Here is a 259,036-nt window from a genome sequence, read left to right as displayed (position 1 = left end):
GGCTGTGTCGGGTCTGCAAGAACAAATTGGTCTTCATACCACATATTTGTTTTTTTAACAGTTGATTGTATTTAATAAACTCTACTTTATCCCAAGTTGATGTGTACGGTTCCTTCCCTGCCTATTCGTGACAGCCGTGCACCACAAAATCCTTGTCAGTGTGGTGAGAAAGGTGGAGCACTGGACTGTGGAAGTTGTTTTGTTGCAGATGAGGAGAGTTTAATATTCTAATTTTGACTGTACTTGCTTGCATCTGTGTGCCTCATCTTCCCCTGCTATTGTCCATCAGTCTGTAGTAAAGGTACGTGCTTTTCTTAGTGTGCGCTTATTTTGTGTGGGTATACCAACCCAATCACTTGTGCATGGGTATATCTATAAATTAACGCACAAACAAATGATTTTAGCATGCATTTAAAACAAAACAACTATGTGAAAGAACATAAAAAATACTGTATATGCAAAACTAGCAAAAATTTGGAACTATGGAAATGAGCCAAATTTATTTTGTTGAATTATGAAATATGCACAATCAACTAATCTTCACAAGGGTGATTTATCCAGAAGATACTTTAAACAGTAGTAGTAACCTTAACTACCATTTGTATATATTTTGGCCATACACATCCTTAGTCTGTTTGTATGTGAAAGGATATGTGACTGTTTTTTGAGTTTGTTCAATATAATTATGTTATATTAGGTCTTTTCTATAACTCTTTTGTAACTTCTTCACCTACAGCACATGTTATATTATATATATTCAATCTCTAGGCAGTATTCATTTTTTGGTTGTTTGGACTTTCGGACTGCATCCAGGCATTGTATTGCCGGTTGCTAAACTCTTCATGAGTCCAATCTTTATTGAGATATAATTTATAAAATGTAAAGCTTCTGAAAGAAGTGTTTATATATTTTTTTCCAATTTTATCTTTTGAACTTTTAAACTTATAAATCTTTCTCTCTAATGTTATTAATAGAAGAACTTCACTTAGCTTAGTGGTGATCAGTTCTTCTTTCACCCCTCCCGACATGCATGTTTCAACAAGGAAACTTTTCTTCAGGGTCGAGGTAAACGGATGTGGTCTTTAGTTTTAATCTGTCGTGGTTCCCTGGGTCGACACTCGTGTTTTTGGATATCATTTCTTGACCTCATCGGCTGGAGTCACAGAGATGGACTAAGGAGTTGGTTAAGGTGAATTGGGGAGGGGGATTGGCAAGTAGGGAGGGTGGGTGGAGTCCCAGGGAGGGGGTACAGATTAGGCATGATTGGATAGATGTGGCCTGTTCAGGAATGTTAGCCAGGGATTGGGAACACTTGTCGGATGTTGGGTGGGATTTGTTACTCGATGATTTTGCTACCTGTTGTGACTGGTTGGTAGGATCCTTGGGTTCCTAGATGTATCTCTGTTGATTGGGAGGCTTCTAGTGGTTATCCCGAGCTACTAGTAGCTGGGCTATTCTGGGGTTGAGCTGTGGGCCGGCTTGAGATTGGGCGACCCTGGAAAATGGGGTATGGAGGTACATGCCACCCCTCAGACCCTTGCTGTCATGGCAAGTTTGAGGGCTATAAGTGTTAAGCTTATTTTAGTATCTTGAGAATGTTATGTATGGTGTTTTGAATTTCTTATGGTTACCAATAAACAGAGTTGCAGCTATTTTTCCCAAGAAGTGAGTTTTGTGTGGTGATTATATTAAGAGTAAGTTGAAGAGAGTATGGGTTGCAAATGGTAAGGCATGTGTGTGTATGGGGGGAGGGTAATGGGTGACAAATGGGCCTTTTCAAATCTCTCTGGTAATACAAGCCTGAGAGTTGGTCTCGACGGGTGAGCATAACACAGGGCTGGGAGGCCCGCATTGTTGCCTGCCAAGACCTTTCTGGGAAGGGCTCAGGGCGGTGATTGGTCAGCGGCATTTTCCGCTGAGGAAATTTAAAATGATTAGAAGGGGAATAGCCATGAGGGGCCATGATATCGGAGGACTCAGGGCTTACCTGGTTCTCGGAGGCAACTTTTCCCGTCCACCCTTTTTTGGTTGGCCACAAGTGGCTAGTCAGGAGGTAGTTCTGGAGGGCGCTTATCCCGAGCTACTGGTAGTTAGGCTCATCCGGGAATAAGCTGCAGGCCAGCTGGAAGCACTGTCTTGGGGTCAGGTGACCCTGGAAAATGAGGCATGGAGGTACATGTTACCCCTCAGACCCTTGCTGGCATGGCCGGGTCGGGGGCTATAAGTATTAGGCTTATTTTGGTAGCTCAAGAATGTTATGTTTGCTGTTATGTTTTGAACTTGTTATGGTTGCCAATAAACAAGAAGTGAGTTATGTATAGTGATTATATTAAGAGTGATTATATTAAGAGTAAGTTGCAAGGAGTATGGGTTGCAAATGATAAGGTATGGGGGAGGGGGAGAACAGGTGACAAGCGGGCCTTTCCAGATCCTGCTGTTATAGCTCTTAAGCCTGCAGGTGTCACCATATGCAGGTGCATTAGATATTTTGTAAGTTTTGGAGGGCTCAAACATTCCACCACAGATGTGCCAGTTAGAGTGGGCTAGGGGCCTGGCTCCCCTTCTCTACAGTCCACTGCACTGACTACTAGTCTGAGAAGTTTGGGGGGGGGGGATAAGAGAACAGGACATTTCTCTGGGTAAATGAACACTATTTTGCTTTGTGTTTTGGTAGTTTTGGGATAAAAGAGAAATTTTAGATTCCTTTATAAAGACAGTATAAATTTTAAAAGAACACATTTTTACTTAGCTTGTTTCCCCATAGTGTAAAAGTCTTTCCCCCATAGTTTAAACTTTAACTTTCTGTTAGAGATAGAAAATTAACTGTCACAGCCTACAGTGTTAACAGCCTCTAGAAGGCACAGTAAGGCCTAGCTAATTTTTTTTACCACCCACCCTCCTGAACTCTTGCCCTTCCATAGCACATTTCTTCACTTATAATCTTAATTTATAGTCAATTATTCTAACTAGGATAACAGAAGGAGTATTTATTGCAGACTCTTGTTACATTTCATTACTTGCTAAGAATCGAACACTAAATAAAACACACAATATAATCCTAAAGCTCTTTATACTTGTCTAATATTCCTAGTGCCTTAAGGTTTAATTAAACAGCTCAATAATACTAAGATGTACAGTAGACAGTAGTCCAGCAGCAAGAAGGGTGCTATCCAGCCTTTTGCACTGAGTGTCACATGTATGATTATCTCCCAGTTGATGAGAGGTTCTATGTATGCTCAGTGCAAAGAGTTCCTAGCTCTTAGAGAATGAGTCCATTCTCATGAGGCTAGTGTAGCAAATTTGGAAGAGCTGAGGGAGGTAGGTACATAGAGGAGACCTACAGGGATGTTGTAGATAAGTCCCACCTCCAGTCTGGCAGCTTCTTTGCTGCCTTGGAAGAGAGGTCTCCTAAAAGGAAAGCATCAATATGATGAAGTAGGAAATAATCCTGTAGTTTCAAGTTTTAATTTATTTGATGTATCGCTTATTACAAACTAAGCGATTAACAAAATATAACAAACATTGTTAAAATTATATATTATTAAACATTAAAGGGGTAAAGTTAACAATATATTAATACTACTTTAACAGAAAGGGAATTGGACACACAAAACAATATAACCATACTATGACACATAAGGAATGAACATGAGGACTAAAAGTTACAAAAATATTGTTTCCCTAAAGGGAGAGAGAGTGGTCTGAGAGGGGAGGGAGAAAACATTTAGGAAGGGATTGAAAGTTCTAAAATAGAAATTAGCAATGAAGTGAATTTAGAGGTCAAAAGAGATTTTAAAAAGAAATGATTTTAAATTAGTTTTAAATTGATTTAAATTTTTATTATTTCTGATATATAGAGGAAGAGTATTCCAAGTGAGAGGAGCTACTACAGAGAAAATATCGTGGCGTTTTGTCCCTACTATTTTTAAAGAGGGAACCATTAGTAATTCTTGGGTTTCGGATCGTAAAGAACGATTTGAAGAATGGGGGATTAATAGACGATCTATAAATTGTGGTTCATTAGTATTTAATGTTTTAAAAATCAGTAGAGCTATTTTATAAATTATTCGGTTATTTATGGGCAGCCAGTGTGATTTGATTAGAAGAGGTGTTACGTGGTCATATTTTACTCACTAGGGGATGCAATATCCTCTTGCACCAAGAATGTCTCTAGCGGCTTCTGCCCAGGAATGAAGAATTAGGACAGCTATTGTAGTTGGTAATTCAATTATAGGCATGTAGACAGCAGGGTGGCTGGAGGATGTGAGGATCCTGCCTTGCCTGCTTTGTGCAAAGGTGGCGGACTTCATATTTCACCTAGATAGGATTTTAGATAGTGCTAGGGAGGAGCCAACTATCTTGGTACATGTAGATACCAATGACATAGGAAAATGTGGGAAGGAGGTTCTGGAAGCTAAATTTAGGCTCTTAGAAAGCTGAAATCCAGATTCTCCAAGGTAGCATTTTTGGAAATGCTCTCCTTTCCATGCACAGGACCCAACAGGCAAGTAAAGCTCTGAAGTCTCAAGGCATGGATGAGATGATGGTGCAAGGATGAGGGATTTAGATTTGTTAGGAACTGAGCAACATTCTGGGAAAGGGGGAGCTTATTTTGAAAGGATGGATTCCACCTTAACTGGGTTGAGACCATGCTGCTGGTGCTAACATTTAAAAAGAACATAAAATGGTTTTTAAACTGATCGTGGAAAGCTGACAGTCACCCAGAAAAGTTTCAATAATGGTGAAAGAAAACCAGGTGTGTTTAAGGAGAAAGCAGAGTAAAGGATATAAATTATCCCTGTCAACTTCTAAGCATCCTGTAAATGCAAGGAAAAACACAACTTCAAGCCGTTCTTTCAATATATTAAGAGGAAATGGCCCGCAAAGGAAGCGGTGGGACTGTTGGATGATCATGGAATAAAGAGAGTGCTAAAGGAGGACAAAGCAATCGCCGACAAACTGAACACATTTTTTTGCATCTGTATTTACTGAAGAGGATATACACAGCATACCGGAACCCATCAGGCTATATGCTAGAAATGAAGACGGGAAACTGACAGGGTTGACGGTCAGTCTAGAAGAGGTATGCAGGTAGATCAATAGGCTTAAGAGCGATAAATCTCCGGGGCTGGATGGCATCCATCTGAGGATCATCAAGGAACTGAAAGGGACTATAGCTGAACTGCTTTAACTAAGAACCAATCTGTCAATCAAATCTGGAAAGATTCCTGAAGACTGGAAGGTGGCGAATGTTACGCCGATCTTCAAAAAAGGTTTGAGGGAGATTGGGGAAACTACAGACTGGTGAGTCTGACCTCGGTTCCGGTAAAAATGGTAGAGTACTGCATCATTGATCACCTTGATGGACACAGTCTGATGAGGACCAGCCAGCACGGTTTCAGCAAAGGCAGATCTGGTCTTGTTTGACGAACTTGCTGCACTTCGAGGGAGTAAACAGGCAGATAAACAAGGGTGACCCGGTCGACATTGTATATCTGGATTTTCAGAAGGCGTTCGACAAGGTTTAACATGAATGACTACTTTGGAAAATTGATAGCCATGGAATCGAGGGTGAAATACTCACGTAGATTAAAAACTGGCTGGAGCATAGGAAACAGAGAGTGGGGTTAAATGGATAATACTTGGACTGGAAGAGCATCACCAGTGGGGTGCCACAGGGCTCGGTGCTTGGACCCTTGCTCTTCAACATCTTTATAAACGATGTGGACATTGGTACGACGAGTGAGGTGATTAAATTTGCGGACGATACGAAGTTATTCAGAGTGAAGACGCAGGGGGATAATCAGGCTCGAGGAATGGGCATCGACATGGCAGATGAAGTTCAACATGGATAAGTGTAACATGATGCATGTTGGTAACAAAAATCTCATGCACAAATACAGGATGTCGGGTGGTACTTGGGGAGACCTCCCAGGAAAGAGACTTGGGAGTTCTGATCGACAAGTCGATCAAGCCGTCCGCGCAATGTGTGGCAGTGGCGAAAAGGACAAACAGAATGCTAGGAATGATGAAGGGGATCACGAACAGATTGGAGAAGGTTATTATGCCACTACACTGGGCCATAGTGCTCCCTCACCTGGAATACTGCGTCCACCACTGGTCACCGTAAATGAAGAAGGACATGGTACTACTCGAAAGGGTCCAGAGAAGAGCGACTAAAATGGTTAAGGGGCTGGAGGAGTTGTAGTACAGTGAGAGATTGGAGAAACTGGGCCTCTTCTCCCTTGAAAAGAGGCAACTGAGAGGGGACATGATCGAAACATTCAAAGTACTGAATGGAATAGACTTATCAGATAAAAACAGATTATTCACCCTCTCCAAGGTAGGGAGAATGAGAGGACACTCTCTAAAGTTGAAAGGGGATAGATTCCGTACAAATGTAAGGAAGTTCTTCACCCAGAGAGTGGTAGAAAACTGGAACGCTCTTCTGGAGTCTGTTATAGGGGAAAACACCCTCCAGGGATTCAAGACAAAGTTGGACAAGTTCCTGCTAAGCTGGAACATACGCAGGTGAGGCTGAACTCATTTAGAGCACTGGTCTTTGACCTGGGGGCCGCCGTGTGAGCAGACTGCTGGGCTGACCCAGCAGCGGCAATTCTTATGTTCTTATGTATACAAATGCTAGAAGCCTAAAAAAATAAAATGAGAGCGAATATATAGCACTAAATAAAGAGGTAGATATAATAGTCATCTCAAAGAGCTGGTAGAATGAGGACAATGGGACACTATGTTACCAGGGTACAAATTATATCACAAGTAAAGAAGAACAAATTGGAGGGGGGGGGGAGACTGAATCAAACAAAATAAACATTCTGTATGTCACAGCAGTATGGAATTCTTATGGATAGAAATTCCCTGTGTAAAAGGAAGAAGTGTACAAGTAGGGCTGTACTACTGTTCCCTGAGACAGAATGAGTAGACAAATAATGAAATGTTTATAGAGATTAGGAAAACTAGCAAATTGTGCAACAGTATAATAGTGATTTCAATTACCAAAACACAGTGGAGATAACCTTGTGCTGAAAATCTTTAATTCCAAATCTTAAAACAGGACTCAACAAGATCGTGTTTCTGCCACACGGCTAGCATCAGGAGTCTCTGTCATATTAATTTCAAAAGGTTAGGTCTTTATTGGTTGGAAGGCTGATGTCACCAGCTGGATATGTGAAGGCATGAAAATTCCATCAAGTCTAATGCAGAAAAAGAACAATGTCAGAATTCCATGTTGCATAAAATCTTACGTGAGTCAAATACTGCAGACATGCCAGGGAGGTAAAATTCCTAGATATTATAAATGATTGATTCTTGGAACAACTGGTCCAGGAACCAACAAGAATGGGAGCTATTTTAGATTTAATCCTTAGTGGAATGCAGTGCATAATACAAGAGGTAATGGTGTTGGGTTTGCTGGGAAACAGTGATCATAACATGATCAAATTAGAGCTGATTTCTGGAGTGAAGTCACCAAGGAAATCTGTAGCTGCTTTTAATTTTTGAAAGGGCAACTATGAGAAAATTGGTTAAAAAGAAGCTAAAAGGATGGCTGCAAAAGTTAGGACTTTAAATCAAAGATGGACATTATTTAAAAATACCATTGTGGAAGCCCAGACAAGATGTATTCCATGTATTAATAAAGGTGGAAAGAAGAACAAACGATTGCCAGCTTGGTTAAAAGGTGGAGCGAAAGAGGCTGTTAGAGCCAAAAGAATATTATTTAAAGAATAAAAAAAAGTATAAGTGAAGAAAATAAGAAGCTACATAAGTATTGGCAAGTTAGAAACAAACGCGTTGATAAAGAAGGCTAAAAGAGAATATGAAGAGAAACTTGGCAAAAAGGCAAAAATTCATAGTAACAACTTTTTCAGATACATCAGAAGCAGAAAACAGTGAGGGAATCCATGGGACTCTTGGTTTATAAGGGAGCAAAAGGGGCACAGAGGGGAGGACAAGGCCATAGCGGAGAGACTGATTGAATTATTTGCTTTGGTATGTATGGAACAAGATGTAAGAGATTAACCTGAACAGAATTGGTTTTCAAGGGTGATGATGTGGAGTAGGGGTCCCCAAAGTCCCTCCTTGAGGGCCAAATCCAGTCAGGTTTTCAGGATTTCCCCAATGAATATGCATTGAAAGCAGTGCATGCACATAGATTTCATGCATATTCATTGGGGAAATCCTGAAAACCTGACTGGATTTGGCCCTCAAGGAGGGACTTTGGGGACCCCTGATGTGGAGGAACTGAAATCTTGGTGAACCTGGAAAACATGCTGAGCCAACTCAACAATTTAGAGTGATGAATCAGTTGTACCAGATGGAATACATCTCAGGATACTGAAAGCACTCAAAAATGAAATTGCTGATCTGCTGTTAGTATCTGTAACCTGTTTCTAAAACAATCCATAGTACCTGAAGATTAGAGAGTGGCCGATATTATGCCGAGATCTTTTTTAAGATTCCAAGGAGTGATGTGGGAAATTACTGTCCAATAAGCCTGACTTCAGTACCAGGCGAAATAATGAAAACCTATTACTGAAAAATAAAATTATGGAACATGTAGACAAATATGGATGACAAGTCAGCTTGGGTTCAACCAAGGGAAGTCTTGCCTCACCAATTTGCTTGATTTTTTTGAAGGTGTGAATAAGCATGTGGCTAAAGATGAGCCATTTTAATGTAGTGGATCTAGATTTTCAGTAAACATTTGACAGATTTCCACATAAGAGACTCCTGCTAAAATTAGAGTCATGGGATAGGAGGCAATTTTCTGTTGTGGATTAGGAATTAGTTATTGGACTGAAAACAGAGGATAGGGTTAAATGGCCATTTTTCTCAGTGGAGGACAGTAAATATGGAGTGCCAAAGGCATCTGTACAGGGATTGGTGCTATTTAACATGTTTATAAATGATCTGGAAATTGGAACAAGTGACGTAATTAAATTTGCAGATGACACAAAGCTATTAAAAGTTGTCAAAACACGAGGACTGTGAGAAATTGCAGGAAAACCATAAGAAATTGGAAGAGTGGGCATCCAAAGAGCGATTAAAATTAATTTGGCAAATGCAAAGTGATGTACATTGGGAAGAAATAATCCAAATCATAGTTTCCTTATCTTAGAGGGGGCATAATCAAAACAAACATCTAAGTCTGTTTTGGGCCTAGGGCGCTAGTAGCCCAAAGTCAGCAGCATCCAAAGTCCATTCTTGAAAAATACGTCCAAAATTTTTTTTCAAAAATCATCTACGTCCAGCCATATGATCATCCAGACCACTATACTACATTCTCCAAAAAATCATCCAAGTCCCAAATACCTAGAACAGGACCTTTTGGACATGAGAGGGGCCAGCAAAGTGATGGACTGGCCACCCAGATATGTTAACCGAGTAGTGGGGCACCTAATAGGGCAGTGCTGTGAACTTCACAAAAAGGGTGCCACATAAACATCTCACCACAACTCCCTTGCAGGTCATGGTGATACCCCAAACCTACTATACCTACCTGCCTATAACCCCAATAGCCCTTATGGCTGCAGGTACCACCTATATGGCAGTACAATAGGGTTTGGGTTTTTTTTGATGGACTCACATTTTTCACCATGAATGCAGTGGATAGAATGGCACATAGGTCTGGGTTATCCTCTCTATGGTTCACTAGCTCACTCCCCAAACTACTTAAGCCACCTCTGTGCAGCTCTTCTAGGCTTTCCTATGCCAGGTGCTGATGTTCTGGAGGCAGGTATGTACATTTTTATTCTGATTTTTATGGCAGTGGGGGGAAGAGAGGTCAGTGATCACTGTGGGAGGGGGGGGGGTCTGTACTTTGTGTCTGCAGTGGTTCTCTGGTCACTGGATACCTTCTGGGCATTTAGACCTGTTTTTAGATCGCCTAAGTCACAACGTATAAGTTCTGTTCAGGCAGCCTTGTAAAACTTTCAATTATCCTGCAGGACAACTAAGTCTAGCTTGGCCCACATATTGCCCACATCCCGCCCTAACCACTCCTTCAAAAATGCTCTTTTCAGTTCTGGGTGCACAGTGGGATTCAGAGGCCTAAAAAATCTCTGGATACGTCTTAAACCCCGTTTTGATTATCGACACTTGGATGACCTGTTTTATAGGTTGTCCAAATGCCGATTTGGTCGGGTTTTTAGACACATTTCTGTTTCAATTATGAGCCCCTTAGGGTTCAATTTAGGGGTCAGCACCCAAGAAAAAAATTCTGGGTGTCATTGTAGATCCTACACAGAATCTTCTGCTCAGTGTGTGGTGACAGCCAAAAAAGCAAACAGGATGCTAGGAATTATTAGGAAAGGGATGGTAATAACACCATGAATATTATAATGCTTCTGTATCATTGCATGGTACGACTTCACTTTGAGTATAGCACACAGTACTGGTCACCATAAGGTTCATAAGTTTAAAACATCAAAAAACCAGCCTAAGTTGGCAGTTGGACATCCTAATGGCATGGTCGCCAAGTGCCGATATTCAAAACCAACTTTCTGGACTTGCAGCAGTACTTCTAAGCTATTGTGAATCGAGACAGTAAAGGGTTGGGAGGTATGTTATAGGTGGGAATCGGGCAGGCTTCAATCTGGAAGTACCCCAGCTATAATCAAAACTTTCCTAGAGGGAACTTAGATGCCAGCAATTAGACCTGTTTGAGTTACATCTAGGGTCCACAAAGGTGCCCAAACTCCTGGAGGATTTAAGGCATGACCCCCTCCTTACTCCCCCAGTGGTGATGACCCCTTCCCACCACCCAAAGAGTGAAATAAAACCCCTCCAAAACAAGTAGGCTTCCCATCAGCTGAGCTGTTTTGGGGGATTTCTGGTGGCTCAGCTGATGGGGATTCCCCCTGCCAGGATCATCTGAGCCACAGAGCCCTGCATCCCTCCCCCTGACATCCCCAACATACCCCTGATATCCCACCTCACATCCCAACATCCCCCTGATATCCCGTACCTCCCCCTCACATCCTAACATCTCCCTGATATCCCATACATTTCCCGACATATCTGCTCCCTCCAACATTCCTGGGCCCTCCTTTAGGAACCTCACGTACCTTTGGAAGAGCAAACGGCAGGAGGGAAGCTCACTCACTCCCAACAGGACCACATGCTGTGGCATTTTGAGCCAATCAGAGCCTTCAGCCCCTCCCAATGCATCTTGCAGCGTGAAGCCCTATAGGTAGGAGGGCTTGATCTTCCCTCCTGCCATTTGCTCTGCCTAAAGGGCTGCATGCTGTAATAATGGCATTTTGAGCCAATTCAGGTCTTTGGCCCCTCCCAATGCATCCCAAGATGCATTGGGATGGGGAAGCATCGTCATTGCAGCACACAGCCCTGTAGGTAGGAGGGCTTGAGCTTTCCTCTTGCCGTTTGCTCTTCCAAAGGTAGGGGGTTCCAGGGATGGGGGGGGGGTGGAGATGTCAGGGGATGTATGGGATATCACGGGGATGTCAGGATGTGAGGGAGGATGATGGGAGGGGGACCCAGGAATGTGTGTGTGTGTGGGGGTGAAGATGTCGGGGGAGGTATGGGATATCATGGGGATGTCAGGATGTGAGGAGGAGGTATGGGATAGGGGGTGGTACGGGATGTGAGGTGGGAGGTATGAGATATCAGGGGTATGTTGGGGATGTCAGGGGGAGGGGTGTAGGGTCCATGGTTCAGCTGATCCTGGCAGGGGGAATCCCCATCAGCTGAGCTGCCAGGAATCCCCCAAAATTGGCTCAGCTGATGCGGATTCCTTCTGCTGCGATCAGATAAGGTAGTTGGTGGGTATGTCTACAAAACTTGCTTTTGTACATTTTTCATGTGGACGTGACAAACTGCTCAGAAGGAGTTAACTGGATAAGAGCAGCTCCTTCCCAATTAACTCCGACTGACTATTGATCCTTGAATTTTTAAAGATTGAAATAGGATCATATTGGATAAAAAAAAAATCAGAAAGCACTGCTCTAGTATGCTCTCTTGGCAGAATATACTTAGGGGTCTTTTTACTAAGCTGTGATAAAGCACTAACGCATGCTTACTGCAGCTTAAAAAGGGTTATCACAGGATGCGCTGAGGCATTCCATGGTAAATTTGCCAATTTGTGCACACATATTGCATGCTAAAAAAAATGGGGAGGGGGCATGACATCACTAAATGCATGGACCATAGCCATGCACTCATCGATTAACATGGAGTTAGCGCAGAAGCCCTTACTGCCTATAAAATGGGTAGTAGTAAGGGCTCATGTGGTATGAGTAATATTTGTTAATGGCCACATTCTAATTGCACAATTAGCCCATTCCCATTAATTCCAGAAAGAGGAAAATCAGCCTCTTTCTGGCCACAGCAAAAGTGACCTAAGTGCCTGGAAAAGACCCACGGTAAAGGCACGCTAAGTTCACTTTTGCTGCAGCTTTAGTAAAAGAACTCCTTAGTGTAGGTCCTTTAGTTTCATTTCATACTTGGGTTGAGCTGTGGTAGCCATTCTCAGTCATTGATAGCGATACCAGAGACACCAAACATAAGGCACTCTGTAAAGTTGAACAGAATGTTCCCTACACACACACACACAAAAAGGAACAGGTCAGCTTGTTAAAAGTTTTCCTTCTGCTAAATCTATTCTTTTATGTTTCTTAAAAATGACCACTGTTATCTTCTGAAAATGTCATCTAGTCACGTCACCTCAGTTAAAGCTTACAATATTCTGTTGCTTTCTTTTTCAGCGGTAGGGCGAGAGCAGCGATGCCTGGAGTGTGAATAAATCTATCTCTTAAGCATGATGTATTCAGCCTGTCTTAGGGATTAAGATTCCCAAGCACATAGGACCAATGATGCATTCATTTTTTGCTCAAGATTTAATATTGTATAGGTGACTTTCAGCCTACATGATATATTAATCTTCGGATACAGATTAATTTTTGTATTTGCAAATGATTGAATTTCTGAAAACACAGTTTTACTGGTATTTGTGACATTTTTAATTAAAACAGCAGTTGTGAAAATAAAATATATGTTATCAAGAAATAGCTGATGTCAAATTACAAGCTGGATAATTTGTTTTACTTGAACGTTGTTGGTTCTTTTTGAATACTACATGTTTCTGTGCTATAATTTTAACTATTCAGTCAAGATTTTTATGTATAACAATAAAAATAAATCTGTATTGTGTTATCTATTGTGCCATATTTCAGAGCTTTCCTGAGATGTATAGTTTAAGTATGTGCTTTTGATGTATAACCTAGCTTGATGTAAGGTTGTATTTAACTGGAAATGCATCGAAAAATGATGGACTGACAATGATTTTACCATGAAGGACAGATGCATTAGTCTGAAATGAAAATCTAGCATTGTTCCTTGTGTATTCTCATGATTTTTGAATGTAGGTCTGATATGTAACAAAACATCAGGACAATATGGGGTTCATAATTGGAACAGAAATACGTCTAAAAACATGCCCAAGTCGCCAAATGCTGATAATCAAAACGGATTTTTAGAAGTATCCAGGGGCATTTTAGTCCTCTGAATGCCGTTGTGTGCCCAGAGCTGAAAGGGGTGTTTATAGAGGAGTGGTAAGGGCAGGATTTGGGTGGGACGTGAGCCGACCTAGACTTACTCACACTACAGGAATAATGAAAAGTTTTACGAGGCTGCCTGGATGGAACTTATATGTTGTGACTTAGGTGATCTAAAACCAGGTCTAAGTGCCCAGAAGGTATCCACAGTAACCAGATGACCACTGCAGACACAAGTACAGAACCCCACACGCTCCCCCAGTGATGACTGACCCCCTCACACCGCCAAAAAAAATAAAAATGTACATACCTGTCTCCAGAACATCAGCACCTGCTATAGGAAAGCCTAGTAGAACTGCACAGAGGTCTCTTAAGTAGCCTGCGGGGGTGGGCTAGTGGGGCCGCCTGTTGGGGGTACGCGGGTTGGCCGCCGCCTTGGATCTCTCCCTGCCTGCCCACCACTGAATTCACCACCGCCATCGTCGATTCCTCCCTGCATCCCCACCCGCTGCACCCCCGAAGCCGACCCTGCCACCCAACATTCTCCATCCCCCCTCCACCGCTGCCGATGCCGCAATTCTGGGCAGGGACAGGCCAGGCGCATGCAGGGACTGCACGCGGCTGGCACACAAGCCTTCCCCCGATATCAATTCTGACTTCAGGGGGAAGCCTTGTGTGCCAGCTGCGTGCAATCGTAGCATATGCCTGGCCCATTCTATCCCTGCCCAGAGTTGCTGCAGCGGTGGCGTGGAGGGGATGGAGTGTGTCAGGTGGCAGGGTCGGCTTCGGGGGTTCAGTGGGTTGGGAGGCAGAGAGGAATCGGCGATGGTTGTAGTGGATTCAGCGGTAGGCAGACAGGGAGAGGAAGAGCAGGGCATGCAGCGGAGGCCGATGGCAGCTGCTAGAATTGCTACATCACCATAGATCCTCTACAGACCATAATTAATTTTGAAAGTGAGACCAGGAAGCCAGGGGGAAGCCGGACAATGGTGGAGAGAAGGGGGAAACATGCTGGCCTTCAAAGGGGGGGGGGGGCTTTGGTGTAGCTACTAGAAGTACACAGAGGGAGGGGGTCCAAAGAGATGGGGGAAGGAGAAGAAATAATGGGTCTTTAAACAGAGGAGAGGGAAAGAGATAGTGGACAATGGAATAGAGGGAGGGAGGGAAAAGAAAGGGAGAGAAGTTGAACCTAAGGGATGGTGTGGAGGGATGAGGGATAGAAATACTGGATAGGGATATTGGTCATTAGAGAAATGCTGGACTGCAGGGATGGAGACAAAAATAAAGAGAGGTGTCAGATCTCTGGGGGAGAGAAGGGAAGCGGGGGACAGAGATGGAAGATGGATGGTGAGCACTGAGAAAGAAGAAAATGTCAAATAGGCAGGAGAGTGAGTTAACAGAAGACAAACAGAAAACCAGAGCCTGGAACCAACATGATTTGAATAATGACCAGACAACAAAAGGTAGAAAAATATATTTTTTTTTTTCTGTTTTCTGATTACAATGTGTCAGATTTGAAATGTGTATCCTGCCAGAGCTGGTGCTAGACAGCAAATGTAAGCTAGGACCTAAGAGAGAGGCAAAGCCTTTTTTGTTTGTTTATTTTGTTTACACCACGGCACCAGCGTGGGTAGGAGAGGGCAAAGGGGTGAAGAGGCTACAAAATAAACCTGCCAGGACGTTTGAAAAAACAAACAAACATCCAATTGGGAAGGAAAATCGAATCGAAAAATTGATTCATATAGGCTGAATCCAATCAGATTGAAAAACTGAATCGGACAGTACTACTATGTATTAGTGATCTCCCTACAGCTGTGGAAAGGGGAGCTATCATTGAATATACTCTATTAATGTAATTGAACTATTTTCATTTGTACTGAAGCATAATAATGAAAGCGTTAAGTCTGAAGAGGCCCTAAGGTAAAGAATGTGAGTTTGTACAGTCACATATCAAACAAGTAGCCCACTAATGTTCTCATTCTTGCTTTAATACTGTGTGAAGTGCAATGCGTCTATTTCACGTGTACTTATCGAGCTTGTTCTTTCAGACGTGAAATTACATTGAAAGCTTCCTCTGCGTTGATGCCTCTGTGTTCCATTTTCTCAGAAATAGTTATGGTCTGTTATTTTTCACCACTGGGCAAATTTTAAGCATGCTATTCTAGTGCTGTTCAGCTGAAAACAATAATTCAAATAATTATTTTATTTTTAAACGGTCTCCTTCATGCAGTTAGGATGGCAGTGCTGACACTGAGGGCTCCTTTTATTAAGCTGTGCTAGCGGTTTTAGCGCACGCTATAGTGCCACGCGCGCTAGACGCTAACACCCCCATTGAGCTGGCGGTAGTTTTTCTGCGTAACGCGGGGGTTAGCGTGCACTAATCTGCAGCGCGCACTAAAAACGCTACCGCAGCTTAGTAAAAGGAGCCCTGAATATGTCTGGCACAGGTTTTATTCCTATAATAATCGTCAACAAGGGTTGCTACCAAGGAGGAAGGATTGAGACATCCAGTTTTACTTCCATTGAAAGTAATGGATGTAAGGATGACAGATTTAAATATCTGGGTTTTATTTCCATGGAAAGAAATGGACGTAAACTCCAAATGTCTCAATTCATCCTCTTTTTTTTTTTTTTTTTTTCAATTTATGTATAACAATTTTTATTGAAAGAATCAAAAAATCAGTACAATAGGATAATACAAAAATGCATTCAATACAATAAGAATTACAATAATATTTCATACAAATTTAAATCATTCTTTCAAATTTAATTTCCATATGGATTAATTCAATCTTATCTACACCCGTCTTAATTCCATCCCCTACCCACTATCTTCCCCTAAATGAAATCCTTCACCCTGGATGAAAGTTGACAAAAATAAAGAATTAAAATAAATAACTGGAATGTAATTAGTAAACCTAATTTTCATAATAAATCATTGATAACCAAACTTCGTATTTTTGGTGAAAGATTCTGAATATAAGGATCCCAAACCTCCATAAAAAGATCATCCTCTTTTTTCTGGAGCCATTTGATAACCCTATACCTGTCTCCATTTCAGCCAGTTAAACCAATATGGCCCCATGATTACATACTCATCACGTGCCTTAGAGAACCCAGAAGTACATGCTAAAAGTAGGCTTGGATCAACGTGTGTAGCAGAAATGGAGCCTGATGTCGGCCCTAATCTCAAACCATTAAGATACAAACACTCTTTCGCTAAAGAAAACCAAAGGAATTGCAATGAGCCGTATGCAAAGCGTGGCTGGTATGTAGCATGAATGACCAATGAGATCAAGCATCTGCCTGCAATGTCATTAAGAGGCTGTTCAGCGCCATTCTGTCTAAGTTCATTAGCAGAAACAATCAATGGACCCATGATACCATTAGTGAGTTCATCGCACATATGAGTGTGGTATTATCAGCTTCATTAACAAGGACATCAGCATTGCCAACGCTTAACTCAGAAATCAGTATGTATGATCACTACCAGGGGACTGAGGTAGAGGAGCATCAGCATACCTGCGGGGTCATGTCAGACTAAGATAGGTTAATGGGATCAGCGTGCCTCTATGTACAACAGTATAATGACATCGACCTGCACATCTGCTTGCAGCATCATTAAATGGCTGCACACCCCCCTCAGCTGAGCTGCTGAGGCACCGCATGTCTGAAAGGGGCCCTGGGGTGTTCTCTACCTTACAGACTTCTTTGGAGAGTCCTTTGTACTGCATAAAACGTATTCACAAAATTTCCTTTGGTATCTTGATTTTTGTTTGTTTTTTTTTTTGGGGGGGGCAGTATGATGCACACCATAATTATGCAACTGTGGCACACTCTTCTATTGTTCTACTCCCTGTGGGCGTGGAGAAAAGATCACCAGGGCATTTGTGAATGTGCTGATGTTTGCTTCGGCACATGTCAAGAGTACTGGAAACTGTGCTGTGTAATTAGGGCGAGCTTGGGGAATAATTTGCTTGCATATAAAACAGAAACAAACAGCCCTACAGAGTTTCCAAGAAACACTTCATGTCCATCAATTACAGCTTATCCTAAGCAAAGCAATAAGCTCATAGGCTGCCACTGTGAGTGTTTTTTATTGGTCAGGCCATTCTGCTCAGCAAGAGTTGCCAACTGGTTCCAGAAAAAGGAGGATGGATTAAGACATCCGGGTTTTACTTCTATTGCTTTCAATGGAAGTAAAACCCGGAGGTCTTAATCCATCCTCCTTTTACTGGAGCCATATGGTAAGTCTAGGCTCAGCGGTAGCTGCTCCTCAAGCTCAGGTTCTGTTCAGCGCCTGCTCGGCCAGAGACTGCTAGTGCAATTGCTGGATCTCATACTCAGGCTCTCCCTAGCACTTGCTGCATCTGGGGATCAGATCATGCTCAGCACACAATGCTCCTTGCACTCGATCTATCTAGTCTGCATCAGTTGCTTCTTAGGCTCCTGGACCTACAGTTTCTTATTTTACTCAGATTAAGGTTTTGCTCACCATGCACTTCTTCTAAAGTTCAGGCACTTGTTTTTGCTCTGGCACATTAAACAGAGCAAATGTTTTTTTTTGTGGCATAGTGGCACATTATAATCCTATATAATAAAAGCTTACCGGTGCATGCGCTGTTAAAACAGCGTGATCCCTGCCGCTGTGGTGTGTGATCTGTGGCCGTGTTCCATTTTAGAACCCGGCGGCAGGGAACATTCTGGCCACTCCCCTCCTCCCGCCCTCACTCACCAACCGGAAGCGCAGGCAAGCTCTCTCCCTGCCCACATCCTCGGCAGGGAACACACCTCCCGCCCTCGCTCACCGCTGCTGCCGCTGATAATCCTCCTCTTCAGAGCAGCCTGCGATCGTGGCCGGCTTTAAAGAACCTCGTAGGCCACTCTCCAACCTCAGTAGCACGTTCCCTCTGACGCACGGGATCGCGTCAGAGGGAACATGCTACCGAGTTGGAGAGTGGCTGCGAGGTTTGCTAAAGCCAGCCACCACGATCGCAGGCTGCTTTGAAGAGGAGCAGGCCAGAAGATGCCGGGATGGAGGGAGGGTAAGAAGGGGATCAATACAGGGGGCCAGGGGGAGAGGGAAAGGGAAAGGGGGCTGCTTTGGGGGAGGGGTGTGCTGGGGGAGACAGAAGGGGCCATGGAGCGATAGGGAGAGGGAGAGGGAAAGGGGGCTGCTTTAGGGAGGAGGGATGTGCTTGGGGCAAACAGCTTTGCTCTGGGGGGAAGACAGAAAGGGCCATGGAGAGACAGGGAGAGAGAAAGGGGGCTGCTTTGGGGAGAGGGGTGTGCTGGGGGGAGACAGAAGGGGCCATGGAGAGATAGGGAGAGGGAAAGGGGGCTGCTTTGGGTGGGGAGGTGTGCTGGGGACAGACAGCTTTGCTCTGGGGGGGAAGACAGAAGAGGGCCATGGAGAAACAGTTAGGGAAAGGGGGCTTCTTTGGGGGAGGTATGGGCTGGGGGCAGACAGCTTTGCTCGGAGGGGGGAGACAGAAGGACACAGACAGCGGCCAAGGATAGAGAGATAAAGAAACACAGACAGACAGACACATCTATTCTAGCATCCATTAATATAATGGGCTTAAAGACTAGTTGAAATTATAAAATTGCAAAAACAACAAAAAATTAAATTTGAGTTATTTATTTAAAGTTATTTAAGCTATGTATGGGTAATTGTAACAATGGTGAAACTAAAGTAGAATAGAATTGCTAATCAATGCAATGGATGTGCTTGTTTTTCAGTGCAAATTAACTCAAAGCACAACTCGATAGTCGACAAGCAAACACACATTTCATCATCCACCATCTGCAGTCATTCTCGTTTTTTCAATTTAATTTCTTTCAGAGCTGAAAATCCAAGTTTGCAAAGATAAGAAAATCCAAATGGTAACAAAGCCTTGATTTCTTTGTTGCTCAACTTAAGATAACTACTGCATAAAAAATAAAACTAAATTACTTGCAGCTAGTTTTCAAGGACCAGTCACGTCAAAGAATAATGCTTGTCTGGGCGATTGTATCCTTATGCGCACAGGTGCTCATAACATTGATAGATTCTTGTGTATGCAAGGTGCATGTCATCTATTCTAGTGTATACTTATGAAGGGAATTTTTAAAAATAAAGTAAAATTCTGGAATCTTTTTGAGGCACACCACTGTGCCGTGGCATAGAGCTTGAGAGACACTGGCTTAGAGCTTGCTACATTTCAGATGCAGTTCATGATAGTATATCTTCTGCTCCTGGGCTCACATTCTTCTCAGTATCCACTGCTGCTTAAATTTGAAAATTATAATTAAAAAAAAGATTGATAATAAAAAGATTGTAGCTGGTAGAATTTCAAAATTTTACATGCAAGCAGAGCTTGTAAGGAAATAGTTTACTTCAAATAAATATAAATTAAGAACCCCATAAATCAAGTCCATAATATTAAGGGAGACAGAGCACATACATGGGAGAAAGAAGAAAAAGGCAAACTGCATTCTCTATGCAGAGTCTAATCTAATCTAATCTAGTATTTGTGAGTCGCACAAACCTAAACAGGCTCTAGGCCAGTGATCCCCAACCCTGTCCTGGAGGACCACCAAGCCAATCGGGTTTTCTGAATAGCCCTAATGAATATGCATGGAGCAGATTTGCATGCCTGTCACTTCCATTATATGCAAATCTCTCTCATGCATATTCATTAGGGCTAGCCTGAAAACTCGATTGGCCTGGTGGTCCTCCAGGACAGGGTTGGGAACCACTGCTCTAGGCGACTTGAAAAGGAAAAGGGTAGAAAGGGCAAGAGGGGAAGTAAGGAGGAGAAGGGGAAAAGGAGGAGAAAACCTAATCGAGCTAAGCAGAAGAACAGATGCATAAGGTGAACTTATAAAATTAACTGTCAAAGAGAAGGGTTTTCACTTTTTTCCGGAATTGGGCGTGGTTGGCTTCTGGCTTAGAATCCTAGCAAGGTTTCTGTTTAAAAAAACACCACCACCAATCTGTTCCCTACTCTGTGCCTCCCCCCTTCCCCCACTCCCCAGGAGCATTCTTCCAGTAGACATTATGTACCTGATTCTATAATGACATCTAACTTGTAGGCGTTGATTACACGGCACCATTTATAGAATTACACCTAGTGGTGCCTTAGTGGGCTTAGGCGTCCTAGAGATAGGCGCTGGTATATTAGGCCAGGTTTTACCTGGCCTAATTTCCCGGCACCTACCTCAGATACCTAGCGATGCCAGGAATAGAATGATTCAGCATGGCCCTTTCAGCACAGTCATTGCAGCTGTTTCATCATGGCCCTTTCAGCGTAGGCTGTTTCATCCCTTAATATGTTTGAATTTTTATTTTTATATTAAGAACATAAGAACATAAGCAGTGCCTCCGCCGGGTCAGACCACAGGTCCATCCCGCCCAGCAGTCCGCTCTCGCGGCGGCCCAAACAGGTCACGACCTGTCTGAATAACCAGAAGGGGCCCCCTTGCCACCTTGGTTTCCCATTGAAGTCCTATCTTCCCATCGAAGTCCTAATCCTCCGGTCTTGCACATTCACGACTTGGTTGGGTTTCCATATTATTACCTGGTTAGTTTTCTATACTTGTATTTCATCCCAGCACCTCTCTCAGTATCCCACGATCCCTTTATCCCTCAGGAATCCGGCCAATCCCTGTTTGAATCCCTGTACTGTACTCTGCCTGATCACTTCCTCCGGTAGTGCATTCCAAGTGTCCACGACCCTTTGGGTGAAAAAAAACTTCCTTGCATTTGTTTTGAACCTATCTCCCTTCAGTTTCTCCGAATGCCCCCTCGTACCTGTTGTCCCCTTCAGTCTGAAGAATCTGTCCCTATCCACCCTCTCTATGCCCCTCATGATCTTGAAGGTCTCTATCATATCTCCCCTGAGCCTCCTCTTTTCCAGAGAGAAGAGCCCCAGCCTATCCAACCTCTCGGCGTATGGGCAGTGTTCCAGCCCTTTTACCAGTTTCGTTGCTCTCCTTTGGACTCTCTCAAGTACCGCCATGTCCTTCTTGAGGTGTGGCGACCAATACTGAACGCAGTATTCCAGATGTGGACGCACCATCGCTCGATACAATGGCATGATGACTTCCCGCGTCCTGGTTGTTATGCCCCTCTTTATGATGCCCAGCATCCTGTTGGCTTTTTTCGAGGCTGCTGCACACTGTGCAGATGGCTTCAGTGATGCATCCACCAGCACACCCAAGTCTCTCTCAAGTCTGCTGTCTCCCAACAATGCCCCCCCCCAATTTGTAGTTGAACAACGGGTTCTTTTTCCCTATATGCATGACCTTGCATTTTTCCACGTTAAAGCGCATTTGCCATTTGTTTGCCCAGTCTTCCAGCTTGTCCAGGTCCCTTTGCAGGTCCTCACACTCCTCCCTGGACCTAACTCTACCGCACAGTTTGGTATCGTCTGCAAATTTTATAACCTCGCACTTTGCCTCCTTTTCCAGGTCATTGATAAATATGTTGAAGAGTAACGGCCCCAGCATCGATCCCTGTGGCACACCGCTCGTAACTCCCCGCCAGTCAGAATATTGGCCCTTCACTCCGACCCTCTGCAGTCTACCCGACAACCAGTGCTTGATCCATCTGTGCACATCCCCTCCCACCCCGTGGTTCCACAGCTTCCTAAGCAGCCTTTCATGTGACACCTTGTCGAAAGCCTTTTGAAAATCGAGGTAAATGATGTCTATAGGTTCCCCATTGTCCACCCGACTGCTTATTCCCTCAAAGAAGTACAGAAGGTTCGTTAAGCATGACCTTCCCTTACAGAATCCGTGCTGGCTTGTTCTCAGTAGGCCATTTCTCTCGATGTGCTCGCAAATGCCGTCTTTGATCATAGCTTCCACCATCTTCCCTATAATTGAAGTCAGGCTCACCGGCCTGTAGTTCCCGGGGTCACCCCTCGATCCCTTCTTGAAGATAGGTGTGACATTCGCCAATTTCCAGTCCTCTGGTATCTCTCCAGTTTTCAAGGATAGGTTGCAAACATGCTGGATTGTGCCCGCTATTTCTTCTCTTAGTTCCTTTAGAACCCTTGGGTGGATCCCGTCTGGGCCCGGTGATTTGCCGCATTTTAACCTGTCTATCTGTTTGAGGACATCCTCCTTACTTACCTCTATGTGCTCCAATTTTTCGGCCTGTTCCCAACTCATGAGCTCCTCTGAGTCCGGTATATTAGATGTGTCTTCTTTCGTGAAAACCGACGAGAAGAACGTGTTCAACCTCTCAGCTACCTCTTTATCCTCTTTAATCACTTTAATCAGCTTGCAATGCTGATTTGTGTTTGTTTTTATTGTGTATGTGGTTTTTGTTCATCGCCTAAATTTGTGGATAGGCAGGTTATAAATAGTGTAATTTTAAATAAATAAAAAAATATTAAAACACCATCTCAAAGTCAACCCTTTACCCTGGAAGTCTTCCCTCTGGGGAATTCTATTCCAATATAAAGGGAAATCTTATGATGCACCTGATTGATCTGTGATGATGCTCCCCCCACCCCCACCCCCCAATTCAAATCTTGAAGTCACAAGATGATGCGGAGGCAGGAGAAGAAGATCATGTATGGGTAAAAGGAAAGGAAAGGAGCACCAGTAGGGGGCAATGAGGGTTTATGCACCCCCCTTTTCAAACCTTGAAGTCACCAGATGATGAGGCAGAAGACGACCACAGGCAGGTGAAGGGAAAGGAAAGGAGCACCAATGAGGCAAGGGGGGCTATTCCCCCCTCTTTTTCCTTGGATTTTTGTAGCCCAAATGCATGACCTTGCATTTCTTAGCATTAAATCTTAGGTGCCAAATTTTGGACCATTCCTCATGCTTCGCTAGGTCCTTCCTTATAATCTCCACACCACCAGAGGTGTCTATGGCAAATCTTACCAGACAACACAGATACAATGAAAATCCACTAGTAATCATCAATAACTCTTTCACATGTATGGTGCAAGGTACAATAATAGCAACAACCTGCTCTCGACTCTTATTAAGTTCATTGGGACTGAGGGTACTTGAGCACAATGAATGCTCTAGACCAGTGGTTCCCAACCCTGTCCTGGTGGACCACCAGGCCAATCAGGTTTTCAGGCTAGACCTAATGAATATGCATGGAGCAGATTTGCATGCCTGTCACTTCCATTATATGCAAATCTCTCTCATGCATATTCATTAGGGCTAGCCTGAAAACCCGAATGGCCTGGTGGTCCTCCAGGACAGGGTTGGGAACCACTGCTCTAGACCCCTCACTAATAGAGTAGGCTTTGAACATATTTACATATTTGAATATATTTAATAGCAACAACATAAGCCAAATAAAAACAAAGAGGAGGAAAAAGTCTCATAAACAATGATTTAAAGGTGTTCAGGCATTAACCTCATTGGCATTTTTAAAAAAAACCTCCCCCAGTGTTTGAAAAAGCTCTGTGCGATGCAGTGAAAAAACTTAACGTGTAAAAGACATGAATGAATCGTTCTGAAGATAAGTTGATTCATTCATCTGTCTTTTGCACATTCAGTTTTTTTCACTTCACCGCACAGCGCTTTTTCAAATGCCAGGGGAGGTTTCTTATGCTGATGAATACCTTTAAACCACCATTGTGGGGGTGGGAGGGTTCGTTTCTGAGGCTTTTTCCTCCTTGGTGTTTTTGTTTAGCCTGTGTTGTTGCTGTCATTGTACCTTGCACCATGCATGTGAAAGAGTTATTGATTAAATCTTACCAGACAGCCATTCAGCAATATTGCTTACAAAAATGTTAAAAAGAGCAGACCCAAGAGCTGAACCTTGAGGCACAACAGTGGTAACATCCCTTTCCTCAGAGAGATCCCCATTTACTGCTGCCTTCTGTTACCTTGCACTAACCCAGGCCATCACTTTGGGGCCCTTACCGGGGGCACTGTTTGTTTATTAGACACCCGTGTGGAACAGTGTCAAAGGCTTTGTGAAAATCTAAATACACCTAATACATCTAATTCACTCCCTCTATTCAGCTATGGTCACCCAGTCAAAGAAATTGATCAGATTTATACGACCATGTTGCCTTGGGTCCTATAATCCATTGGATTCTAGAAACTTCACTATTCTCTGTTTTAAAAATATTTTGATTAATTTATTTACCACAGAAATTAGACTTAATGGCCTGTAGTTCCCTACCTTTTACTTCCACTTTTGTGAAGAAGGACTTCATCCACCCTTCTCCATCCTCCAATACTACTCCCAGCTCTAGAGAAGTATTGAAAAGGTCAGCCAGTGGAGGCGCCAAAACTTCCCTAAGTTCTCACAGTGCACTCGGATGTTTGCCATCTGGCTCCATCGCTTTGTTCACCTTTAGCTAGATCCTCACAAGCACAGTCCTCTGAAAATTGTTCAGGGTCTACCAAACCTCCATTTCTATTTGCAGTTGTCTTCTGTGGTCCTGCTCTCGGCCCTTCAGCTGTGAACACAGAACAGAAATAATTGTTAAGCAATTCAACATTATCTTTATCAGCTTTGTATTTTGCCCCTTCACTTTTGAGTCTCATAATGCCACTTTTGCACTTCCTCCTATTACTAACATATCTAAAAAAAATGACTATGAGACATTATTAAGATGGTTTGGGGAAATCCACTGCTTATTCCTAGAATTAGCAGCATAGAATCTGTTTTGGTACTTGGGATCTAGCTAGGCACTTGAGATATAGGTTGGCCACTGTTGGAAACAGGATACTTGGCTTGATGGATACTTGTCCTAGTACGACAGTTCTTATGTTCTTAACCTAACATTAGGGGATCTCTTAGGAACATTTAAGAAGCTTCTTGCTGGTTTAGTTGATCTTCTTATGCCCTTTGCAGCTTTTTCTCATTTGAAAGCACACTAATTTCAAAAGTTAGGTTTTTAATTGTTTGCCTTTCTCTCAAAAGTTTTAATTGTGCCCAGGTACTACTTTTAGAATGTGAATATTAACCCCTGGATTTGGGGAGCGAGGTGTTGTGCCCATCTAAATTGGCTTATAAGCCTGCACACATCTTGCTAAGCACTATTCCATAAAAATGTGTGTCATAATCCCCTAATGCAGAACACAAAAATGGGTGCGGCTTTGGGAGGTGCCTAGGCAGGTCAGGGGGCATTTCCAAAATTTGCACACAGTGTAATAGAATACTGGGATGTGTGACCATATTGGGCTCTGGGAATGATACCTAGTTTCAGCAGGTGTAAGTCCTGGCATCCAAATTTGAGTGCCATTTACTGAATCTAGGCCTAAGGGGGAAAGTTATCAATGTATTTATTGATTTATCAGGATGTATTAGCCACATTTATGAAGAGATTCGCCCAAGATGGTGTACAACATAAAACTTACAATTTGTTAACATCATAACCAAATGACAAAATACAGGAGATACATATGAAGGGCGTTCAATAATTTATCTACCTGTAAATACTTGTCCTAGATCGGTAGCATGGAAAATTGCTACTGTTTGGGTTTTTGCCAGGTACTTGTGACCTGGATTGGCTACTGTGAAGATGGGATACTGGGCTAGATGGACCACTGGTCTGACCCAGTAAGGTGTATCTTATGTTCTTATGAATGAAGTACATTCAAAATCAACTAATTGAAACTCAATAATAGGACTAATATGAAACAGTTTCAGATTATATGTAACAGCCCTGAGATTCAAATAACAGCATAATACTTATGAGACACCCAATAAGCACACATTAGATTTTAGAACATTCAAATAAAATGCTATATTATAATACAGCTTATCATATAGCTAAAGGGCCAAGTGCAGAATGTGGTACAGAATGTTCAGATAAACAGATGGGTGGCAAGTTGTCTGTACAGTTAAACAAAGTATCAGGAACTGATCCAAGATACAGTGTGTGTAGCAAGGAGCAGAATGAGTCTATAGTCTAGGGGTGGCCAACTCCGGTTCTCGAGGGCCGGAATCCAGTTGGGTTTTCAGGATTTCCCCAATGAATATGCATGAGATCTATTTGCATGCATTGCTTTCAATGCATATTCATTGGGGAATGGGTATCACATCATACAATTTCTTTTGAGGAGGATACTGATAATGATGTTCCTTGAAAGGACCTCAGGGTAGAGAATGACATGGGGATAAAATTTGTCCCTATACCCGCAAGCTCAGTCCCCATCCCCGTCCCATCCCCGCAAGCTCGGTCCCCATTCCCACTCCATCCCCACGAGCTTGGTCCCCCTCCCCGTGAGCTCGGTCCCCGTACCAAAACCATCTGATCCAATCTGTACAAGCTGTGAATAGTTTTATACTGAATATGTTTTATTAAAGTATAAAAAGAAACAATGTTCTGTACAATTGTCATTTTATAAATCACAAATAATACAGAGCAAGGATCAACAAAACCCCTGTTTCCCCTCTCCTGCCCCTCACAAATATCCCCTCCATTATTGAGAAAACTGAAGTCAAATTATTACAGAATGCTACATAGAAAAATCAAATTCACAGAATACTTCAGTCACACATGGCAGGAATGGTGTTAGATAGAGTGCAACTAGGGCAACTGCCCCTTAGTCAGAGAGAGCCCTAAGCCAGCTGGAAGTTAAAGAAGCACAGCCAGGGCTTTGCAGTCCCCAGTTATGTCTAACATTAGCTCTAGCAGTATACATATTTCAAATCTGATATATTGCTGTCTGGTCTGCTGTGTTCAATATTTCACTCACTCTTCCTTCAACCCCTTGGTTCCCCTTTCCTTCTCACTCTTCCTCCCTACAGGTCCTGTACTTCTCTCCCTTCCCTCTAACTCCCTTCCCATGGGGCAAACACCTCTATTCCCTCCCTTCAGTGCCCAGGTGTGGCCTGGCACCTCCCCCTTCCCTCTACCCACCATATGGGGCCAGCACCTGTTTTTCTTCCTCCCAATCCCCAGACTGGATCCACCAACTGTCTCCCTTCCCTTCAGCTCCAGCTGGTCCACATCCAGCAGCCCAAGCAACTCCCTCCCCCTTTGTGGGTACACAGCATCCCCCCTTAGTGAGTCCAGCAGCCCCCCGTCCTCCCTATTGCTGGTCCAACAGCCCCCCCAACCCTCACACCCTCCCTCCCGGTGGCGGGTGACAAAAATCCCCAAACAAACCTGTGACTCTCCTGGGTCGGCTCCTTCATGCCTCCCGGGGTGGGCCTACCAGCCTCTTAGAAGCTTCCTGCATGCAGGGCTGCTCCAACCAGAACCTTCTTTCCATCAAATCCCTCCTTCTGATGTAACTTCCGGCCAGAGGGACATTTAAAGAATCTGTCTCATGCCCCGCCTTGGGTGTGCATATGCATGGGTATGCATTTCCGTAGATGTGCTACAGAGGCCTACAGTGTAGGCAACCTGCCTTGGACAGTTTAAAAAAAAAGTTCATCCCAATTGGTTGCCAGATGGTGATAGGATACCTACTACCGTCCGCAAGTGGGACACACATTTTGAGAATCAGGCCCAAGGTGTATAAAGAGCTAATTTATTCTTTAAGTATTCTGGCCTATTTTGTCTGAGGACCTTGAAAATCAACAGAGAGTTAAATTTAGTCCTGTAAGGTACTGGTAGCCAGTGAATTTTTTTGCAGGAAGGGTGTGATATGATCATGCCACTTTCAGCCTTCTACCAAGTTTCAGATATTGCCACCACATCTAGGTCAGCATTCCTTATTTCAGCCTCTAGAATTGGAGGCTGAAATAAGGAATACCGACCTAGATGTGGTGGCAATATCTGAAACTTGGTTCACGGAGTCACATGGGTGGGATATGGCTATACCGGGCTACAATCTACTTCGTCAGGACAGAGAGGGCAGGTTAGGAGGGGGGGGGGAGTAGCTCTATACATTGAAGAGGACATCAAAACCACCAGGATCACAGATGTCAAGTACACCGGGGAGTCCCTCTAGGTAAACCTGGCAAGAGGCAGAGAAAAATGCCTGTATCTAGGTGTGGTATACAGACCCCCAAGACAACTGGACGACATGGATGCAGAATTAATTGAAGACATAGAGAATATCACTCTACGAGGAGAAGCTGTACTGCTAGGAGACTCCAATATGCCTGATGCAGACTGGAACTCATTTTCAGCGACAACCAACGGTAGCATGAGGCTCTTAACCTCCATAAAGGGAGCACGTCTCAAACAAATGGTAACGGAGCCCACTAGGGCCCAGGCGATCCTCGACCTGGTACTCACCAACGGGGAAAGCGTCTCAGAGGTCTCAGTAGGAGATACGCAAGCCTCCAGCGACCACAACATAGTATGGTTCAACCTTAGGAAAGGCTTCCCTAGATCAAACATGAAAACAAAGGTACTCAATTTCCGGGGCACAGACTTTGCACGCATGGGAGATTTCGTCCATCGGACGCTGCAGGACCAAGCGGAGACCGATGATGTAGAAGCTAAGTGGTTAACACTGAAATCAACCATACATGAAGCAACTAGCCGCTTCATAAAATCAGTAAATAAACGACAAAGAAACAATAAACCCCAATGGTTCACCGCGGAGATCTCGCACCTCATTAAGAAGAAAAAAGCGTTTCTCTCCTACAAGCGCATGGAGAAAAGAGAGGCAAAGGTAGAATATAGGACTAGATCTACAGCGGTCAAAATGGCAGATAGGGAGGCAAAACTTCGAGTGGAAGAAATTCTGGCAAAAAACATTAAAATGGGGGACAAATCCTTCTTCCCTATTGCTGGTCCAACAGCCCCCCCAACCCTCACACCCTCCCTCCCGGTGGCGGGTGACAAAAATCCCCAAACAAACCTGTGACTCTCCTGGGTCGGCTCCTTCATGCCTCCCGGGGTGGGCCTACCAGCCTCTTAGAAGCTTCCTGCATGCAGGGCTGCTCCAACCAGAACCTTCTTTCCATCAAATCCCTCCTTCTGATGTAACTTCCGGCCAGAGGGACATTTAAAGAATCTGTCTCATGCCCCGCCTTGGGTGTGCATATGCATGGGTATGCATTTCCGTAGATGTGCTACAGAGGCCTACAGTGTAGGCAACCTGCCTTGGACAGTTTAAAAAAAAAGTTCATCCCAATTGGTTGCCAGATGGTGATAGGATACCTACTACCGTCCGCAAGTGGGACACACATTTTGAGAATCAGGCCCAAGGTGTATAAAGAGCTAATTTATTCTTTAAGTATTCTGGCCTATTTTGTCTGAGGACCTTGAAAATCAACAGAGAGTTAAATTTAGTCCTGTAAGGTACTGGTAGCCAGTGAATTTTTTTGCAGGAAGGGTGTGATATGATCATGCCACTTTCAGCCTTCTACCAAGTTTCAGATATTGCCACCACATCTAGGTCAGCATTCCTTATTTCAGCCTCTAGAATTGGAGGCTGAAATAAGGAATACCGACCTAGATGTGGTGGCAATATCTGAAACTTGGTTCACGGAGTCACATGGGTGGGATATGGCTATACCGGGCTACAATCTACTTCGTCAGGACAGAGAGGGCAGGTTAGGAGGGGGGGGGGAGTAGCTCTATACATTGAAGAGGACATCAAAACCACCAGGATCACAGATGTCAAGTACACCGGGGAGTCCCTCTAGGTAAACCTGGCAAGAGGCAGAGAAAAATGCCTGTATCTAGGTGTGGTATACAGACCCCCAAGACAACTGGACGACATGGATGCAGAATTAATTGAAGACATAGAGAATATCACTCTACGAGGAGAAGCTGTACTGCTAGGAGACTCCAATATGCCTGATGCAGACTGGAACTCATTTTCAGCGACAACCAACGGTAGCATGAGGCTCTTAACCTCCATAAAGGGAGCACGTCTCAAACAAATGGTAACGGAGCCCACTAGGGCCCAGGCGATCCTCGACCTGGTACTCACCAACGGGGAAAGCGTCTCAGAGGTCTCAGTAGGAGATACGCAAGCCTCCAGCGACCACAACATAGTATGGTTCAACCTTAGGAAAGGCTTCCCTAGATCAAACATGAAAACAAAGGTACTCAATTTCCGGGGCACAGACTTTGCACGCATGGGAGATTTCGTCCATCGGACGCTGCAGGACCAAGCGGAGACCGATGATGTAGAAGCTAAGTGGTTAACACTGAAATCAACCATACATGAAGCAACTAGCCGCTTCATAAAATCAGTAAATAAACGACAAAGAAACAATAAACCCCAATGGTTCACCGCGGAGATCTCGCACCTCATTAAGAAGAAAAAAGCGTTTCTCTCCTACAAGCGCATGGAGAAAAGAGAGGCAAAGGTAGAATATAGGACTAGATCTACAGCGGTCAAAATGGCAGATAGGGAGGCAAAACTTCGAGTGGAAGAAATTCTGGCAAAAAACATTAAAATGGGGGACAAATCCTTCTTCAGGTATATTAGTGACAGAAAAAGGAACACAGGCGGGATAGTACGCCTTAGAAGACCAGACGGAAGTTACGTGGAAGCAGATTCTGATAAAGCCAAACTACTGAATGAATACTTCTGCTCAGTCTTCATCTGTGAGGCACCGGGACACGGTCCGTAGTTGAAGGCAATAGAAAGCACAGAAGACCCGTTTCAGAATTTTGAGTTCACACCAGGTGATGTTTACAGTGAACTGGCAAGACTCAAGGTGAACAAAGCCATGGGACCAGACAATTTGCACCCAAGAGTGCTCAGAGAATTGAGCGATGTCCTGGCAAAACCGTTGGCTGAGCTATTCAATCTCTCCCTAAGTAAGGGGAAAGTTCCCCTGGACTGGAAATTAGCTAATGTCGTTCCTCTGCATAAAAAGGTTTGGAAGGCAGAGGCTGAGAATTATAGACCGATGAGTCTCACATCAATAGTGTGCAAACTCATGGAAACACTAATTAAAAGCAAATTGGACACGATCTTGAATGAAGAGAATCTTCAGGATCCCAGTCAGCATGGATTCACCAAGGGTAGGTCCTGCCAATCCAATCTCATCAGCTTCTTTGACTGGGTAACAAGAAAGTTGGACTTGGGAGAGTCTTTGGACGTCGTGTACCTGGACTTTAGTAAAGCTTTTGACAGTGTCCCACACCGCAGGCTGCTAAGCAAGATGGAATCGATGGGGTTAGGAGAGACACTAACTGCATGGGTCAATGATTGGCTGAGTGGCAGATTTCAGAGGGTGGTGGTTAATGGTACCCTCTCTAAAACATCGGAGGAGACCAGTGGAGTGCCACAGGGCTCGGTCCTGGGTCCACTCCTTTTCAACATATTCATAGGGGATCTGACTCAAGGGCTTCAAGGTAAAATAACACTATTCGCCGATGACGCCAAACTATGTAATATAGTAAGTGAATGCAGTTTACAGAATTATATGGCGCAGGACCTGCTTACATTGGAAAGTTGGTCCTCAACCTGGCAGGTGGGTGGGAACTGTCTGGGTGGTTACTGACCTGATACAGAGTGAAGGGTACAGGTAGGCCTATGTGGGATGATAAGTGATGAAAGGTAAGTCAGATTACCAGAGTGGATTATTTTATGAGCTAGTGTCAGGAATTTATACTGGACAGAGAGCCAGAGATGGTGAATAAGAAAAGGGGGAACATGGTCATATCGGCTTTAAAATGAATAAAGATTTATGCCTGCCGATATGACCATGTTCCCCCTTTTCTTATTCACCATAAGAACATAAGAACATAAGAAGTTGCCTCCACTAGGTCAGACCAGAGGTCCATCCCGCCCAGTGGTCCGCTCCCGCGGTGGCCCACCAGGTCCTTTGACCTGTGAAGTGATTTGACCATTTTTATATCCTACCTCTGCTTCTATCTGTACCCCTCAATCCCTTTATTCTTTAGGAACCTATCCAAACCTTCCTTGAACCCCTGTACTGTGGTCTGGCCTATCACAACCTCTGGAAGAGCGTTCCATGCGTCTACCACCCTCTGGGTAAAAAAGAACTTCCTAGCATTTGTTCTGAACCTGTCCCCTTTCAATTTCTCCGAGTGACCCCTAGTGCTTGTGGTTCCCCACAGTTTGAAGAATCTGTCCTTGTCCACTTTCTCTATGCCCTTCAGGATTTTGAAGGTTTCTATCATGTCCCCTCTAAGTCTCCTCTTCTCCAGGGAGAACAGCCCCAGCATTTTTAACCTGTCAGCGTATGAAAAATTTTCCATACCTCTTATCAGTTTTGTCGCTCTTCTCTGAACTCCCTCGAGTACTGCCATGTCTTTCTTGAGGTACGGTGACCAGTACTGGACACAGTATTCCAGGTGCGGGCGCACCATTGCACGATACAGTGGCATGATGACTTCTTTCGTCCTGGTTGTGATACCCTTTTTGATGATGCCCAGCATTCTGTTTGCTTTCTTTGAGGCTGTCGCACATTGCGCCGATGGCTTCAATGTTGCGTCCACCATCATCCCCAGGTCTTTTTCAAGGTCGCTCACCCCTAGCAATATACCCCCCATTTTATAGCTGAACATCGGGTTCTTTTTCCCTACATGCATGACTTTGCATTTGTCCACATTGAAACTCATTTGCCATTTTTTTGCCCACTCCTCTAGTCTCGTCAGGTCCCTCTGCAGGTCTTCACAATCCTCCTTGGTTTTGACCCTGCTACAGAGTTTGGTGTCATCAGCAAATTTAATGACCTCACATTTCGTCCCCGTCTCCAGGTCGTTGATAAATATATTGAACAGGCTCTCTGGCTCTCTGTCCAGTATAAACTCTGGTAATCTAATTTACCTTTCATCACTAATGATAGGAACATAAGAAATGCCTGCACCAGATCAGACCATGGGTCCATCTAGTTCGGCAATCCGCACACGCGGAGGCCCAGCCAGGTCTACCCTGGCGAATACCTTAGTTATTCAATGTGTCTTTCAAGAAGATATGCATCCAACTTGCCCTTAAATCCTGGAATGGTGGTTTCCTCCACAACCTCTTCCGGGAGAGCGTTCCAGGCATTCACCACTCACTGTGTGAAGCAGAACTTTCTGACATTTGTCCTGACTCTGTCTCCCCACAGCTTCAGTCCATGAGCTCTTGTCCGAGTCACCTTCGACAATGTGAATAAAGGTGTTTCCTGTTCTATTTTGTCGAATCCTTTCAGTATTTTAAAAGTCTCGATCAGATCCCCTCACAGTCTCCTCTTTTCGAGGGTGAAAAGTCCCAGTTTTCTAAGGCGATCTTTGTAGCTCAAATTCTCCATACCTTTTACTAGCTTTGCGCTCGCCTCTTCACCCTCTCCAGTAGTATTATATCCTTCTTTAGATAGGGAGACCAATGTTGGACACAGTATTCCAAGTGTGGTCTCACCATCGCTCTATATCAGTGATTCCCAATCCTGTCCTGGAGGAACACCAGGCCAATCGGGTTTTCAGGCTAGCCCTAATGAATATGCATGAGAGAGATTTGCATATGATGGAAGTGATAGGCATGCAAATTTGCTTCATGCATATTCATTAGGGCTAGCCTGAAAACCCAATTGGCCTGGTGTTCCTCAAGGACAACTATAGACCTGTGAGTCTTACATCTGTCCCCGGCAAGATGATTGAATCACTGATCAAGGATAGCATAGTTCAGCACTTGGACACACATGACTTGATGAAACCCAGTCAACATGGATTCAGGAAAGGGAAATCGTGTTTGACGAATTTACTCCAATTCTTTGAGACTGTGAACGAGCAAATTGATAGTGGAAAGCCGGTGGACATAATATACTTGGACTTCCAGAAAGCATTTGACAAAGTTCCACACAAAAGACTTCTTAGGAAACTACAAAGCCATGGCATAGAGGGAGATATACAAAGATGGATAGGCAAATGGCTGGAAAACAGGAAGCAGAGAGTGGGCATAAATGGGAAGTTCTCCGACTGGGAGAAAGTGACTAGTGGTGTACCCCAAGGCTCGGTACTTGGGCCGATCCTTTTTAATATTTATATCAATGACCTGGAAAACGGAACATCCAGTGAGATCATCAAGTTTGCAGACGACACAAAACTCTGCCGGGCAATCAGATCGCAGGAGGACAGTGAGGAACTCCAGAGCGATTTGTGTCGGTTAGAAAAATGGGCGGAGAAATGGCAGATGAAGTTCAACGTGGAGAAATGCAAGGTAATGCATTTAGGCAGTAAAAATAAGGAATACGAGTACAGAATGTCAGGTGCAACTCTGGGAAAAAGTGAACAAGAAAGGGATCTGGGTGTACTGTTAGATAGGACCCTGAAGCCGTCGGCACAATGCGCGGCAGCGGCAAATAAGGCAAATAGAATGTTGGGCATGATAAAGAAAGGAATCTCGAGTAGATCGGAGAAAGTTATAATGCCGCTTTATAGGGCAATGGTCAGACCCCACTTGGAATACTGCGTCCAACATTGGTCTCCCTACTTAAAGAAGGATATAAAACTGCTGGAGAGGGTGCAGAGATGAGCAACTAAACTAGTGAAGGGTATGGAGAAACTGGAATATGAGGATCGACTTAAAACACTGGGATTGTTCTCCCTTGAGAAAAGGAGACTGCGTGGGGATATGATCGAAACCTTCAAAATACTGAAAGGAATCGACAAAATAGAGCAGAAAAAACTATTTACATTGTCCAATTTGACACGGACAAGAGGACATGAAATGAAGCTAAGGGGGGGCAAGTTCAGGACTAATATCAGGAAGTTCTGCTTCACACAGAGAGTGGTTGACATCTGGAATACTCTCCCAGGGGAGATTATTGCGGAATCGACAGTCCTAGGCTTCAAAAGCAAACTAGATGCATATCTCCTTGAGAGAGGCATATAAAGATATGGTTGGCTATAAAATAAGCCAGGTGTATACCTAGCAGGGCCTCCGCGTGTGCGGATCGCTGGACTTGATGGACCGAAGGTCTGATCCGGAGATGGCGCTTCTTATGTTCTTATGTTCTTAGGGTTGGGAACCAGTCTATATAACGGCATTATTACATCCTCAGATCTACTCATGATACCCTTCTTTATCATGCCCAACATCCAGTTTGCTTTTTTTGCCGCCGCTGCACATTGAGCTGACGGCTTCAGGGTCCTGTCTATCATAACTCCCAGGTCCCTTTCTTGTTCGCTTTTGCCCAAAGTTGCATCAAATAAGGTATACTGGTGCTCCTTGTTTTTCCTGCCCAGGTGCATCACTTTGCATTTTTCTATGTTAAACTTCATTTGCCACTTCTCTGCCCATTTCTCTAGTTGTCTCAAATCTTTCTGGAGTTCCTCGCAGTCTGTCTGTGACCTGATTGCCCGACTTAGTTTTGTGTCATCAGCAAACTTGATGATTTCACTGGTTGTTTCTTCTTCCAGGTCATTTATGAAAATATTGAACAAGATGGGCCCAAGAACCGAGCCCTGAGGCACTCCACTAGTTACTTTCTCCCAGTCCAAGAACTTTCCATTTACGCTCACCCTCTGTCTTCTCTCTTCCAGCCATTTTCCTATCCATCTTAGTATGTCTCCTTCTATTCCATGACTTAGAAGTTTTCTGAGAAGTCGCTCATGTGGAACTTTGTCAAAAGCCTTCTGGAAGTCCAAGTATATTATATCCACCGGATCTCCGCTATCAATATGTTTGTTCACAGTCTCAAAAAACTGAAGTAAATTCGTCAAACATGACTGCCCCTTCCTGAATCCATGTTGACTAGCTCCCATTAGGTCATGGGTATCCAGATGTTGGACTATGCTATCCTTAATCAATGCTTCAGCCATCTTCCCAGGGACTGATGTGAGACTCACAGGTCTATAGTTTCCCGGTTCTCCTCTTGATCCTTTTTTGAAGATTGGGATGACGTTTGCTATCCTCCAGTCTTCTGGTATCTTTCCGGTTCTAATTGACATGTTAGCGAGCAATTGCAGTAATCCCATATAGGCCTACCTGTACCCTTCACTCTGAATCAGGTCAATAACCACCCAGACAGTTCCCACCCACCAATTCCCAGGTCTCTAACTGGGTCTTATTGCATACAATGGGATCTATGATAAAGTAGCAAAAGTTAGTGGTAAAATAACATGTCTTAAAGGTAGTCCACATTTTTTTTTTTTTAAATATAAATCTTTATTCATTTTAAAGCCAAAAATAAGTACAACATATTATACAGTTATTTACACTTTAACAGCACTTAAATTCAATCAGAATTATATTCTATGGCAAATACATATATCATCCCCCCTTCTACTTATCCAAAAATTTGCACTCAAAATTGAAAAAAAAAAATCTTCCCACCCACCCTGGACGTGTATTATCAAAGGGCAAAATCAACAATCACTCCTTACAGAATTTTGGCAATGGCTCCCAAATATCCATTAACTTCCTATAATGTCCCTGTTGTAAGGCCACTATACATTCCATTTGAAAAGTGTGACATAGAGATTCCCACCAAAAAGTATAATTTAACCAATCCCAGTTTTTCCAGTTCCTCAAAATAAGTTGTATGGCAACCCCTGTCATTATAAAGAGAAGTTTGTTATTCCGAGCAGATATTTGGCTTTTAGCCCTCATTAACGTACCAAATAGGATGGTATCGTACATCAGTGCCACTGGATTTTCCAATATTTTGTTCACTTGATCCCATATGGATCTCCAAAATTTAAGTATCAAGTGACAATAGTACAATAGATGATCCAATGTCCCAACTTCGAGATGACAGTGCCAGCATCTATTAGATTTGGAACTATCTAATTTCTGTAAATGAACAGGGGTCCAAAATGCTCTATGTAACAAGAAAACCCATCTATGGTAGTCCACATTGATAACTACACTCTTATATAGGTCCTCCGGGTTGAAGCACATGTGAAAAAAAAAACCACCCTACAAAAAAGTTTGTGCAGTGTGTTTGACTGTTTTCTAACTGGTGTGTATTGAAAAGGTTTCAGTGTCTGTGTTTCCCTGAAAATAAGACATTGTCTTATTTTAATTTTGGACCCCAAAAAAGCACTAGGTCTTATGCTTACAAGTTACAATAGTCCATTTTCTTATTTACCGAGAAAAACCCCCAAAACAAAAACGAGAAATAATGAACGGCCTTACTATAAGAACGTGTTGCCCAGAAGGGCATGGACTGGAAGCCAAACACAAAGGCATTCTCATCCTACTTGTCTTCCTCCTTACTCACCACTACCAGCAAGTACCGTACGCTCAGTTTGGCGTAAAACCAGAGCGCGAGATCCCAGCCAGGTGGTTGGCGTCTGATTCTGCAAGCTATGTGATGACGCCAGGGCGTTCTTCACTTTAGAAAGCTGCATGGAACCTCGCCTGCCTAAGATTTTTCATGTATCTATTCCTCCACAGCCACAAAGTCGGCCAACGTAAAGGAAGAAAAAGCACGCACGAGCATCCATGAGGCGCCTGAAATGTAAGCGGACTAAAGTGGGGGCTTGCTGTAATCCAGGAGGGGAGGGGGGCAATGGGATGGGGGAAGCGCTGCTATGCAAATACAGCACTTCAACTAGGGCTTATTTTTGGGGTAGGGCTTATTTTCGGGGATACACGGTAGTATTTAACTCTTTCCAGCTCAGATATTCCATCCTCATCTTTTCCCTTCTTACTTTTTCTAAGAAGAAAGGGATGAAACAGGAACAGTGGCTGGGGACGAAGAGAAATGGACTTTGATGGATTCTGTACTCTTTTCATTTGACACATGGTATGCATTTTTTTCCAGAACAAAAGCTGATACCTGGAGCCGATCCAAAATCTGAAACTATTGCAACAAGGAAAAAAAACAACTCTGGAAGCCGGGTAGAGAGTTAACGGGAAGAAAGCTCTTTGTGTTCACTCTTCTTTCATTCCCCTGACACAAAGCCATTGCTGATTACAACTCTCAAGTATACCTAACGCTGGGGACTGGAGGGAGTGAAGGGACAAATGTAGAGCAGATGAGAGGAGAACGACACACAGACTGAAGATTCCTGTTGTTATTATTATTTTATTAATACAAATCAACCTCTATAGCTTCATTGATTCTTTTGAGATAAAATGTATTTCATCTTTGCTGGTGGCAACTCTAGGATCATGAAAAAGCACCATCTTGAGGGGTGGAAGAAAGCGCTGTCTTGAACTCCAGTTCCTAACGGCTTAGGAAAAAAGTTACAGTAAGTATGTCGAAGCTCCGTTCTGTACCTACATTTTTGGGAATACTACAGAAACCAGATGCCCATCATGCCTGGCACGTGAGCTATTCAAACTAAAAGATCAGATGCACTGTGCAGGATTTTGGTTTTGGTGATTCGGGCATAATCTGCGTTCGATCAGGGATGCAAACGTGGTAGGACAATCAGAATTGCAGGAGACTTAAGCAGAGCCACCATCTCTTGGTCCGTTGGAACAAAAGAAGTTCTGAGAGGAGAAGCCACTTCTCAGTAGATGCTGACCACCAAGCACTGCACCCTGGACATCTGACCAGTAAGTACAAATGTGGCTTAATATGTGGTTCAAGTTATTGTGCATCCTTTTCAGCACAAGTACAAATAAAAGTTCATATATTGTAGAATACAGCATTTTTTATATTTACATGATCGTGCTCCTGCACTAATGCATGTGTGTAAACATTGTTATTCTGTTTATTACGTTTTAGAATTTTTATTTTCTTTTTTTTTTTGTGTATGAACAATGCATTAGCTAATATATATGCTGTGTTTTTCTTGAAAGTGTATGCGTATATTCTGATTTGGTTGTACCAGAAATCTAAAAATGAAGCAAACTCTCGTATTTGGAAACGAGTGCTACAAATCCAAATGTTGGTGATGTTATGTAATATTATGTTAAATGGTACGGAATATGATTTCTCTATGTATGGCTGCTCTTGGCTTCTAAACTGATGTTCCTCTAACCTTGAATACATATTGTGAAAATGTATTTCTGTTATTTACAATTGTTATTTGGCTATTTCTTCGCTCACTTTGGACAAATAATTTATGCTCCTGAAATGTTGCATGTTAATTGCTACAGTACAATATCATGTACTTCAATTTACCACCAAAAAACGGAGGATGTTTGTAGCAAATCAAAATGTGGCAGCCAGATGTCTTAATTGGGCACAATTCAAAAACATGTTTCACCCAGTCTTCACTGCTTCCCATTGCCTGGTATACTACATTTAAAGCTTTAGCTGTATGGAATGGCTCATGCTATGTTGGGCCTTAAAATGCTATTTAGCTGAATGAATTCCTTTCGTTGAACCTCACATGTTGCATTCACAACAAAGCTAAAGTAATCCATCACCAAAGGCCTATCAAACAGGTATAGCTTGAAACTGCCACTTCTATTATGTGTTTCCATGGCTGGTGTTAGATATTCAGGGGCTCAGGGTAGAAACTGAAGAGGGGGGCCACAAAGCCTACCTTTAGGGAAAGGGATTGGGATTTGTATACTGCCTTTTTTACAAGCACACTTAAAGCGGTTTGCATACAGGTACTTCAAGTATTTTCCCTATCTGTTCAGGTGGGCTCACAATCTATCTTATGTACCTGGGGAGGTGGAGGATTAAGTGACTTGCCTAGGGTCACAGGAAGCAGTGTGGGGTTTGTGCCCACAGCCTCAGGGTGCTGAGGCTGTAGCTTTAGGCTAGGATACCTTCAGGTGAAGCCTAGCTTGGGGCCCCCTGTGACAAGGAGGCCTGGCAGTGGAGGATTGAGTGACTTGCCTAGGGTCACAGGGAGTTGTGTGAGGTTTGTGCCCACAGCCTCAGGGTGCTGAGGCTGTAGCTCTAAGCTCTGTCACCTTCAACTGAAGACTGGCTTTGGGCCCCCTGTGACAAAGGGGCCTGGGAAAATTGCCTGGATTGCCACCTACTAATGCTGGCTCTGACCACAGGCTGTGCACAATCAACTGTCATATAAAATCCGTCTTATTTTTCTGCTATGTTATTTGTACATCTTGTGCAGCTACTGTAGTCTGTGTTTTGATGTAATCCACTCTAAGTAATATTGTAAGGATGAGCTAAATACTGAACAAAAGATATGTTTGCATATCTGTACTGGGGGTTGTCTCTGGTGTTGAGATAGATAAATAAATAAATGCAATTAAAAGATATATTTGTGCAATGTGAGCCAAATTGAAGGAATGGTGAACAGTAGAGTAAATACAAGCACTAAAACTTTCATGTCAATATCTTTTCAATAATTTGAAATAACACCTAGAGCCACACATATAATCCTTTGCTTTTGAAGAGTTCCTCTAACTCCCTCTCAGAATTTTACCCCTCCCCCCCTTTACAAAAGCATAGCATGGTTTTTAGTGCAAGCCGCGGTAGTAACAGCTCTGACGCTCATAGGAATTCTATGAGTGTTGGACTGTTATCGCAGCAGCCGGCGCTAAAAACTGTGCTACGGTTTTGTAAAAGGTGGTGGTGGTGGGGGAGGGGGGTGGAATTTGTCTGGTCAGCGTATTGGCAGTGCAAAATTAATGGCTGCTGATAAGGGTGTTGGAGATGTTCTGGTGGCATGATTAGAGTATAGCCAGAGTGGATACTCAACACCAATGTATTTATTTTATCAGGTCTGATATCTTTCTCTGTTTAGATCTATCTAGTTTTATTCAATAGCATTAAACTGCTCTTGAAAATATCTCTTTTTTTACTTCCCATGTTGCTGAGTATCAACTCCTTTGTTTCCTGTAATTGGTTTAATTTTTTTTTCCCTTGTTTTGCATTGCAATTAGTGGATTCTCTCTATTAAGAATCTGCAGTATATCTGACAGAGAAGAAACAGTCTGAAAATTGTTTTGAGGCTTTTCTTTTCTGAACCAGTTTAGCAAAATCCCACTTCTTAGGGATTTTCTAAGGCTGTAATAACATAATTGGTACCTTTACACTGTTATGGGCCCTTTTACTAAGCCACTCTAGTAAGTGGGCTTAGCACCTAAAAACAGACTTTACTGTATGCTAAGGATGTAAATTTGGCCTTTTTCTATTATTTCATTTTCTAGTTGTGTGCTGTTATTAGCATTATTAGCATGCAGCCACTGAAGAAAGTTAAAGCAGGAGCCCATACTGACTCCAGTTTAGGAAGAGGTAATTTTAGTGTGTGGTAATGTCTGTGTGTTAGCTGGTTAATGCTTACATGCTCAAGGATTTAATTCCTGCAAATCCATTCTTCCAATGTTCTCTTAGGCTTCCACAGCTGGCGTCATAATTGTTGATATTTTCTGGGTCTCGCTGCATCTGGGTACCAACCCATATGCATTACGACCCAGAAAACAGCATTATCTAGAACTTGCCAAGAGATGTTCCACGTTCCCAGGACAGGACACCATTAGGAGATCCCACTTGGATCCAGCAATATGGCGATTCTGAGCCAATCAGGGCCTTAGGCCCCTCCCACTGCATACCAAGATGCATTGGGAGGGGGAAGGCCTGTCATTCTCAGCATGCAGTCCTATAGGCAGGAGGAAGAGGGCTTTCCTCCTGCCGAAATGTATTTGGAAGTTATAGGGATCCAGGGATGTTGGAGGGGGGTCCAGAAATGTTGGGGGATTTGGGGGAGATGTTAGGGAGGGGGGATGTTGGGGGTCTAGGGATGTCAGGGTCCAAAAATGTTAGGGGATGTGGGGAGATGCGGGGGGGTGGGTTTTGGGAATGTCAGGGGAGGGGTGTAGGGCTCCGTGACTCAGCTAATCCTGGCAGGGGGAATCCCCATCAACTGAACCAGTAGGAATCCTCAAAACTGATTCAGCTGATGGGGATACCTCTGCCGCGATCAAACAAGGTAGTTGGGTATGTCTACAAAACTTGCTTTTGTGCATTTCATTTTTATTTTTGAAATGGTCAAAAAAGATAGACATCCTAAGGACCAAAACTTATACATAGGTCATTTTAAAAAATAAAATATAGATATCTGGCAGTTTTGGAAATGGACATTTTTTCTGCTGGGTTTGTGGATGTCTTGCCCAAAATGTCTGATGTCAGAAGGGATCCAAGACCGGCAGTCAGAGCAGTACAGTTAAACTCTTCAGATGATTCAGAACTTCCCCCTGAATCCCCTGAGTGCAGGCCACTTTTGCTTCATGGAATTTGATTGGTTGAGCAGGCAGGAGAGGCTGCCTGTTTAACCAACCAAATTCATAGTCGTGCCATTCTTTTTTTGTTTGTTTGCTTTCTGTTGATGCAGTTTGATTGGCAGCCTATTCAACCAATGAAGCTGCATGAAGCAAAAAGTAAACAAAACAAAAAAAGCACAACTGCAGAGCTGGGCATTCACTGAGAGCCCTGAAGGCCCTGGATCAGTGTACAGGGCACTGCAGTAGTCTAGTTGTGATGTTATCATACCATGAACCACTGTGGTTAAACTTGTCTTTTCAACATATGGAGAGAGATTTCATATCTGCTGAAGATGATAAAGATAATTTTTAAAGGTAGTTTGAATTTGCGGGATCAGAATGAGCGATGAATCTAGCAATATAAGATTCCTGACCTGTGATTTTAGGAGTTCATACTTCCCAAAATATATTTTGAAGTCAGGTATTAGTCCACTTGTGTTAGGAACCCAAAGAATATCTGTTTTGCTTGGGTAATGCAGAGTTTGTTGCTGTTTGTCCATTCCTCAGTTGCAGTTAGGCAGTCTGTTTATTCAAAGCTATGAGTAGATCTGGTTCAGTGGATATAGATATAAAATTTTGTGTCCATTGACCGAAGCAGCTTATCCAGAGGCTTGAAGTAGATATTAAATAAGATGGGAGACAGTATGGACACCTGTGGTACCCCATAGTTTAGTGTCCAAGGTAATGATGTGCTAATACTGAACAGAACTGATTGTCTGACAAAAAGGATTTGAACTATGTAAATACCGTGTCACAGACACCTGTTTCTGTCAGTCTTGTAAGCATGATATTATGACCTACAGCAGGGGTGTCCAACCTGCGGCCCAGTGAAGTATTTTGTGCAGCCCTGGTGGAGGGCGATGCAGTGTTTTCCTCTGCTGCCTCCAGGTGTTTACTGTCTTGCCGGCTCCCTCCTTTGTCTTGCTGCAGCGTTTTTAAATTCCGCCTTGACCTGTTCAGTTCAAGGTCAGATCACATTATGAGAAGTTGGGTCAGTTACCGAGGAAATTACAATGGACAGACTGACACGGACATTCAATAGAGTTGATAGTACAGGAAGATCGTGCTTCCTCTGTCTTCTCAGTAGGGAAATATTTTCTTTTGAGGTAGAATCTCCAAATAGGTTGGTTTGGCACATAAATGACGATAATGAACCTCAATTGCAAACCAGGGTATAATAGGTATGATTCTAATGCTCTTAGAACTTGTATTGTGCCAACGAGATGTTCTTTTGGAGCTTGCAGGGGATAATACTGTATATGTATAGGCACCCACAATAAGGAGCACTTGGAAATGTTTAACTGATAACACCCAATACAAATCGAACAGCTTTCTCCATAGTTAGGATCACAGCTTTCATTAGAGGGAAACAATTTCAAAGAGGAGAAGATTGTATGATTGTACTGCTGTATTCAGTGGACACCTATTACAGTGATACTGATATTTCTGCTACAAAGGATGTTTGTGAGTTCTTCTTTTCCAAAATTTCTGTTCTTTATTTTTTTATCGGTTGGAAAATTTTCTCTCATTTCCTTTGACCTTCGACTGTATATTTTGACCAGTTTATTGAAGGCTGTCATATGTTTGGTTCTACCATATCTCTACTCTCCCTTCTTTCCTCCAGTGAGTACATGTTGAGTCTATTACGTTTCTCTGTACGGTCTGTGTTGCAGGGCTTGCGTTATTTTAATAACCCTTCTCTAAACCACTTTTGTCCTATTACAAAGATATGCCCTGCTACTGTAAATATAGTTCTCATGCTGAGTTCTGACTAATGATCTACTATATACTATGGTTATATTTCCTACTTTTTCTTGCTGAAGAATAGCACTATCAGTAAATCTGAAACATTGAAGAGATAGCTAACATAGGTGGCTTATGAGGAAAGGTTTGTTCCTGTCACAAAATAAACAAAACAAAGTCATCTTGAGATGAGTCTCAAAGCACTAAGGGACCTTTTTACAAAACTATGTTAAGAGGTTATGAGTTACCAATATTTATGTACCAATCTCATACGTAAATGTTTAGATTACCAGTTGACAGAGAGAGGAAACTAGGGGCTCCTTTCATCAAGTCGCGCTGGCGGGGTTAGCGCGTTGGACATTTCATCACGCGCTAACCCCCGCGCATTAAAAAACTAATGCCTGCTCAATGCAGGCATTAGCGGCTAGCGCGGCAGGTGGTTTAACTTGCGGTATTACGCACGTTAAACCCCCTATTGCAGCTTGATAAAAGGACCCCTATAACTTTCAGGGATGTATGTAAATAGAATAAAGCTAGTTGAAATGGCCAACCTCCTTAGGAGGTGTATAAATATAGTGCATTTAGCTGCAATAACAAACTTAGTTTATATGTGTACTAGCTGATCACCCACGTTGCCCGGATATACAGTAAATTCCCTTGAGGAATATTCACTCGAGGATTAACATCACACAATTTTTTCAGTTTTCAATTTCTGTTTAGGCTTCACCACACCACAGCTGCACTTCCTTATATACTGTTAAATTACTGTGTGACATGATTCCTGAAGCTGGCACCTCTCCACCTCTCTGCCCCCCACCCCCTCCGCCTCTTCCCATTCCTCCCCTCTACGTGTGTGCACCCTTCCCCCATACCTCTAGTTGAAGTTGTTTGTGGCATTGCCTAGATCAGGGGTGTCCAATGTCGGTCCTCGAGGGCCGCAGTCCAGTCGGGTTTTCAGGATTTCCTCAATGAATATGCATGAGATCTATTTGCATGCACTGCTTTCAATGCATATTCATTGGGGAAATCCTGAAAACCCGACTGGACTGCGGCCCTCGAGGCCCGACATTGGACACCCCTGGCCTAGATATAAATTCCCTTGGGTTTTGGTTTACATTCACTTGAGTATTAACTACACAAATTTTCAGTTTTCAATTTCTGTTTAGGCTTCACCACACCACAGCTGCACTTCCTTATATACTGTTGACTGTGATATCATTCTGACTGTGTGACATCATTCCCCAAGCGTCACACGATTGGTCAAAGCAATATCTGTATTTTTTCCCCACAGTATTTTTTCCCAGATAGTAATTGATATGTATACCAAGTTTAGTTGAAATCTGTCCATGCTTTTCGGAGTTATGCTGGAACATACATACATCTGATTTATCTATATAATAAAACCGCGTAGGCGGCGCATGCGCAGTCTTATCAGCGTGCTTCCATGATCCGTAGGTCCGTGGCCGCCAAGAGTACAGCATGCCCCGCGCTTACTACGGCCCCCACGCGCAGCTGACTTCGGCACGGCGGTTTCCCCAGATAGGGGAAGTCGAACAACTCACTCCCGACGCGCAGCTGAGTTCGGCACGGCGATTTCCCCGGTTTCCCCAGATAGGGGAAGCCGAACTGCTCACTCCCGCCTCATGGTCCTGCCGCCGCTCCTGTTCACAGCGGCCTGCACGTCGACGACTCCCCCCCCCCCCCCCGGGGCTGCCTAAAGAAACAAAGTTTCACAGTGCTTGGCCCGCCAAACAATTTCTACCGTTGCCGAAATTTGCCCCACCGTTCCTTCCCTTCAGTTCAGCTCCGTCTATGTTAAAAGCAGCTGCTTTGAAATTGGAGCCCTGCCGCCACCGTAACACGTTCCCTCTGCCGCGGTCCCATATGTCAGAGAAGGGGCGGGACCAAGGCAGAGGGGAATGTGCTACTGCAGTGGCAGGCCTCCGATTTCGACGCGGCTCCTTTTAACATTGGTGGATTCACTGCACCTGATGGAGGGAGGGAAGGAAAGGTGGTTGGGCGCTGTTGAGCCCCTCTTTGCCCTCAGACCCTCTCCTAACTGCTCCCTCCTGTCTCAGACCACTGGGGGGAGGTGCCTGTCTTCAGCTGCCGGGATGGAGGGAGGGAAGAAGAAAGAAGGGGCCCTGGCAAGCGAGTTATCAAAAGCCAACTATAGCCTGGGACCCCTACATGGTATGAATAATGACCAGACAACAAAAGGTAAGAAAAATAATTTTATTTTCTGTTTTGTGATTACAATATGTCAGATTTGAAATGTGTCTTGAGGGAGGTTGCCGCCGCGGCTTTGGACAGAGGGGTACCATTTTCGTGGTTGGGCGCTGTTGAGCCCCTCTTTGCCCTCAGACCCTCTCCTAACTGCTCCCTCCTGTCTCAGACCACTGGGGGGAGGTGCCAGTCTTCAGCTGCCGGGATGGAGGGAGGGAAGAAGAAAGAAGGGGCCCTGGCAAGCGAGTTATCAAAAGCCAACCATAGCCTGGGACCCCTACATGGTATGAATAATGACCAGACAACAAAAGGTAAGAAAAATAATTTTATTTTCTGTTTTGTGATTACAATATGTCAGATTTGAAATGTGTCTTGAGGGAGGCTGCCGCCACGGCTTTGGACAGAGGGGTACCATTTTCGTGGGAGCTGGCCTTCGGAGAGGCTTGGGACGCGGGGACGGATGCAGGAAGGGCTGCCGCTGCGAAGGGCTTTGGTGGGGGAGCCAGCCAGACCGCGAGTGTGGGGCCGTTGTAAGCGCGGATTGGTCAAGGAGCCGCCATTGCCGAGGCTTTGAAATTGCTCTCCCACCGTCACTCCCTCCCGTCCCGGCTCTGCCTCTGCCCCTGCCCAGGTTCAAAAGCAGGAGAGGCGGTCATCTAGCACCCGTTAATCTAACGGGCTTAAACACTAGTATATAGATAGATAGATAGATAGATAAATAGATATATGTAGGATGATTGATTTGGTATAAACATGTGCATATAAGTGGGATGATTAATGTGGCATTATCATGTTGATATTAATAACTCTGTATGGTAACACCACCATAGAGCTCTGTGTATTTCAGAATAGAGCCCATATATTGTAACACCTTACAGAAGCTCTTTGTAACTCTGTATGGTAACAGCTCTACAAAAGCTCATGTAGCATTATACCTTTGCAGAAGCTCAAGAAAATCTCTGAATTGACTCCCCAGTCATTAGTAGTGGTATAGAAACTCTCAATAAACATAAACATATATGCTAAGAGTATGCCAAACAGCTGTTCACACGGGGCAGCGTAAAGTTGAAGAGTGGTCGGGGTGCACAATTACATATGTAATGACTTATTGGATTGCTTTTTTGAATTAAACAATCAAGAAAGAATTACTCTTTTAATTAAACTTCATTGGCTTCCTCTTTATGCACACTGTAAATTTAAGGCCCTCTTTTACTGAACTATGGTAGCAGGGCCGGATTTAGATGAAAAGAGGCCTAGGCTATTCCACTTATGAGGCCTTTTCACCTTCCATTTTTAAGTTTGTAAACTACATGAGAGATAATAAAAATACATCATTACTGTGATATATATCAATATGTTAAATGAAATATGTTGTTATCGATACTAACCTTTATAAAAAATGTGACACGGATAATAAATAAAAAAAAATCGAGAACCTGAACCGGAGGCAGGATTGGACCGGGGACCGGCGCGCGCCCCCACCCGGGGCTGAGACCGATTCCCTTCCGGAGCTGGGAAAGGGGGGGGGGGGGGAGAGAGAGGAGCAGCGGGATCCGATCCGGAGCTGGAGCACGTGTGCAATTCAGATTCCCCACCCCTGGCTGAATTTTGATGAGTCGCTGGCGCAGGCGCTGTGAGGAGTGACAGAGAAGCACACCTCACGCCACCAGGACTCAGTGTTTTAGTGTTCACTGTTTTTAGAATAGTGTAATTTTAATTTTGCTAACAATTTGAATGTAGGCCCCTCTTGATCTTGAGGCCCTAGGAAAATCCGGCCCTGCATGGTAGAAGTTTCTACTGCATCCTAGGGCACTATATGCTCTGACGCTGCTCCTAAACTCAGAGAAATTCTTTGGGCCATGGTAGAAACTTCTATTGAGGCTTAGTCAAAGGGGGAGGAGGGTAAATTATGTAGTATAGCCTTTAGACTGGGGGCTTCTCCTGAGAAGGCTCGCTGGTGGGTATGATATTGTATAATATCTTTTGATGAAGGTATATAGATAGTGATGCTCTTTGAGAGGTCCTTAGAGGCTTCAAAGGTGATTAAAGGGCTAACTTATTTATAAGAATATTGAACTGTTATATATTGTTTTTATTTTGTGATCCCGATTTGGTTAGATTAATTGGTCTCTTAATTGTTATCCCGGTCTAGACCTATATAAGGATAAAGCAGATTATAAAAGTCAAAAATAAGATAAGATATAATATATACCCAGTTATGCTAGTATTCTGTACTTTCCTTTATAGAATAGGCGGACCACAGTTATGGAACCAATTACCTGAGCAACTGTGAGGGCTTGATGATGTTGACTGTTTCAAGATTTTGTCAAAAATGTTTTTGTTTAGGGAGGTATATCAATACTGATTTCATATATATATGTATGTATACATATATATGTGTATGTATATATATATATATATATATATATATATAAATATACAAAGGGGGAAAAAGAAAATCCAACGTGGTCTGCAGTGAACAACAGCAAGCAGAAAACAACAAACAGACTGCAGATAATGTACAAGATGCAGGCGTAGTTTATTAATAAATACAGTAACATTTACAACCTTAGCCAACCAAGGGACCCGACACGGTCCGTGTTTCGGATAACTATTAGCACAGTGATATGACTTTAAGCATGTAAATGTGTGTGTTAACTGCATGCTATGGTGGGTGTGGAGATGGACCTGTTATGGAAGGAGAATGGGCATGGACTGTCAATGCATGGTAATGAACTTTTCATTTTAGCAACTGCAGAGGCCATGCTGGGCTCACCCATAAGAGACACTGCACAGACTTTGCATATACTGTGCATTAATATTTATTTTGGCTTTTGCTCATACTTTTTTTTCAGTAGTAGCTTAAGGTGAGTTACATTCAGGTGTTAAAGTGTTGGAGGTGCAAAAAACTTAGCACAAATTCATAAAAGGGCCCCCTAAATGTGTTCAGTAGACTTGAGAAGAAGGAATATGATAAAAATCATCAATTAAATGGTTTCAATAAAAGTATAATGGCATTCCTCTAAAATATAGATTTTGATACGCAGAGAGAGGGAGAAAGGCTTAGTAGAAGTATACAGTATAATGTAGCAGAATCAGCACTGTGTACTGTGACACCCTAGAGCAGGGGAGTCCAACCTGCAGCCCAAGGAACGCATGTGGCCCCGTGAAGTATTTTGGGTGGCCCCGGTCGAGGGGTATGCAGTGTTTTCCTCTGCTGCCCCTGGGTGTTTACCGCCTTACCAGCTCCTCTGTCTTGCTGCAGCGTTTGTGTGGCCCCAGAAACATTTTTTCAGCCAATGCAGCCCAGGGAAGCCAAAAGGTTGGATGGACAACCCTGCTCTAGACTGTTACAGCGAACTTGTAGAGGTGCCGAGGCATATTGTCCCCACCTCCTTCCTTCAGCTACCCAAACCACCGCTGCTGCTTCTCCAGATGAGTGGCAGCGGCGGCACAACAAGCTGCAGCCATTATGAGGATGGATTATCCATCCCTGCGTGGCTGATGGTCCTGCCCTCCTTGGACTTCACTTCCTGTTCTGGGGCACAATCGGCAGCTGCTTGAATGAAGTCTGACCCAGTGGGAAGGTCTGAGAGAAAATGTATAGTCTAGGGGCGACATGATCTGAGAAAGGTTGGGGAGCCACTGGTAGATTCCTCTTCTAGTAGGTTAGGTTATTCAAGGTAATTGTAAGTACAGTGGTACCTCGGAATCCGAACACCCCAGAACTTGAACGCTTTGGAATCCGAACTTTTTTTTGTAGTAAATTTTGCCCCAGAATCCGAACTCTGCTTTGGAATCCGAACGCCATGCACATTGTATGTGTGTGTTTCTGTCCCAGAATCTGAATGCTGCTTTGGAATATTTGTTAATATTTTACCTTAAAATCCAGTGTATTTACTGTTAAAATTTGAGTTTGTGGGACCCAGGAATGGATTAATCCAGTTTCAATTATTTTCAATGGGAAAAACTGTCTTGGAACTCGAACGCTTTGGAACTCGAATGGGGTTACATTACATTACATTACATTAGAGATTTCTATTCTGCCATTATCTTGCAGTTCAAGGCTGATTACAAAAGAATTATAAACAGTGGGTTATAATGGAAGATCATTTGTCATTTCTAGAGAGGTAAAGAAAAGTCTGGTAGTTTCAGTGTGGCGGGAAGGGGGTGGGAGGAAGGACAGTAAATGTGATGTTAGGACCGTTTCAGGAATTTCTTGAAGAGTATAGTTTTTATTTCTTTTCTGAACATCTTGTAGTCTGGGGTAGTTATTAATAGATTGGAGATCTGGTTATCTAGTTTTGCTGCTTGAGTGGCTAGGAGACCATTGTATAGTTTTTTCCGTTTTACTTCTTTAATTGGGGGGGGGTGAATGGGGGGGTGTTTTTCTATGTCTGATTGTGGTGGTTTGGATGAGACGGTTGTTCAGGTTGTTGGACTGTCTGCATTTAGGGTTTTAAATAACATATAGTAGAATTTAAATAGTATTCTTTCTTGGATTGGTAGCCAATGTGAGTTGATGTATGCTTCTGTAATATGATCATGTTTCCTCAATAAGTAGATGAGTCTCAGGGCTGTATTTTGGATTGTTTGTAGTTGTTTGGTCATAGTAGCAGGGCAGGGGAGGTAGAGGATATTGCAGTAATCTAGTAGACCTAGGATTAGGGATTGTACTATAAGCTGGAATTGTGTTCTTTCAAAGAATTTCCGGACTTGTCTTAGGTTTCTCATAACTGTGAAGGATTTCTGTATTGTTTTATTTGCAGTTGCATGGTGCAGCATCTGTCTTTAGTCATTCCTAGTAGCTTTATGGTGGTTTGGATAGGATAGTTGATTGAGTTGATTTCTATATTGGTTATGGTTGGGACTTTGTTCTATAATTGGTTATGGTTGGGGTTCTGGAACGGATTAAGTTTGGATTCCAAGGCATCACTGTATATTGCAACAGAAGTTAAGCATGTTAGAAGTAGGTGTGGGGGAATGCAGGCTACAATACATAGGGTGGGCAAGGCTGAGTATTGGAGTAGGTGGGAAGTCTTATTTCCTCATACACATTTGAGAGCCAAAAAGGGGGGTAGCGAGAGCTAATTAGCACAAAGAGGCAGTAGAGCTACCACAAATTCTTAATGAGAGCAAGTAAGATCAGCTAACACAGTAGCATAATGGCTTTGGTAATTTAACATAAGATAACAAAAGAATAGCCTTACTGGGTCAGACCAATGGTCCATCAAGCCCAGTAGCCCGTTCTCACGGTGGCCAATCCAGGTCCCTAGTACCTAACCAAAACCCAAAGAGTAGCAAAATTCCATGCTACCGATCCAGGGCAAGCAGTGGCTTCCCCCATGTCTTTCTCAATAACAGATTATGGACTTTTCCTCCAGGAACTTGTCCAAACCTTTCTTAAAACCAACTACACTATCCGCTCTTACCACAACCTCTGGCAACGTGTTCTAGAGCTTAACTATTCTCTGAGTGTAAAAATATTTTCTCCTATTGGTTTTAAAAAGTATTTCCCTGTAACTTCATCGAATGCCCCCTAGTCTTTGTAATTTTTGACAGAGTGAAAAATCGATCCACTTGTACCCGTTCTACTCCACTCAGGATTTTGTAGACTTCAATCATATCTCCCCCTCAGCAGTCTCTTTAACAAGCTGAAGAGTCCTAACCTTTTTAGTCTTTCCTCATATGAGAGGAGTTCCATCCCCTTTATCATCCTGGTTGCTCTTCTTTGAACCTTTTCTAGCGCTGCTATATTTTTCTTGAGATAAGGAGACCAGAACTGAACGCAATACTCCAGATGAGGTTGCACCATGGAGTGATACAGGGGCATTATAACATTCTTAGTCTTGTTAACCATCCTTTTTATAATTCCTAGCATCCTGTTTGCTTTTTTGGCCGCTGCCGCACATTGGACGGAAGGTTTCATTGTATTGTCTATGATGACACCCAGATCCTTTTCTTAGGTGCTAACCCCCAAGGTGAACCCTAGTATCCGGTGCATCAGATAAATCAGAAGAGGTAGCCAGTTTCCTTTCACAGGTCACAAGCTGGCTGCAGTTTAACACATATATGAGGAGAAGGATTTCAATGTTCATTGCATCTTTCAAAGTGCAGTGAGGAGGGATTTCACTGAATCTGTCTAAGTGTAGAGATTCAGCAGGCAGGCCTCTGATGTCATAGCAACAGGGAGGCTATCATGCACACTGTGTGGACTCCTCCCATTGCCAAGAGCAGAGAGCTACTATTGACTCTTGAAAGAGAGGTTTTTTCAGCTTGATAAACAGTGTAGAGAAAACCAGGTCCGAGGTTTTCTCATATTGGGCTGCTTTGGAGCGCTGGTTGTGGGAAATTTTGAGTAGCTATGGGTTGCATTTTTTTAGGCTGGTTTTAGTTTTTTGTGCTGTAATTTGTGCTGCATCATGGCATGGTATTCTGAAGTCGGCTCAGCATTCAGCAAATCAGCATAGTGCAGACCAGGTGCTCAGTGTCCCACCAATGACAGCCCTTGCCCGCCCTCTATCCAGAGCCAATCATAATCAGAGCCCAGCTTTCTCCCAAGCTGTCCCTTTCTCTAACATTATCAACACTCATCAGCCAGGCATCACATGAGCTGCACTATTGGGAAAGAGGCAGGCAGACCAGGAAGTGCACTTTGAGAGAGAGAGACAGGAACAGGCAGCATGCAATTTCCACATTGAGAGAGAAAGTTCAGGAATTGCACATTGAGACAGAGCAAGGGCAAGCAGGCCAGGAGCTGCACACTGAAGGAAAGAGACAGGCAGCATGTGCAGATTGTGCAAAAGGGAAACACAACAAAGAGACAAAGTTCACAGTCCATCCAACAAAGTTGGGGAAGTCTCTATCGAGGGCTATACACGTAGTCCAGTGAGTTTCCACTTTTTTTTTGTTCTCTTGGAAAAGTACTAAATAAAAAAGTGGAAACTCGCTGGACTACGTGTATAGCCCTCGATGGAGACTATCCCAAATGAAGTTAGTTGAGCTGAGAACTTTTCAGCACCCCCTCATACATTGGCTGCTTTTGGGCTGCTTTTTTAAGGTAATTGGATGGGATTATAAAAAAGTATGTGGCAACACTGGGGAAGAGAACAGCTAAGAGAAGCTTGTCTCTCTCTGGTTAATACTGTAGTTTTGTGTGAGCTGCCAGAGAATTTCTCTAAGCAGCTGGCTACCTCTATGCATATAAAGTAGCTCTGTGGATCAGCTTACCAGAACTCGGAATATATTGGTATAGGGGGCATTTCTATTTGTCCTTTTCACTCTCCTTTACCTGATCGTGTCTTCTGGCCTACTTCCCTTGCATATAACCAGCCCCAAGGTATTATAAGAGACCAGGGATTACATATACATTTTCCAGTTAAGAACAAAAAGAGGATGTAAGTCTGTATGGCTGACAGGTGAGAATGCAGTGGGTGTTAGTAAACACATACAAAGTTAATGTCCAGCGCTAAAGCAGTAGGTGGCATCAAGCTTTTACAGTAGCTGGTTGAGATACCCCTAAAAATAATGTCTAAAATTTGACCTGTGTAGATACGGGCACCCAGGCAGACTGTATAGGCCAAATGGTCATTATCTGCTGACATTTACTATGGGTCAACTATACTAAGGGCATTTTTCGATTTTATATTGAAAGGAAAAATACATAGTCAATCTGTGTTCCTACAGAGGCTGTGGCTGAGCTGCTCATCTTCCTTATGAACAAATAGTGAAATGGAACAGGAAAAAACTTTTTTGTGAATTTATTTGGCATGTTAAAAAGAAAAATTTTGAAAGTTAGCATTATAGCTCTTAGCGCGATGAAAGAGACCTCACTCCTGCAATTGTTGGTTTAAAACAGCGTTCGGCTAGGAAATTTCGTATGTTTATGGAAATTTGGGATCCATATATTCAGAATCTTTCAACTAAGGCAAGAAGTTTAATTCTTAATGATTTACATTAAAGCTATGATTATTTAAAATTCCAGTTCTTTATTTTTATTATTCTGTGTTTTTGTCAATTTTCATTGGGTTTGGGGGGGTTAGTATGATTCTTTCAATAAAAAAGTTAAAAACTAAATTTTGGGGGAGGATGGGGGGAGAGGTCAATTGGAAAAGGGAAATGGGGTAGGAATTAGGGGGAGGGTATTGAGAGATGTAATGAGTATTTTGGAAATATATTTTAAAGAAATGAAAGATATTTGATGGAAATTAATATGATGAATTTTAATTTAATGATTATTTTATTGTAATATAATATTGTATATTTACTGATTTCTTCAATAAAAATGTTATAAATTAAAGACAACGCAGGCATCTGAGAGCTTTAAAGAGTCTATATTGGTGACAATACAAATAAGATTATTTAAAAAGCAATATATTCTTCCCGTCTACTTCTCTTACTGTGAATGAATCTGATTTTGCCATCTTTCATGAACTTGGGTATTTTTTTAAACATTGATTAATACTAGCTTCCTCTAGGTCAGAGGTAGGGAACTCCGGTCCTCGAGAGCCGTATTTCAGTCGGGTTTTCAGGATTTCCTCCATGAATATGCATTGAAAGCAGTGCATGCAAATAGATCTCATGCATATTCATGGGGGAAATCCTGAAAACCTGACTGGAATACGGCTCTCGAGGACCGGAGTTCCCTACCCCTGCTCTAGGTCATCTGGTATCCAAAGAAGATACATTATTGACAAACAACAACCCTCAATGTAGGTCTTTATTTTTTATTATTATTATTCTTTATTGAATTTCACATTTTTTATGATAGACAACAATCATATCGAAATCAACAGAATCCATGGGAGTACAAGTAATTATTGGAAAGAGAAAAAGGAAAATAAACATTTGTCTTTCAACTGTTTGTTAGTCCACAATATTGGAGAAGGAGTTTCATAATTGGAGCATAATTCAAATAAATTTAATTCATAGGTAATATAAATGGAAGATCTTAAGTGGACCAAATGTATTAACTGTGAGTGCTTATTCTTATTTCTCTATAGGGGTACCAGCTGTCCTAACCTCTTTATCCATAATAAATCTAGAAAACTGCGAAGAATCAAAGAAAATATATCTAACTCCTTTAAAGTAAATCAAACATTTACATGGAAATCGTAATATAAATGTTGCACCCAATTTTAAAACCTGGGGTCTCAATAACAAAAACTGTTTCCTCTTTTTTGAGTTAATCTAGACACATCTGGGTACATCCTAATTTTATGATTCAGAAACATTACATCTTTATACTTAAAAAACATCTTCAAAAGCCATTCTCTATCGGAATCTAAAGCTAATTGAACTAAAGTTAAAGTGTGGCTGCGCTTATCTGTTCGGTCTCTGATGTTTCTAATACGTTTGTCACATCCAGTACATCCATTACAGATTCTTGCTGATCTTCTGAAGTTTTCTTCTAACTCATGGAGATATAATATATTTTTGAAATAAGTGGAAATGAATTTTGCGGAACTTTTAAGATCTCCAAAAGATAACGTTTAAACATTTCCAATGCCGGAACCACAGGTGATTTGGGAAAATTAATTACTCTCAAATTTTGTCTCCTTGTTATATTGTCCAGCATTTCTAACTTGAAATTAATAGTCCCATTTTCTTTTATAAGGAGCTTATTTTGTGCTCCCATAATTTCCAACTTTTTTTTCCTGATCTAAAGATTGTTTTTCTAATTTGCCCACTCTCTGTTGTAATATCAGTGTCTCTGAAAGTATCCCAGAACAATGAGATTTTAATGTTTGTAATTGAGTTCCCAGGGAAGTTTGTAAATTTGAAATTGCTTCCCAGATAGAATTTAAGTCTACAACTGGGGACTTTTGTAAAGGAATACATTTAAATTCCATTTCCTTGAGTTTCACAGTACCTGCAGGCAAATTCAACAGGGGTGAGTCCTGCATCTCCCCTCTAGATTCCAAGTTCCCTCATGGTGGCTGTTGTAATCCTGAAGCGGTTGTTTTCCTCCGTAACGCTAGTTCTTCCTCCTCCTCTTCAGAGCTCAGTGAAGGTGGCGCTAAACTCCCCTCGACCATAGTGTACTGCAACTCTGGTCTAGGGAGTGGCTGCGCCGGCGTTCTACACTCCTCTGGAGAGAGGCTGGCCACCTCAAAGGAAGTTAGAGGACTCTCCGATGTCTCTCCCTTTCCCGCCGAGGTTTTCTCATCTGGCTCTGGTTTGGGCCCACGCTCGACGAACGCATCCATCGGGCCAGGTAATTGTGGTTGAGACCTGGGTTCAGAGGGAAAAATCCGGGTTTTAGATTTCCGTTTAACCATCGGAAAATTCAGGAGCATTCAGTCCAGCTCCTTCAGATCGCCATTTTAGATTAGCTCCTCCTCGAGTAAGTCTTTATTTTATTCCTTTCACATTTTTCTCTTCCTTCTCTCACATGTTCACTACTCAGTCTGCTAGCAAAAAGAAACCTACTGAGTGTTTGTAAGCTTCTCTTAGAGCTGCTAAATGTCTTTGGAATCCCTTGTGGTATAGTCTAATGTACACTGCCAATTAAATGAAAAGTAATTTTTCAATCCAACTGAATTGTCTCTTTCTATATTTCATAGTTAATCCACCATCCACTGTATGTTCAACTTTTCTATTTCTTTATTCTTTCATTGCTAATAAATGTGAAAGGTTTAGAGTACTGACAGATATATTTCTTTATATCGCCACTCATGAGTAACCAGATTCCCATGTTGTAACTACTATACTGTATATCAACCAAGAATATGTCACACAAGTTATTGACTTGAATGCAAAATTCAATCAATATTGGTGAGTTGAAAGGGAGCTCTGGCATGAGCAGCCATAGAATGAAGGTGAAAGGGGATAGACTTAAGAGTAATGTAAAGGAAATATTTATTTACTGAAAGGTGATGGATACATAGAATAACCTCACAGAGGAGGCAGTGGAGATGAGGACTCTATCTGAATTCAAGAAAGCATGGGGAAAAAAAAGAAGATTTTTCAGAGGAAAGGCGTGCAAAGATTAGTAGTTGATATTAGGGATGTGCATTTGTTTGAATTTGGTTTCTTTCCAGTATTAATAGATATCAGGTACCAGACAGCTACCAGCCAACCTTGAACTTTGTAACCTTCAGGAAGTGAGATTCTACTTCTTGAGTGTTTGCTACATCCAACCCTTGCCTAGCTGTGTCTTGTATTTCTGGTAATCTTAGAACCTGTTTCCTGCTTCACACTTTGATTTTAGTAATCTTTGTTTTCCCTTTTGTGTTGGATGCACTTGTAAATGACATTAAGACTTAGCTTGAGCAATACTAGATTGTCTTGTTCTAGTCTAGAATTCTAGTTTCAGGAGTCCCAGATAGAGACTGTGACAAAATAAATTAGTCAAAGATGTAAAAAGCTGATAGAAGAACTCAGTTAAACTTGAGTCTAAAGATAGGGAACCCCTCCCCCCTCTTGGATTATGAGGCAGCTGCCTTTCAAGAGGAGTTATTCTGCTTTTTGGGAGTCTCCCATAGTCAGCCCATTCCTAGCTATAGTGCACTTTTACTGAACTATTGCAACAAGTGGTTTTAGTGCACCCTTATGTGGGTATTTTCCAAATGTTAAGGCCATTTTTACTGCACGGGTAAAATGGTCCATTTTCAGAATTTTCCATGAATGGCCACACACTAATCTTTCCATTAGCGCTTGATCCCTTATTGCCACTTATTTTGTAGGTGGTAGAGACTCATGTGCTTAAACCCTGCACAATGCCATTTTTTTTTTCGCTGTGGTAAATATGCACTAGTGCTTATCTCAACTTAGTAAAGGGACCACTATGTCTTTTATTTCTGTGAAAAAATGAACCAGTTAAAGATACAGAAAGATTGACTCAGTCATCTAAATAAAAAAAGCTGATAAAATAACTCAGCTAATTTGAGTCTAATTCCTTCCCCCCCCCCCCACCCCTTCCAGTTTTTCCCTAATGACAATCACAAGCCAGTCTTAAACCTAAGACCTTCAGGTTGGAAGATAGCCACCTTCTATGAAAAGATACTATGTCCAGGCCCTGTCTCGTATTTCTGGTAATCTGAGTTCCTCTTTCCTGACTGGTCCAACAGGAGCTTGAGGATTTCCATCTGATCTCTGGGCTTGTTTCCTGTTACTTCAGCATCGTTCTCGTCCAGTTATGCCCTAAATATAATTATAAAAATAAAATGCAAATGTATTAAAACAAAACAGAATGCCTGAAGCGCCAAGAACTTTGGATTGTGTGATACAGAAATAAACAAAACAATGGGGTCTTTAATTAAGGCACGGAAGCCGATTTAGCACGCGTTAAATATTAGCGGGCACTAAATGCTAACATGCCCATTATATTCTATGGACGCGTGCTAAATCGGCTAGCACACCTAATCCCCTCTTTTACAAAGGTGCGCTGTGCTTTTTAGCGTGCGCTAAGTATTGCGTGCTAAACACATGCTAAATGCTAATGTGTGCATGTTATCCTATGGGCGCATTAGCGGTTAGTGCACACGTTGATTCGGCATAGCTAAATCCACGCTAAAACGCTTAGTGCGCCTTTGTAAAAGACCCCCAATGTTATTTGCCTGCACATCCCTAATTGTTATGAATAATGAGACTGAATAGGCTGCAGAGCCTTTATCTGAAAGGGTTTATGTTGTTTTGGGAAGGACTTACACTTCCCCCTCAATATTCGCAGGGGTTAGGGGCAGAGCCGGCCCTCAAATATTAAAAAAAACACAAATAACTTTTAGGGCCAGCTCTGACCCACCGTCGCCTCCCTCCTTCATCTCAGACCTTCCCCAGACCTTACCTGTTGGTCTAGCGGCGACGCGGGGCAGGATCGATCTTCCTAAGCTCCTGCCCTGTGCAGAGCCGTCATCAATATGGCTGCGATGAGTTCCCATTGTAGTCTCAAGACTACAACGGGAACTCATGGCAGCCATTTTGATGACGGCTCTGCACGGGACAGGAGCGTGGGAAGATCGATCCTGCCCGGTGTCACCACTAGACCACCAGGTAAGGTCTGGGGAAGGTCCGGGATGCAGCGTTTCTTTAAAAAAAAAAAAAAATTGCGAATAACCAAATCCATGGGTACTGAAACCATGGATTCGGAGGGAGAAGTGTATTTTGTTTTTGTGTGTCCAGTCGGACATAAAGCTCTTATAGTGCATTATGCATTTTTGGGGGGGCAGGATATATTCTAGGTATACTGCTAAAATTGTGAAAGCGTTTTTTAGCGCTGGCCAGAGCGTTGAATTGTTTAAGAATAAATGAAAAATAATGATTGAATAGTTATTATGGAAATTAACAATTGCACTCATATTATTCCATCTATATGATTACATTTTAAGGATTTTGGAGTTTTCTTTTGAGTCGCTTTTTTTCCTTTTTTTGGCAATCAGTTGGGGATGTTTCATGATGCTAGAGGAAGCTTGATGAGAGGCTTGCATTAATCTGACAAGTAAAGCCTGTACAGAAATAAGGTTTTCTTCTGTATGATGGTAATAAATTCTGAGGCACTGAAGTGAATCCTAACAGATTTAATTTTAGGTGGACTATAAATGATAGAAATTATTCATGCAGTTTTGGGTGGAATAAGAAAAGGTATCTAGATAAAATGCTTTTGACTCCTAATTCCTCTCACTTTGGGATTTGCATCCCCAACCCTAGATGTCATCAGGGCAGGATTAATTCGTCGAGGGCCCCTAGCCAAGTACACTGGGCCCCCTGCCCTGCCCCGCCTCACCATGTGCCAAGGCGGAAACAGGAAGCTGCGTCAGAGGGAAGCTTTGGGCAAGCAGCACTGCTTGCTCAATTACAGTTCCCGTCGCCTTTCTTACCTTTGTCTTACTTTCCGTCGATGGGGGGGGGGGGGGGGGCGCATTGCTGATCGGGGTGGGGCCAGCATTGGCGATCGATGCTGGAGGGGCCCATCACCATTTGGAGAAAACAATGTTGATGCCTTCCTTCATTGGGCCCCCCTGACCATTTCAGGCCCTAGGCACGTGCCTACTTGGCCTATTGGTTAATCCTGCCCTGGATGTCATGTCTCTCTGTCCAAGTTTATTAGTTTATTTATTTGTATTCCGCTTTGCACAAAGCGAGTCACAAAAGATACATACATACCGGTAATTATAATCATAACAATACAATCACAGCAAAGCAATCACAAACAGTAAGACACAAAGAAGTGAACCAGCGCTCAATCATACAACCTAAAATTTAGGTCCAGACTTCACCTTACAAAAAAAAGATATTCTTTTAATAATCTTTTAAAGTTCTCCATGTTTTCCTACAGTCGTATATACAGTGAAATCTCGTTCCATTCATGGGGATCTATACAGGAAAACATACCTTCAGCCTTAGATTGTATGCTCATCCGAGCAGGGACCGTCTATATATGCACTGCGTACACCTTTCAGCGCTAAATAAGTGATAAGTAGTAATTTCAATTAAGATCCCTGGAGGATTCATTTCTGGAATATCTGTCTTATCATTCCTCTGTAATTGCCCCACCTAAGCACTGTGTAAAGCTACACCTTCTTGTCCAGTTTGTCTTGACTAGATTGTAAGCTTTCTTGAGCAGGGACTTTTTCTGCTTTGTTTTGCTGTGCAGCACTATATATGTCTAGTAGCACTATAAAAATGATTAGTAGTAGCAGAAGCTACAATGATTTTAGACACCTGCTTAAGGAAATTGAGAAATCATAATGTCTCCCTCTCAACAACCAGACTATGAAGATCAGAGACTGGATGTTGGGGTGAATCGATATTTCCTGGCCATGTATTTATTTATTTAAAAGTTTTATCAACCGCTTATTCCTAAGCAGCATTACAAAAGTTACATACATAAAATTAAACAAACAAGACATACAAATATCTTACATTACAGATGAATAAAATTATATCTTAAAACCAAAATTTCATAAAGCTTCACAATATCATTTATTCTAAAACTAGCAGGCAACAACATATCTTTTATTGAAACGCTTCTAGAAATAATGTAGTTTTAAGTATGTTTTTAAACTTCTGGATGTCAGATAAGGCCCTCTGTGGCCCAGTTAATTTGTTCCACAGCATTACTCCCATGATGGAGATGGCCGAATTTCTTGTGTTCTCATAATGCATTTTTGAGAAGTCCAACAATGACAAACATATTGCACCTTCAGAAAGCAAGGTTCTGAGCTGTCATAGATTGCCATGGTTTGTGATCAGAGCTGGGGGAAGAGGGGATTTCCATAATGATTGGTTTCCTTTGGGAGTTCTCTAGAAGAAATGGACACCATCAGTTAGGCAAAAAGGTGGTAAGAGGATCATAGTGTCCCTGCTGGGTTTTTTTGTTGTTTGCTTGTTTAGCAAGGATTTGTGTACACAGGATATGTCTCTCAAAGGGTGAGATTGTGTATGCTCTTTTGATTTCCTCCTAGAGGAGGAGACTTGTACCTTTCTGTGTTGGACTTCTGTAAACAGATCTACCTTGAATCTGCCTTATTTGAAGAAGATTCTATTTGCCATATGATCCTAGGATCACTTGTGGAGGTCCAGGTGGTGAATGAGTTTGACAAGAGGTTCTGTAATCTTATCAGATATAATACTCTTAAGAGTTCTCTTGTGAGATAAGGCCTACGCAAATGTTTCTTGGTCCAGTTCAAGGAGCACACTCAGCCAGTCATGTTTTCAGAATGAATCAGATAGATTTGCATAACAAGGCTGCAGTGTATGTAAATCTATTTTATGTGTATTCATTGTGGTATTCTGAAAACCTGACTGGTTAGGTATACTCTAAGGTCTGGGTTAATAAGCCTTGGCCTACAGATGAGGAAGAGCTGTAGCTCACTGACTGAGCTGCTGTCTCTGCACCCAGAGGTTGTGAGATCAAATCCTGGTGCTGCTCCTTGTGATCCAGTGTCCACCACTTTGAATGTCAGTTTTAAAATGCCAAAGCCACAAAAAGGCAGTATGCTAGTCCCCATTTCCACATTGGTTAATTGTAAGTCATGTGAAGTTGCCATGAAAACTTGTGACAGTCATTTTCAGGAGTGAAATTATGTGGGGCAGGAGTGTAGAAGGATTGCTCCAGCCTTGGCTCATCGTTGGACCACCAGGGCAATAGGTAGGCCTGCAATGGGGGGGACCCTTGCCTTAAAGCTTCCCAGGCCAGAGTACAGCTATAATGCTAACTTTACCTATGCCGCCACCTGATCTTTCACAGGTTTTGTTTCAGCTCGCATTATAGGAAAGGAGGAACATGCAAGGGAAGGGAAAGAATGAAAGGAGGGAAGGTTTAGAAATCATCTTAATAACTGGGTGCCTGCTTAGAAGGAGATGATCCCCCACTGCTTAGGACAGACATGGGCAACTCCGGTCCTCGAGGGTCGGAATCCAATCGGGTTTTCATAATTTCCCCAATGAATATGCATTGAAAGCAGTGCATGCAGATAGATCTCATGCATATTCATTGGGGAAATCCTGAAAACCCAATTGGATTCCGGCCCTCGAGGACCGGAGTTGCCCATGTCTGGTTTAGGGGCATAGACGTTGAATTTATGCCCCTGCCCCTCACTATAACGATGAATTCCTATTTTGTGGAACAGTTTTTATGTCAAAAGTAATAAAAAGTAAAAGAAAAGATTTCAAAATGAAAATAAATGTACGAGTATGCTTCTGAGAGCAGGTTATAAATCATCCATTATAATCATCCAATCTGCTTCTGAGAGCAGATTATAAATCATCCATTATAATCTTGTGGCAATAGTGCCTACAGATATGCAGGCCACATTGTGATGTCTTCTTTAGGGGGGGACCCTTCAACAAATTCTTCAACACGCTGTGCAGAGTTAACTCTAGCAAATCAACTCTTATACAAAGTTTGCAAGTACAAAGAACACCGCAATTCAGTTGGAGCCAGGGCTAAGATTTGGTGCCATGTGTCTTTGTGCGTAGCTATCTGGGTATTTTTTTTCTTGTGACTTATCTCTCTTATCAATTCACCTCATCTGAGGTCATATACCAGGGCTCCAAGTGGAATCCTTCAATTATGGGTCCTAAATTTTACCAGCACCCCCTTCATTCTATAAGCTTGCATGCACATTTTGGCACATAACATGCAAAATTCTACATGCAAGTTATAAAAACAGATACATGTATATGTTAATTGGAAAATTATCCCCCTTTTACTAAACTGCGATAGTGGTTATTAGTGCAGGGAGCTGCGCTGAATGCTCTTCGCTACTCCCAATGCTCATAGGAACTCTATGAGCGTCGGGAGCAGCGTGAAGCATTCAGCGCGGCTCCCTGCGCTAATAACGGCTATCACAGTTTAGTATAAGGAACATGAAGTGGTAATTGGTACCAACAACCAATAATTGCTGATATTAGAGCTAATTGGCACTAATTTCCAGTAATTTGCAGATTTGCGCATACAGAGAAATACTTTTAAAACCAATAGGAGGAAATTTTTTTTGTCACTCAGAATAGTTAAGCTCTGCAACGCGTTGCCAGAGGATGTGGTAAGAGCGGATAGCGTAGCTGTTTTTAAGAAAGGTTTGGATAAGTTCCTGAAGGATAAGTCCATAGTCTCTTATTGAGAAAGACACGGGGGAAGCCACTGCTTGCCCTGTATTGGTCAAAAATTGTATGGCAATACTATATATTTCTCACTCCAGAACAAACTTTATACATTTCTCTTTTAAACAGCGTATAGAGTCGGATGACAGGAATATCCTCGGGAGACCCTTGATAAAGCACGGGAGTGCGAAACATGTCGGGGTCACAGCTCCCGAGTTAGATAAGTGCCAAAATGTATATAAAATGAAATATTAGAGGTTTATATACCATAAAATATTTAAAAATATTTAATAAGTCATTTATTAAAGATAAAAACGAATCCAATGTGGAAGCCGATGATGAGCACCACTTAATTCTTCCCACTCTTAGAAAGTACTTTAGGGGTGAAGTGGTGAGGCTGAGGCTTCTGCATGCACTTAAGGAAGAATTCAATATACCACTACATATGCAGGACTTATATAAGAACATAAGAACATAAGAAATGCCTCTACTGGGTCAGACCATGAGGTCCATCGTGCCCAGCAGTCCGCTCACGCGGCGGCCCAACAGGTCCAGGACCTGTGCAGTAATCCTCTATCTATACCCCTCTATTCCCTTTTCCAGCAGAAAGTTGTCCAATTCCCTCTTGAACCCCAGTACCGTACTCTGCCCTATCACGCCCTCTGGAAGCGCATTCCAGGTGTCCACCACACGCTGGGTAAAGAAGAACTTCCTAGCATTCGTTCTGAATCTGTCCCCTTTCAACTTTTCTGAATGCCCTCTTGTTCTTTTATTTTTTGAAAGTGTGAAGAATCTGTCCCTCTCTACTCTCTCTATGCCCTTCATGATCTTGTAAGTCTCTATCATATCTCCTCTAAGTCTTCTCTTCTCCAGGGAAAAAAGTCCCAGCTTTTCCAATCTCTCAGCGTATGAAAGGTTTTCCATCCCTTTTATCAGACGTGTCGCTCTCCTCTGAACCCTCTCGAGTATCGCCATATCCTTCTTAAGGTACGGCGACCAATATTGGACGCAGTACTCCAGATGTGGACGCACCATTGCTCGATACAATGGCAAGATAACTTCTTTTGTTCTGGTTGTAATACCCTTTTTGATGATGCCTAGCATTCTATTTGCCTTCTTAGCAGCCGCTGCGCACTGTGCCGACGGCTTCATTGTCAAGTCCACCATCACCCCCAGGTCCCTTTCTTGGGTACTCTCATTTAAAAACATCCCTCCCATCGTATAGTTGTACCTCGGGTTTCTGTTTCCCACATGTAATACTTTACATTTCTCAACATTGAACTTCATCTGCCATCTTGTTGCCCATTCCCCTAGTTTGTTCAAGTCCCTTTGCAGTTTTTCACAGTCTTCTTTAGTCCGAGCTCTACTAAATAGTTTAGTGTCATCTGCAAATTTTATTATCTCACACTTCGTCCCTGTTTCCAGATCATTTATGAATACATTAAATAGCAGCGGCCCTAGTACTGAGCCCTGCGGGACCCCACTCGTGACCTTCCTCCAGTCCGAGTAGTGGCCCTTCACTCCCACCCTCTGTCTCCTACCCGCCAACCAGCTTCTGATCCATCTATGTACATCTCCTTCCACCCCATGGTTCTTCAGTTTCCGGAGTAGGCGTTCATGGGGCACCTTGTCAAAGGCTTTTTGGAAATCAAGATATATGATGTCTATGGGGTCTCCATTGTCCATCCGTTTGTTAATTCCTTCGAAGAAGTGCAATAAGTTAGTTAGGCAAGATCTTCCCTTGCAGAAACCGTGTTGGCTGGTTATCAGAAGTTTGTTTCTTTCAAAATGTTCATCAATTTTTTCTTTTATCAGTGTTTCTGCCATTTTCCCCGGTACCGAGGTCAGACTCACTGGTCTGTAATTTCCTGGGTCACCTTTTGATCCCTTTTTAAAGATGGGCGTAACATTGGCTATCTTCCAGTCCTCCGGGATCACGCCTGTTTTCAGGGATAGATTGCAAATTTGCTGCAGTAGTTCTGCTATCTCCTCCTTTAATTCTTTCAGAACCCTTGGATGGATTCCGTCCGGACCCGGGGATTTGTCTGTTTTTAATTTATCTATCTGCCTGTGTACATCTTCAAGGCTCACTTCCATGGTTGTTAATTTTTCTGCCTGATTTCCATTGAAGAATTGTTCAGGTTCCGGAATGCTGGATGTGTCTTCGTTTGTAAATACAGATGAAAAGAACGCGTTAAGTCTTTCTGCCACTTCTTTCTCCTCCTTCACCACTCCCTTCTTGTCACCATCGTCCAGCGGTCCCACATCCTCCCTAGCCGGTTGCTTCCCTTTAACATATCTAAAGAACGGTTTGAAATTTTTTGCTTCCCTGGCTAGCCTCTCTTCATACTCTCTTTTGGCTTTTCGAACCACTCGGTGACATTCTTTTTGATACTTCCTGTTCTCTTTCCAGTTCCCCTCAGTTTTGTCCTTTTTCCATTTCCTGAATGAATTTTTCTTATTGCCTATCGCTTCCTTCACTGTTTTGGTTATCCACGCCGCGTCCTTTATTCGACTCTTTTTGCACCCCTTTCTGAATCTGGGGATATATAGATTTTGCGCCTCGCTCACCGTGTTCTTGAGAAAAGACCAGGCAAGTTCTACCTTTTGCCATTTTTTTGAAGTGTTCCTAAGTTTCTTCCTTACCATTTCCCTCATTGCTTCGTAGTTTCCTTTCCTGAAGTTTAAAGTTGTCGCTATGGTTCTCTTTCCTTTCGGTATTCCTACCTCAACCTTGAACTTGATCACATTATGATCGCTGTTTCCCAACGGTCCCACTACCTCTACTTCTTTAGCAGGTCCCCTTAACCCATTTAGGATTAGATCCAGAGTGGCATTTCCTCTCGTCGGTTCTCTGACTTATAGACTGCTTCTTGCCCTATATTAGTAGCATGGAATATTGCTACACTTTGGGGTTTGGCCAGGTACTAGGGACCTGAATAGGCCACTGTGAGAACAGTAAGGGTATTCTTATGTTCTAACTGTACTTAGTTTCTATCTAGAAACAACAGGGGCATGGGTATTGGGCAGTACTTATATTTTAAATTGCACGCAACTGCATCATTTAGTCTTTGTCATTTACTACTACTACTGCTACTAGTAGTTATCATTTCTATAGTGCTGCTAAACGTACACAGCACTGTACATTACAATATTCAAGAGACAGTCCCTGCTCAGTAGAGCTTACAATCTAATCAAAAAGACAAACAGGACAAGTAGGGGGCTAGGGAGTTTCTCAGGCATGGGTATTTTACAAGCGAGTTAGGGTTAGGAGTTAAAAGAAATCTCAAAGAAGTGGGCTTTTAGCCTTAATATTGACATGGCATAGATAGCTGTGCCTAAATGTTGACACCTAACTTCCAACTCATGCTAGAATTCTATAATGGCAATTATTCTGTAATTGCCTATATAGAATTTAAACTTAGCTCACAGAGTTCTGGTACCTCTCAACACAACACTCATGTACAAACAATAACATCAGTAACTCTAAGAACTCTGTAAATCCTTCCTTACAGATCCTTGTATGTGCTTGTGCTCCTTTATGATGCAACTAATTTGTCTAATTCACTGTGTTATCCCCATATACTGTATGGTTTTTTTCCCCTTGTACATTATCTTGAATCTATGTTGGAAAAGAACGATGCAGAAATACTGATTAGATTAGATTAGATTATTTTAGTTTGGCCTTAAATTTCTGTTTGTTAAAGTTGCCATGTTAATTGTTTTTCTGTGTAAATCGAGTAATGTACTTTCTGGCCAAACAAGTAATATGAGTGTCATCTATCCTTTATATTCATGTAGGCGGCCTTGAAAAAGGCAGTTTTATGTTTCAGTGATGGCTCAGTACTTGGAGGGCCACCCTCTGTTTTTGATTGCCTGTCTGCACTGTGTTGGCATTGAGTGAACCAGTTTGATGAGGTGATCATAGGTGATAATACGGTTCCAGGCTACAATGAGTAACTCAATCAACTCACATTTTGATGTTGGATGTCTCTTGGATATCTCCCAGGCCACCTTGTGCCACAAGTTTTTGGTTGAATTCTGGAGACTGGGCAAGCCAGTCAATTAACTCGATGTTCTGATGCTTTGAGTTGATCACCTGTTTGACGCGATGGCAAGGTGCGTTGTCATCTTGGAATAGGAACTGGTCTGGAAACACCTGCTGAGCTGATGACACCATGCACTTTTGCAGTATTGTGATTTATTTAGTCCTGTTGACCATTCCATCGACAATGTGCAGACGTCCGACACCACTGCAGACATGCAGTCCCAGACCATGACCTTCAAAGGATGCTTCATAGTAGGGTGTGCCCTAGGGGATTTACTGTTCTATGATTTCTTATTAAAAGAGACACATATGTATATTACATAGTTTATACTGTATTATATCAAATATTGTTTGAGATGTTGTTTACCTAAGATTTGTTTTACTAACTTGTATTTGTACCTCCAAATAAATATGAAAATAAAAAAAAGAAAGAAACAAGTGGTCTTAAAAAAGTTGATTCTAATAGCCAAATGTATCCCTTATAATGTGGAACACAGACAAATCTATTGGGTCAATAAAGAAATTAAAATAAAAGGTCAGAAAGTTGAAAGAATGCAAAATTCACAAGAGGTTCCAGACTTTTACACACCACTGTAAAATACAATTTAAAAAAATAAAAATAAAATCAATAAAGGATTTCCCCTTAAGGTTCAGGAATACCTCTTATCTGTCTGCAATATTGTTGATATTTCTCTAAGCCTGGAGTTTTTCATTTCTGATCTGTTATTTGCCTTGGAAGCTTCGCATGGCATAAAAGACAACCTTCTTTCCCTGGAGGCCATCATTACTTTTATGCTGTGACATCCCCACAGCGGAGTAGAGGAACCCTCACCTATTGTTATGGCTTGGATGATGCTGTTACCGTAGTAACAGCCGCACAGCCTAGAGCTTCTTTCCACAGATACAGGATAATGAATTAGCCACGAGAGACAAGGAAGAGAAAGAAAGATAGAACATGTAATGTCTCTGATCCTCCCTATATCTTAAAAAAATGCTTATACAAATATGTAGGTAGGTTGGTAATGCACTACGACTACAATAACAGACCCACAAATGTTTTGTCTTTTAAGATGAATGCTCTTAAATACAGGGGTATCACATATAAATTATACTTATGCTGTTAAATAATAACACCACGATCTTTATAATGTAAGTAAACACTTATTAGCAGTGGTTAAAAAGGTTCATTGTAATGCTTTTCCTAGATGCATTGATTTCTCTTTGGCCTCTAGCGCCAGGGCTTTGAAACAATGTGATAGAATACATGAAAAATGCACCTGTTTGAGTGAGCCTCTGATGTCAAAGAGATATACATAAGTGAAGATTAATATGTTTTGCTTTATGATATTTTTCAACCTTCAAACACAAATAAAAACTTAGAGTGACGCCTAGATCTCCATTCCCTCCCCTCTCTCCCCAACTTTCCATTCAGTGTCTCCCCTCTACCTCTTTTCTATCTAGTATCCCCTCTTTCTATCCTCATCTTTCCATCCAGCGCCTTCTCTGCCCATTTTCTATCCAGTGTGGTCCCTTTGTCTCTCGTCTTCCTTCCATTTAGCATGTCTCCCTTCTCTCCCTTCTCTCCCCCTCATCCTTTCACCCAGTGTTTCCCTCTTTCCCCATCCTTCCATCAAGTGCCTCCCATCTATCCCTTTTCCATCCAGAGTCCCCTTTTTCTCTATCCATTCATCCATTTAGCATGTCTCCCATATTTCCCTTGCCCCTCCCCAATCCTTCCATCCAACATTTCCCCTTTACCCCTTTTCTATTCAGGGTTTCCTTCTTCTTTCCTCATCCTTACAATGTGTGTCCCTCCTTCTCTCTTCCCCATCCAGCTTTTCCCTTCTACACCTTTTCCTTCAGGTTCCCCTTTTTCTCTCCTCATCCTTTCTTTTAGCATGTTCCCCCTCTATCCTTCTATCCAGTTTCTTCTCTCTGTCTCTCCTCTTCCTTCCATTTAGTATGCCCCCCTTCTCTCCCGCTCATCCTTTCACCCAGCATCTCCCTTCTTTCCCCTTTTTTTCATAAAGTGCTTCCCATCTATCCCATTTCCAACCAGGGTCCCCTTTTTCTCTCCCCATCTTTCCATTTAGCAAGTCTCTCATATTTCTCCCCACATTCTTCCATCCAGCTTTTCCCCTCTACCCCTTTTCCAACCAGGGTTCCCTTTTTCTCATCCTTTCCTTTAGCATGTTCCTCCTCCATCCTTCTATCCAGTTTCTCCCCTCTGTCTCTCCTCATCCTGCCCCCTCCCCCTTCATCCTTTCATCCAGCATCTCCCTGTTCTCCCTACCCTTCCATCTAGCTGTTTTTACATGCGGAGCACCTCTTCAGGGGGCAGGAAAGAACTCCACTCTTTCCCACCCGCTGCTGCTGCTGTACTCACCGGCAATTCTTCTTCAAATAGCTACTGAGATTTCATGTGGCAGCCTCGTGACAATTCCATGAATCTCACAAGACTGCTGCATGAAGTCTCGGCAGCTATTAAGAAGCAATGGAAGTGAGTACAGTGGCAGCAGAGGGCAGGAAAGAGTGGTGTTCTTCACTGCCTACGGTCACTAGACCACCAAGGTTGACAAGGTAGACTTTGTGAGGGCCAACTAAGGCCTGAGGTTGGTCAGCCTGCTTTCCCCATTACTGCGGGATTACCACGGTATCGGTCCCTGCAGAATGGACTACTGTTACCATAGTATTCCTGGGCAATTTTTTTTTATTTTCCCCATGATGTGTCATTCTCTATAAAGAAACAGGAAAAAATCCAAAGTCTAAATCAATTTGATGCAAGAGGAAAATCAAGGGAAAAAAAGTGCTTTATGATTTTAGCATCCCATATACATTAGCAGGTTAATAGAGACCCCATTCAATGAAAGTTGTGCTTATATATTTTTTTTAAATTATGGGTTTTCAAGTGCCCTGATTAGTTGATCTTTTGGTCATCTATTTTTTAGGGTGAAACCTGAAATCTCCTAGTGAAGAATTCCAAATTCGGGTTAATCTCTATAAAGCCCCAGAACTAGTTTTTCAAGAAAAATTAAATTGTAGGAAGTTCAAAGATAAGTTACTCTCTTATCCTAATGATGCATTATTCAAATCTATGGGCCCCTTTTACAAAACCACAGTAGCAAGTCCTATGTGGCAAATGAAACATAGCCAATAAGGTTCTTATATACAGCAATGAAATCGAGTCGCTTAACACTAGAAGGAAAAGAACCTCAGAAACCCGTTCAGAATCACTATCAGTCTGAGACTTATCGGTTCTGGCTTTCTATCATAGGTTCTGAAAAACCTTTCAATTTTTTGGTCTATATAAATGCTGTGAAATAGTATTTATTAAAACTAATACAAAATGTTAACCTTAATTTAACACCTAAAAAGTGTATGGGACACTATTGTCTCATATGTTCAATCAGAGATAGGATGTACATTAGCACCACCTCAGATCTAAGCTGAACCAGAAATAAATATATCAGCTAAAACTCCTGAATCCAAAAAATGCGAAAACTACATTGCCACTTATTTCAGTGCCATTTCCGTGCCCAATAGGATCCGTTTTGCCGAGCAAGTCAGCTTCTTCTGGGGAACCATGGAACAGTTCAATACAAAATTAATCTATTTTTTAGGGTGAAACCTGAAATCTCCTAGTGAAGAATTCCAAATTCGGGTTAATCTCTATAAAGCCCCAGAACTAGTTTTTCAAGAAAAATTAAATTGTAGGAAGTTCAAAGATAAGTTACTCTCTTATCCTAATGATGCATTATTCAAATCTATGGGCCCCTTTTACAAAACCGCAGTAGCAAGTCCTATGTGGCAAATGAAACACAGCCGATTCAATTGCTCCCTTTGAAGTGGGCGATGTGATGTGTTATATGTCCTTTTATTTTTTAAGTAATCTCTGCCTTTTTCCTATTTTACTTGTATTTGTAACAAATAAATAACTTTAATAATAAAATCAAGGTACAGTAAATGGCAGGCTTTACCATGGGAGTCACAAACCTATGGTATCTCAGTACCGCAGCTTGATAACTCCCATGGTAGATGAATAACACTGCTTTTGAGCCACCCAGCAAGCAGTGTTATTCCAGAGGCCCAGGAGCATCAGGACTCAGCTGTGGCCAAATTACTCTAGCCAATAAGGTTCTTATATACAGCAATGAAATCGAGTCGCTTAACACTGGAGGGAAAAGAACCTCAGAAACCCGCTCAGAATCACTATCAGTCTGAGACTTATCGGTTCTGGCTTTCTATCATAGGTTCTGAAAAACCTTTCAATTTTTTGGTCTATATAAATGCTGTGAAATAGTATTTATTAAAACTAATACAAAATGTTAACCTTAATTTAACACCTAAAAAGTGTATGGGACACTATTGTCTCATATGTTCAATCAGAGATAGGATGTACATTAGCACCACCTCAGATCTAAGCTGAACCAGAAATAAATATATCAGCTAAAACTCCTGAATCCAAAAAATATGAAAACTACATTGCCACTTATCTCAGTGCCATTTCCGTGCCCAATAGGATCCGTTTTGCCGAGCAAGTCAGCTTCTTCTGGGGAACCATGGAACAGTTCAATACAAAATTAATTGTCAGATTGCTTAAGCTGTCGCTCATTTGCGCTATTTCTTTGCTATACGCGGGTTCAGAATCACCAGCGGCGTGACTGAATAATAGCATCATCTGACCCCTCAATCATATCCCAAAAGCCATGACATCTTCAGCCCTAAACAGAATCCTTTATATCAGGGGTAGGTCATTCCGGTCCTCGAGAGCCGGAGCCAGGTCAGGTTTTCAGGATACCCACAATAAATATGCATGAGATAGATTTGCATCTTAAGGAGGCAGTGCATATTCATTGTGGATATCCTGAAAATCTGACCTGGCTCTGGCTCTCGAGGACTGGAATTGCCTACCCCTGCTTTATATGGAAAATGGCCCCTAGCTGTAGTACCGCAAGACTAAGAGTCGCCAGCACCATTTTAGAGGGTGGTATCAACAAGGCAGGTGTGATTAGGAATCACTACTGCCCAGCCCTAGACACCAGGGCAGAAATAAGTTATGACTGAGGGGAGGGAATCTTTGGGGTGGGGATTTGGTATATAATCAGGTAGTCCATTGAGGATCAGAGAGTGCAGGTGAGGATCGGAGAGTGGGGATCATCATGGCCAGGGGAATTTGACAGCTCCAACTGGCCCTTTAAGATGCAGTCTGAGGCTATTGGATCACTGGGTGGTAAAATAACCTCAGCAATGGTCTGCAGTGTGCATTAGGAACCAACTTTATGTAATGAATGGGGGCGCTCACCTCACCACACATTTACTGTGGTCATAAAAAGAAAAGAAAGCTTGGTGAATCATGGATACAACCAGCCAGGCTGTGTTTAAATGAAAAGCATAGCAAGTGGTATAAACACAGGAAGGACTCGTATGACCATTAGAGGAGGTTGGGAAGCACTGAAAGTCCCAGCCTCTCTTCTCTACCCTCACCTTCTTTACTCACCTTTTTCCACTTAACCTCTTCCTTCCTTCTGTACCTGAAGTACTTAGGTAACTGATCTATAGAATCTTAGTCCTCAACAAATGATCTTTAGAATTGTTAATCACTAACTCTGAACTTTGTTAATTCCACTCAATCTGTAGCATCTTTTAATCATTGTAAACCGCATAGAACTTCATGGTCCTGCGGTATATAAACTGTTATTATTATTACTAGTCTTTAAGCCCGTTACATTAACGGGTGCTAGAATAGATGTGTAGACTTTTAGCACAATGGGGCGCTGAGGCATTTATTTCTTTCTGTCCCATGTCCAGCATTACCCCTTCCCTGCTTCCCCTGTCCAGCAGTAGCCCTTCTCCCTTCTTTTTACCTCCCCCCTCTCCAGTAGTACCCCTTCCCTGATCCCCGTGTCCAGCAGTAACTCCTCTCCTTTCCTTTTACTTACACATATTCAGGCTCCCATTCCCCCTTTTACCTTCCATATTTCCACCTTTTTCTCCCCATCCAGCATCATTCCATCTTCTCTCTCTCTCTCTCTCTGCTATCCCATCCAGCATGCTGCTGTCTCTGTCTTGCCCTCCATCAAGAATCACCCCATCTTTCTCTATATATTTCTTCCCTCATCCATCACCAATTTATTTGTCAATCCCTAGTATCCCTTCCCCCTCATCCAGCATGGCTCCCTTAACAATATCCGGTGTCATCCTTTTACAACATTTCAAGTTCAGTGACAGAGCAGCAGTAGTATCAGGTGTAAAAAGAAAGTCCACTTGCTGCAACTGGAAGTGGCCCTTTCCCCCTTCTCAGTTCCTTCAGCAGTACTGCTCCCAGTGATCATCTTTGCCGCTTCACTCGAGCCCGCTATCGCGATGCAGCAGTAACTGCACCCTCTGCCTGGGTTTCTGCAGCGCCTGCATTCGGGTGCCCACACCACCCTCCACTTTCTCCCCTCCCATCACCTTGATCCCTGGGCCCTGTTCTCCCGGCCTGGCTCTACCCCTATAGCGCTTCACGGGAGGAGTGGGGTCATGCCCTACAGCGTATCGCCGTCGCCCACCCAGTGCTCCACATAGCCCTCGGCCAGAGGCGCAGTCACGCTAGCCTGCCGTAGGAGCGCGTTTTGGTGTGGGCCAGGCTCTGGGAGAGCTCATGCAGACCTCCATCACGAAAAACAGCACTACCGGCCAAAGTTTATTTTTAAAGTTTAAAGCCGCTGCGGCGGCTCCTCGCACTATCGCTGTCTGCGTCGGAAGCCTTCTCCGACGCAGGTGTGGCTGATGAGAGGAGCCGCCGCAGCGGCTTTAAACTTTAAAAATAAACTTTGGCCGGTAGTGCTGTTTTTCCTTGATGGAGATGTGCGCGAGCAGGGAGGCGAGCCCTTCTCTAGGGGGCGAAACAGGCTTCTGAGGAGCTTCGGAGGCTGTTAGCCCCGCAGAGACGGAGCGGCCGTGCCAGCGCCGCTCTCCCTCTCAGCGGGCCGGGCCAGAAAAGGAGAAGGTCGGCTTGGATTCAGTGTCAGCATTAGGGTTTCGCCGGCCGCCAGCGCTCAGCCGCACCGTGAAAGCCGGGTGAGGAAGGCCGCCGCAGCCTTGCGGCTTCCCCTTCTAACAATTTCATTTTTTTAGTTCAAAGCCGCCGCTGCAGCTCCTCTCTCGATCCCCGCCTGGTGTGATTCGAGAGAGGAGCCATGGCAGTGGCTTGAGCATAAGCCCGATGCGCAGACCTCGGCTTGCGGCAGCGGTGGTAAGTCCGATGCGTGTAAGCGCGCATGCGCACTCTCATGTTCGCGACAGATCAGGGAACACAATTTTTTTAGTGCGCATGGGCGGCCTATCATTTTATTATATTAGATTCTTTCACCTTTTATACTATTTTCCTCTTTCTTCATACTCCCTATGCATAGTTTGACTTATGTTTGAGGGTAGGGTATTTAATATACACCTACTTGCTCCATTGTCCATTCTAAACTTCACTGCCTCCTACTACTCCTGAACTAATCTTCTGTGATCCCTTCTCCCTCTCCACTCTTTAACCAGATCCTGAAGACTGTGCTCGCCCAACTCTTCTCATGTCCCCATCTTCGCTCTTCCTCAGCAGGCACATCTTTGTTATTCCTGCTTTGCCATAAGTATGGATCAGGTTCCTGACTCCAGTTCCAAAAGTCCCAAAATATTTCTCTATTCCTCTGAACAATTCTTGTCGTTCCATCACTATCTGGGACTACACCAGGAACTACAGTTACTGTTGCTTATGTTTGAATATATCGGTTGCTGTATTATAAACAAAACATAGTAGCATAGTAAATAGCAGATAAAGACTCTAAGCGCTCTTCTGTAAGGACAATGTAAGTCGTATAGAGTGTAATTGTATGGGGGTATACACATGGGCAGAACATGGGCGGGGAGGGGACTTGGGTACATTTCCCACTTATGCACACAATTTATAGAATACTGTAGTTAAGTGTCCAGTTTGCCACACTTTCAGTATACCTATCTATGCCTGCCGTGCCTGAAATGTTGGCATATCTACAGCTCTGTCTTCATCCCACCTCTCTACTGGCTCCTTTTTATGTGCACAAATTTTTACCATTAAGCTAAATCAGTGTTTCTCAACACGCAGTATGCAAGGGAGGGAATGAGAGAGAGAGAGAGGGGGAGACATATTGCTAATGGGGGTGGAGGATAAAGGAAGAAAAGTTGGACTAATGGATGGACTGAGAGAGATGTTGGTTGGGGAAGGGAATGAGGTCTGGAGGAGATGAAGCATGCAGGAGGCAGAAATAAATAAATATTGGATGCACAGTCAGAAAGAAGTGCAACCAGAGACTCATGAAATCACCAGATAACAAAGGTAGGAAAAATTATTTTATTTTCAATTTAGTAATTGAAATGTGTCAGTTTTGAGAATTTATATCTGCTGTCTATATTTTGCACTATATTTGTCTATTTTTCTATAGTTGTTACTGAGGTAACATTGCATATTTCAAAGTCATCTGCCTTGACATCTTTGAAAAAAAAAAAGAATATAAATGATAATTAACATTTTCTCTGCATAAAGTGTGCTTTGTGTGTTGTTTTTTTGTGATTACCATTCTGTATTAATAAGCTTACATTATGTATGAAAAATGGATGGAAGAAATTGCATTACAATTAGTACTATTATTATGGGGATGGGGTCTGGGGCGGAGCTTGGGTGGGGTTACTCGGTTGATCTTTGTTAGACTTAGGGGGTACTTGGCTTGAAGAAGTTGAGAAACACTGAGCTAAATGGTCCGGCTTTATATTTAAAGAACACCAAAATTGTGAGGATATGCAAATTTTGTGTTCACCCCCTGATGGTGAGAATACATAACTCACTGTGAATATTGGCCTGATAGTGAGAATACATAACTCACTTTGAATATTGGCCTTCATAGGTTTGATCCTAAAATTGAATGGTTACACAAATAGGGACCACATTCCAAATAGGGACCAGGATTCCAAAGTGACACTGAGGAGAACTGAATTTGGTATTTATTTAGTATGTGTGAAGGCTAGAGATATGTGAAAAGGGTCTGCATGTGTGCAGTACTTAAAGATGTTGTGGGTGAGAGATTAAAGATGATGTGTATAGCACATATTCCATTTTGTTTTTCTGTTGTTTACCAGAGTAAGCACTATGGCCGCATAGAGTCATATGGAGAATGATGGGACAGATAAACGTACAGAAGAACTCTCCAGCCAACGCAAGGCGATCTGTAAAATCTACCCATGAGGAGGACCAGGAGAAAACAGAAAGCAGGTCAGACTTTCAGAGTATCACCAGTCACTGGTTCATGGAACATGTTTTAGAAGCATGATATAATGGGAGAGAGTCAGCATGTGTTCAGACAAGGGAGGTCTTGCCTCACTAATTTGTTTGACTTCTTTGAAGGTGTGAATAAACATGTGGCTAAAGGTGAGCCAGTTGATGTAGTGTATCTAGATTTTCAGAAAGCTTCTGACAAAGTTCCTCATGAGAGGCTCCTGAAAAAATTAAAGAGTCATGGGATAGGAGGCAATGTTGAATTGTGGATTAAGAATTGATTATTGGACAGAAAACAGAGGGTAAGGTTAAATAGACATTTTTCTCAATGGGGAAGGTAAATAATTCTGGGACTTGTGTTATTTAACTTATTTATAAATGATCTGGAAATTGGAACGACAAGTGAGGTGATTAAATTTTCAGATGACACTAAACTGTTCAAAGCTGTTAAAATGCATGCAGATTGTGAAAAATTGCAGGCAGACCTTAGGAAACTGGAAGACTGGGCGTCCAAATGGCAGATGAAATTTAATGTGGACAAATGCAAAGTGATGCACATTGGGAAGAACAACTCAAATCATAGTTACCAGATGCTAAGGTTAACTTGGGGGTCAGCACCCAAGAAAAAGATCTGGGTATCATTGCAGACAGTATGCTGAAATCTGCCACCCAAAGTGCAGCGATGGCCAAAAAAGCAAACAAGATGCTAAGAATTATTAGAAAAGGGATGGTTAACAAGACTAAGAATGTTATAATGCCTCTGTATCACACTGTGTCACTCGGTGTGAGCTCACCTTGAGTATTGTGTTCAATTCTGGTCACCTTATCTCAAAAAAGATATAGCATAACTAGAAAAAGTTCAAAGAGCAACCAAGATGATAAAGGGGATGGAACTCCTCACATGAGGAAAAACTAAAGAGTTCAGGGCTCTTCAGATTGGAAAAGAGACAACTGAGAGGAGATATGATTGAAGTCTACAAAATACTGAGTAGTGTAGAATGGGTACAAATAGATTGATTTTGTACTCCATCAAAAATTACAAACACTAGGGAATGCTCGATGCAGTTACAGTGATATAATTTTAAAACCAATAGGAGGAAATATTTTTTCACTCAGAGAATGGTTAAGTTCTGGAACACATTTCCAGAGGATGTGGAAAGAGCGGTTAACCTAGCTGGGTTTAAAAAAAGTTTTGGAAAAGTCTGCTATTGAGTCAGACACGTAGGAAGCCACTGCTTGCCCTGGATGGGTAGCATGGAATGTTGCTACTATTTGCGTTTTTACCAGGTACATATGACCTGAATTGGCCACTGTAAAGATGGGATACTGGGCTAGATGAACCATTGGTCTGACCCAGTAAGGTTATTCTTATGTTCTTATGAAGCAAGGATAAAAATCTTTTAATTTTGAAGCAACTAAATGGATGAGTCAAGACATTTCTCAATTACATTACATTACGGATTTCTATTCCGCCTATACCTTGCAGTTCAAGGCGGATTACAAAAGATTTGTCTGGACATTTTCCAGTGAAGATACAATTTTTTTTTTTTTAAACAGAGGGGAGATAGCTGGATAGAATCCTTGGGGAACTTACAAGTTGGATATTAAACTGACAGTGCAGAACTGTGTGATAAAGACAAATGGAATACAGTTAGAGTGGGTAAGATTACAATCTATTTTAGGGGTTTGTTTACTTGGAAGGTGTTTAGGTGGGTAATTTGGGGAAGAATTATCTGGAGGTAGGTGAATCATCTGGAGGTAAGAGAAGAGGGGTTAAGATATTTGGATGAATTTTTTGAAAAGCAGGGTTTTGATTTCTTTTTGGAATGTTTTGAAGTTGTCTGATATTGTCAGCAGATTGGAGATGGAATGGTTGAGTTTTGTTGCTTGTGTTGCCAGAAGGTTGTCAAACATTTTCTTGCGTTGTGTGCCTTTGAGTGGGGGGAAGGCAAAAGGGTTCGAGGTTCTTCTGTGTCTTGAGGTGGAGATCTGGTTTAAGCGGTTGTTTAGATAGGAGGGGGAAGAGCCGTGTAACGCTTTGAATACTAGGCAGTGGAATTATCTTACATTACATTACATTACATTACATTACATTAGTGATTTTTATTCCGCTTGTACCTTGCGGTTCAAAGCGGATTACATAAGAAGAGAACTGGACATTTCCAGGATGGTACATGACAATAGAGAATACAGTTTGAGGATAGAGACTTAATAACAGAATGATAGTAAAGACTTAGTAACATCGGAAGATGTTTTGGACGGCAGTGTTTTGGTTTCTTGGGGGATGGGGTGAGGGAGGTTAGGTAGATTGTATATGCTTTTTGAACAGCAGTGTTTTGATTTCTTTACGGAATGTCTTGAGGTCTGATGTTGTGGTTAACAATCTGGTGATGGAGGGTTCGAGTTTTGCAGCATGTGTTGCCAGGAGGCTATCGTAAAGCTTTTTGCGGTGAGTACCCTTGAGTGGTGGGTATGCGAATGATGTCAGTGTTCTTCTTGTTCTGGTTGGAAGGTTACGGTTTAGGCGGTCATCTAGGTAGGTGGGTGCAGTACCGTTAATTACTTTGAAGAGTAGACAGTATAGTTTGAATTGAATTCTGGCTCGAATCGGTAGCCAGTGTGAGTCTAGGTAGGCATTGGTGATGTGGTCAAATTTTCCGAGTGAGTAAATTAGTCTAAGGGCTGTGTTCTGAACAGTTTGAAGTTTTTTGATCATGTTTGTGGGGCATGGTAGATAAAGGATATTGCAATAGTCCACGAGACCTAGTACCAGGGATTGTACAATTATCCTGTAGTGTTCTTTGTCAAAGAATTTCCTTATTTTTCTTAAGTTGCGCATTGTGAAGAATGCTTTTTGGGTAGTTTTGTTGATTTGGGTCTGCATAGTGCAGCATCTGTCTATCAGCACTCCCAAGATTCTGAGTGAGGTCTGGATTGGGTATTTGGTTGCTTTAATTTCTAGGTCTGTTATGGATGGGTTTTTGTCCGTTTCAAGCATTAGGAATTTGGTTTTGTCCGAGTTTAGTTTCAGTTTGTGGTTTGTCATCCATTTTTCTACTTCATCCAGAATTATTTCCAGGTGTCCTGTTGAGGTGTGGTCTTTGGTTTCAAAGGGGAGGAGTATAGTTATGTCATCTGCGTAGCTGAATGATGTTACACCTAGGTCGTCTAAAGTGGTGCCGAGGGAGGAGATGAAGAGATTGAATAGAATGGGCGACAGTGGTGACCCCTGCGGGACTCCGCATGGATTTGACCATGGGTTAGATTTCGTGTTGTTTGTCTTAACTCTGTACGTTCTTGTTTTAAGGAATCCTTGGAACCAATTGTAAACCATCCCTGAGATCCCGATTGCATCAAGTATCTGGAGTAATATGGTGTGATCGACTAGATCGAAGGCGGCGGAAAGATCTAGTTGGATAATTAGAATCCTGTGTCCTTTACTGAGGTGTTGTCGGGCTATGTCTAGTAGTGTTGCTAGTAGTGTTTCCGTGCTGTGGTGAGATCTGAATCCTGATTGAGAGGAGTGAAGTATATTATGGTCAAATAGGTAGTTGGTGAGGTATTGAGTCACTAGTCCTTCAATCAGTTTGACATATAATGGGATCGAAGCGATAGGTCTGTAGTTGGTAGGAGCGTCTATAGGACCTTTTTGATCTTTCAGTAGGGGTGTGATTATGATCTCTCCAAGATCTTGTGGGAATTGACCTTCTGTGAGAGTGCTTTGAATCCATTGCATGAGGTTGGTTTTGAATTTAAGGGAGGCATTTGTAAGCAGATACGATGGGCAGTAGTTCATGTCGCATGAGGTGTGGCTGTATTTTTTGTATAGTCGGTTCAAATCAGACCTTTGTAGGGTTGGGAATGTGGTCCATGTTCTGTCTGCAGATATGGCTTCTTCCGTTGTGGGGGTTGTTATCTCGTAGAGTTTGGTGGTTGAGTTGTTGAAGGTATTTCTGATTGTAGTGATCTTGTGTTTGAAGTGGTCTGCTAGTTGAGAAGCTGTTGGTGGTTTATTGCCTTGGGTGGCAAGGAATGGGTTTGTGTCCGTAAGTTTTTTTACTAAGTTGAAGAGTGTTTTTGTATCAGAGGTGTTTGTGCCAATTAGTTTGGAATAGTATGTTTTGCGTTTTTCTTTAAGTTTGGTGTTGTATAGTTTGATTTGGGTTCTCCAAGCGGATTTGGTTTGATCATTTTTCTTTTTTCTCCAAGATCTTTCAAGTTGTCTGCAAAGCCTTTTTTGTAGGAGGAGTTCGGAGTCGAACCACTTGTCTGAGGATCTGCAGGTTCTATGTTTGGTTTTTTCAGGGGCTAGCTCGTTCAAGGTTGTTTCACTTAGGATGCGCCAGTGATTTACGAAGTCAGTTGGGTCGATGGGAGCGATTATAGGGTCCACTTTATCCCAGAATGTGGCAGGCTCAATTTTCTGTCTAGATTTGAAGGTTGTTTTTTGTGGTTTGGGTTTTGTGTTATTTTGAGGCCAGTTGATGGTGAAAGTGTATTTGTGGTGGTCTGACCAAAGAGAGGGATGCCAGGTACCATTGGTGATATGAATTTTTGGGGTGTGGATGTTATGAGACGTGAATGCTGCTATATCAAGTTGGTGGCCTTTTTCGTGCGTGGGTTCAGGATTGAGGATCTGGTAGGATAGGGCGTCGAGGTATGAGAGTATATCGTCTACTTGTTTGGATGTGTGGTCCTCGAGGTGGAGATTGATGTCTCCTAGGAGCAAATTGTATGTGGAGGTTAGGGAGTTCTGGAATATGAATTCTTCGAGTTCAAGTTTTGAAGTGTTCCATTTTCCTGGAGTGATGTAGCATAATAGACAGTTCAAGGTGTCTGTGAGTGTATTGTCGGAGAGTTGGCATGCAAGAAGGTCTAAGTGAGGGGTTGAGTGTTTGTGTAGAACTTTTAGGTTGAGGTTGTTTTGTACTAGGATAGCTAGTCCTCCCCCTCGTTTGTTTTCTCGACAAACCAGCTCTAATTTATACCCTTTGGGGCAGAATTCGGTTATGCAAGGGTCCGAATTGGATGTTAGCCAGGTTTCGGCTAGGAAGAGACAGCTTAGTTGTTCTTCAGTCAGCCAGTCTTTAATTAGGTTTGCTTTTGGGCTGATTGATCTTATATTCATGTAGGCACAGGTTAATAAGGTATATTTTGTGTTGGAATTAGGATTGCAATTAAGGTAGAGGATATTTTTTGGTGGAGTGAGTTGTTTTTGAGTAGTAGTCTTGTGCTTTGGTGGAGGTCTTTTTCCCCAGGTGGTAGGAATGTGGTCTTGGCTGGTCAGTGGGCAGGATGTTAGGGTTCTCGTGGTGTGGATTTTTCTGGGCGGTTGTGGTTGTCTATAGGTTGTTGTCAGAATTGGGATGGGTGATAGGTGATATCCTGTGGTTTGCCAGTTGGAAATGAGTAGTGAAAGTATTAGGATGGCAAGTGTGGTTTTGTATATGTAATTTTCCATTTTGTTTGTGGAGTGGATCGGGGCTTGAGTGGCCTGTTTGCAGGTTCGTTGCTCTCCTTCTCTGGCGGGGTGGGCCGGCTCCCGCTGCTGGAGTTCCCGAAGCAAAGTCAAGAAAGTAAAAAAGTAAAAAATAAATAAAAATAAAAATAAATAGCTCTAAATTCAAGGAGACCCCGCTGGTTTCGGGGGAGGGGCGGACTGCCTCGCGCTCCCCTGCAGGATCGGGCTCCTCTCTGCTTTTTCCTGCCTTCCTGCTGTTTAAAGTGCAGGCAAGGCAGATCGCCTCCATCTAGCCCTATCTCACCGAAACATTCATTTTAAATTCAGTGTAAAGAAAATGACTTAAGAACACATTTTTAGATTAATATTAATAATGACCCTGACTCATTACCTCACATGGTATTGGCAGGTAGGGACAGGAGGGAGAGTTATAGTCCATAAATGTAGTCAATCCTTGCTAAGGATTTCCTTTAGAGCAGTGGTTCTCAACCCTGTCCTGGGGACCCCCCAGCCAGTCAGGTTTTCAAGATAATCCTAATGAATATGCATGAGAGAGATTTGCATACCTGTCACTTCCATTATATGCAAATCTCTCTCATGCATATTCATTAGGGATATCTTGAAAACACGACTGGCTATGGGGTCCCCAGGACAGGGTTGAGAACCACTGCTATAGTTGTTGATTTTGGTAGTGGGATGTTCTCTTATGACTGAGTCTTGAAGCATGGCATGGTAATCAGTGGCTTAGTAAGAGGGGGCGGACTGCCCCGGACTGCTCCAGGCGCTGTCTTGGTGGGGGCGTTAGCACCTCTCTGTCCCCCATCTCACTCTCATGCCCTCCCTTCTTCCCCCCCTCCATTCCTGTTTACATCTTCACCAGCAAAAGCATCTTCTCCAGCCTGCTGCTCGTGCTGGCCTGGCTCCCCTCCAGGAAGTAACATCAAAGGGAAAGCCAACACCGGTGCAAGCAGCTGGCTGGAGAAGCTGCTCATGCTGGTAAAGATTTAAAGAGGTCCAGGGGGGAAGGGAGGGCACGAGTGTGGGGGTAGGGAAGAAGCTGGCGAGCACAGAAGGAGCAGGGGACAGAGAGGATATGAGTGTAGGGGAAGGGAAGGAGCTGGGTGGCATGGAAGGAGCAGGGGGGCAGAAAGGAGGGCACAGAGGCGCCACTGCCCTGGGCATCTTCTACCCTAGTTATGTCCTGATGATAATATAGATCACTTTCAAATGGCCCAAATTAAATCTTTAACTTGATAGAATCAATCAGTATATATATTAGATCTCAGGAATATAAACCCCCAACAAGAATGATTAAAGATCAGGTTTACTTTCTCTCAAACAGTCATTCTAACAAACTCAGTTAACCTCTCATTACAAGAAGCTTTACACACCAATCTCCTCATTAGTTTTGAAAAAAATATCAATTTTTTTTACTTTTTAAACCTTTAAAGTGTATTTTAAATATTCATAAAATACAACTTTTAAACCCTTAACCCGAGGGGGAATCCTTGAGAAAGCCGCTGTTATCAGGCGAAACATGTCGGATTTACTCCCCTTGGCCGACGGACAGAATGCATTTTGAATAAGCTACGTAAACGTCTCTATTTACCCTGATAAATGAGGGGTTTGGGGTTTAAAAGCTATATTTCATGAATATTTATATATATTTAAAATACACTTTAAAAGTTTAAAAAAGTAAAAAATTGATATTTTTTCAAAACTAATGAGGAGGTTGGTGCGTAAAGCTCCTTGCAATGAGAAGTTAACTGAGTTTGTTAGAATGACTGTTTGAGAGAAAGTAAACCTGGTCTTTAATCATTCTTGTTGGGGGTTTATATTCCTAAGATCTAATATATATATATATTGATAGTAATATGACATATTTCTAAATTGCTTCAACAGGGTTTGGAGGTCACCATGCTTTTTTCTAGATCAGGGGTGTCAAAGTCCCTCCTCGAGGGCCGCAATCCAGTCGGGTTTTCAGGATTTCCCCAATGAATATGAATGCGATCTATTTGCATGCACTGTTTTCATTGTATGCTGATAGAGCTCATGCATATTCATTGGACTGGATTGCGGCCCTTGAGGAGGGACTTTGACACCCCTGCTCTAGATACAGCTGAGTTGAAGGAATGTAAGTGGGATGTGGTAGTGTGGCTTTTCACTCACTCTCCTGCTCAGGTTAATGAGAACACAAGTGACATTTTCATAACATTGAGCTGATCTGACAAGCAGGAGATGAGATTCTTCATTTTGTTATCACAATGCCGAGTTCCTTAAATGATGATCTCCTCTCAAGATTCCTATGAGATTTCTCAGGGAAGGAGAAAAAAGTCTTGTCTAATGCTTTCAGAGCTATGGAAGATTAATTAATTTTGGGATTTTGTTGACACCTTTTTCAGTATTCGATTTAAAGTAGGTATCTCCCTGTTCCTGAAGGGCTCCCAATTTAATTTTGACCTGAGGAAATGGAAGAGTAAGGGCTCCTTTTACAAAGCCACGCTAGCGGTTTTATCGGCACGCACCGGATTAGCGCGCGCTAGCCAGAAATCTACCGCCTGCTCAAAAGGAGGCGGTAGCGGCTAGCACACGCGGCAATTTAGCCCGCGCTATTCCGCGCGTTAAGGCCCTAGTGCGGCTTTGTAAAAGGAGCCCTAAGTGACTTACCCACAATCACAAGGAGCCGCAGTGGGATTTGTGTTAGGCACCCCCAGATGGTAAGCCCAGTACACTAACCACTAAGCTACTCCTCCACAGAGAGCAGGACCTAGCCTACCAGGATTCCGCTTCCGCTTCTGGGATATCTGTACTTCTCATTATTTCACCTTGTTGTGTACATGTGTGCAAAACTTCATTTGACACCCCCCTCCCCTGAAAAATGCCTCTGTTGTGGAGCACAAAGCGTGAAATTTTTCAGGGAGTCACTGAGTTGCGTGTGTGTGGATAGTAAAGAACTGTGGGTGGAGTTGGAGGCCCTTTTCCTGGGTGGGAGGGGGTGTGATATAAAAGGAAAGGAGAGAGCAGATTCATGTGCTGAAGTGGTACACCTAAAGGGAGAGAGTCTAAAGAGTTTGCGGAAGTGCAGACAAGCAGGAGGGAGAAAAGAGGAAACCTGGGGGGTTTCAACTGAAGAGGAGTGAAAAACTTGATTTACCAGTCCAAGGGATTATTCAGGAGAGGACAGAGTAGGGTTACCAGCCACCCAGATTTACCTAGATATGTCCTCTTTTTAGAGGTCTATCTGGGTGTCTGGACAGCTTGGCAACTTTGGAGGAGTTTGTCCGGATATGGCTCAACTGCCCCCCACCTACCTCCTCTGCTGAAATTGTCAATCTTTGGCCAGGCCATCAACATCAGTGCAGTGAGCCTGCTGCTATTCACCTGCCCAGGAAGCCTTCATTCTGCAGCTGTGTCACCTACACGGGAATAAGAAGTCGCAGCAGAATGAAGGCAGGTCAATGGCTCACCTCACTGATGCTGTGGCCTGATGAAAGAGTGAAAATTTCAGCAAAGGAGATAGGTGAGGGACAGGGAAGAACCATGGCTGGAGAAAGAAACCTTGATCCTGCTGGGAGAGTGGGGTTAGAGGGGGGGGGGGGAGAGAGAGAAAAAAAAAAGCACTCATGGGTGGGGGGTAGAGGAAGGGAGAGAAGCACCATTGGGGGGAGGGGTTGAGGGAAGGAGAGGGGGATAAAGAGAAACAAGAGGGGATTTGGAGAGAGAGAGACAGAGCACTAAAAGCATGCAGAGAGTGGTAAGGGGATTAAGGAAATGATAAAGGGTGGGGGGGACAGGGCAGGAGTAAGACTGGTGGGAGGCAGGGGGGAGGCCAGGGTTAGGGCAGGGGCAAGATTGATGGGAGGTAGGATAAAGGAGGGGTCATGTTCTCTTTTTTTTCCACTTCACAAATATGGTAAGCCTAGGACAGACTGTATGTGAAGGAAAGTAGAGAGAAAAGAAGATGGAGTATTAGAGAAATAGTTTGGAGTGACTTCAACTTTGAGTTTGTTAGAAACCAGCTATTCTACACTTGGATTGGACTGAAGCTGCAAACAAGTTAAAATAAAAGAGTTCCAGTTTATCAATTATACTTAGGCCTCTCTGCTTTCTTCCTTAAAGCAGTTAGAGATGAGACTGAAGGCTGTGGTTGAGACCCCAGGATTGAAATCCTCTGGCCTACTGGGTTCTACCCAGCCATGGCCTTTGCCCAGATCAGCAGATGGTGAGGATTGTGCCCCACTAAAGAAATATCTTGTTGTGAGTCCTGGTTGCAGGTGTCCCAATCCCAGACTAAGCTGGCCAGAGCCCACGTATAGGCTGCAAGGCAGGACTAGGGCTATAATTAGAATTGTTCTTTAAAAGGAAATGTAATATGTTGACTGGAAATACTCAGGGGGAGGCAATATTCAAAATGATTTTACAGGGCAGAAGAGGCTTTGGCTCAGTTAAATCACAGTGAGCAGGCTATCTCCAGATTTTCAGTGACACTTAATTTCACAATTACTGCAGAAAAGCTGGTCAGTCTGTAGCAGATCATGCTGTAAGCCAGGGGTGTCCAACCTTTTGGCTTCCCTGGGCTGCATTGGCCGAAAAAAATGTTTCTGGGGCCGCGCAAACGCTGCAGCAAGACAGAGGAGGGAGCCGGCAAGATGGTAAACACCCAGGGGCAGCAGAGGAAAACACTGTATCGCCCTCGACCGGGGCCGCACAAAATACTTCACTGGGCCGCATGCGGCCCTCGGGCCGCAGGTTGGACACCCTTGTAGTGTAAGCCGTTCAGAGCTTGTTGGGGAGAATAGGATATAAAACAAATTACAGTGGTACCTCAGTTTACGAGTGCACTGGTTTGCGAGTGTTTTGCAAGACGAGCAAAACATTTGCAAAATCGGTGCCTCGGAAACCGAGCATGGCTCGATTTACGAGCACCCCCCCCCCCGCAATCCGGCACCCCCTCCTGCCTCGAACCGGCACCCCCCGCCACGATCCGACTCCCCCGCCACGATTGGGCACCCCCTGCCACGATCCGACCCCCTCCCCTGACACAATTGGGCACCCCCCCGCCGCTTCTTACCCTCATCTGGGCACTCTTGAAAATCAGCCTTCTCCTCTGCTGGGCCTCAGCCTGCGAGTTCACGTTCTGAACGTGAACTCGCAGGCTTTGAGCATCCTCAGATGCTCAAGGCCCAGCAGAGGAGGAAGCTGATTTTCAAGAGTGCCCAGATGAGGGTAAGAAGCGGTGGGGGGGGGGGTGCCCAATTGTGTCGGGGGGGTCAGATCGTGTCGGGGGGGTGCCCAATCGTGTCGGGGGGGGGGGGGTCGGATCGTGGCGGGGGGTGCCGGTTCGAGGCAGGGGGGGTGCTGGATCGCAGGGGGGGGTGCCTGATTGCGGAGGGGGGCCTTCGAGGGGAGCAATGCCGGTTCTGGGGGGGGAGGAGCGCATCAAAGCGAGTTTCCATTATTTCCTATGGGGAAACTCGCTTTGATAAACGAGCATTTTGGATTACGAGCATGCTCCTAGAACGGATTATGCTCGTAATCCAAGGTACCACTGTATATGAATGAATAAATAAATAAATAAATAGTGCTGGGGTAGTCCACATTTGGAGTTGGAGAGGAGCCAGGAGTTAATGTGTGTACTGGCAATATTCAGGGCTGTTGCCCATATAGTTACATTAGAACATAAGAATAGCCATAGAGAGGCAGACTGATGGTCCGTCTAACTCAGTATCCTGCTTCCAGCGGTGGCCAATCCAGATCAAAAGTACCTGACAGAATTCCAAGTGGTAGCAAGATTCCATGCTACCAATCCCAGAGACAGCAGTGGCTTCCCCCATGTCTATCACGAGGCAGTCCTAAATTTGCTCAGTTAGCTATGCATGTAGGTGACTGAATATTGGCTATTTTTGCATAACTTCTGGGTGCCATCAAAGACCTGGATAGTCAGTGCTAGAGCCTGAATATGTCCTGACAATATCTAGGTCTAAATTAGCCAGCGGTAGTCGACATTTAAACAAATGCTGACTGCCCCCAGCAGAATATTGACTTGTCTATGACTATTTCTATAATGTTCCCATTCTCTCATATGAAGAGTTTATCCTATCAGTTATTAACCATGGCTAGGAAAACCTCCTATGACCCCATTTGATTCCTCATTCAAATTTGTGAATATTTGACTGAATTTTTTTTTGAAATATCAGTCATCCTAAATGATCAATTGTCAGTGACTGGATTTTTTTTTTTTAAATCCAGGATTAATTAGTTTGTTTAAATTTCTGCAAAAATGTGCAGATTTGAAACATGTAAAAAGACTCTGTGAATCTTCAGATTTTGAATGCAACTCTGAATCTGTGATTATTCATATTTGAGCCAAACAAATATGGATTAAGAGTTGAATGGCCCAGATTTTTCTGTGTCAGCCTGAAAGAACTCAGATTGATTCGGTCCTATTTGTAACCTGATTATCTAAGTGTGTTACATAATCTGAGTACCCATCCTTAGTAATAACATTCATATTGATTTTCTTTGCAGAGCACAATCAGCTTGTGATGACACTTCCTCGGAGCTGCAAAGGGTTGCGGCTTTGGACAATGGGGAAACTGCATCACATGCTTCCTTCCGAGCAAGAGGGGCACTATCGAGGTACATCGAATGTTACGTTTATAGACTCATTGAATGCTTAAATCTTCTTTAAAGCAAGTGAAAGGCAAATCTTTAACCGGGCACGTGGTTGAGGCTATTCTGTAAGGGAAAGTAGGTACCTACAGTATTTTCCTTTAAAGCAGCGTATCGCAAACTGTGCCACGGCGAGATTCCGGGTGTGTCGCGAGACACCCGGTGAGGAGGAGAGGCACCGGTTGACTGTTTGCAGGACGTGCCTCTCCCTTCTTCCTCCCCCCCCCCCCCACTGGCATAGTAATAGCAGGCTTTGTGCATGTGCCAGATTTTTCTGTGTCAGCCTGAAAGAACTCTGATTCAGTCCTATTTGCGCATTTCCGGATGCCCTCCAGCCATGGCACTGAGTTTAGTGTGCTGCGGCTTCAGAAAGTTTACGGGACACTGCTTTAAAGAATATTAGTGTAACCGGGTATATAAGATGTAGGTGCCTAGGAGCGAGCACTTAGACCAGCCACAGAGCTGGTGTGCTAACAGTGGGTACCCACTGTTAGCACACATAACCCACATCTGCATCCTGACATTGCAGATACCCACATGTTAGCACACAGTGTTGCAGATACCCACATAACTTACAGTGTGCTGTAAATTGCACATATCATTTTGAGCCAATCCAGGCTTTGCTTATGTGCACACCCGCCTTGCAAACACAGTTATTTTTATTATGATATACCGCCTTTCCTCCACAGATATCAAAGTGGTTTACAATACATTTACTAGTAATCAGGCTTTAAGCATTTCCCCTATCTGTCCCACTGGGCTCATAATTAACTATAGTACCTGAGACAATGGAGGGTTAAGTGAATTTCCCAGGATCACAAAGAGCGATGCTGGGATTGAACCTGCAACCTCAGGGGGTGACAGGTCAAAAACGCGCAAGACAATTGCGCGCAGCACATTTGTGAAAATAATTTGCGCTCAATTGTCTTGCGCTCAATTGTCTTGCGCTCATTTGTCTTCACGCTCAGTTGTCTTGCGCTCAGTTGTCTCGCGCTCGATTGTCTGCGCGATTTTGTCTGCGCGCGATTGTCTTGCGCGAAATTGTCTTGCGCACAATTGTCTATGAACCACCTCAGGGTGCTGAGGTAGTAGCTCTAACCACTAAGCCTCCACTCCGTCACATTTATGATGAATCCCTTGTGAGGGTGGGTGGGATGGGTATAGGATCAGGGCAATTAATTTGTATCCTTCACTGGTGATGTAACCAGCTAGGTTATATATCCTACTTCTCATATTTTGGATCATTGGTTGTTGATAAATTTAGTAAAACTATACCAGCAGTACTTAGGACTATCATAAGGGGTTAGTGATATGGGGGGGGAGGGGGGGTGTCTATCCAGATCAATGAATGGGGGGGGAAATGAAGAGGATGCCAGAGATTATGCCACCACTGTCACACAAGTGGCAGAAGCCATTTCCCACATACTGCTACATCTTTCAAGAAAGACTGATCAGCCATGGCATAAGATGGAGCAGAATGGGGCAGAGTCATGCGTCCGTGTTTCTTTGTGTTCAGATATGGTAACCCTAACACCTACTCTTGACTCTTTAGTTAGGGTTATCATATAGCTCCAGAAAAAGAGGATGGATTGAGACATCCGGGTTTTACTTCCATTGCTTTCAATTAGGGTTACCAGATTTTCTGTTTGGAAAATCTGGACCCCTTAGACCCGCCCCCAGGCCCGCGCAGTTCCACACATCTCCGCCCCATCATACCTCAGTCCCACCCCCCCAATCCTGCCCTATCCTTGCCCCCTACTGCCTGCTCTGGTCGGGCAGGAGGGCATGTGACGAGATGACGTTGCACACACGTGCATGCGCATGACATCATCGGGTCGCCCTCCTGCCTGACGGCGATTATGAGGGAGGCTTTCAAAACCAGGACAAAGTGCCAGGTTTTGAAAAGCCGTCTGGGGAAATCCGGATGTCTGGTAACCCTACTTTCAATGGAATAAAACCCAGATGTCTCAATCTGTCCTTTTTATGGAAAAACAAAATCAAAAAGTGGGAGCGGCCGTAGAGCTATAAGCAAAAACCCCCAAATTAAAAAAAAACAAACACACTGCTGACAAGTATTGGAGGGACAACCACAATCATTCAAACAAATACATAAAAATAAGAAATATTAAATAAACTGTGGAGAAAAACAGCTCTGCAAGATACCATTAAAAGCCTGTATCATCACTGGTCTGTAAAAAAACTCCACAATATCAATATATATCAATCGTGCACACGAATATTCTTTGGAATCTATACTTTTAGTGTGAGTTTGATGAGATCCAGGCTCTACGCCAATAAACTTAAGGAGTGATGACTACAATTGCGTAAAAGGTTTTTCAAATAATTGCCAAAATTGGCGTGAAACACTTTATAACTATATTGTGTGCTATATAGGTTTGCTGTTCTGGAACAGTGTTAGAGCAGTACTATTGAAAGGAAAGTTATAAAGTGTTTCACGCCAATTTTGGCAATTATTTGAAAAACCTTTTGCGCAATTGTAGTCATCACTCCTTAAGTTTATTGGCGTGGAGCCTGGATCTCATCAAACTCACACTAAAAGTATAGATTCCAAAGAATATTCGTGTGCACGATTGATATATATTGATATTGTGGAGTTTTCTTTACAGACCAGTGATGATACAGGCTTTTATGGGTAACTTGCAGGTCTGTTTTTCTCCACAGTTTATTATTTCTTATTGTTTATGCATTTGTTTGAATGATTGTGGTTCTCTGTCCAATACTTGTCAGCAGCGCGTTCTTTACATTTTTTTGGTTTCTCCTTTTTATGGAGCCATATAGTAACTCTACTCTTTACCTATGAGTAGTTTGATCTATAGATACCTTTAACTTGTATGTTTGTCATTGAGTATACAGCATAGTCAAATATTCACAACATTGTGCAAATAGTAATAGAGGCTGACCAAAATGTTTTATTAAAGTTTCAGATGAAACTGAAACTGCTACCAAAACAGTTAAACTAGTTTTGGCCACAGTTGGCAGCTCAGCCACAGTCACTCTTTCTGTTGGTTTCAGAGACAGAAAATATGGTGGTAAGTAGGGTTACCAGATTTTACTTTAGTAAAATCCAGACCCCTATACCCGCCCCCAAGCCTGCCCTGTTATACCCCAGTCCCGCCCCCAATCCCGCCCTAGACCTGCCCCAGCCCCCCTCCCCCAATGCCTACCCTGCTGCCCGATGCAATTTCAAGGAAGCTTTTCAAAACCCGGACAAAGTTCTGGGTTTTGAAAAGCCGACCGGATCTCCAGACATGACCTTGAAAAGGAAGACATGTCCAGAGAAATCCAAACATCTGGTAATCCTAGTGGTAAGACTGACCCAGTCTGAGCCCTGCTCATAAAGGGTCATTATCACAGGCTTAGAAATTAAGTCAGGAGTGTGCACCAGCAGGACACAAAGCAATCCATGACTGATTTTTAGTATGCATTAATTGGAAATTACTGTATGTAGTGTCATTGTCTGCAAGGCCACAGCCTTTAACTGAATCTCCTGTTTCTCATTCTTCCAGGATAGTCCGGCTGGTAGTGGTTCTTAGAGATTGGGCTCAGAAGAGCTTACAAGACCAAGAGCAAAGACCGGACTCATTCTTGGATCGGTTCCGTGGACCAGACATAAAAAGTGTAGCTAGCCGGCAAAGCAATACACAGGCAGGCCAGGAAGATGGTGATGGCAAGAAGAAAAAAAAAAAGTAGAGTTCCTTTTTGTAACATCTTAATCTTTTATTGTAATCATACATTCAATCATTTTCCACTCTTAGGGGCTGATTCTATAAACAGCGCCTACATCGGCCGGTGCATATGAAAAATGGTGCCGGTTGTGCGTCGGTCCCACTTTGGTGCCATTTATAGAATCGCGGCCAGAGGCGCCTGGGTAAAAACTTAGGCACCTGAAATGTAGGTGAGGGTTTTAAAAGCCTACATTTCAGGCGCTTAAGTTTTTGGAGAATCATGCTTAGCGGCACCTAAGTCACTCTCCGCCCATAGAAATGCCCACTTAGGTGCCGCTAAGTACCATGTGATAGGTACCTATTTTTTAATAGAATCAGATAGGGGCCTATCGCCCAATTAAATTTTTATTTTTAGTGATTACTGAGCCTATTAAGAGTATTTTGCCAATTAAGTTATGCGCCTAAGAGGCGCCCTTTATAGAATCATCCCCTTACTGCATTCTGTCCATAGGACCTCCCTACATATTCCATACAGTGAGGGTTTTTGTCATAGTTTGATCAAAAATCAAGAAGACATGATAGACTGGACCTTATTCAGAAAGGGCTTCTTTCTCATGTTGTGCTATGGAGAATGTATTTATAGCATAAGGTCCATTGTGTCTTATTGCCACACAGCATACACACACGCTTAGCAGTTCTACTTTGTCAATGTTGGGTTTTTTTTTCTTTTTAGGAAGAGAAGGAGGCTATTTGTAGTGAACCCTGCTGGGAAATGGTATTATCGTTGGCTGTTGGTCATTGCTGTGCCTGTCCTTTATAACTGGATTCTCCTTGTGGCAAGGTGAGAATGGCTTCCTTTCAGATGAATCCAAACCCAACAAACTCTCAAAGAAGCCAACACTCAATAAAGTAATATTGTTGTGGGGTTTGTTTGTTTTTTTAAACTTCTTTATTCATTTTTAACACTTACAAAAAGTGAAACAGTATATAACATCAATTTGTTCTTAAATACATCACTTAATATTCTATAAAACTCAATTTCAAATCCCATATCCCTCCCCCTCCCTATTCAATAACATTCATCAAACCCAAGAAAAACATATAATAACCTCCCCCCTCCCCACATTGTTTACCCTCAAAATAAAACCAAGAAATCTACACCCCCTCCCCTAATCCTGAATGTGCATATTTAAGGGAAAAATTTTGATATTCATTCAGTACAATATTTTGTTAATAGCTCCCAAATATCCTGAAACTTCTTAATGCTCCCCTGCTGTATGGCAATTACCCTTTCCATTTTGAATATGTGACATAGAGAATTCCACCAAAGGCTATAATTCAAGCGATCCCAATTTTTCATTATATGTTATCATAATGAGTAATAACTTATTATTATTAGATGATATTTGACTCTTAGCCCTCATTGATGTGCCAAATAATACAGTATCATAAGTTACTGCAACTGGATTTTCTAACAAACCATTTATTTGACCTCAAATTGATTTCCAAAAAGCAAGTATCAATGGACAATAGAATAGCAAATGATCTAATGTCCCAGCTTCAATATGACAGTGCCAGCATCTATTAGATTTAGAGTTATCTAACTTTTGTTGTGGTTTTATGTATTGTCTTATGGAGAGTTTGTCGGGTTTGGATTTTGCATTTGGGACTCACTTTATTGAGGTTTTTGGATTCCTCTCAGATGAAACACTACGAGCAGAAAAAGGGTGATTCTACAACCGGGCACTTGCATATACGCACCCCTTGCTTAGATAGATTTACTGAATACTAGCATTTTTGCAGGTAAGGGTATCCTTAAGTTCGTAAGTGCAAGCAAAGCAAGTAAGCAGTATTTTATAAGGGTGGGCTTAGGTGGCATAGAAAGTAGATGCAAGGGGGCTTTCCCATGTAAGTGTTTGATTGGCTGGCATGGGAAGAGTAATGTCTTTTCTGATCTCACACATTTAGAAATGTTTCTTGATAATCATTAAAGTTCTTAGGTAAATTTTATGAGAGGGGTTATATTGGTTCTTATGAGAACTCCTGGTATAGGTTTAGAACAATCTTATCATAAGGTAAGATTTTATTTTGTTTTCTTTAAATTATTATCTTTTTTTTGTAGACTAATGTCAATTGGGTTTTTGTAATGTGATTATGTGTTGGAATATTTGGTTCTATTTGTGTTGTTATTTTGGTGATGGGACTAAAGCGTGCAAGATCTTCATGCGCGGACAAATGAGCAGAGACAAATGCATGCAGGATGTCAGTGCGCCAGATTAAAAGTTACATTTAAAGCGCTCTGAGGGGGTTTGGGGGAAAACCCCACTTTACTTACAAGTGTTGGCGCTGCCATTGGGGGGTGAGGGGACCCTCCCCCTTACAGAGGAAACTTTCCTCTGTAAGGAGGGGTTCCCCCACAACCCCCCCTCGGAGTGTTTTAAATTTAACTTTTAATTCGGCACATTGATGTCCTGCACGCATTTTTCTCAGCTCATTTGTCCTCGCACGCTTTCATCTATGAACAATTATTTCCTATGTAAGGAGCATTTTCTTTGCATATTGGATTAAATTATATATACTGCGCCTAAAAAATCAGTACCAAAAAAACAAAACAAAATGCCTAAGCACTATTCTACAAACAGTGGCATAGCAAGGGTAGGAGGCACCTGGGGCACAGGCACCCTACAAGCCCTCCTCTCCACCCCCACCACTCCTTCCCTACCCCACACACCACACTCACGCCCTCTCTCCCCCTGTACCTCTTTAAATCTTCACTAGCGCGAGCAGCTTCTCTAGCCTACTGCTTGCGCCAGCGTTGGCTTTCCCTCTGATGTCACTTCCTGGTCCTGTGATCCGGAAGTGATTTCAGAGGGCAGCAAGGCTGGTGCAAGCAGCAGGCTGAAAAGGTTGCTCACGCTGGCAAAGAGTTAAAGAGGTGGGGGAGGGGAGGAGAAGGGGAAAGGAGGGCGCAAGCATGGTATGAGGGGTGAAGAGGTGCCATCACCCCCACCAAGATGGTAGCTGGGGCAGTATGCCCCCTGCCCCCCCTTACTATGTCACTGTCTACAAATGATGCCTAAAGTTAGAATAGCGCTTTCTATCCAGAGCCATGCCTAACTTTAGGCATAACCCTTTGCACCAATAAATCTTCTAAACTCTTGAGGAACAAATTTTCTGATATATGTCAATGCAAAGCTCATTTTTATACAGCAGACCCTTAATATTCACGGGGGTTAGGGACAGAGTTGGACCGTGAATATTCAAATATCGCAGATAACTTTCAGGGTCGGCTCTGACCCACCCCCGCCTCCCTCCTGTGTCCCGGACCTTCCCCAGACCTTACCTGGTGGTCTAGTGGCGACGTGGGGCAGGATCGATTGTCCTACACTCTTCCCCGTGCAGAGCCATCATCACGGCAGCCATTTTGATGATGGCTCTGCACAGAGCAGGAAAGTAGGACATAGTAACATACATAGTAACATAGTAGATGGCGGCAGATAAAGACCCGAATGGTCCATCCAGTCTGCCCAACCTGATTCAATTTAAATTTTTTTATTATTATTATTAAATTTTTTTCCTTCTTAGCTATTTCTGGGCAAGAATCCAAAGCTTTACCTGGTACTGTGCTTGGGTTCCAACTGGCAAAATCTCTGTTAAGACTTACTCCAGCCCATTTACACCCTCCCAGCCATTGAAGCCCTCCCCAGCCCATCCTCCACCAAACGGCCATACACAGACACAGACCGTGCAAGTCTGCCCAGTACTGGCCTAGTTCAATATTTAATATTATTTTCTGATTCTAAATCCTCTGTGTTCATTCCATGCTTCTTTGAACTCAGTCACAGTTTTACTCTCCACCACCTCTCTCGGAAAAATTCTGACAATCGATCCTGCCCCACGTCGCCACTAGACCAGAAGATAAGGTCTGGGGAAGGTCCAGGATGCACCGTTTCTTTAACAAAAATCATGAATAACTGAATTTGTGGGTACCGAAACTGCGGATTTGGAGGGGGTACAGTAGTAGCACTAGGGATACTAGCTTTTGCTGTATAAATTGAATTTATATTATCTTGTCTTTCTTTAAAAATTCTGTATGGCTTTAGTCCTGGCTATTTAAAAGGTATTTTTACATTTCAAACAGGGCCTCGTCTTTCTATTGTCATCAAGTATGATTGCCACCTTACCACAGTGTTAAGAAAAAAATAATCAGCTACTGTTTTCTAAGGCAGCTCCAAGAACTTGGAATTCATTGCCAATTGAATTATGTAGTGGTGGATCTAGGATATGTGACACCCAGGGCCGATCATTTATAACACCCCCCCCCCCTCAGAATGGGTTACAGTTTAACATTCATAGTGTTACAATATAATATTACATAGGTTTACAACCTCTCTAACCCCACGCCAGTACTCTGGCGTAAACAAAATTAACAAAAAAGACTTTTCCTCTACCTTTTAGGTCCTAACTCATGCTTGTTGTCTAACACCAGCTCTGTCAGGATACACATTTCAAATCTGACATATTGTAATCACAAAATAGAAAATAAAATTATTTTTTCTACCATTTGTTGTCTGGTCATTTTATTATTCAAATCATGTTGATCCCAGGCTCTGGTTTCTGCTTGTCTTCTGTTAACTCGCTCATTAGGGTCTCCTGCCCATTTGATGTTTTCTTCTTTCTCCATGCTCACCATTCATCTCTGTACCTTCCCCATTGCCATATCCAATATTTCTGTTTCTTTCCCATTGTCTACTCTCTCTCTCTCTCTGCCTTGTGCCCTGGGTCAAACTTCTCTATTCCCCTCCATGCAGCATCTCTCCCTTCCTCCCCACCATTATTATGTACATTTGTATCTCCCCCATGCACCATCTCTCCCTGCCCTCCACCCTATATCCAATATTTCTCCTTCTTTCTTCTCCATGCATGCCTCCCTCTGCTCCACCATATACGTTCCCCCCCCCCACCACAACTATCTACTTCTTTGTTGCATTTCTCTCTTCTCCAGCCTATGTCTACTATTCTTCCTCTCTCCTCCTATGTGCAGTAACTTTCTATATCTCCCTCCTATCTCCCTGTGCAGCAGCATTCCATCCCTCCCTCCCATCCCCCTGTGCAATATATCCGGACCTGACCGACCCCTCCCCCCACCCCACCCCACTATGAGATTTTTTGCTGCCTGCTCTGCCAGGGCTTCTCTCTGCTGCATCATCAGTGACATGGCAGAGGGAAGGTCCTGGTGGGCCATAAAATTAAGAAGCCTGTTCAGTGGTTCTCTCATTGACTGCAGCCTTAACTTGCTGCTCTGCCGGCGTCAGGCCTTCCTCCTGCTTCCGCGAAGGGAGGACCTGGCAGAGAGGAAGGCCTGATGCCGGCAGAGCCAGACTATGATGCTGACATCATCCCTGGGAGCACCCCTTTAAGGTCTGTACCTGGGGTGGACTGCAACCTTGTCCCCCCCCCCCACTTGGTACACCAGTAGAATTATGTATGGAAAGTAATTATATGAGAGACTGTGTATAGACTCCTACATTAAAATTTATGGCTCCCTTGCTTACACTTATCAGTCTCTTAGAATTAATATCATTTCCCTATACTGATGATATTCAGTAATGTCCACAACTGACTCACAGGATGTATTAAGCTGCGTTAGGTGCTAACACATGCCTAATGCAGCTTAAAATGGTATACCATGGGACATGCTCAAGAGTTCTGTGGTAACTGTCAAATGTAAATAACTGAGTTTTTTGAGGGGACATGTCAGGAGGCACAGAGTAGATGTTCCTGTACTAATTTGCTCATCTGCAGTGCAGCTAAATGGTTAGTTACAGGAATAACGTGTGAGTCCATATTGCCTACATATGGATGGCAGAAAGTCCTCACACGGTAATTTTTCAAAATGACAATGTGCAAATGGCAATATTAGCCAGTGACCTAGTGGTTAGAGCTAAAGCTTCAGCACCCTGAGGTTGTGGGTTCAAATCCCACACTGTTCCTTGTGACCCCAGGTAAGTCAATCAACCTTCCATTGTCCCAGGTACGTTAGATAGATTGTGAGCCCACCAGGACAGATAGGGAAAATGACTGAGTACCTGACTGTAAACCACTTAGATAATCTTGATAGAAGGTATATAAATACCTAAAATAAAATAATAAATCAATACAAAAAAATTGAAGAAAGCCATTTTTATGGCTGTGGTAAAAATGGCCTTAATGCCTGAGAAAGACCTATGTAAGGTGTGCTAAGGCTATGTTTTACTGCAGCTTAGTAAAAGGACTCCTAAATTGTAAACTGTCCTCAGTAGGTAACTGGCTTATTTTTGCAAAAATGAGAATGAATCCTGAGAAAGCAAAAGGTATGTTTCCTTAGGTTTCTGCAGCTGACGTCATGATAGTTGCTGTTGTCTGGGTCTCACCATGTCTGGGTAGGTAGAACCAACGATTCAGCCATCATACCCTCACAACATGGCTGAAACGTTGGTTCTACCTACCCAGACACGGTGAGACCCAGACAACAGCAACTATCAAAAGCTATGTTATTCTATAGACAGACACCCCCTAAATTAATGAATCCTATATTTGTCACAGATGTACCAGTTATGATGGTTTCCTTACTAAAGATTTTAGGTGTATTTCTGAATGGCAAACTATCCTTCAAAATACATATTTCATGTATATCTAAAAAAAAATGTGTTGTAATGAAAATGATAGGATCTGTGAGGGCCCTGTTCTTTCAATATGTACTATGAACACTGGTAGTTTGCTGGTTATTAGCAACCTCTTATAGTGCAATTCCTTGCTCTTAGGCATTTAACGACAGCAGTGAAGTTCATTAATGGAGATAAGAAATGGGAACATGTCTCACCATAAAGAAAGATCATTGGCTTCCAATTCCACACAAGATCACTTTCAAAAACCTTACATTAGTCTTCTATCTTGTATCACATTTTTCATCCAGAGTACTTAAACCTCTTGTAGTTCCTTCATTTAAAATAATTTTTAGAATTGATTCATGATTCAGTGTGGTAGACCCTTTGCTTTGGAACCAGCTCCCAAATTTTTTTACATAAGCACATGTCATGTCTTAAGATATAGCTGTTTACAAACACATTTGGATTGAGCTGAAGTAAAATGATTTCATAGCATGGTTTATTACATTGGTGTCTTCTATCCCGCCAATACCTTTCAGTTCTAGGCGGTTTACAACAAGAATTGGCCTGGGCTTTCCCAGGGAGATTATAAGGTTAATAGATGTAGTATGTGTTGGGATATGGATGAGAGAGATTGCATCGGACCATTCACTAAGCAATGTTGCAGTCTGCTGTTTTTAACTGTTCTATAAGAGTATGAATTTCATTTCATGATTCTACACAAAGGGAAAAGAAAAGCACAAAGGGCCTTCGTGTCTGGGCAGTCAAACTTGGTTTTATTAGACACAACACGGGCTGTTGGTGGTCCATCACTGAGTTATCACAGAATACACAATCACTTGCCAAAATAGTCTGGAAGGCTGCAAAACACCTAACTTACGGTGCACTAGAGAGAATTTGATGATCAGCAGCCACATTATTGATGATCAGAAATTTTGATCTTGGAATGAAGCCCAATCTCTCTGTTGGATCAACTACCACCTTTTGTGCTGCTTCTATCAATCCCTCATCTACCGATACAATATATGGTGTAAGAGAGAAACACCTGAAGAGGAACCATGAAGGAGCCAAAGGGTTAACAAACAATAACTGGAAGTTTGTTGAAAAGAGTAAGAAAAAAACTCAGCCTGAATAAAGAGTGAGGACAATCAAATAATCAGTGATTATATATAATTTTGCCTGAGTTCATACTGCCCTGGTTACAGTGACATTTTTATTTAGTCCCTCAGAATGTTCTGTATATTTTGGTACTGTTCTGTCTTTGTGATGATAATATAGTCCAGAACAGAATAACTTATCACCTTATAATATTTTTGTATTAAAATCTCTATAAATATATAAATACATACAAAACATATGTGTGTGAAAAGCTCAGACCCAACAACCAAACTCTAGTGATAAAACACGGAGCAAGTTGTTAATGAGAGAATCACAGCTGATCACCATCTCATTCCACCGCATACAGACACAGATCTCACATTTTAGCTTAACAGCCTGTACTTATTTTATGCGGTGGAGTTGCTGGGACCCGTCCCACAACTGCTCTGGTCTTAAAGCCTAGTGATTATATTACTTACGCCGTCTCATATTTCCCTCAACCCCTCAACTCGAGTTTCACAAATTGGAGCTTCTTCAGGAGGGGACACTGTAACAAACACATACACAAATAAGCCAAAACTTAAACTAAGACAAAGTAAAACCCTTGTAGTGAGCTAACTACACCACTAATGAGAAAACCCTCTACCCTAAACCATATTATCATCATTCATATACTATTGTTGTAATGTTTAACCAGCTCACCCGTTTGCGGGACTCCCACCCGAACTAACTGACAGCGAAGAAGAGAACGATTTAACACAGGTGACGTCAATTAAAAAACACTCCCACTCGACATACACCAGAACGAGGGAGAACTCCGTCAGTAAGAATCTTACCAGAACTGCCCCTCCACTGGGCGGAGCCAAAACAGAGACTGAACTCGGGACAACCAATCATGGCATGCTCATGCTGACCACAGGCGGAGCTTCAAAACAACACTGGAAATTTAAAATTCAACCATACAAATCAGACCTGAAACCACTCTATTTCATTATTCCAAGCCAGTTGGAGCTAATGTATGCCATAAAAAAATAAATCTCTGCTTCTGTCAAAGCAACAGCTGACTAACATCACCTGTAACATCATAAGCTCGCCACAATACAGTGTATCTTAGCTCATCGATGCCGTGGCCAGCCATAAGCCAGTGGGTAACAATAGGGGCAGTCTGCCTTTGACAGCGAATATTGCTCACGTGCTCCGCAATCCTAATTTTGATAGTTCTTCTCATGTGCCCTATATACAGTTTACCACAAGGGCACACAATGCAATCAGTACCAGTTTTCAATATATATCTTTTACTCCCTGATTCGGGAATAACCACCTTATCTGTAACCCACACATACCAGCAATAAATGCCACAGCATCAATGGGGAAAGACACCTTCTGTCTCTCAAGTAAAGTCTCTGTGTTTTAATATTTCTGCCAAATTACGCCCTCGGGTATACGCAAATTTGGGCAGCTCTCTCAATGCACCTGGAGAATCGACCAGTGTTTTTTAACAATATGCTTTACCTGATTACTATAGTTTGAAAAAGGCAAAACGCATACTAGCGTTTGCTCTTGTTTGGAGACCTGAGGTTGCATCAATCATTCTCTGTGACAACATCGCGCTCATTTCCAGGCACGATGAACAATTTTAGCAGGATACCCTCGATCAACAATTTACATAATACTCATGAGAGAATTTAGTAGTAAAAATCTAAGGGCTAGATTCACTAAGCTCACCTTTGTTGGCCGATCCGTGGGCGAGTCATGCTGGGCGACCGATTCACTAAACAGTCCTCATGCAAATTATTTGATCAGAGGCACGCCCCACACCGACCCCACGGATCACTGCAAAGTGATCCAGACGCATGCGCGGACCGCCCAAGCAAGGTCAAAACAAAGGGGGAGGGTGGCTGCAGTTTTGAGTGGACATTAATGGAACAGATTACAGAACACGCTCCAGCCAGATGGAACAGAACACGCTGCAGTCAGATATGACAGAACACGCTTTTAACCCGTTAGTTAAAACCATGGGCTCACACTGCAGGGACAGGACAGGAGAGTCATTTGGGACAGGGTGGCAGAGAGCAGGACAGTCAGTAGGGACAGGGCAGCAGAGAGCAGGAGAGTCGGCAAGGATGTGAGTGACTGGTCCTCAGCAGTCACTTTTTTTGGGGGATCGGCCAGCCAAATCAGTGTTCCTTCTTCTGTTTAATGAATCACTGCCTTCCTACTTTGCATGCCATTTCCCCTCATTTTCATGGGCAGATCGGATTGGGTGGGAGGTTGAGGTTAGTTAATCGGGTCGGGGTCGGAGAAGGCTCGCAAACTGGTTAGAAAAGGCTCGCAAAGCTTAGTGAATCTAGCGCAAAAAGATTAGCGAGCAAGCAAAGGATTGTACCGTAAGTAAGAAGGGGAGAGGGAAGGATAATTGAGCAAGGTGAGAGTACTCCATAGGGATTGGAAAGGCAGAAGAAAGTGAAAGTGTGCCATGGGGTTAAAGGGGAGTGGCATAGAAAGCTTAGGTAGTGCCACAGGGATGGAGGCAGAGAAAGCTGAGAGTGTGCCATCAGGATTGGAGGAGGGCAGAGAAAGCTGAGATTATGTCATGAGACTAGGGTTTGGGGTGGTGGAAAATCAAACTGAGAGTGTGCCACTGGGGTGTGTGTGTGTGGGGAGAATCAAGTTTGAAGATGTGCCAAGGTGAAGAGTAAGGGAGAGATACAAAGCTGGGGAGAGGAGGAGGAATAATGAGAGGTGGAGGTGTGTGCCCTGGGAAAGGAAGAATGAGATCAGGGATATTGCATGTGGGAAAAGTTTTATGGGGTAGACAGAATTAGGGTCTTGATGGCCAGGGCTGGCTCAAGAGACTGTGGTCTTTGAGCCAGTATTTACTTTGGAGCTCTTCTCTTGCATCCGTGCTCTCTCTCCCCCATATCGGTATGCACCTCCACCTTCACATTCTCCCATAACTCTCTTCTAGCTAGCCAGCCTGCCTGCATTACCCCAGCTCACCCCAGGGGTTTCAGAGAAGATGAGAGCAGGATCAATCACCACATGCTCTTGTCTTGGTGGCTACCTTCTTCAAACTAGAACCATTAGGTGGTTCAAGCTGCCATATACCATAATAGAAAAAAAAACCCTTCTTGTGTGACAGAACCTTGTGCCAGTGGTTATACTAAAAGACTATCACTACAGTGCAGTAGCACAATATTGAAGAAGGATCTACAAAACCAATTCATTTACCACCTAAACTCTGTGGGGCAAATTCTATAAATGGCATCCCGATTGTATGTGGCACTAGGCATCCTACCTCTGTCTAACCAGCCAATCGGGACTCACATTAAAAAACAACAACAAAAAAAAAACACCCCGAGGTAGGCAGCCTACATTGTAGGTGATTTTGTGAGCCTAGGGAGACACGTAGGACTGCCTAATCTCACACAAGGCTAAGTGTGGTTTTGCCCAGAGGGTAACATCAGAGAAAGCACCAAAGCCGACATGGGCAGCAACTTTGTTGCTGCTTTCACTGAAGTTAAAAAGGTACGGGGAAGGGGCATGCGCGTGTGGCAGGGAGAGGAGTGGGAAGTGGGGACAGAGAGGAGGAGGGGTGCTGACGCCCTGAGGAAGACTGCGCATGGGGTGGACTGCCCCCCCCCCCCTTATTACACTACTGGATGGGAGGTTGAACTCAGGGAGCATAGGGAGTTGGAGGGCAGATGGACACAAGAGGAGATAAAGTGGGGTAGATGCTGGACCAAGGAAGGAGAGAGATGCTGGATACAGGGAGGATCTCTCGCTCTTTACATATCCAGCATCTTTCTCCTCCCTTGGTCCAGTGGTAGTATTTCACATAATACTGCCTTTGCCAGCCTTAACATCTTCCTTGTGCCATGCCCCTATGAAAACAGGAATTTACATCAAAAGGGGTAGGGCAGAGCATAGCAGAAGGACAATATTAGGACAGGCACAGGCAGCTTTGAAGGGAAAAAAAACATTTAAAGATAGAATGGGGAAGGGGAATGGGATGGGGTCTGAGAGTGGAGTTGCAGGTGAGAATCAAGTGAGGCAAGCTGATAGCACTTTTGAAGCTTGGTACCCCGAGCCAGTGCTCACCTGTTGCTGGCAGGAAAAGGGAGACAGAACTGCGGCTGAATTGAGAGAAGAAAATGGGGAGGCTGGAACCTGAGAAAAGAAAAGGCAAGAAGGGATTTCAAGCCTTATGATAAGGGAATTCTGCGCAAAAACAGCACAAATAAACTATGCAGAACTTTAAAATACTGTATGTAGAATTTTCAAAAACATTGCACAGAGTTCCTCCAGGAGTAGCTGTTATTCTAATTATTTAAATTCATCATCAATGTGTTAGTATTAGTTATCTCTATATTGAATCACCCCCCCCATAGTGACTTATATACATTAAAAGTTATACATATAAAAGCTCTGATTTTTTTTAAATTGCCACTGACTTTAATTGACTCTGCATATTGACTCTTTATTCCTAGCCCAGTGCTAGGTGTGATTTCAGCAGCAGATGTAGTTCTCTGAGCTTGTATGGAGATATATAATCATTGAAAACTAGAATGACTTAAACATCTCAGTAGCCTTTGAAAAGATGGATGATATATTAGATAGAAGATGGTTTATAGATTTTTGAAACTATTCTAGAACCCTTAAACAAAAAAGGCTTCATTTCAAGAAAGGAGGCATTTCTATATGATCACATGGAACTGCAAAGATGTCTGTAGCTTCAGTGCATGTTGTGATATGTCTCAAGGTTATTCATGTACAGGCGTGGCTCAGTGCAAGACTAACATTCCAAGAGGCATGATGTCAGGAGAGTCCTCATGTGAATCAAATAAGAAACTGTTAGATTTGGAGCACCGTTCAGTGATATAATTTCTCACAAAAGAAGGGAAAAAGCCAAAGGAGATCCATGAACGCATAACTGCAGTTTATGGTGAGTCTGCCCCATCATCCTACAAAGAAAAATTTTGGAGCAAGCAGTTTAAATGGGGTAGACAGCCCATTAAATATGACCCTCATGCTGGACAGCCTGTGAAAGTAACTTCCACAGAAATGTGTAAGAAAGTCGAGGATTTAATTTTGTCAGACAGATGAATTATGGTTTTTTGAATATCAGAAAAAAATGGGTATTTCGGCACATACAGTTTAGAAAATAATTCATGAAAAGTTGGGCATGTCCAAGGTTAGTGCAAGATGGGTTCCAAGAATGCTGACACCATGTCAGAAGGCCACAAGGCTCCAGTGCTGCCAGGAGAACTTGGAGATGCTCTATGAAGACCAAGTGAATTTTATTTCTATTGTTTGGTAACTGGAGATGAGACTTGGGTCTATCACAGAAATCCTGAGTTCAAAATGAAGTCAATGCAGTGGAAGCACAAGTCATCCCCCACCCCAAAAAAGTTCAAGACAGAAAAATCTGAAGGCAAAGTCATGGCAACTGTCTTCTGGGATGATGAAAGACTTTTGCTTCTGGAGTTCATGCCACACAAGACAACCTTAACTGGAGAGAGTTATGCCAGCACAATGATCACTTTGTGGAAGTCAATCAAGGAGAAAGATGAGAGAAAACTCACAGCAAGCATGCTGCTTCTTCATGACAATGAGCCGGTGCACATGTCATGACAATGTGCCATCCATTAATGTGGATTTCAGCAGCTGAACCATCCATCCTGCAGTCCTGACCTGGTTCCCGCAGATTATTTCCTGTACCACGTTTTGAAGCAATCTCTCTGTTGACAGTGGTTTTCAAGTGATGAAGATGTCAAGGAAGCTGCAACGTCCTGGTTTAAAGGCCAGTCAGAAGAATTCTTTTCAAATGGGTTAAAGTCATTGTAGAAAAAGTGGGTGAAGTATTTGGAGCTATCAGTGGACTACACTTCTCCCTCCGTATTCACTGTGATAGGGGATTAACAGAACCGCAAATAACTTTTTCATATGTTATTCGCTGTTTTCTATTAAAACCCATTGTGAATATATTGAAACCACGAATAACATGGTGGGAGACCCGGTCTGTTCCTGAAGGAGAGGCAAAACACGGTCAAGAAAGTGCTGGGAATCAGCGATTTTCTCTGTAAACGCTTGGAATCAGCGATTTCTCTATGCAAGCTGATGTAATTTGGAGTGAGGAGCCAGCAAGCTAAAAAACGTGAAAAATCAAAACCATGAATGTTGAAACCACGAATACAGAGGGAGAAGTGTATAATGAAAAATAAACCAAAATTTTTTTGAATGCTTTTTTCTTTACTACCAAGGTTGATAAATTATTGAATGTTCCTAGTATATACAGGCAGAAGTAGTTTCCAGCAGGTTTCCTAACAGATATTCTTTCTGGATAAAAGTTCCTTATAAAAGTTATTTTTACAACTTTATTTTCTCTGGGGGCCTCTTCCTTGGAGGGAAGTTTCTCTGTCAGTCTCCTGTTAGTATCTTCAGGCTCTCTGAGCTTGTAGACACAATGATCTGGTATGCACTTCTCCTGATGGGACTTTGTTACTGGTTTTCTTTATCTTTGTAGATCTTCAGGGATTCTCCTCTGGTACCCACTTCCTACAACCCCCTCAAATTCCTCAGGCTTCATCTTTTAGAGCATTTCATTTTCTTTTTGGAACGATGTGGTGATGGAATTGTTCCCTTTTCTAGTCCCCACCTGTAGTAAGTGCAGCAGTTTTATAGGCTCTGTTACCACTCTCCAGGTGCAGTGACTGTGTTAGCGAGAGACCTTCTTTCCTTTAAAGTAGTAGTACAATGGCCAAGGAAGCTGGATCCAAAGACAAAGGAACTACTGAACTGGGCTGTTTATTGTTTTTTTTTAAAATCTGTACAATTTCCCTTCAAGAGTTATCTTCGCCTACCATTATCAATCACTGGCAAGAGAGCCAGCCCCATGTTCCTGAAGCTGCGAGAATACTCAAGTAGAACCACTAGAGGTCTCTGCATATGTGTGTGTGTGAGGGGGTGGGGGCATACAGGATTAGGCCAGAGTGAAACGGAGAAAAATAAAACTGGAGACAGGGATCCTGTAAAGGGAGAAAAAACAAAACAAAACCTGGAGGGAAGAGAGAACAAAAGCAGCTGGGAATGTGAAGGAAAGCAGTAATAGAGTTGGGGGGGGGGAGGAGAGGAATCTGAATTCTTCATTCCCTGATTCTAAATTATCCTTCCTTTTCTCATATGAATTTTAATGTATTCTATTTGATTTGTGCTGCATTCTAATTTGATGTTTTAAACTATTTTAACTCCCTTAGAAAACAGTAACAGCATTATAGAAATATGAAGTCTCTTTCTTTAATTCCAGAAAATTTCTTTCCCTATAGCCAGTCCTCTCTTTCACTTCCTAATTTGTCCTTCTGATATTAATTTGAACAAAATGTAACAAGATCAAAATGATGCTTTAAAGTCTGTTTGCCCAGATTCTTACTTAAATTTTCCTGCAGGGCTTGCTTCAATGACTTACAGACAAGATACACCATCATCTGGCTGGTACTGGACTATGTCTCTGACGCTGTCTACATCGCTGATATTGTTGTCAGACTACGTACAGGTAAGCATATCTGACTGTCTCCTGCTCAGGCCATCCCCAATTCCAAAATGACATCCACGACCTCTCGTTGTAGTCTTGTGAGGTTGCTACTGGAAGTTGAAGCCACCATTGTTACTGAATAGGTGATAGGGCAGGAGCAGCTCATGATGCTTCTGCCCCAAAGACCACCAGAGCTTTTAGAAAGTAGGTTCGGGAGGGCCTGAATTGGTTGGGGGGAGGGGGCTTTGCCTGGCTGATCAGCACTCCTATATATTCTATCTTTTTCTATACTATCAAAAATTTGTAGTCTCTTCTTTTCTCGTTTCACCCTTTCTTTCTTAGTAAAACTATCATATATTATTATATTATAACCCACATTGGTACTTTGTTAATTGTGGTATATCAAGCGTAACAAAAGCTTGAAACTTGGTTGGCGTGAGGGAGGAACATATTTTGAGTCACAGGGGGTGAGGAGAGGCTGGCTTGCAACAGCAGTGGAGGGGAGCAAGTCCAGTTATGGTTCCGGTTCTGGCCACAACAGCCACAGATTTCAGCCATGGATTTGGTTTTGGACAGAACCAAAACCACTGGTTTCGGTAGGCCTCTACCAGTTTTTATGTGGGAAAAAGGATCTAGGGTCTCGCTTTCACACCAGATGGAAAACTTCTTCCATTGAAAATAAGAAGAACTTTTAGTGGAAAATCTTCTAGAAGCCAAGAGAACCTGATACACACTCTCAGGTAAATTGAAGGAATCTACTACTTCCCTTTCAGTTTCTAAGCTATGATATTCAGAAGGATTATGGTTGAGTCCCAGGAAATGCAGGCACCAGTTGTGAGTGTCCGTTATGGAAATGGTCCTGTTACACCTGGAACTCTTTAAAAACTTGTGGAGGAGTGGCCTAGTAATTAGAGCTGCTGCCTTAGCAGCCTGAGGCTGTGAGTTCAATCCCAACTTGCTCCCCAGGTACCACAGTTAGACTGTGAGCCTGCATAGGGAAAATACTCAAGCATCTGATTACTATTCAATATATTGTCAACTGCTTTAGATGAATCTCTTTACAAAAAGGCAGTTAATAAATAGAGGGAACTTCTTTCTGAGGATGGATTAAGCAGCTAGTGTTTGATTCAGATGCCAGCCATCACAGTTATTTTATACCTGGATATCCCATGCTAGTTTCTAGATACCAACCAGCACTGAATTTCTATGTATAACTTGGCTGCTGATACTTATCTTGATACCAGTTATATACAGACTGCTACTTGGATAAGTAGCAGGATAAAAAGTCAGACTTATGGTTGTCCTAACTCTGGGCAGTTACTGGTTAATGGACTGAAAAATCACCGCTAACTTATACATGTAGGCAGTGGGTCTTTGGGACATCATCTTAAGATAAGTGCTACTATTTATATTCCTAACCTGGAGAGTACAATTGTGAATTGTGTGGAATGGACAGTAATTTATGGCCAATGAAGAAGGTAGCAGTGAATGCTCAGTGGGAGGAGGTTGTCTGATTTGAGTGTTGCTTCTGAAGGCCTTTTAAACAAGAAGTTTCTGTTTTGCTTGAGCTACATTTTTCTGGCTATAATTTGTGGAAGTTGATATATGTAGAATAACCAGTTTACAAGACCTGCAGCTGAGTTTAAAGAATTTGAGTTGGGTACTGGCATTTACCCCAGGTTTCAGCTGGCATAAATATCAGTGCCCAATTTTGGCACAGAAATCCTCTCTAAGTGCTGCACTATAAAGGGTATTCAACCCAGAGTGTTCTTTATGGAATAGCGCTTGGCGCCAACTTATTCTGGTGCTAATTTATAGAATTCTCCCCTCCCTTATTGCTAATGTTTGTGATTATACAGATGCCCAAGTGGTTACTTTGCCTGGGTGTCTGTGAATGGGATTCAGTGAAAGTAAAAACCATATAATGATGAAAACGTTTCATTTGGTAACATTTCTCTTGCTTGTCTTAGGTTACTTGGAGCAAGGCCTACTAGTCAAAGATATGAAAAAACTGCGAGACAACTATGTTCATACCCTACAGTTTAAATTGGATATTACCTCAATATTGCCCACTGATCTAGTATATCTTGCAGTGGGACTTCAACATCCTGAGCTACGCTTTAATAGGTTGCTTCACTTTCCACGCATGTTTGAGTGTTTTGATCGAACTGAGACCAGGACCAGTTACCCTAATATCTTCAGAATCTTCAACCTGGTCCTCTACATTCTGATCATCATTCACTGGAATGCATGTATTTACTATGCTATTTCAAAATCTATTGGTTTTGGGACAGACTCCTGGGTTTATCCAAATATCACAGATCCTGACTATGGCTATCTCACCAGGGAATATGTCTATTGTCTTTACTGGTCTACCTTGACTCTGACCACAATTGGAGAAACCCCACCTCCTGTACGAGATGAAGAGTATCTGTTTGTCATTTTTGACTTCCTAGTGGGTGTTCTCATTTTTGCCACCATTGTGGGTAACGTGGGCTCCATGATTTCCAATATGAATGCCACAAGGGCAGAGTTCCAGGCAAAAATTGATGCCATAAAACATTACATGCAATTCCGTAAAGTCAGCAAAGATATGGAGGGAAAGGTCATTAAGTGGTTTGACTATTTGTGGACCAACAAAAAGACAGTAGATGAACGGGAGGTTCTCAAGAACCTCCCTGACAAACTCAGAGCAGAGATTGCCATTAATGTCCACCTAGAGACACTGAAAAAAGTTAGAATCTTTCAGGATTGTGAGGCAGGACTGCTGGTAGAGTTGGTGCTGAAACTTCGGCCTCAGGTCTTCAGCCCTGGAGACTATATTTGCCGGAAGGGAGACATTGGCAAAGAGATGTATATTATTAAAGAAGGAAAACTCGCTGTGGTTGCAGAAGATGGGATAACTCAGTATGCAGTACTAACTGCAGGAAGCTGCTTTGGTGAAATCAGCATTCTCAATATTGAAGGAAGCAAAATGGGTAATAGACGTACAGCAAGCATCAGAAGCATTGGCTACTCAGATCTATTCTGCTTGTCCAAAGATAACCTCATGGAAGCTCTGATTGAATACCCAGATGCTAAAAAAGTCCTTGAAGAACGTGGACGAGAGATCCTTACTAAAGAAGGCCTACTAGATGAATCACATGATAATCAAGGAATTGGGGGGAAAACTGTGGAGGATAAGTTGGAAAGGGTTGAATCAAACCTGGATGCACTACAGATACGATTTTCCCGCCTCCTGAATGAGTACAACTCAGCCCAGTTGAAGCTCAAACAGAGAATAACCATTGTAGAAAACAAAGTGAAAAATCTTCATGGCACTGATTATTTATCTGATAATATGGAGAGCTCCACTGAACAAGAAGCTAAAAAACATGGTAAAACTGATGCCAGAAGGTGAAAGTCACAGCTGTGTTCTGCTGTAATGACAATGTACCTTAGTAGTGGCTTCCAGGAAGTACTCCTCTTTACTACCTAAAAAGGGTTGTCATAAAAACTATGATTTAGTGCAAACAAAAAAATGTGCATACATACGTGCTTTGTTCTATTTTTACATTATTGTGGATAGATTTTACTCAGGTTTAAAGAGATCACTATTGCTTTAATCAAAGACTTATGGTTTTACTGAATGGAGTTCATTAAGGCAGCTATACTAGTCCTGATCTTTCCTCCTCTTAGCTGAAAACCAAATTGACGCAATGTTTTATACACACTAATGGGAGCCAGGGGGCACAAAAGTTGATGTCATGACTCGTGTGTAATAAGGCCCTGGTGCATTGTAAGGTGCTTATACCAGCCTTTCTCTATTTTTCAAAACTGTAAATAAGGCACAATAAAGGACATAGGTTCATTTACAGCTCTGATTCTTGTGGTAAACAGAGGACCAAAATATGAACTAAATACTATGGTGGGATGCTTTGGTCAGAAATGGGCACTTAACAATATCATCTTAGGGCCCAATATTTAAAAGGACATCCAGGTATCAACACCAGATAAGTCCAACTGACTGGAGCCATACATATTTTAGTGACATTATCTGGATAAAGCCACTGAAAATGACTGCAGGCCACCGGATATTGCTGGGGAGAAGCAGTAATTTATCCAGATATTGGCTATTACTGAATATTCAGCTGTAACTTGAAATGCTGAATGCAAAATTTGAGTATCATCATATTAATTGCTATTTCTTATATATTGATGTCCTTGAATTTTTGTGTGATGTATATAGACAGTGAAATGTAATTAATCCAATCTATGGTGTTCGGTGGCTTTCTTTGTAAGCAGACTTTGATAAACACATAAGGCAGTTGTTGATCTAAGTACAGAAAACTTCAGTAAGCAGTACAAAGTCAGCCTTTTTAATTTTTTAATTGCTAGCAATAAAGTCAGGATACTGCATTCAAAAAGCCTTTTGTCAAACATCTTTCACTGTTCATAGAGACAATATTCTGCCATTCAGCTGCTGCACAGAGAAGCAGATTACATATGATTATTTATCAGATATTCAGAGGCCATATCTGTTTATATTGACCCAATGGATATGTGCCCACACAAAAATGAGGCAAAGGATCTACAGCAGATGGATGAACACTAAGAAGATACAGAAGAACACCAGACAGGGTAAAAAAGCTACTGCTGAATCAAAAACAAATACCCAATCGAGTGTAGCACTTAATCAGCATGCCCACCAATTCTAAAAATCCCTTATTCTTAAAATTATAGAGCACACAAGTATTTTCAACTGATGTGATTTTTAATATGAGAGCCCCCCCCCCCCCCAGACACACACAATGGGCCACACTCAGTAAATGGTGTTCTGGCATTACTTAGTGTCACCTGATGAAGGCATAGCCTTATGACGAAACTTGGATCCTTTTTGGGATGGATCGCTTTAAAACAATAAAGATACTACATTTAATGATAAGGACATCTCTCTTGCCTTTTTTTTTTTCACAGTTTGACAAGTTTTTCTCTTTGCTTGGTTCGTTTGGCTCAAACATCGGCACCAAGAAAGTTGGCACTAAGCGCTATTCTATAAAGGGCTCTCTGGGCTGAGTGCCCTTTATAGAATAGTGCCAATTCCCACCCCCACCCCAAATGTGGGTGCTAGCAATTACACCAGCTGAGACATGTTGTAAATGCTGGCAACCATCTCATGGTATTTAGGTGCATAAATAGCGCTATTCTTTAATATTATCCCCAAATTGTTGTAACATCCTTGACTTACCCATGCCCCTTCCCATGGCTATGCCACCTTTTGAGTTGCATGATATGGAGTTTAGGCACAAATCCTAATTAGTGCTAATTAGCATAAATTATTATTAGCATTCAGTTATTGACTGTAATTAGCTCATTAACTAATTAAGTTCCACACAAATCTCAGAATCATGCTCAAATTTGGGTGCTCAACTATAAGCAACCTTTATAGGATCCACGGGTTTGTTCCAAAGTGATACCAGCCACAGTCTCTCTCAGCTCTCTCCATGTTATGGGTGCTTTTTCTCTCTCTTCCTTTCTCCATTGGTGGGTGCAGTGATTAAGCACAAAACCCCATCGTTTTGGTACTTGTTTTCAATTCAATGAAAACTTTTTTTCCCCTTGCTTGATGTTCTTCTATCTATTTATTTAAGGAGATCCTACTAAAGCAATAAAATTATGCAGGTAGTACAAAATTTCTGTTGTATCTGCATGACCTTTGACCCCCCCACCCCTGGAACTCCTCAGTCATCATCAAAAGTTGGGTGTGTCTGTCTTGGAATTGAGAAGCGTAACAATTTATCTGTTTAGGTAGAAAAATTGAAGATAAAAAGATATTTTTTCTCACAATTTCCTGTAAATTTAAGGTGAAAATGACTATACAGTATATTGATTCTATTTATGCATGAATATATTTTACAGTCTGAAACAAAATTTGAAATGGCTATTTTTATATTTTGTGACTTGCTAGATAAGCAGCTATTTGATTTAGGGTCTGAGTCACCAATATGCAGTAACTCATGCTAATATTACTACAGGTTATCATGCATTTTTCAATTAGCCAAATGAAAACAAAGGGGCCAGCAGCAATTAATGCATGCTCCTGGCCATGTGGATTTCTGCATTATGGGGCATAATTATCAATGGGTTACCATAATTCATCCTCCAAAGCAAACTAATTTGTTACACGGCGTCACAACGGTAATTGTTCCAACGGAGGCAGACAATCAGTTAAAGAAAGTGGCGATAAAAGTCTCCTCAAACTCCAGAAACTGCTCGCACCATAAAAGTGTATACTGTATATGCTGTCATACTTCATATCATATTAGTACAAGAAAAAGGGTTCCCTGGATCATCAAAGCTATATACTGTACTGTAAACTTACATCTTTAGCACAAACTAATACAATTTTCACAGTTATAATCCCACCTCAGCATCATTGGATATATATACGAGCTTTTGGAGAAATAAAGGCATTTGTATGTATCAGATGAGTTGAAGGACACTTTTTTGGTGCTCACCATTCTGACTGGGACAATTCCACCTTTTTCCCCATATAATCTTACATCTTTAGCACAAAACTAATGCAAACAATGCTAGCGCACCTTAGTAAAAGGAGCCCAGCCATAAAACTAAGGCCAGGAGCTCCTGAGCGCTTCTTACAGTGGCTGGCACTCACAAACATGAGCTGCCCCTCCCCATCCTCCAGTAATGACATCCCACTGCTCTGACTCTCCCTGAATAATATACCCCCATCCCAAAGTCCCCTCCAATTACAGGTTCCCCACCCTGAATGCTCTTCCAACCACCCAAAATACACACACCCTCTCTTATGTGAGAACATCACAGGGGAGGAGACATAGGCATCCTGGGACTGTCGGCCAAGTCTCTTCCCTGAAGAAGCCCTTTCTGGATACGTCAATCGCTCCTCCTAAACTTACTTGCTCCACTTCATCACTGACGCTGACCCATTCTGCTTCTATTCCTTTCTCTCCTCTCCTCTACCTTCCAAAGTATTTAGATCAATGCTGTCTTTTTAAAATGTTTATTTTATTTTTATTTTTCCTCTAACTCTACTTTTCACTTCTCTATTACCCACCAGGTACTTTAGTTAGATTGTGAGCCTTCGGGACAGTAAGGGAATTTTCCAAGTACCTTTCTTATTTCTAATCTTAATGTATATTTTCTGTAAACCGCTTAGAACCTAACGGATGTAGCGGTATATAAGAAATAAATTACATTACATTACATTACATTAGCCTCCCCCCCTCCCCAAGCCTTATGTTATGATTGATGATGTCTACTGGTTTAGGACATGTTCATTGTTCCTGCCCCTCCTGTGCTGGGTTCAAAATAATGCTGGTGAGCCCTAGGGAGTCAAGCTGCCATGTAAGGATATGTGGAGCCCCCGCCCTCCCCCACACACACATGATATCCCCTCCACCCTTGAGACCTCCTGGGATAGAAAAATAAAGCCAGCTTTTTAAAGGCAGTATTTTTTTTCATAAATAACATAGCTTATGATCTTCAATGCACGCTGTATTATTCAGTTCACATTAATGAACTGTTTTGCAATCACTTACATGCTTTGTATCTCATTACTATGTAACATGTGGTACCTCATATTAATGTATGTTGAACAACAACACAATCTAGGGCTCTAAAGGTGGGAGTCGCCTCTAACTACCCCTCTAAATGCATGCTTTCATTATATGAGAAAATGACAGAGGGCCGTCACAACACAGGGAAACAACAATGTAGACTTGGAGAATCACCAGCTCTTACTTTTGACCAAACAAATTATTAACGGCTGTACAACGGTTCATAGACAACGGCGCGAAAGACAAAGGCGCGCACCGACAACTGAGCGCAAGACGGAGGCGCGCGCTGAAGAAAATTACAGTTTTTAGGGGCTCCGACGGGGGGTTTTGTTGGGGAACCCCCCCCCCCACTTTACTCAATAGACATCGCGCCGGTGTTATGGGGGGTTTTGGGGGTTGTAACCCTCCACATTTTACTGTAAACTTAACTTTTTCCCTAAAAACAGGGAAAAAGTTAAGTTTTCAGTAAAATGTGGAGGGTTACAACCCCCCCACACCCCCAAAACGCCCCCACAACGCGGCGCGATGTCTATTAAGTAAAGTGGGGGGTTCCTCCCCACACACCCCCGTCAGAGCCTTAAAAACAGTAATTTTGAGCGGCGCACGCCTCCACGCTGCGCTCAATTGTCTGGGCGCGCCTTTGTCCCGGCGCGCTTTTGACCTGACACCCTGTACAACAATATACAAATTTATCAAGAATGAATCTAAATATTAGCTACAAATAGAAGCAGTCAGTTTCAAGGAATTCTGTTCAGAAGACTGGGTTTTTGTGTTCCATATCAGTGCATAAATTCTGAGTTACGCTTACTTAGAATGGTAGTTTTCAGAGAATGTCAAGAAAAATCTGAAACATATTATTATAGAGATTTAGCTAAATTCACAGATCATGGGGAAGGTTCATGACTGTCAATCAGTGATAGAAAAATATATCAACTCTTACTACTGTATTTGCATTAGCCCATGCACATGCATAGAAAAAAGGTCATTATGTTCAGCTCCTTTTGCATATGAAGGCAGTATAAAATTCTTGAAAATCTTTACTAATGCTTATGTCATGTGACTCTCCATTTTGCATATCATTATCCATGTGGGAAACGAGATGCCCAGTGCTGTTTGTAAAATACATACAAGTATGCTAATAAATGCGTACATGAATACTCGGTGGTACATACCATGATAACATAAGAACATAAGAAATGCCTCTGCTGGGTCAGACCCGAGGTCCATCGTGCCCAGCAGTCTGCTCACGCGGCGGCCCAACAGGTCCAGGACCTGTGCAGTAATCTTCTATCTGTACCCCTCTATTCCCATTTCCAGTAGGAATTTGTCCAATCCTTTCTTGAACCCCAGTACCGTACTCTGCCTTATAACGTCCTCTGGAAGCGCATTCCAGGTGTCCACCACACGTTGGGTAAAGAAGAACTTCCTAGCATTTGTTTTGAATCTGTCCCCTTTCAACTTTTCCGAATGCCCTCTTGTTCTCTTATTTTTCGAAAGTTTGAAGAATCGGTCCCTCTCTACTCTCTCTATGCCCTTCATGATCTTGTAAGTCTCCATCATATTCCCTCTAAGTCTCCTCTTCTCCAGGGAAAAAAGACCCAGCTTCTCCAATCTCTCAGAATATGACAGGTTTTCCATACCTATTATCAGACGTGTTGCTCTCCTTTGAACTCTCTCGACTAACGCCATATCCTTCTTAAGATACGGCGACCAATATTGGACGCAGTACTCCAAATGCGGGCGCACCATCGCCCGATACAACGGCAGGATAACTTCTTTCGTTCTGGCTGTAATACCCTTTTTGATTATACCAAGCATTCTATTCGCTCTCTTAGCGGCCGCTGCACACTGTGCCGACGGCTTCATTGTCATGTCCACCATTACCCCCAAGTCCCTTTCCTGGGTACTCTTATTCAATAACATCCCTCCCATTTTATAGTTGTACCCCGAGTTTCTGCTCCCCACATGTAATACTTTACATTTCTCAATGTTGAACTTCATCTGCCATTTCGCCGCCCAATTTTGCAAACTTACATGGACTAAATAAGAGCGGTATCACTTGGGTAATTCTATAACACTGCACCAAAAAAATGCATGCAAATGATTTGACTTAGCTATATATGTACATGCAAAAATGACAGTATTCCAGCTACATGCTCTTCCATAACCTAGCACCAAAATATGACGGTGTGTAATTTGCAGATGAATGTGCACATAGGCAGAGTGCACAGTTGCACATGTGAATTACAGAAAACTATTATTTATATGTGTTCTTGGTAATCTTAATGCAAGTATTTTCAGCAGCTCTATGGCAGGTATAAGTACACATGCCTAAAATATAGGTGCATATTTGCACTGCTATGCCAGCATTCAGTATACAAAAATAGGCACATACTTTTTTCTTTATTGAATAGGCTCCAAGTAGGTGCCTTCTTGGCCTAAAAATAGGCACAGTGAGGCCGATATCAGACTGTTGGATTTAGCCAGGCTGACCTCCATGGTCAGCACTAAGCCTGGATAGCAGGAGAGTGTGATGTAGTGGTTAAAGCTACAGCCTCAGCAACCTGAGGTTGTGGGTTAAAACCCATGCTGCTCCTTGTGACCCAGAACTGATAGGGAAAAATGCTTGAGCACCTGAATAAATTCATGTAAACCATTCTGAGCTCCCCTGGGAGAACAGTATAGAAAATTGAATAAATGAATAGTGTGAAAAGCTTCAGTCTCTGATGACCAGAGCTGGTATTGTGATGTCATAATGTCGCATTCCACCAATGCCTAAGAGCTAACCTCATCAGTGATGTCACAATGGCTTGACTGTCCTATACTTGGCTCACTTTTACTACATTTTGATTTCTAGAGTGGCACAGCAGTTAAAGTTACAGCCTCAGCACCCTGAGGTTGTGGATTCAAACCCACACTGCTCCTTGTGACCCTGGGCAAGTCACTTAATCCCCCCATTACCCCAGGTACATTAGATAGATTGTGAGCTTGCAGGGGCAGACAGGGAAAAATGCTTGAGTATCTGAATAAATTCATGTAAACCGTCCTTAGTTCCCCTGGGAGAATGGTGTAGAAAATTGAATAAGTAAATAAATAAATAAAAATATACCAGTGACCAGAATTGACTATCCAGTTTATTTTTGACCACTGTAAACTTAGCTGGCTAAGTCGATATTCAGTTCTGGCCACCTAAGTTTATAGTGGCCCAAGACAGATCAGCTATTTAAGTAGCTTGATTTGGCAAATATGTAAAATCTTATTGTCCATTAGATATTTGTCCACCAGTGATTCTAAAATTAGCTCCACTACAATTTAGAAAAGAAGTATTAGGCTTGATAACATTCATACTGCAGGATGGTGAATTTCCATCAAATTTAGGACACATTTTAATCACACTGATAATTAAGAATCCATAGCGCTTGTCAGCAGCTATAGACCAATCGTGGCAATCCCTTTTTTTGGTGAAACTAATAGACGGACTTATAAGTATCAAACTAATTATCTTGAATGATTTTCAATTTTGCACCCTTCTCAATCAGGATTCTGTTCCCTCCACAGTACCGAGACAGAACTAGTATCTTTACTAGATTATTTCTATCTATTTGTTTAGTGTAGGTATGAATGCCCTGATTTTGCAATTTGATCTATGTAGCACATTTGACCTTGTTGTCCATGAAATCCTACTGAGATGCCTTGATGCAATTGGAATATCAGGACATGTTTTCGAATGATTTAGAGCAGGGGTGTCCAACCTTTTGGCTTCCCTGGGCCGCATTGGCCGAAAAAAATGTTTCTGGGGCCGCACAAACGCGTAAATGCTGCAGCAAGATAGAGGAGGGAACCGGCAAGATGATAAACACCCGAGGGCAGCGGAGGAAAACACTGCATCGCCCTCGACCGGGGCCGCACAAAATACTTCACGGGGCCGCAGATTGGATACCCCTGATTTAGAGGTTTCTTGCAATCTTGTACTTATCAGGTTCGCTTTGAAGATCAGTGCTCACCTAAATGAAAGAATTCATGAAAGGTACCTCAAGGCTCCCCTTTCTCTCTTACACTTTTCAATTTTTATTTAACCTCTTTGGGAACTAGGTTATCTTCCTCTGGAATTAAACTTTATAGTTATGTGGATGATATAACCATTATAGTCCTGGTCTCTGCCTTTTCAGCTGACACATTGCAATTTATATCTTCCATAATTCACTCAGTAGAATCATGGATGAAAGATTTCAAATTAAAACTCAATTCAGATAAAACTAAATTCTTTTTAGCATCACCATCTAATAAGATCAAAGAAGACACTTTAAAAGTGAATGGGATTGTCTACCCCATTTCACCAGTTATTAAAAACCTAGGGACTTATCTGGATCGCAATTTATCATTAGATGTACAAATCAATGCTCTAGTTAGAAAATGTTATTTTTTGTTGTGGAAACTTCAAACCATCATCATATTTTGACTTTTCTTCTCTCAGGCTTTTGGCACAATCACTGGTTTTGTGCTCTTTAGATTATTGCAATATTATCTACTTAGTCTCATGTAAAAAGAACATTAAAAGGATACAAATCATTCAGAACACTGATGCTGGATTAATATTTCACTTAAAAAAAATTTGATTACATAATAAAATATTATTGGATTTTACATTGGTTGCCAATTGAAGCAAGATTATTATTTAAATTTGGCTGTATTTGTTACAAGACATTGCCTAACTACCTTGTTGATCAATTTAAGGGGGTCTTAAGGCATGCTAGCTGATTTAGCTTGTGCTAAAGATTAGCGTGCACTAAACGCTAACACACCCATTATATTCTATGGACGCGTTAGCATTTAGCGCGCGCTAAATCGGCTAGCTTGCCTTTGTAAAGACCCCCTAAATTTGTTAACAGAAAGCGTATCACTCATGATTCTAGACTATTTGCTTTCCTTACATAAAAGGTTGTTTGCATTAACAATTTTTCAATAGAATTCTAGCCTATCAGGCGGCTTGTAATTTGATATCAAGTTCTAATTTCTATCAAACTTTTAGAAAATTGTTAAAAATTTATCTGATAATATTTTTTCATAACTGGGATTATAATTCACCGTGAATGTACAGTATTTTACTATTGTTAACTGCACCGAACTGCAAGGTAGTTGCGGTATAAAAGTGAATTGTTATGTTATGCTAACTAGCGCTTTCAATTTTGTGGATAACTGGCTGAGTCATGTGACATAGCTGGCTATCTGCTATCCACTATTATCCAGTACTAATATTCAGGAGCCATTCTTTGCCAGTTACATAATACTGCATATCAGACCGATTGTTATAGAATTATCTCCTAAGTGATGATCTTGCAACATACACTTTATAAGATGCCACTTACCACCAAAATGATATGTGAACAGAGAATCAAATAAACAGCCAAATAAAAGATTTTTTTAAAAAATTTTGAGGTGGTATAAGACGTTAGAGAAAGAAACACAATTGCTTCCTCAGTTACTGTGTTAGATCCCAGGTTGGACAGGTAGTCGACGCTTATGCCAGCTTTGGAGTACCTGTAAAATGCTAATGGGCAAAGTTTTAATAATATATTGAGAAAGTCAACAACGGGGTTGATATTTGAAGTGATTTAACCAGCTAGAAATGGCTCCTGACCAGTTAACCATCTCTTTGGGGCTAACCGCTAATTTTCAGCCAGTTAGTGCTACTGAAAATAGCTGGTTAGTGCTAAATATTATACTTAACAGCTCTGGAAACCTATAAATTCAATGCATGTACCCAATCATGGCCTGGTATTGAATTTCCAGGTTTAATTCCAGCATAGTTTCCTTTCTCCTTTATGTTACCCTCTCTCCTTCTTTTCTATAAATGATTGTAGTTCCACCCTTCTTCCCTTGTGTCTCGATTTGTCATGTAATTACCTTAGGTATTAATGGTATGTTAATAGTTTTATTTTTAATGTAAAGTACACCGCTTTGAAAATTTTAATAAACTTGATAAACTTAGTGGTCAGCAAAATGAAGATTGCCACTGGTTGAATTTTGGGCCCCAATATGTGCATTTGTTTGGGCTGCTCAGAATACACCTCCTTTAAATCTGTGTGTCCTAAAGCAATTCAGCGAGAAAATAGCTGAATTCACTCCAACTTTCTGTCCTCCAGACCTTCAGCAGGGTCACCAAGACACCTAGCAGTAATATTTCAGTGTTAATGCTAGGGGTCAAATTTCAAGAGATAATACTGTGATATTATTGCTGGAGGTTTTGGTGGCCATTTTGAACACCCACAGGACACAAGCGGAAGTGAGTGGGAACCATTCCTACCTTAAGACATCAAGGACCATTGCTACATCCAGGATCTGGGTTGAGAGTGGGAATGACTTGCAATCCAAGGGACATTTTTGAGGGTATTGGTGAGTTTGGAGGCTGCCATGTGGAGGCATCTTTGCTGCTGGGGGGAAGGGGAAATATTTAAGAAAGCTTGTATCAGAGTGAGGAATACCAATGCTGAGATTGTTCCTTCTAAAGAGAAAGCAATGATTTTAAATAATGCTGGGGGTGGGGGTAAGGGTGGAGAATTTTACCCTCATCTCCAGCTTTCTAAACTATTCCTCCCTCTTCAAAAGGCGGGGCTTGGACATACAACCTTGCTCCTATTTTACACGAGGCTTTGTTTGGCAGAGACTTTTGTAAAATAATATTGGACAGGCTTGTTCAACCTTTTTCTATCAGGGGCCATATTTATATTTTGTAACATTTGGCAGGCCAAAACACACATTGCTGTATTTTACTAAATGTTTTGTCAAATAGTTGCAAAATAGAACACAGTGTCATCCTCTCCTCAGCCATTACCCAGTCTCCTTCTCTCTCAAGTAACCCCTCCCAGACTTCATTCAGTCTCTCTCTCTCTCTCTCTCTCTCATGTACCCCCAAACCTTCACCCAATCTCTCTCTCATGTACCCCCCAAACCTTCACCCAGTCTCTTTCCCTCACCTGGCTTCAGCTGCAGAAAAACAATAGGATTCCTGCCTCTCTACTGTGACTCGGCTCTTTACAAGTCTAAGAGAGACTTGAAACTGCGAGATCAACACACACTTCCAGCACTACACAGTTCAAACTTACAGAGATCTGAGTTTCGGCATGGAAGAAGGAATCTTGCATTAAGAACCACATGAATTATCAAGTTTCTGAGGACCAGGTTCTAGCCCCCGGGCCATAGGTTGGAAACACCTGATATAGGAATTCCACACATCCTGACTTGGATATTTGTATTCCCCTATAAGTCCTTTCTAAAATTTGCCTCCATGCATTTTTATTATATATTTTTTAAAATACATTTTTATAAAATAGGCACCTACATGGCCTTCATACATATTTTAAAATAACTCTTACAAACATCATTTATAACTTGTTTGTTGATATTTATTGTCTATCATTTGCTTGAAATGGTTCCAGTTTTGGATCATAACAGGAAAAAAGAGTAGCCATCTGCTTTTTCAGTCATGTGTTCTAATTTATTTGCTTTTCAGTTTACAAAACTTGTCTTAAAATAACTAAATCGCAATCAGGAACAACTATTTTAAAATGATTGCAAAGCAAAGAAACACAAATTGTGGGTCATGTTGTAAGCCGCCTTCACCAAGATCTAAAAATATCTGGTAGTGACCAATTTTTAATCTTTGGCCTCACAATCCAAAATTTTGATTTAGCTTTCACCTTTATAGTAGCTTAAGGTGAGTTAAATTCAGGCATATAGCATATTTCCCTGTCTCTAGAAAGCTTGCAATCTAAGGGCTCTATTTATTAACATGTGTTAATTAGCGCAGGATAATGTGATTTACTGCATGCCCTGTTATTTTCAGAGGGGTCTATCTGCACTAAACTTGAAGCAGTGTGCAGTCATGTGCATGAAAGCATGTAAACTGGTTTATTACATTTGTACTTGAGGCAGTGCAGCATGTATAATCAAATCAATCATGCATTTGGACTGACAATTGTTGAACTAGCCAGTCTAGTTGCTTGAATTGACTGTTACCAATGAATTAAGCAACCAATAGGCAGCCACTCAAACAGTATGAATAGACCAAATATCACACCTTCTTCCTCTGCCTCAATCTATTCCCATGAAGTTAGTTTCTTAAGCGAAGTTAATAAAGTCAAATTCCCTTTGCATGGGTAAAATGATTTCCAGAATCTGCTTCTCTGATACAAAGTGAGCTTTTCCATTTTTACTATCCACAGGGTGAGGAAGGTGCAGTCCCAGCTTGCTGGAAAAAAAAAAAAGGGAGAAAACAGTGTGAATTTGCAGATCTATACAACGCAGCATGTGTGAGGATGGAGGGGAGAGATAGCAAAATAGGTTGTGGCCAGTAGGGGGAATTATGAGTTCACTTTAAATATGGCTGTGCAGATAAAAACCAAATTTTTCTGTGCTCTATTTGCTCTTGATTCTAGCTGTGATGCTGTGCCAACAATTCTTTGTGACTGATCACTGCATTTCACTTTTTGATTTAAGGCTCTAGTGATGCACAATTGTACAATGCAGATGAAAAGTGCTGTACATGCCACATTCATTTTGCTGTCAAAATAGTATACATTTGAATAATATTTAGGAGATCCCACTAGGTTTGCATCTGAAGAAAATGAGAACTGTGGTAACATATATAATATAATGTCACAGTCAAATAGAAATGAATCATTCCAGGAAAAAAGAAAAATGAGCTTAACTTTATCAGAATTTTATTTTGGGAAATGGGAAAACTTGTTCTTTTACTTTTTAGTGCTTAGGCAGCATAATCTCATTACATGCAACAACTGTGACACGCCCATTGTTTAATACAATATAACTGACCTTCCCTTCTCAAAGGAAGATTTTTTTCTTATTATCTCTTAGACCCTGATGCTCAAAAGCTTTCTTTGGCAGTAAGAGTCGATAAAGCACTCTTACTGGAATGGAATGCTGTCCTGCCGATGCACAAAAGGGTTCTCCATGGCTGCTACCGATTGTCATAGCAGGCACCAAGAATCCTCTGCTAACGCATTACAAGCTCATTAGTAATCTAAAGAGCACTCCCTGTAATGCACAGCAGGAAAAACGGTTGTTTGGCTCATGCAATGACAGGAAAGTAAGATTATTTGACAGCTCAGGTCTTGACTGAAAGGAACTGAAACGGGGTTTCGTCTGCAGGCTCCAACTTTGGAGTTGGCAAAGGATTCCCCAATCAGCTGTTTTGGTTTTTTTAATGGGTGCAGCTGTTGTGCATGCACAATACAAACACACACACACACAAGAGCTTTACCTATTAAAAATAAAAGAAGGCCCCCCCCATTCCTCCCACCGAGCTCTTCCCCTGACACCCCCCATACCTACACTACAAGATGGCAGGATGGATGCCCACTCCCTCCTACCACCATCACTACCCCACCCCTCACTACCCCACTCCCCACCCCAACCTTCAATATAAGATGGCAGGAGGGATGCCCACTCCTTCCTGCCACCATCACCGACCCCCCCCCCCAGTACTTTCAATACAAGACCTATAGGAGGGATGCTCAGGTGCCTCAATAAGGGCCTTAGGCCCCTCCCAGTGCATCCCAGCATGCACCAGGAAGGGGAAGACCTGTGATTTTGAAGAAATGGGCCTGCTGGCATGAGGGAGTGGGATCCTTCCTGCCGGTCTTGTATTGAAGGTGCGGGGTGTTGGAGGGTGATGCCTGCATGGGGGATTGGTGGTGATGGTGGCAGGAGGGAGTGGGCATCCCTCCTGCTGTCTTGAATTGAAGATACGGGGGGAGGGGTGCCAGGGGGCTATGCTCATAGTCATACAGCAGGTATAACCGACTCGATCCAGGCAGGAGGGAGCCGAACCCCTCCTGCCCCAGTGACCCCCCTACCCCCCTCCACTAAGATATGGGCAGAAGGGATCCCAGGCCCTCCTGCCCACGATGACCACCCCCAGGACTGCCCCCGAACCTGCCCACGATGACCACCCCCAGGACTGCCACCCGATACCCCCACTCCCCCTTTACCTTAAAAAAGTTGGCCGGCAGATGGGTCCCAAGCCTGTCCATCCGGCAGGCCTGCCATACGCAGAATGGTGGGCCTTAGGGCCTGATTGGTCCAGGCGTCTCAAGCCCTGCCCACAGGAGGGGCCTTAAGCGCCTGGGCCAGCCGGAATTGGCGGGGCCTTAGGCACATGGGCTGGATTGGGGGTCACTGGGGCAGGAGGGGTTGGGCTCTCTCCTGTCCAGATCAGTTGGCGGCACTTTGGGATCGTTATCGCGGCAGGAGAAATGACCATCTCTCCTGCTACAATCGTTGCTGGGAGTGGGGGTATGGGATGTGGATTCTGTAACCGGTGTTCTTTTTGACAGACACCGGTTACAGAATCCAGCTTTTAGGTGAAGGACTGGCTCCTCCTTTGCCTAAAGTTTGGGACTTAAGTCTTTTTTTTGTTTGTTTATTATATGTTGTAAGTGTAGATGTAGTGGTGGTCTGGGCATTTAAACAGCTGAACGTAGAGGCAGGCCATTATAAAAAAAAACAAACCCCTCCTTTTAGACTTTTTTTTTTGAGAATGGACATTTTCCCTGCTTCTACTTTCAGCGTTTAGGGCCTAGGTCAAAAGGAGCCTTAGACGTTTTTTTTTTTTTTATTATGCTCCTCCACCTATTCTCAGAGTGAAAAAAATTTCCTCCAATTGGTTTTAAAGTATTTCCCTATAACTTCGAGTGTCCCCTAGTCTTTGTAATTTTTGATGAAGTGAAAAATCGATCCACTTGTACCCGTTCTACTCCACTCAGGATTTTATAGATTTCATTCATATCTCCCCTCAGCCATCTCTTTTCCAAGCTGAAGTGCCCTAACTGTTTTAGTCTTTCCTCATATGAGAGGAGTTCCATCCCCTTTACCATCTTGGTCGCTCTTCTTTGAACCTTTTCCAGTGCCACTATATCTTTCTTGAGATAAGGGGACCAGAATTGAACGCAATACTCCAGCTGAGGTCGCACCATGGAGTGATACAGGGGCATTATGACATTCTTAGTTTTGTTAACCATCCCTTTTTTAAATTCCAAGCATTCTATTTGCTTTTTGGCCGCACATTGGGCAGAAGATTTCATCGTATTGTCTACGATGACACACAGATCCTTTTCTTGGGCGCTAATCCCCAAGGTGGACCTTAGCATTTGATAACTGTGATTCAGGTTTCTCCGAAACACGGACCATGTTGGGTCCGGTCTTCATGTGAATGAGAGCTATCTCTTGGAAATCAACATTTTATTGACTTTAATAAAAGTTCCTGAACCTTGTACATTTTTTTCTGCAGTTTCTTTTTGTTTATGTTGTTCTGCCTTTACTGCAGACTTGTTGGATTTTTCTTTGTTTTGCCTTGTTGAAGTTGAGGAACACCGCTATATGAAACAGGCAACCAATGATAATTTCTTAAGAGCAGAGTGATACAATCAAATTTCCTAGAGTAAAAGGCCAGTTTTACTGCAACATTTTTATTAATTGAAGATGCCTTAAAGAAGATGTTTTAAGTCTTTTTTATGTAGAAAATTACATTTAATGGTCTGAATGATTTAAAACAAGAACACAAAGAGGGGCATTTTAGATATGACACATAAATCCAAATTTGGATGTTTTGCAGACGACGGACAAAAATACAGTTGCGAACATGATCATTTTCAAAACAGCAAAACATCTTTTTGTTTCAAAAATGATCATTTTCAGAGTGCTTGTCCTCAGTATGTTTATCTTTTTGAACCATTTTTGAAAAAAATAAATACATATCCAAAAGAAAAAGTACAAAACAAGCAGCTGAGATGCTTGTAGGAGAGGTCAGCATTTTTAGTAGACTGGCCACACCTACATCCCAGCTGTAGAGCAGTAGGGCACTGCAATGAACTCACACAAAAAAGATCCAGGTACACATCTCACCAAAACCCCCAGAACCTTCCCAAAATCTCCTGGATCCAACTGTACACCACATAAATAGCCCTTATGCCAAAAAGTGTCATTCTATATGGAGGTACAGTAGGTTTTGGTGGGCTCACACTCTTCACCACAAGTGTACTAGTTAGAGTGGGGTATGGACTTGGGTCTCCTTCTCTGTAATCCACTGCACTGATCACCAGGCTACACCAGAGACCTGCTTGCTGCTCTATTAGGACTGGCCATAACATCTGAAACTATCATACAGGTAGGTATGTACTGTTTCATTTACATCTTTGGGAAGTAGGAGAGGGTTACCAACCACAAGGGAAGTGCGGGGGAGGAGGAGGGTTATGTTTATAAAACTCCAGAGGTCATATGGTCAGTCTGGGCAACATTTTGGAACTTATTCGTTATGAAAACAGATCTAGCTCAAACCATCCAAATTATGGCCTGGATGTATTCTTAAAATGTTTGATTATGGCAGAAAAATGTCCAAGTCATAATAAGCCTGCCCTAGTTCTGCCTCTTAACATATTCCCTTGAGATTTAGATAACTATAGAAGCATGGCATAGAAATTTGTCTAGAAAATAGGTTTCAAAAATAGCAAATTGGAAGGATTTGGCAAGAAAAATGCCCATCTGCCCCTTTATGTCATTTTTTGGATGTCTTTCTTTTTAAAAAATAAACCCCATTGAAACATATAGCTGCTTTTTCTAAATAGGATCTAATAGATTGAGTGTATCTATAATTAGCATAGTAAACATGCATGTAATATCAGGCAAATATTATTTTGCTCAAAATGCGATTAGGCCAATTTATGGAAGCTAGATCAACCATAGCTAATTTAGCAAAACAGTCAGGGATACCATTCTGTATACACTGCAGCTCTAAACTATGACAGGTAGAAGATGGGAAATCAGAAATGGACAACTCTATACCTTTTCTTTCTTCTATGATTCATCAGTTTACTACTTCTTGCCCCTGTCAGAGATAAGATGCTGGGGTAGAAAGACCTTTGATCAGACCCATTTTGATAATTCTATGTTCTTAAGTTATGCAGAATTACTGCTAATGAACCCGGCAAAGAACTAGAAAACAATGGTCCTCATTTATCAAACCATGCTAAGTTGTGGGAAGCTTGGGAAAATACAAAAAGGAGAATTTATCAATGCCTATTTATGCTGATCATCTCAGTGCAAAGAGGATCAGATCCCAATTACACCTGGGGATAATTTCACCCTGGCAAGAAAGGCTGCAAACAATTTGTCACAGGAGTGCATGTTTAATGGCTGCTCAGTACCTTGAAAGCTCCCTCCGTATTCGCGGTTTCTGCACTCGCGATTTTGATTATTCGTGGTTTATGGCTTTCTGGTTCCTCCCCCCAAATTACATTATCCATGAGTGCAGAAAAAAATTTTGGCGCCCCCAAGCTCATGCAACATTTACAAGAACTAAACTCTCATCCCCGCAAACTACACCTTCCAGGACCACCCTGTGAGAGGACGTGCCTTCCCACGCAGAGCGCCATAAAGTGCGTGTCGCGGCTCTCTGCCTGAGCGACTGGACTTGCAGTGGCTTGGGGAGGCAGGAGCGCGAGGCCTCGGCTGCTCTGTTGGGATTTCTGGGAGTTGGAGAGGAAATCGGTGGCGGGCCGCCTCCCCTCTCCCGCCGCCTCCGCCTTCCCATCCGGTTCCAGAGGCTGCGTAGAAACCAGCTGAGGCCTGTCCGTCCCCGTTGTGGGGAAGCTGCTGACATGCTGAATATGTGGAAAGTGCGGGAGCTGGTGGATAAAGCATGAGTGTGGCTTCCTCCAGCCAGAGAAGAGGTACCCCTTGGCTCCCCCTGCCCACCATCACTCCTCTCTCTCAGCTGCTGAGAAGGACTCGTCATGGCGGCACAAGGCTCAATTTGAAGGAGGCCGCAGGCAGGGCAAGGAAGGCTGAAACACCATATGAAAAGTTATTCACGGTTTTTCAGTATTCACGGGTCAGTTCAGCCCCAATCACTGCGAATACGGAGGGAGAAGTGTATGCCCCAGTGTGCTAAACACTACAGTCAATCAGGTGGCAGTGATGTTTTCTTGATGTCACATCACCCATCAGAATGTCTGTTTTTTTTATTTATGAAAATTTTAAGATATGATTCAAGGTTTTAACACTTATTATAAATTCTAAAGCAACCAGAGAAATTCCAAATAACACTCAAGCTCCATCTGAAATAATAAAACGCTAGCCACGCATGCACACTCAACTGCATGATTCCGTTTTCCCTGATCCAACATGTAGGTCCGTGGCCTTGCAGGAGTGCGCATGCGCGACTCCCCAGCCTTACTTGGCCAGCAAGAGTGCGGATGCGGCGGCAACACAAATCGGAAGACGCTGGACAGACAACCCCTGCCCTCTCCAAGCCGGGATCGCAGCCAGCCAACGATCGCCTCCACAGCCCGCACCAACCGCTGCCGCTCCTGTTTGAAGCGGCCTGATGAGATTCGCGACCAGCTGTATTAAACCTCGCAGGCCGCTCTCCACATGAAGCACGTTCCCTCTGACGTGATCGCGTCAGAAGGAACATGCAACCATATGGAGAGCGGCCTGCAAGGTTCAATACAGCCGGCCGCGAAACTCATCAGGTCGCTTTGAACAGGAACAGGAGCGGCAGCGGCGGCAGGAACCATGGATGGATGGACGGAGGTAAGAACGGGAGGGGAAGCCAAAAAAGGGCTATGGAGCAGGCAGAAAAGGGAGCTATTTTGGTGGGAGGGTTGTGCTGAGTGCACGAAGCAGGCAGGCAGGCAGGCATTGCACAACATGGGGAGAGGCAAAGGGGGCTGCTTTGGGGGGATGGTTGTGCTGGGGGCCGACAGCAATCATGGGGGGAACAGAAAAGGGCCACGGATCAGGCAGGCATGCCACAACAGGGGGCCAGAGGGAGAGCGAAAGGGGGCTGCTTTGGGGGGAGGGGTGTGCTGGGGCAGACAGCCATCAGGGAGGGGGGAGGAACAGATGGGGGGCCACGAAGCAGGCAGCCATTGCACAACAGGGGGAGAGGCAAAGGGGGCTGCTTTGGGGGGATGGTTGTGCTGGGGGCCAACAGCAATCATGGGGGGAACAGAAAAGGGCCACGGAGCAGGCAGGCATGGCACAACAGGGGGCCAGAGGGAGAGCGAAAGGGGGCTGCTTTGGGGGGAGGGGTGTACTGGGGCAGACAGCAATCAGGGAGGGGGGAGGAACAGAAGGGGGGCCACGAAGCAGGCAGGCATTGCACAACAGGGGGAGAGGCAAAGGGGGCTGATTTGGGGGGATGGTTGTGCTGGGGGCAGAAAACAATCATGGGGGGGAGGAATAGAAGGGGGCCATGGAGCAAACAGGCATTGCACAACAGGGGGATAGGGGGCTGCTTTGGGAGGAGAGTTGTGCTGTGGGCAGAGAGCAATTATGGGGGAGAACAGAAGGGGGCCACGGAGCAGGCAGACATTGCACAACAGGGGGAGAGGGAAAGGGGGTTGCTTTGGGGGATGGTTGTTCTGGGGGCAGAAAGCAATCATGGGGGGGAACAGAAGGGGGCCACAGAGCAGGCAGGCATGGCACAACTGGGGGCCAGGGGGGGAGGGAAAGGGGGCTGCTTTGGGGGGATGGTTGTTCTGGGGGCAGAGAGCAATCATGGGGGGGAACAGAAGGGGGCCAAGAAGCAGGCAGGCATTGCACAACAGGGGAGAGGGAAAGGAGGCTGCTTTGGCAAGCAGGGGGGCCAGGGAGACAGAGAGAAAGAAAGACGCACAGACAGGGGACCAGGGAGAGACACAGACACAAAGAATGACAGACAGCCAGCGTCCAGGGAGAGAGAGACAAATAAAAAACAAAAAAAGACATACAGACATCTACTCTAGCACCCGTTATTGTAACGGGCTTAAACACTAGTTATATATAAAGAAACAAAATTAAAAATTAAAAGTCCACTAAATATAGGTGAGGAGTTCTATGAAAATGAAAAGTTAACATCAATCAAACTAAACTAAACATATGTAGTGAGGTTCCAGCTATAATCAGAAGTGGATTTTATTCAACTACCTGTCCTGATGAACTGGTGACAGTTCTCTTACTGCTGAAAAATGGAAAGAGTTGAGATGGATTGAAAAAAATATATATTTCACTTTACAGGGATATTTCAGGGAAAGAAAGCGCTCCTAGGTGTAGAATATCCATTTTAAGTAAGAAGAAATTCTTTCTCCTTTTCTGTGTCTCTTTAACTAGATCAGAAAACATCCTGATCTCAGCAGCCAGAAAGGGTGAATCCCTTTTATTGAAAAACATACTGTATGTGTTCCACAAGCGTCAGTGCTGGGACCGCTGCTGTTCAATATATTTATTAATGATCTTGAAACGAGGACGAAGTGCGAAGTTATCAAGTTTGCGGATGACACAAAACTCTCCAGCAGGGTCAGAACTGTTGAGGAATGCAAAGAACTGCAGAGCGACCTGAACAAACTGAGTGAGTGGGCAAAAAGATGGCAGATGAGCTTCAATGTGGAGAAATGTAAGGTCTTGCACATAGGGAAGGTGAACTCCATGTACAGCTATACGATGGGAGGGAGGGTACTGGGGAAAGCAAACAAGAAAAAGATCTGGGGGTATTGGTAGATAACACAATGAAGCTGGCAGCGCAATGTGCAGCGGCCTCAAAGAAAGCGAGCAGAATGTTGGGCATTATCAAAAAAAGTATCACTACCAGAACGAAAGAAGTTATCCTGCCACTGTATCGAGCAATGGTGCACCCACATCTGGAATACTGCATCCAATATTGGTCGCCATATCTCAAGAAGGACATGGCAATACTCGACAGGGTCCAGAGGAGAACAACGAGGATGATAAAAGGTATGGAGAACCTTTCATATGCCGAATGGTTGGACAAGCTGGGGCTGTTTACCCTGGAAAAGCGGAGACCGAGAGGGGACATGATAGAGACTTATAAAATCATGAAAGGCATAGAGAAGGTGGAGAGGGACAGATTCTTTAGACTAGCGGGGACAACAAAAACAAGAGGTCGTTCAGAAAAACTGAGAGGAGACAGATTTATAACGAATGCAAGGAAGTTCTTCTTCACTCAACGGGTGGTAGACACCTGGAACGTGCTTCCCGGAGAGGTGATAAGACAGAGTACAATTCTGGGATTCAAAAAGGGACTGGATGACTTCCTGGAAGCGAAGGGGCTAACAGGGTACAGATAGAGGTTTACCTTACAGGACATTAAGAGAACAGGGTATGGACGTTTTAGGTTAGGTAGGGAACACTTACAGGTCATGGACCTGGGGGGCTGCCGCGGGAGCGGACTGCTGGGCACGATGGACCCCTGGTCTGACCCGCAGAGGCAATGCTTATGTTCATGTCTGTCTATTTCTAACATTTTATATTTTTCTTCTTTATCTATATAAGGCTTCTATATCTATATCTATATGTATTCTGCATGGCAATTGCATTGAGAACACAGATCGTGGAAGCCAGTACACGCACACCCAAAGCTCATACCGGGGGCAATAATCAATCAGTCTGCACTACTGCAAATTCCACACATATCTATTTGCAGTGACAGTGCAGTGGCAGTAAAAGGTTTACTTAAGAGTTTGGCACCAGTGTTTATACTAATAAATATATTCAGCGTAGCTTGCAAGTCCTAAACTAAACGGATAACTTATCTTTGCAGGGTGGGAGAGGGGTCAGTGACCACAGGGGGAGTATATGGGAGCCATATTTTCATCCCGTCAGTGGCCATCTAGTCAGTTTGAGTACCTTTTTTAAATTTATTCATTTTAAAAACAGGTCTAATCCAAAACTACTACTAATTATGAGGTACATAATCGAAACAGAAATACAGTACATCTAAAAATCCTCCTAAATCAGCATTTCGAAGATCAAAAAAACAGGTTGTCCAAGTGCCGATAATCAAAACGGGTTTTAGACGTATCTAAAAGCAGCTTAGGCCTTTTCACTGCCGCTGTATGCCCAGAGTTAAAAGGGATGTTTTTGAAGGAGTGGTTAAGGTGGGAAGTAGGCAGAATGTGGGCCAACCTAAACTTAGTCGTCCTACAGTGATAATCGAAAGTTTTACGAGACTTCCTAGATTGAACTTATACGTTGTGACTTAGGCAATCTAAAAACAGGTCTAAGTGCCCAGAAGGTATCCAAAGTGACCAGATAACCACTGCAGGGACAAAGTACAGATCCCCACACACTCCCCCAGTGATCACTGACACCCCACCCACCCCCACTGCCATAAAAAATCTTAATGGAAAAAAAACACATACTTGCCTCCAGAACATCAGCACCTGGCATAGGAAAGCCTAGTAGAGCTGCACAGAGGTGGCTTAAGTAGTCTGGGGGGGAGGGGGGGATAGATGGTAGAGGTGCTGATAAAGGATCACATCATTGATCACCTTGACGGACACAATCTGATGAGGACCAGCCAACACGGCTTCAGAAAAGAAAGATCTTGCTTGACAAACTTACTGCACTTCTTCGAGGGAGTAAACAGGCAGATAGACAAGGGTGACCCGGTCGACATTGTATATCTAGATTTTCAGAAGGCATTCGATAAGGTCCCGTATGAACGACTACTTCGAAAAATTGCAAGCCATGGAATCGAGGGTGATATACTAACGTGGATTAAAAACTGGTTGGCAGATAGAAAATAGAGAGTGGGGGTAAATGGACTATACTCGGACTGGAAAAGCGTCACGAGTGGAGTGTCGCAGGGTTCAGTGCTCGGGCCCGTGCTCTTCAACATATTTACAAATGACCTGGAAATTGGTACGATGAGTGAGGTGATTAAATTTGCGGACTATACAAAGTTATTCATAGTAGTGAGGACACTGAAGGATTGCGAAGACCTACAATGAGACATAAACACGTTCGAGGAATGGGCCGCGAAATAGCAAATGAGGTTCAACATGGATAAGTGCAAGGTGATGCATGTTGGTAACAAAAATCATATGCATGAATACAGAATGTCCGGTGTGGTATTCAGAGAGTGCCAGGAAAGAGACTTGGGAGTACTTGTAGACAAGTCAATGAAGTTGTCCTTGCAATGCACGGCGGCGGCGAAAAAGGCGAACAGAATGCTAGGAATGATTAAGAAGGGGATCACAAGCAGATCAGAGAAGGTTATCATGCTGCTGTACCGGAATACTGGTATTCCGGTACAGCCCCCACCTGGAATACATGCCCCCAACACTGGTTGCTGTACATGAAAAAGGACATAATACTACTCGAACGGGTCCAGAGAAGAGCGATAAAAATGGTTAAGGGACTGGAGGAGTTGCCGTACAATAAGAGGCTAGAGAAACTGGGTCTCTTCTCCCTTGAAAAGAGGAGACAGAGGGGACATGATCGAAACATTCAAGATAATGAAGGGAATAGACTTAGTAGATAGAGACAGGTTGTTCACCCTCTCCAAGGTAGAGAGAATGAGAGGACACTCTCTATAAAGTTAAAAGGGGATAGATTCCGTACAAATGTAAGGAAGTTCTTCTTCACCCAGAGAGTGGTAGAAACCTGGAACACTCTTCCAGAGGCTGTTATAGGGGAAAGCACTCTCCAGGGATTCAAGACAAGGTTAGACAAGCTCCTGCTGAACCAGAACATACATAGGTAAGGCTACACTCAAATAGGGCAGTGGTCTTTGACCTAAGGGCTGCTGTGTGAGTGGACTGCTGGGCACGATGGACCACTGGTCTGACCCAGCAGCAGCAATTCTTATGTTCTTACGATAGTGAACCACAGAAAGGAGTATCCAGGTCCATAAGCCACTCTAACCACTGCATTCATGCTGGAAAATGTAAACCCGCAAAACCCTACTGCACCTGAAACATAAGGGCTATTGGGGTGGCAGATAGGGTTTTGGGGGGCTCACCATGACCTATAAGGAGTTGTGGTGAGATGTTTATGTGGCACCCTTTTTGTGAAGTTCACAGTAGTTCCCTGTAAGGTGCCCCACTACTCTGTTGCCATGTCTGGGTGGCCAGTCATCATTTTGCTGACCCCTCCCATGTCCAAAAGGTTTTATTCTAGGCGTTTTATGACAGACACATTTTTGGGTAAGAATGGGGTACAAAGATAGACAACTTGGCGGTTTGGACGATCAAATGGTTGGACATAGAAGTAGACGATTCTCAAAAAAAAAAATTTGGGGATATATTTTTCGAGACTGGACTTTGGACGACTAGTGTTCTAGGCCCAAAACGAACTTAAGACTTTTTTTTCATTATGCTGCTCCACTTCTAAAGCGTTACCGGACTATGCAGTGCTGTACAGAATCACAAAGAATACCGTATTTTCGCGGATATAACGCGCGCGTTATACGTGATTTTACGTACCGCGCATACCCCTCGCGCGTTATATGGCTGAGCGCGGTATACAAAAGTTTTTAAACATAGTTCCCACCCCGCCCGACGCCCGATTCACCCCCCCAGCAGGACCGCTCGCACCCCCACCCCGAACGACCGCTCGCACGCGCTCCCACCCGCACCCGCATCCACGATCGGAGCAAGAGGGAGCCCAAGCCCTCTTGCCCGGCCGCCTCCCCGACGTCCGATACATCCCCCCCCCCGGCAGGACCACTCGCACCCTCACCCCGAAGGACCGCCGACTCCCCAACAATATCGGGCCAGGAGGGAGCCCAAACCCTCCTGGCCACGGCGACCCCCTAACCCCACCCCGCACTACATTATGGGCAGGAGGGATCCCAGGCCCTCCTGCCCTCGACGCAAACCCCCTCCCCCCAACGACCGCCCCCCCCCCAAGAACCTCCGCCCGTCCCCCAGCCGACCCGCGACCCCCCTGGCCGACCCCCACGACCCCCCCACCCCCCTTCCCCGTACCTTTGGAAGTTGGCCGGACAGACGGGAGCCAAACCCGCCTGTCCGGCAGGCAGCCAACGAAGGAATGAGGCCGGATTGGCCCATCCGTCCTAAAGCTCCGCCTACTGGTGGGGCCTAAGGCGCGTGGGCCAATCAGAATAGGCCCTGGAGCCTTAGGTCCCACCTGGGGGCGCGGCCTGAGGCACATGGGCCAAACCCGACCATGTGTCTCAGGCCGCGCCCCCAGGTGGGACCTAAGGCTCCAGGGCCTATTCTGATTGGCCCACGCGCCTTAGGCCCCACCAGTAGGCGGAGCTTTAGGACGGATGGGCCAATCCGGCCTCATTCCTTCGTTGGCTGCCTGCCGGACAGGCGGGTTTGGCTCCCGTCTGTCCGGCCAACTTCCAAAGGTACGGGGAAGGGGGGTGGGGGGGTCGTGGGGGTCGGCCAGGGGGGTCGCGGGTCGGCTGGGGGGGAGGGGGGTTTGCGTCGAGGGCAGGAGGGCCTGGGATCCCTCCTGCCCGTAATGTAGTGCGGGGTGGGGTTAGGGGGTCGCCGTGGCCAGGAGGATTTGGGCTCCCTCCTGGCCCAATATTGTCGGGGAGTCGGCGGTCCTTCGGGGTGGGGGTGCGAGTGGTCCTGCCGAGGGGGGAGAAGAATCGGACGTCGAGGGGGGGCATCAGGCTTTCAGGATGGGGACAGGACTTCAAGGGGGGACAGGCAGATCTTCAAGGGGGACAGGCAGACCTTCAAGGGGGACAGGACTTCAAGGGGGGACAGGCAGACCTTCAAGGGGGGACAGGCAGACCTTCAAGGGGGGACAGGACTTCAAGGGGGACAGGCACGGAGAGGCGGGGCAGTGCACCGAAAGTCAGGGCGGGTGAACGGTGAGTCGGGGCAACCAGAGGAGAGTCGGGGCAGTGCACCGAAAGTCAGGGTGAGTCGGGGCAACCAGAGGAGAGTCGGGGCAGTGCACCGAAAGTCAGGGTGAGTCGGGGCAACCAGATGAGAGTCGGGGAGGGCGAAAGGAGAGTCGGGGTGGCCAGAGGAGAGTCGGGGAGAGCGAAAGGAGAGTCGGGGTGGCCAGAGGAGAGTCGGGCAGCATGCGCGTTATATGCCTGAGCGCGGTATAGAAAAGTTTTTGTACATATCATCGTGATTTCTGCGCGCTATACCCCTGTGCGCGTTTTACAATGGTGCGCGTTATATCCGCGAAAATACGGTACAGTCCCTGCTTCAAAGAGCTTACAATTGTGCTCTGGATATTTTGTAAAATGTTTGATTATTGCTGTAAAATGTCCAAGTGCTAAGACTATCCTAATCCCACCTAAAATATGCCTCTAACATGCCCCCTTAAAAATTTACAGAATAGTAACAGAACCCAAAAATGAGAGATGCAAAAACACTGAAGAGATCTCCCAAACCCCAAGAAATGGAACTAGATAAGGGGGAGAGACAACCTGTAGAGTGGTTATACTGCTGACACTCAGAAAACTGAGTAAAATGGTTTCGAATGTTTAAGATTAAGAGAGCCCTCAATCACACAGCCTCCCTCCGGGAGCCCCCAGAAGTAATGGCTGTCATTGGCTTACACCCAAAAGGGTGTTAACTGTGAAACATCCCCGGGCTCTCTGTGAAATTTTAGTGATAAATAACACACAAAAAGTGCTGAAGGTGCAAAACTTAATCAAAAACACACTCTACAGATAAAATTGTCTCTACCCCTTATCCAAGGGGCCCGAACATAAAGTTCAAATGTCCAAATCCAACTGTGCAAAAGCCAACTGGAAGTACTTAGCTTCTCTGTGGATAACGCAGCCAGCAGATAACCAATTCGTCCTACGGGACTCCGTTTCGGGGGTGAACATCCCCTTCTTTAGGAACGGCTGAGCTGAACTGTAGCACCCAAATCGCCAGGCTACAACAGTTTGGCAGAGCAGAAAATGGCGCTTATCCGGGATGGACACCTCCAATTTAAACTGCAAACACAAGAAACGTCACTCAGGACGAATTGGTTATCTGCTGGCTGCGTTATCCACAGAGAAGCTAAGTACTTCCAGTTGGCTTTTGCACAGTTGGATTTGGACATTTGAACTTTATGTTCGGGCCCCTTGGATAAGGGGTAGAGACAATTTTATCTGTAGAGTGTGCTTTTGATTAAGTTTTGCACCTTCAGCACTTTTTGTGTGTTATTTATCACTAAAATTTCACAGAGAGCCCGGGGATGTTTCACAGTTAACACCCTTTTGGGTGTAAGCCAGTGACAGCCATTACTTCTGGGGGCTCCTGGAGGGAGGCTGTGTGATTGAGGGCTCTCTTAATCTTAAACATTCGAAACCATTTTACTCAGTTTTCTGAGTGTCAGCAGTATAACCACTCTACAGGTTGTCTCTCCCCCTTATCTAGTTCCATTTCTTGGGGTTTGGGAGATCTGTTCCCTTAAAAATTTAGACACACTAGAGACAAAACAACTAAAAAGATGTCTAAAAAATCAGTTTTAAAAATACCCACTTGGACGTTTTGACTATTAAGATGTCCAAGTGCCGGTTTGTGCCATTTTTTTGGATGTCTATGTTTTTTTAAAAATGAGCCCCATAGTAACACAGTAAATGACAGCAGATAAAGACCTGCACAGTCCATCCAGTTTGCCCAACAAAGTGGCCAGTGCTGTACCTGCCATTCTGTGCAGGCCCCAGTCATACATACTTAAACGCTGCCTGTCAAGTTTCCACCATGCCGACCATATAGGCAGCCAAACATGATGGAGTCTTGGTTAAAACCACGTATCATCCCCAAGTATTACTGACACTATTCAATTTACCAATGAAGATGCCTTCCCCACCGCCTTGAGCTGCTCCACACCCTGACTTGCACCACATGGCAATAAAGCAATTTACAACACTGGAGTTGCCGAACCTTTACCTGTCTTTTGCAATTTGCAGGACACTGATTACAGAAGTCTGTCTGACATCGGCCTCAGTTCCCCCATGTTGGATTTGGCTAATCTTTCAGTCTTTGCCATTTGCAGGACACAGAATGTTGAAAGCTGTGTTCCGTAAATGGAAAATACTATAAGTTAAGTGATTTACATGGTGCATAACCATTCCCATTTATGCCTGCCATTGATTTGGCATAAACGGTCATGCCTAAACTTAGGCATGCCAATGCTATTTTATTGTAATGGCATCATGATGCACAGATGTTGTTACAGAACTGGCATTCAGCATCAGAATGCCTAAATGAAGGCACCATGTTATAGAATTACCCCCTGTAAGAGTGCAAGCAAAATTTGGGTTTTTGGGCCTGGAAACACAGAGCCAGATATGACCAGCAATAGTGCAGAAAAGTTCTTTATTGGTTTGAAACAAAACACTCCCTGAATCTTGTTGCTTCACAGGATCAGCACACAGAAAAAGTCTCTTGATCCGACAAACAAAAGCCCAGAGCTGAGCCTGGAGCTGGTACTGCCACACCCCAAACACAGAGTGCAAAAAGTATTCTTCCAAACAGGAAGCAAGGTCTGGTCCTAGCCAGACCTTAGAAAAGGGCTCAAATGTAGTTAGTGCAAAGAATTGGCTTACCTCAGCCAAGCAGAGTGTCTGGATGTTGAAGTCAAGGAGTATACTGAGCCCATTTCTTCTTCCTATTCCCCTGGGCCTGTCTAACCTAGTTCTGGCCCTGCCTTACATACTTCCTGGCAGCTGCTTCCCTGACTCCTCCTGCCTGTATCACTTCCCCCTAAGGAGGAGCTACCTATGTTAAAGTGGTTCTGACAAAGTGAGGGAGTAGCCAGCAGGGGGAGTGGTAGTATCCTATAGACTCCCTCACCCCCCCCCCCCCCCCAAATTCTTAGGTCAGTTAGGCAGATTTTCAGCCAAACACTCTCCTTACAGTGTTTGAAAATACTTGGATAAGGAATTTACACATTCAACAGCAACTAGTGAACATATAATTTTCTGTGAATACTGGTCCATATGTGTTTTATCAAAAAGTCTGCCAAAAAACATGAAATAAAAGGCAAGCCAACACAGTTTAGATCAACAATTATGACTGGATTATTCCATGGATCTCTTCTAACACCTATGGGGTCAATATTCACAGATATTTAGTTAACCAGAAACAGTTCCTTGCTTGTTAAATCACCTTTTGGGGGCTAACCGGTCATTTTTAGTGGCACTTAACTGGTTAGTGTTGATCTCAAATCCAGCTATTTTGAGGTATTCTAGGGGCAGAGTCAGAACTTGGCAGATTAAGTGCAAATATTCAGCATTTAATTGGCCAGGCTTACTTCATAAATAGGCCCACATAAAAGTCAGTCCAATCTTTATGCAATAACATATAGCAGGTAAAGTGATGAACATCTCACTTAACCGGCTAGGTGTTAGCCAGCTCCACAAACCCAGAAATTCAATGCTGGCACCTAGACCTGGCACTGGATTTCTGGGTTTAATGCTGGCTATGGTCAAAATGCTGATTGTTGCTGGCTCAATATCAGGCCTATATCTTTTTTGTAACCTCTGTGTCAATAATTGTGGTTGATTTAGAGTGTCGGCTTTGTTTTCATTTAAATTTTTTAGAAGAAGTTTTATTATTCTGATATTTTGATTTGACAGTGCCCTTTTTGTTTAGAAACCATATATTTTACCCATAAGGTTTGCACCTCAGAATAGTTTAGCTCTGAATACTGCCCCTAGAGAAAGAACTGGCATCTGCCTTTTCAGTGGATCTTTTTTCCGCGAAAACAATAAGTAGAGTTTTTAAAATTTGAAATTATTCATATTGTTGTCTCCCCTGTCCTCAGGAATGCCTCCAATGAATGTGGGAAGAATTACATGTTTTGTACATCACTATACATAATTTCACCCATATTTAAGGGGGAAGTTATCAACATGATCTACCATTAAAATGTATTATTTTGCTGTTAAGCCAGGTTATTAGTGACTAGTTAATGCATAAAATAGGACCTCTACTAAAACAGAATGAGACAGTGGTAAAATAGCATGTTTTAATGGTAGCCCATGTGGGCAATTTTCAGAGCATCAATTTCTACAGGCTTACATAGGTGACTTACACAGGCAACCTGTTAAAAATGAATCTTTTTCTCCTGAGTGTTTTCTGTTCTGTCCTTCAAATAGTACAAATGATCAATTTAAAAACATCATACATTTTATATCATCAACATTATTTTTGTCAAATACCACCAAACAATTTACATACTGAAACAGAGGGATAGGTACAACAAAAGTACAGAAGGACTACATGATCAAATCTCCAATGGAGGTTGTAGTGGAAGTTTTATACCTAGATAAATTACACAGGACAGAGATTCAACAACAGATATACAGTATCTGTGAACAAATGGAAAAGAAAGTAAAGGAACTGATATGCAGGAATGATAACTTATGAGATATTGGCTTCAAAAGAGATAAGATTCAGGAAAATTTCCCTTTCATTTAACACTGTGCAATAAAATTTCAGAGTTCTGTTTACTTTGCCCTTTCATTTTGCTTGTCTATCTCCAATGTGTAAATGTCAAGGCGGTTAGCATTGCGAAAGAGGTATTGTTACTTTAAATGACTGAACAGGTTCAAAATATTTCTAGAAAAGCTTTGAAAAAGAAAAAAGAAAGAAAGATAGGTCAGACGAAAAAAACAGTACAACAATCAGATCATCACTATTGTTATGAGACAAGTGATAAGTTTCCCATACTCTAAAGTTAAACATAACGGAAGACAATTTTGCAAAGAGAGGTATTTTCAATTTGCTGACAAATATTATCAATACAGTTATTGAACAATTTTTGAAATAATCATGTCACTATATAATAGTGGCAGAGAATGTATTTTTTTAAAAATGCCAGGTCATCTGGTGTTAACTCCCCCCCCCCCCCCGCATGAATATTCAGTGCCTCTATATACATACATACACACATATATTCATACATACAGTGTTTCCCCGCTCATTCGTGGTTCACGGATTCGCTCATTCATGGTCTGCTTTGACCGCCTCTTCCTGTAGTAAAGTCGGGCTACACCAATCAGGAGCTGTGTGGTCAGACTACTAAAAATGCTGGCCCCTCCTATATCCCAATGGCTTGTTTTGTGCGTTTTCCTTTTGGACATATTTTTTTTTTTTTCAAAAATGGTTCAAAAAGACAGATGCACTGAGGACAAACATATCTGAGAAATGACCATTTTCAAAACAAATAGTCTGTAGAAGTCTGTTCAGCCCTGGCCTTGTTCTCCAACTACTGAAACTGAAATTGTCCATCCGTGATCAGTGCACAGACTGTAGACGTCTGCCCAGCAATAACTTTGCTTCTCTTTTGCCATCTAATCACTGCTAAGCTTGCTTGGTTCCATGCCTTCCATACAAGATTCCTTTGTGTTTATCCTACAGACTCCAAATGAGTTGTCTACCTCTGTTCCTCTATAACTGCGTAGTTGACAATTAGATATTCTGTGTGCACATTTCTCTCCCATAAGCTTTTTCACTAATTACTTCAAAATCTTCCAAAAAACAGAATCCACATTTCTGCATATACACCCACAAAATCTTGAATCTCTACTTTAACCAGGAAAGACACATACACAATCACATGAAGGTATATTTTCAAAGCTCTTAGACTTATAAAACACCATAGTTACCTATGGAACTTTGTAAGTCTAAGTGCTTTGAAAATGAGCCCCACAGTCACTGAAAGCATGACAAACACAAACATTGATACAATCTGAGATGCCTCGATTCAGAAAGCACAGAGGCTGCAAAGCAGCTAAAATGGATCCTAAAACAGTTGGTATTGGATATAATCCCACAAACTGCTACTCAATCACTATTAAAGCTGGAGTCCTAATGAAAAGTACTCCCTAGTGAATGTAGATCAAACTCTTTTTAGGCACAGCTTTTGCTGTTGTGCTCAATCCAATATCCTCATGCAGATCATGCATCCAGCTGTTTCTTGTTCTGCTCCCAAACACTATGATCATCTGTCATGGAAATTTTGCCTCTGTAATAGTTGTCCCTGGCCAGCTTCAAAGATATTTTGGAAAATGAACATGGGTAAAACTGATGTCAAAATGTGAAAAGATATTTGGCCAAAATGGTTAATGTCCTTCAACACAAGCAGGAATTGCTGTAATAAAAACTGCGTTGTGAGGAATTACTGATAATAAAAACTGCACCAAAATAGAAAGCACTAATGCTTAGGCAAACAGCAAGCCCCTGCCTGCATGCCACCTTAAAAGAGCATATTTCTTATTTTCCAATGTATTTCTTTCTTCCAATTTGACCTGTAGGCTGGTCATGGCATGCACTTTTGTATTATTTGGGAGGTTGAGAAACTTGGAAACTTCATATTTTATGACTTGTAACCTGAATGTGCATTCAGTTGCTCTGCGATAGTGGAAGAATGGGTTGAGGGTTGTGGTAGCATATGTGTGGGAGAGTGTGGGCTGAGTAGAGAGGGTTAAGGTGGAGAGGTTGAATGAGTCTGGGGTATGTGGCAGGGTGGAAGTGTGGCTGGGGAAGTGTAGTGGGTGGGATGGCTCCTCAGCAGTCATGCTCTTTAGTTCTACAGCAAGACCTACACTTATGTTTTATCTTCTTTTTTTCTAAATTGCAATTTTCCTGAAAAGGTTTAAACAAATAAATCATAGAAAACAAATGTTTTCCTTAAATATTAAACTAGAAAGAAACAAACTTCCCAAATAATACCAAAGTGCATGCCGTGACCAGTCTACAGGTCAAAGTGGAAGAAAGAGATACATTGGGAAATAAGAAATATGACGTTTCCAAGTTTATTAGTTTATTGTTATACTGTCTATCTCAAGTATCAGTTTACAGTAGGTTAATACAGTAAAAGATTTTTTAAAAAAATGATAATGAAGAGACAATAGTAAGCATCTTCAAGGATTGCTTTAAGAACCAAGTCTGTTAGCTTAGGAAAAAGAGAGATGTGGACAACTTACTTTTTAGGGGTTCGAAGATCAAGAAACTTGTCCTTGACATCAAGAGTAATATCTGCAAATTTTGTGTCAGGCAGTTTGATTTTAATCTGAAATAAATAGGTTATATTTACTGTTAAAAGGGTAAACTGGACAGTCTGGACAGTCTGCTGGTGACGCATGCAGCGAAACTGGACCACACTATCTCCAACCTGCTGATAACAAACGACTACAAATATTTTCACAAAGAAATCAAAACTCACCTATTCAAAAAATTTATACAGATGGCTTAACCCCAACCAGACCCCCCTCAATGCAACTCCCCCCTCTTCACCAGTTCCCTTCTCTTTAGCCTCAAGCATGTCAACTGCTTCCCTAACGGTTTATATACTGGATCTGCACTATTTCCTATTTGTACAGCATCTTGTAGCTCTTGAAATATACAGCTCCATTATTCTTGTAACTTCTCCTGGAAATGACCAGAAGTCTCTCTGTAATTATCCTGGAAATGTCCAGTTGTCTCTTTTGTAATCCGCCCAGAACTGCAAGGTTGAGGCGGAATAGAAATCAGTAATGTAATGTAATGTAAACTCAAATGCAAGGCTAGAAGCAACTACTGCTGGACATCTGCCATTGTATGGGGACAACAAACTTATATTTTGGGGTAGAGCATTCAATATGAACATTAAATTACAGTCCAGTGCATCCATAACTATTCCACCTTAACTTAGGGATACAGGGTGCAATTCTATAACTGATGCCACATTATAGGTGCTGTGATACCAGTGTGTAAATTCTATAATGATAACTAGGCACCTAGATGCTATTATAGAATACAAGTCAGTCAATATTAAAAGAAATTAAAACACTTCTGGCTGCCTAACCACCATATTCAGAACTGGTGGCCATGTTTGAAGTGGGCAAGTCAGAGGTAATCCAAGGGACAGAGTTGAGGAGGAACTGGGAGTTATGCGAATACTGGCAATATTCAGTGCTCGCACCCACATAGCTAAATGGGTGAATTTAGGACTGCTTTTGAACAGTCTTCAAGTCAATTGTTAACCTGCACTGAATGTTGGCTAGCACCTGCATTTAGGTTTTTGCCAGGTACAAGTGACCTGGATTGACCACCGTGAAGACAGGCTACTAGGCTAGAAATTTGAATACCTACATGGCGTAAATGCGCATGAGTCAAGTCTCTTTCATTTGAAAGGAAGCTCCGGAATGAGAGGGTATAAGATGAAGTTAAGAGATGATAGTCTCAGGAGTAATCTAAGGAAATACTTTTTGTACAGAAAGGGTTGTAGATGCATGGAACAGTCTCTCGGAAGAGGTGGTGGAAACAGTGTCCGAATTCATGAAAGCGTGGGATAGGCATGTGGGATCTCTTAGAGAGAGGAAGAGATAATGGTTACTGTGGATGGGCAGACTGGTTGGGCCATTTGGCCATTATTTGCCATCATGTCTCTATGCTTCTAGAGGGACCATTGGTCTGATGCAGTAAGGCTCTTCTTAGGTTCTTATGATGTCCTGTGCTCCTTTGATCCTCCCCTAAATGCTCAAGTCCAAATCTCACCCAGACCCCCCAACAAGACTAGACCCTCCCCTCCTAACAAGGTTAAAGCCTCCAACCCTTGGACAAGGCTAGACCCCTCTCCCAATCCCCATCTCCCAGTCAGGATAGGTCTCCTGGCCTACCTAAATTCCCTTCTGGTCCAGTGGCGTGATCGAGATAGGAGTGAATACCACTCTTTACTACCCTTAGCAAATGCCTTGACAAAATGGCTGCTGTGACTTCTATTGCAAAATACTGGCATTGCACTGGAAATTAAAGCCTGTTATGCAAGGTTTGCTGCCTGTACAGCCTTGGAAGGAGCATAGCGTCAGGGTTTGTATAGCTGCATCTCCTGTCCTGTGCTGCATTTCTCTCCAAGCCACTGCTTTTTGCATTGGTCAGCCCCATGACACACTTCCCAGGTGCTTGCGACATACATACATAATATAGCAAATATCCATTGCTTATAATGGCATCTTCACAACAGGGCATAGTTGTTCTCTATTTCTTTTTCTTCAAATAAATGCTCCAAAGTCCTTACATTAAATCATATTTTATCACTTTCGATACCTTTTGGGCACTTATACTTTTACATCATCTAAGTCAGTGGTTCCTAACCCTGTCCTAGCGGACCCCCAGGCCAATCAAGTTTTCAGGATAGCCCTAATGAATATACATGGAGCAGATTTGCATGCCTGTCACTTCCATTACATGCAAATCTCTCTCATGCATATTAATTAGGGCTAGCCTGAAAACCCGATTGGCCCGGGGGTCTACCAGGACAGGTTTGGGAACCACTGGTCTAAGTCACAACGTATCAATTTCATCCAGGAAGTCTAGTCAAATATTCAATTATCTCTGCAGGATGACTAAGTCTAAGTGGGCACACATCTCACCCTAACCACTCCTCCAAATATGCCCCTTTCAGCTCTGGGTGCACAGTGGCATTCAGTGGCCTGAAAAGTCCCTGTATACGTCCAGAAATTTGGTTTATCGGCACTTGGACGACTTGTCTTTTAGGTCGTCCCAAGTGCCGACTTAGGCGGGTTTTTAGACATGTTTAAGTTTTGATTATGAGCCTCATAGCTATATAGATTTGAATATATATTATTACTACTATTATTATTTATTTCTATAACATGTAAGTGCCTTTATCTGACAGAGCTTAAATCTATTCAAGAGAAACAGAACAAATAAGAAATTACAAAATTACATTTATGATTATATTTAATAAAAACAGACCATGGCATTTGAATTTTGAGCTAAAAATGTTTACGTTTTGTTTAGCTTTGCTGAATACTAGGCCTAAACGAAACTGATAGTGAACACACATGAAGCACACTGCCTGTACAGACAGTGGTACTGAATGTATGGATTAGGTTAAACACCACAGTTATTTCAGTCACTGTAATAGCTGAAATTTGGGTTCATAATGAATATGTGAGGGTTAAACGGAGAATAAAGAGAACTTCAGGTCTGACTCACCAGCATATCCTCACAACAAGCCGTTGATGCATCCTTTCTGCTCATTCCCAGGAACATATCCTCTGTCCCAACACGCTGTTTGAAAACAATTTCGTACCTGATAGATTCAAAGCCAAAGGTGATATAGTAATATACTAGACTTCCAAACTACTAGGGGAAAAAAGGTCTCATTATTTTACTTTCATTATGTTTATTCTCTCATGAAGCATTTCATAAAGCGGTTCCCTAATTAGATTGAGAATGGTGTAGCCAATCAAGCAAGCCAAGGTTCAAATTTTGCTTTCCCCACTGAAGCTCCTTGCGGCTGGGCAACAGATAGCATATGTTAAGTATCCCCTTAGATTTGATAAATCCTTAGTCTATTACAATTTCCAAAGAAATAAAACCTGGAATATTTATCTATTTTAAGATCTTTAAGGATTAGAGTACTGAATGAAAAAAAACAAACCAACCAACCAACCACAAAGCAATTTTTGAAACTACAAAGGAAAGTATCCTATTGTGAGAATGCAAAACCACTGGTATTTCTGAATCTTCCACAAACAGAAGAACGAAGTCAGAGTGAGAATATGTGACATCCCTTTAGACTCCAAAAAGGTACGAGTCACAATCCAGAAGGAACATCAAGATTTTACTCCCTGAGAAAACATTCATTAATTTTAAAATATTTTTTTCTATTTGAAGGAGCACAATGTGATATTTTAGCACTGTACAGGCTCATCGGGTCTGATTACTGCTAGGAGTCACATTACCAAATAAGGAAACTCTTGAGGTGGTGTTAACTTTCAGTAAATAATGCAACTGACAAATAAATGTTATGCCACAGTGTAGCTTAGTAAATAGGCCCTTTTTTCCTGAGGCAACACAAAGTGAAATGGACTTGTCCAAGATCACTAGGAACATCATGAGGATTTGAACTCTGGCTTTTCTGTTTTTAGCCTGTTGCTCTAATATCTTGGCTATTCTCCCACTGTTCTACAAATGACATGGCAACATCCCCACCATTATAAGTATCCTTGCCAACAATCAGCCGGCCTCCATACCTTTCTGTAATAAATGCCAACAAAAATATTTATACAGCATTTTTGGTTTTTATTTTACCCTTCCATGCAATGGCGTCATAAGAGGGGCATGGGTGGGGACGTCTGCCCTGGGTGCCATCTTTGTGGGGGCATTGGCACTCTCCTCCTCTCCGACCTGCTGTCACACCTTCCCTTCCCTTCATCATACTAACTTAAGGACAGATATACAAAGCTCCTACACCCTGGTAAAAAAAAAAATACTGTGGTGGGAGCGAATTCTCTTTTATCAGTGATGCTCAAGAATCGCAGATAAAAGGGGGGAGGAACTGTGCCTGGCGCGTGCTCCTCCTCCTGCCTGCCCTGTCAAGAAAAGCAGGCCCTGCTCTCCCTGTCTGCCGGTACAGATGAAGAGGGCAGGGGAATCCTCCATTATCTCAGCTTCGGGGAAGTCCTTCCGGCCTACCTGATCAGAGATTCCCCTTCCCTGATCAGCTCAAACGGCACACAGGAGCTGCTTTTTTCTTTTAATGGGCGCCCATTAAAAAAATTAATAAGTCAAGTGAGCTCAAAACTGAGACTCTCCCATCTCCAATACCCCATCTCCCACTACTCCAAAACAAAATCCCGACACCGCCCCCTGTACCTTTTGTTGAAAATCAGGCAGGAGAGATGCCCACCCCCTCCTGCCTTGAAGGGCTGCCTCTTCAAAATGGCAGCCTTCCCCCTCCTGGTGCATCTTGAGATACACTGGGAGAGGACTAAGGCTCCGATTGGCTCAGGTGCCTAAGATTTCGAGGGCCATAGGCCCCTCCCAGTGCATGCCAATGATGCACTGGGAGGGGCTTAAGACCCCAATTGGCTCAAGCATGGGAGGGGCCTTAGGCACCTGAGCCAATAAAGACCTCAGATCCCTCCCAGTGCATCCCAGGATGCACCGGGAAAAGGAAGAGAGGTCATTTTGAAGAGGCAACCCTTCAAGGCAGGAGGGAGTGGGCATCCCTCCTTCCTGATTTTTGACAAAAGGTACCGGGGGGGGGGGGGTTGTCATTTGTGGAGGGTCCTTAAGCGAGGGGGTTCTGATCCGAACCTCCCCCTAATCTCAGTAGACCACCAGGATTTTGTTTTGGGGTGTTGAGAGTGGTTGGGGAGATCAGAAGGGAGGGCTTAGTGTCGTGGGGGGTTGTCAGAGTGTCCCTATTTTGGACCTTCATTCCAGCAGGGCTGCATTTTTTTTTTTAAATGGTGCTGTGCCTGTGTCGTGTATGCACAACACATGCACAACAGTTACTGGCAGTTCCAGTACTGCCAGTAATTAGCGACTGGAAACGAGGGGGGATTCCCTTTTGTGCATGCTAGGAGAGTTATTTAACTACTAATGAGCTCATAGCAATGTATTTGCAGAGGGTTCTTGGGGTTTGGGAAGAAGGGGGTGCGGAAGTGTGCCTCCACCCTGGGTCCCCCTACCCTACCCGCCATTTCTTCCACGTTTCCATTAAGTCTTATAATCCTGCAACTGGCCTCCCTCCTTTTACTGATATATCTGAAGAAGTCATCTCATTTTTGCAGGCTTTTACAAGGCCAAAGTAGAGGTTTTTACTGTGGGCCAGTGAGGTAAATGCTCTGACGCTCATTGAATTCCTGAGTATCGGAGCACTTACCTCGCCGGCCTGTGGTAGAAACCTCTATTTTTTTCAGCTCACATCTTTATCATCCACATTGCTTTCCTTGTCTTGTTCAGCTTTACAAGTTATTTTCCCCTGTGCTCCTCATTTCCGAGTAATCTTTCATCCACCACTTTTGAAAGCCATAAAGTTCTCTTTTTCCTTTTAGTTTCTTAACATAATAACTCCTCTTAGTTTATTTCATAGTTTTTACATTTTGTCTCTCTCCTCCTACCCTGTCAGTGTGTCTTTAAAAGTCTCTTTTTTTTTACCTAAGTTGGTGGTTTTGAAGTCCAGGAATCTGACCTTTGTGCGACTCCTCTCTCCCTCGGCAGCCCTATTAAATATTGTCTGATCACATATCTTCAGATGGATAGCCCTCATAACTATTAGGCCCAATATTGTCTCTTCCTTCATGGATTTTACTATCCTCTCTGAGGAAAACCAGCTTCGCTCTACTTTTGACCGATTCCATGGAAGGAATGCTCAAATCACATCCATTAGATTGAAATTTCTAACCAAACAACAATTCAGCTTTTCATTCTTACCTTCTGCATGTCTTTAACCAATTCTTTTACCTAAGTCAGAGGTTTGTAACCACACCAGTGTACAGAAGTGCCATTTTCTCCTTCCAAGATAGCTCATAGTACCTTCCTCCTTTTTCCATGCTCTTTGCATATGTTGCTTTGAAATTACTTTTTATATAAACATTCACTCCTTCCTCTAGTTTGTCATCCTTCTTCCTCCTGAACAGATTATAGCCTAGTTAGGCCATACCAATTAATGGGATTTATTGTTGATTATTCTTTGTATCTTTCTTTGAATTTATGTATTTATTTTAGGGAAAAAGTGAGTAACAAATGCAAGAAAATTAATACACAGAACCGTGTTTATATGACAGCAACCATAATGGAACAAACTCCCAAACTTTTGTATTTTTTCTTTCAAATCAATCTTCTGGTAAAGCTATGAAAAATAAAGACTGCAGACTGATGCTCTCCACAAAGTAATTCACTATTACTAAATTATGTTTGCTTGTAATTTATTTATTTATGTTCATTTGATAGTCCACCTTTTCCCAGGGTAAGGCACAAGGCAATTACATAAAAGATGTGAAGTACACTATGCAGAAGAATAATGCATGTATAATGAGGTATAAATATATTGAGCACAGGAATAATGCAAGAACAACGGGCAGAATGATCTTGAACAAAGGAAGAGAAGTACATTGGGTACAAAACTAATGTAAGACACAGACTGACCTGAAAGCCACATTAAAAGATACTGTATATTTCAGAGTTTCTAACTGATTTATTTGACAGTTATTTTACCTAGACAAGGCTGGTGTTCTCTCAATGAAAAGTTTCTGCTTTTGATGTCATATTCCTTTAATGAAGCCCAAGAGGTTAGTTGCTTTTAGATGTCACTTTATTTTTTTTTTTCCAATTCTTTATTCATTTTTCATCTTCCATCAAGTACACAATATTACATCAATTGAATCATACACATCACTTGAAATTCTTTCTATTATCATCTTAAATATATAAATTATCTCCCTCCCCACCCACCCTTTTCACAGATATTATAATCAAGAATTAACATACATGTGCTAAATTCATAGATATTGATTAAATCTATATTATAACTATATACCACCCCTCTTCCCTAATTATAATTATACTTTCAATGACGTCTAATCATTACAATAAATTGTCAATGGCCCCCAAATCTTCTTAAAGTTATTATAATTTCCCTTTTGTATAGCAATTGTTCTTTCCATTTTGTATATATGGCATAATGAATTCCACCAGAAGGTGTAATTAAGTCTTGTGTAATTTTTCCAATTTCTGGTGATATGTTGAATGGCAACTCTTGTCATTATTAATAAAAGTTTATTATTATTTGATGAAATTTGACTTTTTATTCTCATTGACATCCCAAATAGGATTGTATCATATGATAGAGCTATATGGTTTTCTAATAAAGAATTTGATTTCCAAAAGGCCATGATACAGGGACAAAAGTATAATAAATGATCTAAAGTCCCTGCTTCCAGATTATAATGTCAGCATCTATTAGACTTAGAGCTATCCAATTTTTGTAATCTAATTGGGGTCCAAAATGCTCTATGTAACAAAAAGAACCAGGTTTGTCTCAGATGCAGACACTGTACATCTCATTCTCCAACACCAAATTCGTGGCCATTGAGATGCAGAAATTTGATGCTTAATCTCAATGCTCCAAATGTCTCTAAGACCAGTCTTTGGTTTTTTATTCATAAATCCAGATATCAATTTATACCACTGTGCAGCCTGGTGTCCCAAGAAATCAGCTTGAAAGCATAAGAATTCCAGACTATACCGAATGTTAAGATTTTTCCATTCAGGGAACCCCTCCTGAATAGCCTGCTTCAGCTGCAACCATTTAAAACTTTGTGATTTATTTAGACCATATTTATGTTGCAGCTGTGAAAAATCAAGCAGTTTACCATTTAAAATAACATTACCTAAAGTCCGTATACCTGCAATAATCCAATGCTTCCATACGATTTTAAAACCGCCAATTTGAATCTTGGAGTTTAGCCATAAAGATTGATTTGTTGATTTATGTATTGGGTTTGGACTTAAATTGCTGATATAACGCAAAGTTTTCCATGTATCCATCAATATTCTATTCTTTATATTTCCTAGGCATTTTAATACTAAGAACATGAGATAAGTTTATATGAAACATGAGTCGCCACTCCAAATACAACCAATCTGGGATATTTTCCATGAGCTCTGGGAGGACCAGTACATACCCTGGCGTAAAATACAGGCTTGATGATACCTATAAAAGTTTGGAAAATTTACCCCACCCTCCGCACTTGATTTTTGTAAAGATACTAAGGCAATTCTAGGCATTTTACCCAGCCAAACAAATTGTGTAAGAATACCATTTACTTTTTATAAAAGGACCCCTGAAAAAAAAACCGGTATCATATTCATTTGATAACAAACCACAGGTAATATCATCATTTTAATAGTTTGGACTCTCTCCCATCAAGAAAGATGTAAAGGATTCCATTGCTCACACATTTGTTACTTTTTTTAATAAAAAAATGTTCATTCTCTTTCATTGTGTCTTCTAGTGTGTTTTTTATTCTAATACCTAAATACTTTAATCCATCTTCCTTCCATACAAATGAGAATGAATCAAATAAGCCTTTAGTACAATGCACATTAAGTGGAAGAATTTCTGACTTGCTCCAATTTATCTTATATCCTGAAAATTTTCCAAATTTCTCTATCAACTTAAGCAAGCATGGAATGATAGTTTCTGGATTCATCAAATAAAGCAGTATATCATCTGCATATGCAGAGATTTTATATTCCCAATCTGTATGAGGAATACCTTGTATCCCCTTTGCTTGTTGAATGGCTAATAACAAGGGTTCTAAAACAATATCAAAAAGCAAAGGAGATAAGGGACAGCCTTGTCTAACCCCCCTCTGCAAATTAAAACGCTCTGAAAAATTATTATTGGTGTGTAATCTTGCAGCAGGGGAGCTATACAACATCTGAATCATTTGTATAAATCCTGAACCTATACCAAACCAATATAATGCCTGATACATGAAAGTTCATTCAACTTGATCAAAGGCTTTCTCCGCATCTAAAGAGACAGAGAAAGCCGGATCATTCATGGCTTTTGTTAAATTTAACATATGAAAAGCCAATCTAGTATTGTTGGAAGAATGTCTCTTAGCAACAAATCCTGTTTGGTGCGTATCAATAATAAAAGGGAGAGCCTTAGCCAATCGTTAAGCCAATATCTTAGCTAAAAGTTTTCCAGCAACATTGATTAACGAGATAGGCCTGTAGTTTGAAACCAAAGTGGGATCTTTGTTTGGCTTTGGCAAAACAATTGTTAATGATTCTGCCATAGTACCTGTAATACAACCTTTAGTCAGTTGAAACTGATATAAATTTAATAAATAAGGTAATAGGGTACTTTGAAATGATTTATAAAACTCTACTGTGAAACTATCACCACCTGGAGTGGATCCAACTCTAAGAGACTTCAATGCCGTTTCTAATTCTTTTAGTGATATAGGCTCCTCTAAACTTCTTTTTATATGTTCAGGAACCTTCGGTCCAATAACTAGATTCAAAAATTCTAAACCATCCTTTTCCCTATCCCCATAAGGCTCAGAAGAATATAGGTCTTTATAAAAATTTAGAAATGGACTTAAAATATTTTCAATTTTAGTATGTGTCTCTCCATTTTCATCTTTTATTGCAATAATTTTTGTTCTTCTTTTCTTTACTTTAAGATAATTTGCCAATAATCTGCCCGCCTTATTTGAATTTCCATAATACTGAGTTTGTTGGGAAAACAAATCTTTCCTTACGAACTTAGAAGATCTCTCATTATATTTGCATTTTGCTTTTAATAAAGCCTGTAAGGTATTTTGCTCCCATTTGTCAACTAATTTATTTTCCAAATGTTTAATTTCTTTTTCCAAATTATAAAATTGTTTAAGTTGTTTTCTAATATATGCCGAATATGAAATAATATTACCTCTCCTGGTAGCCTTAAATGCGTCCCATAATGTTTCTATATTAATATCTTCTGAAGTATTAAATTGAAAGAATTCAATCATTTTTAATTTAAATTCTTCAAGGAAATTTGAATCCGCAATCAAAGTATTATCAAATCTCCAAACAGACTGACAATAATCTTGATTATCCACCTGAAAATCAATCCATACTCCACCATGATCAGATAAAATGATAGGATCTATGGTGGCTTTTGTCACTCGCTGAACTATTTGATTTCAGACAAAAATATAGTCTATTCTTGAAAAAGAATTATGGACCTGTGAACAAAAGGAAAATTCCCGATCATTAAAATGAAGTATACACCATATATCTATTAAATTACAAGATTATGCCAAATTATCTAACCCTAGTGACTTCATAATTTTACTTGGATTTTTATCCATTAATGGATCCATTACAGCATTGAAATCTCCAGCCACTATTAAATTAGAAGTAGCCAGTGGGAGTAGTAATTGTTGTAGATTCTTAAAAAATTCCATTTGATTCGTATTTGGGGCATACACATTGAACAATTCCAGGGTAGTATTTCCCATGCTCATTTTTACATGTATCCACCTACCCAAAGGATCCGAATCAATCATCTGAAAATTAGCTGTACATTTTTTATTTATTAATATAGCAACTCCAGCTTTCTTGCCAACTGCAGGGGCAAAATAATTTTGGCGAACCCAACCCCCTTCCAGTTTTCTTGATTCGATCATTGAATAAAATACAAATCAGCGTTTTGATGTTTTAGGAAAGCTAACATTTTCTTCCTTTTTATTTGATGGTTAAGGCCATTGACATTCAATGAAAATATCTTAATCTCCATCTATTTCTAAATGTATAATCCAACAATGATATTTAAATTTATTTAATTTGATATGATTAGACACCATTTCACAGATAATAACCAATGAAAAGTTAAATTGATCTTCTTCAATCCCATCATTCCCTATCCTCCCACCCCTGATTTTGAAAAAACCCTGCTCCCTCTTCCCTCCCCCAACCCCCACATAAATTGATTGCCTTGGAACACACATAGGATTAGTAATCACAATACCCCCCAGGCAACATTCTATCACATCTTTCCTCTTACAATATATATAAAATAATAGATTTATTCATTAATGCATTATGAATCAAGTAATCTCACAATAATATCCCCTGCAATAATGTAGTCCCAATTATTTATAGTAAAGAAGTTCTTCATAAAACTAATTTAAAAAATTTCCTAATTAAACCAGGTTTACCAAATCATGTTATCATTAACATAAATATTTTACTATCTTTTGCAAAAAAAAAAAAAAAAGATATATATATGATCCTTGTTATCAAGACAACAATCACAATCAACCCTTAAACTTCCGTCAAACTATTTCATGTTTACCTGCCTATCAACTTAATCTTGACATTAAAACAAATACTTTAGCAGTTAGAAAAATCTTATTCAGTATAACTCAAGTTAGAATTTATAAAACCTTTGAATTCAAAGATAAGAATCATCTTTCCTCTTAAACAATTCATAAACCCAAAATATAGCATATGAACTTTTATTATTTGTTTCCTTTTCCCCTTTCCTCTTTTTTTTTTCCTCTTTCCCTTTCCTTTTCTTTCCCTTCTCTTATTTTTCCCTTTTCTTTCCTTCTTTTCTCTTTAATCCCTCTAATATTCTATAAGTGGAAATTTAGTTAATCTTCTCAATAGAACATCTTCATATATCAGAATTAAAGTACTATTAAATAATTCATATTTTCTAACTTTCATGTATATATCCTTTAAGGTTTTATCATGACCATTCCAAAATGCAGAAATATTAACTCCTTTTTCCCTTTTTACAATTCCACTAACTTTATCAAAACACATTAGTCCATCTTTTCATTTAATAAAATATTCATAAAACAACAAATATTGTTCAATTAAAATTACTAAATTCAATTTCATCATATAGATTCATCCTTTGCTTTTATTATTAAGCATGTCTGATGCATTTAAAATAAACTATTCTAACTAAAGTTAATATGTAAGAACATAAATATCTTTTCATTATGAAGCAAACTAGAGATACTGCTGAATGTCTCATTCTTATTTTTTTCCCCCCTTTTCTCTTTCTTCCCTTTTTCCCTTTTCTTTCTTCTCTTCCTCTCATCTTTAGATTGTTAAATATGATAAAATTCATCCATTCTCTTTTTCCGTCTTATTACAGATGCTACTCCTTTCTTTCTTCAAAGTTCCTCTTCTTCTTCAAGTTAATTTGTCCAAAAATCTCAAGAATATTGTAAACTCTAGGTTTTTAACTTAAAACCATTTAAATAGAATTGGCTCAGAATTTGTCAAGAAATCTTTAAATTTTTCCGGATCTTCAAAATATAAGGACTTGTTTCCACTTGTCACCCTCATTTTTGCAGGATAATACAAGCCACGTGTGAGACCCTTTTCTTTCATTTGAGGTCTTAGCTGGAGAAATTGTTTTCGTATGGTCGCAGTGTTTTTTGCGAAATCCAGCAAGAATAGCAACTTTGATCCTTTATAATTTAAGTTTCTGTCAGCTTTAGCCAAATTCAAAATCTCCAAGGCTTGCTGGAATCATAAGAGCTTGAAGATTAAAGGCCTTGGCTTCACTTGGTTAGCTAACCGTTTAGATGGAATCCTGTGTGTTCGTTCTATTTCCAGGGGATGTTTTGAATTTAACTGCAGTAACTTTGGTAAAAGGTTTTCCAAGAATTGAATAGCATTTCCCCCTTCCAAATTTTCAGCTAGACCAATTATTTTCACATTCTTCCTCCTTCCACGATTCTCATAATCTTCAAGTTGTTTTTCCAATTCTTTGATATCTCGACTGTCAGTTTTACATTGAATCGCGTTAATTTCCAACTGCTCTACTTTATTTTCTAATAACAACATTCTTTGATTGGCAACCTCCATCTGCCTGTTAATATTCAAGACTTCTTCCTTTACCTCAGCAATCCCGCTTGTGTGATCTTGAAGCATTTGCTTAATGCTCCGAAATTCTGCCATTATTTCATTTCTGTCCAGCACGTCAACAGCATCAGCAGGGAGAGGTACTTTCGACGGCATAACCTGATCTTGTTTAAGACGCTTTGCCGACCCTCCTGTTGCGAAAGCAGTATCCAATTTTGCTTGCCGTGTAGTTGCCATATTCAACAACGTTTTCTATATCCTTTGGTGCAGAAAAAGCCGCGACGTGCTTTTAAAAATTATCTGCGTGCCGCCTGGGATTGAGGAGCGCCGCGATCACACCAGCATCTTGTGTGCTGCCAAGCCACGCCCCCTGTTTAGATGTCACTTTAAAAAAACAACAGTTAAGGCTGACCCTACCACTAGTCAAATAAGGTATCCATCTTGAATAACAGAAGTTGGGTAGGGGGAATAGCAGAGGTGGCAGGATGGGAATTCTATATCTCATCTTCTCTTCTTCTCTACACAGTCCTCAGGACACACCTAACATATCAGGTTTTTATGCTATCCACAAAGACTATGCATGACATAAATTTACATGCACTGCCTCAACTGCATGCAAATCAAACTCTTGCATATTCATTGTGCATATCATGAAAAACAGACTGGCTAAGTGTATTCCGAGAACCCCTGTGCTTGCAATAACACTGACTGCAGTATTCAGATATTTAGCACCTCTCACTATCTAAATATCCAGATATTATTTAAATACCACATGTCTGGACTGGTAGAATTTCAACAAGGTGGCATATTAGCAAACTGCATTTTCTCACCTTCTTCATAGCTGACTCAACTACCACTGAAGAATGGGAAAGTTGGACGTTACTGAACCCAGGTGCTGGTTGCATGTTTATACTTTACTAGTCTTTAAGCCCGTTACATTAACGGGTGCTAGAATAGATGTGTCTGTCTGTCTGTGTTTCTTTATCTCTCTCTCCTTGGCCGCTGTCTTTATCCTTCTGTCAAACCCCCCCCCCCGAGCAAAGCTGTCTGTCCCCAGCACACCTCCCCCCAAAGCAGCCCCCTTTCCGTCTCCCTATCTCTCCATGGCCCCTTCTGTCTCCCCCCAGCACACCCCTCCCCCCAAAGCAGCCCCCTTTCCCTCTCCCTGTCTCTCCATGGCCCCTTCTGTCTTCCCCCCAGAGCAAAGCTGTTTGCCCCAAGCACACCCCTCCCCAAAAAGCAGCCCCCTTTCCCTCTCCCTGTCTCTCCATGGCCCTTTCTGTCTTCCCCCCCAGAGCAAAGCTGTCTGTCCCCAGCACACCTCCCCCCCAAAGCAGCCCACTTTCCCTCTCCCTATCCATGGCCCCTTCTGTCTCCCCCCAGCACACCCCTCCCTCCAAAGCAGCCCCCTTTCCCTCTCCCCCTGGCTCCCAGTATTGATCCCCTTCTTACCCTCCCTCCATCCAAGCGTCTTCTGGCCTGCTCCTCTTCAAAGCAGCCTGCGATCGTGGTGGCCGGCTTTAGCGAACCTAGCAGGCCGCTCTCCAACTCGGTAGCATGTTCCCTCTGACGTGATCCCGTGAATCAGAGGGAGCGTGCTACTGAGGTTGAAGAACATAAGAAATGCCCTCACCGGATCAGACCTAGGTCCATCTAGTCCGGCGATCCGAGTGGCCTGCGAAGTTCTTTAAAGCCGGCCACGATCGCAGGCTGCTCTGAAGAGGAGGATCGGTAGCGGCAGTGGTGAGTGAGGGTGGGAGGTGTGTTCTCTGCCGATGACACGGGCAGGGAGAGAGCACAGTCGCGCGCCTCCAGCCCCTGAAATCGCCGTGAGGTGTCAAATAGAATACTGCCACAGAAGCACACCTCACGGTGCCAGGAATCACGAATTTTCAAGAGCGCATGCGCGCTCTAGGGTTTTATTATTATAGATGTTCATCTTTTTATACAGTCTGAATGGCTATTGGGAACTATCACATACAAAGCTGTAGCTCTTTTAGGATGCCATGGTTTGGTATAACTACAGAGATTTTTTGAGCCTCTATGAAGAAGACATCTGAATGGAGTTTTGATTTCTACTTCTCTTCACATGCACTTTCTACTTTTCTTCTTTGCCTGTTTTTCAAAAGAAAACTAAAGAACATAAAGAAGAAACTTGAAATACTTGAAAAAAATTTATTAAAAAATATATATAAACGGGAAGGCAAATCAACGGAGAAACAAGAGATACGTCTTCTTCACTCTGCAGAAAACAAAAAACTGACGACCTCGGGCGAGAAGGATCTTGCACAAGCGCGGTGCGGACAGTCTAAAAGCTTGCTAAAATTTAAAATGATACATTTTTCACTGTCCGTACTAGGGCTCCGTGGATGATGTCACCACATGTGAGAATATGCTGCCTGTCTAAGGATAAAAGGAACCACAGAGACTACACTAACTAACAAACTTTCTTTCTTGGAAAGGAGAAAATGAAAACCATTGGATTCATGGAGAAGTGAAAAACCTCTTAACAGGACTGATTTTTTTGTGTCTATTCAGTAGAGTAGATAAAAACAATACTAAGAGCTTGACGAGACAGCTGTATGCAGGAAGGGTTGTGAATGTTCAGAACTTTTTTGTGCTTTCAAATGACATCACCCATTGGTGTGCCTGATTTAATTCTGCTTATTGTCAAAAAAGCAGCAAATGCCAGCAAAATTCAGAATCTTAAAATCTGAGCCATTTCAACTTTTAATATTATAAAATGTGGCTAAATAACAAGAAGGAGAGAAGTCTAAGAATATTTCTCAGAACTAAAGAAGAACAGATCCTGGAGGGGGAGGGGAGGCCTAAAATTAAAATTCATCTTTGTGAACATAAATTCATACAATATCAGTCATGCTGTGTAGATTGCAAAGCCCATGGCCCTTTGCTCCTCTCTACTAAATAGGGGGAAAAGATATCTCTGCAGAGAAAATGATTACATTTCCTGTGTTTGTGCTGGGGCCAGCCATGCACCTGCCTCTCTTTGGTGCAGCTGGTAACAGTCTCATATACCAGGATTTGCTGACTTTATACATGTGCCTCATCTCTATGCTCAGTTCTAGCTGCACAAGTGCCAGTCATCACCTACTGTGCATGCTCCTGGTTTCAATATGGCTGGCACTATGTTTCTTGGCTACCTGAATTCTTTAGGACTTTTCTGTGCTATAAGGGAGACTTTTAGAAATAGAAAAAATCAAAAACTGAAGGCAGATAAAGACCATATGGCCTATCCAGTCTGCCCATCCATGCAATCTACTATCCTTTCCTTTCCATAAGAGAAAGCTTGTCCCAAGCTTTCTTAAATTCAGACACAATTTTCATCTTCACTACCTCCACTGAAAGGCTGTTCCATGTATTCACCACTCTTTCTGTGACTATGTATATCTTTAGGTTACTCCTGAACCTGTCCTCTTTCACCTGGGGAAGGAGAGATACTTGAGCCTGCTGCATTGTCATTTGGACTCTCCTTGAGAGACTTTGGCCTTCCCTGTTGTAGAGGTTGTGGGGCTGTCTCTCACACTTGTGTGCCTAACCAAATCATCCGTCACAATCTGAGCCTTTGCTCTATTACACTTACTCTGGCTGTTCCCTAGGATCCCAGGTGTCATCAAATTCTGATCCTTCTGGCACTTCCTCCACACTCCAGATGTCACTCTCATTTACACTCTTCTCATTAGAGGCAGCTAAAACATGAAAGAGAACATAAAAAAGCCCCTGTTCTGCTTTTATTGAGATAGAATGCCTGCAGGTGTGGAAGCTAATTTTAAACATCAGAGAGAGGAAACAAGATGCATATAGCATACATTATTAGGACACATGGAAGGACTTTAGAGTAGATGACAAATATAAAGAGTTGGCTTCCACAGCATTATCAGCACAAGGTGGCCTTGCCTGGCCCAGCCCACACATATATAGAGAGAAGTGTGCTCTCTCAGGGGATGACTTCTAATGTTCTAGACAGCCAGCATGACAGGGAATGGGGTTGTGAAGAGAATGAAGGAAGAGTATGAAAACCTCTCCAGAACACTTGCAACTCTCCTATATGAATTTTAGATTTTTCTGTCTGTGTTTTCTGCTTTACTGTTTCTAAATAAAGTTTCATCAACAAGGATATAAAAAAACTACATGGGCTTTCAAAAGAAAGAGTGAAGAGGCAGCCTACAATCAGAAGGCACACCAAAAATTTGCATTTTGGACTTTTCTGGCAATCTCTTTAATGTAAATCAAAGGCGCCTGATTGAAAAGCTTAGGGAATGATCCATTGTTTAATTTCTGATTAATAATTTCTTCCTTCTGTTCTCTCATTGCTCGACACTTACAGAAATAAACAAAATATTGCAAAAAGTAGGTATGCATATATCCAATTCTAATGGACTAAACATTTCGCATGTATTTCAATATTTCAACAGCAAAAAACACTAGGTCTTCCAATTCACAGTAATTTGGAGGGGGACACTTGGTTTAAGGCTGTGACTGCTTTTGAATACCACTTGGTTCCAGAGTTTCACAAATACTGGGATTATCCTGTTTAAAGGTTACTGGGTCAATATTCAAAGTGATTTAATGGCTAGAAATGGCTCATGGCCAGTTAAATTGCCTGTTTAGAGTGAATGACTCATCTTCAAGAGTGCCACTGAAAATGTCTGGTTAGCACCTATCTGAAACCCAGCTATTTTGGGGGCATTCTGGGGGCAGAGTTGGCACTTAACCAGTTAGGGTAACTGCATAAATAGAACCGCTAAAAGTCAGTCCTATCTGTATGAACTGCCCTATAGCTGGTTATTTGCAGAATATTGTACTTAACTGGCTAGCTCTGCAAACTTAGAAATTCAATGTTGAAGTCTGAACATCCCCTGACACTGAATTTCTGGTCATAACATCAGCAATGGTTAGCAAAACTCTGAGTACCGCTGGATGAATCAAGCCCCATAATTTCATTTTTTAATCTTAACAAAAAGATAAACACACTTTCATTTGGAAATTAGTAATCTGAAAGGTTTGATCATGTAGCTGAATAAAGAAGGGCTAATTTCAATGAGAACAGGCTGATTAATTAGCCTCAGTTGTGGATTAATTTACTTTCATATGGAAGGACTGGATTTGAATACCTCCATCTAAACAAGAAACATTTTTTATTGCTGGTGCATATTAAGATGCACATAATGCAGAAAAATTCTGAGCAATGGAGAAAGACTTTACTGCCTCATCTGTCTTTTCTGGTAGAACGGATGGGGGAGAAGGCACATTCACATTTGGTCTATTTTGGTACTGAATGGTTGTAATATATGATGAGCATCTGTGTGACTGAGACACAGTAATCCTTCTCAAGTCGACATGGAGTAGCCAAGCTTTGCAGATCTAAAAGTACCTTTTGGCTAGGATGATAGTCTTGCTAAGAAAATAAAATACACAACAGCAATAATCATGTCATATACCCAAGTGATCACTAGGTGTCTCAGTATAGAACAGGAATTTTCTAGCAGAAACCCCTGAGAAATGAACATGGAATTGTTCCCACACTGCAGCTCCTCCAGCAGATCAGATCGGGGCTGATCTCCACTGGCTTAACAGGAGCACAAGACTGACTGAGTGACTAGAGAGGCTGAATTCTTTGTTCTTGCTATAACTTTCTCCCAACTCACCCCCACCAAAGAAAAACAACAAACAACCCTCATCACTTACTCAGCCGTTTTCCAACTTGAGAAATGACAGAAGCTTTAGAGTCAAAATTCATATCCACTTCTGTCTGAAGACCTTTGGAATAAGCATTCTTTGCTGGCCCAATATACCCAGGACACATGTTGGTAAATGCCTGTGGTTGCTAAAAGAAAAGAACAAAAAAATAAAAATATAGATGTGATGAATTCCTGTAAAGCAAATATCAGCAGTAAGAGAAAGTCTCTGTGGGGCTGATTATTACACATCAATAGATCTTGATGTGCTGGATCTCCGTTGGGGAGACACTTCCAAAGTGCTTACACTTGCACTACTTTACTAAAAATTAAAACCCCCCACATCTTTGTGCTTCTAACTGTAACATTTAAACTCTAAAAATGGTATTTCAGCATTAGTAAAATTCAGCATTATATCATTAGTTTCGATGTAGAGAAATGGGGGATTGCTTGCTTCAGCAATCCACATTATTTTCCACTTCAACACATACTGGTCAATATTTAGCCTGAGGTGGTTAGCATTTACATTTTTGAACACTGGCCGTGACAGGCTGCTTTAGAACTGGAATTCAATGCTGAACCATACCCAACTACTGGCACTGAATATCCAGTTCATCAGTGGCCATCAGAAATTACCCAGGTACCACTGATATTCAGCGCTGGTGCCTGAATAGCAAGCTGAGCAATTTAGGACAGTCTTTCATCCAGTCCAGTTTGTCCAAATACTTATCCATGCACCAATGCTGAATACCCACAGTACCTGATAGCTTCTGGCTTTGCCTTAGCTCCGCCACCAGACTGCCCCAGCAAAACCCGTACTGTACCGAGGTGGTCAGATCTGATATTCAGCGGCACTCTCCAGTGACACATCAATCTGAATTAACTAAGTAAGAGCCACTCCCATCAAGTTAAACTTATGCAGAATATTAACCCTATGAAAGTTTAGCGATGCAGACTAGAGAGAAACAGAAACACAAATTCAAAAAACAGTGAAGTGGGCTGCAGATGGAACAAAACGGAGCCAATATTTACTGAAGCAGAGGAAGCAATATTTACTGAAGGACCTGGCACGGCCTGTGTTTTGGCAAAAGCCTGTGTCGGGGGTTCAAAATGTGCATCACAGTAAAACAAAGCTTCCTGATCCATTTTGTCAATAATATTTAAAAAGTCAGATGGACAAGAGAAAGCTTCTCACAGCACTCATTGCTTCCTCTGTGTTTAACATGGCAAAGAACTTATAATACTCTAGATAAGGCAGGTCTCAATAAACCTTGGATACCAAGATGCCATGTTGCCCAGAAATTTTCAATCTGGCAATATCATGTCTCTCAGTATTGTATTTTGTTGGGTGGTTTTTGTTTTGTTTTACATTGACCACAACCACCACTGAAGAAACAGCATTGTTTCAATAATACATGGTAAAGCTCTTAAGTTTGACAAACAAAGGGGAACTTTTACAAAGCTGTGGTAAACTCTGATGATTGCTCATTGCAGAAAAAAAATGGCATACTGCACGGTGGGCTGAGGCATCCTGCAGTAATTTTGCATTTATTTTTTGACATAGGGGATGTGTCTAGGACAGAGAGTGGACATGGTCTGTACTAACTGGTTAGAGCAACTACATTGCTATGTACTAACTTTGAAGATGTATCTTTTCCAGAGAGATTCCTAGCTGACATTTGCGGGATATAAGAATTTGTATGGTATGGTATTTACTCATTTCATTAGTGCAGAATGTACTTGTCTTCAAGTGAGTGAGAGAGCGAGCACAAGACTGAGTGACGATTGGGGAGGTGATATAAGAGAACTTTACATACAAAATGAGAAAATAACCTTAGTAAACCATTTTCTAAAAGAGTTGCAGTAGACTTCAAAGAGGTTTCATTCTCCCTCTCCAAATCTTGAATGTGAAGACAATGGGTGTGTGTTGGGGGATGGGAGGAGGGGGAAGCTATAGAAATCTTAGCCGCTGGCTTTGAACCAGAAATATTCAAAACAATTTAAGCAGGCAGGAAATGCTGCGAAAGGTCATGGCAACCATTGTGAAGAGGCAGTTAGGAGCAAGTGGGCATCACTTCTACAAGTTTTCCCTGGACTACAAGAGATAAGGCAGTTAGATCCCCACCAATTCTGGCGGGTGTCTGGATGTTCTGGGGGGTGGGAGGAGGATAGGAATCATGGGTCACAGCCACATAAGACCCAGAGGTTAGCACATAACAAATTAGCCCCAACTATTCAATACTGGTGCGTGTACATAGCCCAGAAAAAGAATACATATCTATATCTATCTATATAAAGGTACCATTGACTCATCTTCAAGTTCCTTGCCAGCAAAGAATATCTGGGGCTATAAGAACATAAGAAATGCCTACACCGGATCAGACCTGGGGTCCATCCAGTCCGGTGATCTGCACACGCGGAGGCTCAGCCAGGCGTACCCTGACGCATACATTAGTCACTCGTATCCCTCAATGTGTCCTGCAAGAAGATTTGTGTCCAATTTTCCCTTAAATCCTAGAATGGTAGTTTCCTCCACCATCTCTTTCGGGAGAGAGTTCCAGGCGTTCACCACTCGCTGTGTGAAGCAGAACTTTCTGACATTTGTCCTGGCCGTGTCCCCTCTCAGCTTCAGGCTTATATAACCCTTTTCCTTTTGTTTTTACCTTTGTTTTTCTACCAACAACTTAAAATGTAACTTTATTCTTTTTCCTCCTGAGTCATGTTTGTAAATATGTATCAACTTTGTTAAATATTAGCTTTCTTTTACTACTTGTATTAGATTATGTACATCGCTTAGTAATTTTAATAGGCGATCAATCAAATGCATTACCGTATTTTCGCGGATATAACGCGCACCATTGTAAAACGCGCACAGGGGTATAGCGTGCAGAAATCACGATGATATGTACAAAAACTTTTCTATACCGCGCTCAGGCATATAACGCGCATGCTGCCCGACTCTCCTCTGGCCACCCCGACTCTCCTTTCGCTCTCCCCGACTCTCCTCTGGCCACCCCGACTCTCCTTTCGCCCTCCCCGACTCTCATCTGGTTGCCCCGACTCACCCTGACTTTCGGTGCACTGCCCCGACTCTCCTCTGGTTGCCCCGACTCACCCTGACTTTCGGTGCACTGCCCCGACTCTCCTCTGGTTGCCCCGACTCACCGTTCACCCGCCCTGACTTTCGGTGCACTGCCCCGCCTCTCCGTGCCTGTCCCCCTTGAAGTCCTGTCCCCCCTTGAAGGTCTGCCTGTCCCCCCTTGAAGGTCTGCCTGTCCCCCCTTGAAGTCCTGTCCCCCTTGAAGGTCTGCCTGTCCCCCTTGAAGATCTGCCTGTCCCCCCTTGAAGTCCTGTCCCCATCCTGAAAGCCTGATGCCCCCCCTCGACGTCCGATTCTTCTCCCCCCTCGGCAGGACCACTCGCACCCCCACCCCGAAGGACCGCCGACTCCCCGACAATATTGGGCCAGGAGGGAGCCCAAATCCTCCTGGCCACGGCGACCCCCTAACCCCACCCCGCACTACATTACGGGCAGGAGGGATCCCAGGCCCTCCTGCCCTCGACGCAAACCCCCCTCCCCCCCAGCCGACCCGCGACCCCCCTGGCCGACCCCCACGACCCCCCCACCCCCCTTCCCCGTACCTTTGGAAGTTGGCCGGACAGACGGGAGCCAAACCCGCCTGTCCGGCAGGCAGCCAACGAAGGAATGAGGCCGGATTGGCCCATCCGTCCTAAAGCTCCGCCTACTGGTGGGGCCTAAGGCGCGTGGGCCAATCAGAATAGGCCCTGGAGCCTTAGGTCCCACCTGGGGGCGCGGCCTGAGACACATGGTCGGGTTTGGCCCATGTGCCTCAGGCCGCGCCCCCAGGTGGGACCTAAGGCTCCAGGGCCTATTCTGATTGGCCCACGCGCCTTAGGCCCCACCAGTAGGCGGAGCTTTAGGACGGATGGGCCAATCCGGCCTCATTCCTTCGTTGGCTGCCTGCCGGACAGGCGGGTTTGGCTCCCGTCTGTCCGGCCAACTTCCAAAGGTACGGGGAAGGGGGGTGGGGGGGTCGTGGGGGTCGGCCAGGGGGGTCGCGGGTCGGCTGGGGGGGCGGTCGGAGGTTCTTGGGGGGGGGCGGTCGTTGGAGGGAGGGGGGTTTGCGTCGAGGGCAGGAGGGCCTGGGATCCCTCCTGCCCGTAATGTAGTGCGGGGTGGGGTTAGGGGGTCGCCGTGGCCAGGAGGGTTTGGGCTCCCTTCTGGCCCAACTACACAAAGTACGGGGAAGGCGGGTGGGGGTGTCGTGGGGGTCGGCCAGGGGGGTCGCGGGTCGGCTGGGGGACGGGCGGAGGTTCTTGGGGGGGGGGCGGTCGTTGGGGGGAGGGGGTTTGCGTCGAGGGCAGGAGGGCCTGGGATCCCTCCTGCCCGTAATGTAGTGCGGGGTGGGGTTAGGGGGTCGCCGTGGCCAGGAGGGTTTGGGCTCCCTCCTGGCCCGATATTGTTGGGGAGTCGGCGGTCCTTCAGGGTGAGGGTGCGAGTGGTCCTGCCGGGGGGGGGGATGTATCGGACGTCGGGGAGTCGGCCGGGCAAGAGGGCTTGGGCTCCCTCTTGCTCCGATCGTGGATGCGGGTGCGGGTGGGAGCGCGTGCGAGCGGTCGTTCGGGGTGGGGGTGCGAGCGGTCCTGCTGGGGGGGTGAATCGGGCGTCGGGCGGGGTGGGAACTATGTTTAAAAACTTTTGTATACCGCGCTCAGCCATATAACGCGCGAGGGGTATGCGCGGTACGTAAAATCACGTATAACGCGCGCGTTATATCCGCGAAAATACGGTAATAAACTTGTAAACCTCTGGTCCGAGTCTGGATCACATTCGCCAATGTGAATAAAGCTATTTCTTGCTCTCCATCCTTTCCCCCTGCTGGTGAGTGAGCTTGCTCCATTTTGTCGATTCCTTTTAGCAATTTAAAAGTCTCTATCAGATCCCCTCTCAGTCTTCTCTTCTCAAGGGTGAATAATCCCAGTTTTCTGAAGCGATCCTTATAGCTCAAGTTCTCCATACCTTCTACTAGCTTCGTCGCTCGCCTCTGCACCTTCTCCAGCAGTGTTATATCCTTCTTCAGGTATGGAGACCAGTGTTGGACACAGTATTCCAAGTGTGGTCTGACCATTGCTCTATAAAGCGGCATTATGACCTCCCTTGATCTACTCGTGATTCCCTTCTTTATCATGCCTAACATCCTGTTAGCTTTCTTTGCCGCCGCTGCGCATTGAGCTGACGGCTTTAGGGTCCTGTCTATCAGTACTCCTAAGTCTTTTTCTTGATCGCTCTTTCCCAATGTTATACCTAACAGTTTATACTCATGCTCCTTGTTTTTTCTGCCCAGGTGCATCACTTTGCATTTTTCCACATTAAAACTCATCTGCCAATTTTCTGCCCATCTCTCAAGTTGCTTCAAATCTCTCTGAAGTTCCTCGATGTCTTTTTGTGACCTGATTGTCCGGCATAGCTTTGTGTCATCTGCAAACTTGACAATAACACTGGTCGTTTCTTCTTCCAGGTCATTTACGAAGATATTGAATAAGATAGGCCCAAGAATCGAGCCCTGAGGCACACTGCTAGTTACTTTTTTCCAGTCTGAGTACTTCCCATTTATGCCCACTCTCTGTCTTCTGTTTTCCAGCCATTTTCCTATCCATCTTAGTATATCCCCTTCTATTCCATGACTTTGTAGTTTTTTGAGAAGTCTCGCATGAGGTACTTTGTCGAACGCTTTCTGGAAGTCCAAGTATATTACGTCTACCGGTTCTCCGCTATCGACTTGTTTGTTCACTCCCTCAAAAAATTGAAGTAAGATGGTCAAGCACGACTTTCCTTTCCTGAAGCCATGCTGACTACCTTTCAGCAGGTCATGGTTATCTAGATGCTGTACTATGCTGTCTTTAATCAAAGCTTCAACCATTTTCCCAGGGACCGATGTGAGACTCACAGGTCTATAGTTTCCCGGTTCTCCCCTTGATCCTTTTTTGAAGATTGGGATGACGTTCGCTATCTTCCAGTCTTCTGGTATCCGTCCGGTTCTAATTGACATGTTAGCGAGGGATTGCAGTAGTTCTCCGATTTCCACCTTTAGTTCCTTTAATACTCTCGGGTGAATTCCATCTGGGCCAGGGGATTTGTCACTTTTTAGTTTGTCAATCTGATAGTATATCTGGTCCAGATCCACCTTCACTGTGGTGAGGCTCTCCTCTATTTCTCCCTTGAAAACTTTCACTGTTTCGGGTATTGAAGTGGCATCTTCCTTGGTAAAGACAGAAGCAAAGAAGGAATTTAATCTGTCTGCAATCTGTTTGTCTTCTTTGATGTATCCTTTTCTTCCTTGGTCGTCGAGAGGGCTTACTGTCTCCTTTGCAGATTTTTCCCCTTAACATATCTAAAAAAGGGTTTGAAGTTTTTGGCCTCTTGGGCTATCTTTTCCTCATAGACCCTTTTGGCTTCTCTCACCGCTTTGTGGCACTTCTTCTGGTCGTCTTTGTGATTGTTCCAAGCCTCGGTTGTATTCTCGCGTTTCCATTTTTTTAAAGAGTCCTTCTTTTCCCTAACCGCATCCTTGACCTCTTTGGTTAGCCAAGCTGGTTCTCTTTTGGCTTTAGTTTTCCTTCCTTTGGTTATTTGCGGAATGTATAGATTCTGTGCTTCGGTGATAGTATTTTTTAGTAGGGACCATGCTTGCTCTACCGTTTCGATTTCAGCTATCCTTTTTTTGATCCGTTTTCTTACCATGGCTCTCATGTTGTCATATCTTCCTTTTTTAAAGTTAAATGTTGTGGTTAGGGTCTTGGTTCGCTTCCCCTTTCCGATGTCGAGTTTAAAGTAGATCATACTGTGATCGCTCGTCCCAGCGGGACCGTGACTTCTACTTCTTTTGTTTGCCCAGTTATGCCATTTAGGACCAAGTCTAAGGTGGCGTTTCCTCTTGCCGGTTCTCCTACCATTTGTTCCAGGAAGCAGTCACCCACCATTTCCAGGAACTTTATCTCCCTGCCGCAGCTTGAGGTTACTAGGTTCCAGTCTATTCCTGGGAAATTGAAGTCTCCCATGATCGTTACATTTCCCGTCCTACATTCATGTCTTATTTCTTCTATCATTAGAGAGTCTGTTTCCTCCATCTGACCTGGAGGTCGATAGTAGAGACCTATTTTTGTGTCTGCTCCGTTCTGTCTGGGGATTTTTACCCAGAGGGACTCCAGTTTCTTTTTCTCCTCCGCCTTCCCTACTCCAGTAGATTCTACTCCTTCCTGGACATATAGGGCAATGCCTCCCCCTTTCTGTCCTGTTCTGTCTCTTCTGTAAAGCTTGTATCCCTGCAGTACTGTATCCCATTCGTTTTCCTCATTCCACCACGTTTCTGTTATGCCAATGATATCTATTTCTTCGTGTTTTGCTAGTGTCTCCAACTCCCCCATTTTATTTCTTAGGCTTCTAGCATTCGTGTACATACATTTAAGCTCCCTTTGTGCTGCCTTCTTGGACTTTCTGGGCTTCACAGTCCCTATTGTGTCTTTCACGGCTTCTATTTGCGCTCCATTGTTGTCTCCCTCATTTGCTGCAAGTTCTTTCCCTTTATCTGGGCAGATGTCCTTAGTGTCTGCTGTCCGGGCCATCGACCGGTTGTCGACTGTCCGCTCTCCCCTGATCTTCAGTTTAAAGTCTTCTCAATGACCTTCTTCATGTTTCCAGCCAATATTCTCGCCCCTTCTTTGGTGAGGTGTAGTCCATCCTTCCTATAGTACCTGCTCCTTCCCCAGAACGCTGTCCAGTTGCGCACGAAGTCAAAGCCTTCTTCCTCGCACCATCGTCTCATCCAGGCGTTGATTTCTCGCAGTTCATCTTGCCTCTTCGCATCTGCTCTCGGTACCGAGAGGATCTCAGAAAATGCCACTGTCACCTCCCTGACCTTCAGTTTTCTTCCGAGTGAGCGGAGCTGGTTCTTCATTTCCTCCCTATCATACTTCCGTCCGCTCACATCGTTGGTTCCCACGTGGATAAGTACAGCAGTGTCATCCCCTCGTGCGCTGTCTATGATCCTGATGATCCTGCCGGCCACATCCTTCACTCTTGCTCCGGGCAGGCAGGTGACCATCCTGTCTTCTCTTCCTCCTGCGATGTGGCTGTCTACATTTCGTATAATGGAATCTCCAACGATGATCCCTATCTTCTCTATTAGAGGGTTTCTTGGGGGTCGTAAGTCCACATCCATGGTGTAGGTCACGTCTTCTTTCTTCTGTGACACATCCCCAACCTACGCTTCCGACTCTTCATCAGTGGTTCGGGTACAGCTCTCCAACCCTGGGACCTCCACATGTTGCTGGTGAGCTTCCTCGATGAATTTCTCAAGTTCCTCGATCTCTTCGCTGGCACTGGCACTGTCCGTCACAAGCAACTTCTCCTGTTTGCTGGGTTTTTCTTTAAAGGTGAGGAGTTCTTCTAGTTCTCTCACTGTTCCCTCCAGCATACGAACTTGTTGTTTCAGGCTATCCAGCTCTCTGCACCGACTGCAAACGTATGCCCTAGTCCCCGAGGGGAGGTAGTCATACATATTGCAGCCAGTGCAGAAGACTGGAAAGCCCATTTTCTGGGTACCGTGGGCGATCATTTCCCTTCTTCCTTTCTGAGGTGTCTGTGACCCTTCTGTTTCTGTCGGTTGTGTGTGACCCGACTTTCTGTTGTCTTCCTGTTAGCAGTGAGTCTGCTTGTGCTGCTGTGTTTTAGGTGAGTGCTTGTTCTAGGTGTGTGGTGTGCAAGAAGTGTTCCCTGTTGTGTGGCTAGATAAGAAAAGACTTGTAACTTACACCTTTGGTCTTTCTTTTGGGCGACCTAAATTCCTGGCTCCTTCGCAAAGGCTCCTTTGCAAAGGCGCTCTCGCTAAGGCGAGCGCCTTTGCCGCTCGCCTTTGCCGCACGCCGAACGGCCGCGCGCCGTTGGCTCACTTCCTGTTAAGGGGGAGTCGGGGCGATGACGCTGATGATGCGGAGGGGGTGGGCTGAGCTTCCTCTCGCTGCTACCCGCTCCTCTCCGCCGCCGCTGGTATCGCTCTCCTGCCTTTACAGGCTCTTCCCGGCTTCTCCCCACCGGCTGCTTCTGCTCCGCTGCTCCTCTTCTCCTCGCGGCTGCAGTGGCCTTCGCGCCCTGGCTCCCTTCCTGCCTGCGGTACTGAATACTGACTGGTAAGTTTTTGTGTTGGGAATATAAAGACTCTGCAAGGCTGGTTACAGCATTGTTAATTTAAACATTTTCTTAAATTTAGGTAGTGAGCATTTAAAAAAAAAAACTTCCTTTCTGGTCCCTCAGTATATGCTCTCTTATTCAGCACCTTCAACTTCAGCTTCTGCCTTTCTTCATCTGGTTTTCTTGATTTCTGAGGCTGCCTCTCAAGTCATCTATATCCTGATTGTCTCCAGCGCTCTAATGTTTCAATCCCTGTGTACCATTTCCTTCCTTTAGCATAGCTTGACATCTTTGGGGATAACTCGTGAAATGGCACAGTGACATAGAATTCAGTTCATAGGTAAGGGCAGCACATCTTGGATTTAATAACTCTGATACAATACAAAACAAATACTGACCTCATTATCAGAATCCTCATCCTCTGCATTTGGAGAGAGCAAATTCGACAAAGCCTGCAGAGAAGAGGCTGAAGAAAAACCATCGAAATTCATTCCAGCGCAAACCTACATGCACACAAAGAAAGACTACGTGAATAGCAGTAAGGGGGTAATTCGAAAAAGTTTAGGTGCCAAATATTTTTGAAAAGGACAAGAATACTGATGTACTGCATAAGAACAGATATATACACATCTGCAAATAAAGACCAATGTTCCAATTAATGCCTAAATACAATGGCATGCCATTTGCAAGTGGGCTTATACATGGAAGATGTCTTGACAGGGCACACAATTATGCTGGTAACATAGGGGTCCTTTTATCAAGGCGCGGTAAAGGTTTAACACTATGTCACAGATGTATATCTGGATTCTAGGAGCAATGTGCCAATTTAAGATGCTTCTTCATAGAAAGGTCCTTGAATGTGTAAAGGTCTAGACCAGGGGTGTCAAATTCAGTCACATTAAGGGGCCGAAATCCAAAACACAGGCTAAGTCATGGGCTAAACCCCACCCAATCTCTACCCCAGATCCCGCCCCCATAATAGTACTAATTGTAACACCATTTATTCCATTCATTTTATTTATATATATGACCATGAAGCGCGGAAAAAAAGGAGGGGACCTGTGGCAAGGCCCAGGCGAGTACAGAGGGGAAAATGGTGGGCCCTGCCGATGAGCCGGAAGCGGTTAGTGAAACGCTGGTGGCAAAACTTACAGAGGCTGTAGTTCTGGTGTTGGGATCGCGGCTGGATAAGGTGCACAAGACTTTGACTACTCTATTGGTTACCATGACTGAGTTTGCCTCCCGCAGTGGAGGTGGAGACCCGTGTGAGTATGGCGGAAGACTATCTGACTAATGTGCATGCAGAGCTCACTCTGTTGTAACGCAAACTAGACTATTTTTTTTCATTTTAGTACCATTGCTTTGGAATTCTCTTCCTACTGACTTTCGTTTGCAATTATCATACCTTAAATTCTGTGTTGATAATTGAAACCATCTTTCTGTATGTCTAGTGAGGTGTTCCAACCTCTGTGCATCTACAGCAGTGTTTTTCAACCTTTTTATACCCGTGGACTGGCAGAAATAAAAGAATTATTTTGTGGACCGGCAAACTACTAGGACTAAAATTTAAAAACCCCGTTTCTGCTCCATCTCTGCGAGCTCGGTCACCTCAGTAACTACAGAAAAATAGACAAATATAGTGCATAATATAGATAGCAGATATAAATTCTCAAAACTGACACGTTTTGATCACTAAATTGAAAATAAAATCATTTTTCCTACCTTTGCTGTCTGGTGATTGATTTCATGAGTCTCTGGTTGCGTTTCCTTCTGGCTGTGTATCCTTTCTTTCTGCACTCAGGCCCAAGAATTGTCCCTTTCTATTCCCTCCCTCTTTCCTTCCTATGTCCTTAGTGCTCCCAGTGCCTCCTTCCCATGACTTTAGTGCCCTCAGTGCCTCCTTCCCATGTCCTTAGTGCCCCTTACTATGTCTTTAGTGCCCCCAGTGCATCCTTCCCATGTTTTTAGTGCCCCCAGTGCCTCCTTCCCATGTCCTTAATGCCTCCAGTGCCTCATTCCCATGTCCTTAGTGCCCCCAGTGCCTCCTTCCCATGTCTTTAGTGCCCCCAGTGCCTCCTTCCCATGTCCTTAGTGCCCCTTCCTGTCTTTAGTGCCCCCAGTGCCTCCTTCCTATCTTTTTAGTGCCTATCCCCCCCCCGAAGCCAGCCTGCCTGCCTGTCTACCTCTCTCCCTTCCTGCTGCGTAAAAAAAAAGCCTCCCTCCTTCCTTTCCCCTGCTCTTACCGCCCTGCTGCTAAAGCCAACAGGAAGTCTTCTTTCTGATGTCAATTCTGACATCGGAGAGGACGTTCTGGGCCAGCCAGGCAGCGATTGGCTGGCCCAGAACGTCCTCTCCAACGTCAGAATTGACGTTCTGGGCCAGCCAGGCAGCGATTGGCTGGCCCAGAACGTCTTCTCCAACGTCAGAATTGCCATTGGAAAGAAAACTTCCTTCCTGTCGGCTTTAGCAGCAGCAGCAGGGCGGTAAGAGCAGGGGGCCGGGGGAAAGGAAGGAGGGAGGCTTTTTTTTTTTTGCGTGACAGGTAGGGACAGGAAATGATCGCCTGTCCCATTGTCCCCGAGCACAGCTTTCTCCTTTGGGACCTCTCTTTAATCATTTAAGTCTGAGCAGAAGTACAGTACTCCACCTTGCCTGAGCCCCGCCCCTCAGACTCAGCACTGAGCTGCACAGTGCAAGGCACTCTCCCAATTAATTACACAATGCCCTCTTCAGTCCAGTAGTAAAACTGCATTCTTAAAGAGGGAAAACCCTTAATCTCTCACAAAGCACTAACTAGTTAAGTGCTGCTGCATATGACTGGTTAGCCTCGAACTAATAATTCAACCAGCCAGGAGCAATTTCTGGCCAGTTTAATCACTTTTGATATTGACCCGACGTGTTTAACAATAAAACAGATATCAAAGTACATAAATATGCCATCAAAATAGACAATTGTACTTCTAAAATAGTCATACTATAAATAGTTCTATTATTAATTCTCCCCAAGAACTTGTGATTAGCAAAGCATATGGGGTCAGACAAAGATCTAAACATGTATATCCAGAAGGAAAGAGGAAATAAAAGTGATAGACATTTAAATACATCCACTGTATAAATGCAAGGAAGTTACAAGCTGAAGGTGAAAGGGGATAAATTCAGGAGTAATCTAAGGAAATGGAAGATTAGGTTCTTACCTTGATAATCTGGGGGTAAAACCCAGCCCAGAGGATCCTGAAGCACCCTTCAGGGTCCCACTTTACCTTTTCCTTAGCTCTGCCGGGTCAATGCACCTGTGCTTTGTTCGGTCTTTGTCTAAAGGGTTGCCTTGCCAGCTGCAGATGTCTGATCCAGATTCTGCATCTTCTCCCAGGCAGAGCTGCTCCAGGGTCACTGGGGACCCCTCCACCACTGAAAAGCCTCAAACTTGAATATAAAACCCCCAAATAATAAAGAATTATCAGAACAGATTAGAATCACACCTTAACTTGCTTGCATAATGTTTTAGATTTCTAACCCTACAGCTATTCAGTAGAAGCAGCCATCCAAACCCAGATAACTAAAGTCTGCAGAATCTCAAAATTATCTTAAAACTGTTTGAGAAAACCTAGACATCTGCTAAACCTATTTACCTCCTTCATTTTTCATCTTTCCTACCACCCACTACACCTCTCCTTTTCTACTTTTTTTTCTTGCCTCTCCAACCACTTTTCTTATCCCTTTCCTTGTCTCTTCCCTGGAGAAAGAGATGAAAGGAAAGGTCAGAATGCACACACTTTAAGGAAGACGAGAGGGAAGAGGAAGAAAATGTAGTGGTTTGGCAGAAGGGAGGGAAAAGTACAGCGTTCTGGAGGAGACAGCGCAGGGTTGGGAGCAGGGAAAAGGAGTGAGAGCAAACATGGAGTGGCAGAAAAAGAAGAACATACAGAAGCCACCAGTAGAGGATGAAAGAAGAGAGTCCAGTATACATTATGTAGACATTGGAAGAGGTTATAACATAAAAAAGAGGGGATAGAGTGGGTGATGTGTGGAAATAACACAGATTCAGGTACTTCTCCAACTCCACCTCCACCTCCACTTTCAGTCATGCTCCACCACATAATTGGAATAGACTTTCCCGGGTTGGTGCATCATCCTCTCTCTGACCAAATTCAAATTCTTTACTTTAGAGATTACTTTACTACTACTATTAATTATTTCTTTAGTGCTACCAGATGCATGCAGCGCTGTACAGAGTCATAGAGAGTAAGAAAACAGTACCTGCTCGAAAGAGCTTACAATCTAAATAGGGAAGACAGACAAACAAGATGTCATGGATACAGTTAAGGGGAATGGTTAATCAGCGGGCTGGGTTGGAGGGCAGAGGAGTAGGGTTAAGGATTGAAAGCTATATCAAAAAGGTGGGTTTTCACTCTTCTTTTAAACAAGGGTAGGGAAGGGGCTTGGCAGATATATTCGGGTAATTTATTCCAGACATAGGGGGCAGCTAGACGAAAGGAACAAAGTCTGGAATTGGCAGTGAAGGAGAAGGGTAACGCTAAGAGTGACTTATCTGAGGAACGGAGTTCTCTGGGAGGTGTATAAGGGGAGAGAAGCGAGGAGAAATATTGAGGGGCAGCAGAATGAACACACTTGTAGGTCAGCAATAAGATCATGAACTGTATGCGATGGCAGATAGGGAGCCAGTAAAGTGACTTAAGGAGCGAGGTGACATCAGCATAGCGAGGTTCGTAGAAGATGAGTTGCGCAGCAGAGTTTTGCACAGATTGCAAGGGGGAGAGGCGACACTGAGGGATACCAGTTAGGAGTAGATTGCAGTAATCTAAGCTTGAAGTTATGAGAGCTTGGACAAAGGTCCGGGTAGTGTGCTCAGAGAGGAAACGGCGGATTTTGGTGATATTGAAGAGATAGAAGCGACAGGTCTTAGCAGCTTGTTGGATATACGTAGAAAATGAGAGGTCAGAATCGAAGACGACTCCAAGGTTGCGAGCAGAGGAGACTGGAACAATGTCAGTATTATTTACAGAGATGGAGAAAGGAGAAGGATGAGTACTAATTTATACTAAATATATTTATAAGACTGCACTTTAAACATTTTGCTAAAAATCTCTGGACCGATGATGATTTGGGTGTATAATATACTGTGTGTATTGAAACTCGATGTAATGCACTCAACCTGTAATGCAAACACCACTGAGGTCTATGAATTATCAGAATTGATTATTCTAAGGTTTTCAAGAATATGGGAGGGATACCAGTATGTGAGATAGGGTCGAGTAGAGGGGTGGGAATAGGGTCTGAGGGGCATGTAGTAGCCTTGGCTGAAGACAGAAGTTGCGCAGTTTCTTCCTCTGTGATTACAGAGAAGGCAAAAAAAGTCAGCAGGAGTTGACGGGGGGGACAAGCGATCGGGGTCAGACAGAAGAAGCTTCCTGAGCTGTTTGGGAGAAGGATAAAGGGGAAGTGCGAGGTTGAAGTTCAGAAGCGTGGATAGTAGGTAGGGGAGAAGGATGTGACTTTGAAGTGAACTCAAGGGTGATCTTGCGGACCTTGTCATGGAAGTAATCAGCCATAATCTGGGGAGAGAGAGAAGGAGGGGGTTGGAAGTGGGTGTGCTTTGAGGAGGGAGTTAAGCATGGCAAAGAGACGACGAGGGTTGGAAGTAAGGGAGTTAGTTAGTTAGTTGGATGTAGTAGTCTTGCTTGACCATTGTAAGTGCAGAATTAAAGGAGGTCATCGTAAATTTAAAGTGAAGAAAGTCAGCACATGTGCGAGATTTGAGTCCAAGGTGTTCAGCACAGCGGGTGTAGGAACATAAGTAATGGACACTGGGAGTGAGCCAAGGTTGAGATTTGGTACGCCTGAGAGCGAGAAACAGGGGGAACAAGGGTGTCCAGAGCAGAGGACAGAATAGAACTGTACGACGAGACACCCTCTTGGACAGACTTAGGTAACATAGTGGAGGTAAGGAGAAGTGAAACAGTGGATGAGAGCATGGAAGGATTAAGGGCGTGAAGATTTTGAAACCTCTTGGAGGTGACTTGGCATGGCGAAGGGAGAGTAATGCTGTTTTTTATGTGTACATTATTTGTACAGCAGTCCAGAGAAAGATGGAGTAGCAGGGTAAGCAAGCTGGGTGAGTACAAAGATTGAGCTAATGCTCAGCGTGCGTGTAGACTTATTTTCCTTCTTATCCCTGGCAAAGTCTGTAACCTTGAAAATTTGCAACTTGTCTGGATAGTTGGTTGAACCAGGACTGGCCTTAGCAGCTTTGCACAACAAGGATGGTTTCAAGAGAGGTAAGTTGGTGGTGGACTGTGGAGTAGAATAGAAGTCAATGTATGAATGTATGTTGGGCATAAAGGTGGAATTTAATTATATTCACTGGGGAAGGGGGGTAAGTAGGGGGTCCATGACGTTGAATGACTGAAAGTTTAAGGCAATGAAATCAGAGAATGAGGGTTCTCATGTAACAGGAAAGAAGGAAATGAAAGTCGGCTTAGGGTGTTGCATAATGAATTGTTTTGCAGTGAAAGGGGAGGAACAGAGAATAAAAGCCCCCAGGAAGAGGAGAAAATGACATAGGAACGAAGCTGACATAGGTAACGGAAAGAGATGAAAGTGGGCCATTATAGCTCATATGTTCAACCAACTCTTTGCTCCATATAGGGAGCTTAGAATGCAAAGGAAGAATTTGGTTGTGTATCCCCCCCCCCCCCCCCCGAAATGTAAAAGGTGTTCCATCGTTCCTGGAAGTTACTAAATTATTCCTGCTCCCTTTCCCGTAGCAGCAAAAACTCCCGCTCACCAACCACAGCGCTTCTTCCAGCAAACACAACTCCAAGATTCACCTTCCGACTCAATCACTAACACAGCGTCCTTATTACCATGACAGCCACAGGAGCACCGCCTCAAAACTCTGAGTGGCAGACGCTTTGACCAATCACAATTTTGTTTCTGGGCCGCCCCGTTTTCTTTATTTCTCCTCTCCCTACATTATCTAATTATTCTTGCTATAGTCCTAGAGTCCTCGTTTTTCTTCTATCTTGAGCCCGGTTTTTTTTTTTTTTTTCTTCCTGCATTATCTTTTTTCTAAGGGTTCTCATTCTCCAGTACAACACATCTATGTGAATAAGTTTGAGCCACACCGGCAGTGGTAGTTACAGCTAGCTCTCGCGGCACTTCTAACTTCCTACTCTCAGCAACACTGCGAGAAGAGACAGAGACTAGTGGAATCGCGGGTTCTAAACTTTGCTGATAGAGTAACGTAGTTCTGGGAACTAACGTGCAGCACATGGAGGTGCGAAGAAGGGGAAGGTAGAATACAGGTCTTCTTTTTCAGAGCTTCTAGCCCGTGGTTGTAGGAACTGTGGGGTTTCATCAGCACGTCTTTGTAGGCGAGCAGGATGTGTTTCAGTTTCGTGGCTGCTGCTGCTACTTCTGCAGCCTATTTGCTACCCAAGCAGTCCCTGACCGATAGGAGATTAAGGAACAGCATCCGGGCAAGGGTATGAGAACTGCTTCCTGCCCTCCTTTATTGCGGTCACTGGCCCTTTTTTAGTACCCTTATCCTACCAAGGACCAACTGCCCACGTCCGAATCCATCCCCTCTAATGGCCGGTGCTCAATCAGGAGTAATGGCCCTGGGAGATTCTCATGTCTGAGATTATTTCATTAGGATTAGCAACCTGCAGACCCCATTGTACCATTTGAAGGAGGGGCAGGACATATGGAATCTATCCCTAAATTGCAGCCATTAAGTGGAGAGCTATCAATCAGCATGCTTTTAAGCTAGTAGAAAAATGTTGCCATCCAGAGAGGAGGAAGCTGCAGAAAGAGATAACAGGGAAGGAGTGGGCGGAGGAAATGAATTAGGCTGAGGGATAGTGCTATGTATGGATAAGGAAGGAAATACCAGGGGGAGAGGGCATGGAAATGGTGTATAGGGAAGTAAGAGTGGGTGGTGAAAATGAACTATGGTTAGACAACGGGCACACAGCTGGTAGGTAGTAATACAAAAGAATCAAAGTAAATGATAATGTGGAGAGGAAAAAAAGAAATAAGACATTGAACTTGGAGAAATTCAAAAAGAGAAGGAATGAACAAAAAATTATTCTTCACCCAGAGTGGTAGAAAACTGGAACGCTCTTCCGGAGTCTGTTATAGGGGAAAACACCCTCCAGGGTTTCAAGACAAAGTTGGACAAGTTCATGCTAAACTGGTGAGACTGGACTCATTTGGAGCACTGGTCTTGACCTTGGGGCCGCCGCGTGAGCGGACTGCTGGGCAGGATGGACCGTTGGTCTGACCCAGCAGCGGCAATTCTTATGTTCTTATGTTCACAGATAGTTCTGAAATGTTTTAAGTTTAGTGAGGATTATTATTATTACTGTATTATTTTTGTGTGTGTGTGCTAGCTAATTTGGCTCAGCTGATGTATGACTTGGAGATAAACCATACTTCTTCACTTCACTCAACCATCCCTAGAACACAGATATGACCCACTGCGAGGCAAAGGATTGAAGTATAGACTTGCAGCCCCCTGCAGTCAAAAAAGAAAAAGATCTGAGGGATAGCTGAAACTTTCATCAGCAAGAGAACAGGTAAAATGCAGTATATTAAAAATAATTAAAAATTAGTTCAAAGTTGTAACTTTTTTGGTCTGGGATTTGCTGCCTATCCATATCATGTCATTTGGTTACAAAAGTGGCTCGGGCCCTTTTGCTAAAGCTTAGCGTGCACTAAAGGAATTACTGCTTGCTAACACCCTTATTCTATATATGCTGCTCAAAACTCAAGCCCAGGTTCTCTAAATTGAACTGTTATTTTTAGGCACCAGTAGGTACCCAAACTCGTAAAAAATGCCATGGAACTGCTATTTTTAATTGAGTTTCAAGGCCCCTACTGGTGCCTAAAAAAATCAATGCACTTTAGGCCACTTAACACCACTGTGGGCATAGCTAACACCGGAAGTGGCATTAGGTGACCTAAAGCACCTATGGAGGCATGATTCACATCATAGGTGCCAGAAATGTAGGCCAGGAAAACTCTGGCCTATATTTCCAGCGCCTACCTTTGCCAGAGATGTAATTCTGTACCTGGTGCTGTTGCGTGATTGACGCGCTATTGGTGGCCGCTTTTAAGATGACTTCCAACAACGGTGCTAGTTACAGAATCCAGGCTTTAGTGCACAGCCAATTTTAATACAGTTTGATGAGACTGTTAGTGCTGATAATTGGGTGAAAATAATTATCAGTGCTAATTGACATTAATTAAAATTTATGTGCACAGCTTTAGGTGCCAGGATCCACATGTACATTTTACACGTGGATCAGAAAAATGCCATGAGAGGGGCATGGCCATATCATGGGCATTAATTTAGGTGTGAGAATTTGCACCAGGTTTCAGTTAGTGTATTCCTCATGATAAAATTTGGGCACATATTCTGGTTCTAAATGTTATTCTATAAATGAAGTCCAACTCGGCACTGTTTATAGAATAGCGTTTAGCACTAATTTTTATTGGTACCCAAATTGGGGTGCCAATTATAGAATCGACTCCTAAATGCAAAAAATTTCATAGGTATAAAATGGGCTTCTTAGTAAAAGGGCCCCTCGCTGACCAAAGTTATATTATTCATTTACTTCAGCCTTTTTTTCCATTTTCTTCCACTCCTCCACTTATTCCTCTGCCGCCTTCCATTTTTTATAATTTCCTTCACCTTCTCTTATCTCTCGTGTTTCATTTACCCCCTCTTTTACTGAGGTGCGCTATGCTTTTTAGCGAACAATAAATAGCACACGCTAATCACGCGCTAAACGCTAATGCGTACATGTTATCCTATGGACGTGTTAGGGGTTAGCGCACTCATTGATTTAGCGTGCAGTAAACGCGTGCTAAAATGCTTAGCGCACCTTTGTAAAAGAGGGCCTTGGTCTATTATTTATATTCTGCCTTTAAACAAGGTGGATTACAGCCAAACATACACAGAATAGTGGTGATTCCTACATTCACTGTTCTTGTAGCCACTCTTCCTCTACTTAAAGTAGGAAGCACATACTCTAAATGAGTAGTGCACTCAGAGTAATGGCCACAGGACAATGAACGTAGTGGTCTGTTAACTTATCTGTAATTTATGCTGCAGCTGCTCTAGCTCTGAACAGAAAGGCTGATAGCCTGGGAACCTCCTGGAATATTTGATAGATACTTCAACTGAAGGCTTTAGCTTTTGTTTACCCATACTTGTACTCTAAAATTCCACTATTTTACATAGTGTGTAGGTGTGAGCAAAGGTCTGGAAATGAGAATCTCATCTATTGTGATGAGTGCTGACATGACTGGAAAAATCTTAAGCTCCAGGAATCCTTGGTACCTAAAATTTGTACAAAAAAAGAGACAACTCCTATGAACTTCCAAAAGCAAAACAGAAAAAAAAGTAAGGGTGGACCAATAGGTCCCACAAAAGAAGATAGATCAGTATTGTATTGAAAAAATTTATTTTTTCAATTTCCACCAGAACCTAAATAGTGTGGAAAACAGTCACTCTACACATACAATATCTCTGTTTCAGTGAATCAGTACCTGCCTTAGAAGTCACATCTAGAGGTACAGACAAGAAACAAATAAATTAACATATGAAAATATCTAAACTGTATGTTAATATATGTACTTTTGAATTTATAAAGAATAAAAATTACCCCCCCTCTTTATGAAGTCACGTTAGACTTTTTTATCGCTGGCCGCGGCAGTAAAAGCTCCGATGCTCATAGGAATTCTGAGGGTTGGAGCGTTTACCACCACGGCTGGCAATAAAAAAAAGTCTAACGTGGCTTCATAAAAGGAAGCCTAAAGTGATGTTATATATAACAAAATTCTATTACATAAAATATACTTAACCTAAACTTAAAAAAAACAAAAAAATAAGAATAATTTTGTCATTAAAACAGCAGTCACCAAATTAACTAAAACAAATTCTTAATAATTTTAAAAATAATTAAAACCGTAGGGCTCCTTTTACAAACTGTAATAGAGATTTCTACCATGGACTGGTGAGGTAAATGCATTTATCTCGGCAGCCTTCGATAGAAACCTCTGCAGTGGTTTTGTTAAAGCCAGTGATAGGTAGATAATGAAACAAGATGTCCATTTAGAGAATCGCATGCCACTCAGTGCCTGAACACGTTTACCTAATGCCTAAAATGTAGGGGTTGCAAAACCAGGTCTACTTTTGAGCATGAACTGGGCTCTAGGTAGATGCGAGTTAGATGGATGTGACTTAGGCGTGCCATAGGTGTCCATTTATAGGTGAATGGGGCTTTTATTTTTGGGGTATAGAGGACTCCAGGTTGATATTAAGCTCAAAATATGTTTAATAATGTATTACTTAAGCAAAGCACATGAAAAATATATATATATTGCATACTAAACTTCTATTTTTGGGCTAAAGAGGACTCCTATTTCAAGCAAAGCACATGAAAAATACCTTATTTTTTTTACTATAAGATGCACCTGCCAATAAGACACACCTAGGTTTAGAGGAGGAAAACAAGAAACAAAATATTCTGAAACAAATGGTATACTAATATATTTAATAAAATATAGCAGAATAATATTTCCAAAATACAAAATGATTGAGAACAAAACTAATATCAAGTGGAATTATAAGCTAGACCTCAAACACCCAAGGCACTACTAATCAACTGTTTTTATGCCCTTGCTGGGGTGGTGTTCTTATCATTGGTCTTAGTACAATTGGAAAAACTGGAGTAGACTCAACTATAATTTTTGGTGGAATTCCCTATGTCATATATATAAAATGGAAAGATATATTGTAATACAGCGAGGGTGTTTTAGAAAATTTCAAGATGTGTGGGAGCCATTAACAAAATATTGCAATGATTAAATGATTCTTTTCCCTTGATTTACAGGTTCAATTACGAGGGGGGAGGGGGATAATTTTATTATTTTATTAATGTATATTGTACATTGTATTTGATTATCTAATAGGAAGGGTGGGGGTTAATAGCATTTTATGTGTACTCTTGATGACTATTAAGTGATATATTTATGATCTATTTGTTATATTATATTGATGCACTTATTGTACGTTTAAAAATGAATAAAGAATTTAAAAAAGTGCTGTATAGGAAAAGCACTTATCTTTTATGCCCGACGGCTGCCCAACCGTTTCACTCTTGGTTTCATCAGGGGCTATGCCGCCTTGAATACAGTCACCAATTTCTGAAAAAGAACCCAACACCACTTAGGGCTCCTTTTACGAAGGTGCGCTAGCGTTTTTAGCGCACGCACCGGATTAGGGTTTGTATATATCGTTCCTTGTAAATACTAACTGTGACATTTGCATTCTGATAAGTTCCAGGCTGCACCACTCACTGTATTGATGATGTTGCTGGGCATCTTAAGCTTCTTTACCTTCATCTGCTGGTAGAAGTCCTGTTGGTCTGGACTAGTCTTATTAGAAACCAACGCTGAGAAATTATCATGTAAGATCAAATTTCACCATAAAGGATGCTTCTCCCTTTGTGCTTCTGAGCTAATGACCCTTACTATCTGGTGTCCCTTTATCCCACTTAAGAGGTTGCAGAACATCAAATAAGACATGAAACCATAATTCATCAGTGTAGACTTTCATATCCATTTTACCTTGTGCAAAACTAGGGATATTAATTCCTTTGTAATCTTGAAATTGCAGTACATTTTTAGTGGGGTGTTCATATGCTCAGCAGTTTGAAATATTTTCTTTTGTTTTGCTATGCTGCCCCAATTTTGTAGTACACAGATTTGGTAGCTGTTCTTTAGAATATAAAATTTATAAAAATTTGAAAAAAAGGCTAAAACTTACTTTTTTGAAGAAGTGGAGGAGTGTGTGGCACAGTGGTTGGAGCTACAGCCTCAGCACCCTGGGGTTGTGGGTTCAAATCCAGCGCTGCTCCTTGTGATCCTGGGCAAGTCATTTAATCCTCCATAGCCCCAGGTACGTTAGATAGATTGTGAGCCCACCGGGACAGATAGGGAAAATGTTTGAGTACCTGATTGTAAAAACCGCTTAGATAACCTTGATAGGCGGTATATAAAAAAACCTAATAATAAACTTTCTTAAGTGATGTGTGACTTGGTAATCTATTTTTGAATATTAGCAGCTGGCAGTTTGCTCATTTTTGTTGTTTATATTTCTTTAAATACATAACTCTCTTTTCCTTTCACAGCCTGAAGAACCGTAAAATTATACTATATATATTCTGATATTTGCCATAATTTGTTCATTCTGATATGAAGATGAAGGTATTTCCTTTGAAAGCTAATCAAAAAATGTATTAAATTAGTCAAATGAAAAGGTCTCTTTTCTTTTGATTTTATTTCTATTTACAGCCTAAAGAACAATGAGTGGGTTCAACTTTGGTGAATCTGGGAGCACCGGGGGAGGATTCAGCTTTGGTACCCCAAAGACCACAAACAGCACATCAGCAGCACCTGCAGCAGGATTTTCTTTTTCTGCACCTGGCTCAACAGGAGGATTCAGTTTTGGGACCCCAACTCAGCCCCCAGCTACCACACAAGCTGGAGGCCTCTTATCCCTCTCAACCTCTTCTACACCTGCTCAGATGCCTGGATTCAGCTTCGGTGCCCAGACTACATCAGCCTCTACTGCAGGAACAGTAGGATTTTCATTAGGGTAAAACTTATGAATCCTTTTTTATCAATGCAATGCCAAGACTGCATTTATTTAAACTTAGTTGTTATTTACTTAAAACTGTTTATAACCTGTCTATCCATAGTTTAGTGTTTGGACTTCAATTTAGGCCTTTCACAGCTGGTACAGAATAAAATTTCATCTTTTATTTATTAAATTTTTTATGACATTCTCCCAGGGGAGCTCAGAACATTTTACATGAATTTATTCAGATACTTAAGCATTTTTCCTGGGACAATGGGGGGATTAAGTGACTTGCTCAGGGTTTGAACCCACAACCTCAGGGTGCTGAGGCTGTAGCTTTAACCACTGTGCCACACTCTTCCTTTAGGAAGAGCTAGGGAAATGCAGAAACATAAACTTCATTTTCTTTAGTATCTCTCCAGATTGGTACAGCTTCGCTGATAAGTAATACCTCACCATGACCAGCAGGTGGATACTGAGACAAAAACCTTTGGTTGCAATACAAGTAGCTGTGCTTCCCTCTAATCTGACCAGTCTTCTTTCAGTCTCAGCAGGTGTGGTAAGCTGTTGCCAGGCTTCCCTTAATTAGTGTAGGCCTGTTGAAATTTGTATAGTGGCCTTCTTGTCCCTGGCTGGTGCTGGACAGAGCTTGGGGGGACCCTTTCAGGAGTCTGTCCGACCTTGAGGGTGTCACACTTAATGGGTAACGAGTTGAGTCCCTCCCCCCTTCTTCCACCTCCCCATATTTTTTCTAGAGGTGCCTCAGCTGTAAGCTTTGCCACCAATACCGGCAAGGCATATAGCTTAGAGCAGTGTTCTTCAACCTTTTGACACCTATGGACCGGGGTAAATAAAAATAATTATTTTGTGGACCAGCACTAGTCCATGGTGATTGAAGAACACTGGGCTCAGTTGTGGGCCAGACCCTGCCCACTCTCCACCCCAGACCCCGCCCCCATAATAGTACTAATTGTAACACCATTTTGCATATATACATGTACACACACAATATAATCTTATTAACAACACATAATGGTTAACCACAAAATTAAACTACACAAAGCACATTGTATGCTTCTCAACATTCATTCCTACCGCAAAACAGATAACCCCATGCAAATACGGGGCCAAATACTAAAAGTACTAATATATACAAACAAATCCTAAGACTCTGCATGCAGTACAACCCCAGAGAAAAAGAAACATGCATTTCTTCCAGAACAGTGCAAAATACAGACAGCAGATGTAAATTCTCAAAATTGACACAATTCAATCACTAAATTTAAAAATAAAATCATTCCCCCTACCTTTGATGTCTCCCTCCCTCCATGCTGTGCCTTACCTTCTGGCCTGCTCCCGCCTGGCCATTTTATGTCTCCCCCGGTGTTATCTTCGGGCTGGCTCCCTCTTCCTCACTGACAAAGTGCACAAAGCTTTGGGCAGCGGCTCCTCGTATGTCCCGCCCCTCATCCGGAAACCTTCCCTCTGATGTTGCAACGTCGGAGAGAAGGCTTCCAGTTCAGGCACAGGATACGCGTAGGAGCTACTACCCGCGACTTTGTGCACTGCGGCTGTGAAGAAGAGGAAGCCAGCCCAAAGATTATGTCGCATTGATTGCATTGCCGACTGGCGGCTGAGAACACTGTCTCGGGCCGGATGCACGTGCCGGCCCTATGGACAGGCAGGAAATTTCTGCGGACCGACGGTTGATGAACACTGGCTTAGAGAGCCAGTGGAGTCTGTCCTAAAAAAAAAAAATCCTGAGGGAGCCTTCAGTGTATTGTATTGCTGTTTTATTCCTAACCAGCACTTTTTTCCTTAGGTCGGTTGCATATTGCGCAATGCACACTTTTAAAGGGAAAAAGTGCTCATTGTGCTCCAGACATGAGGTTGAATCAGGCAGCCAGTGCTTGCAGTATGCAGGCTGCCGCGAAGGGGAATCCTCGGCTTCGGGTGCTGGCGTCCAGGTATCCCCTTCGCAAGTTTCTCGCATGCCGGCAGCTGAAGGAGGGGAAGCCTGGGCTTCCCTTGCTGCCCATGTCGGGATTCTCCCAGCTGCTGACAATCAGGGAAATAAGGTTTCCCTTAACTGCCGAAGCTGCTGGGGACTTCCTGTCAGCTGCTGCTGGCTTGCCTGCTTTAGTGGCTGTGGCAGTTTGGGCCTCTCAGCCTCTACGTGCTTCAGGGGCATTTTTTTTCTATGGGCTTTGTTCTGATTTTGGTCGGAAGTGCCTCCATTTTGTCTGCCGCCTCAGGTGACCTCCCCCCCTTTATTGGAGAAACAGGAGAAGGTTTCTTCTGGGGCCTCTGCTTTGGCAGTGAATCCCATTGGGCTGCCAGGGTTTCCCCCCCCCCTGATTTTGTTTTAGCCTTGGCTTATAGATAAGCCTTGGCTTGAAGATAAGCAAGGCTTATCTTCAAGTGGCCAGGGGTCCTGCTTCCGCCCGGGGGGGAGGGGGGATTGTTCCCTCCGCATCCACTCCAGTTCGACCCTCCTCAGCACCAGCACATTCATTTTAATTCAGTGTTATCATGTGTCTTGCATGGGTTAACTCCCGTAGTCAACTTCTCTCTGCATTATGTGGCTAGTGACATGCATGTACCCCCACAATAATTGCACAATTAGGCTCGCAATAGCTTTCTGCATCAACTCCTCAGTAAAAGTTCTGCCTTTAGTAAGTCCTGGGATCCAGACGGGTAAAAGGAGCATATATTAAAATAAATATTTTGGATTACCTCTGTCAAGTCTGTTTTTCATTCTCTATACCAGTCTAGCTCAATTCACCATTTTTGTTGTTTAAATAAATCTTCTTTCCTGCCTCCTATTCTAGTAAGCATTTTGCCCATTTGATTTCTGCGGTGTTATTAATGATTCATGAGAGAAAGTTCTTATTAGTTTGAAATTTATCTTGGAGCCTAAGAGAGGCAGTGGATCTACAATTTGGTGAACACTCTTGACAGGTCTGTTCAGCTGAGTGAAAACTGATGTACAGTATTTGAAAATACATATTGGTATAGAAAAATTGAAGCAGGTTGGTAGAGGTATCCCCAGATCTGTGTTCTTCTGTTTTACAGTTTTATCATAAACTAGCAGATTACTCGGCATTGCCTGGATATTTATTTATCCCAAAATGTCCCCCCCATGTCCTACATGTCAATCCCCATTTGCCCCACCCCCACATGTTCCACAGGAATGTCCCTCTCTATGGGGCTGAACTTGGACTTAAACGGCATTGGGAGTGTCAGTATTCATCTCAGTGAGCCCGAAAACTATGGGTTAGACACTAATATCTGTTGTTTTCAATAATATTTATGTCACCCCCTTCCCACCCACACAGTATTTTTGCCCAGATAGTAAGTCATATTTGTACCAAGTTTGGTTGAAATCTGTCCATGCGTTTCAGAGTTATGCTGGAACATCCATCCATCCATTCATCTGATTATATATATATAGATTAATAATCAGGGCATCAGTTTATAGTGATGACTATTTATAGGGAATATTAGGCTTCTGGAGGACAGTTGTCAAAGACATTTCCATGTATAAATCTGTACTGCTTAGAGAAAAGGGCTTAGTAGAGGCAGAGTAGAGAATATTTTTTCAGTAACTAATTTTTGAGAAATACTGATTTTTCTCAGATTTTCGATATGTACTACAAAGGATATTTATTTTGTGATATCCCTATTGGATGAAATATAAAATTTATCAAAATTGAGAAATATGTGAGCAACAAGGAAAACCTGCAGAATTTTGTCCTCATTTCTATTAATTGATTAGTTCTGATAATTTTATGTAGTTAATAAGATCCTGAAAGGGAGAGGAAGCACCTGTTGTTGTCTTTGTATTGGGGTTTTATGGGAGTCTAGGGTGTTGCATATGTAACTATTTGTTGTTTGTTTTCTCTAGGGCAAATCCACCAAAATTAAATTTAGGTGGTACTACCATATCCCAGCCAACAGGAGTGTTTGGACTTGCCAACAGTGTACCCAGCAGCAATTTGCCAGTGAGTCAGCCTGTAGCTCCTTCTGGCTTCAGTTTTGGTACTAGTACAACACTTGCCCAACCTGCAGCAACTGCGGGATTTGCCTTCGCCAGTGGAGGCATCCAAACTACCAACCCTCCTAGTTTTGCCATCCCCACTGTTGCACAGGCAGTTCAGCCAGCAGCTTCCACAGGTTTAATATTTGGACCCTCGGGTATTGTGACAACTACAGCAGGAAGTACACAATCAACTGGGTTCCAGCTTGGCCAGCCTGCAGGTAAACTTGGATATTTATTTTCTTTTTTGGCTATGACCTGGTAGCTTGGCTTTGGAGCCATTAACTTTCTTTTCAATCCGATAGAAGTTGGAAAAAATTATACAAAAGAGGTTGAAAATGTCTGTAATATTTGAGAGCAAAAAAATGGACAAACGGGACTATAAGCCCTCCCCCCTTCAAATAAATTGTCCTATTGCATTTGTATGGGGATAGGATTTCCAGCTTCTGTAGCATAGAATTTGAATGGAATGGGGTTAAACTTAACATGTGGATGAAAATGGGCCAAATTGGTACAGGGGTTCCAGAGGAAACCTCCCCCTGCCCCCCCCCTCCCATAAATAAAAAAAGGCCCAGCGCATTTCAGTGGAAAAAGAAGTTCTGGTTGTTGTAGCATACAAACTTCCATTCAGTGAAACATAACATTTAAACAATTCCCCACCCCCAGACATAAAACTACCTCCATTCCCAAAAAGCACCCCCCGCAGTTGTTCCAGTATCCCATAAACTGCTTTCATACTCAAAAAACCTGCCCTGTTTCCCTGCAAAATACAAGTGGAGTGTAGATGTGAATCACTTGTTTACTTTTCCAAAAATACTAGGACTAGGGAACATGCAATGAAGCTACTAAGTAATAGATTTAAAACAAACCAGATAAAATATTTCTTCATATATTGTGTTATTAGATTCTGGTATTCATTGCCAGAGAATGTGGTAAAATCGGTTAGCTTAGCAGGGTTTAAAAAAGGTTTGGATAATTTTCTAAAAGAGACATCCATAGGCCATTATTGAGGTGGCTTGGCGAAATCCACTGCTTATTCCTAGCATAAAATCAGTTTAACTACTTGGGATCTTGCTAGGTACTTTGGACCTGGGTTGGCCACTGTTGGAAACAGAATACTGGATTTGATGGATCTTCAGTCTTTCCCAGTATGGCAATTCTTATGTTATTAAACACCACTCATACCCAAAATGTAACTGTCACACCTCCAAGAAATACCCCCTCCAGGTGCTTACCCTCATTCTACAAATTGTCCTTTTAGCCAACCTAACAGCCACACTTCCAGAAACTATTTCCTGCAACTTCCCCACCATCTCACAAGCCAACCATTTATAACATATACCTTTTTTTTTTTTTAATTTCTTTATTGATATTTTGAACTTGACAATGTATACATTTGAAAAATCGAAAAAAAAACCCAACTATATGAAAATACACTATTAACATCAGAAATATTACAATAAAAATTTTAAATCCCTTCTTAACCTATAACAGTAATGATATTATATTATACTCATCAATATTATAGAATATTATGAAATTTATACCTCTAAATAAATAATACACCCCCCCCACCCACCCTGGATGTGCAAAGGAATCTAACATAAAGAAAAAGGAATCACTTTAATTATAATGTGACAAAATTAGTTAATGGACCCCAAATCCCCTTAAAGGATTTAACAAACCCTAAAAGCTCTGCCATAATCTTTTCATATTTATATGTTGCACATACAGTTGCCCACCAAAAACTAAAATTAATCCTATCATGATTTTTCCAATTAGATGTGATCATTTGAACCCCTATTCCTGATAAGATCATGAAAAGGCGACTATTATTTCTATCCAAAGTGGGTTTATCATGCAGAATCGTTCCAAAAATTATTGCTTCATATGTCAAAGGAATAGAGGATTGAAGAATATTATTAATTTGCCCCCAAATCGACTTCCAAAATCCAAGTATCAATGGACAAAAAAATAAAAGATGATCCAAAGTCCCAATATCAATATGACAATGCCAACAGCTATTAGATTTAGAACTATCTACTTTATTCAACCGAACTGGAGTCCAAAAAATTCTATGTAATAAAAACAACCATGTTTGTCTCATAGATGCTGACATTGTACATCTTAATCTCCAAGTCCAGATTCGTGGCCAACGAGAAACAGAAATATGCTGTTTTAACTCGATACTCCAAATATCTCTAAGACTATTTTTTGGTTTTTTATTTAAAAATCCAGAAATCAATTTATACCACTGGGCAGCCTGATGTCCTATTAAATCTGTTTGGTAGCAAAGGATTTGCAAGCTAAAATAAGTTTTCAAATTTTTCCATTCAGGGAACCCCATCTGAATAGCCTGCTTCAACTGCAAGCACCTATATTGTTGAGTGTTTGAAATACCAAATGAATGCTGCAGTTGTGAAAACTCAAGCAGATTACCATTAGAAATAAGATCATCTAATGTCCTAATATTTGCCTGCATCCAATTCTTCCAAGCGATTCCAGCACCGCCTATTTGAATCTTGGAGTTTAACCATAAGGACTGTAAAGTAGATTTCATTATTGGTACCTCTGTTAATTTATCAATAAATTTAATAGTTTTCCAAGTATCCAATAAAATTATATTGTCCTTAGCATATTTATGAAATCTGATACTTAACACATGTGGAAGTCTCATAGGGGACACCAAATTCCGTTCCAAATATAACCAGTCTGGTTGATGATCAGTAAGCTCAGGGAGGATCCAATACATACCTTGACGCAATATATAGGCTTGATGGTACCTATAAAAGTTTGGAAAATTTACCCCACCCTCCACAATTGATTTTTGCAACGATACTAAAGCAATTCTTGGTTTTTTCCCAAGCCAAACAAATTTTGTCAAAATATTATTTAATTTTTTGTAAAAGGACTCTTGAAAATAAACTGGTAACATACTCATTTGGTAACAAACTATAGGCAAAATCATCATCTTTACTGTTTGCACTCTCCCCCACCAAGAAATATGCAAAGGATTCCATTGCTCACAAAATTCTGTAACTTTTAGTAATAAGGATTTTTCATTTACCTTCATTGTTTCTTCCAATGTACTTTTTATCCAAATTCCTAAATATTTTATTCCATCTTTCTTCCAACTAAACTGAAACGAATCAAATAAGCCTTTTATACAATGTACATTTAGTGGAAGAATTTCTGATTTATTCCAATTTATTTTATAACCTGAAAATTTTCCAAATTTATCAATCAAATTTAATAAATGTGGAATGGTTGACTCCGGATTTCTCAAATGAATCAAAATATCATCTGCATAAGCAGAAATTTTATATTCCCGACCTGCTTAAGGAATACCTTCTATCTCCCTTGATTGTTGAATAGCTAAAAGTAGAGGTTCCAAAACAATATCAAATAACAAAGGAGATAATGGACAACCCTGTCTAACTCCCCTTTCTAAAAAGAACCTTTCTGAAAAAGTATTATTTATATATAATCTAGCAGATGGGGAGCTATACAGGGATTGAATCATTTGTATAAATCGAGAACCAATACCAAACCAATCCATTGCTTGATACATAAAAGTCCATTCTACCCGATCAAATGCTTTCTCTGCATCTAAAGAAACAGAGAAAGCCGGATCTTTCATATCCTTTGTTAAATGTAAAATATGAAAAGCTAATCTGGTGTTATTTGAAGAATGTCTTTGAGCAACAAAACCTGTTTGATGCATGCCAATAATATAAGGGAGAGCCTTATTCAAACGCAAAGCCAATATTTTAGCTAACAATTTCCCATCAACATTAATCAAAGAAATAGGCCTATAGTTTGAAACCAACATGGGATCTCTGTTTGGCTTAGGCAAAACTATTGTTAAAGCTTCTGCCATAGTACCTGAAATACAACCTTTATTTAGTTGAAACTGATATAATTTGAAAAGATGGGGTAACAAAATAGTTTGAAAAGAGTTAAAAAATTCTACCGTATATCCATCACTTCCTGGAGCGGATCCAACTCTAAGGGACTTTAAAGCCCTCTGAATTTCTTTTTGTGTTATAGGTGCTTCGAGATTTTCTTTCATATGATCAGGAACTTTAGGCCCATTAATCAACTTTAAAAATTCAAAACCATCTTTCTCTTTATTAAAATAATGCTCAGAAGAATACAAGCTTTCATAAAATTTCAAAAATTGTTGTAAAATATTTTTAATTTGAGAATGAATTATTCCATTATCATCTGAAATAGCCATTATATTAGCTTTCCTTTTTTTTGCTTTTAAATAGTTAGCTAGTAATCTTCCCGCCTTATTTGAGATTCCATAATACAATGTCTTATAGGACTCAAACTCTTTTCTAGCCAATTGTGATGATATCTCGTATCTAAATTTTACTTTTAGCAAATTCTGATAAATACTTTGTTCCCATTTTTCCTTTAATTTAATTTCCAATTCTCTAATATTTTGTTCTAAAATTAAAAAATCTTTATTTAGTTGTTTTCTAACATATGCTGAGTACGAAATTATGTGTCCTCTCAAGGTAGCTTTAAAGGCATCCCATAAAATTTCCTGAGACATTTCTTCTGATTCATTAAACTGAAAAAATTCACTTATTTTTAACTTAAATTTTTCTATAAAATTGGAATCTGCTAGCAATGTATTATTAAACCTCCAAACAGGTCTATTATTTTCTTGTTCATCTATCTCAAAATCAATCCAAATACCCCCATGATCTGAAAGTATAATTGAATCTATATTCGCCTTCTTAACCTTCTGTACTAAATTATCTGAAACGAAAAAATAATCAGTTCTAGAAAATGATTTGTGAACATGGGAATAAAATGAAAATTCCTGATCATTGAAATGAAAAATACCTTAATACTGCCTCACTAACACACAAAAACAAACACATAACCACAACATATACGTATACCACAACCAGCAATATACAAGCAATGTAACATTCATTCGCCCACATAAATATGTAGTGGATTTGACAAGAATTACATGATTCGTGTTCTGCATGCTTTTCCTGCTTGATATTACACTCATTATTCTCCGGAGACAAGCAGGGGCTATGCAGGCACACTTGTTAGTGAAGTCCTCTGACTTGAGTCTGTGTACCAGTGATCTCCCCTAGCTTGGTAAGCTTTTGAGCTTACTGGGCATATGCAGGAGTCCCTACACATACAGCCCCTCCCCTGAGCTTGTCAGTTTTTTCTTCAACCACTCCTGACAGGTCGCAGCCCTCCCCTCTCTTCCTCAAAACAGAAAAAAGAAAAGAAAATAACACAGGAAATCATAATTAATCTATTCCTTTAATCCCCTTAGTTAGAAAAAAAATGGAGAGAAAGGAATCAACATCAAATTTTCTCTTTGAAGGGAAATAAGAAAAAAAAAAAAAGAAAGGAAGAAGTCAGCATTCAGCAGCAGACACTGCTTCAAATAAAGCGCCAGTAATTACACAGTCGGCGCTAGGACCACGGAGGAGGAATTTTTCTCTTCCTTCACAAACCACGATGGGCGGCTGTTCTCAATTAGTGCTTCACACCGGAATTGCAAAGAAGCCAGTGCAGACACAAGCTTCGCCGCTTGCTTCCTCCCCCCAAGTCCCTGTCTTGGTACCGCAAGGGAACAGCAGCCAATAGCCGCTGATGCCACAAGAAGAAAAAACTCCCGACACCGGAATACTGCTTAACTCCTTCACCTCCGGCCGCAGCATCCCTGTCACAGAGCTCTAATAGACAAGTGGTAGGAGACAACCGCACATCAGGAGGAATAGTGAGAGCACAGGAAGACATCGCCCCACCCAAAGAACAGGAAACAAGTTCAAGAGTATCATTGGAGGAAGAAGACTGGCCCTACTCCAAGGACGTGGACCTACGCCCCCCAAGGAATCCCCGAATAAAGAAGATGGGGATCATCGTAGGCGACTCCATTATACGACATGTGGACAGCCACACCGCAGGAGGAAGAGAGGACAGAGTCGTCACCTGTCTGCCTGGAGCAAGAGTGAAGGATGTGACCAACAGGATCTCCAGGATCATAGATGGCGCACGGGGAGAGGACACCGCTGTGCTTATCCACGTGGGAACAAATGATGTGAGCGGGCGGAAGTATGACAGGGAAGAGCTGAAGGGCCAGCTCCACTCACTTGGAAGAAAACTGAAGATCAGGGAGGTGAAGGTGGCCTTCTCTGAGATCCTCCCAGTACCAAGAGCGGATGGAAAGAGACAAGGGGAATTGCAAGTAATCAACGCCTGGATGAGACGATGGTGCGAAGAAGAAGGCTTCGACTTCGTGCGCAACTGGACGGCGTTCTGGGGAAAAAGCAAGTACTACAGAAGGGACGGACTACACCTCAACAAAGAAGGAGCAAGAGTTTTGGCAGGCAACATGAAGAAGGCAATCGAGAAGGCTTTAAACTGAAAGATAGGGGAAAGCCGACAGTCGACCACCGGTCGATGGCACGGATAGCAGGATGCCCCGACGAAGAAGCCAAGGAAAACTACTCCTACACAAGAGAAGACGACCTCACGGCAAATAAGGGAGAAAAAGCAGGAAGGGACAATTCAGACACAGGAGGGGACGACCACACAGCAAACAAGGGTGATAACACAGGAGCAGTTAAGGATATCGTAATTGAAACTACAGGGACGGCCAAGAGTAGAAGGTCCACGTAGGGAACTTAGATGTATGTATACGAATGCTAGAAGTCTAGGTAACAAAATGGGGGAACTAGAGACAATAGCAAGACATGACATATTGGATATCATTGGCATAACAGAAACATGGTGGAATGAAGAAAACAAATGGGACACAGTACTACAGGGATACAAGCTGTATAGAAGAGATCGAGTAGGGCAGAAAGGTGGAGGTATTGCTCTATATATTAAGGAGGGAATAGATTCTGTTGAAATGGTTACAACAGAAATGAAAGAGAAGCTTGAGTCACTCTGGATCAAGATTCCTGGTCAATTTGGAGCAGATACGAAAATTGGCCTTTACTATCGTCCCCCAGGACAGGCGGAGGAAACTGACTCAGAAATGATGGAGGAAATCAAACAAGAATGCAAGACAGGCAATGTAATTATATTGGGAGACTTCAATTTCCCAGGGATAGACTGGAAACTAGCAACCTCCAACTGCGGCAAGGAGGCCAAGTTCCTGGAGGTGCTAGGGGATTGCTTCCTGGAACAAATGGTAAAAGAGCCGACAAGAGGCAACGCCACCTTGGACTTGGTCCTAAATGGCCTCACGGGACCGATAACAGTAGTGGAAGTCATGGTTCCACTGGGAACGAGTGATCACAATGTAATTAACTTTAAACTTGACATCGGGAAAGGGAAACATGCCAAAACCTTAACCACCACATTGAACTTTAAAAAGGGTAAATACGATAGCATGAGAGCCATGGTAGAAAAACGACTCAAAAAGAAGGTGGACAAACTTGAAACGGTAGATCAGGCATGGTCCCTACTGAAAAATACTATCACAGAAGCACAAGATCTCTACATTCCGAGGATTTCCAAAGATCGGAGATCAAAGAGCAAAAGAGAACCGGCATGGCTTACCAAACAGGTGAAGGAAACCATAAAAGAAAAGAAGGACTCTTTCAAAAAATGGAAATACATAAAGACAACCGAAGCCTGGAACAAACATAAAGATGATCAGAAGAAATGTCACAAGGCGGTGAGGGATGCAAAACAGGAATATGAGGAAAAAATAGCCCAGGAGGCCAAAAACTTCAAGCCCTTCTTTAGATACGTGAAAGGGAAAAAACCTGCAAAAGAGGCAGTCGGACCCTTGGACGACCAGGGAAGAAAAGGGTACATCAAGGAAGATAAACAAATCGCAGACAAACTAAATTCCTTCTTTGCGTCCGTCTTTACGAAGGAGGACACCTCAACAATACCTGAAGCGGAGAAAGTGTTTGCAGGAGAAATAGAAGACAGCCTCACCACAGTTGAAGTGGACTTAGACCAGATATACTATCAGATCGACAAACTTAAAAGTGACAAATCCCCTGGACCGGATGGAATTCACCCGAGAGTCTTAAAGGAATTGAAGGTTGAAATCGGAGAGTTATTGCAAAAACTTGCAAACCTGACAATCAGAACTGGACAGATACCGGACGACTGGAGGATAGCGAACGTCACCCCAATTTTCAAAAAAGGATCGAGAGGGGAACCGGGCAACTATAGACCTGTGAGTCTTACGTCTGTCCCCGGCAAGATGGTTGAAGCACTGATCAAGGATAGCATGGTCCGGCACTTGGACGCACACGACTTGATGAAACCCAGTCAACACGGATTCAGGAAAGGGAAATCATGTTTGACGAATTTACTCCAATTTTTTGAGACCGTGAACGAGCAAATTGATAGTGGGAAGCCGGTGGACATAATATACTTGGACTTCCAGAAAGCGTTCGACAAAGTTCCACACGAAAGACTTCTCAGGAAACTACAAAGCCATGGCATAGAGGGGGATATACAAAGATGGATAGGCAAATGGCTGGAAAACCGAAAGCAGAGAGTGGGCATAAATGGGAAGTTCTCCGACTGGGAGAAAGTGACTAGTGGTGTACCCCAGGGCTCGGTACTTGGGCCGATCCTTTTTAATATTTATATCAATGATCTGGAGGAAGGAACATCCAGTGAGATCATCAAGTTTGCATGAGGATAGAGAGAAACTCCAGAGCGACTTGTGTCGGTTAGAAACATGGGCGGAGAAATGGCAGATGAAGTTCAATGTGGAGAAATGCAAGGTAATGCATTTAGGCAATAAGAATAAGGAATACGAGTATACAATGTCAGGTACAACTCTGGGGAAGAGTGAACAAGAAAAGGACCTGGGTGTACTGATAGATAGGACCCTGAAGCCGTCGGCACAATGCGCGGCAGCGGCAAAGAAGGCAAATAGAATGTTGGGCATGATAAAGAAAGGAATCTCGAGTAGATCGGAGAAAGTTATAATGCCGCTTTATAGGGCAATGGTCAGACCACACTTGGAATACTGCGTCCAACATTGGTCTCCCTACCTAAAGAAGGATATAAAACTGCTGGAGAGGGTGCAGAGACGAGCAACAAAACTGGTGAAGGGTATGGAAAAACTGGAATACGAGGACAGACTTATAACACTAGGATTATTCTCCCTTGAGAAAAGGAGACTGCGTGGGGATATGATCGAAACCTTCAAAATACTGAAAGGAATCGACAAAATAGAGCAGAGAAGATTATTTACATTGTCCAATTTGACACGGACTAGAGGACATGTAATGAAGCTAAGGGGGGACAGGTTCAGGACTAATGTCAGGAAGTTCTGCTTCACTCAGAGAGTGGTTGACACCTGGAATGCCCTCCCAGATGAGATTATTGCGGAATTGACCGTCCTAGGCTTCAAGAGCAAACTAGATGCATATCTCCTTAAGAGAGGCATGTAAGGATATGGTGGACTATAAATTACGACAGGTGTACACCTGGCAGGGCCTCCGCGTGTGCGGATCGCCGGACTTGATGGACCGAAGGTCTGATCCGGAGATGGCATTTCTTATGTTCTTATGTTCTTATGTGGCTGGATCTCTCTCATTCTGAGGTAACAATAAAGACTCCCACGGCCCCAGTCTCGGCTTCGCAGTCCTCTCCTGGTTCGACTTCTCAACTTCTGGCACCTGCAGGTAACATTTGAAAACCTTCTAAGGGCTCCAAATCAAAGCAGGGGGCTTCTCCTACACCTCCTTCACAGGACCAGGTTCCCTCTAAGTGTTTGTATCTGCCTATTCTTCAGCCAGAATCCCCCTGCCCAGAGTTCAGGCTCCATGCATGCTGTGACAAATTTTTTCACACTTTTTCAACGTTTCATGCAGGATAGTGTAAATTTACTTCAGTCTTCTACTCAGCCTCCTCCAGTTTTGAAAGCCCAACAGTACTTGGCCTGTAGTCAGCAACCTATACTTTCAGGTCCTATAGCAGCATCTCTGGAGGTAACCTGGGGTTCCTGAATTCCTGTTTTTCATCTCCAACACAGGATCCTAACTCTCCTCCAACCTAGTCTTCCAGTTTTAGATCCTGACCTACCTCCACAACCGGTTCCTATGGAGGAATATTTTTACCCAAAATTTTTACAGAAGGTTTTGTCAGTGCTGAGCCTCAGTCATGTGGCAACAGCATCATAGCAAGGATTTTCAAGTTATTCTTCAGTCCTTCAAAACCCCATTAAAAGAGCTTGTAGCTCTTCCAGTACATCAAGTCCTTCAAGACCTCCAACTAGCTAATTGGCAAAAACTCTCAGTATCCACAGCATCCAAGCTATGGGAGTTGAAGTATAAGATTCACAAAGCACCTGGTCATGACCTTCCGAAACTTCCTCACCAATCAATGGTATCGAAAGTCAGCTATTAAAAAGGTTAAGGCTTCAAAAGCCCTGTTATCTGCGCCCCCAGGAAAGGATCTTCACCTCCTTTATTCCTTTGGCCGTAAAGTCTTTCAAGGTTCTATGCTTTCATATAAGATCATTGCCCACCAGCTGCAAATTCTCTACTTTCAACATTCTGTTCTACAGCAGTTGGAATCTGTCTCTCTGGATGCCTTACCAAGTCTTCACATTGCCCTTCAGGAATCTACTACCATTTAATTAAAGCCAACTATGATGCCTATGACATGATATCTCGAACGGCAGCATTAGCCATAGCGGCCAGGCACCCAGCATAGTTGAGAACATCGGATCTTAGACAGTCTCTTTGTCGAAAAGGTGCAAGCATTCCTTGGAACTATCCCAACAGTTTAGACGTCCTTCCTCTTCTTTCTCCAATCAAAGGGCGTTCCACCAGCAGTTTTTCAGCAATACTATCCTTGACGCAGATTTGCTCCGTATAACCATCCAGTCCTTCAAAGATCGCAGTCTTATCCTTACATCCCAAAACAGCATACGAGAGACCGGAAGCAGTCATCTACACCTCAGTTTCCTGTGCTTAAGCCTAATCCCAGCTTTTGACCATCTGCCAGTTAGGGGAGTGGCTAACACACTTCTTTTCGCCTTGGCAGGCCATCACAACAGACCAAAGAGAGAGTTTCCCCAGGGATACTTCCTTAATTTCCTTCCTGACTCCATACCTCCCTAACCTCCACCCCCTTCTATGGTTCCATACCATTACATTCTGCAACTTGCAGCAGAGGTCTCCCTTCTACTGCACAGCAATGCCATCAAGGAGGTTCTACATACTCAGGCAAATCAGGGATTTTATTCCAAGTTCTTTCGCATTCTCAAGAAGACACAAGGTCTTCGTCTCATTCTCGACTTCAGACCACTCAGTGCCTGCCTGAATAAAGAAAAGTTCAGGATGATTTCTCGTCCAGCAATTCTTCCCTTGCTGAAGCAATACAATTGGTTAGCTGCCCTAGACATCAAGGATGTGTATACTCACGTTTCAGTTCATCCTTACCACTGGCATTTCTTTCGTTTCACATTCCCAGTCAACATTTTCAAGACAAAGTTATGCCCTTTGGGTCTTTCATCAGTACCGAGAGTTTTCACAAAGTGCCTGGCTGTAGTAGCAGCGCATCTGCAAAAACAACACCACATGGCATTTCTTTACCTAAACGATTGGCTCGTAGTAGCTCATTTCAAAAGCCAGTTACTACTCTCCATTCAAACCACGATTCAAACCCTACAGTCTCTGGGATTCATCATCAACTTCCAAAAGTCCCATCTCACTCCAACTTGCTCCCTCACTTTCATTGGAGCTCTTCTGGAGACAGATATGTCAAAGGCCTATCTTCCTTAGGACAGACATCAGTTTATCATCACTCTGGCAGATCACTTCAGGCGATCTTCAGCCTTACCAGCTTGCACCATTCTTACGCCTCTTGGGTCACATGGCATCCTTGATATCTCTAGTGCCAAATGCAAGACTCCACATGAGACCTTTACAGTGGCACATAAAGTTACACTGGAATCAACACATCATTCCTTTCATTGCTGGAGACAAAACTGACAAACTCAGGGGTGGGGCTCTAGGTGTAGGGACTCCTGCACATGCCCAGTAAGCTCAAAAGCTTACCTAGCTAGGGGAGAGCACAGGCTCATTCAGAGGACTTCACCAACAAGTGTATTCCCCTGCTGTCTACGGAGAACACCTGTTACAGGTAAGCAACTTTGTTTTCTCAGCTACCACAGCAGCCATCTGGCTGAGAGGTATTACACATGATTGTTTCTGGAATCTGGCACAAGTTTGCCTGTAACTGACAGTAGGTGTTGCTGTTGCACAATGTGTGGGATTCTACCTTCCCCTTTCACCTACAGGGTTTATGAATGCTGCTTCTGCAGAATACCTATTCCAGCTAGCCCTAGGAGCATATGAGGACAGGTCATAGAGGTTAGGGCTCTTCAGCTTGGAGAAGAGAGATATATTTAGAGGTCTATAAAATCATAAATAAGGTGGAAAGGGTAAACGCAAAAATGATTGGCTACTCTTTTTCTTTTTTTCAAATTCTTTATTCATTTTTCCATCTTACATCAAGAACACAATACAACATCATTATCCCAGGAAAGCAGGCAGGTATTCTCACAAGTGGGTGATGTCATCTGACGGAGCCCCGATGCGGATGCCTCATAAGCAGACCTGCTTGAAGAAACTCAAAGTCTTGAGTCGCCTGCACCGCGCATGCCAGGGCGCGTCTCCTCAGTTCTTACTTTTCCGCGGAGCCAAGAATTCCGTCTTTGACTCTCTGCGTGAAGTAATTCCACTTGTGCCTTCTCTACGACCGCGGTTTTGTGTTATTTTGTCACGAATCGCTGTTTTTTCTTTATTCTATTCTTTTTAAAAAAATGTATATATATTTTCTTCCATTTGTTCGACCGGGCAGGCCTCACGGCAGCTCTTTTTCGGCCTATGCCCCGGCCTGCAACCGGTTTTAAAAAGTGTTCCAAGTGCCAGCGTGCGATTTCCCTCACGGACCCTCATCGACGCTGTCTTGGGCCTCAACATCTCCCGAAATCGTGCCGGCCTTGCTCAGCACTTAAGTCTCGTGCTTTTAAGCGTCGTTGTATCCTGTGGGAGCAGCTTTTCAGCATAGAGTCTTCGATGGAACTCTCGTCTTCGAAGGGTGCCTCGCCCTCGACTTCATCCGAAGCTCTTCCGGCTTCCACAGCTCCCACTCCGAGCCTCATCAAACCTGCCTTGTTTGTACCGGCTCTGTCTTCGACGCCTGCTGCGATGCCTTCCTCTGTCTCTTCAGGTCAGATAAGGCAGCAGCCCATTCCCACGGTGGTGCTTAAAGTGTCTAAGGCTTCTAAGTCCAAGCACTCTCACACTGCCTCAAGGGAACATGAGGCCCGTGCAGGTGGTCCCGTTGGAGATGCGGATCCATCCTTGCCGGCTTCGTTCCAGACCTTGTTGGAGAAGCAGTTCATTCAGCTCTTTACTACCATGGGGCCGAAGCTTCTCTCACAAATCCAGCTGGGCATATCGTGGTCTCCCGCGAGGTCGAGCCGCCTCCTATGTCTCAGTCTCATGCACACTCTTTGCAGGGAGCAGAGTCTTTGCGAGTGTCTGGTCTGGCAACTAGGCACGGACAGCAAGGAGCAGATTCTTTGCCAGTGCCTCAACGGGAACCCTCACACTCGAAACAAGGAGCAGAGTCTTTGCGAGTGCATTGAGGTTCCTCTTCTCAGCCTCCACTGCTTCGCTTCACAGCCTCCAGCCCTATCCATTCTCTAGGGGCTTTGACTGAGGCGCGTTCTCCTCGATCCTTGAGGCCTGCTTCAAGGCACAGCTCGCATCACAGATCGAGGCATTCATCGAAGCATTCATCCAGGCATGCATCGCCACACCGCAAGCAGCCTTTTCTTCAGCTGTCGCCACCTCCTCCATTGAGCCTTCCGCTTCCGGACCTCGAGGACCCGGTGGCTTCCATTTCTTTGTCCAGGTCTCCATCTTCGCTGGGCCATGCGGCCTCGACGTCCTCAACTCCTTCTCGAGGCACGGCTTTAGTGGATCAACTTTCCTTTTCATCTTTTCTTCGTCAGATGGCAGTTGACTTGGATATTCAATTGGATACTGGCTCAAAGTTCTCCAAGGAATATCTCGAAACCATGCATCTCCCTCAACCTCCAGCTGAATCTCTCAGGCTTCCGCTCCATAAGCTTTTGGATCAAACCTTTGTCCGCTGTCTGGAAACTCCTTATGCCATTCCAGCTGTTCCAGGCAAATTAGACCATATGTATAAGACTGTCCATCATAAGGGCTTTGACAATACTTAATTGTCTCATCAATCCCTTCTCGTTGAATCTTCTTTGAAAAGATCTCATCCTTCCTAGGTGTATGCTATGGTCCCTCCAGGAAGGGAAGGTAAAACGATGGACAGATTTGGTCGTCGCATCTACCAGAATTCAATGATGACTTCGAAAGTCCTCAACTATAATTTTAATTTCATCACATATTTTGAGTTCTTTCTTTCCATTCTTCCAAAGTTTATGCCTTATCTGGATTCTCGTATGCACTTTGAGTTCCAAGAAGTCATTTCTTCATTATCTCAACTCCGTCTGCATCTTCTCCAGTCATCCTATGATGCTTTCGAGTTGACTGCTCGAGCAACTGCTTGCTCTGTGGCCATGCGACATCTTGCTTGGCTGCGTATTATCGACATGGATCCTAACCTGCAGGATCGGCTGGCTAATGTTCCTTGTGTAGGCAATGACCTCTTTGAGTCCATCGAGGCAGCCATCAAGAAACTATCTGATCATGAAAAGTCTTTAGCATTTATTCTCAGACCGAAGCCGAAGCCGGCTCCTCCTCGACTTGCACGCCCTCCTCAAATCTATCAGCGGCGTTTTCCACCAAAGCAGGCTTCTGCTACTCGTCAGCCTGTCAAGAGGCAGCATCCACAGAAGCAACAGAAGCCTCAGCCATCTGCTGTACCTAAGGCTCCTCAGCCTTTTTGACTGCCTAGAACAGTGCATAATCTCCGTCGTTCTGCCCTTTCCCGTTTTTCCCCCTATCGGAGGTCATTTCTACCACTTTTATCACCGGTGGACGACGGTTACTACCGACCTCTGGGTCCTTTCCATCATCAGGGAGGGATACTCTCTTCAATTCCATCAAGTTCCTCTGGAACATCCTCCAAGAGAGTATCCTTTTAATCCCTCCCAGACTGCCCTTCTTCAAGAGGCTCAAGCTCTGCTCCAGCTTCGAGCTATCGAGCCAGTTCCTCTGGCTCAACAGTACTCCCGGTACTTTCTTGTTCCGAAGAAGACGGGCGATCTGCGACCTATTTTGGATCTCAGGGTGCTCAACAAATTTCTAGTCAAAGAAAAATTTTGCATGTTGACCCTGACATCTCTTTATCCCCTCCTTGAGCAGAACAACTGGTTATGCTCTTTGGATCTCAAGGAGACCTACACACACATTCCCATCCATCCGGCCTCCCATCAGTACCTCAGATTTCGGGTGGGAAATCTGCATTTTCAATACCGAGTACTCCCTTTCGGCCTGGCCTCGTCACCCAGAGTCTTCACTAAGTGCCTGGTAGTGGTGGCCGCAGCGCTCAGGAACCATGGTCTTCAAGTATTTCCATACCTCGACAACTGGCTCATCAAAGATTCCACGTCTCAAGGACTATCTAGTTCCTGCAAAGCCTGGGATTTGAAATCAACTTTTCCAAATCCCATCTATAGCCTTCTCAGACTCTTCCTTTCATCAGAGCTGTTCTGGACACAGTCCAACTCAGAGCGTTTCTTCTTCAACAACGTCTGGAAGCTCTTCTCCATCTTTGTCAGTCAGTCTCCTCTTGCCCATCCATCTCGGCGAGACACATGATGGTTCTTCTGGGTCACATGGCTTCCACAGTACATGTGACTCCTTTTGCCAGACTTCACCTCAGATACCTCAATGCAGGTTTCCAACCCTCTGACTAGACACATCCAGGTCACTCCTGCTCTGACACAGTCTCTTCGCTGGTGGATGCTCTCTTCCAATCTATCCAGAGGCTTACTTTTTCACACACACCCCCCCCCATCAGAAAGTTCTCACGACAGATTCTTCAACTTACGCTTAGGGGGCTCATCTAGATGGTCTCCGTACTCAAGGCTTTTGGACCAGTACAAATCGTCAGTGTCATATCAATCTGCTGGAACTTAGGGCGATTTTCAATGCTCTCAATGCTTTTCAGCATCTTCTCCACGACCGTGTAGTCCTCATTCGAACGGACAATCAGGTCGCCATGTATTATGTCAACAAACAAGGAGGCACAGGATCTGCCTCCCTCTGTCAGGAAGCTCTGAAAGTTTGGGATTGGGCAATTCGCCACAACACCTTCCTCAAAGCTGTCTACATTCAGGGGGCAGACAATGCCTTAGCGGACAACTTGAGTCGTCTTCTCCAGCCTCACGAATGGACTCTCCATTCTACGCCCCTTCATCACATTTTCTCTCAGTGGGGAACGCCTCAGATAGACCTCTTTGCAGCCCCCCACAACTACAAACTGCCTCAGTTCTGCTCCAGGATGTACACTCCTCATCACCTCGAGGCAGATGCTTTTCTTCTGGACTGGACAAATCTCTTTCTATATGCGTTTCCTCTATTTCCTCTCATTCAAAAGACGCTGGTCAAGCTGAAGACCGACCATGCCACCATGATTCTGGTTGCTCCTCGGTGGCCCAGACAACCATGGTACTCCCTTCTACTTCAACTCAGCAGCAGGGAGCCATACCTTCTACCAGTTTTTCCCTCTCTGCTTACACAGCATCAGGGATCTCTGCTTCATCCCTACTTGCAGTCTCTCCACCTGACAGCTTGGTTCCTCTCAACATTGCTCCTCTCCAGTTTTCTCAATCTGTAAGGGATGTTTTGGAAGCTTCACGGAAGCCTACTACTAGACAATGCTATCACTAAAAATGGACTAGATTTTCTACTTGGTGTTTTTCTCATTATAAGGAGCCTCAACATTCCTCCTTATCTTCAGTTTTGAACTATCTTTTGCACCTTTCTCATTCTGGCCTCAAGTCTACATCGATACGAGTCCATCTTAGTGCAATTGCTGCTTTCCATCAGCCTATTGAAGGGAAACCCCTCTCTGCTCATCCTGTGGTTTCCAGATTCATGAAAGGACTTTTCAATATCAAACCTCCTCTCAAACCGCCTCCTGTGGTTTGGGACCTCAATATTGTTCTTCCTCAGCTGATGAAACCTCCATTTGAACCAATTGACAAGGCTCATCTGAAGTATCTCACTTGGAAAGTGGTGTTTCTCATTGGCCTCACTTCTGCTCGACGAGTCAGTGAGCTCCAAGCGTTGGTTGCGGATCCACCTTTTACAGTGTTCCATCATGACAAGGTGGTTCTTCGCACTCATCCGAAATCCTTCCTAAAGTGGTCTCGGAATTTCACCTCAACCAATTCATTGTTCTTCCAGTGTTTTTTCCAAAGCCTCATTCTCATCCTGGAGAAGTTGCTCTTCATACTCTGGACTGTAAACGTGCTTTGGCTTTCTATTTGGAGCCATACTTTGTGTGGCTTGTGAGGCGTCTGCATCGGGGCTCCGTCAGATGATGTCACCCACTTGTGAGAATAGCTGCCTGTTGTCCCTGGATAACAACTGTTACGGTAAGTAACTGTGCTTTTAAACCTTGTAAACATCACTTGAATTTCTTCTAACATCATCTTAAAAACATAAATTTATACCCTCCCCACCCACCCTTCCCACATATATTTTAATCAAAAATATCATATAAATATTATATTCTTATATATTGATCAAACCTATAATATAACTTTATACCCTCCCCCCTTTGATAAGTGTACTTTCAGTGGATAATGGCGTCTAATCATTGCAATAATTTGTCAATGGCTCCCATATCTTTTTAAAATTATTATAGTTCCCTCTTTGTATGGCAATTGTTCTTTCCATTTTGTAAATGTGGCACAACGAATTCCACCAGAAGGTATAGTTAAGTTTACTGTAATTTTTCCAATTACTGGTAATATGTTGTATGGCGACTCCTGTCATGATCAATAAAAGTTTATTATTGCTTGATGAAATTTGACTTTTTGTTCTCATTGACATACCGAACATTATTGTATCATATGATAATGCTACTATTTTTCAAAAATTAGAGTCTAGGGGACACATTGTAGAGAGTAGTACGTTTAAAAATGAGTGAGAGAATATTTTCGCCTAACATATAGTTATGCTCTGGAACTGCCACATGAGGTGGTAAAAGCAGTTAGCATGTCTGAATTTAGAAAAGGTTTGTATAGATTCCTGGAGGGAAAACTTATAAACAAAATAAACCTGGAGAAAGCTTATCTTGTGAATAAGGAGCAACTTAACTTTCTGGGATCCTGCCAAGTATTGGTGACCTGGATAAGCAACTGTTGGAAACAGGATACTGGGCTTGATGAACCTTTGTTCTAGCCCAGTATGGCAGTTCTTAAATTAACATATTTTAAGCCAAGGGAATTAAACCCAAGTCTCTGATCTGGCAACATAACGCTGCCACCAAACCTTTCAGTTGTGACTTCCTGATTTTTCTTTAAGAACAAATAGATTTGGCAAATATTCAGCATCTAAAGACTCTGGATTTGCATCTCTGTACTTATAGCCTGGGGTATTAACATTTAAGCTCACCCTTCTCTCAGTATTTAAGAAGAAATCAGTAAAGTGATTACCCTGGCAGATTTCCATAATTGTGGTTTAGTGCACATTAAAAATTCCCTTTGCTTTTCAAACAAATAATTCTGTATGGGACTAAGTGAAGGAGCTACTTTTCTAGATCTGTTTCTTGATGAGCCTTGGCAGAAGTTAGAGCAGACATGGGTAAACTATGGCCCACAGGCCATATCCGGTCTATTTAGTGTTTTAAACCGGCACGCCGTGGCAATGCTTACTTTCCCCCCTCCCTCCCTTCCATGAAGCCAATGCAACCCATGGAGCTCCAGGATTCTGAAGCTGTCACGTACTGGGCCCTGAGCTATCTGTTAGGGGATGGGGGAGTTCCTGTTGCTCAGCGTTTCCCTTTCCTGGCTATCGGCCGCAGCTGACGTTGCGTGAGGAAGGGGGCGATGAGGCCAAGGTTGGGCTTTATGCCCAGCACCGCTGTTTGCTAGACCCTGGAACCAGCCTAGAGCTGCAGTTGAGGGCCCTGGAGCTGTGGAGCGCGAAGGACCCGCTGACCATCTCCATGGATTATCCTTGTCTGGCCGAGACCAGCGACACGTTACTGGTGTTGGAGGGGCCCAAGTTGGAGGCAGAGAGCCTGAAGAACACCAGCTGCTCTGAGGAGGATCTTAACAGCCCGGAGCCACTGGGGGGAGCCCGACCGCAGCTGCCTGAGCAACTGCAGCCCAGTGCCTAATGCCAGACCATGACCGATAGGGATGTGGAGCGAAGGTTGTGCAGGGACATGCCAAATAGTGTGGGTGCTGGGTGCTGCAGCAGGAAAGGTTCCCTGAAGATCCGCCCCACCCGCACAAAAAGCTGCAACAGGTCTGGCGATGTCTCAGATCGGAGGGTGGCTGGAGGCTTGGCAGCCTGATTGATGTATCCGGGTCCCGCGATCAGGGGCAGGAAGTATGAAGGGTGCTGGAGGGAGGGGTGGAGGAGAGGAACCGACGCCGAAGGGAAATTAGGAAGAGAGAGTGGGGAGATGACGCTGCTGAAGGGAAATGAAGAGAGAGTGGGGGAGAGGACGCTGCTAAAGGGAAATGGGGAAGAGAGAGTGGGGGAGAGGATGCTGCTAAAGGCACATGGGGAAGAGAGAGTGGGGGAGAAGACGCTGATGAAGGGAGAGGGGGGGAGGTTCTACTGAAGGGAAATGGGGAAGAGAGAGTGGAGGAGAAGACGCTGCTGAACGGGAGTGGGGGAGAAGGCGCTGCTGTAGGGGGGAGGGGAAGGAGGTTGGTGAGCTGAAGAATTTGTAATGAATTTTAGGAGTTTTAATTTTTGAGGTATCAAGTTTCATGTTTAATCTTTGATATACTGTTTATCAAAAACATATCTAAACGGTTTACAATTATCAGAGTATTGTTAAAAAAATAAAAATAAAATAAAAACTTTAAGTAAAAAAGTGGGGGGGATGACAAAACAAATAGACTTACTGGAATAAAAAGGAGAAACGGGAAATAGTAAGAATTTAAATACAATGTCAAAAATAAAATACGAAAAGGGAGGGGAAAAACGAGATGGCAATAACACACTAGGGACTCGTTTTACTAAGCTGCAATAGCGCTTTTAGCGCACACTTAGCACGCGCAGAATTGCCACATGCGCTAGACGCTAACACCAGCATTGAGCTGGCGTTAGTTCTAGCTGCGTAGCGTGGATTTAGCGCGCGCTAAAATCCCTATCGCAGCTTAGTAAAAGGAGCCCTAGATTAGGTGTCACTTCGAAAGAAGCGTTTTAATTCGGTACTGCAAATTTCGAGGATGCTGTTTTGAGCTCGAGAATAGAAATGAACTGAAAAAGCGTCTTTGAACAGGAATGTTTTTTTAAATTACATTTGAATTTTTCAAGAGATGTTTCTTGTCTGAGATCTGATGGTAGGTTGTTCCATAGCATGGGAGCAGTGACTGAAAAAATGGTTTTATGGGTAGAATCAAGAAATAGTTCACGAATGGGAGGAACAGAGAATAGGTTTTGGGTAGTGGAGCGCAGATTCCGTGAAGGGGTATACGGAATAAGTAGTCTATCAATGAATGCTGGTGAATTGGACTGCTTGGTTTTAAATGTTAGAAGTATTTTATAAGTGATGCAGTGAGGAATGGGTAACTGGCTTACCTGGAACCAGAACCTGGTCATCAGCATACAGCATGCAAGAGCTGCTGTGCGCTGTCCAGCAAACAAGTGCTAAGGAGCAGCCAAGCTGGAAGGAAGACGGATACGCGCTTGCAGGGGACACTGATCCGGCTTTGGCAGAGGCTGGATGGCCCTAAACAAGTAAGGGAGAGAAGCTAGACAGCCCTGAACAAGTAAGGGAGAAAAGGGGGGGGAGGAGCATGTTGGGACATGGGAGGGGCTTGAATTTGGGACAAAGGTTGGAAGGCAGGGATGAGGAACACTAACTTGGGATACAGAAGGAAGGGAGGAGGCATGAACTTGGGACACAAGGGAGGGGATAGAAAGGGAGAATTGTTGGGGATGAGTGTGTAAGTGAGAGGGAAAGATGGTGCACATGGGGAAAGGAAGAAAGAGGAAAGTTGTTGGGCATAGAGAGAGAGAGGGAGTGAGGAAGAGATACATGGGGAAGAGAAGGATGAGAGGGAGAAATGTTGGATATGGTGGTGGAGAGGGACAGATTGAAGGGGATGCATGTTGGACATAGTGATGGAGGGAGAGGTGTGGCATGGTGTTGGAGAGGGTTGATAGAAGGAGAAATGGGCAATGGTGAAAATTGATCTGGGGGATGAGAGAGGAAGAAAGGTTGGACTCATGGAGGGACAGAGAGAGATGTTGGTTGGGGAATGGAATGAGGTCTGGAGGAGAGGAAGCATGCAGGAGGCAGAAGAAAGAAATATTGGATGCACAGTCAGAACGAAGTGCAACCAGAGACTCATGAAATCACTGTTTGTTGGTGGGGGTAGGGGGTAGGGATTGCAGAATGAATGGGTGAATTTGGGGGTTGTTGGAAAGAAGTTTTAGGGGAACAATCAGCTGAAGAAATTTTTAGAGGGGAAGGACTAGCTGAAGGGGGATTCGCAGAAAGGAAATGCCTCTGAGGGAATGGGGGAAGGAGAGGTATAGAAAAGATGCTGCAGAGGAGACAGCTGATGGAAGAGGAGACAGGATGATGTTTCCCTTTGCCTTCCTTCCTGCCTTCATTCACCAACATTGTTTTCAATCATTAATCTGAGAGAACTCCCACTCACTCTTTGAGAGAATATTCCCTCCCAGCAGATTCCAGTGGGCATGCTTCTGTGCCTTTTGGTCCATCTTTGTAGTTGTGGCCCTTCTGAAAAATTTGATGACCGTCTTTTTTCTGAAAAACTAATTTTTCATTTACATTTATATTTTTGAGGTGAGTGATTATTAATTGAAAAGAAATGACACCCCCCCCTTTTTTTTTTGTTGTTCCAAGTGCTTCTGTGGTGGCTAAGCAGTATCAATTCTGAAGTGTATTCTCTAACAAAAAAAAAGTTGTTTCAGTACAAAGTAAATTCATGTATTGTAGGTTATCACTGATCATTAAATCAGCTGTGTGGGTTGGACATAAACCACCTTGTGCTGATTAATGTTCATATGCCTGCTTGTGTGTATTGAAAATCACTACATCTCACAACTAGTCAGATTAAAGCTCTCATTTAAACAGCTGAGCAATTTTTCATTATTTTGATTAATGAAAGAAGATAATGAATTATTCCTTTAACTTCAGTCTTTTCATTTTTAATCTGCTGAAGATTAGAATTAAGTGGTCACAGAGTATTTGGGAACATAAGCACAGTGTCTCTTAATTTCTGTTCTGCTCTCTTCAAGCAGATGAACAGAGGTTTTGGCTGAATGGCTTAATAAATTAATATGCAATGTTGTCTACTATTCTTACAATAGAAAGAGACTGTAGAGGAGTTATCCTAGTCAGAGCAGTTTATAAAATGGATTTCCTCACCTACACTGATAACTGACTGCTAGATGCACCTTCATATGTATAATAATAGTCATTACTGATTTTCCTTATGGTTGGTACTTTTTTTGCATACTCCCAGTTCTCAAAGTCTTGGGGAGTCTGATGGGCTGAAGCATTAGAATTCAAACTTAATGTATTTCAGGGCTCTGCTATCATATGTTGTTTTTTTCCCCCCCTATCTTTCCCTTTAACCTTTAGCATATTTTAGATATGATGCATTTGACTCCGTCTCTGGCAGTATTCAAATCCAGACTCAAAGCCCACTTCTTTGAAGATACTTTCAATTCCAAACTCCAAGCCACCTTTTAAGCACTAATATCTGTCTTATTATTCCCTCTGTAATTCCCCCACCTGAGCACAGTGTCTTGATACACCTTCTTGTCCAGTTTCTCTGTCTTGACTAGATTGTAAGCTCTTTTGAGCAGGGACTGTCTCTTCTGTGTTTTGATGTACAGTGCTATGTATGTCTAATAGCGCTATAGAAATAATTAGTAGTAGTAGCACTTGAAAATCTCAAAGCTATCACTGTGAGTACCCTAAGGGCCATGTATATTAGTCATTTCTGGACTTGAATGCATGATCTAGCAGGTTTAAATCTATAAATATGACTCTTAATATGTTTAAGTATGAAATTAACATAAAAATAACTTTTGTTAATCTGTTTTTTAAGGACTGGGATTTGGAATGCTGTCATCGTCTGCAACAGTGGCTACTACTGCAACCCCTGCCTCCATAGGAACTGTACCAGCCAGCACTGTTCAGGGGCCAGGTTTACAATTTGGAGCCAAACTGACAGGTATAATGTGAAATGTTTAGGAAAAAACAAGATCTATTAAGGGAAATATCCTAAAATTATTTCTGTTACATAAACATATGAGTCTGTACTCAAGGTGAACATCCTTTGGTTGCAATCTGTTGCAGAAGGAGTCTGTACTCAAGGTGAACATCCTCTGGTTGCAAACTGTTGCAGAAGGATGTCAAACACATTTTTCAGCTCCTCCTCCATCAGTGAAGTATACTGCCCTCTTCAGTTTTTCCTTCTGAATTTAAAAAAAAAATTCATTAAAAGAAAACTGTTAGGGGTATCCATGTGTGACAGTTTTCTCACCCTTAGGACATTTCTATTCAGTTTACTAGGTAAATATCTTTTTGGTTAGGTAACCCTGTGGTTTAGGCTTAGAATTCAAACTCATAGGGGTTCCAATCTGAAGGGACCATTGTGACCAGGCACTGTGATGATAGTTCACTAAACCCTAGGATGACAGAAGGAAGATAACCATTACTGAACAACCCTTTCCTGATTGCCTAGGAGAAATGATTTCAATCCTCCTGCCTTTCAAAAGACATGTTGCCCCCGTTTGTTCTCTGGGATGGAAACTGTACAAAAATGAGGGGGAAAATGGAGGATGAAAAACTTCTTTAGAAGTCTTTCCATGTTTAATAACTGCTTATTAAATTGAATTTTTAAAGCAGAGAACCTTTTTTTTTCAATATGGAGACAGTATTTTCAGAAATAAGATGTTAATTGTCAAATCATCTCTTTCATTCAACCTTCATTGTTTCTCCAGCTACTTTACTGTATTCAGATCACATATCATGTTGGCATTCATTCAGGCTGGGACTAGTACTTTAGTTTTCTGTATCTAGTGCAAATAAATATGCTTTGTTGACATTAACTGATGAATCATGGGAGAGATCTGGACAGGAGAAATGATTCAATTCTGATATTTTTGAATTTGTCCTTTGTCTTTGACACCATTGATCATAATTTCCATTTTTACTTTTTCTTTTTGGTGTCAGAAGCAAGGTCAAATATAGGTTGTTATCTTTTGAGCTAGATATCAACAGGTTTCTTTAAATAACAAGGTACTGGAATGTACCAAAGTACACATGATAAGTGATATTAGACAGCATTAATGATGTATCTTTTGGAAAAGAAATTATTAAAATCTCCAGATAAATGACACAAGTATTGTATTACTGAGTTTTATATACGATTTGAATATTTGCACTTGTATTATCACAGGCAAGGTCCAGTGACTAAGAAAGCAGTCATTTTATATATTCACCTGATGAAATACTACCAAAGTTGTAAAAGATTTTCCTCTCCAGGCCAGTCCAGAACCAATGGGTTGTGCTTTTCAACCAGCAGATGGAGATTGAGACCAATTGGAAACTGCCCTGTAAAAGGCATTGGGCAGCCCAAGCTCACCAGTATCTTTGTCTTCAGCAGAGCGTGCCAGGCATATTGTGAAGTACTGGGGTGGATAGCTCCTAGGCCAATTGGAGAATGAGTGACCTGTTGAGCATGGAAGGAAGGAAGTAATCCAAGATCCAGTGGAGCCACCAGGAACACACTAGGGTCCATCTCCTGGCTTTCTCAGCTGGCTAGCTATCTACTCAGAGTTCCCTTCCTCCTTCCCCTCTCCCCCTTACTCGTTTAAAAGATGAGAGAGATTAAAAATAGCATAGATGAAAGGTAGAGGCTATAAAGACATTCTGCTGAGGATGCAATAAGTGATGGTTAGAGCTGGGCCTGTGGGGGTGGGGGGCAGCAGCATAGTTTAGGGAGCTTGGGCAGCAACCAGCATATTGTGAACTTAGTGTGCTGGGAACAGCATTGGGGTATGAGGTTGGTGTGGCTGGGTAACAGTTTGGCAGCATGTAAGACATTGTTGTTGTTTTTTTCCTGCATGACATTGAATGGAGGCCTCATTTGGATTTCCCCAATGCGGCAGCCATGTAGGCAGCTCATGACAGTGCAATTCTGCTATGGTGGTACAGCAGGATGCTCTGAGTCCAGGCAAAGCTCAGTGGAAGGTCAGCTGGAGTTAACAGAGCAGTCTGTGACTCCAGAGGGAGAAAGTACCATCACCATCCTTCAGAGCTTGGTTTAGAAATAGAGCTGCTGTTGCGCGAGGGGGATGGGGATGGGGAAATCCTAAGGAGGAGCAAGAGATGCATTTTACCGGAGTTTTTTTTTTAATTACCTTGTATAAATTGGGCCTTTTTGGTAGAGAGAGCTTAAGGGATGCAGCAGACCCAGGAGATTAAAATTGGTCCCACAAGTTTGGAGGAACCTAGTCGATCCAAGAAGCCAAAGCTGGAGGTTCTAGAGAACTGGGATCCCTAGTGTTTGGAATTGGCAATAGCTTTAGAGCTTTGGTGGTGCTTCCAACATGGCTATAGGTATCTGGCTTTTCTCCTTTATATAGAACAGAGAACTTCCAGTAGGAGTGGGAGATGATCCTGCCATGGTGTGCCTTTTGTAAGGAAGAGCTGTGTCATTGCTTAGATGTTGGAAGTGCTTACCATTTCTGATCAATCAGCCTAAAAGATTGCATTTCAAGATTTGAGATAATTTGTAAGGCTGAATGATTGTTTCAGAAAAATGAAAGTGAATGACTAGCTAGCCAGCTGCCTACCTAAATTATTTTGAAAAGGAAGTTAATGTAGGTAGAGTTGCTTTCATTGCAATTTTAGTTTGTTTAGAATTTCAGAAATTGTTCCATTTATATATTTTTGTATTTCAGGCATAATTCCAGCATCTGTGGGAGCTGCTCCAGTATCAGCCCCTGCCTCAACACTGACATCTCTCCTTGGGTCATCGGGGCCCACGCTATTTGCCTCCATTTCAAGTTCCTCAATACCAGCAATCGCAACAGCCACTGTTACCCCAGTCACTGCTTCTGCTAGCCTACCACGTAAGTCATGAAGCTTTGTACTAGAAATACATCTTGTTCCATTACATAGGAATTGTCTTCTGAAAACCTGGAAGCAGAATGGCTGCTTCAAAGGAGATAATGACTGACTGATTTATTTATTTATTTTAGTATTTACTGTATTTTTCGCTCCATAAGAAGCATTTTTTTTCAACCCAAAAGTGGGTGGAAATATTGGTGCATCTTACGTAGTGAAAGTACAAAAAATTACACCCCGTACCGTTTAAAAACACCGCTCCCGCCGCTGAACCTTTTTTAAAACACCCCGGCTACTGCCTCACCGCATGCCCGCTACACCTCTGTTAAACACCCCACCCTCCTGCATGCCCACTGCTGTCTGTCGCACCTTTTTAAAACCCCGCCCGCTTGCTGCTGTCCGCCCGACCGCTTATAAATTACCTGGTGGTCCTGCGTGATCCCTCCCTCCCTAGCTGTCTTCTCTTGTTATTTCCCAGCCAGCAGCACAGAGCTGTTTTCTGAATGGCTGCGATCAGTTCTCACGGGACTCGTGAGAACTGATCGCAGCCATTCAGAAAACAGCTCAGGCCCAAGCGGGAGCACAGAAAGCTTTGCTCCTGACCGCCGCGCTCTTCTGACCTCCGTGCTGCTGGCTAGAAAATAACAAGAGGAGACAACTAGCAAGTGTGGAAGGGATTTTAAAAGGTACCGGGGGATGGAGAGATGTTTAAAATAGCAAGACAGCCATCTAGGGAGGGAGAGATTTAAAAGGTACCAGGGGTGGGGGATGTTTAAAATAGCAAGACAGCTGTCGAGGGAGGGATTTTAAAAGGTACTGGGGGGATGTTTAAAATACCAAGACAGCCATCGAGGGAGGGATTTTTAAAGGTACGGGGGGGTTGATTAAAAAAGGTACTGGGGGTATGTGAGGGGTATGTGGGGATGATTTAGGGTATGTGGGGGGTATGGGGCCTGCCTGCTATTAAGCCACTAGGCCAGCCTACCTTTCACCAAGCCTACCAGCCTGCCAGTCACTAGGCCTGCCTGCCGTGCCCTGTCCATGCCTGCCCTGTCCCAGCCTTCCACTAGACCATCAAGGGGTGACAGGGTACAGAGCCTGGCAGGGAGGGAGGACAGGGTGCAGAGCCTGACAAGGAGTATGGGGTTGGGTACAGAGCCTGACAGGGAGAATTTGGTTCAGAATTTTTTTTTCTTGTTTTCCTCATTTAAATCTAGGATGCGTCTTATGGTCAGGTATGTCTTATGGAGCGAAAAATGCGGTATATACCACTTATAACCAGTGCTCCCTCTAAGCGGGCGGGTGTTGTGAGCAAAATTTTTTTCGCTGTGCGCTACAAATATCGGGCGCCAGCAAGTTATGAGCCAACTCGCCCGATTCTCCTCTCGCCGCCCTGCCCGCCGTGCGCTGTGACGTGAAACTTGTGCGCTGGATGTAATATTTTGTGCGCCAGCGCACGCCAGCGCAGCTTAGAGGGAACACTGCTTATAACCTATGTGGTTTACATTCAGGTACTCAATCATTTTCCCCTATCTGTCCCAGTGGGCTCACACTCTATTTAATATACCTGGGTCAATGGGGGATTAAGTGACTTGCTCAGGGTCACAAGGAGCAGCGCAGGGTTTGAACCCACAACCTCAGGGTGCTGAGGCTGTAGCTATAACCACTGTGCTACACACTAAAATAAAATCACAAACACAAATCTTAATATTGATAAATTTAGTGTGCCACCATTTTGTGGCATGCAAATTCATAGCTTCATCATCTCTGGTCACAGAAGTTAATGCATATGCATAATATGATTTGTTATTCCACTGGAAAAGTTTCACTTTGTGATGTTTTGAATTAACTTGTATCAGAAGGACCCCAAATGGGGTCTCAAATCCACTGCATATCACAGTAAAATTCCTGTAGGAGTAGGTTAATAACTTCCGTTGGATAGCATGGTCAAACTAGACAAAATTAGGAATTGGTTGAAGGTTGGGTGGTTATTGGGGTTTTTATTACTTCTAGCAGACATTAATAACTGTAAATAAGAGAACACCATCTTCTTCCGAGGGCAGTATAACTAAAATTATGGATCAGGCAGTAATTGTGTGCTTATTATACAACAAATTCAAGAAATAATTTCCACCTATGAGACTTGGATGGTAGAGCAGGACTGCCAGATGTGGAATTCTGCACAAATTCTGCGCTATACAATTGCGCAGAATTCTGTCAAGAGTATTGGTATTTAGACATGTTATTGCAAAATTGGTATAATGTGATCATATTGTTTATAGCCTTCTATCAATTTTGCTGCAGTATGCTGATTTAGGAGCATTACAGAGTTAAGGAAATTAGGTTCAGGGTCAGTTGGAAATTTTATGTTTAAAACTTGTCACCTTATTAATTGTATGAGCTGAAATGCATTATATTCCAAATTTTATAACTTAACTTCATGTAACCCACTATGAATCCCGTTGTGGAAAAGAACAGGATATAGATTAGAGAGTTGCGAGGGACAGAAATCCCACCCATCCCCGCCCGTCCCCGCCAGGATCCTCTCCGTCCCCACCCGTCCCCTCTCCTTACCCACCCGTCCCTGCAAAGAATTACCTCCATCTCTGCCCGTCCCCATAAAAAGCAGCAATTACTTCTGACAGGATCATCAATTCCACAGTTTCTTTTGTGTTTGTGCTGCTGTTTTGCTTGTGGAATCTCTTTGGTGGAACCCTTTTTTTGTTTTCTGTTCAGGTAATTAACTTATAAACCCCCTCTTTTACTAAGGCTGACATGTCCATTATATTATATGGACGAACCCTGCTTCCAAAGCCTTCCATCCCCGTGGGAGTCCTGTTGGCTAGAGGGGGGTCCCCGTGGGAGTCCCATGGGCCAGAGGGGGGTCCCCGTGGGAGTCCCTTGGGTTAGGGGGGATTCCCGCGGGATTCCCGCGATCCCTGTTCCTGTGCAGACCTCTAATATAGATGCCATTTTAAATTTAAATGAAAATTGGTGGATATGAAATCACAATTTCCGACTCACACATTTTGATGAGTACAGGCAAAAATATTCTTGTGGAGAGCATAAATATTGAATTTCTGATCATGTGGCCTGCTGTAGAGAAAAAACATGGTCACTAATGAAATGCGGTAGACTTGAATTCTACAGTTTTATAAACTGACCACCTTAACTGCCACACACATTATACTATAAGGAAAGTAGAAACAATCTTTCAGGGTATATAAACTGTTCTTTAAATTTCTAAGTAGCCATTCTGCTTTTTTATGTTTCCTGTAGTTAGTGGTGCTTTGACAACTGCGACTTCATGTCTTGGGATTCCTGGATTTGGTTTAAAGGTACATGGAACAGCAGCACCTGCAGCAGTTACCACCACTGCTACCACCAGTAAGATTGACAGTAGATAAGATACCAATAGGAATATTTTGCCATTGTTAAACTCTCATTATAAACACATGCATATTTATAGTTTTGTTTCCATATTGCCAGCCTCTTGTTTCATTTTGCACCTGGCTATATTTTGTACAATTTTTTTCAGCAGCTGTTGGTTATATTCCTAGTTTCTTGTTCATCTTTTTGTTTATATAAGGGAGAGGCATGAATAGACAGATTAGATAGGCCATATGGTCTTTTATCTGCCTTCATTTTTTTCTATGAACTGTTTTCTGCCTCTTTATTGGTGGATTTACTTCCTTCTAGCATTGTATTTACTTCTGATTCACCTATTCTTCCTATCCTTTAACTTTCTTGTTAACCTGCCATCTATACTGTTTAATATCTTTGCTTTTTCACCTAAGATATTAAGAATGCTGATACATGAAGAAAGTTAGGGGCATGCATTAATAGTATATGTACTTATTTTAAATATTTATAACCCACATCAACCACAGTTCTAGGCAGGGAACAAAATGCACACATATAATACATTACATAAAGCACAAAAAATAATACTGTTCCTTATATGATCTTCTAGGCACCACTACTAGTTCTGGCTTTTCCTTGAATATCAAACCTATAGCGACGGTGACAACTTCTAGCACTTCTGGAACTGCTGCCCCCTCTACTTCTTTAGCCAGCACTACTAGGTAAGTCCTGCTACAAGGTGCTGCCCTTTTCCCAATCAGTCGCATAAAGAGTATATCAATCGGATATTTTTGAAAGGTGTGGGGACAATATTCAACCAGCAGCGGTAAGTGACTTGTAAGCCATTCCCAGACACAGTCCGCACAAACCACAGATATAAAAAATGCGGACCTGAAAGTTAACCGGGCAATGGCCGATATTCAGCTTTTTTGTTGAATATCGCCACTAACCAAAGTGCTGGCTTTGCTCCCAGACAACTTATACTGTAGCTGCTCAGGGAATAGCCAGTTAGCATATATATTCAGTAGTGCTACTGTGTTAAGTGTTGCTGAATATCGGCAGCCGACCAGCCATCAGCAGGATTTAACCAGGCAGAATCCTCTTCTGGTTATACCCTCTTGAATATCAACCCCTACATGATCAAGTGTTGAAAAGAATGTTTTTTATATTATAGTGGTAAATAAAGCCTAGCAATAAACATAAATATAATTATGTAAAAATTCTCATATGGTGAGATTTAATAGCTTTGGAGTTTATAGATTTAAGTAACATTTTAATTAAATACATAGACTGAAGAACAAGCTAAAGCTTAGCCTTTCAACTTTCAAGTTTCCCTGTTTTATTTTGTTTAGTCTTGAGTTTTAGCAAAGAGATTAGATCTAAGAAGTTGATGGAAGAGATGTACTGGCTTGTAGTCTGTGCCCCCTGCCCCTTTCAAATTGTAATGTTTCTCATTACATTACCCATTTCGCTCCTGCATGTCTGTTCATCTTTATAGTTCTTCAGATTTTACAAAACCTTACTAAAGTACCGTTTTCCACATGTAAAATAAAAATAACTGAGCAATTAAATCAGTGAATGTGGTGCACATGAAAGATTAAAATTGAGTCTCTGAAAACACAAGGGCAGATTGTAAATTGGCTGCTTACCTTCAAAAGTATGCAAGTCCCCTCTGACTTTCAAAACTTAAGGTACCCACTGTGTGCATTGTGTACTGAAAATCGATTTACCATATTTTTCGCTCCATGAGACACACCTGACCTTAAGACGCACCCTAGATTTAAAGAAGGAAAACAAGAAAAAAAAATTCTCCCTGCCAGGCTCTGCACCCAACCCCACACTCCTTGCCAGGCTCTGCATCCTGTCCCTCCTCCCTGCCAGACTCTGTACCCTGTCCCCCCTCTTATGGTCTAGTGCAGTGGTCTCAAACTCGCGGCCCGGGGGCCACATGCGGCCCGCCCAATACTATTTTGAGGCCCTCAATATGTTTATCATAATCACAAAAATAAAATAAAAGTTTCTTGATCATATGTCTCTTTAGCTATAAATTACATTATTATTAAGACTTAGCCAAAAGGAAAGATTTATAAACTATAAGAGTTTTTACCTCATGCAAAATTGTCATTTCTTTAATAAGACATTAACTATTTTTTTCTGAGGCCCTCCAAGTACCTACAAATCCAAAATATGGCCCTGAAAAGGGTTTGAGTTTGAGACCATTGGTCTAGTGGTAGGCCGGGACAGGGCAGGCAGGCCTAGTGTCAGGCAGGTAGGCAGGGCCCCCCATCCCGAGGCAGGCAGGGCCCCCCCCTTACCTTAATTCCTCTGGCAGTCCAGCACTGTAGGGCAGGAGTTTTCAGCCTCCTGCCTTCCCTCCAGCTTTCTCCCAAGCAGCAGAGTCAGAGTGGCATAGAAAGCAGGCGTGAGTTTTTCGCTTCCTGCCTCACTTCCTGCCTCGCTTCCTGCCTCTCTGTGAATGCCGGAAGTGGTGTTAATCGGGCTAAAGCAGCTTCCTAGCCATGTTTCACGCCAAGATAGGTGGCTGAAATATAGGCCTGGAAAACCAAGCCTACATTTCAGCCACCTATTTTTGCTGCTAGACCGCAGCAGCCATAAGCTGATCATGGCAGGGAAATTTATCCCTGAACAGCTGAGCTAGCAGGGCTCCCTGAAGAATCCTGCTGTCTCAGCTGATTGGGGGTGGGGGGAATTCCCCTGCCACAATCAGCTAAACTGGCTGCAGCGGACAGAAGACCCCCCCCCCAGAATGTGCTCCCGAGAGAGGTGATGGAGAGGAAAATGGTGACGGAGTTCAAAGAAGCGTGGGATGAACACAGGATCTAGAATCAGAAAATAATATTAAATATTGAACTAAGGCCAGTACTGGCAGACTGGGGGAGGATGGGGTGGGGAGGGCTTCAATGGCTGGGAGTGTGTAGATGGGCTGGAGTAGGTTTTGACGGAGATTTTGACAGTTGGAACCCAAGCACAGTACCGGGTAGAGCTTTGGATTCTTGCCCAGAAATAGCTAAGAAGAAAAAATTTAAAAAATTTAAATTGAATCAGGTTGGGCAGACTGGATGGACCATTTGGGTCTTTATCTGCCATCATCTATTATGTTTAAATTGGCAGGAGGGATGCCCGCTTCCTCCTGCCTGACACCCAACCCCCCACCAGCCATGATAGGCCTGCCTGACACCTGTAATACCTCCCTCCCCGCCAGCCACGATAGGCTGGAGGAATGCCCATTCTCTCCTGCTACCAACTCCCTCCGAACCCCTGTTAAGCCCCCAACCACCAACACCCCCCTGAAACCCCTACCCCGACGTCCCCAAACCCCAATACCCCACCCCAGCACCTCTACGCCCACACCAAATTCCCAAGATGCGATCAACTTATAGCTGCTGTGGTATAGCAGCAAAGATAGGTGGCTGAAATGTAGGCCAGAGTTTTCCAGGCCTACATTTCAGACTATCTTGATTAAGAGCGATTCTGTAACCGGCGCTGTCAAGTGATTAACACGTGATCAGCAACTGCTTTTAAGGCAGCCGCCAATATGAGCGCTGGTTACAGAATCCATCTGTTATGTTTAAATCTATTTTATTAAGCAACAGTAAGTACAACTACAATAGTAACCATGGTATACAATCAATAAAGTAAAACAGCTCTTAATTTTCTACTGCATTCTAGAGCACATATGACTTGCCCAAGATTATACACAGTGGTAATGCTAGTCTTGAAATCATTGCTTAACCACTAATTTGCATTTTTCTGGGGGAAAAACTGGAGAAAATGGGCAAAACTGCAATCTATGTATCCCAAACAAAAAGGACTTGGGAGTGATGGCTGCAGCATGAAAAACACTCCAGTTAAGAAAATAAAATTCTTTGCTTTCACTCTGTGCATTATCACAAAAATACAAGCTTGTGCTTTTATCAGGATTCATTTCTTAGTTTGTAAGCGTTCCACATGCCACTTTAGGAAAATGTTCTTTGCTTTTGGTCTCATCATTTTGACACCTTTTGCTATGTCCTTGTTCTCAGCACTCCTTCAGTGATGACATATGCCCAGCTGGAGAGTCTGATTAACAAGTGGAGCCTGGAGCTGGAGGATCAAGAGAAATACTTCCTGCATCAAGCTACTCAGGTTAATGCTTGGGACCGCACACTGATTGAGAATGGAGAGAAGGTGAGGCAGTAAAGTTCTCAACTATTTATTGAGCACTGACTGAAATGTGTTCATGAGACCAGAGTTGCTCTTTCAGGCTGTCCTTTATGGAGGCAATTTTTTAAATGATTTTTCATGCATAAATGCCTGTATAAATAGTTAAATGTTTCCTGTTTGGCTGTATCCATTACACCTTGCAGCCTCCTTTGATCTGGCTGATCATATAGTTTTGTTACATAGACTGCATACAATAGGAGTTACAATCTTTTTTTTTTTAAAGGATAGATCCTATATAGTCCATGGTGAAGAGGAGAAGTAGTAAATTTTCTCTAAATTATGAAGTACCACAGGGATCAGCGCTATCTCCTTTTTAATATCTATCTGAGCCCCCTAATAGCACTTCTTCAGTTCTTTAGATTAGATATATATTGTTGATATATATTGTTATGCTAATGATACTCTCATTTTAATAAAGATTTCTCCCATATCTTTAGACCTAACTAATCTTCAAGCTGCCTTACGGGAAAGCGCTGAATGGATCAAACTGAACCATTTAGTACTAAACAACCAAAACTCGGGGGCGTGGCTTGGAGACGAAGGAGAATGGTCGGGTGACTGAACTGCTCTGTAAAAAAGGCTCAAATAAATAAAATATAGCTACAGAAAAACATTTGAAATTCATTAAAAAGACGAGGATCAACAGCATAATGGCATCGGGTAAGCTGACAAAAGCTAACTCAGTAGGAGGAAGTAATAAAAGATCAAAAATAGAGCCGATAGCCCCCTCTAAAGTTCCATTGCCAACGGATGAGACAGAAGATATTGACATTGTTAAGGAACTGCGGCAGATAAAAGAAATAGTTTTACAAAATGCAAAGAATATACAGGAAGTTAAAGAAGAGCTGGCAGGGCTTAAATTAAGTTTGAAGATGGTGGATGTTAAAGTGGAGCAATTAGATAAGAGAGTGGAAAAAACAGAAAAAGAAATAGCTCAATGCAAGAGAGACTGTAAAGAAATAGAAATATTAAAGAGGGATCTTGAGGACGTTTCCAATCGCGAAAGAAGAAATAATTTAAGGCTGATTGGGATCCCGGAAGGGGTAGAAAAAAATAATCCTATTGCCTTTCTTGAGCAATTTTTACCAAAAATTCTACCTCTGACAGTTAAATTTCCTCTGGAAATAGAGAGGGCGCACAGGGTCCCGACTAAAAGATATGATAATCAAAAGGGTCCGCGTCCTTTAATTTGTAAGCTGCTCCGTTATCAACATGTGGAGGAAATTATAAGACTGGCAAAAGAAAATAAGACCTTGAAGTGCCAGGATTCTAAAATATATATAGTGCCAGATTTTGCAAAAGCAACAGCTCAAAAAAGGAAAAAACTGCTTGAATTGAGACCACAGCTTAGAGCGATTGGAGCAAGGTACGGTTTAATGTACCCAGCTATTATGAGGGTCACTTTTGCAAATAAAACTTCAAACTTTGATGATCCTTTGAAATTAAAAGAATTCTTAGAGCAATGTGAACAGCCTATGAATACATAAACTGAGACTAGAATTTAACAGAAGGATTGGAGTAAGAAATACTTTGATTCTGAGATGTTTTTTTTTTTTTTTTTTTTCTCTCTTCATTTGATTTTTTATTTATTTTGATTGGTTTCTGATATAGAATATTTTATGGAGAATTGGACTTTGGGAGTTACAGTTAAAAATGGAACAGATTTGAATTACTGATGGAACTGAATGGAAGGATGTGGATGCAAGGATTCTATGATGACATCATTCCACATGCTATGAATCTCAGGGATATTAATGTGAATGAACATTCTGATGTCTCTGATTGAGGTGGATATTAAAAGTTAAATATAAACTAAGAATGACTGGCTCTAATTGTTGAAATTAGGCTCCCTACAGAAATTAAGGCAGTTTTAAGTAACATTTCCAGCCCTTTATCTGATATTGATGTTCCAGGCAATAAACAGCAATTTATAGGATCCTGCTATAGACTCTTTTTGAAGTGCTGGAATATATTGATCTCAGCTTTATAACATTCTTGACACTTTAGAATTGAATATAGTCTAGCTGAGGTCAAAGAGCACTTTATATTAATGGAAACACTCATGATTTCAAAGATTAAGGAAAGGGCGGTAGATGATGGAGATTTCCTTAAGTGCATAAGACACTTTACAGGAAAAGAGGTGGTTTAAACAGAAAAGGAATTGTATTGGATGATTACTTAAACTGCGCTAAAAAAGGAAAGAATCTGGAAATATGAAGGAGACAAAAGCCTGATTGCAGATAAATCCTAAATTTTAAAAAGAATATAAACTTATTAAAAAAAAAATGCAAGTTGTTTGGAAGAAGAAGTGACTTGAAAGAAGTGAAAGAAAGATCAAGGAAAGTATGAGATGTAAAGGATAAAGCAGTATCTAAACAGGATTTAAGAATAATTTCACTATGAATTGACTGTAAAGCAAAGAACATCAGATTTCTTTTGGATTGACTCTTCAGTGTATGAATGACTCTGTAGAAACATAGATGACAATTTAAATATAATGAAACTGGAAAGTGTGGTTGGATTTATTCAGACTTTTAATATGACTATAATATATTAAAGGAACTGAAACTGTTTAGGGATTTTATGAAAAAAAAAAAAGGGAATGAACGATAAAAATATATGCCTAATAGTGATGAATTAGTTAAAACAAGCAGCTGATATAAAGACATGAAGAATTGAAGAGATGGGGAGAAGCTGAATATGCTTGGAGAGTTTTTCTACACAAAGCAGAAGATTGATGAAATTGTTTATTTATGATATATAATGATATATTTTAATATCACTTTAATGTTTAAGGTTAAGAAGGTGATTTTAGATTAATTAAAGGGGGTATGCAATTAGAAAATTGAATAATTTATTAACATGTAATTTCTTTTCACAAGAATACAATAATATTGATTTATTTATTTGTAGTAAATTCAATTTAATATTAAAAGATATTGGTATAAGAAAATGAGTTTCTTGGGCATGTGAGGGAAAGATTCTGAATCTATAGATGTTTTATAATTTAAGGATAAGTGGGGAGGGGAGTGAGGGTGAAAGAAGAAAAGGGAATGGAGGAAAAAGGGTGGAATAGGGGGGAAAAAAAAAAAAAAATTGAAATTTGAACTTAGTAGATTATTTGAAAGATATTATATTATATAATGTAGCTTATTAAGAGTGATAAATGATGTATATGGCAGAGCCTGAAGGGAGCTTTTTGTCACCTGATTATATATGAGCGTTTCCAAGTTTGCATTATTAATTGGGGGGGGAAGGGAGGGAGTAGGGAGGGGAATGGGAGGAAGAGATGTTGGTATAATATTTATTAAAGATTTTGTGAATTGGGGGAAATATGTTGATAGAGAGATAGGGAGGTGTTGGGGGGAAGGGGACCGAGATAATTTACAATATGGATATAAGGAAAAGGAGTATAATATGATATTGAAGTGGAGATTCTTAGATATTAAATTTTTATTTGTGTAATGACTTTCAAAATATTTTCTTTAAATGTTAATGGCCTGAATCACCCAGTAAAAAGGAATAAGGTAATGTCATATATCAAACAACAGAATATAGATATATGTTTTCTGCAGGAGACACATTTGTCTGGGATAGAGTCTATGAAGCTGTCAGATAATTGGATAAAACAATGTTTATTTGCACCAGCGATAAAAAAGAAGGCAGGAGTAGCAATATTGATAAATAAAAAATGTACAGCAACGTTTAATATGATTAAGGCAGATCCTCTAGGAAGATGGGTACTTGTTGACATGAGCATGGGCAATAATACAATGGCGTTGTTAAATGTATATGCCCCTAATTCGAATCAAAATGAATTCTTTAAGTCTCTACAACAATTAATTTTACCACTGGCTACTACTAATTTAGTGGTGGCTGGGGACTTCAATGCTGTTATAGATCCAATAATGGATAAAAAACCAAGTAGAATTATGAAATCAATGGGGTTAGATAATTTGATACAATCATGTAATTTAAAAGATATATGGCGTATTCTTCATTTTAATGATCGGGAATTTACATTTTGTTCACATGTTCATCAATCATTTTCAAGAATTGATTATATTTTTATTTCAGATCAGATAGTACAGAAAGTTGTAAAAGCTGACATAGAACCAATAATAATATCTGATCATGGTGGTGTGTGGATAGAAGTTAATTTAGTAGATCAAGATAATTCTAAACCGATATGGAGGTTTGATAATACATTGCTTGCTGATTCTAAATTTTGTACAGAATTTCAAACTAAAATTAATGAATATTTTTTACTTAATGATTTAGAGGAAATGTCGATTGGAATTTTATGGGATGCTTTCAAAGCAACTATGAGAGGACAAATTATATCATATTCTGCATATAAAAAGAAACAGCTAAGAAAGCAATATGTAAATTTGGAAAAAGAAATTAAAAATTTGGAATTAAAATTGGTTAATAAATGGGAACAGGAGACATTTCAAATATTGTTAAAAAAAAAAAGTGAATATAATGAAATTTCCTCTGGGTTAGTAAGGAAAGATATTTTTGCTCAGCAAGCGGTATATTATGGTAGTGCAAATAAGGCTGGAAGATTATTGGCAAATTATTTAAAAGCAAAGAAAAGGAAGGAAAAAATAAACATAATTAAGGATGAGTTAGGCAATTCACATTCTCAAATTGGAAATATATTAAAACAATTTTTAAAATATTATAAGTCACTGTATTCTTCGGAGTCTTATTTAAATAAAGAGAAAGATGGGTTGGATTTTTTGAGTTTAATTGAAGGTCCTAAGGTTCCTGATCATATAAAAGGAAGTTTAAATAAACCTATATCATTAAAAGAGTTACAAATGGCATTGAAATCCCTTAGAGTTGGGACCGCTCCAGGTGGAGATGGATTTACAGTAGAGTTTTATAAAGAATTTCAAATTTCCCTATTACCATATTTATTAAAATTATATCAGGATCAACTGAATAAAGGTTGTATATCAGGCACTATGGCAGAATCTTTAACTATTGTTTTGCCAAAGCCAAATAAAAATCCAACATTGGTGTCAAATTACAGGCCTATATCTTTAATAAATGTAGATGGTAAATTATTAGCTAAGATTTTAGCATTAAGATTGGCTAAAGCTCTTCCGCATATAATAGGAATGAATCAAACTGGATTTGTTGCTCAGAGACACTCTTCTAATAATACTAGACTGGCATTTCAGATATATTATTTAACAGAACAAATTAATGATCCGGCTTTTTCGGTATCACTAGATGCTGAAAAGGCTTTTGATCGTGTAGAATGGAATTTCATGTATCAAGCTATGGAGTGGTTTGGTATTGGATCCGGATTTATACAAATGATTCAAACACTGTATAGCTCCCCAACTGCTCGCTTATATATAAATAATAATATTTCAGATGCTTTTAAGTTGCAGAGGGGAGTTAGACAAGGTTGTCCATTATCTCCTTTGCTCTTTGATATAGTTCTTGAACCCTTATTATTAGCTATTCGACAGGCAAAGGACATACAGGGTATTCCATGTACTGGAGTGGAATATAAAGTATCTGCTTATGCAGATGACATCTTGCTTCATTTGAGAAATCCGGAAACAACAATTCCATGTCTACTGAAGGTAATAGATACATTTGGAAAATTCTCAGGATACAAAATAAATTGGACTAAATCAGAGATTTTACCTTTAAATGTGCATTGTACAAAAGGTATATTTGATTCTTTCCCTTTTATATGGAAAGAGGATGGAATAAAGTACTTAGGTATTTGGTTGAATAAAACACTCGAAGAGACAATGAGAATAAATCAAAAAATTTTATTACAAAAAGTAACAGAGATGTGTGAGCAATGGAATCCTTTACATTTGTCCTGGTGGGGAAGAGTTCAAACTGTTAAAATGATGATTTTGCCTGTGGTTTGCTATCAATTGGGAATGATACCAGTGTTTTTTCAGGGGTCTTTCTATAAAAAATTAAATAGTATTCTGGTTAAATTTATTTGGCTGGGTAAAATTGCAAGAGTGGCTTTAGTGTCTTTGCAAAGACCAATTGAGGAGGGTGGGGTAAATTTTCCCAATTTTTATAGGTATCATCAAGCCTATATCATGCGCCAAGGTATGTATTGGGTCCTCCCAGAGCTTTTGGAACAATTACCAGAGTGGTTAAAGATGGAGAGATCACTTATCTTTCCACTTAGGCTTGATTTTTTGCTTGGTATAAAAATGCCTAGAGTACGTAAGGACAATAGAGTATTAATGGATACTTGGAAAACATTAAGGTTTATAGACAAATTAACTACTGATTCTATTTTAAAATCGAAACAACAAACTATTTGGGTAAACTCCAAGATACAAATAGGCGGGTTTAAGGTTGTCTGGAAAGATTGGATTAAAGCAGGTATAAGATCATTAACGGAAATAATTGATAATGGTAAGATGCTTGAATTTTCACAATTGCAACATAAATATGGTCTGAATAAAAAACAAAGTTTTAAGTGGTTGCAATTGAAGCATGCTATTCAGGTGGGGTTCCCTGAATGGAAATCTTTAAATGATCATTACAGCTTAGAATTCTTATGTTTCCAGGCAAATTTTCTGGGTCATCAGGCCGCAAAGTGGTATAAAATTATATCTAATTATTTGAATAAGAAGCCTAAAAATGGATTAAGAGATATTTGGAGCATTGAGATTAAGCATCAAATTAATGCATCTCAATGGCCACGTATTTGGTCTTGGAGAATTAAAGGTACGATGTCAGCATCTATTAGGCAAACATGGTTCTTTTTGTTGCATAGAGCATTCTGGACCCCTACTAGATTACAAAAATTAGATTGCTCTAAGTCTAATAGATGCTGGCATTGTAAAATTGAAATTGGAACTTTAGACCATCTTTTATTTTATTGTCCATGTATTCAGGCATTTTGGATATCAATATGGGATCAAGTCAATATATTGATGGAAAATCATGTAGCATTATCCTACGACACAGTGATTTTTGGAATGTGTATGAGGGCCAAAAGTCAAATATCTGCAGCAAACAACAAATTATTGATGATTCTTACTGGAGTGGGAATTCAACAAATAACGACTAATTGGAAAGACTGTTCTAGATTGAATTGTAGTTTTTGGTGGAACTCAGTTTGTCATATGTACAAGATGGAAAGATTTCTTGCAGTACAAAGGGGGTATTTTAAAAGGTTTCAAGAGGTGTGGAGGCCATTAATTGATTATTATAATGATTAAGATTTATTCCTTTTCCTTAGAGGATAATTTATAAAAATAGGGTGGGGTGGGGGGGATAAGATAATTTAGTTAGCTAACGGTATATTTCAACTGATTAATGGATATAAGAAACATGGTATATAGGTATGAATAGAAAAAGAAAGAGGGTAAATTTATTGGAAATATGTTGTTATGAAATATAAGGGGATATATGTACTATGATGAGATATATATTGTTGTGCATCACTATGTATAATAAAATGAATAAAGAGTTTGAGGAAGAAAGGGTGGGGGGAGGGACAGATTTAATGTAAGATTAATTGTATTATGAAAGAGAGATGTATAAGTATGTATAAGTTTGGACGAAATATTTTGTTGATATGGGAAGGGATGGGAGGTGGATGGGGGGTATTAAAACATGTATAATAATATTGTTTAAGAATGTCAAGTGAGTTATGTGAATTAATTATAATAATATTGTACACTTGTTGAAAGAAATAAAAAGGAATAAAGAATAAAAAAAAAAAAAAAAAAAAAAAAAACAACCAAAACTCTTCCACTTGTTGGAATACTGGAAATATTACCTGCCCTGTCTTAAGTCCAGTTTTATTTGGACACAAATTTAAATCTGTTTCAAAATTTAAATATCTGGGAGTTATAATTGATTCAGCTCCTACTTTTTTTTATTTTTACTTTTTATTTATTTATACATTTATCTTTAACAAGCATAACAATTTCAACAAGCAAATCAGAGTATACATTTAAGGAAAAAAAAGAACCTTGAAAAAGAGGGAAATCCAAATCACGCTTCCATAGAGCACTAAGAGGGGGATAGGCTAATAGTTGAGAAGAACAAAAAAGAAAAAAACTTTCTGAAAAAAGCATCAAACTGAAACTCCATTGGTACATAATAATTCCTTCATATGATCTATGATGTTTCGATATTCCTAGAGATTTTCTTCATTTCTATAAAGGCCTTTAGGTATGCCGCATCAAATAAAAACCCCAACATATTTGACACCTTTCTAAACATTTACAAGGTTATGCCAACAAATATGAGGCACCTAATGCCCGTGTTTCCTCAAAGACAAAAATGTATTTCTTCTATCTTGTGTTATTATAGTTACATCTGGATACATCCAAATCTTCTGACCACAGAACAATACATTATTGCATTTAAAGTCTTGCTCAAAACCAAATGATACCAAAAGCGTTGCACGAAGAGATACTTCAGACAAAGAGTCTTCCAAAATGGTAGATCAATCTTGCAAAACATTTTCACCTTCTTGGGCCTGAATTCTCTCCCCCCCGAGAGCCCTCCAAACTTGAGGAAACAGGTAAAACGTAAATCTTATTAATAAGAGGAATCGAAGTGGAGGAAAACTTCAATCAAATACTTTTTAAAAAGGTCCATAGGAGGGACTCCAACAGGCTTAGGAAAGTTCAGAACCCTGAGGTTTAATCTTCTGTTGAAATTCTCTGTTTGTTCAAATTTCTGATGTATAAATACATTATCCTTAATTTATGATAGCCATTGTCCCTTTTAACTTTTATATCAATCTTAGTCTATTCACCATCAGAAGAATAATCTCTTTTCAAATCTTCCAAAGTTTGAGAAAGTCCTCGATCTTACCCACAAGCTGAGAAGTATCCTGGGCAAATTTTAAGATTGTAGTGTTAAGTACCTGAATAGCCTTCCAAAGTCACCACCGTTCCTGTGGGGTCAGATAACAATCCTCCCCTATTCCCATTAACACTCGATTGCTTGGGTCTCCCTCCCACCGATCCCTCCTGTCCATACCCCCATCTGACTCCACTCCTGATGAGCACCCCCCCCCCCAAATAAAAAAAAAAACACCTGGTAGTCCAGCGAGAGCCCTTTCCACACAGCCGTATGTGCCAGGACCCACCCTTCCCCTCCCCCTCCCACACACAGTACCTTTTTTATTTTGAAGTTCGACAGGACTGCCTCTTCTAAATGGTGAGCCTTCTTCTTGGTGCATCCTGGGATGTACTGGGGAGGAGTCTAGGCCCTGATTGGCACTGGAATGGGGCAGTCCTCTTTTACCGGTGATTCTCTGCACAAATATCATGCATATAATTTTCATGCTATTGTGCTGAGCATTGCTAGTAAAAAATAAAATAAAATTTGCTCCCACCATGGTAGTTTTTACTATGGCGTCTGATCTTTGTGCATCTGGGCCTGACTATGTTCTTGTTGGGGAGGATAGGTCTTTCCTATGTTTTTAATGGAGTTCCTTTCTTATGCTTTTGTTTTTAATTTTGTAAACAGTTTTAAAGAGGAAATGATGAGTTTTTTTAATAAACATAAATATAACAAATGTTAAAACAAGCAGTACTTTGTGCTATATTGCTTGGGCTCTATAGATAACCTCTTTGCCACACTTGTTTGCTTACAGATTACAACCTTACACAGAGAAGTAGAGAAAGTGAAGCTGGATCAGAAGAGGTAAAACCACAGTTCTTCTATCTGGCGTTTCTTTTAATATTTCTCCCTTTTCCTCCTTGTAGAGGAATTTTTATGTCCACAAATGACACCATATACTGTATACCCTTCCTCTAAATTATCTTGCTTATTAGCATAAGATTATTTCTGTATACTCTTGCTTCCCTTCCCCCTTTCTAGTCGCCACACTTCACTAAGTGTGCTTTCCATTCAAGCCAAGCACCATGCACCATTATTTCATACATGCAGTCATTATTTTTCCTTGTTCAATTTATTTAGGTTGGATCAGGAGCTAGACTTCATCCTTTCTCAGCAAAAGGAACTGGAGGACCTCTTGAATCCCCTAGAGGAATCTATGAAGGAACAGAGTGGGACTATCTATTTGCAACACGCAGATGAGGAGCGGGAAAAAACGTAAAGAAAGTCTCTAAACTTCACTGAGTGATATATATTAGAAACAATGGGCAGATCTATTTTATAGAATTAAAAAGCTGAAGAGATTCTGTTAGGATTGTGGTTTATATATATATATATATATATATATATATATCTTTATTCATTTTTACAACTTACAAGTGTATCAATAAGTGACATTTGAAATTGAATACATCACTTGATTTTCTATCATATTCAACTTAAATTAATAAAATTTAACCCCCACCCTTCCACCCCTACCATAACATATGCAAACACACATATCATATAATATATTCTTTTCGACTAATCTAAACATTTAATAAAAGATCAGAATTCCCTCCACCCCCTTATTTGCAATTGTACTAATAAAGGAAAAATGGTATCTATTCATTACAATAATTTGTCAATGGCCCCCAAAACTCTTTAAATTTATTATAATTCTCATTTTGTATTGCTATTGTTCTTTCCATTTTATAAATGTGACACAACAAATTCTACCAAAAACTGTAATTGAGTCTGCTCCAATTCTTCCAATTACTTGTGATATATTGTATGGCGACCCCTGTCATAATCAATAGAAGCCTGTTGTTTTTAGGTGAAATTCGGCTCCTTGCTCTCATTGACATACCAAATAAAACTGTATCATACGATAATGCCACAGGATTTTCCAATAAACAATTTATTTGCCCCCATATTGATTTCCAAAAGGCCAAGATAAATGGACAATAGAATAATAAGTGATTTAGAGTCCCTGCTTCAAGATTACATAGAGCTATCTAACTTTTGTAATCTAACTGGGGTCCAAAATGCTTTATGTAAAAGAAAAAAACAAGTTTGTCTCATAGATGTTGACACTGTACATCTCATCCTCCAAGTCCAGATTCGTGGCCATTGAGACGCAGAAATCTGATGATCTCAATGCTCCAAATATCCCTAAGACCAGTTTTAGGCTTCTTATTTAAAAATCAATTTATCAATTTATACCACTGTGCGACCTGGTGACCCAGGAAGTCCACCTGAAAGCATATAAATTCCAAACTATATTGATTGTTAAGATTTTTCCATTCAGGGAACCCTACCTGAATAGCCTGCTTCAGTTGCAACCATCTGAAACTTTGTATTTATTAAGACCATATTTATGTTGCAACTGTGATGTTAGGATTGTTAAAAATTTGTTTTCTGTTTAGTTTTGCTCAATGCTTTTGCCTTTTATAGTATTTCACAGGGGTTTTTTTTCCCTTATTTTTGTGAAAATGTGAAATTATTAGTCTGGATTTACTACATTGTAAAGTCCTCTATATCTTTTTTACAGTTGAATATTGGCGTGGAACAGAATCCCTTTTGCATTAAATTTGTTGCCTTACCATAAAGAAATGGTGGAATTTTCAGACTTGTGCCGCCTCCTCAGTTTAACCCTATGGCCCAGAGTCCAGACCTCAAGTGTAATGAGTAGGTCAGGTTTTCAGGATATCCACAATGAACATCTGCTTCTCTCCCTCCGCCTCTGTAAATAATACTGTTATTGTTCCTTTCTCCTCTGTTTGTAAGCTTGGAGTCTTCTTCAATTCCAACTTTTCATTTTCTACCCGCATCCAACAGACTGCTAAAGCCTGTCGCTTCTGTCTCTACAACATTTCTAAAATTTGTCTGTTCATCTCTGAGCACACTACCCAGGCCCTTGTCAACACTCTCGTAACCTCACGCTTACAGTACAACAATCCACTTCTAACCGGTCTCCCACTAAACCGCCTTTCCCCCCCTACAATCTGTACAAAACTCTGCTGCACTACCTATCTTTTACCAACCTCGCTACACTCACCTCACCCCTCTCCTCAGATTGCTTCAGTGGCTCCTTATTCGCCTTTGCATGCAGTTTAAACTCCAATTACTAATCTACAAGTGTGTTCATTCTGGAGTCCCTCAGTATCTCTTCTCTCTCCTTATACACCTTCCCAATAACTCCGTTCTTCAGACAAATTACCCTTCTCCTCCACTTCTAATTCTAGACTTAGTTCCTTTCAGTTTCCTGCCCCATATGCCTGGAATAAACTACCTGAGTCCGTCTGCCACGTCCCTTCCCTTATTCTAAAGTAGGCTGAAAACCCACCTTTGTGAGACAGCCTTCAACTCATAACTCTACTCTGCTCTGTCCTCTGCTCACCACCTTAGCCAGAAATTTAACCATCCCTTCTAACTGTTACCCCTACCCTGGCATCCTGTTTGTCTGTCTTGATTATTTAGATCAGGGGTCCTCAAACTTTTTAAACGGGGAGCCAGTTCACGGTCTTTCAGACTGTTGGGGGCCAGACTATAGTTTGAACACCCCCCCACCCCATGAATTCCCATGCATACTGCACATATCTTATTTGTAGTGCAAAAAAAAAACCCATGAAAGAACAATACAATACTTAAAATGAAGAACAATTTTAACCAACATAAACTTGCCAGTATTTCAATGGGAAGTGAGAGTCTGTTTTTGGCTGATGAGATAGTCAATGTCCGGTTCCATGCTTGTCACTACTAATCATAACAAGTGATGCGAGTGTGCTTCAGTTAATCTGGATCAGTTTGGAGATTTCAGATGTTCATTCGGGAAAAAGTCCATTCACAGACATAGGTGCTGCTAAAGATGGTTGCCATTTTGAGTGCACAGTTCCTGAGATTAAGATATGTCTCAGAGGGGAGAAATACATAGAAATTAGTAAGGCTGCTTGACTTGAAAGCATCTTTCAGAGATTCACAAAAAGGAGAGATGGTGGATCTGGGAATGGTGGGATCCATTGCTGCAGCTGCTCTTTCATTCTTCGAGCCGTCGGCTCGAAACACACTGCCTTCCACAGCTGGAAGATTTTCTTCTACTATTGCTTCCTAGCCCTGCTTAGGTATGAAGCAGTAGCAGAGGGAAGTAGTAGCTTTGTACGCTGTCATACCTGCTCTGCCGATCCCTGCTGGTCCAGAGGTGCAGTGGGCAGAAGCGAGCTTTCCGCGCTCCTGCCCCACTGCCGCGGAAAACTTGCTCCTGCCTGCTGCACCTCTGGACCACCAGGGATCGGCAGAGCAGGTACGACAGATAGGGCAGGGAAGGGCAGAGGGCCAGGGTGCAGAGCCTGGGAGGGAAGGAGGGAAGGGGACTGGGTGCAGTGCCTGACAGGGAATGGAGGGAAGGGAGCTGGGTGCAGTGCCTGGCAGGGAGGAGGCTGGGTGCAGAGCCTAATGGGGGATGGAGGGAAGAGAGCTGGGTGCAGTGTCTGGAAGGGAGGGGGCTGGGTGCAGAGCCTGACCCCAAAATGAATCCTAACATCTGTTAACTATTATTTGTGTTATTCTTCCTAATGTGCATCAAATTTAAATTGAATCAGGTTGGGCAGACTGGATGGACCATTCAGGTCTTTATCTGCCGTCATCTACTATGTTACTTTGCATTCGTCCACATTAAAATAATCTACCATTTGAATGCCCAGTCTTCCAATTTCCTATGATCTGCCTGCAATTTTTCACAGTCTGCATGTGTTTTAACAACTTTGAACAATTTAGTGTTATATGCAAATGAAATCACCTCACTTGTCATTCCAATTTCCAGATCATTTATAAACAAGTCAAATAGCACTGGTCTCAGTACAGATCCCTGTGGTACTCTACTATTTACTCTCCTCCATTGAGAAAATGGCAATTTAACTCTATCCTCTGTTTTCTGTCTGATAACCAATTCCTAATCCACAACTGAACATTGCCTCCTATCCCATGACTCTTTAATTTTCTCAGGAACCTCTCATGAAGAACTTTGTCAAAAGCTTTCTGAAAATCTAGATACATTATATCAACTGGCTCATCTTTATCCACGTTTATTCACACCTTCAAAGAAACAAGCAAATTGGTGAAGCTATGCTCTCTCTGCCCCATTAAATCATGTTTGTCTAGGTGTTCAACAATTTTATTTTTTATAATTGTTTCCACTATTTTGCCTGTAATTTCCTGGATCTCCCCCGGAACCCTTTTTAAAAATTGGCATAACATTGGCCACCCTCCAATCTTCAGGTACTATGACAGATAAATTTTGTTTATTATCATTTTCTGTCATTCCAATTTTCCCACCTTACAAAATCACCAGAGTTTACATCTACAGGCAGCCTCTGTTCCAAGATCAGGAGAGTCAAAATATACACTGGCACAACTGAGCATGATTTAAATGTTACCAGTGCCAATCTCTCTTCTCTGTGACACATGTTAACAAAAGGAAAAAGCTGGCTAGTGAGAAGTGATTTCAATGATGTGAATTATCTCTTTTAGAACTGATGGATGCTATCAGAGAAATGTATAGTCTCTAGAATTTACTTAGTGACTAGTTGCACCATTGACCCTCCCTGTCGCTAGCACAAACCTTGCAGAGTGAGCCATCAAACTCAGGCTTCCTCGACAATGCTCATGGCCTTCCCTCTGCCGGGCTCTTCCTTTTGACACAACTTCCTTTCTTTGCAAATAAAAGGAAGTTGTGTCATAAGGAGGAGCCCGGCAGAGACAAGGCCACAAGCACCGTCCAGCAGCCCTGTGTAGAGATTGGCTCGCTCTGCAAGGTGTATGCCAGTGGCAGGGAGGGAGGGAAGTCAGCTCGTGCTGCCAGATCCATAAATGAGGGGGGTGGGCTGGAGCTGTCGAACACACAAGAAGAGGGTGGGTGGGCTGGAGCCTTCAGACCCACAAGCTGCAGGACCCACGAGGGGAGGTCCTGGAGCCACCGGACCCACGATAGTGGGATATCATTGAGCTGTGGTGGGTGGGGCTCCCCATGGGAACAAAGCTTTTTACTGCTCTGAGGAATGGTGTAAAGATTTGTTCCCATACTGGTGGTGAATAGAAATAGATGTTACTCCTTCTTGCACTTTTATTGTGGTCACCTGCGGTTAGCAGCGGGAACGGGTCATCGTGTCATTCTCTAATCTAAAGTGCAGTGTGCCAAGTAATTTAAAGATACATTTAAAATGGACTTGATCTAGTTTTTAAAATTTATCTTTTAGCTATAAGCTGGCAGAGAACATTGATGCACAGCTGAAGCGCATGGCCCAGGATCTGAAGGATATCATTGAACACCTGAACACATCTGGAGGCCCTGCTGATACCAGTGACCCAGTGAGTAGAATCTCTAATATTCTCAAAGATAAGATTCATTGTGTAGTGTGGTGGTCATATTAGCTCAGGGGTGGGCAACCTCAGTCTTCGAAGGTCGCAACCCAGTCGCATTTTCAGAATTTCCCCAGTGAATATGTATGAGATCTTGATATACACTGCCTCCATTGTATGCAAGCAGATCTCATTTATACAGCAGCCCCAGAGGGAGAACTTGGGTCTGTTCAAAATTTTAATTTACTAATTAGTAATAACTTGGTGTGGGTTACGTTCTCCATATTCATGCTGAGCTGGTACTTGATCAATGCTAAAAGTAGGTCTTCTTATAGCACATTTAATCAATACAGTTTTTCTTGCAGCTTCAGCAGATCTGCAAAATCCTGAATGCACATATGGACTCACTGCAGTGGATCGATCAGAACTCTGGTAGGAGTCTACTGAGATGTGGAAATAGTTTGGGTGCAATTAGGTCTTTAAACTGCCTCTAGTTAACTGTCAGATTGTTTATGTTTGCAAGAACAAAGTTAAATGACCTGGACTGAGGTTTGAAAAGATAGTGATCATTAGGGACACTGTTTTGAGAAACAGCAATATCCATTACAGATTTAATGGTAAAAGTGAGCAGCAGCAAAACAGTAAAAAAGCTCCTGTACTTTTTCCAAAAGTGATCAAAAAGAAATTTGTACATAGATATTAATTTAAATCACAACAGTTCATAAACTTTTGTGTAATATTTAGAATATTTGAATGTAACGTCCATGGACGGTAATGATGTAAGAGGGCACATAGGCGAATATGTTGACCTGTTTTCTAAAGGCAACCTAGTCACCTGTACATCTTTCTAAAGCAGCCTTCATGAAAGCTGCTGTGCAAAGTTAACACCTGCTCTAAGATAGGCATAATTTGTGCATGCACAATGCTGTGCCAGTGTACTTCAGTGCATTCTTCAGCAATTCTCCAGACCAGTATAGCTAAAAGAGTAATCTTACAAATGGGTATATATCTCATCATAACCAGCAGGTGGAGACTGAAACAAAACTTTGGAACTGTACATAATAGGTTACTCCCCCTTATTCCCTCAGTCTTCTTTCAGTTTCCAGCAGGTGTGAGTGAGTTGTATCCATCTCCCTTGGTAGGGCTATTGGAATTTGTTTAGGGCTTCTTGTCCCCTTTTTTGTGCTGGATTGAGCTTGGGTCGACCCTGTTTGGGGGTCCATCCGACCTCGGGGGGGGGGGGGGGGGTTGTCGAATGTGGTGGTTCGCGTGCTGGGTCCCTCCTCCCCTTTCCTCCACCTCCCCAACATTTTTTAGAAGGTGCCTCAGCAGTAAGCCTTGCCCCAAATTCAAGTAAGGCATACTTCTATAGCACTCTCCAGACCGGTATAGGAAATCTTACAAGCGGGTATATATCTCATCATAACCAGCAGGTGGAGACTGAAACCAAACTGTGGAATAATACATAAGAGGTACCTTCCCCTATTCCTATCAGTCTTCTTTCAGTCTCGAGCAGGTGTGAGTGAGCTGTACCCATCTCCCTTGGTAGGGTTGTTGGAATTTGTTTAGGGTTTTCTAGTCCCCATTTTTGGCCAGATTGAGCTTAGGTAGGCCCTGGTTGGGGGTCCGTCCAACCTCAGAGGTGTCAAACCCAGTGGGTCTCGTGCTGGGTCCCTCCCCCCATTTCCTCCACCTCCCCTCATTTTTTTAGAGGAGCCTCAGCAGTAAGCCTTGCCCCCTAATTCAAGCAAGGCATATTGCTTTGAGAGCCAGTGGAGTCTGTTCTGTTTAAAAAAAAAAAATCCTGAGGTAGTGCTAGTCTGAAGGGTTGCTTTCCCTTTAACTTTGCTATATTTTACTGTATGCTTTTTACTAACCAGCACTTTTGTTTTAGCTAGGTCGTGTACGGAGCACTGAGCAGGGGAAAAAGAGCTCATTGTGCTCCAGATGCAAGGCACTCGCAGCCGACCTGTGCAAGCGGTGTACAGGCCTTTGCGGTAGTGGAGCTCCATCAGCAGCAACTGCAGGCGCACAGAGCTCCCCGCCACTAGTGCCTCGCGAGTTGGCTGGAAGCACTGGGGAAGCTCGGTCTTCCCCCACCGCCCATGGAGGGTTTTCCTCAGCCGCTAACAGTAAGGGTAAAAAGGATTCCCTTTCCGCCAGTTCGGCTCAGGACTCTCTCTCAGCTGATTTTTTAACAGCTGATATCTGCTTGCCTGCTTTAGCAACTGGGACAGTTCAGGCTTCCCAGCCACTACAGGCCCTGGAGAGATTGTTTTTGGCAGGAATTTCGCCATTTTCTCAGTCTGGCCCCTCCATTTTGTCTGCAACCTCAGTGACCTTCCCCTTGTATTGGAAAACCAGGGGCAGGTTTCAGCTGGGTCCCTTGCTGTGGCAGGGAGTTCCTTGGGACCCCCGGGGGTTTTTTCCCCTGATTTAATTTTTGCATTGTGCAGAGCCGATTTTCAGGCAGCTGGGGGTCCCACGTGCGCCCAGGGAGTTTCGGGGGAGGGGGGTTCCTCGCACCCCCTATGGCTTTGCCTCCCTCTTCTCCTTTGGTGGCCCCTCTTCCTCCTCCTTCGTCCAAGGGTGGCTTGGGATGAGGATTGGTGGTCAGAGAACCGTGTCGGCCTGGATGAGGATCTGGACCCTTTTGAGGACTTCCAGGATCCTCTCTAGGGGACAGCCAATGGCAGCAGGTTTCCCGCCTTCCAGCGAAGAGACGTCCATGGTGTGTCTTTTTCAGAGGGATGAACTACCAGACCTGATTCAGCAGGTCTCATCGGTGCTGCGTTTTGAAGAAGCGCCACCGAAGACCCTGCGTGTGGGGGGCCCTCTTCTTAGGGGAATCAGTACTGTTTCCTGTTCTTTTCCTATGCATCAGGATATTCGGGATATTGTACTGGTGCAGTGGAATACGCCGGAGGCGCCGTTTCAGTTAGCGTGCACCATGGCTCATTTGTATCCCATCCCAGAGGGGGATAGGGCTACTTTAAAGTTACCAGTGGTGGACACGGTGGTCTCGGCGATTGCTAAGCGGCATACTGTGCCTTTTGAGGGCGATTCTGCCTTACGGGACTCTGAAGAGTGTAAGTTGGAGACCATTCTTAAGCAGAATTTTGATGTCTCTGCCTTGGGGTCCAGGCGGCTTGTGCCGTGTTTCAGTGGGCCGAGCATGTCCTGGATCGTGAGTCTCTCCTCTCTGATCTCTCTCTATACTCTGCTATTGGAACTCTGTTCATCGGGTAAGTCTTTCTTATCTGTACCCTTCTTCTCTGTTGCTAACTCCCAACTCCATCCCTTCTACCTTGCTGTGCCATATGCCTGCAACAAACTGCCCGACTCGATACGTCAGGCTCTGTATCTGGTGGTATTCAAATCCATGTTAAAAGCCTACTTTCCAGGGCAATAGGAATGGTATGCTGAACCTTACGGGTACAAGCATACTGCAGAAAGATGTCAATCACAGCTTTTGAAATCTCCTTCTCCCAGGAGTCTGCTGTCCACTTCAGTTTCTATTTCTGAATGTGTGCATGAAAGGTGACTTCTGATCTACTCAGTTTATTTTGTGATAGTTTTGTGGTTTTTCGCTCTAGTCATAGTCTTTTCATAAAATCAGAGATCTCTTTTGATAAGGGTCTGCCTGGCAGATGTATGTTTCAGGGACCTGTTTCAGCCAGCCTGCTGAAGATTAGTGGAGCTCGGGATCCATTCCTCTGGTGTTTGCTTACCACTTTGACTTGGTCAGGGGCTGAAGTGCAGGCTGTTTAGGTGCTAATAGCATTCCTTTGTGGCGATTGTGGTGCCGGCTGCTTTTCAACCCCACCCCTGCCCTTTTTCATGAGAGGTCTGAAGTGGGGTTGAGAGTCGGTCTGTGGAGGTCCGACTGGCAGCCAAAAAGATTCCAGCGAAGTGGTTGAGTGACTGGAAGCAGAGGGCCTCTCCTAGAACAGCTGCAGCACCGTTTCTCCAGCATGTAGTCTGTGAGTAAAGCTATGACGGCCTGTGGGAAAAATTGGGGGAGGGGGTCATCAAAAGCTGCTCTTAACTGTTTCTATAGCTAGGGCCTTGGTCCTCCTGCCCTAAAATTCAGTTTTTTTAAGGTTTTGGTCAGCCCTGAAGTGATTTTGAGCTGTTTTTAGGACTAAAATGCACCAGCAGCAGCCATCTTGGATTTTCCCAATTTTTTTCTACATCTTCAAGCTCCAAAACACCTTGGGGTTTTTTTTTTTGTGAAGGATGGACAGTGGAAAAGAGCCCTTGTGTCATGTGCTGCGTTGAGCAAAGCGAGGAGATGGGAAATATGAGCCTTTGGAGGAAGCTTCTCTCATGGATCTTATGATCAAAGCAGTGTTCCTAGATGCAATTACCTCAGCCAGAAGAGAATCAGAATTCAAAACTAAGTTTGGAATCGTTTCTGAGGATCACAGAAATGGGAGTGACCTTGCGTACATTATCTTTTTGTCAAAGGTTGTTTCAGCATTTTACATCAACCAGGAAGTCAGGTTACCAGCCTTTCAACCTGTGGGTTCTAAGAAGAAAAGACTTTAAAGCTGCTGGATATCTGCAGAGTTCTTTTATGTTACCTAGAAGTGACTAATGAGTTTCATCTATCAGACCATCTCTTTTTCCTAACCAAAGAGTAAACCCGAGGCAGACCAGCCTCCAAGGCCACCATTTTCTGGTGGATTTGGACAGCGATCTCCTCCACCTACATTTCTGCGGCAAACAACTGTTGGTGTTGTTGAAAGCACATTTGACTAGAGGAGTAGCCTCCTCTTGAGCAGAATCAAGAGTAATACCACTAAAAGAGATCTGCAGATCTGCAACATGGTCTTCCCAACATACTTTCACTAAATTCTGTAGGGTTGATGTGGCAGTACACAATGATTCCATTTTTGGTTCCTTGGTACTGAAAGCAGGCTTATCTCTCCCACCCAGGACTTTGGTGACTGCTTAGGTACGTCCCTAAGGTTCAGCATACTATTCCTATTGCACTGGAAAAAGAGATTGGGTTCTTACTTTGACAATATCTTTTTCAGTAGATAGGAATGGTATGCTGAACCTCCTCGATAATTTTTGATGCACTTGTTTTTGCCCTCTCCATAGCTAAGACTTCTCTGCCAGTCGGACTTTGGGTTCAGCATCAGTTTGTAAATTGAATCTCAAGAGATAATTGAGCTCCTCTTATATTCAAGCTGTTGCTTTTATTTGATGTGTTTTACTGTTCACTGATAATATTCGTTCATTTATACATTTTAGTTTCATTATTGACTGTCATAACATTATATGAGCAAATCAGAACCTTGGTTTTGGGGAGTTCCCCATGTCCCTCCCTCTCTTGTCTTTTACTCTAAAGCTCTTGCATGCTTTGGAAAGAACTGAAGGAGGCAGCAGACTCCTGGAAGGAGGAGGTTTCTAAAGCTGTGATTGACATCTTTCTGCAGTATGCTCTTGAGAGTGTATTGAGTACTTTAAAGTTCAGCATACCATTCCTATCTACTGGAAAAGATATTATCAAGGTAAGAACCTAATCTCTCTTTTTTTCTTTTTAAGATGCTTTCAAATCCAATCTCAAACCCACTTGCAAAGCACCCATATCTATTTGTCATTCTCTCTTTAGTCTGCCTTATCACTCGCTTTGTAATTCCCTACCTGATCAGCATGTACCGATTCACCCTTTTTGTCCTGGTTGTCATAATTAGATTGTAAGCTCTTTCAAGCAGGAACTGTCTCTTGCATGTTTATATACAGCGCTGTGTACGTCTGGTAGGGCTATATAAATGATAATACACTAGCTGGTTACACTAGTATTCTGTAACAGAACATAGGTTCCTTTACAGAATGGGCTTCTTTAGTGCACCCTTACCCTCACCCTCCAGGTGCTTAATTGGAGGCATCCAGTTATAGAATTATCCCCTACAGTAAGTATTTGTCTTGCTCTGTTCTTTTTGTATGCCTGAGATTGCTTACCTATATTTGGCATAACAAGTAAGCAGCATTTTCTGAGCACCTATTGTATATATTCCCCCAGGCAATTTTATAAGTTTCAATTTGAGCAAGCACGTAGAACAGCATTCTCTTTCATAAATTTATCCCCTCAATGCTGTAGATAAGCAAGATGGTTATTATATCTTAGCTTGGATTCTTGTAAATTGATACCTATGAATGGATTAACATAAGAATCATCAGTGATTGAGAATTGGTGTATTTTATAATTATTATTTCTATTAAGGTATATGGTCTTGAGGGAATGCGTTTTACTATTTGATTATTGGGGGGGGTTCACTCAGTTTATTTGATTGTACATTGCTGTGTTCTTATTGTATTAAGCCAGGCAGTATAGAAAATGCAATACATTGTAACTATAATCTAAAGCATATTGTAACACATAGAGTAATTGGTTTACATAGGTCCATGCTTCTGTTGTTACCTGAAAGCTGATCTTGAAAACTTACATATCATAGGCAGGAATATCTTTTGGTTTGGATTCAATGGGCCCGGTAGGGAAATGCGCTATCCAAACCATGGGAGATAGGGGGGAGCCTTCCAACACTCCAGAGATTATCTTTAGTTCTGTTTAATATATGCATATACAGTCATTGGGCTCTTTGTTTTAACACTGTGAATTGTCTTCTTTTTTTTTTTTTTATATTTAAATGTTTTTATTATTGAGAAATGTTCAAGAAAATGTACAATATATACACACCATAGAAAACAAGTAAAAGCGACTACAAGTACAATACAGATAATTTTGTAGAGAAGTCAGTTGTACCACAACACAATATCAAAAAAAAAATCAAATATCTTCTTCTAATTTGCACCATCCCTTCCCCCTTCCATCCCATGTTCCCCATCCCAGTACACCTCACCCTCCCCCCCCTCCCCTTGCAGTAAGCAGACAGCAGAGTAACCAATACTAGGTAGTCTTCTAGAATTTGTCCAACAGGGTTTCCAACTTGTTCCAAGTGTGGAAAGAAACTACATATGCAGAACGCCTCCTAGCTACTGCTAACTCCATCCTTCCCATCGATAGTAAGCGGTTGACCCAAGTAGAATGAGAAGGGGCCTCAACATTTTTCCAATGATTTGCAATGAGGCATTTGGCAGCCGCTAACCCCCATCTAAGAAATTTAGTTTGCCATGCATGCTCCCTAATATTATACAATCCCAATAAACAACTCAGTGGTGAAAACATCACATTCTCACCCAAGCACTCAGTTAAAGTAGCAATCACCGCTTTCCAGAAAGATGTGAGGACCCCGCATTCCCACCAGATATGTAGAAAGGACCCCACTTGGGTTCCACACCTCCAACATTGAGCAGATGTTTGTGGGAACATTCTATGCAGGCGTTCCGGTGTATAGTACCACCTGGTTAGAACTTTATACGCATTTTCCTGAACCAAAGCACAGGAAGAAGCTTTATACACCTCCCTGCAGATAGCCTCCCAGTCTTTAGCAGTTAACCGGACATCCAAATCCCTCTCCCAATGTACCCGAAATAAATAGTTAGTAATTGAGCATCCCCTTCTATATTGGTACAATACAGAAAGTGTTTTAGGCACTCTCTGAAGTAATACCCACAAATTCTCCAACGTTTCCCCCGCAAGTGGCAGTCCTGTGTCCCAACCCTGAGCTTGCATAAAATGTCTGATTTGAAAATAGGCAAAGCAATCTCCATCTGGTAAGTTAAATTTCTGTTGAAGTAAACTAAAAGAAGGAATACCATTCGGCCCAACCAGATCTCTAAATACCCTTATCCCCTTTTGAGACCAACTGTGGAAAACCCGATTGTCGCTACCCGCAGGAAATAGGGGTTCAAATGTAATAGAAGCCAAGGAAGATACCACAGCCCCCCCGCCCAATTTAGATCGTATCTGGGTCCACACCCTTGCTAGATGTTGTACGAAAGGGTTAGATATGCTCTGTATCCATGCTCGCCGTGGGCCAGAAGTCCACAATCTGTATTTCAAAGGTTCCCTGCCACTATATCTCTGTTCCAATTGTATACCAGATTTGTGTTCACTCAGTTCCCAATCCAACACTAACTTCAATTGAGCTGCTTGATAGTACCACACCAGATTAGGTAACCCTCTGCCCCCCTCTTCCCGAGGCGCCCACAGTAAAGATCGGGATAATCGTGGGGATTTACGTTGCCAGATAAAGTTACAGATATTACTCAAACTCCTCAAGTCCCTAAGAGGAACCATTATAGGTAGAGTCTGAAATAGGAATAATAATCTGGGGAGAACATTCATTTTAATTATTGCTATTCTGCCCCACCATGACAGCCATAGGCCATTCCATCTCTGTAAATCCGCCCTAATACGTCTGTAAATCGGCAAATAATTCATCTCATATATTCTTCCTAGATCCGAGGGGATAAAAATACCCAAATATTTAATCCCACGACTAGCCCATCTAAATAGAAAGACGCCTCGTAGCTCATCCTCTTCCCCTTGTGTCAAGGTCAAATTCAAAATTTCTGTTTTGTTTAAATTAATTTTAAACCCCGAAATCTGTCCATAGGTATCAAACAGTTGCAATAGCTGGGGAATAGTTAGCTTGGGTTGTCCCACATATAGTAGGATATCGTCCGCAAACATTGCTATACGATGTTCCACCCCCTCATTGACAAATCCAACCACTGATAAGTGATGTCTAATGGCCAAAGCAAGTGGTTCAAGATATACTGCAAACAACAACGGAGAGAGTGGACATCCCTGCCGAGTTCCCCTAAAGATGGGAAAAAATTCAGTGTAAGATTGATTAATTCGCAAACAGGCTCTCGGTGCAGCATAAAGGGCCCGGACCCATCCTCCAAATAACCCTCCCAGTCCCATCCTTTCCATAACATCCCATAAATACCCCCAGATAACCCGGTCAAATGCCTTCTCGGCATCAACCGATATCAAAACCACCTTTTCCCTTCCATTGCCTGCCTCCCAAAGTAAATTAAGGGTTCTTCTTATATTATCGCTCACCTGTCTCCTTTGTATAAATCCCGCTTGTTCCTGGTGAATCAGGGAGGGCAGAACCTTCCCCAAGCGTAAAGCTAAGACCTTAGCCAAGATTTTTGCATCTAAATTTAGCAATGATATGGGCCGATAGGACCCACATAATGACGGATCTCTACCCGGTTTGGGTAATATGGTCACTCCTGCCTCTCCCATGGTAGACGGCAACTGACCTCCAGCAGAAATTCCATTAGCCACCCGAACTAAGAGAGGCCCCACCTGTTCCGAGAACTGTTTGTAATATCGACTAGTATACCCATCTAACCCTGGGGCTTTACCATTCTTCATTCCCCCAATCACCCCCACGACCTCAGAGAGTTGTATGGGTTCCCTTAAATACTCCTGGTCCTGCACTGATAGCTGGGGTATCTGCAACGAATCCAGAAATCCAGCCTGTGCTCCTTCATCTGGGGGTCCCGGTTTTCCATACAGCCCCGAGTAAAATTGCAGAAATTCACGGTGGATAGCAGAGTCTGTGACACGTAGGTCGCCCCCCACTTCCCCTTTTATACTAGTAATAGTGGCCCTAGCTTGTTTAATACGTATATATCTGGCTAATTGAGCGCTTGCCTTATTACTATGTTCATAAATGTTAAGGCGAAATCTCTCACGTATACGCTCTGTATCCTCCACCTGAAGCTGATATATTTCATCCCTGACTCTTTGCAGTTGGGTCAGAGTCCGGGGATCTCTCGTATTCTGGTGAGACAGCTCCAACTGGGACAAACTCGTTCTCAGGTTAAGATAGGTCCGAGCTCTTTGTTTTTTAAATCTAGCCCCCCATTTGATTCGAACAACAACTTTCATGGCATCCCACAAAATAGCATCTGATACCTCCCCTGTGTCATTCAGGTGTAAATATTCTTTCATTGTATTTTCCACAGCAGAAACCACCAGTGGGGAACTCAGCAGGGATTCGTTAAGCCTCCAATACGAACAACCCCCCAGGTCCAACATGCCTGTACAAGACAACCACACCGGTGCATGGTCCGATACATGCATCGGTTCCATTTCTGCTGCTCGTAATCCCCCTGCCTGATTCCTATGAATCCACATCCCATCTATTCTAGTGTACGTATCCTGTGCGTGGGAATAAAAGGTATATGATCTCTGAGCCCCATGGAGTAAACGCCATCCATCTACTAGGCCAAGGGATCCCATCAGGTCTCGAAATGCTGCAGCTGATTTTCTCGTGGCTCTACGCCCTCCCCCTGAGTGATCTATCACAGGGTCGGGAGGTATATTGAAGTCTCCTCCCAAATATACCGCCCCTTGTGTAAAAGAGTTCAATGCCCCTTTCAAGTTGCGATAGTATACATCTTGGTTCACGTTAGGGCCGTAGATGTTAATAATAGTCACAGGGCGGCCCTGGAGCACACCCTTCACTGCTAAACACCTGCCCTCTCTATCCCTATAGACTTGTTCCACTTGTAAGCCCAGCCCCTTGCGTGCTAAAATGGCCAATCCTCCAGCCCTTTTCGTGGCCCCTTCCCCCTGATGGGTCCAGAGCATATCAAACTGTGGTCTTTGAAGCAAAGATACATCCCTAGGTCTCAAATGTGTTTCCTGCAAAAGGCATATGTCCCACTTCATATGACGTAGGTCTCGAAAAACTATACTCCTTTTGCCCGGGCTGTTAAGCCCATTTACATTCCAGGAGCCTACAGTCAATTCTGGATCCTTTCCTATTAACCTCCCAATATCCGCCCTCCGCTGCCCGCTAGTCCCCTTACCGCCAATCCCCCCTCCCCCCTTCCCCCCTCATATTAGCTGAGTCTCCAAGTTTCGAGTCAGCCATATGAGGAAAATGAGTCACACTGAAAAGGCCCATAAATATCTCCATATATTGCATTCCTTTCCCATTCAACCCCCCCATGTCCCTTACATACTCATGTTACCCACACACAATCAGTCACTGCAATCAAACCTGTTAAAGTAGTTATCCACCATTATTTGCACTTATCCTTAACACCTAATCTGAATAACATCCCTTTCATATTGACTAAGCATAGAATCATCAGCCTACAAAATAACATAATCAATAGCAGCTACATTCCTAATCTATATGAAAGTACAGTCCCTCTAGGGGACCTGATCAGGTAACCTAGCAACAATAGTACCCCTTCTCAATCGAAACCCCCTCTCCAACCCATAAGTGTATTCACCCAACTTGTGTAGCACAGAAACAGGATCAATAGACCAGTGCAAGAACTCTTACGTAATGAATAAGCAAATAATTTGCAACCAGCATAAGAACCAGAACGTTGTCAGCTATTGTCCATATTTGTAAAGTTCAGAATTTCCTCCCAGGGTCCGAATCAGGTAGCTGAAGTAGATGGTAGGTTGACCACATTAGGCCGCCTGGATACATCCACTCCATTTTCAGGTGTCGCTCCCGGTGTGGCCCGATCTGGACAGTCATGTGGCAGTCGACATCCAAGGTCCTTTAACGCTATCCAAGCGTCAGCCACAGAGTCCACCTTCCGATGAGTCCCATTGACAGTGAAATGTAGTCCAAAGGGGGAAAAGCCATCTGTAGCGGTAGCCTTCAGCCCGCAGTGTTTGAGTAACTTCCCTAAAGGATCTGCATTTCTGGAGTGTCGCAAGGGCCAAATCTTGATAGACCCCCACACGCAGTCCCTGCCACACAAAGTCCGGGCGACGTCTTGCAGCCTGCAAAACTTTTTCCTTCAATTGAAATTCACCAAAACAGGCTACAATGTCGCGATTACCCGATCCTTTCACTTGGCCCAGGCTTCGATGAGCCCTCGGTAAGTCAATCCTCAATGGTGCCATCTGAGAATCGTCAGCTAGCAAAGCTTTACAAAAGTCCGATACCACTTCCCTGGCATCTTTGTAGCGTTCCAGGTCTGGTATTCCCTTAAATCGTAAGTTATTTCGCCTAGATCGATTCTCTAGGTCTTCAACCTGACGTTTTAATTCTTCCAGATGTACTGTTACAGAATCTAAATTAACGGATCGTTCCTCTGTTAAAACCTCCACGTGGTTCAAGCGCTCTTCAGCGGTTAGGACTCTGCCGCTGAGCTCACCTACTTCCGCTCTAAGCTCCCCCAGCGCGGTCTTCACGTCGGTTCTCAGCCCCACCATTTCAGCTTTTAATTCTTTGAACCACGTCTCGATTTTACCTTCTATAGGTTGATCATCTGACTGGAGGCCTGGCCGAGAAGGCGCATTTGAAGAGGACGCGATCGGCTCCGCCATTTTGTGTTGCACCGTCAGGGAGCCTGGAGCGTGCGAGCGGGTTTTTACGCTCGTTACGCCGGTAAAATGGAATTTCTCCAATTTTTTCCGGCTCGCCATACACTCAGCAAGCCCAGACGTCGAAAGAATAGTTCCCGAACCGCCGCTTGAAGCAATTATAAATCTTTCAAGCTCGAGCCCCGGCAGAGCTCAAGGTTTAAGCGGCCATATTCTGTGATGACATCACTTCCTCTCCTCCTGTGAATTGTCTTCTTATGATATTCAGATGCTTTTGCAGTGTGCAGGGAACTTGGCAGATAACGATTTTGTACAATTTAAGTCAGTGGCTGCATAAAGTGGAACAGTGTCTGAAGAAAAATAAAATTAAAAAGTTGAATTACGATAAAAAAGAGGTGATATGGGTTAGAAGACTCTCTGGCCTAACTTAAATCAATTAATTTTGTTATTAGATCTGAAGCTGCAAACAAAAGATTAAATTGAACTAAGTTTAAAATTGGAGACTGCAAAATCAAATCATTGCAGTGGTTAAGGGATGTTGTTTTTAGGTTTGAAATATCTGCATTTTGGGCTCATAACTTAGTCCCAGGGAGTTGGTCATAGTGGTTCATGCAGAAATAATCAAGCCATTTAGATTACTGTAATTTTTTAAGTATTGGTATAACAAAAACAGATAACGCTGATTCAATTAATACAGAATACTACTGCTAGGACTATTATGGGTATAAGATTGTGACCATGTTCGGCCTCTGCACTGGTTACCAGCAGAAGAATGTATTGAATTTAAAATCCTGTTTTTAGTTTTTAAAACTGCATCATTGGGATGTATTGAAGGGAAGGGAGAGGGGATAGTGTTTCAGGGTGAAACTGGGTTATGGGGGGTGTAAGGATTTATTTGGTTGGGTGACTGTCTGCCGATGGAGGATAGGATCATCTTCAAATTTGCTTGCCTCTGCTTCAAAACCTTAACAGGCTCGTCTCCAATCTACCTATCAGATCACTTTGAACTTTCAGGCCTCACCCGCACTCTTAATGCCCACTCGTAATTTACCTTCCTGTCCCTAAAGGGCTGTGTCTACAAGAGGTTCCTAGATAGATCCCTGGCATTCCAAGCAGGCAAATGGAATAAATGTCTTACCACTTTCATCTCTAGCTCACCCTCCTACCAAACTTTCAGGAAATCAATCAAATCCTATCTCTTTGACAAATTCCTCTGACTCCCCTCCTCCCCCTCCCCCCCGCCTTGCAACCCTGCCTTGTATCTCCGACATACCTCCGGATTCCCTGACCACTCCCTACTCGCTAAGCTATGCTGATTGACTTATTTGTAACATCACTGTATATGTACAGTCTTGTACTCTGTTAACCGCTCTGAACTGTTATGGTACTGCGGTATACAAAAATAAAGTTATTATTATTATAACTATTTATTGTGGAGAGAATTATAAGAGTAAAGGCTTTCTCTATAATGTAAGGTGTGTCTTTTTCAGCTGGTATGGGTTGGGTGTTCTCATTTTTAGATTGTTACGTTTCATAATATGTGTGCTGTGTTTCATTTGGACTTTGTTGTTAGGTACACTGTTTAACAGTACAACTGATTTCAATATAAAGATGGGGTGAAATGGGTTGAGGTATATACTATGCAAAAAATGTTGAATTACAAAGTATTTTGTGTTCATTGTGGTTTCTTTATTATGTTAATCAATAAAAAAATGTTTCAAAACTAAAATTGTACATGAATTAGCAGCTAAGAATTTAGCTGTATGTGTAAAGTTCAGTCATCACAGTGGATGGCACTACAGTTATCAGGGATAAAGCTAATGGTAATGATCCTTTTCCCACCTAGGTCTTGGAATGTGCTTTTTGATAAAGGATATACTTGATATAATAAGTTTGCAAACAATGTAAGACTTGGGGCTCCTTTTATGAAGGTTCCTCAGGGGCTTAACACGCGGAATAGGCTAAATTGCCCCGCGCGCTAGCCACTACCGCCTCCTTTTGAGCAGGCGGTAGATTTTCGGCTAGCGTGTGCTACAGCGTGCACTAATCCGGTGCGTGCGATAAAACCGCTAGCGCACCTTCGTAAAACGAGCCGTTGGTCATTGTAAAGGCATAGGATTGGGTAACAATTATAATGTTCATGTGTATATGTAGATGCAAATGTCATATTTGTTTTATTTGTAATTTTATATTTTTGTAAACCATTTTGTAGCTTGCTAGGAGAAATGGTATATACATTTGATAAATGAATATTTGGATGACGTTGATCTAATAATAAGTATCACACTTGTCAAAAGAAGCTCATTTTCTTGAGACCCAATAGGGCTTCCCTAATCCTTTATCTGAAAAACTTTGATCTGATTGAGCATAGGGTTGTAGACTGCCTTGCTGAAAATAGTGTCGAACAGGGCTTTCCAGATTCTCAGCTTTGCACTTTTAACTACTAGGCCATTTTGCTGGCTTGTAGCAAAGCACAGTAATATCACCGTCCAGTCAGTCCTGTCGCCTCCATTTTAGTGAGGGATCTAAAAATAGGAAGTTGCTGAGGGAAAAAGTCATTTACATAGTCCTTTCAGTGCTGTTCTGTTATGTAATACCTCTTTTCTCATCTTCCACAGCACTATTGCAGAGAAAAGTTGAAGAAGTGACAAAAGTTTGTGAAAGCCGACGCAAGGAGCAAGAACGCAGTTTTCGGATTGCATTTGATTGAAAGAACTTGGAAAACAGCAGAGTCTGTAGTTGTGGTTGTTCATGTGATGCGTATTATGTACAATCTCAGCATACTCCAAAGTACTAAGAATGTGGGTGGGAGGGGGATTAATAGTGATTTGTGATGGTAGTTTTGTTACATTAAAGAAGTGCTTTTTCACTCCAGAGCTGCCTTGTTATTTATATAGAACATTTGTAACCAGTGTTCCCTCTAAGCTGCGCTGGCGTGCGCTGGCGCACAAAATATTACATCCAGCGCACAAGTTTCACGTCACAGCGCACGGCGGGCAGGGCGGCGAGAGGAGAATCGGGCGAGTTGGCTCATAACTTGCTGGCGCCCGATATTTTTAGCGCACAGCGAAAAAAATTTTGCTCACAACACCCGCCCGCTTAGAGGGAGCACTGTTTGTAACCATGAACATGTTTCAAGTTTATTAAACTTAGGTTTATATACCTTAGGTTTATTAACCTTAGGTTTATATACCGCATCATCTCCACAATCATAGAGCTCGGCACGGTTTACAGGAGTTGAGAGAGAAAGGAACTCCATGAAGGTTAAAGGGTATAGAGAAAGGGTGATTGGGGGGCTTACGATGCCAGAGATAGGGTAAGTATTACATTAAAAATCTGTATTTCCCGCCTTTTCAAAATCACAAAGCGGCTTTACAATAAAAAGCAAAACTAGGGTAATACAAACACATTAAAATTAAAATCTTATTAATATCCAATAAAGACAAGTACAAAGTCTCACAAACCAAACTGACACGAAAGGAAAAGGGTAGAACTACAATAAGTTGAGAGAAAAGAACAATTAAGGAAAAAACAAAAGGTATTGGCTGCTAAATTTATTTTTTTTTTTTTCTGAGCTGCTATAATTTCACTCAGACACCAAAATAGGAGTAGTCCAAGGGTATCAGATGCCTTATTTGACCCTTTAGCCTTGCGTGTCTCCCCACCTAAAGATTGCAACATCACTCCTTCCCCTTCCAACCTCCCCACCAAGGTGGCTAATATTTCCCCTTCTTACACTCCCCTTACTTCAAGGTAGCCAGGGTGAAGGGTAGCATGCATGGCTCTAGAGAATGTAAGAGCATTCCCCCTACCACTACTTTCCTCCTATCTCCCTACACACTGGCCCCAAGTTTGAAGATGATTGGGTGTTGTGCGGGCCTGTAAATATAGGCACACAGTGAAGTACTGCTATTTTCCAACCTCTCCAACAGTAAGTCTACCTTGGGAGCGGGGGGAGAAAGTACTTCAGCTCAGGTCTGTACTTACAGGGTCCCCACAACACCCACTCTTCTTTAAACTTGGGGCCAGTGTGGAAGGTGGTGGGGGATAGGGAAAGGTTCTTGTGCACTCCAGAGCCATGTCATACCACCACTCCAAATTCTGCCACCCTAAGTAAAGACCTAGTCCACCATGTGGCAAGACCAACCCTGCACCAGATTTAAATCTCCCTACTTCCATGAAAAGTGCTTCGTAAAAACATATTTTTTGTGGTTATATAGGGCTCTTTTTATAAGAGCAGCACTTATATACTTGTTTGCTTTTAGATGTGCCATTGTCGCCCATTGCTGCATTCCATTACCCAGAATGGCTGCTGTTTGAAAAAAGCATTTTTCAGAATTATTTTTGGGGCCCATAATCAGAAAACAGAGACGTCCAAAAAGCATCCTAAATCAGCACTTGAATGTCCTAATCTCCAGGACATCCAAGTGCCGATAATCAAAACTGACTTTCTGTATGTCTAGTGAGGTGTTCCAGCCTCTAAGTTCAGAGCACAAGATGGGCGTGCTGGAGGCGTGTTAAGGGCAGTCTTTGGGCAATCTCAAGGGCGGGTTAAACATGGACATCTTGCATCAAACATTTTGCAAGACATCCTGGAAAGAACTTATACTTTGTAACTAGACCTGTTTTAGAAGAGTCTAGGTGCCACAAACGTGTCCATACTGACCACTGCATGCATCAAGGTAAGACAACCCCACACTCCTCCAGTGCTCACGGACCCCCTCACATCCACAAAGATCAGAATACAAACCTACATACTTGTCTCCAGAACATCAGCACCTGGTATAGGAAAGCCTAGTAGAGATGCACACAGATGTCTTAAGTAGCCTGGTGGTTGGGCTAGTGAACCATAGAGAAGGAGTAGCAAGTTCCATAAGCCACTCTAGCCACTACATTCATGGTAGAAAATGTGAGCCCACCAAAACCCTACTCTACTGCCATATAGGTGCCACCTACAGCCATAAGAGCTATTGGAATTGTAGACAGGTGGTTATAGTGGGTTTTGGGGGGGCTCACTATAACCTATAAGGGAGTTCTGGTGAGATGTTTATCTGGCACCCTTTATGTGAAGTTCACAGCAGTGCCTTCTAAGGTGCCCCACTGCTCTGTTTCCATGTTTGAGTCGCCAGTCTATTACAGGACTGGCCCCTTCCACATCCAAATGGTCTTGTTTTGGGCATTTGGGACTTGGACAAAATTTGGGATGAAAATGTGGCAATAATGAATGAAGTATAGAAAACATCCAGAAACTGATTCTAATAATGCGGCTCCTTTGACATCCCTGTCTCCTTTTGGCCATCTCTGCCTTTTCTTCTTAATATTGAATATCAGCATCTGATGATTACTTGATGCCAGATGATCATCCACTATAATATGAAAAGCTATCTCCTCATTTGTTAGCGCTAGGTCCATTATAGCTTCATCTTGTGTAGGTTCCATTGCCAACTGCTGGAACAGTTCACCCTGCAGAGAATCCATGATCTGGACAACACTCCCACAGGGTTGTTTCATTCAGCATCAAGCATGTTGAAATCACCTATTACTAACAATTCCTCTTTCATAGCTATATTGTGAATGTTTTCAATTAAATTTACTACTACAATTCCTATGAGAAAAGCCTGTGTATAATAGCAGTGTAAACTGATGTTGTGTTCCTTCTTTCCAGAGTAACTCACAGTACTGCCTCAACCCCTAAGTCCTGCAATAATGCCTTCCCACCCTCTCCTTCCTGAAGTGTTGCAAAGGGAACATGAAGAGATGTTTCAAGATCATTATCTTCATCTTCTCTTTATATATATCCAACAAAAAAAATTATAAGAAGAAAAAAAAAGAAAGTATAGTAGATGTGGCTCTCAATGATCATTCAGAGAAGAATAAATGGGTTCCTGATGGTGATACTGCTTTAACTAGATAATGACGACAGAAAAGCTATTCCCAGAATAGAAATACATCTCTGGTTTTGGCAAGTAATTTTTTTTTTCCTAATACAAAGTTTAGATGCACTAGTGAAATCAGTAGGAGGAGCATTCTATTAATTTATAGTATAGAGAATAGATGTCTCTTATGGAGCTCCTGGTGGACTCATGGGAGTACATATGACAAGTAACTACAATAAATAACAGGAAAAGTTCCAACAAGAGGAACTATGGGTGACTTAATGCAATGGAAAAAAAGCAGGTCAGATGTTTTGAAATGCTAAATAAAAACAAATCCTTTCTTAAATATAAGACGTGATACTTTATTGTTGTGGCCTATTTTGCAGCTTTATTTTATTTTATTTTATTTTATTAATGGAGATCAGAAGCATAGCTGTGAAATTAATTTCTGAGGTTCATAAGATGTCTGTGATTTTTAATTGGACTCTTCAGATGATTATTTTTATTTTTTTTTAATTGGAGGGAATGAACAAGATGTCTACCTAGTGTGATAAATTAACAATAGATGAGGAGAGAAGAAAATCAAGACAGACTTGCTGGGCATTGCATGCTAAGGTTGGGAACAGTTGTTACAGGTTTTCCAAACCCATGATACAATCATTTAAAACAGGGGTGTCCAACCTTTTGGCTTCCCTGGGCCGCATTGGCCGAAAAACATGTTTCTGGGGCTGCACAAATGCGCAAATGCTGCAGCAAGACAGAGGAGGGAGCCGGCAAGACGGTAAACACTGCATCGCCCTTGACCGGGGCCGCACAAAATACTTCATGGGGCCGCATGCAGCCCTTGGGCCACAGGTTGGACACCCCTGATGTAAAACAAACAACAACAACAAAAAGCAGTTTTTCATTCTGATAAAATATAACTGGCACCTACTTATTTCTATTGACTGTACTTGTGTGCATATGCCAGTTATAGTCTTGGAGGGAACAGGGGATAGTTGCTTAAAGATACATTAATAGAAGTGATGGTTGCATAGGTAGTAAAGTAGACTGTAGAATGGGAGGGGGTTTATGGCCATGTAGGTTAAAAGAATTGAAAAACATAATGGGCAGTTTTTCCAGTAAGATTTGTATAAATGATAACAAATATACAAGATTTCAAATCTGAATAAAATAGTTGAATAGTGTTAGAGCAGGGTTTCAGGGCAAGGCCCCTTCCTCAGGAACCGAGCAGGATCCGATATCACAACCACAGGTCAGTGAAATTCCGGGCAGGCAAGGCAGAGGGGATTTCACTGACCTGTG

General features: G+C 42.5%; 3 protein-coding genes across 6 annotated transcripts; 2 read left to right on the top strand and 1 right to left on the bottom strand.

The window, feature by feature from the left end:
* The first annotated feature begins 53,393 nt into the window (after positions 1-53,393).
* On the top strand, positions 53,394-112,247 carry CNGA2 (cyclic nucleotide gated channel subunit alpha 2). The gene is made up of 7 exons (XM_033947225.1): positions 53,394-53,496; positions 77,170-77,302; positions 89,295-89,405; positions 92,966-93,145; positions 93,858-93,965; positions 108,315-108,421; positions 110,371-112,247. The coding sequence occupies exons 2-7, from the start codon at positions 77,205-77,207 to the stop codon at positions 111,798-111,800; spliced, it is 2,034 nt and encodes a 677-aa protein (XP_033803116.1). The 5' UTR covers positions 53,394-53,496; positions 77,170-77,204; the 3' UTR covers positions 111,801-112,247.
* An 11,107-nt stretch (positions 112,248-123,354) lies between these two features.
* DNAAF6 (dynein axonemal assembly factor 6) lies at positions 123,355-179,652 on the bottom strand. Its single transcript, XM_033947226.1, has 7 exons — positions 179,630-179,652; positions 173,219-173,323; positions 163,623-163,761; positions 161,518-161,623; positions 147,729-147,825; positions 144,713-144,798; positions 123,355-124,225 (listed from the first exon to the last, which is right to left on the bottom strand). Exons 2-7 carry the CDS (start codon positions 173,309-173,311, stop codon positions 124,096-124,098), a joined length of 651 nt encoding a protein of 216 aa, XP_033803117.1. The 5' UTR covers positions 173,312-173,323; positions 179,630-179,652; the 3' UTR covers positions 123,355-124,095.
* Positions 179,653-179,965: 313 nt separating this feature from the next.
* On the top strand, positions 179,966-254,729 carry NUP62CL (nucleoporin 62 C-terminal like). Of its 4 annotated transcripts, none has more exons than XM_033945590.1 (14): positions 179,966-180,117; positions 181,305-181,420; positions 186,207-186,510; positions 190,400-190,752; positions 213,798-213,923; positions 216,661-216,831; positions 220,106-220,213; positions 220,800-220,911; positions 224,233-224,377; positions 234,039-234,088; positions 234,365-234,499; positions 239,515-239,626; positions 239,983-240,049; positions 254,474-254,729. In XM_033945590.1, exons 3-14 carry the CDS (start codon positions 186,218-186,220, stop codon positions 254,563-254,565), a joined length of 1,764 nt encoding a protein of 587 aa, XP_033801481.1. In that variant the 5' UTR covers positions 179,966-180,117; positions 181,305-181,420; positions 186,207-186,217; the 3' UTR covers positions 254,566-254,729. The 4 variants fall into 4 exon arrangements, with proteins under 4 accessions (XP_033801481.1, XP_033801479.1, XP_033801480.1 ...); XM_033945588.1 differs by having other exon boundaries at positions 179,972-180,134; XM_033945589.1 differs by having other exon boundaries at positions 179,972-180,134; positions 181,235-181,420.
* The last annotated feature ends 4,307 nt before the right edge of the window (positions 254,730-259,036 follow it).

This window comes from Geotrypetes seraphini, chromosome 5 (genome assembly GCF_902459505.1).
Source record: "Geotrypetes seraphini chromosome 5, aGeoSer1.1, whole genome shotgun sequence".
Taxonomy (NCBI): Eukaryota; Metazoa; Chordata; class Amphibia; order Gymnophiona; family Dermophiidae; genus Geotrypetes; species Geotrypetes seraphini.
The sequence above is the reverse complement of the archived record's forward strand: the minus strand, read 5'-3'. Positions and strand labels throughout refer to the sequence as shown.

What these genes read in the sequence shown, in the direction of transcription:
- CNGA2 (XM_033947225.1), top strand. Translation starts at nt 77,205, where the DNA reads ATGATGGGACAGATAAACGTACAGAAGAACTCTCCAGCCAACGCAAGG. An exon ending in TGGATTCTCCTTGTGGCAAG is followed by an intron (nt 93,966 to 108,314) that starts GTGAGAATGGCT and finishes ATTTTCCTGCAG; the next exon opens with GGCTTGCTTCAATGACTTAC. An exon ending in TGTTGTCAGACTACGTACAG is followed by an intron (nt 108,422 to 110,370) that starts GTAAGCATATCT and finishes TGCTTGTCTTAG; the next exon opens with GTTACTTGGAGCAAGGCCTA.
- DNAAF6 (XM_033947226.1), bottom strand. Translation starts at nt 173,311, where the DNA reads ATGAATTTCGATGGTTTTTCTTCAGCCTCTTCTCTGCAGGCTTTGTCG. An exon ending in CTTGTTGTGAGGATATGCTG is followed by an intron (nt 144,799 to 147,728) that starts GTGAGTCAGACC and finishes TATTTATTTCAG; the next exon opens with ATTAAAATCAAACTGCCTGA. An exon ending in GATCTTCGAACCCCTAAAAA is followed by an intron (nt 124,226 to 144,712) that starts GTAAGTTGTCCA and finishes TTTTTTTTCCAG; the next exon opens with CAAGCTGGGACTGCACCTTC.
- NUP62CL (XM_033945590.1), top strand. Translation starts at nt 186,218, where the DNA reads ATGAGTGGGTTCAACTTTGGTGAATCTGGGAGCACCGGGGGAGGATTC. An exon ending in CCAGCTTGGCCAGCCTGCAG is followed by an intron (nt 190,753 to 213,797) that starts GTAAACTTGGAT and finishes CTGTTTTTTAAG; the next exon opens with GACTGGGATTTGGAATGCTG. An exon ending in ATTTGGAGCCAAACTGACAG is followed by an intron (nt 213,924 to 216,660) that starts GTATAATGTGAA and finishes TTTGTATTTCAG; the next exon opens with GCATAATTCCAGCATCTGTG.